At 54.9% G+C, this 215,947-nt stretch overlaps 74 protein-coding genes and 2 non-coding genes across 76 annotated transcripts; 37 read left to right on the top strand and 39 right to left on the bottom strand.

Annotated features, from left to right (window-relative positions):
- Nucleotides 1–1,225: 1,225 nt before the first annotated feature.
- Nucleotides 1,226–1,837, bottom strand: GLRG_05179 (uncharacterized protein; the record flags this gene model as incomplete). The annotated part of the gene is made up of 3 exons (XM_008095864.1): nt 1,226–1,300; nt 1,395–1,572; nt 1,689–1,837. 3 exons carry the CDS (start codon nt 1,835–1,837, stop codon nt 1,226–1,228), a joined length of 402 nt encoding a protein of 133 aa, XP_008094055.1.
- Nucleotides 1,838–1,985: 148 nt separating this feature from the next.
- Nucleotides 1,986–2,734, bottom strand: GLRG_05178 (uncharacterized protein; the record flags this gene model as incomplete). Its single annotated transcript, XM_008095863.1, has 2 exons — nt 1,986–2,274; nt 2,565–2,734. 2 exons carry the CDS (start codon nt 2,732–2,734, stop codon nt 1,986–1,988), a joined length of 459 nt encoding a protein of 152 aa, XP_008094054.1.
- Nucleotides 2,735–3,655: 921 nt separating this feature from the next.
- On the bottom strand, nt 3,656–5,173 carry GLRG_05177 (uncharacterized protein; the record flags this gene model as incomplete). Its single annotated transcript, XM_008095862.1, has 2 exons — nt 3,656–4,433; nt 5,022–5,173. 2 exons carry the CDS (start codon nt 5,171–5,173, stop codon nt 3,656–3,658), a joined length of 930 nt encoding a protein of 309 aa, XP_008094053.1.
- A 3,249-nt stretch (nt 5,174–8,422) lies between these two features.
- GLRG_05176 (uncharacterized protein) lies at nt 8,423–9,301 on the top strand (the record flags this gene model as incomplete). The annotated part of the gene is made up of 2 exons (XM_008095861.1): nt 8,423–8,494; nt 8,555–9,301. 2 exons carry the CDS (start codon nt 8,423–8,425, stop codon nt 9,299–9,301), a joined length of 819 nt encoding a protein of 272 aa, XP_008094052.1.
- A 10,643-nt stretch (nt 9,302–19,944) lies between these two features.
- On the top strand, nt 19,945–25,056 carry GLRG_05175 (uncharacterized protein; the record flags this gene model as incomplete). The annotated part of the gene is made up of 5 exons (XM_008095860.1): nt 19,945–20,359; nt 20,412–20,538; nt 20,591–20,902; nt 20,971–22,239; nt 22,290–25,056. The coding sequence occupies 5 exons, from the start codon at nt 19,945–19,947 to the stop codon at nt 25,054–25,056; spliced, it is 4,890 nt and encodes a 1,629-aa protein (XP_008094051.1).
- A 1,611-nt stretch (nt 25,057–26,667) lies between these two features.
- GLRG_05174 (GPI-GlcNAc transferase complex) lies at nt 26,668–27,405 on the top strand (the record flags this gene model as incomplete). The annotated part of the gene is made up of 1 exon (XM_008095859.1): nt 26,668–27,405. The coding sequence occupies one exon, from the start codon at nt 26,668–26,670 to the stop codon at nt 27,403–27,405; it is 738 nt and encodes a 245-aa protein (XP_008094050.1).
- Nucleotides 27,406–27,519: 114 nt separating this feature from the next.
- GLRG_05173 (tRNA pseudouridine synthase A) lies at nt 27,520–29,800 on the bottom strand (the record flags this gene model as incomplete). The annotated part of the gene is made up of 2 exons (XM_008095858.1): nt 27,520–29,088; nt 29,657–29,800. The coding sequence occupies 2 exons, from the start codon at nt 29,798–29,800 to the stop codon at nt 27,520–27,522; spliced, it is 1,713 nt and encodes a 570-aa protein (XP_008094049.1).
- A 561-nt stretch (nt 29,801–30,361) lies between these two features.
- On the top strand, nt 30,362–31,049 carry GLRG_05172 (uncharacterized protein; the record flags this gene model as incomplete). The annotated part of the gene is made up of 3 exons (XM_008095857.1): nt 30,362–30,429; nt 30,500–30,713; nt 30,768–31,049. The coding sequence occupies 3 exons, from the start codon at nt 30,362–30,364 to the stop codon at nt 31,047–31,049; spliced, it is 564 nt and encodes a 187-aa protein (XP_008094048.1).
- Nucleotides 31,050–31,167: 118 nt separating this feature from the next.
- GLRG_05171 (RNA polymerase III subunit C17) lies at nt 31,168–31,724 on the bottom strand (the record flags this gene model as incomplete). Its single annotated transcript, XM_008095856.1, has 2 exons — nt 31,168–31,470; nt 31,590–31,724. The coding sequence occupies 2 exons, from the start codon at nt 31,722–31,724 to the stop codon at nt 31,168–31,170; spliced, it is 438 nt and encodes a 145-aa protein (XP_008094047.1).
- Nucleotides 31,725–34,136: 2,412 nt separating this feature from the next.
- GLRG_05170 (ribose-phosphate diphosphokinase) lies at nt 34,137–35,797 on the top strand (the record flags this gene model as incomplete). Its single annotated transcript, XM_008095855.1, has 4 exons — nt 34,137–34,866; nt 35,091–35,314; nt 35,364–35,667; nt 35,721–35,797. 4 exons carry the CDS (start codon nt 34,137–34,139, stop codon nt 35,795–35,797), a joined length of 1,335 nt encoding a protein of 444 aa, XP_008094046.1.
- Nucleotides 35,798–37,273: 1,476 nt separating this feature from the next.
- Nucleotides 37,274–38,249, top strand: GLRG_05169 (uncharacterized protein; the record flags this gene model as incomplete). Its single annotated transcript, XM_008095854.1, has 3 exons — nt 37,274–37,378; nt 37,484–38,005; nt 38,076–38,249. The coding sequence occupies 3 exons, from the start codon at nt 37,274–37,276 to the stop codon at nt 38,247–38,249; spliced, it is 801 nt and encodes a 266-aa protein (XP_008094045.1).
- Nucleotides 38,250–39,031: 782 nt separating this feature from the next.
- GLRG_05168 (uncharacterized protein) lies at nt 39,032–41,628 on the bottom strand (the record flags this gene model as incomplete). Its single annotated transcript, XM_008095853.1, has 4 exons — nt 39,032–39,565; nt 39,618–40,244; nt 40,308–41,402; nt 41,521–41,628. The coding sequence occupies 4 exons, from the start codon at nt 41,626–41,628 to the stop codon at nt 39,032–39,034; spliced, it is 2,364 nt and encodes a 787-aa protein (XP_008094044.1).
- Nucleotides 41,629–42,875: 1,247 nt separating this feature from the next.
- On the bottom strand, nt 42,876–43,364 carry GLRG_05167 (uncharacterized protein; the record flags this gene model as incomplete). The annotated part of the gene is made up of 4 exons (XM_008095852.1): nt 42,876–42,895; nt 42,962–43,008; nt 43,063–43,268; nt 43,326–43,364. The coding sequence occupies 4 exons, from the start codon at nt 43,362–43,364 to the stop codon at nt 42,876–42,878; spliced, it is 312 nt and encodes a 103-aa protein (XP_008094043.1).
- A 681-nt stretch (nt 43,365–44,045) lies between these two features.
- Nucleotides 44,046–45,050, top strand: GLRG_05166 (RNase3 domain-containing protein; the record flags this gene model as incomplete). Its single annotated transcript, XM_008095851.1, has 1 exon — nt 44,046–45,050. One exon carries the CDS (start codon nt 44,046–44,048, stop codon nt 45,048–45,050), a length of 1,005 nt encoding a protein of 334 aa, XP_008094042.1.
- Nucleotides 45,051–46,319: 1,269 nt separating this feature from the next.
- On the top strand, nt 46,320–47,248 carry GLRG_05165 (acyl CoA binding protein; the record flags this gene model as incomplete). The annotated part of the gene is made up of 3 exons (XM_008095850.1): nt 46,320–46,507; nt 46,575–47,096; nt 47,206–47,248. 3 exons carry the CDS (start codon nt 46,320–46,322, stop codon nt 47,246–47,248), a joined length of 753 nt encoding a protein of 250 aa, XP_008094041.1.
- An 820-nt stretch (nt 47,249–48,068) lies between these two features.
- On the top strand, nt 48,069–48,722 carry GLRG_05164 (uncharacterized protein; the record flags this gene model as incomplete). The annotated part of the gene is made up of 1 exon (XM_008095849.1): nt 48,069–48,722. The coding sequence occupies one exon, from the start codon at nt 48,069–48,071 to the stop codon at nt 48,720–48,722; it is 654 nt and encodes a 217-aa protein (XP_008094040.1).
- Nucleotides 48,723–49,387: 665 nt separating this feature from the next.
- On the top strand, nt 49,388–51,910 carry GLRG_05163 (NADH dehydrogenase; the record flags this gene model as incomplete). Its single annotated transcript, XM_008095848.1, has 6 exons — nt 49,388–49,502; nt 49,567–49,596; nt 49,647–49,698; nt 49,753–49,767; nt 49,834–51,738; nt 51,793–51,910. 6 exons carry the CDS (start codon nt 49,388–49,390, stop codon nt 51,908–51,910), a joined length of 2,235 nt encoding a protein of 744 aa, XP_008094039.1.
- An 843-nt stretch (nt 51,911–52,753) lies between these two features.
- GLRG_05162 (uncharacterized protein) lies at nt 52,754–54,655 on the bottom strand (the record flags this gene model as incomplete). The annotated part of the gene is made up of 1 exon (XM_008095847.1): nt 52,754–54,655. The coding sequence occupies one exon, from the start codon at nt 54,653–54,655 to the stop codon at nt 52,754–52,756; it is 1,902 nt and encodes a 633-aa protein (XP_008094038.1).
- Nucleotides 54,656–55,692: 1,037 nt separating this feature from the next.
- GLRG_05161 (aldo/keto reductase) lies at nt 55,693–56,830 on the top strand (the record flags this gene model as incomplete). The annotated part of the gene is made up of 3 exons (XM_008095846.1): nt 55,693–55,800; nt 55,950–56,070; nt 56,121–56,830. The coding sequence occupies 3 exons, from the start codon at nt 55,693–55,695 to the stop codon at nt 56,828–56,830; spliced, it is 939 nt and encodes a 312-aa protein (XP_008094037.1).
- Nucleotides 56,831–57,033: 203 nt separating this feature from the next.
- GLRG_05160 (uncharacterized protein) lies at nt 57,034–58,294 on the bottom strand (the record flags this gene model as incomplete). Its single annotated transcript, XM_008095845.1, has 3 exons — nt 57,034–57,750; nt 57,826–58,007; nt 58,153–58,294. 3 exons carry the CDS (start codon nt 58,292–58,294, stop codon nt 57,034–57,036), a joined length of 1,041 nt encoding a protein of 346 aa, XP_008094036.1.
- Nucleotides 58,295–60,451: 2,157 nt separating this feature from the next.
- On the top strand, nt 60,452–63,469 carry GLRG_05159 (cytokinesis regulator; the record flags this gene model as incomplete). Its single annotated transcript, XM_008095844.1, has 2 exons — nt 60,452–62,846; nt 62,898–63,469. The coding sequence occupies 2 exons, from the start codon at nt 60,452–60,454 to the stop codon at nt 63,467–63,469; spliced, it is 2,967 nt and encodes a 988-aa protein (XP_008094035.1).
- Nucleotides 63,470–64,466: 997 nt separating this feature from the next.
- Nucleotides 64,467–66,750, bottom strand: GLRG_05158 (NOL1/NOP2/sun family protein; the record flags this gene model as incomplete). Its single annotated transcript, XM_008095843.1, has 2 exons — nt 64,467–65,142; nt 65,201–66,750. The coding sequence occupies 2 exons, from the start codon at nt 66,748–66,750 to the stop codon at nt 64,467–64,469; spliced, it is 2,226 nt and encodes a 741-aa protein (XP_008094034.1).
- A 534-nt stretch (nt 66,751–67,284) lies between these two features.
- On the top strand, nt 67,285–67,950 carry GLRG_05157 (uncharacterized protein; the record flags this gene model as incomplete). The annotated part of the gene is made up of 2 exons (XM_008095842.1): nt 67,285–67,395; nt 67,447–67,950. The coding sequence occupies 2 exons, from the start codon at nt 67,285–67,287 to the stop codon at nt 67,948–67,950; spliced, it is 615 nt and encodes a 204-aa protein (XP_008094033.1).
- A 373-nt stretch (nt 67,951–68,323) lies between these two features.
- Nucleotides 68,324–69,181, bottom strand: GLRG_05156 (cofilin/tropomyosin-type actin-binding protein; the record flags this gene model as incomplete). Its single annotated transcript, XM_008095841.1, has 6 exons — nt 68,324–68,464; nt 68,520–68,568; nt 68,623–68,696; nt 68,760–68,943; nt 69,103–69,113; nt 69,179–69,181. 6 exons carry the CDS (start codon nt 69,179–69,181, stop codon nt 68,324–68,326), a joined length of 462 nt encoding a protein of 153 aa, XP_008094032.1.
- Nucleotides 69,182–70,151: 970 nt separating this feature from the next.
- GLRG_05155 (chaperonin GroL) lies at nt 70,152–72,031 on the bottom strand (the record flags this gene model as incomplete). The annotated part of the gene is made up of 3 exons (XM_008095840.1): nt 70,152–71,659; nt 71,717–71,858; nt 71,924–72,031. The coding sequence occupies 3 exons, from the start codon at nt 72,029–72,031 to the stop codon at nt 70,152–70,154; spliced, it is 1,758 nt and encodes a 585-aa protein (XP_008094031.1).
- Nucleotides 72,032–73,003: 972 nt separating this feature from the next.
- GLRG_05154 (ricin B lectin) lies at nt 73,004–73,537 on the top strand (the record flags this gene model as incomplete). The annotated part of the gene is made up of 1 exon (XM_008095839.1): nt 73,004–73,537. The coding sequence occupies one exon, from the start codon at nt 73,004–73,006 to the stop codon at nt 73,535–73,537; it is 534 nt and encodes a 177-aa protein (XP_008094030.1).
- Nucleotides 73,538–74,050: 513 nt separating this feature from the next.
- On the bottom strand, nt 74,051–75,645 carry GLRG_05153 (uncharacterized protein; the record flags this gene model as incomplete). The annotated part of the gene is made up of 4 exons (XM_008095838.1): nt 74,051–74,725; nt 74,779–74,903; nt 75,033–75,305; nt 75,360–75,645. 4 exons carry the CDS (start codon nt 75,643–75,645, stop codon nt 74,051–74,053), a joined length of 1,359 nt encoding a protein of 452 aa, XP_008094029.1.
- Nucleotides 75,646–77,374: 1,729 nt separating this feature from the next.
- Nucleotides 77,375–78,688, bottom strand: GLRG_05152 (uncharacterized protein; the record flags this gene model as incomplete). Its single annotated transcript, XM_008095837.1, has 1 exon — nt 77,375–78,688. One exon carries the CDS (start codon nt 78,686–78,688, stop codon nt 77,375–77,377), a length of 1,314 nt encoding a protein of 437 aa, XP_008094028.1.
- A 1,716-nt stretch (nt 78,689–80,404) lies between these two features.
- GLRG_05151 (uncharacterized protein) lies at nt 80,405–81,152 on the bottom strand (the record flags this gene model as incomplete). Its single annotated transcript, XM_008095836.1, has 4 exons — nt 80,405–80,408; nt 80,449–80,898; nt 80,970–81,022; nt 81,108–81,152. 4 exons carry the CDS (start codon nt 81,150–81,152, stop codon nt 80,405–80,407), a joined length of 552 nt encoding a protein of 183 aa, XP_008094027.1.
- A 1,390-nt stretch (nt 81,153–82,542) lies between these two features.
- Nucleotides 82,543–83,067, bottom strand: GLRG_05150 (uncharacterized protein; the record flags this gene model as incomplete). Its single annotated transcript, XM_008095835.1, has 2 exons — nt 82,543–82,668; nt 82,735–83,067. The coding sequence occupies 2 exons, from the start codon at nt 83,065–83,067 to the stop codon at nt 82,543–82,545; spliced, it is 459 nt and encodes a 152-aa protein (XP_008094026.1).
- Nucleotides 83,068–84,039: 972 nt separating this feature from the next.
- Nucleotides 84,040–84,544, bottom strand: GLRG_05149 (uncharacterized protein; the record flags this gene model as incomplete). The annotated part of the gene is made up of 2 exons (XM_008095834.1): nt 84,040–84,321; nt 84,401–84,544. 2 exons carry the CDS (start codon nt 84,542–84,544, stop codon nt 84,040–84,042), a joined length of 426 nt encoding a protein of 141 aa, XP_008094025.1.
- A 2,410-nt stretch (nt 84,545–86,954) lies between these two features.
- On the bottom strand, nt 86,955–87,416 carry GLRG_05148 (uncharacterized protein; the record flags this gene model as incomplete). The annotated part of the gene is made up of 1 exon (XM_008095833.1): nt 86,955–87,416. The coding sequence occupies one exon, from the start codon at nt 87,414–87,416 to the stop codon at nt 86,955–86,957; it is 462 nt and encodes a 153-aa protein (XP_008094024.1).
- Nucleotides 87,417–94,484: 7,068 nt separating this feature from the next.
- Nucleotides 94,485–94,643, top strand: GLRG_05147 (uncharacterized protein; the record flags this gene model as incomplete). Its single annotated transcript, XM_008095832.1, has 1 exon — nt 94,485–94,643. The coding sequence occupies one exon, from the start codon at nt 94,485–94,487 to the stop codon at nt 94,641–94,643; it is 159 nt and encodes a 52-aa protein (XP_008094023.1).
- A 3,066-nt stretch (nt 94,644–97,709) lies between these two features.
- GLRG_05146 (uncharacterized protein) lies at nt 97,710–98,171 on the top strand (the record flags this gene model as incomplete). Its single annotated transcript, XM_008095831.1, has 1 exon — nt 97,710–98,171. One exon carries the CDS (start codon nt 97,710–97,712, stop codon nt 98,169–98,171), a length of 462 nt encoding a protein of 153 aa, XP_008094022.1.
- A 10,729-nt stretch (nt 98,172–108,900) lies between these two features.
- On the top strand, nt 108,901–109,380 carry GLRG_05145 (uncharacterized protein; the record flags this gene model as incomplete). Its single annotated transcript, XM_008095830.1, has 1 exon — nt 108,901–109,380. One exon carries the CDS (start codon nt 108,901–108,903, stop codon nt 109,378–109,380), a length of 480 nt encoding a protein of 159 aa, XP_008094021.1.
- Nucleotides 109,381–109,946: 566 nt separating this feature from the next.
- Nucleotides 109,947–110,797, bottom strand: GLRG_05144 (isochorismatase; the record flags this gene model as incomplete). Its single annotated transcript, XM_008095829.1, has 3 exons — nt 109,947–110,425; nt 110,493–110,675; nt 110,740–110,797. The coding sequence occupies 3 exons, from the start codon at nt 110,795–110,797 to the stop codon at nt 109,947–109,949; spliced, it is 720 nt and encodes a 239-aa protein (XP_008094020.1).
- A 2,554-nt stretch (nt 110,798–113,351) lies between these two features.
- GLRG_05143 (Snf7 family protein) lies at nt 113,352–114,098 on the bottom strand (the record flags this gene model as incomplete). The annotated part of the gene is made up of 2 exons (XM_008095828.1): nt 113,352–113,990; nt 114,051–114,098. 2 exons carry the CDS (start codon nt 114,096–114,098, stop codon nt 113,352–113,354), a joined length of 687 nt encoding a protein of 228 aa, XP_008094019.1.
- Nucleotides 114,099–115,784: 1,686 nt separating this feature from the next.
- Nucleotides 115,785–116,652, top strand: GLRG_05142 (CS domain-containing protein; the record flags this gene model as incomplete). Its single annotated transcript, XM_008095827.1, has 3 exons — nt 115,785–115,812; nt 115,939–116,331; nt 116,438–116,652. The coding sequence occupies 3 exons, from the start codon at nt 115,785–115,787 to the stop codon at nt 116,650–116,652; spliced, it is 636 nt and encodes a 211-aa protein (XP_008094018.1).
- A 1,056-nt stretch (nt 116,653–117,708) lies between these two features.
- On the bottom strand, nt 117,709–119,456 carry GLRG_05141 (RNA recognition domain-containing protein; the record flags this gene model as incomplete). Its single annotated transcript, XM_008095826.1, has 5 exons — nt 117,709–117,985; nt 118,035–118,108; nt 118,157–118,321; nt 119,147–119,176; nt 119,229–119,456. 5 exons carry the CDS (start codon nt 119,454–119,456, stop codon nt 117,709–117,711), a joined length of 774 nt encoding a protein of 257 aa, XP_008094017.1.
- Nucleotides 119,457–120,927: 1,471 nt separating this feature from the next.
- Nucleotides 120,928–121,408, bottom strand: GLRG_05140 (oligosaccaryltransferase; the record flags this gene model as incomplete). The annotated part of the gene is made up of 2 exons (XM_008095825.1): nt 120,928–121,156; nt 121,227–121,408. The coding sequence occupies 2 exons, from the start codon at nt 121,406–121,408 to the stop codon at nt 120,928–120,930; spliced, it is 411 nt and encodes a 136-aa protein (XP_008094016.1).
- Nucleotides 121,409–121,721: 313 nt separating this feature from the next.
- Nucleotides 121,722–122,839, top strand: GLRG_05139 (uncharacterized protein; the record flags this gene model as incomplete). The annotated part of the gene is made up of 2 exons (XM_008095824.1): nt 121,722–122,350; nt 122,401–122,839. The coding sequence occupies 2 exons, from the start codon at nt 121,722–121,724 to the stop codon at nt 122,837–122,839; spliced, it is 1,068 nt and encodes a 355-aa protein (XP_008094015.1).
- A 351-nt stretch (nt 122,840–123,190) lies between these two features.
- On the bottom strand, nt 123,191–124,108 carry GLRG_05138 (short chain dehydrogenase; the record flags this gene model as incomplete). The annotated part of the gene is made up of 4 exons (XM_008095823.1): nt 123,191–123,280; nt 123,334–123,640; nt 123,697–123,991; nt 124,057–124,108. 4 exons carry the CDS (start codon nt 124,106–124,108, stop codon nt 123,191–123,193), a joined length of 744 nt encoding a protein of 247 aa, XP_008094014.1.
- A 1,208-nt stretch (nt 124,109–125,316) lies between these two features.
- On the top strand, nt 125,317–126,315 carry GLRG_05137 (uncharacterized protein; the record flags this gene model as incomplete). The annotated part of the gene is made up of 1 exon (XM_008095822.1): nt 125,317–126,315. One exon carries the CDS (start codon nt 125,317–125,319, stop codon nt 126,313–126,315), a length of 999 nt encoding a protein of 332 aa, XP_008094013.1.
- A 137-nt stretch (nt 126,316–126,452) lies between these two features.
- Nucleotides 126,453–126,869, top strand: GLRG_05136 (uncharacterized protein; the record flags this gene model as incomplete). Its single annotated transcript, XM_008095821.1, has 1 exon — nt 126,453–126,869. One exon carries the CDS (start codon nt 126,453–126,455, stop codon nt 126,867–126,869), a length of 417 nt encoding a protein of 138 aa, XP_008094012.1.
- A 2,380-nt stretch (nt 126,870–129,249) lies between these two features.
- GLRG_05135 (uncharacterized protein) lies at nt 129,250–131,329 on the top strand (the record flags this gene model as incomplete). The annotated part of the gene is made up of 4 exons (XM_008095820.1): nt 129,250–130,078; nt 130,145–130,444; nt 130,508–130,886; nt 130,936–131,329. 4 exons carry the CDS (start codon nt 129,250–129,252, stop codon nt 131,327–131,329), a joined length of 1,902 nt encoding a protein of 633 aa, XP_008094011.1.
- A 442-nt stretch (nt 131,330–131,771) lies between these two features.
- On the bottom strand, nt 131,772–132,095 carry GLRG_05134 (uncharacterized protein; the record flags this gene model as incomplete). The annotated part of the gene is made up of 1 exon (XM_008095819.1): nt 131,772–132,095. A coding segment is annotated over one exon (324 nt), but the record flags the coding sequence as incomplete, so codon positions are not given.
- A 516-nt stretch (nt 132,096–132,611) lies between these two features.
- Nucleotides 132,612–134,538, bottom strand: GLRG_05133 (protein phosphatase 2C; the record flags this gene model as incomplete). Its single annotated transcript, XM_008095818.1, has 3 exons — nt 132,612–132,729; nt 132,793–133,794; nt 133,850–134,538. The coding sequence occupies 3 exons, from the start codon at nt 134,536–134,538 to the stop codon at nt 132,612–132,614; spliced, it is 1,809 nt and encodes a 602-aa protein (XP_008094009.1).
- A 1,106-nt stretch (nt 134,539–135,644) lies between these two features.
- Nucleotides 135,645–139,253, bottom strand: GLRG_05132 (polymerase; the record flags this gene model as incomplete). Its single annotated transcript, XM_008095817.1, has 1 exon — nt 135,645–139,253. The coding sequence occupies one exon, from the start codon at nt 139,251–139,253 to the stop codon at nt 135,645–135,647; it is 3,609 nt and encodes a 1,202-aa protein (XP_008094008.1).
- Nucleotides 139,254–140,373: 1,120 nt separating this feature from the next.
- Nucleotides 140,374–142,178, bottom strand: GLRG_05131 (cysteine protease domain-containing protein; the record flags this gene model as incomplete). The annotated part of the gene is made up of 2 exons (XM_008095816.1): nt 140,374–141,557; nt 141,614–142,178. The coding sequence occupies 2 exons, from the start codon at nt 142,176–142,178 to the stop codon at nt 140,374–140,376; spliced, it is 1,749 nt and encodes a 582-aa protein (XP_008094007.1).
- A 1,081-nt stretch (nt 142,179–143,259) lies between these two features.
- On the top strand, nt 143,260–143,681 carry GLRG_05130 (DASH complex subunit Dad3; the record flags this gene model as incomplete). The annotated part of the gene is made up of 2 exons (XM_008095815.1): nt 143,260–143,367; nt 143,493–143,681. The coding sequence occupies 2 exons, from the start codon at nt 143,260–143,262 to the stop codon at nt 143,679–143,681; spliced, it is 297 nt and encodes a 98-aa protein (XP_008094006.1).
- A 291-nt stretch (nt 143,682–143,972) lies between these two features.
- Nucleotides 143,973–145,541, bottom strand: GLRG_05129 (uncharacterized protein; the record flags this gene model as incomplete). The annotated part of the gene is made up of 2 exons (XM_008095814.1): nt 143,973–144,193; nt 144,293–145,541. The coding sequence occupies 2 exons, from the start codon at nt 145,539–145,541 to the stop codon at nt 143,973–143,975; spliced, it is 1,470 nt and encodes a 489-aa protein (XP_008094005.1).
- Nucleotides 145,542–146,832: 1,291 nt separating this feature from the next.
- GLRG_05128 (uncharacterized protein) lies at nt 146,833–147,048 on the top strand (the record flags this gene model as incomplete). The annotated part of the gene is made up of 1 exon (XM_008095813.1): nt 146,833–147,048. The coding sequence occupies one exon, from the start codon at nt 146,833–146,835 to the stop codon at nt 147,046–147,048; it is 216 nt and encodes a 71-aa protein (XP_008094004.1).
- Nucleotides 147,049–151,136: 4,088 nt separating this feature from the next.
- GLRG_05127 (C4-dicarboxylate transporter/malic acid transporter) lies at nt 151,137–152,881 on the top strand (the record flags this gene model as incomplete). Its single annotated transcript, XM_008095812.1, has 8 exons — nt 151,137–151,406; nt 151,507–151,512; nt 151,562–151,595; nt 151,646–151,823; nt 151,872–152,021; nt 152,078–152,339; nt 152,395–152,437; nt 152,487–152,881. The coding sequence occupies 8 exons, from the start codon at nt 151,137–151,139 to the stop codon at nt 152,879–152,881; spliced, it is 1,338 nt and encodes a 445-aa protein (XP_008094003.1).
- Nucleotides 152,882–153,226: 345 nt separating this feature from the next.
- GLRG_05126 (uncharacterized protein) lies at nt 153,227–154,366 on the top strand (the record flags this gene model as incomplete). Its single annotated transcript, XM_008095811.1, has 1 exon — nt 153,227–154,366. One exon carries the CDS (start codon nt 153,227–153,229, stop codon nt 154,364–154,366), a length of 1,140 nt encoding a protein of 379 aa, XP_008094002.1.
- Nucleotides 154,367–155,473: 1,107 nt separating this feature from the next.
- GLRG_05125 (uncharacterized protein) lies at nt 155,474–157,146 on the top strand (the record flags this gene model as incomplete). The annotated part of the gene is made up of 2 exons (XM_008095810.1): nt 155,474–155,887; nt 155,953–157,146. The coding sequence occupies 2 exons, from the start codon at nt 155,474–155,476 to the stop codon at nt 157,144–157,146; spliced, it is 1,608 nt and encodes a 535-aa protein (XP_008094001.1).
- Nucleotides 157,147–157,537: 391 nt separating this feature from the next.
- GLRG_05124 (methyltransferase) lies at nt 157,538–158,380 on the bottom strand (the record flags this gene model as incomplete). Its single annotated transcript, XM_008095809.1, has 1 exon — nt 157,538–158,380. The coding sequence occupies one exon, from the start codon at nt 158,378–158,380 to the stop codon at nt 157,538–157,540; it is 843 nt and encodes a 280-aa protein (XP_008094000.1).
- Nucleotides 158,381–159,675: 1,295 nt separating this feature from the next.
- Nucleotides 159,676–161,828, top strand: GLRG_05123 (ARS binding protein 2; the record flags this gene model as incomplete). Its single annotated transcript, XM_008095808.1, has 2 exons — nt 159,676–160,137; nt 160,188–161,828. The coding sequence occupies 2 exons, from the start codon at nt 159,676–159,678 to the stop codon at nt 161,826–161,828; spliced, it is 2,103 nt and encodes a 700-aa protein (XP_008093999.1).
- Nucleotides 161,829–162,422: 594 nt separating this feature from the next.
- GLRG_05122 (dienelactone hydrolase) lies at nt 162,423–163,872 on the top strand (the record flags this gene model as incomplete). The annotated part of the gene is made up of 6 exons (XM_008095807.1): nt 162,423–162,486; nt 162,546–162,588; nt 162,655–162,695; nt 162,983–163,134; nt 163,218–163,343; nt 163,447–163,872. The coding sequence occupies 6 exons, from the start codon at nt 162,423–162,425 to the stop codon at nt 163,870–163,872; spliced, it is 852 nt and encodes a 283-aa protein (XP_008093998.1).
- Nucleotides 163,873–164,228: 356 nt separating this feature from the next.
- GLRG_05121 (mechanosensitive ion channel) lies at nt 164,229–166,959 on the bottom strand (the record flags this gene model as incomplete). The annotated part of the gene is made up of 2 exons (XM_008095806.1): nt 164,229–165,455; nt 165,502–166,959. The coding sequence occupies 2 exons, from the start codon at nt 166,957–166,959 to the stop codon at nt 164,229–164,231; spliced, it is 2,685 nt and encodes an 894-aa protein (XP_008093997.1).
- A 4,459-nt stretch (nt 166,960–171,418) lies between these two features.
- GLRG_05120 (uncharacterized protein) lies at nt 171,419–171,745 on the top strand (the record flags this gene model as incomplete). Its single annotated transcript, XM_008095805.1, has 1 exon — nt 171,419–171,745. One exon carries the CDS (start codon nt 171,419–171,421, stop codon nt 171,743–171,745), a length of 327 nt encoding a protein of 108 aa, XP_008093996.1.
- Nucleotides 171,746–172,001: 256 nt separating this feature from the next.
- GLRG_05119 (uncharacterized protein) lies at nt 172,002–174,378 on the bottom strand (the record flags this gene model as incomplete). Its single annotated transcript, XM_008095804.1, has 8 exons — nt 172,002–172,501; nt 172,559–172,837; nt 172,890–172,936; nt 172,995–173,337; nt 173,441–173,723; nt 173,787–174,150; nt 174,217–174,297; nt 174,347–174,378. The coding sequence occupies 8 exons, from the start codon at nt 174,376–174,378 to the stop codon at nt 172,002–172,004; spliced, it is 1,929 nt and encodes a 642-aa protein (XP_008093995.1).
- A 3,094-nt stretch (nt 174,379–177,472) lies between these two features.
- Nucleotides 177,473–180,444, bottom strand: GLRG_05118 (uncharacterized protein; the record flags this gene model as incomplete). The annotated part of the gene is made up of 3 exons (XM_008095803.1): nt 177,473–179,583; nt 179,742–179,990; nt 180,234–180,444. The coding sequence occupies 3 exons, from the start codon at nt 180,442–180,444 to the stop codon at nt 177,473–177,475; spliced, it is 2,571 nt and encodes an 856-aa protein (XP_008093994.1).
- Nucleotides 180,445–180,940: 496 nt separating this feature from the next.
- Nucleotides 180,941–181,672, top strand: GLRG_05117 (uncharacterized protein; the record flags this gene model as incomplete). The annotated part of the gene is made up of 1 exon (XM_008095802.1): nt 180,941–181,672. One exon carries the CDS (start codon nt 180,941–180,943, stop codon nt 181,670–181,672), a length of 732 nt encoding a protein of 243 aa, XP_008093993.1.
- A 316-nt stretch (nt 181,673–181,988) lies between these two features.
- Nucleotides 181,989–184,093, bottom strand: GLRG_05116 (hsp70-like protein; the record flags this gene model as incomplete). The annotated part of the gene is made up of 3 exons (XM_008095801.1): nt 181,989–183,814; nt 183,883–183,946; nt 184,028–184,093. The coding sequence occupies 3 exons, from the start codon at nt 184,091–184,093 to the stop codon at nt 181,989–181,991; spliced, it is 1,956 nt and encodes a 651-aa protein (XP_008093992.1).
- Nucleotides 184,094–187,366: 3,273 nt separating this feature from the next.
- On the top strand, nt 187,367–187,792 carry GLRG_05115 (uncharacterized protein; the record flags this gene model as incomplete). Its single annotated transcript, XM_008095800.1, has 2 exons — nt 187,367–187,484; nt 187,584–187,792. The coding sequence occupies 2 exons, from the start codon at nt 187,367–187,369 to the stop codon at nt 187,790–187,792; spliced, it is 327 nt and encodes a 108-aa protein (XP_008093991.1).
- Nucleotides 187,793–188,201: 409 nt separating this feature from the next.
- On the bottom strand, nt 188,202–189,236 carry GLRG_05114 (ribonuclease HII; the record flags this gene model as incomplete). Its single annotated transcript, XM_008095799.1, has 1 exon — nt 188,202–189,236. The coding sequence occupies one exon, from the start codon at nt 189,234–189,236 to the stop codon at nt 188,202–188,204; it is 1,035 nt and encodes a 344-aa protein (XP_008093990.1).
- Nucleotides 189,237–189,805: 569 nt separating this feature from the next.
- Nucleotides 189,806–191,943, top strand: GLRG_05113 (cupin domain-containing protein; the record flags this gene model as incomplete). The annotated part of the gene is made up of 4 exons (XM_008095798.1): nt 189,806–189,885; nt 189,961–190,109; nt 190,168–191,757; nt 191,816–191,943. 4 exons carry the CDS (start codon nt 189,806–189,808, stop codon nt 191,941–191,943), a joined length of 1,947 nt encoding a protein of 648 aa, XP_008093989.1.
- Nucleotides 191,944–192,868: 925 nt separating this feature from the next.
- GLRG_05112 (root hair defective 3 GTP-binding protein) lies at nt 192,869–195,590 on the bottom strand (the record flags this gene model as incomplete). The annotated part of the gene is made up of 4 exons (XM_008095797.1): nt 192,869–193,152; nt 193,205–194,940; nt 195,014–195,445; nt 195,499–195,590. The coding sequence occupies 4 exons, from the start codon at nt 195,588–195,590 to the stop codon at nt 192,869–192,871; spliced, it is 2,544 nt and encodes an 847-aa protein (XP_008093988.1).
- A 674-nt stretch (nt 195,591–196,264) lies between these two features.
- Nucleotides 196,265–197,366, bottom strand: GLRG_05111 (fructosamine kinase; the record flags this gene model as incomplete). Its single annotated transcript, XM_008095796.1, has 3 exons — nt 196,265–196,358; nt 196,429–197,116; nt 197,180–197,366. 3 exons carry the CDS (start codon nt 197,364–197,366, stop codon nt 196,265–196,267), a joined length of 969 nt encoding a protein of 322 aa, XP_008093987.1.
- A 302-nt stretch (nt 197,367–197,668) lies between these two features.
- On the top strand, nt 197,669–197,756 carry GLRG_13126. The gene has a single exon. It is a non-coding gene; the product is annotated as a tRNA-Cys (tRNA).
- A 1,033-nt stretch (nt 197,757–198,789) lies between these two features.
- Nucleotides 198,790–199,149, bottom strand: GLRG_05110 (uncharacterized protein; the record flags this gene model as incomplete). The annotated part of the gene is made up of 1 exon (XM_008095795.1): nt 198,790–199,149. One exon carries the CDS (start codon nt 199,147–199,149, stop codon nt 198,790–198,792), a length of 360 nt encoding a protein of 119 aa, XP_008093986.1.
- Nucleotides 199,150–203,005: 3,856 nt separating this feature from the next.
- GLRG_05109 (succinate-CoA ligase) lies at nt 203,006–204,568 on the top strand (the record flags this gene model as incomplete). The annotated part of the gene is made up of 3 exons (XM_008095794.1): nt 203,006–203,155; nt 203,300–204,449; nt 204,525–204,568. The coding sequence occupies 3 exons, from the start codon at nt 203,006–203,008 to the stop codon at nt 204,566–204,568; spliced, it is 1,344 nt and encodes a 447-aa protein (XP_008093985.1).
- Nucleotides 204,569–204,959: 391 nt separating this feature from the next.
- GLRG_13125 lies at nt 204,960–205,047 on the top strand. The gene has a single exon. It is a non-coding gene; the product is annotated as a tRNA-Cys (tRNA).
- Nucleotides 205,048–206,475: 1,428 nt separating this feature from the next.
- On the bottom strand, nt 206,476–207,222 carry GLRG_05108 (mitochondrion organization and biogenesis protein; the record flags this gene model as incomplete). Its single annotated transcript, XM_008095793.1, has 1 exon — nt 206,476–207,222. The coding sequence occupies one exon, from the start codon at nt 207,220–207,222 to the stop codon at nt 206,476–206,478; it is 747 nt and encodes a 248-aa protein (XP_008093984.1).
- A 1,077-nt stretch (nt 207,223–208,299) lies between these two features.
- Nucleotides 208,300–209,912, top strand: GLRG_05107 (tat pathway signal sequence; the record flags this gene model as incomplete). Its single annotated transcript, XM_008095792.1, has 3 exons — nt 208,300–208,683; nt 208,744–209,499; nt 209,595–209,912. 3 exons carry the CDS (start codon nt 208,300–208,302, stop codon nt 209,910–209,912), a joined length of 1,458 nt encoding a protein of 485 aa, XP_008093983.1.
- Nucleotides 209,913–210,622: 710 nt separating this feature from the next.
- GLRG_05106 (calcipressin) lies at nt 210,623–211,381 on the bottom strand (the record flags this gene model as incomplete). Its single annotated transcript, XM_008095791.1, has 1 exon — nt 210,623–211,381. One exon carries the CDS (start codon nt 211,379–211,381, stop codon nt 210,623–210,625), a length of 759 nt encoding a protein of 252 aa, XP_008093982.1.
- Nucleotides 211,382–215,947: the final 4,566 nt, after the last annotated feature.

Below are 215,947 nucleotides of genomic sequence, written 5' to 3'. Positions count from 1 at the left end.
AACTGCTGAGAGACTCGATTGCAGACTGAGTGATTGAAGAGAAAGAATGCGGGTTATAGAAGAAGAAATTGTGGAGGGGGAGTGGCAGAGGAAGATGGTTTATATAGCTTAGCCTTGGGTGAAAGGTCTTTGAAGCTGGTGAGGGTTAGGAGGAAAGAGGGTGGTAGGCTTGAACAAGGCGGGCACTCGCCTCAAGGGATTTCTGGCCAAACTGTCGAGAGGTATTGTGAGGCTGGCGAAGGGACTTGGGGTGGACACAGTATTCACCCGGTCATGTACCTCATCGAGCCAGTTGCAACCCAACTGGCAAGAGGGATTCAGGGGATGTTGTTATGTTAATACATATTAGAGAACATACCCCTATATCCTACACACCTATCAGAATGAAGATGAGATAACGAAGAGTAAACCCTCCACTAAAGGGTACATGGTTAACGCAACTAGTGGTCTTCAGTGAGATGAAGGACTAAGTATGCTGAGCTTAGACAGGATGTGCACATACTTTAATAGTTTCTAATAGAACTAGAGAGAATGATGAAGCTATTTACTCACTTTGAGAGGCTAACATTTCTAGTAGGTGTGCTAGCCCCAAGGAGTGCCTAGTAGCAGTTGGGAGAGCAAGCATGTTTGTATCTAGGTTCACTAGGAACCACAAAGCTCAGTATCTATACCGAGAGACTCTTCACAGTACCATCTTCTGGCATATTGAACTAGTATTCTAGCCACTGTCATGATAGAAGCCATCTTTTATCCCCAAGAGCCAGTGAGGCAAAATTTGAAAAGCTTTGTGGACTTGCAACAGCTGGGCATCAATTGCGTCAAACCTCTGTAGGAATTGATGGAAGGTTTGGCATCGGCCATAATAGAAAGATGTTGAATCATAAGACAAAAGGGTCCATTTTGGTCAACGTCAGTCGCTACATAGTACAGACCCACAAGAGAGAAGACCACGAGTTGGAGAAAGCAAGCCAAGCTTCTTGATTTCAGTAGAACTTTTCCGTAACCTTAGGCAACCAATGGCCTATCATGACTGACGAAGCATGAGAAAGAGGCAAGATTTGTACCGATGCCAAAGATGTGCACAATTCAAGTCTGTCGTCCCGACCATCATCAATCCAAGCCTCCAAGCCTCCAAGTCATCAGCCAGAAAATCAAGCGTCCTCCAAGATGTGCAGCGGTTATATGGTCGGATTGATGCATTTAGCCAGAGACGCGCAAGTCGAGCTTAGACCTCGGCATCATTGTGATCGAAGCGGTCGCCAGCCATGTCTTCAACGTTGAGGAAGTCGTCGGCCTGCTCCTTCATGCTGTGTGGGCCTTGTCAGCATAACTCACGAACTCAATCAAGGTGTTGCTTGCCTAGGCTTCTTGGGAGTGCGAGGCTTCTTGGGGACAGGAGTCTCCTGCTCCTCCTCATCTTCGGCCTCACTCTCGTTCTTGGTCTTCTTGACAGGAGTCTTCCGCTTGCGCGGAGTGGCGGCCTTTTTGGCGACCTTCTTGGTGGGAGTGGCGCTGGCCTCACCGCTGTCTCCAGGGGTCTGCTCCTTGCGCTGCAACTTCTGAATGTGCTGTCTGTCGTAAAGATTAGCATTTAGATGCAAAAATGTAAACATGTTCAAACTGGCAACGGTGACGATGAAATGTATGAGAAAGGTGTGAAGACAATATGTTTGGGAGGAAGAAAGTACATGGCGGCGCTTGCGGTGTAGGTGTAGCCCTTTTCATGGACTGCAGCCAAAGCACGATCCCAATCCTCCTTAGAAGGCTTGGTGACGGTCAGAAAGGCAACCAGCAGATCGGATCGGGCCTTGTCATCCCAAACAGTAGCTGGGGCCATCGCGAATAATGTTTGTATGAATGCTGGCGATGTAGGGGAATATGCGAAGAAGTTATAGCAGAATGCGTGGTAACCTGCTGTGAGAAGTGTTGCGTAGTGAAAGTTGGAAGAGGGAAAAGAAAGAGCGAGACGGGAGCGACAGTCAGTTTTATTGGAAAGAGGAAGGCGGGCGTTGCTGGAGGAAGTAGGTGCCTTGTAGGTGAAACCGCAAGGAAGGGAAATGAAGAAAAAGGAAGGCACACTTGAGAGCAGAAACTGTGTAGTTGTAGCCGTAAGTGTGGAGCTCCTGGATGATGGCAGAGTACTGTTCGGCGCTCGGGGTCAGGGTCTTGACCATGGCGACCAGAATCTGCTGGTCGTCCTCAGGAGTCCACTTCATAGTTACGCGAGACATCGTTTTCGTGGTGAAAATGAAGAGTGCTTGTGATATGATGTTGCTGTGGTTTACAATCATGTGGAGTGGTTGGAGGTGAGGTGAGAGCAGAGGTGAAAACAGATGAGAGATGGAAAGTTGGAGGCGAGGAGAAGAATATAAACGCCAAAGGAATGTGCGAAGCAAGCAAGAAATTTGCAAATGAGGACAGGAAATGTTATGGAAACTGAAGAAAACAGCAGGCAGCCTCGCAGAAGGAGCGATGCGCTAGAAAATAGTCTCAGACTCGCATGTGGCGAGAGTGCGCCGCAGGAAGAACCAGAAGGGAAACTCAAGGAAATGTTGTAGACTTACCGAATGGCATCCCAGGTGACATCCTCGAAGCCGTCGCTATGCATCTTCTGCTCGATCGCGTCCTTGACCTCTTTGCTGAGGTTGCCCTTGAGCTGGCCGTACAAGGCGAGCATTAAACTGTGGAGGAACGTCGGGTTGTTCCACTTGCTGACGGCCTGCTTCTCAGACATCTTGCCGGTATTGTTGCGATGAATTTCTCGAAGGTGATGTTATTGTGAAAGGAGTCTCTGATGGTGACGGGTGGCAACGGGTATTTTGCGAGTGTTGACTAATGGCAAGGAAGGAAGTTGGTGATGAGGAAACTCTTCATGGGGTAGATATATCGTTTGGCCCGAGGAAAAGAAGAAGCCGTTGGTAAGGGGGGGCATAAGGAGCCGGGACGGAGGGTCACGGAGGGTCACAGAAGCCTAGTGGCTGTGGCTGTCTCGGAGTTGCCAGGCTGATACCTGACGGGAGTTGCCCAGCCTACCTAGTCTATGTGAATGGTAGCAGAGTCTGGACGGCAGCAGAAGACAGGATAGTACGTTGGATGGAAATACAGATTGGCAGATGCAGAACGTTGAAGACCTATCTTAGGTTTCATGGAACCTTCTGAGAACCTGCTGGCTGGCTCAAGGACGATGGTAGAATATTGGCACGAGGATTCGCAAAAGCGGTTTGTTTAGGTTCCGGGCTCAGGTAGAAAGAAATCACGGATGCCTTCAAAGAAATAAACATCATGTGGTGGCTAGCAAACTCTGATGTGTTTCTTCTCCTGTGGAAGACTTCCAACCTCGACGGAGGCATTCGGTCAATGCCAGCCCGAGACAGGTTCTTTCTACGCTATACGCTGGATGATGACTGATGAATGAAAGGAAACAATGAAATACCCAATCGACCCAAACTCCAGGCACCTAGTCGTGTTCATTACCCTCGCTCCTGATGCCGCTTTCGCTTTGATGCACAACGCCTTGACCGGATAAAACTGGTTCTAGGTAGCAATACTAATCTGCCTGACCCCGTTGATCTGAAGGCAAGTCTTGAGCCATACAACTGCCACTGCCTGAGCTCTGGACCATGCTATCAGCCATCTCAAGGGCCAGGTTTCTATCCTATGTCTCGCCATTATAGGTGAAGCTGTGCGGGTCCGTCCCCGTTAGACCAGCTGTTGGATATTCAGAAGCATAGCCATCGACAGAAGGAGCCTCACTGTGGGCGGCCAAAGCTAATACGGCTTCATCATCAACAAGGGAAGGATCGTGAGGGGGGTTGTCGAGCTTGATTCTCTTAGCATCGTGGCCGTCCTGCTCGTCATCGTTGTCTTCCTTAAGGGATATGTCGAGAGGGTCCTCCTTGAGAGGGAGATCCAAAGATTCCGGCAAAGCACCGAGGTCATCGGATATTACAGATGGTTGTTGATGTGATTGATCGTTTTGAATGGACTGACCATGGTCGGGCTGGTGGTCTAACTGATGGGGATCGGGCTGATGGAGGTCGGGCTGATGATCATGCTGGTGGTCGGGTTGATGTTCAGGTTGGGTAGATTGGTCGGCTTGAAGTCCTTGGTCAGGTCCAAGCTGACCGGGGTGGCCTGGCTGAATGACTTGGCCGGGTTGAATGACTTGGCCGGGTTGAACGACTTCGCCGGGCTGGACGACTTCGCCGGGCTGGACGACTTGACCGGGCTGAGCGACTTGGCTGGGCTGGTTAGAAAGAGCAGGAAGCTGCATTGGGGCAGGCTGTTGAGGCTGTTTCTTGGGCCTTCCGCGACCTGGTCCAGGACGACGGGTAATCGGATTTGTGGTGGGATCAAGCTTCCGAGGGTTGTCCGGGCTGCCTCCGTTGGTCTCAGCTTTGTGTTGGGCACGGCGAAGACCTTGGAAGTGTTGCCTGTGAAGTGTCAGTCGCCATCGAGATGGTGCAGTAGAGCCTCAACTCCATGATGAGTTGACAGAAGATATGAGACGAAACCAAATGATTGCGCAACACGCTGATGATGGAGACAGACAGAAAGGTGTCAAAAATTGGTTGACTAATACATAGCGTGAAACACAAGTTGACATAAAAGATACTCGAAGACAGCGCGCAGGCAAAGGGCCCAAAGTTTTTCACCGTCGACGTCTTTCGGCTTTCACGAAAGATGCTTCATGGGGGCGTCCCCGGAACATGATGAGCGGAAGGAACAAGAGGCATACGAGAGAGATGGGGAGAAATGGCATCGATGGCGGGAGAAAGCCGATAAAGATAGCCAGTGAGGGCAATTACATCCATTTGGCACCTCCGTTTGTAATTCTTGCAACATGACCGGCGGTTTAGACAGCCGATAAGAGGGCCAGAGAAGGCTGAAAATGAAAAGGACAGTACGGAAGAACGCAAAGGGGGGCAAGAAATGCCTCGGCTGCCCATAACTCGGTTTTGGTGCAGTTCATTGTGGGCGGGCGGAAAAGTGAGAGACAGTGATATCAATTGCAGACTTACCGACAGCCCTCGTTTGTAAAGCCATAGCCCAGGGTGCGCATGTGGTTGCCGATGGTGGTCCATTCTGAGCCGCTGATGACGCCAATGTTCTTGACGGAGAGGATGGTGAAGAAAAGGTCCTTGTCGGCCCTGTCGTTCCAATTTTTGTTCATGGCGACAGCGACGGAGGGGGTGGATGGTTCGCGACGATGATAATCGCGACTTATACGATTGAAAGTGGATGAGCTGGTAGTTGTCTATCGCGGTGGAAGACGAGAGAAATTGGTAGTGTGCTGACGACTGCGCCGAAGGTGTTCGTCCCTCGAGTCTCCATTCGAGGGGAAACACCGTAGAAAATGTGGTTCCGGATCGGTTCAACATTTCACCGAGAAAGAGCTTGCCTTACATGCACGCGCTCGCCTAGTTTCTTGGACCTCCCGACGGAGTAAATATGAGAAATACGCTTGAAAGCAATGTGTTGAAGTACTCCTCGGACTCTTTGGAGTATAAACATGGTTATCAACCTGTTATTTGCCTCTACGTTTCGAGGTTCAGAGACGCTGGTGGGACCGTGACGGGCCCATTCACTCCATCGTCCACCGGTCCGCCCGACGTTTAACCGTGTAGCAGCACTGAGGACAATTCCCGCTAAGCTACCTCTAGGTACGTACATCGTACAGAGTAGACGTTCGCTGGCCCAGCGCCAATGCAGTCGCATCATTGACAGGGGAAACACTCAGTTCGCTCCAATCCGGTTTCAACCTGTTATTCTCAACACTGCACAGTTGCATTCTGTGCGAAAGTAACCATTAAAGCTATCGAAGATATCATCTTGCAACCTTTTTACTCATTTTGTATGCTCAGCTAGTAAAGGGAGGGTCTGTGTCGTATGGATCCTTGAGACATGAAAGACTTTAGCCTGCGAGACAACGTTGCGTTCAAGAGCCTAGGCGATTGTAAGACATTGGGCGGGCGGCCATCTCTCGGGCGCTCGTGCTGGTCCAAGGGAGATCAACTTTAGGACATACTCGATGGTGCAATCCGCTCGTATGCGCCTCAAGCCGTGTTGCAGATGTTGACTAGAGCTAGCGACATACTTGAGTTTGACGGGATTAACACAGACTCGAATGACCAGGCCGAAAGCATGATCTCGTTTATCCCCTTTTCCTCGACCTCTTATGCCACGAGATGTGACCTGCTTAAAGAGGTTGCCAATTAGGAAGCTCATCCCAAATCCGTCGGAGGCCCCTTCACCCCTTCACCCAGGTCCTCTCAACGCTGCTTTTTTCAGCGTCCGGCGCAACTCTCAACCGGCTATGGTCGGTGTGGAGATCGGATGCGACTAGGCCTCAGGCAGCCATCGCGTAGGGAGTCGCCGGCGGGTCATGTGCACGGTGCATCCAGTGACCGAGACGGTTGGACCCATCACGTGGTTTCGTGGCAACCTGGCGAAAACTTGGTCGCACAGTGCCCCGCTCAGAGTTCGCGAGAACGCGTCTCCCAACCACCTCACGGCATCCCACCAACTTCATCGCGTGTTGCCCAGGACACCAACGCAACCGATTCGCAATACAATTACCCGTCTCACGGCTTCAATGTACATCATCTGATTTCTATGCAATTTGGTCCCATATTCATACGGCTTTTGCTCGTCAAACGGCTATCTCGACCATCGACTACCAGGCTGTTCCATTATCTCGATTGACCCGACAAATGTCCCGGCCTAGACACGAGATTGAAATTACGACACAATGATTGACTGAAGCACGAATCCAGGGGGTATCATATCGGGCCAAAAGGCCCAAACTCTGTTTGTCATTTATCGCCGTACCTTGTATCTCAGCAGTCCGGCGTCGCAAGCCTCAACAATCCTTCCCTAGCATGACACCCTTCAGGCACAAGGCCAGCTCATACATGTCGCAATACATGTCTACCTACGCGTCTGCAGGCGCTTTTTTCGTCGTCATAATGGTATTCGTCAACCAGAGACAGTCCAAGTTTGTTTGACGACTCGTTGCGGGAGGGCCGCCAATGAATAGTGCGAACCGGATGCCGCAACACGCCCCAACCACCTCCATTTCCGACGCTACACTACTCGAGAGGTGAGTCACACACCCCATACCACGCTTCTGTCTCATGCCATCCATTAAGATCCTTGCTCCGCTTCCAAGTGGTGCGCTGGTCGTTCCTGGATCTTGCATTTGGGGCGGTCTGTTTGACCGACAAGGGGGTAAAAATCTTACCCCAGTATCACGAAAGCTGTGCGCGTCAATTGACGAGTCAATTCTGCCTACGTGCGAGTGCAAATCACAGTTATCATTGCATGCCAGTGGACACGCTAGCCTGCCCGAACCTTCATTCGTCGGGTAGAGTCAAGTCGACTCCATCTCGTCGGCTGAGTGCAGGGGAGGGATCTGCAAAAGACGAAGAAAAAAGTCGAGAAGAAAAAAAAGCTAGCGGAATCGGAAACCACTTTACGCGAATAAGAGAGATGACACGGCCCCGCGCCGCGACACACCCACGCTGCCTCGACTCTACCCCTCCAACATTGCATCAGTGCTCGGCTAAGCTGCTATCAAAACCTCAAACTGTCCATCCCGTTCATGGATGATGCCATGCACATGCAGCTCTAGCTACTTACTCCCACACCACCACCTTACGACCGCTCCACTCCCTCCACAAACGTCACGCCCCCCTCCTCAAGGCCTTGCGTCCCCGTCAAAGCCTGGTCGTAACTCCAGGCAACAAGGGACTATTTTGATTCCTTGTGTCTCAACCAAGGGGGCTTGCCACTTTCACACCTCGATAAAATATCGGCCCAAGCGCTGCGGTGTCTTCCCTGAAAGCATCTTCGTTCGCCTTTCTTTTTCTTCATACTGTACTGATTAAGCTCCGCTGCGCTCCTCCCACCCACAAGCGCTGCCACGGCTTGCCCCATCAAGTTCGCTCCCGGGGGGGACAGCATCAAGCCGACTTGCATATCCCATTCCCTTTAGCTCCGGAGTCCAAGGTCCTCCAAAGTACCTATAACTACCGTTGATGTCCCGGGGTGGTGTGCTGACTTCTGGCGAATCCCTCCTTGTCTGCCTCTTTTGTCCGCCTCGCCTTCATTGACCTCCCACACCGAAGGGTGACTGACATCGCACCCAGTGGTTGTACCATTTCCACATCGCAGCCTGCTGACTTGGATGCCATATATCTGGCTCTCGCCTTGCCTCACCGATCTTCACAGTGACTCATTTCCTTCACTTCACCTCCACACCTGCCTGTCGTGTGCTGGTTGACCGGGTCGAGCAAAAGCTTCTGCAGCCATCACTGTGCACTTCAAATTGCTCCCCTCCCTCGAGCTCACTGGCCTCATTATCGACTTTCATCTCATAGCGTGGGCAGCTCGAGGTGGCAGACCTATCGACACCTCCAACATGTCTTCCAACACAGATAACCAGATGACGAGGTTTCTCTTCGCCATCCTGAAACAGAAAAACTTGAAAGACGTGAGTAATGCAGATGACAACCCATCCCCCTCGACCCTTGGCTCACCTTGTGTTGTCCAGATTGACTGGAACGCCGTTGCCCATGATCCGATACTGGCACAGCCCATCACCAACGGGCATGCTGCTCGCATGAGATACTCCCGTTTCCGCTCTGCGATGCTGGGCCTTGAGCCCCAGAAGCGCAACAGAGCCACCGTAGCAAATAAGAATCGGGTCACGAAAAACAAAAAGGAGCAGAAGCCGCCCAAAAAGGAGGAGGATTCCCATGACGAACGGGTCAAGCCCGAACCAGGGACGCTCGAGTCGATACGCCACCACGCCGAAGCCCGTCCTAGGTCTCCTGTCAGAGTCAAACAGGAACACCACAAAACTTCCTACCGGCAACAGTTTACACCAACGTCCATGGCGTCTCCCACCGCCACGGAATGCCAGCCCACCTTCCAGCCGAGAATGCTCACTCCCTGCAGCGACGACATGTTCTCGGCACCGCAAAACTTACAGTTCAGCCCGTCCACTACCCTCATGGGCGCACACCCGACCTTCGATCTCCCCCAAGCCATGTCCTGTGCCCACGATCAAGACCACCACCAGCACAACCACGACCACAACGCCTGGGCCCCTAGTCCAATCTACTCAGCCTTTGACGCCGCCTACGACATTGAGGGGTTTGGAGTCGGTGTCTTGTGCGATCACCAACATGTTCAAGGGCATAATGACGATATGCACGGGTCGCCTGCCCTTGGCTCCCTGATGCCGGAACACATGCATATCAAGAACGAGCACTGGGACGCTCAGTTCCACTCTTAATACGCGGACAGTATCTAGTGACTAAGTCCGTGCTAGCAAATTGAGAGGGTCATCTTATACGAAGTCGGGTTCAGGTTGAGGGTGGGCATGGTTGTCTCACATCACAGTCGCTGGCTTTCTTTCTCTCTCGCACACTCACTTTTCTTGCCTCGTGCTGGCCACTCCACTCCCGCCTCCCCTAGCCAAAGTTTTGGTTCGCCAGATGTATTAATGATGTTACGCACACTTAACTGGCGTTTGGTTCTTTCTTTCTTTCTTCTTTTTTGACTACGGTTTAAAATGTGATGCTTTCCCCTGTAATAATTTGGGGCAGCGATTCTTTAGAAAAGAAATTCGAAGAGATGAAACCATACAATTGATGGTTCTTATGATAAACCCCTGATTCCTGCTTCGTTACTACTTGTGCGCCCTGTAGATATATAGAGGAGCATCCAGTGCCATAGCGATGACTGGTCCGCACATTTGAAGGTTCCTCCCCAAGTTGTGTGACATCTTGCGCGCTTCTTGGAGGTCGAGTAGAAGGCGGGGGTGGAGGTATTGTACTGTCCTCTCATACCAACTCACATACTAACTATGCCTCTCTAGCATCTCAACCTGCCAGCCCATATGCCAGCGAAGGCATCTGCCGTGGTGCAGGTGGTTTTTATAAAGCCCAGGGATAGCCGCAGCGGCCATCTGGGCCTCGCCGTCTTCTCGGCCTCTTGGTCTTCCTGTTCCCGACGGAGTCTTCCGGAGCGGCGTGGAGGGTATATGTACATCTGGCAGCCCTGTGACCAGATTCAGATATCATAAGCCCGAACATTTGGTTCCCGTGTGTTAATAGGTATGAAAGATGGCTCTTTGGCTTTCCTGCCGTCCGGGTTTAAAATTTTTGTGATTTTGTGTTCCCTGATTTTTTGAAGTCGTTGGTCTCTGTACGTTTTGTGGCCTTAACTAATGGCTATGACGAACTAATCGAGCCAGTATTGAATGAGTTACGAGACAGTTCTCAATGGCAAAAGCTCATATTAGTTTAGATGCTTGGTCTATTGCAAGGCCCTTTGTAAGTTTTTACAGGGCAGGTGTCGATTGCTACTTGTTCAGGGTGATTGGCAAATGGACTGGAGCGGAAAGTTCATTGCATATATTGGAAACGTTTCAAACGATCTGAACATGATATGGGGCTATTTAAGACTTCAATAGCGTTGGACATGTTCATGGCTGTCCTCAGTCTGGTTCGAGGTCTTGAGGGTTTCCAGAAAGCCCCACCAAGACCATAAGATGAGGACATACTACTCAAACAGTTGAAGTCGGACTGCCTCGTGACGAGGAACTTGTGGCTAGGTAGCATCTTCATAGCTATGGGATCTTCATGTTGAAAGGAGCTAAGCATGGCGCAGCTCCCCGTACTGACCGAATAGGTTCGATACTGCTTGGGGTTATTCCTTCTCATATCTTCACTTTTTGTGTTCCTATAGCCTCTCAATGCCGAATTCATCGTGTTGTTCATATATGGGGACCTGAGTATTGATATATGTTGGATTAGGAGGTTGACTTGGAGCACAACAGAGAAGACCATCCTGGCTGACTTCGCCACTGAGCCTAACAATACACACGTAACAACATGAAAAAACCCCAGGCAAAGGGATTTCTCGCACCATGGCAATCCAAAACAGCAGCCGCGACCGATCAAGAAGTGATGTTAGTTGATGCTTGTATGGTTATAAGGCTCCTAGCCATCCGAGTTTAACTTTTGAAACGGAGAGAATAAGCATTACGGTCAGAACAGAACCAGACCAATCCATTCTGTCATATAATGCTAAATTAACACCTCTTTGTTTGAATTTTCCTTCCAAATAAGAATACACAATACCACTCAAGCTTGTTGATGCTGTCTCGGTTAGAGTTCCCGGTTCTGAAACAGCTTTTTATGCACATGGAAACAGCCCGGGGCCTTATTATTCCTGGAGAGACCACGTCTCAAGTGTTGTCCGGGTTCTGACTATTCAGTACAGTCCCTGGATCGAGGGCTCATTCTAATGAAATCGTTGATATTGCACTTAGAAGTTACAAGACATTCGATCGAACATTGACTGAGGAGTCAGCCATTTATCGTTTCCGGCATCGTATGATATCCCGTTGATGTACTGTCACCACGGAATTCTACAAGCCTATGCAAAGAAGGTTCAACTCGTCCCGTAGCTCTCATTTGGTCCACATATCCCGGGTCATTGAGGCTAGGAGATATGTGTCCCCAGACCAAGCTTTGCACCTCAGTAGGCGTGTTGTCAAAATAAGCCCGGGCTGCTGGAACCGGGCAGGCGGGTCTCCCCCGGGGCCCCGCGCAGCCGGAACGGGGCCAGTGGAGCACCGGCGGCCCGGGCAGCGTGTCTGGGGCACGGACGCTCCCACGTTGGCGCCGGCATTTCGATGGGAACAGGTGTGCCATGCTGCACCTTGTGCATACAGCTATGTATGGGCTCACACCGATGCGCGGGCTCAACATTGAACCAAGATCTGGAAAGATGTTGGTCAAGGCATCGCTCGCCCTTGGGAGACCAGGGATGATTGCGGAACGGTGCGTGATGGTTAGCCTCAGACACTGCGAAAGACGGCAAACCTGGCAGACCGGGTTTGAATACGAGCTCGCATGTCCATACATACCGACTCGTGCTTCGTTGGCGCTGCATAGGCGTCCTGCATCTTAAACCACACCGACTGTGACATTGCAAACCCCTCCACCAAACCCCGCCACAACCTTCGCGGGAAAGCCCTTCTCCTCCCCACAATGCTTCCAGAAAGCCTAGGTGAGACATCAAATACCACCCGACTTACATCACGTCGCCGTTCTCGGGCATGAACGCTACCTAACTAGCCAGCAGACTACTTGCCGCGTGTCTTTCAGGGACGAAGGCATGACGGAACAAACGTCCGTCCATCCCAGCCCCCTTCCCTGTTCCGACATTTGCAGACTTGCATCTCCCGAAGTGCAAGGCGCACGCACAGGATCACGTGCCCGTCAACGGCTGGCGGCGGGAAGGGCAGGTGGTTAACGGTCTCACCAACGGAAAGGCAGGAAAGCAAAGAGTCATTTAACGATCCCCTCTCCATCGTGGCACGAGTTGTTGCAGGCGAAATTCACCTTGTTTTTTTCACCTCGCTTTCGCCACAAGGGACGGCTCCAACCGCCGGCCCCCAGCCAAACGAACCCGCTCACACAGGTTGTGCGAGGGCACATGACCATGGGATATGCATCATGTCGCTCGTTGCGCTCACCGCCGCGCTCCCAGGCGCTTCCGACCGGCTCCTCCTCCTCCTATGATCTATAATTTTTATTTTTCAACCTTACGTCTTCTGCTTGCTGCCAAAGATCCCGGAAAACACGATTTCGTTCGCACCGAGTCGTGCATGTTTATGCCCCCCCTAGCCATAACGCCCAATGCCCTTCCCGACTTGACAATCGATAGTTCTCCATGGAGATCCCATACCATGGAGTCTGCCGAGACAGGCATCGTAATACGGAAGCTATGGTGATATGAAGGTCGAACTCCGAATCCCCCCGCCAGTTATGTAAGTCAGTCAAGCCTCAGACGCCACCAATGGCACCTGAACCCCCCCTTCTCTCACATCAAACCAACGCCCGCTCACCCCGATCCGTCTCCCCTCCCGTCGCGCAGCTATGACATTTTCATTGTCCGTCCGCCTCTGCAGTCCAACAGGCCGCCCTCCCCCGCCCCCCTTCCGCATGGCCCCGCGCGCATGAGGAGCTGGCCCTAGCGTGCCCGTTACCTGTGGTTGATTGCCTCTGCGGTCATGGCTCGTGCCGGCCGTAAACGGGGGTGGAGGGACCGGGGTGGCCAACAAGTCACAAATAGCGCCGTCCGAATCACACGCACCTAGACCTCCTTGGGTGGCACGGCGGCTGCCGATTCCCTCTATCCTAGGGGTCGTGTAGTGCCCCACGGCCAAGGAGGTCGGCGCAACACGGACATTGTGATTGTTCATCTACTCACGTCACCGACAGCAACCGTAAATGAATGCCTGGTTGTGCAATGGAGAGGCAGAAAGCGCTGGGGGGGGGGGGGGTTATCAGATCTTGGCCCATTTTCCGGAAAGCCAGGTGCAAAAGTCGAGGCCAAGATATGGGTGCAACTACGGAGTACGTTGTAGACGGGAAGAGTCGAGCAAGGATCCCATTAGTGATGATCTCTGCAGATTAGAGGCTGTAGTCAGAATTAATCGGACGGATTGATTAGGAAAGCAAAATGAAGCCAAGCCGGGGTCTTATTCAACATCCTGCCCCTGCGACCCTTCGGATAGGTGCCTAGATCGGACTCTACGTGCGCGATGTCACGGTCTTGCAGTTTCTGAATCTTTTTACCATCCGTTTGGGGCGGTTGAGAATGAAAGAGAGTTAGAGAGAGAAAGCCAGTTCAAGCTGCCACCCCACCACCGCTGACCAAGAAGGACGACAGGACAGGGGTAAGCGAGAGCTAGACAGGTCCCTTGACGGCGCAAGTTCCGTGATGCTGCAGGATGGTGTGCAACTTACCTTACTACAACGCCTCGAGTCTTCCAATCGAAGCCCAAAGATGGACTTTTCCTCACAACCATCTGGTGATGGTCGAGCAGGCAACCTTCACTCCGTTCGTAAACAGAGAGGCACAGGCACAGGCCAGGGCCGCATCGACTCACTGTCACGGGACGCGGGCTTCCCGATAGGTAAAGAGAATCTAGCGACTTGCTTCTGTCACAAACGCGGAAAATGTGTTACCCTTCCGAGGTTCCGGGGGAACGATTTCACGTGGCCCTCCCTCTCCCAGCAACTATTCGATTAGAAGGGTCTCCAATCAGGAAATGGAGGCGCTCGTGAGGGCCAGTTATCGACGGTTCTGCAGCCATTCTATATGCGAGGGACGGCTGACGGCCAATGAAGACGGCAAAGCGGCACAGCAGCCTCCCATTCGTTGCACAGCAATCTCTGTAACCCCAGTACGGCACAAGGCATTCTCGACTGACGCGGGCACACTGCGGATTACGCGGTACACACGAAACTGTTGTCGTAATCGATACACTGCTGTGTTGCCCAAAGGCATGATGCTCACTTGTTAGAGACGCCCGGCGGTTCCAGGAAAGCGTTTCGCTATGATGACACAGCTTTTAGCGTGCCGCTGCCTCTTCCAAATGGGCTCACCGCGCATAATGATGGCCGTCAACCTTGAGCAGCGCAGGCCGGCGTTGCAGCGGCATCTTGCGCGTTGGGCCGCACAGAACATGCGAAGACCGCGGTGCCCCACCGAAGACATCAACGTCGTCGATCGCAATGACACGAGCTACACGCGCAGTATAGGCGGTTTGGTGTTGGCCCTGGGCGCCTCTCAATCACATCCCAGGCGTGCGAGATCCCAAGGTTTGATCCGAGCGATCGAATGTAAGATGGAGCAGCAGTATGTATGTGTGTGGGGCGACAACTGCCAAGAATCCAGGGAGCCCTAGCGATGGCCCTCCAAAAGAGCATATCCAGGCGAGCTGTGACTGTGACGAGCCCTGGAAATGAAATGTGACGAAAGACTCGAGTCAGTCCATTCCGTACGGCTTGGTCGGTCGGGTTCTCAATTTGATATTCTCGCCGTCATTGATTGAGGCGTATTTCGCTCATTATCGTAACGCATAGTGCCACTTTGCTAATTCGGGATGGCCATGCCTTTTGTGGCGCTCCGGGCATGGATATCACTGTGATATCACGACGCGTGAAGTAAGCCTGCCGCAGCATGCTAGCTCGTTGAAGCTCCGTGACACGATCCTATTGAGAGAGCCAGGAATCAGACTGTGCTGAGGCTCGGATTGTGTGATGGGCGCCGATCATCGGGTTTTCGCTTGATTGACATTATCAGACCTGATGAACGAGCCAAACAGAGTGGACGAATACGTGTGCGTATCTAAGCTGACGAGCCTGTGTCTGTTTGGGACCCCATGCCAGGGGTATCCATCCCACCTTCAGTTGCTTCATGAAGGGCCACGCCGGGGGTCAAGGCGGAAAGTCGACCAGAGACGATGCAAAAATCGGATGGCTAGAAAGGCTAGCCCAACGGCAAAGCAACCACCCCTGCTACCGGTCCAAGGTGATGTACGACATGACAGGGGTCAAGCAGAGATGTGCCCGTCAACTTACAGACGCACATCTTCGGAAGCGAACGAAACTCATCAAATCCATTGCGGTCTTTGCCATTCTTTGGTACACGTCCGGGATGCGAGCAATGATCTCCATTGAGTTGCATTTGTGCAGGAAAGTCCGGCTCGTCTGCTGTTCGACGAGGCTGCTATAGGATACCTGCAAACACTGTGGCGTTTGACATCGAGGTCTCCAGACATTCCGGCGAAAGACGTTACTAGCTGATGGTGCAGATATCTTTTATTTCCTCACAGGAGAATATTTGTTAAAGCGGACGTTTCGCCGGCTGCACAATTTTGAACTGTTGAGAAGAAACAAGAGTGATAATTGCGCCACTCGTAGAGCTCTGAATATATGGTAGCCATTACCAGACGTATCAGGCGTAGGACAGCATCATACGAGGTGTCAGGAGCTGCATTCATGCCAAAACCATCAAAATCCGACATACTAGGTGCCTGACGACCCAGAGAACGAGCTTACTCAACGAGTAGCTATCCGGCACAAAATATGAGGAGCGGGGAACATGATGGTTGCGGCGGAGACAACTGACCGCCCGTTCCGGGGTAGCATCGCGGGGGTGTCAGAGAGGGAGGGAGGGATGGCACTTTACCTACTACGTACCTGGCGTTTGTGGCACCAGCCTAGCAATTGCTCCAATCGATTACTCCAGAACGAGGCTGCCGTAGATTGAACCCTGCTTTCAACATGCAGCCATACCTTAATGTGTGCTTCATTCATGCACGGGGAAGAGGCCGGTGAGATTCCGCGCTGAACAAGTGTGAACGGTACGGGCTTTCCTAGCGGCCGAAGGAGGGGCACAGTTTATGAGGCTGTTCCTTCTGCCTGTACCATTGGGCTATCGCCGAATAGCTTCCCAGGGGCATCGGCGTGGAAGTGATACCCGAGGCACAGAATGTAGGCCAGGCCGGAACCATTGACACGAATGGGTGTGTACGAGAAGGTAATTGGGGTGGGAAGACGACGAAAAGGTTGACAGGTGCAGCAAAGTATGTTACTTTGGCTCTGCGTGAGGCAAGATGCGGATGTCTTGCAGCTTGTCGAACCAAGGTGATGTGATGCAATGCGTATCATGGTATCGGTGGGATATTGCGATGGTCCTTGGTGTTGGCCAGGTCTCCACAACCGTAGTTACGTTGTACAGAGAGCAGCCCTGACTAGCCAGGCAACGATGGTCGAGGCGAGCTAGATCGGAACTTTGAGGACCAAAGCTCTATATGATACGGGCCAGGCTGGCGGGGGTGTTTGCGTTGTGCATACTCCGTAGTGTATCCGTACCTAGTGTTGAACGTAGCATTGATCGGCCCGCGAGCACAAAGACTTAAACGGCAGGCAAATGCAGTGCTGCTGCAGCCTCAATCCTTGGAAGCCTTCTGTTTGGCCGGTCCTGAAGTCCTGGGGCTGCAAATGCGGATGCGGACCGTTTGAGGGAGGAGCCATTGCACGTTGCCAGGTTTTTGAGCTGCTACATCGATGTGCACACAGAGCAAAGGGAACACAGAGTTCCGAGCTTCAAGCAGAAGTGGGGATCGGTGATGGATGGTGGCCGCTTGTGTGCCGGCCAGCGAGATGTGACTCCAGACCCACGCCGGCAAAGACGATAGCGAAGGATGAAGACGAGTGGCGTCCAGGTCGAGATCCAGGCCATACCGTCCACGGAGTTGAAAGGGTCCAAGTCTGCCAATAAGAAGTGACCTTGTTCCTAAGATTGATAGACAAGGTCTGGTGGTGTGTATGTGTAGGTATGTGTATCAAAGAGTAGAAACAATGGCATTGATAATCGACGAGGGATGAAGCAGGGTATGTGACAGGCATGGGAGGTGGCTGAAGGATTATGTGATTCAGCGACCAACAAACATAATCAGCATAGAAGCGCCATGGCTACAGAAAGGGGATAAGCAATTAAGCAGAGAAGCGAAGCACAACCGGTCCGTTGTTCGTTGTCGCTCTTGCCATGAGGTGAGGTTGGAGAGGTGGTAGAGACCGGGGGGGGGGGGGGCCAAGAGACAGAAAGTAGCGGCTACCTCAAGCTTTGCCGCCTTTGCGAATAGGAAAAGCGGGTGCCGGTTCGTACCGACTACCATAGAGTGGGTCTATGTGGAGCTTCTCAACGGGAGGTTAAAAGCGACGAACCAGTCAGATCAGGCAACATGGAGATCCCTGCAATGCACCTGCTGAACACAAGGCACATGCGGCTCCGGATTGGCCCCATGCAAGTTCTGTAAGCGCCGTCACCCTTTCCTCGGCGCGTAGATTGTTCAACCCCAGCTCCCTGTCGTCAGTGCACCGGTCCGGACTCCCTCCTCTCGCCTCCTCCCTCTTTCCGTCTCTCCCCTCACCCACCGTGCTTCGCCAGCAACCAAGTGCAGGTGCAAGGCAGGTGCAGTCAGGTGCAGGCAGGAAGGTCCTGCGCGCTCTTCTCTTCCCCCAACCACGCGCTTTTCCTCACTTCCCGCCGCTCTACCCACAACGACCTCGCCTCTGCCAGACTACTAACCACGCCTTCGATAGGCTCTCGAGCCCGTCGACGAACCTATCCGAGACTCCTAGCAGCTAGTCACCCATGGCCCAGGAGGCGAATCAAGCTGGTTTGTGCCAGGATTCACCACCGCCGGGAAAGAGGGGAGTCATGCCACTCGTCCCCTCTGTGCACATTCTACGCATTTAACATTCCACAGCAGTCCTGTAAGGTACCTTGGCGCTCATTCAATGCCCCAGTCTGCCACTCACTGCATCGATACCGCGAAGCAACAGTCAAATCATCAGGGGAAGGTGGCGCCGAGATATTACAGGCGAGACACGCTTGCTGGTGAACAGCCGCCCAAATCAGACTTCGCTACGCGTCGCTACGCGACTCAAGGACCAAACGATTTGATTTTCCATCTGTTGGTTCATCATGCTTCTCTGTCTGATAGACCGTTGAACAGGACGACAGCGTGACCGTTGTTGCAATAGCCGGGTGGAGTCGAACTGGGCTGAGCAAGCGATTCAAGCTGATAGGCCGATAATCTTGTCCCCCGCGCACGCACATACGCACGCAGGACGAGCAGGCATTGCAAATAGCAGCAGCAGCAACAGCCAGCCAGCCAGCCAGCCAGCTACTGCAAGCACTACTTTGGCGAGGGAAGATATGGGCTAGCACTGCGTAACGAGAGGCCCAACGGCCTAATTATGGCAAAATATTGATGTACTGCCCTGCTCGGACACACTCTGCTTGCCTCGTTGCTCGACAGCTCGCCCAACCAGGCTGCTTCTCCCATTCGACCATCTCCACCAAGCCATGATTCCCAGTCTGCCTTTGCATATCCCCCAATTCTGACCTCTCGGTAAGCGGAGGCTTGCACCTTGCACACCCTGCGCCGTCCCCTTCCACTGGCTTACCGGGGTCCCTCGAAGACAAGCACCCCGGTCTGGTCTCCAGAGCCGTGCAGCGTCTTGGCTCGTTCAGATGAGTTGGACCGTATCCGCTCCCAGATTCCTCGACCGTTCAGCGAGAAGCTCTAATTTTATGGTCAAGACTGATCGTCCAGTGACGGGCCAGCTCCTCGACTTAGGCGCCATGCTCCATGTTGCTCGACTCTCTTCCTATTTGGCTCCATCACACCCCGTCCACACCCTCTTCGAGTAGTAACCTTTTTTGCCTTCCATCGTCTTTTGATTCTCTCCTTTTTCTTTTCCCCTTCGTCGTCTGCAAGAAATCTCTCTCTAGCGTACAACCTGTGTTACACGCTGACAGAACTTTCCTGCGAGACAAGCGCCCGCACACCCCCTCGAATAGTGCCCATCCAGTGAGATCTCTCGACCAGTCCAACAAGCACCGCCTTGAGCAGACATAACCATATCGCTTCACACCCTCCGTCTGCGTCTAAAGCGTGTTCCTCTCCACAGCACGTCCCGGCAGAGTGTAACCGTCTTTAACCCGCCGTCTCCCAGACTTTTTCTCGTCCTCCTTTTCCTGTCCTGCCTATATTGGCAACTCGCTGGAAAATACCCTCTCACCCCCCAAAAAAGGAACCTACAAAGAAATCCCGCGCTGCAGAAGAGAGACACCAAAGTATAACGGCGCAACCAGCAACAGTAGCACGACATCACGCAGCCGATACCGCTACTCCCAAGAGAACCTACGAAGAGCATCCCGCGAGTCTGGAACCCTGAAACGTGGAAGGACAGCCGGTCCGGGAACGGACATTGGGAAGTGCTTCATGTGATAGCTGAAGTGGAAGAGGTGTAGCTTCCCGACTGCCTTTGGTTTGTCGCCACGAAGCAACCGGACGGTGCTGTAATAGCCACGGATTGGTGAGTAGACATGTCTCACAAAAGCCGCCCACTTAATTCTTGGGTTGAGAGGGCTTCAGAGGTTGCCGGCGTACAGGAAACTGTAGCCGTCTCCCTGCCTAGAAGCTGTACTCCCCAAATGCGGCCTGCCGACTAACATTGCACCAGATCGAAATCCGAAAAAAGATATAGTGCCATTATGGCCACATCCACAAGAAACCGAACCGCTACCGTCAGCTCCGGAAAGTCGTCGCAAAGGGGCCGGAGCAATGAGATGCAAGACTTCACCATGTCGCAGCCCAACATTATGCGCTACTTCGAGCCTTGCGCCGCCACGGCGTCCATGTTCCTCTACGCGCAGGGATCATCCATCGTCTGCTGCCACCACGACACTCTCACAATCGAGAGGAGGTTTTCGAGGCACTCGGATGAAGTTCAGTTGCTCGCAGTCGATACCCAGAGCGAGATTGGAGCGGGAAGATTGGTAGTCAGTTACGATGCCGGGCAGACAGCAATTGTCTGGGATATCATGACGGGCGACGAAGTGGCTCGCTTTGCTTCATACGAGCATCTGACGACTGCCTCTTGGATGCGCAACGGCAACGTCGCGTTCGGTAAGTTTGCATCGTGAGGTGCTTATGCTGAGGCTGCTAACACAGTCCTCAGGCAACACTCAGGGCAACATTATTCTGTTCGAGCCCACCACATCAGAACATATCTCCTCAAGAACGATTGACCAGATCGCAGTGACAGCACTTGCACCGGCCGCAGACTGTCGGACGTTTGCAATAGGGTAGGCTTGGCACTTACAACAAACCTGATAAGAAGATGCTAACCACATATAGTTACCAAAACGGCTCTCTGCTGGTCGCAACTTTGCAACCGCGATTTACTATTCTACACAACCTAGGTACCTCTAGAGCGCCTTCGCCAATAGTCACGCTGAACTGGCATGCCTCTTCGTCTCGGCAGAAGTCGGACATGTTGGCGTCCCAGACGCACGATGGTGACCTGCGAGTCTGGAGCGTCTCCAAGTCGTACAGCAGTGACGACCCCGCCAAGGTCGTGAGAATCCTCAAGCGCACCGACAACTACCAAAGCGGACCCAACTGGATGGGCTGGTCGAAGAACGGCCGAATCATCCAGTATTCCGACTCGTACGTCATTCCTTGCCACTTGGACATACGCGCGCGCTTAGAACTTACGCTGACATTGATCACACTAGGGAAACACTGTCGTGGGATGTCCGTACTAAGCATGTTACTTGGGACAGTATCCCAACGCTCGAGCATGTCAGAGGCCTGGCCGTGTACGGGCCCGGAGCCAGCCTCTTCACACTCGGAGCCAACAACACGGTTCAGCAGTTTGACCTCAACACGCCGTCGATCATTGTGGCCAACGTCCAGCATCCTGCTAACCTATTGCCGCCGTCACCGCCGGTCTCCATCGAGGAACAGCAAGGCCAGAAGACCTCGACAACAATCGCCACCGATTCTGATGCTACCTCTGGCACGATTGAATTGGGAATCTCCGAGAGCGACGAAGATCATCTGTCTCCGTTCGATCGCATTGTCGGTCGGAGTGACACGGGCACCCCCAAGGCGCCCGACCCCTATGATGTTGACACTGCAAGCGCGGCCTCTAGCCGCAGCGGGCTCTCTGCCATCTCGAAGTCATCCGGAGGGTCTCGGACACCCGGTCGCTACCCTTCGTCGGCTGTATCACGAGGCATGACCGAAAATACATACATCTCGGCCGGTTCGTCCTTGAGGTCATCTGCTGCACCGTACCAGGAAAGAGACATGTACTCCATGAGCGGAACGTCGATGTTGACCGGCACATCAATGTCTTCGTACCGTTCTCGTCGCTCCAAGCCCTCACGCCTGCGAAATGAGGTTATACCAAGCCCGGTTGACAGCAAGGTCCATGACCTCTTCAAGTATACAAGAAGCCGACTTAGTGATATTCCTTACAAGCACCCTGTCGCTCCTGACAATAGCCGTCTGACGAACGATGATCTTCGCAAGCAAATGCTGAACACCATCTTCGGATGGAACAAGGGGATTGAGGATTTGGTCCGGGAGGAATTGAGCAGACACAACGCCGGCTCACCGGGTCGCATCCTGCTGATGAGGTGGCTTGGAGATATTGATGCTGATGTTATGGCAGCGAGCTCAGCCTCCATGACTTCTTCCGACTGGATGTTGCTAGCCCTCAGCGGTATTGGAGGTCAAGCCTCGCAACACAAGCTGGGACGCGCTTATGTCCAGAGACTGCTGGAGCATGGCGATCTTCACGCTGCGGTCACTATTCTGATTGGAATGGGCGACTACAATGACGCCATCGAGATTTACATCTCCCACAAGAAGTACATGGAAGCTCTCATTCTGACTTGCCTTTTCTACCCTGCTGTTTGGGAGCGGCAGTCAGCCATAATCAAGAAATGGGGAGAGTGGGCTGTCATGCACGGGCAACAGCAGCTTGCAGTCCGATGGTAAGTTGCCCATCTAAGCAGGGTGGTGTGCACAGCTAACCACCAAACAGCTTCGCTTGTACTGGGGCCGAGTCCGATGAGCCCTGGACGTCTCCTTCCGCCGCCCAAATCACCTTTCAAAGCATCAACCAGAACCTCACTGAGAGCATCCCCGAAGTGCTATCGCCGCCGTTATCGCCCCCCGGTATCAACCGCGGGCCTCAGAGGAGCATCGCCAAGACGTCCGCCCTGAAGCTCATCACGTCTTTCGGCGAGCAAACCGGAAAGTCGAAATTCTTTTCTCAAGGAGATGGTGGGCAGACACCCATTGCCGCCGGTCCGACCCCTATTGCGGACTCTGCTGTTTCTCCCGGCGGCTTCGACGTGACCACCGCTTTCATTCGTCCATCGAACCGCAGTCAGTTCAACACGCCGAACTCAGCGAGATCTGGAGCATCTGGTTTCGGTCGCAAGCGTCTCCCTTCCATCGGCGAGATCCCTGGAGACTTGTCCCGCGACCAGCTCCAGGCCGAAGGCGAAGAGTCCAGGCGTATCATGCAAATGCGCATGTCTTCTGCTGAACAGGATAACCTTGCGGCCGGCCTGAACCTGCAGAGGGCCGCCACCGCGAGCCCCATGATGATGCGTGACCAATACAAGAAGATCACGGTGCGGACAAGGGAGGCTCCTCCGCCGTCTCCTGACGCCAGGATGCTTGTGAAAATGGAGGGCAACATGGCTCAACGCAACGGTTCTCGGGATCGCAAGCCAAAGGGCCTCCATCTCGAACTCGCGGGTCTTAATAGCATGGCAAACGAGGTCACCTCACCTGAACAGTCTGTTTCATCCTCGACTCGCTTCCATTGGCCCTCTCGACGTCGCGGTCCGGGATCCGTCGCAAGCTCTGCCACATCTCAGTCCACCACAAGCAAAAGTCTTCGCAACAACACCAATGGCGGGCGACAGGACTACATCCACAGCCTCGACACTGCCCAGCGGCTTCAGCAACGAAAACAGAGAAGCCGACACTCAAGCCGCGAGGGTAAACGGGACGGCTCTCGTGGCCGTGATCGCGATCACAGCCGCACTCGTAAGACGACTTCCCGTGAGGCTTCATCGGAACGTGGTCGCGCCTCAAGCCGCAACTGGCCCAAGCCCAAGCGCTCGCCGACCTCTCCTATCCCCATGTCACCCGAGGACCTTATCAACTTGAGCACTCCCAGGATGCCGGAGGTTGTAGATCCTGCCACAGTGAGAAAGTCGAGCAAGAGCAGAAAGGGCACCAGTCGTACGTCCAGCCGAGGCAGTCAGGGTCGCGCCAGAAGCCCTGAGACTAGAAACCGCCCTCCTGCACTCGAGCTCCGCGGGCGAAGCGCGGACCGTGGCGGCGGCTCCCATGCCCGGTCACCCTCGTCGCCGCTTCCACTCTCAGCCAACCTGGTTCATTACCAAGGATCCGAAGATGAGGAAGACTACGTCAAGGCCGTCATCGCACAAGAGAACTTTAGGAACAGGCACAACAGGAGCACTAGTCAGCACGGATCCCGCAAGGCCCTCTCTCCTGAGCTCACTAGAGAATTTCCCCGACGAGACCGATCCGAGAGTCGCCGCCGTCAAATTGGTGAGGTCCCAGACCAGCCCCGCGATGTCGCGCCTACCCAATCAAAGTCGCGTGCCGCCTCCACCGAGCACGCCGGAGACCTCAAAGCCATGAAGGATGATAGACAACGCAAGAAGGAAGAAGCCGCGCGCGAGCTCGAGGAGCGCCGAAAGTCGCTTGCCCAGCGTCCTTCTGCGCCCCCGATCCCCCATCCCAGTCAGATCCGCATCGGCATCGAGCCGTCGTCCAGCGCCGTCGAGCTTCCCCCTCGCAGTCACACCGCAGACTCGGCATCGAGGAGCATGTACGCTCGCAGCAATTCCAACGTCCACATCGGGCTTCCTGCGACCCCAAAGGCCATGCGCCTCATCATTGAGTCCGGAAAGGACAGAAACAACGTCCCGGTGCCCCCGATCCCAGCGACCTTTGCGCAGCGTCACTCTCCAGCAACCTCTCCTCAGCAGCAGTCTCCCAATAACAGTGATAAGGAGGTCGAGTCTTTCACTCTGCTCCCGCAGACGACTTACCAGCTGCCATCTTCGGTCTACCAGCCTCCGCCTCGTGGCATGATCCCCCGCAGCATGTCCGCCCCACCGATTCCCCCTGACGCCCCATCCCCGAGAGGATCAAGCTCTCACAGCAAGGGGTTGTCCCGTGGTCCTTCAATGAGAAGGGGCAACATACAGGAGATTCGTACCGTCGACGACATGATCCGCGCCAGACGCGAGTCTCGGGAGAGCAACAATCACGGGCCTCTCCCGCCGCCGCCGCCTCCCCCGCCAATGTTGAAGGAGCTGCAGCACCTCGCCATGCCCCCTCCCCCACCACCGGCACCTCTTCCGTACGCCGCTCACAATCACGCCGGCGGCCTTGGATCTGGCATGATCGAGATTATCATGGACGACGACGAGCCAGCTCCGGCGACTATGGCCGCACCCATGGACACCACTGTTCCGGTCCTCCCGCCGCCGGCCCCTCCGGCGTCAAAGGGCCACAGCCGCGGCCGCAGCTTCACTGAGCGTGACAACAGTATTGCCGGCCGTATCTCCAAGGCTACCGACCGCTTCCGGTCCGGCAGCCGTTCCCGTAAGGAACCCTCCAGCCGCCCTCGCGGACAAGATGACTACGAATACGCGCCTTACGAAAGCGTGCCGAACTACGGTCGCGAAGGTGTGCGGTCTCCCGTCATGGCACAGAAGGGCCTGTCTACCGGCCTGCACCAGAGCGAGATGATCTGAACCCCCCCCCCCCCCCCCCCCCAAACATCCCTAATTATCATTACACACAACACGTTCCGATTCGTTGCATGGCGATAGGCGTTTTTCGATGAATCTTGATACCATTACTTTTTCAACCCACAGGCGGAACACGAACAAACCACACTCTGCGGTGCGGTGCGACCGTTGCCTGCAAGAACAACAGCAGATTTAGGAGTAGCCTGTTCTGTATACTTCGAGTCCATCCTTCAACAATTTGCTAAGCGCGTAGGAGCGAACATTTTTTACTCTTCTTTTTTTCTTTTTTTTCTACCGCCTTTCTTCCGTGTTTATTGATTTTCTTGCGTTCTTCCTTTCTCAAATGACGACTGATGATAGGCTGGATCTCGGAATGGAGGGGCGGGCGACCATAGCCGCGAGGCAAAATACATGAGTACACGACACCTGTGCCAGGTGGTGGTGTCGGTGACGGACGGGCCGGTCCTGGGAGGGAAGAGAAAAACAGAAAAGCCAGAGGATCTCAGAATGACGGCATCTTGTGGTGAGGCTGAGCGAGAGGAGAGTGTGTGGTGAGAGTGAAAAGAGACCGAAAAGTGCTGGAAACGCGTGCCTTACAATGTTGCCCCACGGCATCTTTGTTCATCTAGTTGAAGGGATGGGGTTTTCCCATCTGTTTTTATTATTTTCTTCTTCTTGTCGCTTGCTCCTAATGTCGTCTGACTCGGGAGCGATTGACGTTATTTCTTTTTAAGTAGATGTGGTACATAGCTGTTCGTCAAGATAAGCGAGGTACAGGATAAATACTAAGAATACAACCTATCTTTTAGTGCGTGCGCCTTTGTAATTATGACTTAAAAGACATGAATCTAACTAGCCAAGTCTTTGATTAATCCTAGCCGACTGGATTAGAGGTAAAAATAGAAAAGGGAAATGTCAGCAGCCAGTTTTGAACCCTGTGTGTGTAGCACTGTGCATGCATTATCATCATGGATAATGCCAAAAATATTGGAGTCGGCATCTCCATCTTCAACCAGTACCCCAAGCCCCTAGCGATCGTAATCCAGCACGCCATGCGACGGTGAAGATACCTCTGCAGAGTGAAACCTCCCTCAAGTGTTATCTTCATTGCTTAGGGCCACTGCAGCGATCGCAGGTTACCCATGCGAGTGAGTGGCCACCGCAGCATTCGCACTGGGCGCCGCTAGAGGGTTCCAATGTGTATGGGGTAGCGGAAGAAGAATAATGAAAGCCTTCAACCATTTGACCATTACAGCCGGTAGTTTTTGACAAACTTTGTCTACAAGTAGTATTGGAAGGGCGGTAAGGAACGTGCACCCACTTGATGAGGTAAGCGAGCTGGCGACAGCTGGGAGGGACACCACCACGCTGCGTGCATGTGCCTGCCATACTCGCGGCGGGGGAGGTTTCCACCGAACACCGACCTGAGAGCTATGAGCTTTTGTCTCGGCTTGTCTTCATCGAAGGTGAAGCCACGATTTTATACTGCGACCCCAGAGCCCTTTTTCGCCCAGGCCCCAATTGGATTCCTCGAGCTGGCGCGACTTTGTACACTCTCAATGGCACCCTAGCGACGGCCTCTCCATACCACTCCGAACCCAGGACCTCCTCACGATGCTCACAACCGCCCCCCGCCTCCACGTCCGGCGCCCCTCGCCAACAACTGCAGAGTTCACAGTCACGACTAGACCGCCCCAGACTTTAACCATCCGTCTCCTCTCGAGCCTTCTGCTCGTCCTCCGCATCGTCGTCTTCCTCTCAACGATCCTCCTCCTCCACGCCGCCTGGTCGCAGTCCCCCTACGCCGCTCCCTACTTCTCCCAGTCGCCGGCGAGGACCCCTGACGAGGCGTTCTTCTCACCCAGCGCCTTCCGGCGGGCCCTACACTTCATCCACGCCTCCGCGCCGGGCCACCTCGCCCACCGTGTCGCCGCGTCCCCCGCGGTGCCCCTCCCCGCCCTCGTGCCAGGCTGCCTCCTTGCGGCCTATGCGACGCTGCGGCGCGAGCACACCACCGAGAGCCTGCTGGTCCTGCGCGGCCTGGGCATCCAGACGAGCTCGACGAGCGGGAGCTACCTCTCCGCCGCGGCGACGCGCTTCATACCCACGGAGAAGATCCAGGACGTGCTCGTCAACGAGGCCTTCCGCGGCTTCGAGGTGCGGTACTACCTGATCGTCGTCGTCGAGGGCGAGGAGGACCTCGTCGTTGTGTTTCCGAGGCTGTTACCGCGCAAAAAGATTGTCGAGACGGTGTGGAGGGGGGTCAGGGGGTGCCTGTGGGAGGCGGATGGGACCGTCAGCGGGAGCAGCAACACTAGAAAGATGGACGAGAGGTGGCAGGGCGGGGTGTAGCCCGGACCGGCAACATAGCCCCCTTTTTAACGAATTCATGATGTTCAATCCCCCCCTTTTTTTTTTCTTTTTTACTGGTTATTTTTGTTTCGTCGCCATGTCTGTGGCCTATTACTACTCATCACCGTCTCCGACCGTCGTAGCGGCGGCGGCGGCGGCGGCGCCCGCCTGCTTGGCGTCCTTGATGACCTTCCTCCAGTTCTTGGACTCCCTCATCGCGTCCGAGTCTTTGAACCCTTTGCGCTGCGCAAACCGGTTGTTGATCTCCTCAGGCGTCGGCGTCAGCTGCTTGTTGGCGATCGGCACGTACCCGCCCGCCAGTTTCCCTTCGTGGCCCCCCTGGAACACCCGCTTCCCCTTGGCCTTGGCCTCGGTGCCCTGCACCTGACCCGAGACGAGGTCCAGCAGCCGGTTGGCCAGCAGCTCGTCCATCTTCTTTTCGCGGTAGTGCGCCCACAGGCTCTCGACGACATCGGCCTCGCCGTGCACCCAGCGCAGGGCGCCCTCGGCACCGGCGGTCGTCCGGCTCTCGGGGTCGCCGGGGAACACGCAGTTCCAGAGCACCAGGGGCGTCTCGTGGGCGAGGTCGTAGTTGGGCTTCCGGGGCGACTTTTCCACGTCGAGGAGCTCCGTAACGAGCTCCGGCCGCTCGAGGCGCTGGCCGACGAGGAAGAGGATGGTCACCATGTGCCGGATCTGGTGCCACAGGAACGCCGTGCCGCGGATGTTGAACGAGTACACCTTGGGCAGCTGGCCGCCGTCGGCAGCACTGCACCCGAGGTACGGCAGCGCCGAGCCGACGTCCCGCACCTCCCCGACGCTGGCCTCGAACATGCGGCGCTCAAAGTTGGTGATCTGCTTGCTGCCGTCGACCTTGCAGAAGTTGCGGAAGTCGTGGTCGCCGACGAAGCGCTGTGCCGCCTCGTTCATGGCCTCGATGTCGAGGTAGCCCTCCCGCAGGCCGCTCGGGGTGCCGTCCGAGGTCGCGGCCGTCGGCGTGAAGGCCGGCTGCGTGAAGAAGTAGCGGTACTGCCGCTCCTCGCAGGAGAAGCGCGCCGAGAAGTCCGGCGGCGGGGACGGGCACCAAGCGGTGATTCGGATGTCGTCCGGGAGGAGGCGGTTGAGCACCTTGACGTACTGGATCTCGTCGTTGATGTCGTCCCACTCCTTTTCGGGCTTCTTCTTCTGCTTCTGCGTCTGCTCCTGCCTCTTCTTCTTCTCTTCCTCTTCGGCGGTCCCTGCCATCGCCGTGTCCCCCTCTTCCGCCTCGGCAGCGGCGGCTTCCTCCTCCGGCTTCTTGGGCAGCGGCTTGTTGCTCCGCACCCGCAGGCCGATGACCTGGCCGAAGGCGCTGACGCCGCGGTCCGTCCTGCCGCACTTGGAGTACTCGCAGCAGTCGAAGTTGACGACGTCCGGGTCCTCGGGGAAGATGAGGCACGCCTTGGTCAGCGCGTTCCACAGCTCGCCCTCGATGGTCGGCAGGCTCGCCGAGGCGGCGTACTCGAAGCCGCCGTAGCGCTTGCCCAGGTACGCGAGCTTGAGGGCGATGAAGCGCGTCGAGTAGCGGGAGGCGTCTATCTTTTTGGCATCCTTCTTCCGCTTCTTTGCCGGGGGCGGGGCGCCGGCGCCGGCGGCATCTGGCATCGCCGTGCCGGAGCCGACGCCGGCCCCCTGTGGTACTACCTATGTCTACGAAGGTATCAGTTACTCGGCATAAGGTTCTATTACGTGCCGTACTGAAAGGAGGAACTAGTAGGCTAACCCTAGCAACAAAGCGCCGGCGAATGGAGTATAGTCAACACCACACTCTGTAATATGGTACATGGGTGGAGACGCCACGTTCTTCTTTCGTTGGCACAGTAATCTCTTGCGCTCAAATTCGGAAACCCCTCCAATTCGGTTAAGCCGCACGGTTTAAACGTGTTTGGAAAAAAAGCCCGGGCAGATGATTGTGGGCACCCCCCGGTTTAGCTTGCTCTTCGGAAAGCATTCCAGTGGGGGATCTCGGTCGAAAAAAGGAGCGTCAGAGAGCCCGATCTGGCGGCGTCACCGGTCTATTGACTCTGCGTAACCGAGATTAACTGAACAACTAGGCCAGTTTTCACCTCAGGATCGACTACATCTGGAGCAGATTACATGAGAACCGCTCGAGCGCTACGCCACCTGGTCATTCTCGCGCGAGAGACCATTGATTCGCTCTAAGCTTTAGCTGTTATCGTACCACCGTGCCCCCAGCTGCCTAAGAACCGACAGCCTTACCCTGTTCAGTCAGGAAGACTTTGGGCTTGCGCGCCGAGGCGTCGTTTTGCTTTTCGAGCGCGTGCTCAAGCTGTCTGATGCGCGCGATGAGGCGGTCCTTCTCCCACGAGTGGTACCTCCCGCTGGCGTCGACCATCTTCGCGATGGGAGCGGTGCTCAGGCGCCGGGTTGTTGCTGGCGTGGCGTGGTAGGGGTAAGTAAGAGGCCGGCGAGTGAGACGGCTGTGGTGATAATTCCGTTGACTAGGTGGGCAAGGGGGTGGATTCCCTCGACGTTCGTGTAAGAGGCCGACTGAGCGTCTGGACAGGATCAGACGTGGGCTTCGCGGGCTTTGAATATAGAGACCCCTCAGTATTTCATGCAAGGGCTTCATGAAGCCCTCTGTTTCCCATATGAGGCCGAATTTTGGAGGGGTCGGCTTTTAGAGCACCGCCATGCGGGTACCTTTCTTACTTCGTTAGCTGCCGCTTTGGAGGGGCAATGCCGCGGAGTCACAGTCGCTGGCAACTTTTGGCGCATGGCTTCTTTCCAAACTTTTTTTTTCTCGCCCCCTGTTGGAAAAAGAAGTGTGGCTTGTGCTGTGTGGCTGAGAGTCTCCACTCTCTAGGCCATTGCTCCCCCAGTCGCTGCGCCATTTGTCACCAGACATCCGTTATCAGAGTGTCACCCGACGGACAATAAGCGTGGCTCATCCAACATGGACGGAGACTCAATCAAAATCTTACTAGTTGGTGATGAAAAATGTGGAAAGACATCGTTCATCTCGTCCGTATGCCCCTCGTGAGAATCCTACGTGAGGAGCCACAGCTAATGTCGCGTTGAACACCCCGAGTAGACGGCTCAGTGCACGCGAAGGAAGCGGCCCCATTACGCTGCTCAGAGACATTGATCAACCGTTTGTCTTCGAGATCAAGCTCGGCCAAAACCCGTACCGTTTGGAGTTCTATGATACAAATAGCCCCGAAAACTGGAAGCTCCTTGACCCCGACATCGTCATCTTGTGCTACGACATCAGCCAGCGGCTCAGTCTCATCAACGTGAGGAGACACGTGAGTTCCTCGTCCCTCCAGCCCTTCACGGTCCATATCTAACATCTGAGAAAGTGGCTCAAGGAAGTTAAGTTGTCCTTCCGCAGACCTGACCGTTTGCCCATCCTCATGCTGGGTCTCAAACGAGATCTGAGATCTGAGGATGACCCCAACGGCATCATTTACCCCCAAGAAGCCTACCAGCAGGCGCAGGAGATGCGCATAGACAGATACATGGAGTGCTCTGCTGTGACGGGGGAGCTCATCAAGCTGGCGTTTGAGGATATCTGTAAAACGGCAGTGCTGACGCGGAAGGAGGCGGGCGGGCAGACGGAGGGCGGATGTGTCGTCATGTAGAGGTTGTTGTCGTCTGCCAGTTGATCATTCGCAAGCTTCACCACCGAGAAGGGGAGGAGACGTCTAAGGGCAAGGCGTGATCTGGAGTGGAATGCGGAGTGCGGTTGGAGATGCCCTCCTAAGCGGCACCTTCGTCGCCGGCCTCCTCCTGTCCCTCATCTTGAGGGAACGTGCCGAGGACTTCGGCAATGATGTTGACCATCTCCTCCTGCTGATTCTCGTCGAAGCGCTCCGACATCTCTTCGATGACGGTGTTCAACGCGGCTACGGACGCGGGCCGGAGGTTGATGATCATGATGACTTCGCCCTTGGCCAGGTCATAGGGACGGAGCCTCTCCAGGAGCTGGGAGATGCAGCCCGGGTGGTAGGTGATGGGGTCCTGGCTCAACGGGTTGGGTGGTGTGCGCAGGTACTGAAGGAGCTAGACCGGATAAGTCAGTACCGAGTCTTTTACACAGGAGCAATACCCAAGACTCATTGGACTGTTTTGGTTTTCTCGGTTGCATGAACATAGCAAGAGAAGAAATCCCAGAAACTTACATCTCTTGCCAGTGCCTCCAGATTGCCAGGGCCGCGACGCTCTCCACGCTTCTTCTGGCCAAGCTTGCGTTCGTCCAAGTGCTGATAGACCTCATAGTTGGTCAGAAGGGCTGACTGAGCCTCGAGGATCTTCATCCTGAAGGTGAGCTTGGCGAGCACTCAAGAAACCAGGTTAGAATCTCAGAGACAAAAGTAGGCGAGGCAGTTGGTGTGCTCAGCGTGGGAATACCCGGCGACGGGGTATCGGCAAACGGAGCTGTAAGCTTGCAAAAGGGCAGAAATGCAGGTTGCGCTTGATGTTTGGCGAAATTTGTCGTGTCGGTGTGCAAGGTGAGGCTAAGCCGACAGCGTCCCCTTGTCCCTGATAGAACAGAACCAAACGGGAGTTAACAGGTCGGGTCACACAACATTGGGCGACGTCTAAGGCGGTTCCTTTTTTTATTTGACCAGGGCTGAACTAACTCTGCAGGGGGAGGGGGAGGGGGGAGAACACAAACACAGGGCACTGTGGACTCCTGCTATGCAAAGTCAGGGTCGGCGTGTGTAGGCGACCAGAGAGTCCGACGCCAGACAAGGTGAGAAGGGTAAGACAGCGATGTAACGTATCGCGGCAATCGGGTTTTATTTCAAAAAAGAGTTTTATAGCAAAAAAAGACGTGACGATACCGAAGTTAGCTAGGAAGGGTTGCTGTTCTGCCGCAAACTCGTTGGATGCCCCGCGTTTGGCAATCACCTGCAAGAGTATCCGTAGAAGGTGGTAAACGGAAAAAGAAAAGAAAAATGTGGCTGCAGCGAGGCGGCCCAAGGTTTCCAATCGCAAAGCCCATTCCCCCACCTGCCATGTGCTAAATTGTCGCAAGGTACGTACCGGATCTGGGATTGCGCAATACTACCTAATGAGAGGGTGGGTGGGAGACGAACGCTGGCGGCTCTCGATTCAGAAGACGGCCGGCGTTGTCTCCTGCACCTCGCTTGCACTAGCTGACTCTCCTTGCATTGAGCAATGGTCTCTAGGTATATGAGCGGTATTTATTTTTCTCCGAGATACGCGTTGCATTGGAATGCGCAATCAGGAAGTACAGATAGTAACTTGGGCTTTTGGGGCATGGGACTGCAGAATGTCTACGGTATATCACATCTCGGATATCAGGAAGAGTCACAGGCGCATCATCATACGTACCAAGGTACGCGTACAAGGCTCATATGCTTGTACAGGTACACAATAAGGCCGTATACACAGTCATTCGTACACAGTCGAAGTAACATGCTCAGTACTCAACACAATATAAGGTTTCTAGATAGAAACACCATACCATGGAACCTCGTACCTAAACCTCCCTATCCGAGGCAGAGCTTTCGAAGATGACTCCCCTATTTGCTATACCATCATTGTACCTACCAAGGCAAGAGTACAAGGCGGTCCTTCCCAAGATCGCACAGGCTTCCGTACGTTCCACAACTCTCATGAACTACAGGCCTCCCTGTATGAAGAATTGTCTCAGCACTGTATGGTGATAAAGGTTTACGCCGCTGAGCCGTCATGACGGCTCTCGAGTCTCGCCCCAGGCCAGGTACACTGACTACCTACTGCGACACAGGTACTTTAGGCATTTCCCGACACCCTCCATGAGGCTCGGCGCGTCTGGCAGACTCGGCAACAGCCCGAAAAAAAACATATTGCATGGCTAAGAGGCATTTTAGCGCAACATCTCTGGCAGAGGCCGGAGTCATGAGAAACACACCAACGATGCGCGCGCTCTAACCTAAAAAGGTCGGCTCTACTAGTAGGCCTAGCCACCCTGTGTAGATACCCTGTGTATCCTCACTTTGTACCCCACCAAGAAACATTCCTACCTACCATCCCCCAAACCCACATGGCACGGCGACTGCACCCGACCCCCAAATTCTGCCAATCCCAAACATACTTACCCACTCAGAGATTTTCCTTTACAACTTCTTGACGACCCCAGCTTCAGAGAAACCCCCCCGCTGATTGACCAGCTATTTTTTTTTTTCTCTCTTTCCTCCTCTCTCTTCTTGAGCTTGCTCATCATGCTCCCGTTGTGATCGCAACTCTCTCTAGAGGCCTTCCCCCTCTTACCTCGCCGTTTGCCCTCGATCCCCCTTCGGCATCGCTATCTTCTCCCAAACCCAACCCTGCGCATACTCTCGGCCTCGGTACATTCCAATCCCCTGTGACGTCGCCCTGCACCCCACTAGCAGATTTTTGACGCTGGGAGCAAACCCGACACCGGCTCTTTCGCTTGCGGTTCTCCAACTGGCACACGACATCCCACCCTCGTACCCTTACTCGCGCCTACATACCTATCTCCTCAAGCCCTCGATTTCCCAACCTACGTATTTCAGAATCACAGATCAGACTCAAACGTCTTTTCTTCCCTCTCCAACCTCAGGCCCAGCCTAGACGAGGTGCCGAACTTGAACTTCGAACATCGCCGGTTTCGCCCGATCGAAGAAAAAAAAAACATCTATCCTTCCCTTCGATATCACACATATCCCACCTAGGAGACCTTGTCAATACCCATCATGGTTCGCAATATTATTGTGCTCGGTGGTAACACCCATCCTGAGCTAGTCAACAGTGTTTGCAACAACCTGGGCCTGAACCCTTGTGAGCGCGTTCTGTCCAAGTTCTCAGTTGGCGAGAGTCGCTGTGAGATCAAAGACTCTGTGCGCGGCAAGGATGTCTTTATCATACAGACTGCGTCTGGCTCTGTCAACGATGGCTTCATGGACCTTTGCATCATGATATCTGCCTGCAAGACCGGCTCCGCCAAAAGAGTCACTGCCGTCATGCCTCTGTTCCCGTACTCGAGACAACCCGACGTCCCCTACAGGAAGTCTGGCGCGCCCCTCTCCAAGTCATCGACAGAAGCCTCCAAGAACTACACCTTCGAGAGTGTGCCTTCCACCCCCGGTCCGGGCATTGCGCGCAGCGCTGGCCTCCCCAACGGCATTGATGGCATTGCCTCTAAGCTAGCCAAGAGCAAGCTCAACGAGGAGCGAACCAACGGCATGAACGGATCATCTGAATACTTCAAGAACGGCGAACATAAGACCAATGGCAACAGCAATGGCAACGGCCGTCCCCACCAGGATTCTGTCTCTTCGCAATTCAGCTACACCACCCACGACTACGAGAACCAGAATCATATCAACGGCTTCCAGTCCAAGCCTGGCTACAAGCAGTGGGTTGCCCAAGCTGGCACACTGGTTGCAGACCTATTGACTTGCGCTGGAGCGGACCATGTGGTATGTAATTTTCTTAAGAACAAAGCCGGCCAATGCATGAAAGCATGCGCCTGGGGCATATAAGATGTTGAAAGCAAAGCTAACAAATGAACAGATCACGTAGGTTTACTCCTTCACCCTCCCCGGGTGTAAAATGCTTTCTTGCGCCTGAGCCTCTATTGTTGCCGACTCCACCAGAGCTTTCTCATACTCTGCCCTACTGCATCCCTACATTGCTTGTGGGAGGAGCAATCGCTAATGATTGCAGGATGGATCTTCATGATCCTCAATACCAGGGCTTCTTCGATGTCCCCGTCGACAACTTGTACGGCAAGCCTCTCATCAAGAGGTACATTCAGCAGAATATCCCCCACTACAAGGATGCTGTTGTTATTAGCCCCGACGCTGGCGGTGCCAAGCGCGCTACTGCCATCGCCGATGAGCTGGACATGGCTTTCGCCCTGATTCACAAGGTAGGTTGTTAAGTTTCCGCAAGAGGGCGCAGAATTCATATGTTTTCAGGAGCGACGCCCGACCAAGTACACCGAGCAGCGCAACGCCAGCATGATGCTGGTGGGCGATGTCAAGGACAAGGTCTGCATCCTCGTCGACGATCTCATCGACACCGGCAACACCATTACCAGAGCTGCCAAGTTGCTCAAGAAGGAGGGCGCTACTCACATCTACGCCCTTTTGACCCACGGTATTCTCAGCGGTGACGCCATCCCGCGTATTAACGCTTCGGCCATCGACAAGATGGTCGTCACCAACACGGTCCCTCAGCGGGATCACATGCGACTCTGCCCCAAGCTTGAGTACCTGGACGGTGAGTTCTCAGCTGGACCCGCGGGTGTCTGAACTTGTGCTAAATTGCGGCAGTCTCCCCCGTCTTTGCGGAGGCCATTCGCCGTGTCCACCACGGCGAGTCCATCAGCGTCCTTTTCCAGCATAATTAAAAGCATACCACATGGCGTTTGAAAAGAAAAAGAACATCAACTTTTGCATCGGAGGGTTTATTGGATTCCAACAACTGCTTTTAGGGAACTTAAGCAATCGTGATTGCTGCTTTTACTGGCGTTCAGTACGGGGAGGGGTGGGTCGAGTCTAGCATATTTTCCTGCCATGGACATTCTAGACGTTTCCTCCCCTTTTTTTTTCTACCGGATTATCCACGACATATCAGCTCGTTTTCCACGGGAAACAGAGCGATTTGAAGGCAGCCCCATTCGGCTCGCCATATTGCTACACACATGACACAAGGAGGTACATGGGACCTCATCGGTAACGATGAGGGGCTCTATGTGGAGCGGACCCTAAGAGCGATGCTGGCTCGATACGGCGGCTTTGCTATACACAAACTTTCAAGTCTAGATGGATCTCGCACACACATACGCACACACACTTGTCTCTTTTCAGTCTCTGCGAACTTGGACTCTTTCCTTGATATTATGGGGACTTGCTTGTAGGGGAGGCAGTGGAGAAGTGGGTGCGCAGTAGTCTTGTCGCTTCTCGTCCACACAGAACAAGAAAATCACCGTAGAAAAATGGCCCGCCGCTCGTGAACCGTGAGCGTGCTCGTAGACCCTCCGTGACATAGAAGATAGACTATAAATCTAGCAATTAAGATGTACCAAACCTCTGTCAGTTTGTGTTGAGGGTTCAAGTGTTTTCGGTAATGCTCGAGTACCGCGATGCCAGTATCTATCTTCACGGGTGAAAATAAACCTTCGATGTCTGTGGGCCGATGTTCAAATCATGATCCAATATTCCACATCATGTAAGTTAGGGTAATAGGCATCTTGCCGGCTGCTGCCGTAACAAGTCCGTCCCCTTTCAAACAATAACCTTAAGTTGCCGGCCGCCTTATTGGCCGCACCTGGCGCTCTGCGGCTTTACGTGGGTAACGTTCCGAAAGAAATGGTCAGCCACCGGGGAAACAGACAACATGGCTCCAGGGGCCCATTCAATGTTCGAGCGAGAGGAAACGAACGAACACGAGATAGTGTTCCAGAGTGCAGCATCGGTATCCCCCAACAGTGACACCATTGGAAATAAGAGTAATACCAAGTTTTCGAGAGATGCCACGCTGAACCAAGACACGGACAAGGATGTTGTGGCGAGATTCTTAAAGCGCCTAGGTTCTCCAAAGCCAAGAAATGCCCTCTCAAGTCCCGCTCAGCCCCCACCAAAGGCCCCCGTTTCGCGGGGTACATACCGGTCGCTTATCTTATCGGAAGCCAAGCTCATCCTCCCTCCCTCCCCCGCCAACCCCCGAGCTGTCTCTGGCCGGGTCTAGATGCTCACCACCAAACCTCGGCACCGACGTCAGTCGACGAAAGAAACCGGAGCTCTCCCCACCACCACGAAACCCGTAGACCCGGCCGATCTCCCAGTTTCCTGAGAGAAGGATTGCAGCTGGAGACATCTTCGCAATGGCGACGCTCTCCGGCGCAGAGCGCATCCGCGCCATCACCGACGAGGACGGCATGTTCAAGGCCTTCGACACCTACCCCTGGAAGAAGGACAAGGCGTTTATGGTATGAGTGTTGCTCCGTCCCGGGGAGACACGTCCTCCGCCTCCGTTTTCTAAAGGGAGGGAGAGAGAAAGAGGAAAAGAGAGACTAATTGCCCCCGCCCCAAAGTCCGGCCTGAACGCGATCCTCGGCGACCCAAATACCGAGAACCCCCGGGGGTCCCCCTCCGACCTCGCCATCCACGCCCGCATCTTTTACTACGCCCAGCGCATCGGCGTCGCCATCGACTTCGCTAGGTACCAAGACTGGATCGCGAGGCACCCGGCCCACACGCCCCCCGACATCCTGCCCGAGGAATACAAGGCCCGGGACACGCGAGACGCTGCCTCGGCAGACGACATCCCGGGCCTGACCTCGAAGCTGGGAGACCTGAGCACCGGCAAAGGAAAAGAAAAAGCCGCCGACGCCGACGTCGTCGCCGCCTCGGAATCAACGCCATCCTGGCAAGCAGCAGCCCCGAAGGCAGACCTATACGTCGAGCGCAAACCGCCCTCACAAGCAGACGCCCCGTCCCCGGGGGGCGACGAGCCCGCGTACCCCATTGGATTCGCGCAGATGCTGGAGATGATTCAAAAGGGGATTCCTATCCCTGGCATCAGACAGATCCCAGACACGGTCGTCAGAGACGCGGTAGGTTCCCTTCATTGCTTCCCCCTTAACTCTTCCCCCCTTCTTGTCCCATTACCAGCTGACTCTTTAGTCTGTCAAACCATTTGGAAAACGTGCGGTACCAAAGAAACCTTGGGAGAAGGATACATCGGCTGCAGAAGTCACCGCGGGCGAGGCCGAGAGGCATCCTATGGTTGATGCTGAATTCCCGCAATTGGACGATGTGGCAGCGCCCGTGGCTGAGATTTCAACTAAAGAGACGTGAACCCTTGGCAAAGTGTCTGGGTTATCTTCAAATTTATTCGTGCGGCGTTTGGTAGAAAGGAATGATATTCGAGTGAAAGGCGGCGTTAGACACTGGTTCGAAGAGACAACGAGGCTTCTGGGGGGAAGCTGTGTCTAGTCAATGACCTAGTCAAGGAAACAGAAACTTTTTAAAGGTGCACATTCTAGGAGAACTATCTAATGGCTGGTTGAGGACTGCCACAGACACTGTCCAATTCGGACCAATGCCACACTCCAAAGTCTCTGGAATGTGATACTTACTACATACAATCATTGCCGTTGTCTTTCTGATATTCCATGCTTGCCCACTCGTCCACCCTGGCGCTCCTCCAATTTTTCCTTTCCGTGAGCTGATTAAACTAAGGACGTATCAATTGAATACTTGGATGTGTCAGTGAGCCGTCATGTATAAATGAGAGCATTCTGGGTAGGGCCTCGTCGTGCAGGTCCAACACCCAGGCAGGGTTTGTTCGAGGACCACACCGGCGCACCTCCTCCATATTGCAAAATCCATAACCATGATGTGTCCAATGCACTCTGGCAGGTGATAACCTACCGAGCGTAGGATGACAGCTGATCTGTAAATTAATGGCCGAGGAAGATGTTTCGTGAGTGCGGACAAATGAGGTGTTGCCGTGACTTCGTCAGAGTGGAAGGAAATCGATGAAGTGTGAAAGAATCAAAGGGAAAGAGGAACCACAGAGACATCGTAATAGCAGCTGACGGGTGTTCGTAACAGTTTCGAGACCTTCGTGACATGATTTAACGGTAGCCGCCACCAGGACCACCATAGCGAGGACCAGCGCCCATCCGGTTCATGCTAGGACCAACTCCAGGACCAGGACGAGTCGCGACGGCTGGGTTAGTGCAAAGCATACCAACACGGGAGCCGAACTTGGATCCCCGAAGGGACACCATGTGCTTGCGTATGTGGGCAGCAACCACCTCGCGATGCTGCATGCCGGAATGGGTGAGGATGTACTGAATAAGGTAATTACCGTACTGATCACTGGCAATGTCGACAAGAGGGATACGAGGGCGGTCAAGTCGTCCCTCGCAGACTCGGTCGAGGTAACGGCTGAGAAATTCTCCTCCACCAATCTTGAGGCACTTCTCGACAACCTTTGAGGCATACTGGTCGGTGCTGTACTCGGCAGCGTAGCGAATGACATGGTCAATGGCACGGCTGCGGTCAGCCGGCGCGCCATGTTCGCAAATGTGCTGAATACACCAGTTTCCGAATTGACCATGGGCCACAATGTCGATGTTGGCAAGGACCTCCTCGATGCAAGGACGCTGGACTTTTGGTAAGCACTGTATTTTCTGGAGCAAACATATGGCAACATACCTTGTCTTCCTCAAGGCAATTCTCAAAGATGTTCTGGACAACCAAGCTGCCAGTCTCACCCAAGGCGACTTCGTGCCACATGCCTCGCAGGGCATCGTTGACAAACTTCATGATCTGAGGAGGGGACTCGGACCAGCGAAGCTCGAAAAGCTTTTGCCAGACGTGGCAAGCATAGCGGTGAATGACGGTCTCGGGAATTCGGCGAAGGAGTTCTTGAACCATGATACTCTTGTAGTCCTCGGGGACAGAGTCAAATGCCTTTTGCACAACATGACATCCGAAAGGGTCCATGGAAAGGTTGAGAGTATTGCCGCGAATGGCCTCAGCGATCTTGACCACCTGCTCCGGGGTCCCATGCTCGAAGCAACGTTGAACGAGGAAGTTGCCGAAGCGGTTGACCATGAGAGGGTATGCTTGAGCGACAATGGCCTCGACGATCTCGTACTTCTGGTCTGGGGTGCCGACCTTAAGCTTTTGCTGTAGAAAGATAGACGCCTGCTGGTCGTTGTTGCAGACAATTTTGTCCACAATGTACTTCCAGTTACAGTTGACATTGCGGTCCAACAGCCGACGGTAGTTGAGAGGTTCAGTAGTTGGGAGGTATGTCTGGCCCTCGGTGGCGATAGACTATTTGCAATCACAAGTTAGCTCGCTGGGTCTTGTTTTTTCACTCTGGCTCCCCCGACGTACCTCCGTCTTCCATCCATCAGTAGTGGTGAATTCGGTTGCGTGAGGCGAGAGTTGACTGCCAATGGGCTGCTGATTATAGCTTTGGTACATGCCAGAACCAATATTGCCGGTGGTGCTGCCCGGGCCTCCGCTCATGGCCTCGAACGGAGCAGGGGAAGGTGTGAAGCCGGCATAGTTCTGACCACTAATGTTGGATCCGCCGTACGGTTGAGGGGAGGGCCATCGACTGTTATCGAACCGGTTGTTCCGGCGACTGCTAGGGGGCCGTGAGAAAACCTCAGTGTCATAGCTTGTGCGATCACCTCGGTGACCGTCCGCCATGGAGTAGGGGCCAACAGGATCCATGTAGCCCTGGTTGAAACCACCACGGCCACCTCCGTACCAATCACCTCCAACTGACTGTGAATCGGATGAGGGTGTGGGCATGACATGATTGGAAAAGGGAGGGGGGCCTCTGTGGCTAGCCCAGGCAGGGCGAGAACGGCCGTACCCGCCGACAGAAGGGGCGCCAACATCTGAGGAGCTGTCATCGTTCGGGCTCCAAGGGTTCTCGGCCCCGAACATGCCGGAGCGGGCTGACGTCTGAGGGATTGGAATGTCTTCTTGCTTGATGGAGCGTGACTGCGCAAGTTCGTGGTCGAGACGAGAAATTTTGGTCTGAGCTCGAGCAAGCTCCAGCTTGAGTCGGAGAACCTCTTCCATGTTACCGTGATTCTCCTTAAGGGTGGCACTGGCTGGGCGGGTTGCAGGGGCAGTCGTGGGGAACGTGTCCGTCGCGGGAGTGATGGGAACGGAATTGGTCGTTGCGGTAGACTGGTCGAAACCGCGCGTGTACAAGCTCTTGTCATCCGAGCTCTTCAAGGCCTCATTCTGCTGGTCGAGGGCGGCTTGCTGCTCCGACAACTTGGCGAGCAGCATGTCCATAGGGTTCGTGCCAGCAACAGTAGCCGACTCCTGATTGGTCTTCTTCTGTCGTCGCTGTGAGCGAGAGGGCAGATTGCGAGTGGAAGAACCAACCTTAAGAGCATTCTGATTGACAAGCTTGGAGGTACCAAGAGTTACAATGGTCGGCTTCTGCTTGAAGGCTGGGACATCCTTGGATTATTGTCAGCTCGGTTACCCATCACGCGTGTTCCTTGATTCGTAGTAGGGACCTGGGTCGCTAAGGCAGTCGACGACCAGGCATGACGGTTGTCAAAGGGATGGCACGTACCTTGGCAGCTACCTCGGGAGACTGCTTGCTGTTCTCCTGGAGGCGAGTCTCCTGAAATCCCGGAGAGCTTCGCTGGGGGATGACACCCGTAGAGGGAGGTGTGGACATCGCGGCGCTGGGTACAATGTCTTGTCGGAGGGTCGATACTTTACAGTAAATAGGCAGGGGTATTGTCCTAAGGTGGCAGACAAGATGGGAAAGATTCCTTTGTAAGGGATCGCAGATGAAGAACTGCGGATGGAGTTTTCTTACTGCAGTGGAGTGAGAGGTTTTGTAGTGGTTAGAGGTGGAGAGAACTGAGGATTTTGTTGTCGAAATTTCGGGAGGAGATGAAGTAGAAGGAGGAAGGAGCGGAAGGCAACGCAGGGAAGGAGTAAGCTTGGATATGCCAGGTATCTTTGCTCGAAGCTAGTTGCCCTATTTCCGATTCCAACTCGGTAATCGCGAGGTAGCGAAGGGATGCTTTGCCGCCAGGCTGAGTCCAAGGTGAAGTAGGTGTGATGTACCGTTGAGTTGATCGGAGGAAAGACTCGCTATTGCCTTTGTGGAAGATTGGAAGGAGATCGCCAATCAGCAGCGACAGCCCTAGCTCCTCTCTTCAGGGGATAACTGGACAAGACAGGTACGTTGGCGCCTGTCTGAACTTTCTGTGATTTGAAATGCCTGGTGATCGACCCCGTTGTCCCAGTGAGCGAGAATCATACGCTGCCCGACAGGTAGCATTACATACAGCACTGTGTGGTTATTGCCATCAGACAGAGCCTGGCTCTGTTTGCCTTAGATACGCTGCCTCCAGACCAACAGGCAGGTGCCTCTTTTGCAGCATTACCAACTCGAGGCATCGCGAATCATGGCCTGAGAAATATTTGAGGTTAATATCGGAAAGATAGGGCTTGCCTTCTTCTCAATTAATCAGCTAGCTGAATGCAACCGAGAAGAATCGACCACATTACGCCACGAACATCAGCCAGTCGCAAATTTTGAAATAGGTACCCAAACATATACTTCAGAACAAGCCTGCGTAATCCATAGCATGCTTGTGACTTTTAGCATCGACATACTCCATGTTATGTTTTTTTTTTTTTTACATCGCATGCCCTTTCTACAAACATCCTTCTATAACGCGCCCCCTGACCGTGAGCCGCAGCACCGTCTCTCCGGGTGTGGTGTTTCGTGGTTCCTAACCTGTCCATATACCGCACGATAGTCGTCGAGTCGGGAAATCGCTTTGGTTTTGGGGGATAGACGGAAGCTATCCAAGCATCTCAGTTTACAGGGTAATTCGGCGAATATGGGTCCGGCAATTCATTCAGTAGTTGCACATCGTATCGTACAGACGGTCTCGCATAAGGGTCTCATTTCCTCTTCGGCTCAGCTGCTAGATGGTTAGTACTTTCCTTCGAGAATCAAGGTGCACATTAGGGGAGGAAGAGGGCCTTACGCTTCGATTTCAGCTTCTTGGGCGCACTCTTGCCTCTTGCCTTCAGACTACGTTGTGCGTTAGCAGCAGCTCATTGTCACGTCCCTTCTTCTCAAGCATACCCAGCAATATGCTCCAACCGGTCTAACTCTTCCACGTCGGGAGTCGTGAGTTCAGGGCCAAATTCCCTCTGGACGTCTTTGATGGTGAGCACCTTGCGCGGGTAGTAGGATGCGAGAGTTGGTCCCTTCAGGCGTTGGCGCAGGATCTTGTTTCCCGTTCGTAATCCCTCCGGGTTGAATGTTGTTGCAAAGACTTCGCATTGGACCTATTACATTCAATTAATAAGTAGGTTCTGACATTTTAATATAGCGTCGGGAATTACCCTCATGAGGTCCAACAACCTCGCGCGTGGGACACTCATCTTTGCCTGTATTCTAAGAACGCTGTCAGGCGATCATCGGAAAATTGTCGCGAAGTCGAGCAAGCTTAGCTAGGCAAACCGCGAAGTCCAACGTTGGCCCCACACGGACCAAGCCGCGACGCCCAATTGGTCCCGGATATCGGGTCATTGAATGGCCGACATAGATATCTCTCTCCCCTGTCGCACTGGGGTGCTGGGTGTCCACTCATTGAAGTGTAGCACTAGGCTCCACCGTCCAAAGTGCCCAGATCTTTTTTGTCAATGGGTGAAATAAGCATGTAAAAGTTGCAAACAACGTCACTCAATATTTTCAGCATTCAACTTCTTCTACTGAACATTCTTCGAGTATTATATGGTGTCTCGAGCTCCAAGAGGGGAAATTCGGGAATCATCTGGTGGTCTGAAAACAGCAGAATGAGCAAGCGCTCAAGCTCAGGAGCGCTGCCTCCAAGCAAGCGAAGACACAGAGAACATGAGGCGCTAGGATTACTTCTCGACCACAGCGATGAACTCATTAATTGCCTTCAGACATTGTCCAAATTGAAGTCCGAATCATCTTTTGAGAGTGGGGATTTGCAAAACCTACGACGCCTGAGTAGGAGACTACTACCTTCATTCAAGCAACTGGCTCGCGAAGGATCCGCCCAGGATGAGAAAGAGGGAGAAACCGGTGTAAGCACGATGAAGCTCCCAACACCATCATACCAGAACCCGATCAGTCGATTAACCACTTTAAAAAAGGCCTTGTCAACCAAGAAGGACGAAACTTCGCCGACGCCCTCCGCACCTCCAATTCCTTCTTTCACCCTAGTCACACCATGGACACCCGCAGACATCCCAAGCTCGATGCCACCTCTCCCCAAGATCTCGAACCCAGTCCTAGAGATGGCAGCTTTCACTCATGTTGGTATGGCCAAGACTAAGACCGACCTTAGTTACGACCGTCTTGAGTGGCTCGGAGATGCCTACCTTGAGTTGATCTCATCATCTCTGATCTTTCAGACCTTCGGGGGATTGCCTACTGGAAAATGTTCCCAATTGAGAGAGCTGCTCATCCGCAACTCCAATCTCGGAGAGTACTCTGCACATTACAAGCTCTTCGAAAGGGCCAAGCTGCCCTCCGAGTATAGGCCTAACGGGACCCTGCCCGCCATGGCCAAGCCACACGAGATCCAGAAGGTTCACGGAGATTTGTTCGAGGCATATGTCGCCGCGATTGCCCTCTCGGATCCGGTCTCTGGACTTTCCCGGGCCGCAGAATGGTTGAAAACGCTGTGGGCGAGGACGATCAGAGATCAAATCAGAACCAACGCCCGGGATCCTGGGATGGGGATGGTGAAGGAGCTGGGCGGGACTACGACGGTAGAGACTCAAGTTCCGCCCAAGGTCCGGCTGAGCCAAATAATCAGTGCCAAAGGCATCAATATCCGATACGAAGACATGCCTAGCGCCAACAAGAAGGATAAGTACAACAAGAAATTGGCTCTCTTTACCGTCGGTGTCTATCTGGACGGGTGGGGAGAGAAGAATAAACTCCTAGGGACGGGGAGCGACCTGAACAAGAAGGAGGCAGGACAGAAAGCAGCTCAAATGGCGCTGAACAACAAGAAGTTGATGAAGGTTTACGAGGAGAAGAAAAGGGCGTTCGTGGCAGCCCTTGGGGAGACGGAGGTTGAATCAGCCTGATACGGCTACATTATACCCAAGATACCAATGCCAAATGAGAAGCGATGAAGGTGACAAGCTTGCTGACAGGGACATACGGACGAGACCGTTAAGAAAGGACACGCAACTACAGAACGAAGAAGGCCGACGGCCCATGCGGGAGCAAACTAGGGTCAATGCGTGATCACGAAGGATGTCAACTCGGATGATTTGAATCTCTGCAAAGTCCCGTGCGTACTCTAGCCGAGTCAAGTCGAGTCATCGGATGCCAAACAATGAGGCACCTCCGCAGAAGCGGTGCTGGCCCCAGAAGCCTCGGCTCAGTGCCAGCATGGCAGTCAATATCAATTGACGCAAGTCCAAAACAAACCGATACTCGATGGTAAATCATTGCATTGCACGTGCCTCTTTATCGTGGCCGACACGACAGCCGCAAGACGGCTAGTCACACTTGCTGAAGACGCGGGGTGATGGCGGGTTGCTAGCCAGGATCTCGGGGAACCACAACCCCCTGACAGGCCCCCCCGTCGGGCCCCGCGCACCCACGTCCACTCTAACCCCAGCTATGTACACCTTCCACGAGTCACTACTATGTAGGTAGTTGCGTGGGTGGCCGAGGCAATGACAATTACCTACAGCGCGCAACCCGACACAGGCATTCGACAGCTGATTGCCGGATACCAACTACTCTGCCTCGCCCATTACCGACCGTGGTTCTCCTGCCAGCATCCTCGCTACCCACCCAACAGACCCCTTCTTTTCGTTGGACGACGAGAAAGAGAACTTTCCATGGAGGAGCTTTCGCATAAACCATGTCAGCGTGTAGTCTTTAACTGCTCTTTTCGCCAGCGCATGTTGCCCCCATCACCCGTTTCAGCTCCCGCGGCCAAGGTACCTCGCTCTATCTTGGATTCTAGGTGAAGGGGGAACCCACCTGCATTATCTTTAGCTGGTGTTGTTAAGCCGAACCACACCGAATCCCCCGATCCAACCAACCCGAATCACCTCGGATACACGCCATAAACGCGTCTTTCCCTCCCTCACCCAAGTTTTCTGGTTCAAGGATAGCCTTCTAGATGGCTGACTCCGTGGGTGAGTTACGAAAGAAAACTTTACCACCGCCCTTTTGTTGTGGAGAGTAATTCCCCGGCTAATTAATGCGATTATGCTTCCTCTCCAGATCGCGTGTTCGTCCATGCCTTAAATACCGTGAAGAAAATCCCCAAAACAGGGGCCTCGCGCCCCCCGCCTTCCGACAGGTTGCGACTCTATGGCCTCTATAAGCAAGCGATGGAGGGGGACGTTGATGGCGTCATGGAACGACCGACCTTGGCTTCCGGCCTGCCTGCCGACGAGCTTCAGCGCGAGAAGGACAAGTGGGATGCGTGGAATATCCAGAAGGGCCTGAGCCGCACGGAAGCAAAGAAAAGGTATATCGAGGCGTTGATCGAGACGATGCACAAATATGCAACGACACCGTAAGCCCATATCTCTCCTCTGCCTTGGTCATTGGCGCATCGCGGCCCTACTGACACATCGATGCAGAAACGCCAAGGAACTCGTCGCGGAACTCGAATTCGTGTGGAACCAGATCAAGAACAACAGTCCCAGCTCGACCGACTCGTCGCCGAAAGACATGAGGTACATCGGCGGGTTACGACAATACCAGCACCCCTTGCTCGAAACCGAAGGTCCGCTGAAAGTTCTGAGCCCCATGAGCGAAGACGACGCTGCCGAACAGGACCCGGTGGGGAGGATAGGTTTCAACCAAGACGAGGAAGCAGACGCGCTTGTGAGAAGCAGTAGCTGGTCCCGGAGCGTGGAACGAGCCTTGGAGAAACTCTCGGCCGAAGTCGCGGCATTACGAGAGCAAATCACAACAGGAAGGGAGTGGAAGTCGAAAAGGTCACGAAGCTTTCCTGCCTGGATACGATGGCTGACTTGGTTGATAATGAAACACCTCGCCGTCGATGTGGTCCTTTTGGGTTTCATTCTCCTGTGGATGCGCAAGCGCAAGGACCGGAGGTTGGAAGACTTGGTCCGGGCGGGGATGAAGTTGATGAGGGAGTACGTAAGGAACTTCTTGCCATCTAGATGACAACTTTCCGATGGTTGGTGAGAGGCGCAGCCTACGACCGGAACGCCACCGATGTGGCTCTTTGCATCCTGACCACAGCATCGACCTGAGCAGGGCCACATCTGCCACCCGTCCCCAGTAGAGCTGAAAGGCTTGCGCGACTTGGACGCCAGTCCAAGCTCGGCTTACTCCAGAGAGCATGCGAATGCCGTCCTGCGGCTGCATGCTCTAAGTCTCATTATAAAACGTGGAGATCACATATGCGTCTCCCATATTGATGGCAGACGAATAGCTCCTGGGAGACGATTTCATGACCACGCCTCCAACCGGTTCGGCACCAACGGGATCGAGTTAGAGAGGACGCCACTGTATCATGGATGGCGCTCAAATGCCGAGCCGAGCGTATTAGCTGAGTCTCGGGGCGAACTACGCAAACGATTAAAGCTCTCCATAGATCTACATTTTTAATGTGTCAGGAGAACCCTGCATACCTTGTGTGTTATTCTCGTGCTTGATAACTGCGAACGCGATTTGAGTATTGCGTTATTATTCAACGTGCCTTCTCTTTTGATGATGCCCTCTTACGTGTTTACACTAACATGACGCCTACAAAGCGACATCGGCCGGAATCAAGGAGATCCTAAATAGGTACGCATGTGCATCACTAAGCAGGCATTTCGATAAATGTTTTTGCAGGCTTTTTTCTTTGCGAGGAATTGAAGAGGCCGCGAGGTTAGAACAATGTGAAGTACCCGACCAGAGGCGTGGAACCCTAGCCTAGCTATTTGCTTTCGTATCCTGGTCTATTCGCTCAGATCTCAACTTCATATTTTCACACCTCACTCGACCACGTCTAATACACTACAACGAGCAAGCTGAAAATTGCGTCGTCGTTCCTTCCCATAGCCACAATCTGGCGCGGTATCCATTCTCACTGAAACATACGATCATTGATGGACAAGATGCAAGAGAGTTCAGGCAATACGGCAGAAGCACCAGAGAAGATGCACCACGGCAGTGACTCCCCGGAAGAGGAAGACATACCGATACTTGTACCAGGCGCCCCGGCGATGGCGATGTTTGTCCCCTTGGAAGAGAATCTTTTCGAGCCCTTCGATGTTCCCCAAAAGAAGAGCGACCGTCTGAGGCTCTCTCAGCAAAATATCGAGAAGCACACAGCTGCCGTAGAGCAGAACATTAGGTACATATACGAACGGGAACATCGGCGTATCCTACAGCACGCAAACAAGTTGGAGGCGACCAATGGCGTCTTCGAGATCACCACAGGCCTTATGCCGGGTGAAGAGGAACTCATCATGGAATACGTGAACGCACCGATTCCTCGCGATGCCGACTACAGCAATCGTCACTTGTCAACGTACGCATACCCCGAAATCCCGGGCGATTTGCCGCCGAGGCAGGCGGCACTTCATTGGTCGCTTTACAACGCCGGCCAGGCCCTGGTGCAACTAGGAGGTTATGCCACTCATGCGCAAGAGATCAAGAACCACTACAAGGCAGCCTTGGAGAAGGAGCTCGCGCAGGAGGAAGCATCTGCCAACCACAGACAGGACGGTGGGCCTGCTCGGAGCGAGAAACGACAACGCATAGCGTGAGCAGCGACGGCTTCTTTAGCCAAGGCGGCGTGATATCAGGCGAGAGGCCAAAGCCAAAACCAGACTCTTGTCACGTCTGAGACCAGCTCATCCATGGTCCATGACAGCGACTCGACAGAACGGGTCGTGGGTACAACTGCTTTGTACATACGAATCACAAGATACCAACAAATACATATGTACAGTCTACACATAGTCTCATCGTCACCATGATATGTAACGACCGGCGGTAAGAGGCAACGGTCATTGAAGAGTTCTCCCATGCTTCCATAAACGGCGTCAAAATGATTCATCTAGGTACACTAGATAGAGGAAGGCTCGATTGGAGCATCTTGCGATGCTCAAGCTCACCTACGATAAGTGTCCATATACAATTTAAAGTGAAGAGGAAAAAGAGAAAGAGCGCTCTGCGACGAAATTTTCGGAGAACTAAATGGTCCACGGAGGAGTTTCTAGGTGCCTCAGGCGGCAAGGAGCTCCCGGGCTGGAGGGCCAATCACCATCGATGTAAATTAATCGCGAGTTCCGCACTAGCGCCACCAAATCCCCATGGCCCGGGACAGAAGAGCAGTTCCTCCCGACGTCAACGATTGAATATCAATCCGCCCTCCCACCACAACGCCCTCCCCCGTCCCGTCTGAGTCTCAATCCGTCAAGGCGACACGATGCTGCGGCATTCTCTAGCACGTTCGGCTTGGCGGACTGGCAAGCAGGCCGCCAATGCCTCGCGAACTTTTGCTACCACGGCTCGCAGGAACGCCGAAGTCGAGCTCACAGTTGGTATGGACGAGCTCGCCCTTGAGAAGGGGCACCAATTGGTTTCTGGGACAATTGCTGACGAGAGATGCAGACGGAAAGAAGGTGTCAGTCGAAGGTGAGATGCGATGTGGCCCTGTCCGGGTATTCCTGCTCACGACCTCCTAGCCGGCTCTGCCCTGATCCAAGCTTGCGAAAAGGCAGGCGTTACAATCCCTAGGTTCGTTCAGTCATTAGAAATACAAAATGAAGACTGTGACTGACTTAAAAATAGATATTGTTACCATGAGTACGACTCCGTCGACCGAAGCTATGGCCGTTGCGAGGGATGATCCCCGACTGACAAATCCAACAGAAAGCTCGCGATCGCCGGTAACTGCCGTATGTGCTTGGTCGAAGTCGAGCGCGCCCCGAAGCCCGTAGCCTCCTGCGCGTGGCCCGTCCAGCCCGGCATGGTCGTCAAGACCAACTCCCCCATTACACACAAGGCCCGCGAGGGTGTCATGGAATTCCTCCTCGCCAACCACCCCCTCGACTGCCCTATCTGCGACCAGGGTGGTGAGTGTGATCTCCAAGACCAGTCGATGCGATACGGTGGCGACCGTGGTCGTTTCCACGAGATTGGCGGCAAGCGTGCCGTCGAGGACAAGAATATCGGCCCCCTCATCAAGACCTCTATGAACAGATGCATTCACTGCACACGATGCGTTCGTTTCTCCAACGACGTTGCTGGCGCCCCAGAGATGGGTTCTTTCGGCCGTGGCAACGACATCCAGATCGGTACCTACCTCGAGCAGAACCTCGACTCCGAACTCTCCGGCAATGTTATCGACCTTTGCCCCGTTGGTGCTCTCACCTCCAAGCCTTACGCTTTCCGCGCGAGACCCTGGGAGCTGAAGCACTCCGAGTCCATCGATGTTCTTGACGGTTTGGGATCTAACATTCGTGTCGACTCCCGCGGCCTCGAGGTCATGCGTATCCTTCCCAGACTCAACGACGATGTTAACGAGGAGTGGATCAACGACAAGACTCGTTTCGCCTGTGACGGCCTGAAGACCCAGAGACTGACCATGCCCTTGATCCGCCGTGAGGGTAAGTTCGAGCCCGCCGACTGGGAACAGGCCCTTACCGAGGTTGCCAACGCCTACCACCACCTCCAGCCTAAGCCCAACGAATTCAAGGTCATCGCCGGTGAGCTGACTGAGGTCGAGTCTCTGGTTGCTATGAAGGACCTGGCCAACAAGCTGGGCTCTGAGAACCTGGCCCTTGACATGCCTTCTGGAAGCAAACCCATTGCCCACGGTGTCGACGTCCGCTCCAACTACCTGTTCAACTCCAAGATCTACGGTATCGAGGAGGCTGACGCCATCCTCATTGTCGGCAGCAACCCCCGTCACGAGGCCGCTGTTCTCAACGCCCGCATCCGCAAGCAATGGCTGCGCTCCGACCTTGAGATCGGCGTTGTTGGCGAGACATGGGACTCCACTTTCGAGTTCGAGCACCTTGGCCTCGATCACGCTGCCCTCAAGCAGGCCCTTGCCGGTCCATTTGGCAAGAAGCTGCAGTCTGCCAAGCGCCCCATGATTATCGTGGGCTCTGGTGTCACCGACCACGTTGACGCCAAGGCTTTCTACGAGACCATTGGTGCCTTCGTTGACAAGAACGCTGCCAACTTCATCACCCCTGAGTGGAACGGATACAACGTTCTCCAGAGAGCCGCTTCCCGCGCTGGTGCCTTTGAGGTCGGTTTCGTCACTCCCTCGACTGAGGTTGCGGAGACCGCCCCCAAGTTCGTCTGGCTTCTCGGTGCCGACGAGATCTCCGAGAAGGACATCCCCAAGAACGCCTTTGTCGTTTACCAGGGCCACCACGGTGACCGCGGTGCCCAGCTTGCCGATGTTGTTCTCCCTGGTGCTGCTTACACCGAGAAGGCCGGCACCTACATCAACACCGAGGGCCGTGTCCAGATGACCCGTGCCGCCACCTCCCTCCCCGGTGCTGCCCGTACCGACTGGAAGATCATCCGTGCCGTCAGCGAGTTCCTCGGCGCTCCTCTGCCGTACGACGACGTTGCTCAGCTCCGTGACAGAATGGCTGAGATCAGCCCGGCCCTGGCGGCTTACGATGTGGTTGAGCCTGTTGCCCTGCAGCAATTGAGCAAGGTCCAGCTCGTTGACCAGAACAAGGGCTCCAAGGCCAGCGGTACGCCCTTGAAGAAGGTCATTGAGAACTTCTACTTCACAGACGTCATCTCAAGAAGGTTAGTCGACACACCTTCCCACTTTATTCAGTATCGTGCTAATATAGTCTCAAGCTCACCGACAATGGCCCGCTGCTCCGCGGCCAAGGCCACCGGCAACCCCAAGACCAACTTTATGGCGCCAGGCATGGAGGAGGACAGGCCAATGGGTCAGATCGAGTACGGGGCATGAGGGACAGGCTGTACGAGTACGACTGCTGTGGAGAAGAGTAGAAAAGAAGGCTCCTTTGTTTGGGATGAATGCATTGCTTGTACATAATAGCACGCGTGGGTTGAAGGAGGCGAGTAGTTGAAGAAAGTAAATAACTTCACCTGAGTGCCATGTGACGATGCGGCGTATCCCAGGCTGTTCTATTATAGTGTTCAGGCGTAACGTTATCATGATGCACAACTAGTGGGACTTACTGCTCATGCCCTAACACCTCGTACCAAGGCGAACGTATGGTGCCATGAGACTAGCGGCGAGTGAAGGGACGTATTTTTGTACACTACCTGCCAAACGTTGGCATAGTGTTGACATCTGATGTCGACGGCAAGACGTAAATCGGCCATGCTTCTCAGCGGCGGCACTGGTTTACCCAGTTGGGATGAAAGTTGGTCTACTCCACTGCTGTGGAGCCACATACTGACGAGCGATTGGATGTATGACCGCAACGATTGTTCATATGTCTATAGCAACTGGACACTGTGATTAAGACATGAGTCTCTGAGGGGGGGGGGGCGAGATATGTTGCTACCTCTTGACCATGTGAAGAATACTGAACGTGGGCAGGGTGAATGTTCAGAGGCTGTTGCCTGTTAACAAACCAATCCGATCCCTGAGTCCTTGACATGCTCTGTGCGGCCAGAACGTGGGGATTTTGATACTAGATGGTATAAAGTCTATATGGTGCAACGAAATACACACAAGAGGATGATGATTATTCAGTGAAGCTCGAGGAACTTTGATGATATGCTCATGAAGTATCATAAAATGGCTCGTTACAACGATTGAGGCAACTCTAGATCTTCTCATCTATGAGCTGCAGCTGCACTGGATAGCTCTCTTCATCTTGGGCACATCCCCAACCCACCTCTCCTCCTCCGCCTTGTCACCCTTGTACTGCCGCCCCTCGATTTCCTTGCCGTCCCAGCTGTCCTCAAAGGGGTGCAGCGCCATATGCATGACCCGCCGCAACACGTCCCTCTCGCCGTCCTTCTCCACCCGCTTGATGATCTCGTCGAGCACCCACCCGCGCGGCACGAAGTTGGGGTTGACGGCCTTCATCGCCTTCTCCCTCTCAGCGTCGCCCCGTGAGGCGTCGTCCTCGCCCCAGTCCTCGACGACGCGTGCGCGCCACTTGCCCAGCCACGCGCCAACGTCCGCACGGCCTTTGGCTTCGCCGCCCGCGACGCCATCCTCGGCGTGGAAGAAGCGCGCAGCCGTCTTGCGGCAGGCGTCCTCGTCCGCGATGTCAGAGAGCTTGACTGAGCTGAGGCGCCGGAAGAAGTGGTTGAAGTCGAGCTCGTGCGACTCCATCGTGTCCAGCAGATTGCTGAACAGCTCGTCAAAGTCGCTCTCCTTGAAGGTCTTGAGCCCCAGGCGCTGCGCCATGAGGCGCTTGTACTCGGCCATGAAGAGCGCCTTGTATTCCTCACCGACCTGCATGATGAGCTTCTCCGCCCGGGCCACGAGAGCCTCGGCCTGGCTTTCCTCGACGCCGTTGTTGACGAAGGCGTCCTCATCCACGCCGGCACCGGCGCCGATCAGCTCGCCCAGCGCCTCACCGAAGCGTACTAGGTTCCACCAGATGATGGTCGGCTGGTTGCGGTAGCTGTACCGCAGGAGGTGGTCGTCGTGGTTCGGGGTGTAGGCCGGGTCGAAGTTGTCCATGAAGGCGAAGGGGCCGAAGTCGATGCTCAGGCCCGCGACGGAGGTGTTGTCCGTGTTGAGCACGCCGTTCATGAAGCCGTAGGCCTGCCACTTGGCGACCGTCAGGGCGTTGCGGCGGGCAACCTCGCGGAAGAGCCGAGTGAAGCGGTTCTCGCTCGAGTCCTCGGGGCCCTGGACTTCCGTCGCAGGCACGCCGCGGGCGGGCTCGAGGCACTCGGCCGGCTTGTCTGGGCTCGCAAGGCGGGCGGGGAGGGTCTCCCAACCGCCAAAGACGTCTTCGGCCACGTACGTCGCTAGGGTACGGATCATGGCGCGGTCGCCCCTCGCGCGGGGGAGGTCGAAGTTTCCGAGGCGGATCCACGACTGGGCAAAGCGCAACACAATGGCACCGGGCTCGACAGTCTCGCGCCTGACCTTGGACTTTGGGAGAAGTGTCAGGGCTAAAGCGCGCGTGCTGGGGATGCCAAGGGCATGAAGCGCCTCGGATACCACGAACTCGCGGATGCTCGACCGCAGCACCGCCTTGCCGTCCGCGAACCGCGAGTACGGCGTGATGCCGGCGCCCTTCAGCTGCAGCTCGTACCGCACTTTGGACTCGGGGTTCGTCGTCTCGAACAGGGAGATGGCGCGGCCATCGCCGAGCTGGCCGGCCCACTGGCCGAACTGGAACCCGCCGTAGCACTGCGCCCACGGGTACCCGCCCTCAAGCTTCTCCTCGTCCCATCCGTGTAGCCTGTTCCCCGCGACGGTCTGGCGGAACTCCTCCGTCTCTTCGTCGCCTTCCTTGATACCGATGTCGCGCATTGCGGCTGGGCTGACGGCGAGGAGTTCGGGGTCCTCAGCGGTTTCGGGCCGAACCCATGTGAAGGCGGCGTTGCGGACGCCGCGCGGGGCGATCTGGTCGCGCGGGGTCTTGTGGGAGTCGGCCGGGGTCGGGAAGAGGGAGTCGGGCGGGAGGGAGGAAGTGTAAGTCCACGTCTTGGGGAGCTCTGCTATCGGGAGACCACGCCAGGCGGGCGCCCCGTTGGAGAGTTGGGCGGCCATGATGGGTAGTCTGGAGGCTCTGGGGACGGCTCGGCGGGAGAGCAGTCGCGAGAGCATATACGCAGTTTGTGAACGACAATGAAGCGTGTGATACAACTGGTAAGAAACAGCTCTCTTGTGGTACAAGAAGAAAAACGAAACGGGGGTATCGCAGATTCCAGATGTACACTGTAAAAAAATTAAATAAAAAAGGCCCGGAGAAAATTCCGTATGGGAGGGGGGGTATTTGCTAATGATGATGGCGCCAGCCGAATAGGTCGCCCTTTCGGCGGCGCGAGACTCCGAACTTCAGTGGCAACGGACTTTGAGCAATTCGCCGCCATGCTGACCTAAGCCGCCGGAGATGCGCACCTGGATAGAACCTCAGCGTCCACGTCGACGGGTTGCTGGTAGCAACGGGCCTCCCGGTTCCGGAACCATTTGGGATCCCAGATATTCCGACTCAGACCGTACGGATACCTTCAACCCCTTTTCATCTGTCAATGCCTTTTCAGGGGTCGTAAGGTTTGTCCCCTAAAAGTTTGCTGAGAGCCCAGGGCCGGTGTGTCCAAGCAAAAAGAAAGTTTCATCCCGCTCTCACGCAATAGCTCCCAACGCTGTCGTCACTATTGGCGTCATTGCAAAGATCCAATTGGGGCAAGTGGGGCTCCGGCGTCACCCAGTGCGCCTTCGTATGAACAGACCTTACGAAGCTCTCCTCAGGTCAGGTACGGCTTTTGGTGATGTCAATTGGTCGTTTCGGCTCTTACTGGCCGGCGCGGCGGGGGTTGGTCTCGTTTTCCTGTATTACCGGTATTGGTCTTGTACGGGTACCGTATGTCATCGAAACGTGGAGAAGGCATGGTGCATTCTTGTCGTCCCATCGTTCTGATAACCCCATCTCCAGCTCCAAAGCATAGATCCCATCAGATTGAAAATCCAAACCCCTGGCCCTGGCCCATTTTCTAATTGCTCATATAAACTGTTGCATATTTTGAGGTTGACCTCAAGGCTCGGCGCAACAACCACCCCTCTTGTAGCAACCCCCAAATCGCAATATGAACTCGATTCTGTCCACGTTCACGCCCGATGCTTCGGGAACCCCGCCAAAGCAGGTCGACTACATCCCATGGCTCACGCTCAACGATGGCAACAAGATCCCAATGGTGAGTTGCCGCTCCCAGTAATGAATCCGCCTCTACAGGGAGGACCCGCCCCGTGGTAACGGTGTCAGCACTTGATTGCTCCCAGAGCCTAGCCTGGGCAGACCAGGACCAGCTCGCTCAAGCGAATTGTAGTGCTCACATCTCAGTAGCTCGGGTATGGCCTAGGGACAGCCAACTACAAAAGGGGTGGCCCGGATTTTGATGAGAAGATTGTCGACAACACGGTCCGGGCTATCAAACTTGGATACCGTCATCTCGATGGCGCCGAAGGTATGCGCAGACAGTGACACCCAACGAGAAGGCACTCTAACGGAAGCCAGTCTACGGAAATGAGGAGGAGCTCGGCGCAGCTATCAAGAAGGCCGGTGTGCCGCGAGAGAAGCTCTTCGTTACTGCCAAGTGCAGCGGAACCAAGAGGCAGAATACCGAAGAGGCCTTTACGACGTCTCTGAAAAAACTTGGTCTTGACTATGTGGATCTCTATCTCATCCATGGTCCCTTCTTCGCCGAGTCGGGCGAGGAGCTCCAGCAAAAGTGGACAGAACTGGAGGCAATCAAGGAATCCGGCCGGGCCAAGTCCATCGGAGTCAGCAACTACCTTCAGTCCCACCTTGAGACCATCCTGAAGACGGCCAAGATCCCCCCGGCCATCAACCAGATTGAGTTCCATCCTCACCTGCAGCACGGCGACCTGCTAGAGTTCCACCGCCAGAACAAGATTGCAGTGGCAGCGTATGCTCCCTTGACCCCCATTACTTCAGACGTCGATTCTCCCGTCAGGGCCATCTTCGCCAACCTGTCCAAGAAGTACGGGGTAAGCGATTCCGTCATTGGACTCCGGTGGTGCATCGACCAGGGTCTGGTCACCATTACAACCTCCTCCAATGAAGACAGGCTGCAGAGTTACCTGAACCATCTCCCTGCCATCAAGCTCACGCCTCGGGAGGTGAGTGAGATCGCCAAAGCCGGTGAAACCAAACATGTTCGCGGGTTTTGGAAGAACAGATTCGACGCTGATGACAAGAGCTAAGTGGGTCTATCATTGGCAGCCGTCTGAGTATCTCGGACCATAGCGTCAAGTAATTGTCTATGTAGCAATTAATTGGGAGGATTAACGAGAAACTGCCAAGTGTGTCATAGTCCCTAGCGACGCCAGATATGACGGTATGAAGAAACAAACATGACAATACGAGCACTCATGTCGACTCTGTTGGCTTTCGTCCCCAACCCATATCAAAGCTCGTCATCAGATTCCGTCTCGCTTTCAGCGGGCGGAGGTGGTGCTTTTGGGGCGGCCCTCTTTTTGGCAAAGGGAAGTTCCCTCTTCATTGGAGGTGCTTCCTTTTGAGCGGCTGTGGCCTGCCCCTTGGCATGTGAAGTTTCCACAGACTCATGTTGCTTCTTGGACGCTGGCGCTGCTGGCTCGTCACCATCATCTTCACTAGCCGTCTCATCCTCGTCTTCGGTCGTGTCGCGCTGCTGCTCGGAATCTTCAGGAGCTTGCTCCATGTCCATCTTCTCGAAACCTTCATCGGAGGAGCTATCGTCATTGGCGGGGGCGGGGGCGGTCTTCCTTTTGGCCGGCCTAGACTCAGCTGCGGCATGGCCTTTTCCTGCGGCCTGAGAACTCTGTACCTGCGCTAGTTTGTCGGGCTCGACAGACGCAGACGCCAAAAGTTTCTGCTGCTGTCTGATCTTGACCTTCTTCTCGTTTAATAGGTCGCGGAACTTCTCTAGCAGTTCCGACTCGTCGGCCTCCTTGGCCGCGATTAGGCCGTCGAGCTGTGCTTTGAGCTCACGGACAGATTCTTCAAGCCGGTTCGCTTTTGCGGTTGCAGAAGCTAGGGCTTCCTTGGCCTCATTGGCCACCTGCGCCGACAGAGCACACCAGTCGAATAGCTCAATCAGCTCATGCGGGCTGTGGCTCAATTCGATGGCGCCGAGACGTTGCTATAGACCAGCCATCAGCCCACCGGCCACCGGGAAAGTTGGGCTGGGAAGAGGTTCAAGCAAATCATCACTTACAGTAAACTCCCTCCCCTTTCTCCGGACAGTCAAAGTAAGGACGGTTTCATTTTCGACATCGGCGAGCACCTCGATGTCGCTGACTGGTTCTTGTTGTAGCACGGCAGTCAGAATGGAGATCCATTCGTCCTCTGTGCAGGGGCTGTTCTTAACTCGAAGTGCAGCGGCATTATCTTGACGCACTGCAAGGGGAACCTTCTGTTAGTCTCGCCAGGTTCCGTTTCGACGGTGCATGAGTTCGGCGCATGAAACAACATCGGACAAGACCCACTCGCCCGGGCCGCAATGATCTTCGGCCAGGAACAGGATGACGAGCATTCTACTCACAGGAAACGGCATAGGGCTCGACGCCATCAGTTCCAACCAACTTGACATCCAATGCTTTGGACCGTATAGGCGTAGCTTGGATGATGACGAAGCCACCTTGGCTCTCTGACCGGGGAAACCGGAGGATGTGTGCCGAAGTCATGAAGAGCTAGAGGTGCGATAATTTGCCCCCGTGCGTGCCCCAAGATGAGTTGCCGTTCCAGTGTCAATGTCAATAGTGGCTGTATCTCGGGGGGTCGAGTCCGAGAGCGTCGGAGGCCAAGTTGTTGTGGGTTTCAGGGACCAGCAAATTGGTTTGGAAGGGCTGGAATCCAGAAAAAAAAAATTAACGCCTTGGTCTGAGGGTGTTTTGGTTGGGTAGTATTCTCGTGAGACAACAAGAAAAAGGTGAGACTTGGTCGGAGCCTCCACTCCGTAGTTGGCAGTTTATTGACATTAAGTACAGGGTAACGAGAAGAAGCTATCTATCTGAGCCATGAGGGTCATCGAGGGGTCCCGGGGTTGGGAACTAGGCAGCTACGCAGGGCAGTAGGTAGGCAGGCGCAGGCACAGGTAGGTAGGTGCCATGTGCCTCCCTAGGCAAGCAGGCAGGCAGGGCCTGAGCAACAGCCTCAGGCATACCCTTGGATGTTTAGACACTCGTGACGGCAAGGTCACAGTCGGAGGGCACGGAGAACGGGAACGTAGTCTGCGATTAATGTTGTTTTATTGTCAAGGCTGTCAATAAATAAACACGAAGCTATGGAGACGGTTTCGAGGCTATCGGTTTGAAGGGGTCGCTGGGAAGGGCTAGCTAGATATTACTAGTTTTCAGGACCGTTCGGTTCGCCCTGCAGAATCAAAGTTTCGATAACCTCGTTTCACGGGTGGTGCTCTTGCTGAATGAAGCCAAAGAGCCGGCTGTTGCCAAAGTGAAGCAGAAGGCTGGCAGGCTGGCAACCTCGTTTAGGTTCTCCCTAAGATGCGTACCTGCGGCTGTCGTCTGACCTTTGGCCGAAGCACCGGAAGACGAGGAGAGTGGATGCAGGCAATGGTCGCGGCTCGAACGCGGCAGAATCGTGCAGGTGCAACTATCCCCGCATGCAATCCCTTATTGATCCAATCAACCCACCATACGAAGATAGTCCCCGCTGAATCACGTGGCTCACCCTGGGAAAAATTCGTGATTCACTACGGATACTCAGTACGGTACATAGGCGCTAGGGGCCCTGGAGCCCTGGAGCCACCCCCCCTCCCCCACCAGTCTCCCTCCCCCCCAGCAAGGCCCATTCCACACCTGTTCTTTTCCGCTCAGCTGTTCGCCCTCAGTGCCGGGGCCCAGTCGACCCAGAAAAAGAAGCCGTAGTGGAACTTCGGCTGCTCCAGTCTCCCCCTCTTCTTATCCCCAGAACAATTAGCTGGGCATCATTTCAACAAGTAGACACAAGGAGGAAGAAAAACAAGTTCACTAAAGCCGATGATCGTATCCGTATAACGCACCAGGAAGATCCAAAGTAGCAAGAACTTAAATTGTGCTCGAAATAGCTGCACGAATACGGGGAACAAATACGTAGCCCGGTGGGCTGCCCACACATGCGCGCAATACCTACCAGCCACGCTCTGCTCCTCCTGCGGCACCACGCACCGCTGTTGCTGGACCCAGCCCACCATCCCGCCAGCCTACCACCTCGCTTTGTTTGCCAGACCCGATCCATCGACCCCGGCTTCCCAGCCATTTTTGCTTCACCACTCATCCAACAAGACCGCCAATCCTCGCAAATCCAATCCCAATTCTTCCACCCCCCGACCTCACACGACTGCCCTGTTCTCATCCTATTCTGGTTTGGCAAACGTCACGCTCGACATATCGGTCCCTGTTGCGCATCACCCCTTACGACGAACCTCTTGGACAACCTCCACTTGCCCTGCACCCGTTTGCATCACTCGCTCGCAGTTCTTTCCTACCAGTAGCCGACAGACAGACACTACACTACGCACATTCCCGAAAACGACGATACCAAACCCGGCTCAAAACAAACCAGACGCCGCCATTTCTACGCCTTACCACGCAACGCCAAACCTTTTTGCCTCCTCTGCAACCAAGTTACTCCCCAATCATCACCAAGAACACTTGCCTTACGAGGACTGTCACCGTCTGAAAGGATATGCTGGGCCGAAGCTGCTGTTATTGTTGACGATATGATCTTGCAACATTGACAAGTAGAACAGCGCTGCCGGGAAGTCTTTTGGTATACGACCACGACCTCCTTGGACCCAATTCAATTCTGCGCGCCCCCAAACAAAGAAACCCGCCGAAAACATGGAACCTTTACGCCTCAAGCCACGCCAGCCCGTGGCCGAACCAGACATCGAGGACTGGGACGATGACGACTTCCAGATCGACACCGATGACCTGACATTTCGCACCGCCTCCACCACAGCAAACCTTGCTTCCTCACGACGCGACTCTGCGTCTTCACATGTTTCCCTCCGCTCCGATCTTGAATCCAACTTGGATGAAGAGACGCATGTGCACGTTCCGGGCGACGACGAGAAGTCAACACTGGACGCTATCGCCGCTGCCACCCAAGCCGGCATTCCGATACCCAAGAATGTACCCTCTTCCGCTCTCATGGGTGGCACTATTAAACGACTAGGTGGAAGGAAGATCAAGAAGATCATGCAGGACGACTGGGAGGACGATCTGGTACTGCCAGATTCAACCCAGCCCCTTCGCATCAAGCCCCAAGACGGCTCCAAGTTCCCTGATATGCTTAGGCAGGTCAGTGGTGGTTCTACCCAGACGAGCCCTACCAAATCTATGAAGACCCCTCCGGCCGTGTCGCTGCTGGATCGGAGAGAGTCGACTGAATCAACCACAAGCACATTGTCGGGAGCCATCAACTTGGAGAGGTTCCGCGATAACGACGATGATGACGACTTCTTCGGCGACGGTTCCGAAACCATCAAAGTGTCCAAGACTCGCCCACCAAAGCCCATTTCACTCATTACCCCCCCGACACCTCAAAAGAATGACAATGCGTTGGATGATGACTTTGAGACTGATTTTGAACTCCCGTCGGACGGGAAACTGAGGCTCTCAACCCGGAAAGACATTCCAAAGACGCCTTTGGTACATGCAGAGGACTTGGACTGGGGCGAGGGCAGCCTCGGAACTCGATTCGGTGGCACTCGCAGAGACGCCCATTCCACTAGAAGCTCTTCTGTCTCTGCCATGAGCCCCAGTGTGTCGAGCTCGTTTACCGCCGAAAGCGAGGATGAGACGTTCGATGGCCTCGTGCTCCCAAGCGGCCCGGTCAACTTCGAGGAGAGGCTGAGTCGGAGGAAGCTCAGTCGCTCTCCTGTACGTTCTGTGGAGGAAGAGCCACCAAACCTGAAGACTCCTCAGCCACGGAAGGAACCTGAGCCTGAGGATATGTTCGACGGCCTTGATGTCGGCGACGGTGATGTCTTCAATTCCGGCAAGCTCACCCTTCACCGCAACATCCGTGTCAATTCAAACCGGCCGTTGAGCCCGCAGCGGCCCAAGACGGCCATTTCCTTGACCTTCTCCACCAAAACCACAACGTCACGACTGCCGCGGCCTAGTCATGAGCGTCACGAGCGAGCCCTCTCTGCGTTGGAGCCTGTGTCTGAGAGTGGTGGCCCCATTTTCGCTCGCTCGCGAAGGTCTCAGTCTCGCATGGGCCACGCATCGCAGTCCTCGGTTACGAGCATTCACAGCATGCCTACGCCCACGACACCGTCTCCTGGGTCTTTGCTTCCCTCAACGCCACGAAGAAGGGAGCTTGGCCCCAGAACTTCTACCACCTCGCTGCGGAATGAGCCCACAACTACGAGCTCGCAGTTGCTGAGGTTTAAGCGATCTCTGCCTGCTATGAAGGCATCTCATTCCCCTGCCAAACCCATCTCCTCCCGCTTCGACCGGCCGCCGTCCAGAACAGATCCGAATCGTCCGGCGTCGGCGATGCGACCGAAAACACCAACCGAGAGGTCTCGACCCGCTGTGGAAAGCCATGCTGCCCAGCAACGACGGCCCTTCCTCCCTGCTGGGGCCTCACAATCCCAGTCGCAGCACGTGACCGCAAAAACTTCTCGCACCTTCCGACACCATGATTCAGAAAACTCACTCGACATGCGGCCGACGTCCAGGGCTTTTTCGAGGTCGACTATGCGTTCGCCAAGCCCGAAAAGACTCAATCGCCATTCGGATCACATTACTCACGATGGCTTATCTTTCCGCACGCTCACCAAACCACACCGAACCCGAAATTTCGGTGATGGGCACGAGCTGGATGGATTCGACGATTTGCCCACGTCGGCGCAATCAGAGGCAAAATTCGTCCGGCAACCCTTGAAGGCACCGTTGCGCAATAAGCTGTACCAAAATGTGCTTCCCGATCGGACCACCACACCCTCCCCGGCACCTCACTCCCCTGCGAAGACTGATTACACGCCCCATTTTGCTCGTGATACCCAGGCTAGCCGAATTGCCCGGGAGACCTCGCTTGCTCAACGGACTCCATCAGGCCCACTGCCGCCTTTCACCTCGTCGCGTGTCTCCCAGCTGTCGTCTAGGAACAATTTCAACCCCGGACTGCCACAGGCTTCCGTAAGGTCGAAAAAGAAGAGGAACCCTCCCCAATTGAAGCCTCATCTTATATCGAACATGAACAAGGACAAGACTCCGCAACGTAAGTGCAACCACTTTTCACCTGCACGTCACAATACTAACAGCGATGCAGATCTTCAGGGCATGTTTTACAACCCCGACACGTACCGTTGGGAGGGCAATGAAAACGTCCTGAACGCGTTCGACATACCCGCATCGTCCCCATCGACAGCCTCTATACCGCCTCACATTGTGCGCGACAAAGAAGTTTCCACACCTCGGCCGGCTCTGATTACCAACATAAGCCACACAAAAGGTGTTCAGGTCGTTGGAGGCATGGTCTTTGACCCACAGAATATGTGCTGGCTCAAGCTGGGCCCGCAAACGAATCCCAAGTCCGAGATCTCCGATCCGATGGACGGCTTCAACGCCTTGGACGACGACGAGGATGTCTTTAAAGACATTCCGGATCTCGACGACAACTCAGGCGACTCCAAGGAACCGGGTCGCGTCAGCGAAGTCAAAGACGAATGGCTCGTCGGCGAAGAATTCGACGTCGGCCCGGAATTCGTACGACGGCAGCGCGAAGAAGAAGATAGGTGGAGAAAGAAGTGCGAAAAATGGCTCGGCGTCGGCGATCAAGACCGCGATGCCTCGCGCTGGGCCATTCGCGACATTCTGCTCCACCAAAGGGCTGCCCAGTAGACCTCTTCTCATGAACACTACTTCACTTCGGGCGGCATTTTATGATTTCTTTCCTCTTTACATTATTATTTAATACCCCTGGCGTCCATGGACGAACCACAGGGCGACTTATGACGGAGGCGTTTTGGAAGAAGAATTACGACAAACAACCAAATACATTTACGACGGGTCTAGTGACGACTTTCTGGATACCTCTCTGTGTACAACATACTCCGACACACAAAAGTTGTGAATAGGGTTCATGACATACGGCTTTATGACGAAAAGAGGTCCGGCCGAGGATACAGGAAGGCCGGCCTTTATGACGAACAAGGAGATGAAATGGGAAGAGAGACCCGATTCGATACCATCCAGAACCAAGCTGGATTGGAGGGTCATGATGATCTTGGAGGAAACGCATGCTTTTACGTCTTGTTTTCTGTACACCGCTTTTATTTTTTATGCTTGAGGTTGGCTTTTTGAGTAGGAGGATAACGAGGTTGGGTGTATGAATCGTTTCCCTTGGCCATTGAGATGGTCAAGGGTCGCGTCTTTATCTAATGAAGAGTGACGCCTTCATTACAAACTCTACTTCTAGACACAAGTTTCAATTTTTTTTTTTCAGTTCTCCCTTAAGGACCAGCAGGCTGGGCCACTTTGACATTTACGGACGTGAAAGGGCATTCATTAAATTAAGCATTCGGTCGAACATCAAGATGGCCTTTTCTTTTCGTAAGACGACGGGCAATGAACGGCGCGACTTGTTCAAAGATCCGATGCAATTTCTTTCTCTCAAATTCCGAATCCCTTTTTTGAGCTCCGACTCCCTAGTACTAGGTAATTATAATGCAAACAATGACAAAACAGGATGCTTCGTTTCGATCTCGATCGATCCCGGACACAATGATGCTTCTTTTTCGTCTACTGCACGTAAGATAACACCGAGAAACCCCCCTTTATCTTATGACTTTTTAGTTTCCATCCCACATTCGTCGTCCTCTATCCCTGCGAGAGCGACTTATTTCGCCGCCTTCTTGTCCTTCTTCTGCTTGGGAGCCTTGCTCTTGGGGCTCTTCTCCGGCGTCGCGGTCGTGGACGTCACCTTCTTCTGTGCCGTATTCCTCTCGGCCTTGCGCTCCTTGTCGGCGGCGGCGGCCTTCTCCTTGCTCTTGTCCTTCTTCTCGGGCGTCTTCTCGGCGGGCTTCTCGGTCTCAACCTCGGACTCGGACTTGTCGGACTTGCCGCCGTCCTTCTTGGCGGCTGCCTCCTTCTTAGCCTTGGCCTTGAGGGCATTGGGGTCCAGGCCGCGCCTGCGCATGGCGTTGCGCTTGGCCTTGTCAATGTACTCCTCGTCCTCGTCCTCGTCGAAGCCGCCAAAGTTGTCGTCCCGGCCGGCCGCCGAGTTGTCCTCATCGTCGGTGATGGGGGTCTTGTCGACGACCTCCCCGGCGGAGCCGGGCGCGGAGCGGTCTGCTTTCTCGGCCTTTGCGGGAGTAGGGCCGAACTTTTGGAACTTGGCGACGAAGAAGCCGTCGACGTTGTAGGTGTGCGGGTAGTAGCGGCGGGTGAGCTTCAGGGAGGGGTCGAACTTCTTGCCCATGTAGGAAGTGAAGCCCTCACGACCGAAGGGAAGGTTGGTGTCGACGAGCCTGACGTTGGGACGGCGGGAGAGTGCGTACTGAACGACGGCCTCGCTGAGAGATTGTTAGCAACTTGTTCACACATGCTCTGTTCGGAAGGGGCCAGGCTTACTTCTCCTCGACGGTGACGGAACATGTAGAGTAGACAATGTAACCGCCCGTCTTGCTGTGGTGGTTGACCGAGTCGATGGCGGCCAGGATCAGCTGCTTCTGCATGTGCGGCAGCAGCATGAAATCCCTCTCCGTCTTGTTGGTCTTGACGCTGGCGTCCTTGGCGATGACACCGGTACCCGAGCAGGGCGCGTCGAGAAGCACGCGGTCAAAACCACCCATGGGCTTGGGGAACTCGCGAGCGTCGTAGTTGGAGACGACGACGTTGCGGGCGCCGAGGCGGTGAATGTTACCGATGAGACCCTTGGCACGCTGCTTGCTGGGATCGTTGGCGACGATGACACCCGTGTTCTTCATCATGGCGGCCATGTGCGTGGTCTTTCCACCGGGGGCGGCGGCCATATCCAGCACGCGCTCGTTCTCTTGAGGCTCGAGGGCCATGACGGGCAGGAACGAGGACGCGGCCTGGAGGATGTAGTAGCCGGCAAGGTACTCGGGCGTCGCACCGAGGGGCACGTTACTCTCGAAGATCTGCAGGCCGACCTTGGACCACTTGCCGACGGGTTCGAGGGTGACACCGCGCGAGATGAGGGCCTGGGCGAGGTCGCGGCGATGGGTGCGGAGGGTGTTTGTCCTGATGACGACGGGACGGGCCGACTCGTTGGCCTCGAAGAAGGCGAACGCCTCGCGGGGGGAGAACAGGTTGAAGAGCTTCTCGGCGAGGTACTCGGAGTAACCGTAGTAGGCGCAGATATCCTTGATGAGCTGGGAGACGTACTCGACACGGGAGCGGCCCTCCTCGTGGAGGTTGGCGAAATCGTCGAGCACTCTAATGTTTTCCGTGATTCTCGTTCTCAGGAGTTGCAGGTCGGGCGCAAGCAGCGTCTTTGTCTTGGCGGCAAGCTCGTCGTCCTCGTCGTCAAAAACGTGCGGCTTGTCGCCGTCGATGTTGGTCTGAATGCCCATCTCCTCGAGCTCGGCCTGTGCCTCGGCGTCCTCTGCTGCGATCTTCATGTCGAGCCTCCGTGCGACACCCTCGATGTTGGCCTTTGTGAGCTTCTCCTCGCCGTCCGACTCGTCTTCGTCCTCCGAGAACATGTGCTTGCCGCCGCCTTGCTCCTGGTCCGAGTCGAAGACTGAGTCGTTGTCCGAGTCCAGGAAGTCGTCGCCCAGACCTGCCGGTGCGTTCTTCAGGTTAGAGAACTCGTCGACACCCTCGTCGTCGCTCATGTCAGAGGGCGCGTCATGGAAATCGCCAAGGTCGTCATCGTCTGACATGTCTTCGTCCTCGTCGTCGACGGGCTGAGCCTTCTTTCCTCTGCCGTTCGCCTTGGGCGCGGGCGCGGGCGCCTTGCTCTTCTTCGCATCATTCTTCTTTGCGGCGGCACCGTTGGTCTTTGGGGCGTTCTTCTTGTTTGTTCTCCTCCTCTTGGTCTCGACAGGCTCGACAGGGTCGACTGGCAGACCGGCCTTGCGCTTCAACTTTGCGAAATGGGCCTCTGACAGGGGTTCAGGAGGACCCTGCTTCTTCATACGGTTTCCGACACCCATTTTGACCGATCAATTGCGTGTCGAGACTTCGGGTATATGTAATTTAGGGAGCGAAAGGGGGGTATTGTAAAAGAATACAAAAAAGTGATGCACGGTACCGGCTGGTAAGGTCGGTCGCCGCTGCACTGCCAAAGAAAAAAAAAGTTCACTTGGATTATTAGAGCGGCCCCCCACCGAAACTTTTTCCTATCGCGCACTGACCAGTCCGATTAGATTGGAATAGCAGCCGATAAAGCCACGCCGTCCAGGCTGACCGACCTGCTCCAGCCCCACACCCCAGCTCGCCCTCCACCCCGCCATCCCTCCTCACAGCAGTGCGTAACATCATTGAGCAAGCAGCAGACCAGACACCGGACGAAGCCATCTCCAACGTCGCATCTCGAGTCGTTTATCTTGTATTGAACCCTTGCCGTCACTTCTCTACACCTTAGCATCACACAGACAACCTATACCAGCCACCGAACTCAGTCCATCGACTCGAACGAACCGACCTTGCAAACTTCACCAACAGCTAGCCACCTGCAAACCGCAATCATGGCGGAAGTCGTCTTCGCAAGACAGTTCCTGGCGACTTTGGAGTCGCGCCCAGCCAAGCTGTCGGCCGACCATGTGGAAGACCCCAAGAACTTCCCTGCTCGCCCTCCCGTAGGTGTCATCCAGCCCCGCGCACTTCGCATCACAGCTAACGTCATGAAGTACATTCTGCCCAAGATGCCCAAGCCCATGAGTAAGCCCACGAACCTCGCGCCGGGCCAGGAACGCAGCATCAACGTCGTCATCAAGTCCCTGCGCAACCCACCCCTGGACATCAAGCTGTCCTCCCAGAGCCTGAACACCTCGATCCTCGATATCAAGACGGCGGTCGAGGCGCAGTCGCGGATACCTGTGGACAAGGTGAAACTTTTGTACAACAAGAAGCCTGTGTCTGACAGCAAGGTGTTGAAGGATTTGCTCACGGATGATCAGTCGTCGCTGGAGTTCTCTGTTATGGTCATTGGCGGAGCTGCGGCAGTCAAGCCCGAGCCTGCTCCCGTTGGGGTCGGCTCTGGTCAGCAGGAATACATTGGCGAGGCCGCGCTGGATACGCCGGAATTCTGGAATGATCTGAAGGGCTTCTTGATGCAGAGGCTCAAGCACGAACAGAAGGCGGAGGAGCTGTCGGCGCAGTGGCGCTCGGCCTGGCAGGCGCAGAAGTCATGACGTAGCAATCATCACTGAAGACGGGACTCAAACATAAATAATGGTCTAATAAAGAAGTTGGTTTTTCCCGTCAAGCAACAACAACAACAAGAATGCTCAACATTCCGGCATAAGATGTTTTCCTATGGCACTGGGTTGGTATAACCAGGCGGGCAGTTGAATCTGGAAATTTACTGGTCGCGCCCCAAAAGAAGCTCGGAATGGGGAAAAGGTCTCGGTCCCGGTAATCGCCAAAGGGGGGAAGAAGTGGTCCTCCATATTCTTCGTAAACTCTCCATGATCGTCGTCAATCGTCCCGGAAGACTGCAGCCGCCAAAGTACATGCTCCGTCTCGCCGCTTAAGGAATGGTATTGTGCGCGAGGAACGAGACATCTAACCAGCCAAACCCTTGCTGACAGTCTTGAGGATGGAGTCGTACTCGATGTCATCGGCGTCGTTGGCCTGGAGCTCGGTCGCAATGCCGGTGAGCGAGCGCTTGAGAGCCTCCTTGGAGGAAGCGTAAACCATCTTGGCCTGGACAACTGTTAGCGACGAATGCAATGTATTTTTTATGGCGGCAAGTACTGACCATGACACCAGCATCATCGGGGGACCAAGCGAGGAAGGTGATCTTGTTGCTGTTCGGGGGTTAGTTGCAGGTTTTAAGTTGGGCGAATGCGGGGGCAGCGTACCGCTCACCCTCGCCAGAGGCAAGGCTGTACTCGAAGTCGTAGACGGCGTAACGGGGACCCTTGCCGACAGCGCCCTGATACGATATTAGCAGAGTACTTGTAGGTTCTACATTGCCATGGAAAACAGAGTCACGTACGCTCTTGGACTTGGTGGTGGCGTTGATCAGCTTCTCGCGGAAGTTGTCATAGTCCTTATCGGCCGAGGCCTCCTCGACGACGATCTCCTTGTTGTCATCCGAGAGCTTGTAAATGATGTACTTGTACTTCTTGGACAGCTTAAGCTCATTGTAGGCCGTTATGCACTCCTGAGACACGGTCGCTCTGGTGGGGAAGATCGGGTTAGCACGCGCTGCGTTGCTGAGGCATATGGAGCCAGCTTGTCCTGCTCCGCCAGGATCGTCATCGGACAAGCGGTAGAGCTTTGCTCATCAAATGCGGCGTGGAAAGTTGAGTCTTGGAAGAAGACGGGGGAGAACGAACCCGGATTGAGACTGCGATTGAGATTAGCATGGTGTTTTGGTAGGCAGCTGATCCTTGGAAGCTTTTAGTTACTCACCATGATGCTGGTTTATGGCGGGGGTGTGGCTTGAATAGAATAGGCGGGAAAGTGGGCTGAGTGACAGAGAGCAGATTAGCAGAGAGCCTAGGGGAGGGGAATTGCAAAGCTAATAATAATAATGTCTGGCGATGCAAGGGAAAGGGGGAGAAAAACGGGTGCCTACTTCGAAGATGGAGTGGTTCAGCCGGAAGTCTGCTACACTGGGTAGGGTGGTGGCAGAAGAGGTAACAGCTTGCGTCGGTTGGAGAGGTATCTTGGACAGGAACGGAAGAGTTGGGTCACCTTGGAGGGGAAAGCGGGCGAGAAAAACACCCCCATGGTGGGGTTGTTGTCCAGGTGAGATTGCGCGCACGTGACTCAGCAGCAAGTGCGTCAGCAGCATGTTGACGAATCCCACCCCAGGCAGTCAACACAGCACAACAAGGCCTAAGCTCCTACGGGATCTGTACTTTCTGGGCAGCCCAATGTGCTGACGAGTGCAGTTATCAGGCAGGAATAATGAAACATCATGACATCTCTCACAATGGATGCCTATTGTGTGTTACGCAAGGTGGTTTTAACGGCTGCCTTTTCCGTCCTTGTCTGCATGAAGCCAGGGACTCTTTAGCAGTAGGAGGAGACCAGGCAAGCTAGCCATTTAAGCTGTTAATTAGGCTTGTCAAATGTCTCCACCATTGTCAACTACCAGTGTCACTGTTAATGGCGTCACTCCGTACCCAGGTCTTGGTCTCTGTCTTGCTCTTTTACTTTTTTGGCTTTCTTTCATCTTACATAACTTGCTAGTGCTATTGTACAATACAGAGCTCTCAAATCCCTCCGGGGAAAGTGCTGCTTTTTAAGGGGGGGAAGAGGGGAGATTAGTACAAGTGGCAGCAGTTATACATCCTCCTTTTAAATAGTAACACCGACGCCCAATGCCCCTCGCCCATTGACTTTTGATTTAATACAAGATGACACGTTGATCATGTTTTTACATCATACCGCCCATGCCTCCCATACCGCCCATGCCGCCCATGCCACCCATGGGAGGGGCCTTGTCTTCGGGAGCCTCGACAATGGCGACCTCGGTGGTACCGAGCAGGGAAGCGACACCGCTGGCGTCAACGAGACCAGTGCGGACGACCTTGAAGGGGTCAAGGATACCGGCGGCGATCATGTCGACGTACTCGCCCTTGGAGGAGTCGAAGCCCTTGTTGAACTCGCCGGCGTACTCGTCGGTGAGCTTGCCAACAATGACAGAGCCCTCAAGACCGGCGTTCTCGACAATAGTGCGAGCGGGGCGGGTGATGGCGTTCTTGACGATGGTAACACCGAGCTGCTGGTCGAAGTTGGCGGTCTTGACGTCCTTCAGGGCCAGGGCGGAGGCCTTGATCAGGGCGGTACCACCACCGGGCAGGATACCCTCCTCAACGGCGGCGCGGGTAGCGTTCAGGGCATCGACGAAGCGGTCCTTCTTCTCGCCGACCTCAACCTCGGAGGAGCCACCGACCTTGATGACGGCGACACCGCCCGAGAGCTTGGCAAGACGCTCCTGGAGCTTCTCCTTCTCGTAGTCGGAAGTGGTGGGGTCGCTCATAACACCACGGATCTGCTCGCAGCGCTGGGCGATGGCGTCCTTGGAACCCTCGCCGTTCAGGAAGATGGTGTCCTCCTTGGTGATGGTGATGGAGCCGGTGGAGCCGAGCATGTCGGGGGTGGCCTTCTCGAGCTTGATGTCAAGCTCGTCGGTGAAGACGGTAGCGTTGGTGAGGACAGCCAAGTCGCCGAGGATGGACTTGCGGTTGTCACCGAAGCCGGGGGCCTTGACGGCGGCAACCTGGAGCTGGCCACGGAGCTTGTTGAGAATGCAGACGGCGAGAGCCTCACCCTCAATGTCCTCGGCGATGATGACCAGAGGGCGTCTCATCTGGGTGGAGGCCTCAAGGGCGGGGATGATGTCCTGGACGGCCGAGATCTTCTTCTCCGAGAGGAGGATCAGGGGCTTCTCGAACTCAACCTTCTGGGACTTGGCGTCGGTGATGAAGTAGGGGGAGACGAAGCCGCGGTCGAAGCGCATACCCTCGGTAACCTCGAGCTCGTCAACCAGAGTCTTGCCCTCCTTGACGGTGATGACACCCTCCTTGCCGACCTTCTCCATGGCGTTGGCGATCAGACGACCGACCTCCTGGTCACCGTTGGCAGAGATGGTGGCAACCTGGGCAACCTCCTCGCTGGTGGTGATATCTCTCTTGTTCTTCTGGAGGAACTCGACGACGGCATCGACGGCAGCCTGGATACCGCGACGCAGGTCCATGGGGTTGCAGCCAGCGGCAACGTTCTTGACGGTCTCGGAGAAGATGGCACGGGCCAGAACGGTAGCGCTCGTAGTTCCGTCACCGGCGGTCTCGTTCGTCTTGGAGGCGACGTCCTGGAGCAGCTTGGCTCCGAGGTTCTCGAACTTGTCCTTCAGGGTGATTGCCTTCGCGACAGTGACACCGTCTGCATCCAATTAGCTTTATTACCCGATTTGATGGTTCAATTGAGCTTCTACCGTACCCTTTGTGATCTTGGGAGAGCCATAGCTGGACTCGATGAGGACGTTGCGGCCCTTGGGACCAAGTGTTGTCGCAACAGCCTTGGCCAGAGTCTCAGCACCAGTCAACAGCGAGGCGCGGGCCTCGACACCGAACTTCAGTTCCTGCAGAGATTGTCAGTACGCCCGAGCTAATGATCTTGCCATTGCGATGCATCGTCGCGACTAACCTTGTGGGCAAAACGAAGCTGCTGTCCCAGGCCGGCACCGGCGCGGAACTTGCTAGGAGCAGCAGAGAGGACGGACGCTCTCGCGCGAGAAGTGAGTGCGCGCTGCATATTGGATCTTATTACGAGGGTATCTAGATAAGAAATAGAAATACACAAGCAAGGATTGAGAGTGTCGCAGGAGTTGAATCACGCGTGTCGCTCCAAGGATTTCGGGGAGATGAAGTAAAGAGATGTGGCAGTGAGTGATGGAAGCTTCCCGTCTCTGGCTCCAAAAATTTATTTCGGAGCTTCGGCTAAACGAGGTCCCTTTCGAGAGCACCATGACAAAACGGGACTAGCGCCCAGTAGCTGCATTTCTACCGTCTTCCAGTGGCATCTGTCTCCATTCTCAGCATCCGCACATGGTATCCCAGGAGACACCAACAAACAGACAGGGGTTTGCGCATCGCATCGGCCATCCCGTTATTCTTCCCGAACGGAGATCGCGTTCAACATCACGAATAGGTGACAGTCGACGCCAAGACCACGAGATTGCTACAATGCATATTACCAACACGTGCATCGCATACCTTAAACCAGACGCAAATTCCACCTTATAAGGCTATCGCTACTTACGATTCATGTGTCGTGCGTTTTTTGGTGATTGTTCTTTACGGTACTCCACATTAATTGTGGCTGTTTACTCTTGGTAACTGGATTTAGGGGATCGCCGCCTTGGCACAGCAATGCAAGCCCTCCATCCTTTACTTCTACATGCTATCGCACCAATAAAGACAACACATTGTATGGGGACTTGGTGAACTGCTAATCAGTCGCCAACATATACGTGAAACTTCAAATGCTACCTGGCGGGTTTTCGACCATGAGCTCGACGAGCAGGCTAGGAAGTCGAGTCAGAGGTCTAAGTTAAGGGGGACTTAAAAACTCGTAGACGATGATGCTCTGGCAGTATAAGAAAGGATGTTGTCCCTAGGAAAGACTCGAATTCCATCTCAATAATCAGAAAGCATCGTCTTCACTGTCTTTACCGTCATCAGCATCTCTTGATAACTTTCTCGTCCTTGCCCATCAACCGAAAACATGAAGCTCTCAATCATCACCACTGTCGTCGCCGCCGCCTCCGTCGCCCAGGCCGCTATCAACTGGACGCTCGAGAAGGCCGCGAACCCTACAGACGACCAGTTAGATGCATACGCCAAAATCGAAGAGGCCATGACGCTCGCGGCGGCAAGACACGCCAGGCTGGGAACCGCCGAAAAGACGATCAGCGTCACCTACACGCCCGGCGTGCCCACGGCCGAGGCCAACACCGGCGGCACCCTCCGCTTCGGGACCAGCCGCGACTTCATGACCGAGCGGACGGCGCTGCACGAAATCTCGCACACGCTCGGCGTCGGCCTGACGGACGGCTTCAAATCCAAATGCGCCTCTGGCGACTGGCCAACGGCCGTGCCCCTCCTTCGCTCATGGGACGGCGAGGATGCGGTCATCAATTGCGGTGGACAACACTTTTGGCCATATGGACTCAACTACGACAACGAATGGAGCGAAGAGGCCGCAGATCGCCACGTCCTGTTAATCAATGCCATGCTCGCCGACGGCATGGCAGCGTAAAATGTTTCCGGGTTCGGCTCTTTACAAACCCACTTCACGGATCGGTCTTTTTTTCTGTACATATCTAGTCATGAAACGCAGCATTTAGGTTCTTTGAATACAGATGATTTACGAGGAAACACGTCAATTTTTTGTCACCTCCATTATTATTGGATTCTACCCCTGTGATGCGTCTGAATCAGAAACCCCAATTCATTATTTGCGGATAGCCTGGTCCATGTGCCTCGTTGGATGATACCAATAACCATCCTGACACAGCCTGAAGACTACAGAAAGAAAGAAAACATACAAGCAGGTAGAGGCGAAGGCCTTCAAGTGTAAGCAGGAAAATCAGCAGATGGTGAAGCTGACCCGCTCGTTTCCTCCGGATCATCTTCTCATACCCTCAACTTGGAGAACGATTGAGCCCATACCCAGGTTACAGCCGAGCGCAGCTCATCGAGCCTCAGCTTTACCACCATTCCATGCATTCGCCGTGTGACGAAGCCCCACATGTAACCACGCCACAAAACATCAAAGACCAAAGCACGTTCCCGACTCGTAATGCATATCCTGCTCCTGAACCCACTGCCCGAAGTCGGCGTCATTCATTGTTCCTCCTCCGTTCTCCTGCTCGCCAAAAGGCGAAGTGCTCGAGAACATACCCTGAGTAGGTAAGGTGTCCTGGAACAAGCTGGTTGAAGGGTTGTTGATGGCCCAAGGCTCAGTGTCGGAAATTGAATCACCTGGGTAGCGGCCGAAGATGCGATAGTACTCATCGGGCCAATGTTCGTAAACTCTGGATGGAGGCTCAAGTTTCTGAGGACCCAAGCCATGAACACTGGTGGCCATGTTGTCATAATCGGGACTGGATCCAGGCTCCTGAGCATTGGTTCCGATGTCATTTGGCATCGAAGGCATCGGCAGGTTGAAGTTGTCGCCAAAGCCGTTCCGATGGAGATGTTGTCCAAACACCTGAGGCGTGTCCAAGGCCTGGGTGTCAAAAGGCTGGGTCTTGTCGAAGGGGTTTGCCGTACCCAAGGGCGCCGACAGAGACGACTGAGACTGCATCCACGGCATCTGGTTGTTCTGAGGAGCAGAGAACAATAGCCGAGGGTGCTGCTCCTGGAAGTCGGTCTCCGGAGAAGCCATCGTGTAGGCGTGAAAGTAAGATCTCTCGATCTGCTTCCCCTTCGCCTCCTGGCTCATCTGCGGCTTCCCATCATTAGCGACAATCAAGTGAAGAGATGGCTATAACTTACCTCATCTTCGAGCTCAGGCTCATCGAACTCAGGTTCTTCGAACTCAGCCTCTTCAAATGCTGGATCTTCGAACTCAGGTTCTTCAAGCTCAGGTTCGTCGAAATCGGTTTCGTTGTCGACATCACCTATTTGAGAGGAGGTTTCGTCTCCATAGTCTTCACTCTCTTCGCTCCATTCACCTTTTTCCTCTTCGTCTTCGTCAGGCCCCTAGCCTGAGACGGGAACCGGGAAGTCTTGGTGGTAGTATGGCTCACGGAAAGAGATTTTTCTCTCGGCGTTAGGGTTGTCAGATGTTGGCTCGAGAACGACGCCTCGAACGGTCGGGTCGTAGCGAGTTCCAGTGACAGGGGGGGCCATGCGGCCTCTCTTGAGGATCTTCCTACGCTCGCGAGCAAGATGTTGAATGAGTGACTGACCTGACGCTCCGCAATGAGTGCGGTGAGCGATAGCGTCCATAGACAGTTTGTGACCTTGAATGGAGGCCTGATACAAGGTGTTAAGCAGGAGCGTAATTGCCGTGTCCGGTCCTGTGACCACAGTCAGTTGCTTTGACTGCGAACAATGAGTGAAGAACTCCTTACGGTTCCATTGGACCAGGCTGCGGCCTTTTTGTCGGCCATTTGCAGCAGTCTGCTCCTTAGTTGGTGGATGCTCCGTCCATATCCATTTGCCTCCGCTGCTGGCATTGCTTGAGGGAGAAGCTGAAACAGAGGGTTGTCTAGTCGTCTTCTTGGTAGGACGAGGTACAGTCTTGGCAGCACGAGATACAGATTTCTTGTTCTGCACACGCCCCTTGGATTTCTGGATGCCACCTTTGGGTGACTTGAGCTTGGATGCCTTTGAGGCGTTCTTCTGCTGAGGCGCCATGATCTGAACAAAGTTGTTAATTAGTTTAAAGTTCACCAATTGACTCAAAGGTAAGTGACAAGTTACACAAGCTGCAGAGCAGAACAATGGTGTAAAGAAAGCAATGCCTGGATGTGAGAGCGCTTCACATAAGGTGGATAGGGAAGATGAGACGTCAAGCAACAACGCAAGTGAAGCGCCCACACAAGACGCAAATCTCAGAGGGAAAGGCTAAAGAACTCTATGCTTGGCAGCAACATGAGATCAAAGGACAGCCGTGCAGATGTAACAACGAGGGGATATTGGATCAAAAAAAGGATGAAAATAACTTACTTGCGGTTGTTGAGATGAGACTTGAGAAGACAGTGTAGGTTTGCAGTAACAAAGCTAACAGTTGGCAATCGCTCTTGAGAGGAAAGCAAAGATCTGCTGTGGTAAAGCTAATGCTGATGAGAATTGACGAAGGTGTTGTCAGACTTCTTCAGATGGATTGATTGAGAGGAAGTGTGAAGGTGTGAATGAAGACAGGAGCGGATGAGGTTCTTGTAGAAGAGATCGAACGCTGCTGAAGGTTGCGGCGCGAATCGTGGGTCAGTTGTGGAAGAGGAAGGAGGTGGCAAGGAGAGTGATCTGGGGCCGGTCCTGGGCGGCTCAAGGGCTAGGAAGCCTGAGAGGGCAACTAGGAATGCGAATATTTGCAGTGGTAAAGCTGATGGTCGTCTGATAAGATTGACGGTTTCGTCAGACTTGTTCAGATGAGTTGATCGAGAGGAACGAAGGATGAATAAAGTGAAGGATGAATGAAGACAGGTGAGGATGAGGTATTTGTAGAAGACACTGAACGCTGGGTTGCGGCGCAATTGTTGGGTTGGTTGTGGAAGAGAAAAGGAGGGCTAAGTGAGAAGGACGTTTAACTCAAATACTGGCAGAGGTGAATTGGGGCCAGGTTAGTTTGACAACTCAAGGGCTGGAAAGCTACCTGTTGATCGAGGTGAATGTAGGTGGGCAGCTTGATGAGATAGGAAGGCAGGACAGGTAGGTAGGTAGCTAGGCAGGCGAGAAGCGCTAAGGTGACTACACCGCGTTGACAGCCGGTGGGGTCGCTCAAGGTGAGGGCATACGGACGCGAGAATGGGCGACGTGTTGAGTGCGTCTCAGACAGGCTGGGTTTAGGCAGGTACTAAATCGCTGGCAGCCCGGCCTGGCGTTGCTAGGTAACGACGTTTGTTGCTAGAGACTATTCACACAACCAGGTAGACTCCCGTATAAACTCTCTAGGCTTCCACGATTGCTCACCTCATACCCGAGCTCATTTTGGCGTCGATAGAAGTAGTGTGTGAATGTAAATCCTGGTTGGGTTCCTTAGGGGCCGGGATTGAGGCAAATGATGCAAAACCTGGACCGAGAGGAGCAGAGGCTTGTGACACGGCAGTCAGATCGACTGCCCTGCAGGGTTTGAGAACAGAGACGGGAGTTCCACATATTGCGACGTTCAAGCTAGTGCCCTTGAACGGGTTTTACGAGATTAGTTGCTTGACGACTTTGAGATCTCACGATGACACATGTATTTGAGGGTTATGATGGATGAATTATTAATCTCGTGATACGAGTCGAGGACCTCCAATGATCTACAATACCAATTTCCTCCCATTATGCCTGCGACCTTTCCAAAGCTTGGTGATCAGATGTATTGATTACGCCCCAGATCGCGCAGAGCTGTCCACACAGTCGCACAGCAGATGTTGGAAGTTCATGCTGAGTTTGCTCTCTCGTGATCCTCCTTTCTCGCCGACCTCCCCTTTCCCATGATGCACCGCAATAACTTATTGAGTTTCGACTCTTTCGGTGGTTTGCTCAGGTGAGAAGTCTGTTCATAGTGTTGCTGTTCCGATACTTGAGTCTTCGAGGCCACCGGGTATGTGAATGCGGTGAAAGTCTCTCTACCAGCCTGCTGGTTTTGTTGCGACCGCTTCACTGTGGTATAACCAGGTGGCTGTTCAAAGTTCACTCGATGCTGCGAGTTGACATCGTGTTGATTGGAGAAAGAAGAAAGCTGTTCTCGGACTGCGGCCTGAACTGCCGTGGCAATCAAGGCCGGAAGGTTGGATGTGAGTTGGTGCAAGTCCGCTGAGACGGTGTTCAGTGCTGTGTTGAGCATGTTGGCTGATCCATTGAAGGTGTTGCTCTGCGAACTCAGCATAGTGCTCAGGGTGTTGACCTGTGAGGTCATGACTGAATTGAGAGTGTTGATCTGCGCCGTCATTGCTTCATCAAGGGATGACAAGCCATTGATCCGAGACGTCATGCCACTCAGCTGGCTGTCGAAGCGACTGATGTTGCCCTCCATTCGCGAGGCGTTCATTCGCAGGGGGTTGGCGACGTCGAGAAGTGTGCGCTCCGCAATCTGCATGAACTCTTCGGCGATGGCGTCCAAGTCGTCTTGCGTGGGGTTGTTGATGCCCTTGCGCTGAAGTGCCGCCTGCGTAATCTCCAACATGCGGGCTTCCTTGTTGATTGAGTTCATCCAGCCTTGTACCCGATGGTCAATCTCTTCAAGGTTGGATTCACCTTGTTGGGCTTCATCGCGGGCCTTGATGCGACGAGCAATGTCAACCTTGAGGATGTTGTATGCTTGTGGCGGTGGCTGCATGGGATCGCCTCGTACATCGCGAAGACGTTTGAGAAGCCGGTAGTCCTCCACAATGGTTTGGGCATCTTCTGATGAAGATGTTGTCTTGGGGAACTCTCCCGTGTGTCGTGCTTGAAGAAGAGTATCGCGCATCGCCCGGATTTGACCTGGGGTGTATGCTTGCTGCCCGCCAATGATGTGATTTGCAAAACTGGGCATGACAACAAATTGAGGCTGTCCATTGATGGGAGACTTCTGAGAGTCTTGAGGTCCAAGGCTAGGTAGAGACATCTCCGTCTCAGCAGGAGAGTCAGGCGAAGAGAACAAGCTGTGGTTCGGGTTGGTAGAAGAGTCTGATCGTGGCGACGAAGTGCTTGAAGAGAGCTCCCATCGACTGGCCTTGTCGACACAAGATGAAGGCGAGGAGTCACACATTTTGTTCGTGATGAATTGATGTCAAAAGTGTAAAACCGCGAGAAAAGTGGAAGATTGAGGTAACTCCGTCTGCCGGGGGGAGTCAGTTGAACGTTCAACCCTCGCGGTCTGAAGTATGGGGAAAGGGGAAAACGCGGCCGAGGGGGGTCCTCACCAATTGGTCCTGAATTCGGAGTTGTCGAGGTGAAGATTGATGTTCGCGATCAATTGGCCAACTGAAAGAAGATAGAACTGGCTTGTTGCTGTTGTTGAATTGCGAAGAAGTGTGGTTTGAGTCAATCCGCGGTGTGAGAGAGAAGAAGACGAAGAGGCTGTGTGAGAAGAAGTGAAGAAGTTTTTTCTCTGGGCCGGATGGGAGGGAGAAATTCAAATGTGCGTGGAGTGTGCTGAGCAGACCAGCTGAATTTCGCAATTGTGTGTCGGCTCGGGTAAGGTGGCTGGGAGACGAAGGTCGGTTGCTGAGGCGAGGGAAGGAAGTCAGGTGTGGGAAGGTGCGGATGGGAGTAGGTGAAGCGTGGATAGGGCACTCTGGTTGGTCACGTTCTCTGGGCCTGAAAACGGAGGCGTGTGACCTGGACAGGTGCCTTTTTTCTGGAATAATGACAAGGCTGTTTGTCTTGTAGTCGGGAATTGGAGGGAGGAGGAAAGTGCAACTGCCTTGTGTCTGCCTTCTTACCTGCGTTGTTCCGGAGAGGGTGGCGGGTCGTCCGAAGGGCATGCCATATGTTTTGCTCGGTTGGATGAGCTTCAGTCATGTCACCGACGGTCTCTCTTGTCCAAGTTGACTCGATGCCTTGAAATGCTCCTGGTGTCTACAGTATTTTGTGTCAAAGTGCATCATATGTGGGCATGTTCTGCACATTCCGTAGTAGAGAATTCTGTTCAACTGACTGCGCCACGGCCGAGGTGCATCCTGAAGCTCCAGAAACAATAGTCATTCAGCAAGTGATAATCTTGTTCTGAAGAAGAATATTACCCATCGTATCACAAATAGTTACACAGCCCACTGCAGCTGCACAACGAGGTCAGCAGGAGCTGAGGACATCTTCAACGGCCGTGGGGTAAATTAGTAGTGAGACTACTTTGTTGTCTCTGCATGTTCCAGCCTAGTATTTCCCGGATGGCGTCCCAGACAAAAGTCTACTGTGTAGGACATGGAAGGCAGGGGGTTGAAAGAAGCAAGTCCATGCACGGCATCTGAAGATGTCGTCGAATTTAAGTCACCAGTGCTTCGGCGGGATTGGGATGACCCCTGCTCACCGCTGCCGAGACAGGTCCACCTGCCCGATCAGGCAGCGCCACAACGGACCCTTCAACAGCTCACGACGCTCACGTCGCACAAGCAGCTTTCATCGCCACGAGGCAGAAGCTTTTGTAGAAATCAAGTCTTTCTATTCCCAGTATCTCTCGTCCAACGCACTCTGGCTTAAGCATTATGTGTCCCTGCAAATCCGCAGCAACTCGTGAAAGGCAAATCGTCAAGGCAAAGGCGAGCCATCTGTGGTCCTATCCAAAGTTTCGTTAGCAGAATCCCGGTAGGGTCGTCGCGGAGGAATAGCTTACATATCCCGACCAATTGAGCCGCTTCTCGCTCCCCGTGTAACGCGCACGTCTCCGGCCATGCATAGAAAGGCGTCTCTGGCATGAAACTCCAGCCATGTTGGCAAGCCGGTACCTGGGTGCTGTTAAATCTGGAAAGACTCATTGCCCTGGGCGTCATCTGCATCGAATATTCGGTGTTAGTATCGCTCGACACGGACTCGGACGGGGGGGCTCGGAATTCGCCGGAATCGTGGACGGGGCAGCCGGTCGGCTTCTCCACGATGTAGAGAAGTTGCAACTCGTCGTCATCGTCGTCGCGGCCTCGGGAATAATCGCAGTACGAACCGTGGTTGGTGGAAGCCTCGCCAGTAGCCTGGGTCTCCTCCTTGACCTTGAACTGAGCCTCATCCTCCTCCTCGTCCTCATCGTTATAGGAGGTCACGGCGGGGTGGTTGGCCATCTTGGCGCGCTTGGTGTCCTTGGTGGGGGAGGCCTGAGCAGCGCGCTTTCCCTTGGACTTGGGAGTGGCCTTGCCGGTGCCCTTGGCCGGGGTCTTGGGACTGGCGGTGCTCTGGGCCGGGGAGGAGGCGCCGCTCATAGGACCACCCTTCGAGAGCTCACTGGCCTTCAAGCCGTGTGCCTTGAGAAGGCGCTCGAATCGCTTGGCACTGGAGAAACGAGCGAAGTTAGCATGGACGTAGTCGTAAGAAGGAAGATGGAAAAATGAGTCATGACTTACGCAGCAGCTTTGGAGACAATGCTGCAGTCATCGGCAACAGCCTGGAAATCGACCTGCTCAAGTCAGCTACTTTTCCTAAGCCTTGGATACTCAACCTGCACTTGCCTTTCCGCCCTGGGAGTGCTTGATGCAGTTGACCAAGAACTTGACCGAGCCCTCAGCATCAGTACCAACGGAAGCCATGATGAGTATTGTAGTACGAGTTGAGACTTGATAAGGTGTATGAAGGTTCAAAGGTAGGAGTAGTGCTCAGCAAATGAGTCTGTTGGTGTGTGAGCTCGAGGTTGAGTTGTTGTTGTTGAGAAGAGTTGGCTGAAAGTTCTGGTGACAAGTTGCAATAAATGAGAGGGAAATCTCTGTGAAGTAGGATTGGCGAGAGCCACCAGGACAAGAAGCAGGATCATGCGGGTCTGTGACGAGAACTGACCAGGCAAGTGGTCAAAGGATTATACACAACTGGCGAGAGCAGCTGGACAAGAAGCGGGAGGCTTGACAACAAGGCGAGAGCAGGGGGGTTGAAGGCAAGAACCACATGGAACAGAGACGAGCTCGGTCAGGAATCTCAATAGAAGGTAGTAGGCTTCGCAACAACTGACTCGTATGATATAGATTCTGCTGATCGTTGCTTGGGACGACTTTGAGTGCTGAGATCCAAATCAGGGACAACGTGAAGTAGACATCAGATCGAGATGAATATTATGACGCAATGAAGGTGAAAGTTTTCAGTAGACCATTCGAAGTGAAAAGATGACTCACTGTTCTCCTGATGTTGCGGGTAAGGTGGCACTCTCTCCAGCCGTCAGTAATTTGAAGGGTATCTGACGATGTTGAGGCACGCTTAGTCCCACGGTCCAACCAGTCTGGAGGATGATATCCTGTAAGGTGAAGCGAGCTATTGAAACTCCATCAAGCTATGATGTTCCAGACGCAATGGATGGGTGGTCGATCTGAAGCTTCAATCCTAGCATGCTCACGTGAACTCCAGGTTACGGTGGAGATATAGAAACATGGGTCTAAGGACTTCAAGAGCATGTGTATAGCGCTATTAGAGACAAATGCCTGATAATGGGTTTTGTAAACATCAAAGATGTCTAAGAAACTGACAATGCAGGTCATACTAAAGGCGCTCTGTCTCTTTCCAACCATAGTAGGATTCGGTCACACTAGACAAATGAACTGCACCAAAGGATACAAGTAGAAAGGAGAGATGATCGCTTTGGTAAATGCTTCACATCGCTCCAATACAAGATCAATATCAGAAAGCAGAGACTCGAGACCCTGGTTTTTCTTGAAGCTTTCATCGCTCTGAGAATCAGAGCCAGCTCAGGACTTTACAAAAGGGAGACGGGAGGAGCAGCTTTGGGCATTCGAGAAAGCAGTGTAAACCAAACTCAGTGAAAGCAAAGAATCAATTGGAGATTGTCTATCCTGGTCTGCCACTTCCCCGGTGGAACCAATACCACTCCAACCTTGCTCTCTATCCAGATCTCGGTATCGCTTGCACACAATCTCCGGGCCCCATGTAGTCTCGATGCCACCTCTGATATGGACCAAGTCTTGAAAAGAAAAGGATCTAGTCGCTATCACTGGAGCCGTTCATAAGCTCGTCCTTTGCGGCCTTCTGGCCATCAGAGTCGGACTCGAGCTTGGCCGAGATATCCTCGTCGGCATCGCTGTCCTCAGGCTCCGCGGCCTTGACCTTCATGAAAGTCAGCACCCGTTCCATAGATACTCAAAACGGACAAGATTGGAAGCGAAAACGTACCTTTTTCTTGCGCTGTGCAGTGCCCTTCTTCTTGACTGGAGTCTTCTTGACTTTGGCCGTGGTATTGGCACTGAGGGGGCCCTTGGACGGGCTGGAGGCCCCGCCGCCAGAGCCATCAGTGGAAGACCAGCCGTGCTTCTTCGAGATGACGCGGAACTTGTCCTTGGCCGACTTGGCGTTGGCAAGGCCCGTGATTCCGGCGACTTTGTCGAAGTCGACATCAGGACGCGAATTCATACTGTCGAATATGGCTTTGACGAAAACAGTCTCGTTCTCATTGAGGCACAGGACAGGAGCCTCGTCGGCGGAAGCGGCGTTCTTCTTGGGAGGCATCTTGTTGAGACAAGTCAGAGAAATTCAGAAGAGCCACCACCAATTGATCATCGAGAGGAAATGAACAAGCAGAAAATACTTACTGTAGCTTGTCTGCTTGGTGTTCGGTGTTGTTGACGAATAGGTTCGATGAAGGCCAGTGGAGATAATAGATCGGCAAGCAAGGAAACTTGAGGCTGATGGAGGTGGAAAGAAGAGAAGAATTCTCAGCTTCAGTCTGAGCTAGAGAAGTTTAAATGATTTGGGAAGTCAAAAGAATCACAGGTTCAAGAAGGAGCTCACCTCAAGCACCCGGCTCGTGAGAGCGGGTGCTGTATCATCAGGGTAGGCAGCTCTCTCTGGCCAGGGAGCGGTCGACTAGACGATGCCCAGGTAACGCAAATATGACGATGTTTCCAACAGAATAACGACAGTCAGCACAAGGAATGCTTGCACAATGTCAGGAAGCCCGGGCTAAGAAAAGTAGGATGGCGGACAATAGCCAGGCTTCGAACATTGGTCCAGAACCCAGGAGAAGAGGCTAGATCTCAGGATGGTATGTTCTATTGTCAGAGAAACTCGGGGCTCTTGTGGTGTGATACACTTTCCACCAATTTCTCCAGAACAAACACAGAAATCCGTGTTACGCCCCTTCGAACGATATTGCCCTCATCATGGCCATAACAGATGATGCTGTATCTTACCTATAATGTTGGAATACACAACATACAGCAGACTATCAAGCAACGCTTGTGAGAGTAAATATAGCAGTAATTCTTCACATCAATATTTGTCACCAATGGTATTTGAAGGTGCCACAGCTTCGCTGTTGGCAGTCGAATATTGACGCACATGCTTTACGCATGCGGGAATCTCCCTAGCGGCATACAAGCTTGAATCCGAGAACCATCCTACCACTTTCCCCAATCCTGGGACCTCAAGTCCATAGCAAGGATCGTTTCCATGGCTCTTAAATCCTCCTACAAAAGTGGCTTAGACGTACGCGTCCTCGAACTTGATGCCAGCCGTCTTGGTGGGGGTGTCATCCTCTCCCTCATCACGGGCATCCTCCTCCGCCTTTACCTCATCATCGGCATCTTCCTCCGCCTTAACCGCGCTCTTACCCTTGTTGGCCTTTGCGCCAACGCGACCTGCAGCTTTCTTGACCTTGGATGCGGAGCCAGGGGTGCCGGCGGAGGCCTTGGAGGCAGCCTTCTTCGGAGTGGTCTGGATGGTGCAGTTGTTGAACTTGCGCTTGATCTGGCCCCATCGAGTCTGTTTTTGTTTCTTCGTTAGCATACTTTGAAGTGAAACGCTGAGACTTGTGTCTCTTGGTAGAAGGTAAGGAACAAACATGGGCGACGGTTGTGTTCTTGAAGCCTGCAGCGTCAGCGAAGCTCTGCCAGTCGATGGCAGGCTTCTCCGTCATGTGCTGAAATATCTGGATCATGAAGTTTATGTCGCTTTGCGACGGAGTGGGGGCGGTATTCTCAGACATTTTGATTGTCTATACTACTCTGGTCAGCGTGGGGAACTCCATAGTTGAAGGCGCAAATGACAGAATGTGACTGACCGTGGTAGAAAATGCTGGGTAATGGAGGTTGTGCTATGTGCCTAAGCTTCTCAGTCTGTTCCGGCTTGTGAATATGTTAGTCTGAACAAGAATACTTAGTATAGAAGAACATAACTTACTTTTTGGTAGCCGAATATGGCGTGTTGTGTTGCCTAGGTAATTGCGACGGTTGAAGATGTGATGATGGCGAAGGAGGAAGACTCGAAAATCCGGAGTGGGTGGGCGTTTTTATGGGAAGTACGGCTAAAGAAAACAGGAAGGAACTCTAGTATCGGTCTAATTAATTCTCAACGAGAAAGAGTTGGAGGGAAGGAGACGGCAAAAGGAAATCGAGGTTCAGCTGAAATGCTGCGGCTTCAGGGCGGGAGTCCACGATCCTACACGCCTGGCACTACTTACGCACGTGAGTGACAGATGAACCGAGTCTGAGATCACATACCGGTTGGTAGATACAGCACCAGATAGCTAGCTGCTTAGCTGCGTGGAGTCGATATAGATCTGACAAAGAATGTTCCCTTACAAGTCCTTACAGATACTGCAAGTGAAGAACTTGGACATATGCTTTGGTAAGCGTATGTTGATAGAACGATTTTCTCCCATATGACTACAGTATAGTTTCTAATTGTTCCAGTGCTAGGGCTCCTCAGGATGACCAAATTCAAGCTTGACAGTCGTCCAGTTATCGTCTTCGACCAGGTTTCAGCACGATAACAAAACTTGCCACAGGTATGTTTATTATTGAAGTTAGCCGGCATGTTTCGAGTCGGCCAAGTGATCTTAGAGCGGTATACCGAGCCCCGCACCACTTTCGACTGGCCTGTGTATCTAGAACCTCAGTTGATGCAGCTTTCAAAGAGACTCTGGAGCACCATTGATCATGTTATGGTTTCTGCGTATATCTATCTGCACGCCTTCTAACTGGCGTTGAGGACAAATAGTCTCATTCCAGTGCCGCACAAGGTATGCCGTTGTAAACTCTGCTGAATTGGGGGTTTAATCAGTTCATCGTTTTGTTGTTGATTCACGAGTCATTTTTCATCATAGTATTGCATATGGCTACACCTACTAAGGTTGGAATCAATACCGGCCACCGCCTCGATTAAACTATACTAACTACGGCTCCGTTTCATTTATGGGGGCCTCGCAAGCCTCGGTACATCGTGGTTCTCGAAGTAAGTAGAGAGGAGTTTCATCAGAATCCACGTGTCTTCCGAGGCGGACAAAGTGTTAGATTGGGACATGGCATGACCTTCCAATCCGTCGATGCAAGTAATTCGCCACCAGTACGGTTTATGCCAAGGGAAACTCACTTAGTTTTAGTCACGACCATTCTCTCTGGGGCGCAAAGTGGTATTTTAAATTCATCCCGTCAAGTATTTGGCATTCCGTCAAGCATACAACATCCCAGATACTCATATGTGTTTAAAAGAAAACCTCACGCCCTCAAACTTAGGTCGGCACAAAACCACAAACCCATCTGGTCAGAACTGTGAGATAGACATTGACCTAGTAGACCCCTCTTGATCTATCTTCATGGATTTCCTTAGCTACTCCAACTGAGAGTGAGCATGTACTAAGTCTGTTCTATTGGCCGACCCATGAGTTGCCTCGATCCAACGAAGATCAGGTTGCAGATACCCTCGCATTCGGTTGGTATTCTTGAGGTGGAACGCTGCCAGCTCTTGGACGCATCGAGAAAGACCCCTGGGGTGGCTGCTCCTTCATCAAGAGGAAAAGAAGACACTGTGCGCTTCTTCTTCCGGTGGCTCGAGGATGCGGGAAAATATCCCTCCTTCGACGACTTCGAGAAGGCTCATCACACGGCCCTTTTGCTCTGCGACCCGGTCTCTGGGCTGTCGAGCCCATGACTGTTGGCTATAAGATCGAGGCCGACCTATAGCAAAGTACCGTCACCTCGGCCTTCAAGGCGAACTTTGTCCGCGGCGGTCTCGTCTTGAACACCCACAGCTATCACGCCGCTGTCGATGTCATGGACTGGGCCGGCTTTGTTCGCCAGCTTCTACGCTGCTCCAAGGTATTCCAAAACAGACATAGGCCACAGTGCAAAGGAACAAGGATATCGATCGATACGTTGGGAAGGACGGCTAGTCTCTGCCCGTAAACTCTGGATAGTGTGGAGGCATGCGCCGCAATCGAGCAGTTGTCTCACGCGATCCGGCTGCGATCCCGAGGGCGTGTTTCCCAACTCACATTCCATCTTACAGTCAACCAACCCCTCAACGCTCGAATTGCAATACACGCAAACATCCAAGACAGAACCATTCGGATCCTCCTCCCAAACACCCAGTCGTACAACCTCACCCCCTCATACGCATCAAACCCCCTGGATCTTGTAAAACAGCCTCTTCATCGAGGAGCTCGCCATGAACCAGTCCCCGTCGACCTTCTTCCATGTCTCGTAGTAATGGCCCGCGCCCGTCACGTGCAGGCCGTCGGTGCCCCGCGTGCCGGCGTGGTAGACGAGCCCGAAGATGGCGCGGACCTCGTCCTCGGCGACCTGCTCGAGGTCCCCCATGTCGACGAGGTGCATCGACTGCATGGCGCTGAGCGAGGCGCTGAAGTGGGCGACCCATTCGGCGCGCGACTCCCAGCGGTACCGCAGGCCGTTCTCGACGAGGACGTTGCCGTCGAGGTCGACGCCCTCGAAGGTGAACTCGGGCAGCATGATGGTGTCGAAGCGGTCGAACTCGAGGCTGTCGGCGAAGCGGCAGTACTGCGCCTTCTTGCGGCGGATGGTCTCGGCCGTCTCGGCGGAGATGACGAACTTCTCGGGCATACTTGGCGGTGATGGGTTTCAAGATGGGGTTTGTAGTGACTTCAAGCGGATGAGTGATTTAATGAACGAATGCGTATTTCGCGAAACCCCCGCTGCTCTTAAGGAAAACCACAATGGCGATTTCCTCGTCACACCTCATCTTTCTGTCAGCCTTGGCCGGCAGGCAGAAGAGGGGTACCGGGGATGCGGTTGGCCCTATCGATATTCGACATCGTCTTCCTGCAGCGGAGGAGTAGCCGCTTGAAGAAACTCGGAGTCGCCCAGCCACCTGAATGACGTCCTGGTTCCTGCAGGATCGGAAGAAAGTCACGTAACCCCACTTCATCGTGGCATCTCACAACGTTGTTGCAGATGCGCATCATCAAGTTCGCTCAGCAGCATTCGGAGATTTTCACGTCGCGTGCTTTGAACTGGATCCAAAGCCAATGCAGTTGGCAATTGTCATCGTCCTCGCCTTGGAAAATGTTACATATCGAGGTTCATGTGCCTGGCGTCAAGCCTGCGCGTCTCTGGTCAGCTCACTCGAAGTCCCGCGATATGGAACCACACGCAGCAACAGTCCTTAGGGCATTGATGGTGAGGACGGCGAGGCCCGGTGCGGCAATCCATGACGGCACGACGAAGTCCCCCGGTGCTCCGGTACAAGAGTCTCGACATGTCCGTTCGATACAGACGCATTGCAGCACGAACATGCAAAACCCCACCTCTAGTCGACGGAGCAGGGTATGCCCAAGACTTCGTTTTCGGTTGTACGCCATAAGTGAAGCGGCAACTCCTTCGAACCCGAAAAAAAGCTGTGTAGTTAGTGTCTTGATAGTTCGGGGCATCTGTGACAAGCGAGACAATGTTTCCGACCTCCCTTTTCTGCGTGTAAGTGGCATGACCGGAGACAATACTGCGACAAGCGGCCTCGATATCCGCAACCGGGCCAAGACCAGCAGCAACCAGCACGATTATCCCCAACCTCAACCATCGAGTTTGAATCTCACGATGTCTTGGCTCGCCAGACGCATATGATACTGTTGAAACCTCGTCTACAACCCATGCCTGCTGGCACTACGTGAAACCCCATGGATATACACCCACGCCCGGCCAAAGGCGCCGACGAGATCAACAGAACCCAAGACGGCCACTTCTTCATCTCGATATGCATCGCCCTTGGCGCTGAGGCACTCCCACCATGTTAGCCGTAATCGAAACGCTTGCTGCTATACACACTCCCGGGGAAACCACAAAAGCGCCCTCCGTAAGTCGGTTTCGATCTGCGGGATAACCAATCATCCCAAAACACAAGAGTCCCTCTACGTGAAGCCAGACGCAACGCAACGCCACAACCAAAGCGGCTGCAACCATTCCGGTGAGAGAGGGCGAAAAAGTCGTACGTAATAAACGACTTGATATCCGCACGTGAACCCCTATTGGGGGGGGGGGGGAACCGTTGCGAAAAAGACTGGGCCTGCAAATGAAGACACGCAATCCAGACCGCGTCCAGAGACGGCGATCACCCCCCCTCGTCCACGCGTGGCCACGAGCAGCACTGACGATCAGCCAGATCGGGGCCGATGGGGACAATGCGGCCAAACCTCGCTGAAGAACCGGGGGCCATCACCGCCCCCGGCCGTCTGCCTCACGTGTGGCGGAGCAAGGCGTGGAGCTGGTCGTATGAAGAAATTACTGTCTCTCTCTCTCTCTCTCTCTCCCACCGTCCGATCGTCGGACGGGATCGACCGCAGCCTTGGACGATCCAGAGACGGTCACACACTCGGCCGAGACGTCTCCATTCCAATCGACAAGGCTCTTCCCGTCTGCTGTCCGCATCCGCATTGCAAGCCAAACCATCATCTATCCCGGCCCTCGTGAGATACAGAATGCCCCCCTTCCCCTTAGTTGACGGGACCGGCGAGATCGTGATGCTGATGTACGGGTACACCAAGAGCCCCGAACCCCGCTCGCCCTCACAAGGTTTCCCACAAACGGCATGTTCCGCGGCGTGTTTTGCTTGCACGCGCACGCAATTATCAAACGCGTCCGCAACAGAAGACGGAAATGCGCGGGCGCCGACAACAAAAGGTTCAACGGCCTCGCCGCATACCTCACTCATGCTGTTTCGTGACGTTCCCCAATCCGGCCCCCCCCCCCCCCCCCCCCCAAAAAAAAAAGGTTAAAAAAAAAAAACCGTTTCCGGGGGGGGGGGGGGGAAAACCCCTCCCATTCAGCAAGGTACGCCAAGAGAAGGCTCACCTATTTATTGCGGGAATAAGCTGCCCGCGGGACGTACTAACCGTAGTTTACATACACACTGTTAGGATCAAGGGGGCCCACTAATCCACGTAGTAACATTCTCTGTCTCGTGCTTAAAAGGAGATGAAGATTTCGCATACGTATGTATTACCATGTCGATGTTGACTCCAGTTGGGCGCATGGTCAACGGCCTCGCCGCATACCTCACTCATGCTGTTTCGTGACGTTCCCCAATCCGGCCCCCCCCCCCCCCCCCCCCATACAACAGACCGTTACGAACGAACACTACCGTTTCCAGGAGGATGGGATGGGGACAACCACTCCGTCGCGCATTCCTAGCCCGTCCGTCTACCGCTTAGCACGTTTTCCGTTGTTCCGGATCGCCTACCTCCTGAGTAATCCGGCAGCAACCGAGCAAGAGCCGAAGCCCCTGGCCCCCACCGGAAGACGTAGTTCCACGGTAAAGGGTTAGCAGGGTGTGAAAGAGAGAGAGAGAGAGGATATCATGAGCGTGAACGTCAACCCACAGCTGCCGCGTGTGAGCGGCCCCGCCGCTAGTCCGGATAAGGACCCCCTGCCGCGCCGGTTCAGCGTTCCCTGGCTTCCGGGACCCATAACCCGTAGGCCGGCGCAATCTCGGGGAACCAGGGTTCGACAGAACTCAACCATCCACCACGCTGGCCGGGTGAGAAGCAAAGCAAAGCGAAGCAAGCAGGTAAGGCAAGCAGGCAAGGGAAGCAAAGCAAACACACAGACACTTTACGGCATACATACACTTCCCCCTTGCAGAAAGCAAGTAAGCAAGCAGGCAAAGCAAACCAAGGAGAAGGGAATGATAACCATCTAGCGACGTTCTAGAAGGACACAGGCCTCCCCCCTTCATGGTCCGCCCATCTCGCCTCGCCATCCAGTATCCCCCTTGGGCATCAATTCCAGTCGCCCGGTCGCTCGGTGCACCAGGGAGGAGGCAGGGAACTGAATCGCGGCAGACGAGAGGGAAAACGAGTATTGACAGATGTCTTGCCGGGGCTGGTGTGTGTGTGTGTGTGTGTGTGCGTGTGTGCGTCGTTGTCGTTTGCCGTGCGCTTGCTTCTCCGGGAGCTTGGGGCCGGTCAGGGCGCGCGCCTCGATTTGCAAATACCTAGATGCGACGCCCGGACGCGGGACGCGCACGACATTTTCCGTGATGGCTTCACTTCCCTTGTTAGGCACCTGCACTATTCTACCCTATACCCTAGGGAGATGACGCCAGCACCAACACCATCGCCGCCGCCGCCGCCGCCGCCGCCGCCGCCGCCGCCTCCGCCACAGGGTTCAAAAAAAGAAAATGTGGCGAACGGGAAAGACAATCGGTACTATGCTGATGCTCGGTGTGGCTCCGGTGTGTCGCGTCAGACCCCTTCTCTTTGGCACGTTTCAGTCTGATCTTAATCCTCCCAGTCTGTGCTGCGCCGGCTGCTGTTGCCGCTGCTGTTGCTGCTGTAGGAATAGTGTGCGAGTAGGTATCCGTGTATCCGTACTCCGTACTGCGTGGTATAAGGATCGTCGAGTAATGGCCTCCACAAGCACGGGCCGGATACGACTCCGCTGCAGCCGGCCGTCCCCATTCGACCGGGGCATGTGCTTGTCGTGGCATTATTCGTTGGAGGAGAGAGCTTTGTTTCAGTCGCAGCGCGAAACACTGGACGACGGTGAGGGAAGCCAAAAAGACAAGAATGATGCCTGTCGTGATCGGTCCCGATAACCACCAGTCAGTCAGAAGCCGTAAGCAGCCTGTCTCCCACGGGCCAGCAGCCGATCGTCGTCCCCCCACCCCTTTCTGTTGCTTTTCGCAACTAGGGGGGAGCTACTCACTCTAGAGTCTACTGTGAGTACGTCCCTGCATGCGTCCTAAGCTCCCCGGGATGCTTCTTGCCAGCGCTTTTCTCGAATCAAGAGAAGCATGCCTCCCCCCCCAGCCTGAACTGGATTGAGCTGGGTTGACTGGTTTGAACTGGGATCACTGGTTTGACGAGGCAAAGGGTCTAGAACGAGAAGCTTCTTGCTTTCTATAGGACCCTTGAGCTTGAGGGGGGGGGGGGGGGGGGTTTGGTCGACCTCGGAACAAGACCGTGCCGTTGACTTTGCGGGGACCAGTCACGTCTCAAGGAACCGTCTTTGGGATCCGATTCGCAAGGGGGGCAAAGCAAAGGCACAATCCATCACACAATCACCATTCTCAGCTTTGCTTTTCCAATCCTCCCATCGGCTGTGGCTTACGACGCAAACGGTGACTCTCGTTTTCTTTCTTTCTGGGTTTCTTTTTCGCGAGGGCAGAGGGAAGGGGGTAGGGTTGCTCCCCGTCGCGGCGCAAAACTCCATTCGCGACCCAATCCAAAGCCGCCGTTTGGTGGTGGTTTGTGTGCGACCAGGAGGAGGAGGAGGAGGATGTGAGGAGAGGGACAGACCGCCTGCTGCTGTGTCGGTATGCGCGCAACGTAACGGCGTTCTGTCCTCCGCCCCCCCCCCCCCGAGGCAAGTTTGTAAGCTTTCGCTTTGGGGGGGGGTGGGTTTCGACAGTCAGACAAAAGGATTGATTATTGATTTGACTGACCCGTTCCCGACTTTCCCGGGGCTGACGGGCTGGCGTATTAGCCAAGTCGGCCTGCGACGCATGGCTTGTGGTGATCCGGGGAAGATACAAAGACGGCTGCGAATTTAGTGGTGGCCGTAGCGTACCGTACCGCGCGCTGTCGTCAATGTTAATACCTAGCTGATGACTGTGCCTAAATGGGATCCGGGCGCGCCACCTCCAGTCTGAGTCAGAAGCCGGGGAAGTCAAGGCCGCGGGGTCGGGCGCACTGGCGATGGCGGGTTGGGGCCAGTCCAGTCCGGTCCAGCTCAGTCAGTCGGCGTAACACTTGCGATACGGCAATGCTACGTATGGCTAGGCAGGGCAGTAAAGGCACGAATAGAAAGTGGCCGTTGGGTGCTGACTCTGGGCAAGGAAGCAGGCGGTAAGTCATGTAAGCCGGCCTGTACGGAGTACTCTGTACATAGAAGAAGGGCGGCCTGATCTGGTCTGGTCTACGGAGTAGTACTACTATGTGCCCGTCACCGCCTTCCAGACAGTATTACTCGGTAATGTAATTCTAGTGGTGGTGTGCGTGAGTGCATGTGTAGGATTCCGTGTCTGGGTCGTATTGCGCCCCCAAATAGGCATTGGCATTGACATTGACATTGGACGTCTCAGATGTCGAATCGACGATTCAGACACATTGAATATTGGAGGGGAGAAGCAAGCGTGCGGCTAGTCAGCAGCAGTCAATCAGTCAATCAGTCAGTCAGTCAGTCAGTCAGTCAGTCAGTCAGAAGCAAATCCGGGCATGCATCGCAAGGCAACCCCCGTCCAACCATATCGTCGCGCCAGCGGGTGTATTCGTAGGTTCGTCGCAATCCTATCTGGATGCGGAACCGGAACCGGAGCCGCCCCGGAGGAGGAGGAGAGGGTTTTCTGCCGTTTGCTGGCCAGAGTCCCGTTGGTGTTCCGTGTCGGTGTTTTTCTCGTCAGTGATGGTGGTGGTGATGATGTCGGTGGTTGCTCCGTCAGGAATGGAATAATTGCGGACATGCAACGGAATGTTCCTACGGGGGGGCCACGCAAACATGTCGCATCGTTGCATCCGGGGGCCGACCAACCATCCATGCATCCAAGCCAGTTGCATTCCCACGAGGCATTGCCCTGAATCATCCAATTCGCAAACGTAGACGGGGCATGGGGTGTTGTTGGGATTCAGGCACAGTTCGTGTTGGTCTTGCCTGCCGGGACGGGAAAACCACAACCAAGGGGGGCGTGAAGCTCCTTTCCGGACCTGTCACCTTGCGTGTTACCAAACACGACGATGATACGCCCTCCGACTCTGTATGATGTGCGGAGGGTGTTACTGCTCTGAGATGGATTGACAATCCCGACTCCCCGGTGGAAGAAAGTACAAGCGCCGGTAATGATCAGGACCCCATGTTCCCTCCCGCCTCACCCTGCCCAAGGCGACTCCGGCGGCCTGGTACTGCTTGGGCTTCAGGATTAAGATGAGCATGCGCCGGGGGGAGGGAGAGAAGCCTCACGACGGGGAAGGCTGGATGAGGAGCCGGGACCGACAAGCCACGGGTTACCTTCGCTTCGTGACAAAGGACGCCGAGGGGGACTGGCACTGACACTGACGGAGTGCAGGGACGGAAATGAAGACCCCCCAGGGTTGGAAAAACTTTTAAATGACGAAAAAACAAGGAGTTTCCCCCTTTGCTTTTTTGGCCATGGTCGCGAGACCGGGGGCATCTGAACCGGCCCAGTGGGATTGGATGGGGCAAAGTACTACCTGTGTAATACCCAGGGTGCCAGGAAAAGGAAGTCGAGACTACATAGTAGACAGACTATACCCAGACTCGAGAGACAACGGGGGGGGGGGGGTGCGGTAATGCCGTTGCTGCGTTGGGCGCCCTTGTTTGCCTTTGCATCCCCTTTGGTAAATTGCAAACTGGGGGAAAAAAAAAACCCCAAAAAAAAGGACAGAGAGAGAGAGAGAGAGTGTGTGTGTCCTGGTCGAGCATCGCGTCTTGGCGGTAAGTACCTGCCTAGGGTGAGGCGGAATGGCCTCCCGGCGCTGATGCAAATGCGCGATGGGCGATGGGTGGGATTCGATTCGATGCGATGCGATGGGCCGGATGAGGACGGTGTACAAAAAGGTTTTGACGATGCTGGATGCAGCAACACATGGCAGATTGGCCTGCACACCTACTTTTCTTCTCGACTCCCTCGGCATGCTGCTGATAACCAGCCAACTAAACTCTATGCTCAACAATCGGTACGGAGTGGCTTGCTTCTTGTTGGTGGTACAGGGCCTTTCGGACCAGGAACGAGACGGGAAGACGCCATCGCCTCAGCAAATGGCCAGCCGGCATGCGGGACGGACGAAGGCTGGCGGTGAGGCGCTGTACTGCGTAAGATGAGTTGGTGTGCGGTGTGCTTGCTGCCGGTTCGACTGGGCCTGTGGTTCCCCGGACGCGGCGCTTTCGTTTGTCCTCGTCGCTCGTTCGTCCGTTGCGTGCTTCACTTGGGGGGTGTGTGTGTGAGTGAGAGTGTGAGTGCGAGAGGAGAGTGTGTGCGACGGTTGATCGATGCTGTCGTCAAAGTTCAATATCCAGATCAAATGAATGCGATAGGCCTCACCCCCGCCTTTCCTCGCGAGGCTCGCACATCTGTCGCAGAGATGCAGCGAGAGATTGGCGATGGGCAGAGAGAGGGTTTGTCCACAGGCCAAGACGGCAGCGCGTGCCAAAAAGGCCGGACGAGGACCATCTGATGCCTCTGGCGCGAGGAAGGCACCGAGCGCGTGCCTTCTTCTTGATCCTCTGCTCTCTTGCCCTGTTCTGTTCTGTCCTGGACGTGCCAGTTCTTTGGGCGCCCCGGGGCAGCCCAGACTTTCCATCCGCGGGTAGGGGCCGCGGAAATGGCCAGGGCCAGGCGATACCTAGTCGAGGACGATCCCCCAATACGGTATCTTATCTACCTATCCGTAGCCACTACGTACTACCTACCTACTCAGTATCTCTATAGAATCCGTACCAACCAAGGGAACTTATACCCGCCGTCAGGCCTTAGAGAGGAGACGGCAGGGGAAGGGGGTACAGGGGACAGGGCCTTTCCTAGCGTACCCGTACAGCATGGCCTTGAGGGCCTGAGAGCCAGCGTTCATGTCCTTTCGGGTGAGCTCAGTCGGCCAGCCACGTTACATGGTATGTTGTCAAGTACCCACCGCGCGTAAAGTATATACAGAGGTACCTACCTTGCGGCCATGACTCTCTCGCATCTTTCCCCCCCCTCCCTGTGCCTGCCGCTCTCCAGACGTGCAGGCAGGAGAGAGAGGCGGTCAAACACCGCTCATTCTTTTTCCGTTTTCCGCTTTCTTTTTTCCCCAGGGTGCCTGCCGCCGCGCTGCGCTGTAGGTAGGTAGGTAGGTAGGCCCTGTCGCCAACGCTTCTCCCGTTGCTTCCCCGTCTGCGGGCTGTGTGTGTGTGTGTGTGTGTGTGTGCAATACGGTAAGTCGCCCAACGGTTGCCCTCTCCCATATAGATCCGTACTTTCACGATAGTCACGATAGCAATACGGGCGCCCTTCCCACACTGCCGGCTGTGGCTCTCCCCTCTCCGTTCCAGCCGGGCCTCTCGCCCCCTTTGGGCTGCGACAATCTCTCAGGTCCGGTCCAGCTGTGCTGCGGAGGGGGACAGAGTGCTGCTGTGTGTGTGTCTCCTACATAGTACGCGCGTGGGGGTGGACAAGCGACACAGGCACACCGACCGGGGTTGCCACTGATTGAATCGGCCATTGACCGGCGAGTCGGCCAGACACGCACGATAGAGACAGACAAGAAGACAAAAGAGTCAAGAGAGTCAAGCCGTCGGCATCGGAAACTGGAGTTGAGACTCGGAATGGAGGGCCTGGAATGCAGATTGACTCCCTTGCATACCTTGCGTGGTTGGTGTTGGGGGAGTGGTTGCACCGCTATACTCCGTACACAGTAAGGGTTACAAGGCCGTCCGTTCGTTTTCCATCCTTCCCCACGGGCGCATTCCCCCCCCGCGGCCTTGCGACTCGTCAAACCCGGGGGGCTTTTTTTGTGTGTGTGTGTGTGTGCGTGATTGTTTGCTTGCTTGCGCCATGATGTTGTCTTTTAGTGTTTTCTGAACAGACGGGTTGATCCGCTCGTGGGTTGGTCTTCGTTTGTGTGTAAAGTTGGTGTATCATGACTCTTCGGGTCTGCCGTCCGAGTCATCTGGGTGTTTCGACAGGAAACCATCACGAGAAACCAACCGTCCAGCGTCATCACGATATAACGACGGCGTCATCGTCGTTAGCACGCCAAAGAAAAAAAAGGAAAAAGACAAATAAACAAACTCCCGGTGGAGGGACACCACCACCACTACCCTCAGCTAACCAGCCAACTTAGACTCAGTCAGGCGCAGACACGAGAACACACACATACACATCATCATAATCGTCACCGCGGAAAGCAGGATTTCTATTTTGCTAAATGCGGCCATACCCTCCCTTCTCAGTACCGTGATACGACAAACGGAGACGCGGCGGCTGCTGCACCGTACCAACAATAGCCGACGGACGGACTCTCCCAGCAACGCCACGGCCAACAGGAGGGAGCAGCCAAAAAAGGCCCAGGCCCAGGCCCAGGCCCAGGCCCCCCGCGGTCCCCAGTAATCGCAGTAATCGACGGAGAGAGAGAAGGTCAGTCCAAGGATCAGGAATTCAGAAATACCGTGTTCTCTCCCCCGAGACCGCTACCTGCACGAGTGTTCGTACCTACTAATAGGCACTCCGTATAATAGGTACCTACCCACCGACACGCCTCGACCGTCTGGTCCCGTCTAGTTTCCGTCTCGCACGCCCCCCTTTCCATCCTTCCTTCTTCAAACCGACAACTGCAACCGCCTTTCCTTCCGTCTTGAGCCCTCAGCTCTCGGGTCTTGACCGCGTACCCCCTTCACCCCCCCCCCCCCCCAATTTTCCACCCCCAACTGACTCTTTCCTTCTGCTATCTTTCTCATTCACCCCCCAACTTCCTTCTCCGTCACCGCCTCCCTTGCCTTGTTTTCCCATCCCTTCGGGATCCCGGGAACGCTGTTGCCCCCAATTTTTAGGCTAGCAAAGTACCAACCTGGCCCACCCTACGAAATTCCTCGGAACGTTGCTCTGCCCAACCTTGCACCCCCTCCCCTCTCCCCTTCACCCCCCCGGGTCGTACCCCCTTTTCTTCCACACCCCCCCCAGCACGCCCCTCTGGTTCCCAAGAAGACCAGAGCAAAGGGAGACGCGCCCTCTTCGACTTATAAGTCTCCCGTGTCCACCTTCCTTCCACACTCACAGTTCAACGCAAGATCAACAATATCCACAACCAGAGTCGTATACGAACAAGACTTCACAACACTCAAGCAACTCTCACCAACCCTCACCTTCACATACATACATCTACACTCAAACACACGCACACACACATCGCAGCCATGTACGGCTCATACGGTTCATACAGCTCCATGGGCGCCGTCTCCATGACCGCCCCCATCGACATCACCCCCAGCAACATGCTCGCCCACGACCGGTCGTGCGCCTTCCCTTCATGGCCGCGCCGCGACACCCTCGCCGACTTTGACGGCGAGTCCAGGGCCACCTCGTACCTCTCGGACGAGGACCTCTTCCCCCAGGACTTTGAGGACGACTCCCACAGCGTCGCCAGCTCCGGCAGCTTCTCCTCCCCCAACTCCCGCTCGCCCCAGATCAACGAGGCCGAGCTTCTCAACATGGAGCGCGAGCGCATGGCCATGCAACGCGAGGCCCTCCGCTGCGTCATGCTCGAGAAGGAGCGCCGCCGCCAGGCCGCTCTCCAGCAGAAGAAGTCGCAGCGCCGCGGCAGCTCCAAGAAGAGCCCCAAGAACAAGCTCGCTTCCATGACCCCAATCGCCGAGTGAGAGCTTCAACGGCAAGCAGCTGCTTCTTCTCCTCGTGCCTTGGCACCTCGCAACCGCCTACACCTTGTTCGGACGACACGTCTCGCCCAACAAAACTTTAATCAACAATACCACGGCACATGCACAGCTTGTTGCCGGCGAAGACCACCCGATGTGCCTTGGCGACCTGGTCCCAGGCCTACCCTGGTCTTCTAAACATACACACAACAACACACCCGGCCACTAATCACCGTGACCGAGGCATCGAAACTCGGATGCTACCGCCACCGCCTCTACTGCTCAGCCAGATGATTCCAAACCGGCCTCTTTGCAATAGCATGGAGCCACTTGGGACGGCGTGTGGGCCAAAGCCGACTGTGGGTGAGTGTGTCTCAGCCACACTTGCACAAGCCCCGGTGGTGTCGGCCAAATACCAAGGGAAGAGTCAGCCGGGTACTGGAAAGCCGGTGTGGCAGGTGAGAGGGACAGGTGCAACCAAACACCTGTATCCGTGGACTCGTGGGGTGCATCATGGGCCACAAGCATTTCACATGCTGTGAAGGCTGGTTTTTATTTTTCTTTGCTCTTTTTTTTTTTTTTTTGTGCATTTCATGTTGATACCCCCCCTGTACGATGACCCTCCGGGGCCACGCTATTATTTGTTTGCAGCATGGAGTTTTTTCTTGTTTGGTTGGAAATGGATCGGTCAACGGATCGACTTTGGGGGAGGAATCGGGTAGCACCATGGGCTACAGCACATTTGCATCTGCATTTTACCGGGGTTCCATCATGGACCATTATCATCATCATCATTAGTCCTCCCACGGCATCGTGGGGGACTGCTTCACAACTTAGCTTAGTATTAGTACGAGATACCCTTCGCCTCGCGCGACAACAAGATTTGATTCTATTCTTTACACAAACATAATGGTTACAATACTCGCGTGCCGTGATTGCAGGAAGAGGAAAGGAAAAGCAACAATCAGACAGGCCAAGATTAGCAACCCGATGACTTCATTATTGCATTCCCGGCCATGATTAGACACCTTTGCCTAGCTAGACATGTGTCTCGGAGGCGTCACACACAGACACGGACACAGTAGTAGCACATGGGGAGAGAGCAAGGTGTCGGGATGGATGGGTTGCGAGCGGAGAGTCATAGTTTGTGCGCGTCAGCATGCGTGGCCGACTCGATTTACCCCAAGGGGAAATCATGGGACGGGGGATGCACCGGCCGGCGACCGTGGAGGAGGGAGGAGGAGAAAGAGAGAGTGTTGCTGAGGTGAGTTTCGCGCCGACTGGCTGATCAGCTTACGCCGCGGCCGTCGTCGGTGCCGGCGTACAGGAAAGACGAGGGGAGGAAAATAAGCGAGGCGCCGACCAAAGGAAAACAAACCTGTTGGGGGGGGGGGAGAGAGAGAGAGAGACAGAAGGTTTGCGCTGTTGTTAGGCAGAACAGAGACAGGCAGACAGCTATTGGTGTTGGTGTTGGTGTTGGTTCGGCGGGCGGTGTCGTCATCGTCGACGCTGGCGCTCTCTCGCCCGTCTGGTCTTTGGGGGGGGGGGGGACGGGACAAGCCTTGACGCAACACACGCACGCAAACACATGGATCCAACACGCACACCACGCACACACGTTGGACGCTGAGAGTTTGGGGGGAAGGGGAGGAGGGGCCAGGGCCAGAAGAGGGACATTCTGGATCTCTCACTGTCTTTCTGTTTCTCTTTCTCTCTCTCTCTCTCTCTGCGACTCTCTCGTGCGCTCGCTTGCTCACTTCTCAAACGGTCGGAAACGGCCGGGAACCCCATTCAGATGCAATCGCCGGCACTTTTTCACCGGGCCCCAAAAAACCGGCAAACTGGGCGCGCTGGTTGGCGGCGGGGCTGGCTGGCCTGGCTGGCCTGGCTGCCCTATCCCCCTCCCCACACCTCCTCTTCAGCCCCGTAACGGACCCCGTATCAGCGCCCTCTCGCTGTGTTGTTCTGTGCTGTGTTGTTGTTGCTATTGTTGTTGTATGGGTGTGTGTGTGTGTGTGTATGGGTGTGTGTGTGTGTGTGCGCTGCGCTCTGCTGCCACCCGGCGTCGTTTAGCCCAGCTCGTGTCCAGTGGCCCTCTCTCTCTCTCTCTCTCCCCCCACACCCGTCCGAAGGACACAGCCTCACTCTCGGCTCCCAGACTTTGAACCGCATTACGAACGCCTATTTTCCTCTCGTATGCCTTCCTGTTTTGCGCCACGGCAGATACCTCGGGCGAACCCTAGACGAGGAGGCCCAAAAGTCATCTATTCTTGGGCCAAAATGACCAATATGCAGCCCCCAGATCCCCCGGTTTTTTTCACTTTACGGATACTGTCCCGGCATTTCATCCGGATCGGGTTCCTCGGTTCGTTTGCTCGTTCGCCTTCGCCTTCGCCTTCGCACCTACGATGTACTACACACAAGGCCGCCCCTCGGCCACGCCCCCCCTTTCCTACGAACCTGCGCCACGGGACAAATGTTGGTTCGGGCCTTTTTGACTGTTCCCTTGCTCCGAAACTCGATGCGTTTGCACTTTTCGGAGGGTGCGCGCGCCAACTCGACCGATGCTAGCGTATATTCTTTTGTCTTGTTCTTGTTGCGAAAAAGGCTTACCAGCGGATCGTGGACGGCGGTGGATCGTGGACCCGGGGAGCTGGGCCAGCCACACTTCTTCGTTCGGCAGATGGCGTACAGGCCATAGCGCCCCCGCCTCGTCCTTTCATGTGAACCGCGGAGCCTTTCCGGTTCTTGACCTTGATTCCTCCCCCCCCCCATTTTAGACTCTATCTATGGGGGGGGGGAGAAGTCTTGGACAGCGGCAGATTACCGAGGTGCCGCGGAAGCGTCCAGGGATATCTCGATTTTGGCCTTTACTTTCATTCTCATCCCGCCGACGGACGATAATAGCAATGCGGGAGACTTACTGTTGCCAAGGCCGTGGGGGAATACGGGATCTTTCGGACTCGGCATCCGGACGAGGATGGAGGGGATGAGGAACGAACGTCTCAGCCCGAAGTCTGGGCAGCGGGTCGTAATCGCGACACGCCGGCGGGGCGCGGGACAGCGCTTAAAGTTGATCAGCCGCCGAGTGCGATGCTCTCGAGACTTTGTTCGTTGTCGGGTCATTCGTACCTCGGAAGCGTCACGAGACGTCATCTCGAGTGTTCAGGTTCGGCCTCGAGGCGCAATCGAGATTGTGGATCGTGTGGCGCCGGGGTGGGGAGAGAGGGAGGCCTCAGCCACACCTGGGGAATCAACAAACCTTGGCCTGCCGTCCATCATCCATGTTTACGATGTCGAGGGTTCACGCAGCAGAGGTCCCGAGACATCCCGACGGGTCGTGGGAAGGGCCGATGATGATGATGATGATGTATGGCGTTTCCATTCCATCATGCACTACCACCACCACCACCCCCCGGCGAGCGAGATCGGACATTGCAGAACGCTGCGTGTTACCTCGTCCTCAACCTCGGAATCTCGCCGGGTGGGGCAGCAGGCAGACGTGTGTGCAGGAAATACGATGGACCCTCCGATGCAGCATAAGATGCTATGTGATAGGGCTGGCTGGAACCTGCTTTTTAGCTTACGAACAACAACAACAACAACAACAGCAACAGCAACAACAACAACAAGCTGCGTGCCGGCACGGCGGCGGGTGAGAACGGGATGTCGAACGGCGAAGAATGACGGAAAAGACTTGGCGATAAGCCAGTCCGCGGCGGCGCCCCGCAATGCACACAATGCTGCTTATCGCGGGGTAGGTAGGCTTGAAGTTCTGTGTGGGGGGGGGGGGGGGGGGGGGGGGCCTGAGCAGAGATGGACGATTAGCAGCAGCAGCGATAAAATAAAAAACAAAGATATATGGAGAGCTTGCGACTGAGATCCGTCAAAAACCACGGGGGGGAGTTGCGGCGATACCGTTTAGCCATTAAGGCCAACGGTTTGGTCCGCAATTACGGAGTACAACTACTATCTAAGTTCACCCAGCGCTGGGCCCGCGGTTCCGTAAAGCGGCTATGGCAGCGCGGTACCGCTGAAAGGTGTGTGTGTGTGCGCAGGGCAGGGGTTTAAACTGCTTTAACCGTCGGCTCGGTCCAGCGCTGGAAGGTGAGGAGGATTCAAGGCGGTCAGAGATTGCATAGGTAGGAGCGGATTGCGCCTTTGCTCTTCCCCCGCCTCTTGGGTTATGGAAGAGAGCATGGAGTCTACGTAGTAGGGACCCCCCCATGCACAGGAGACCCATTCCGGCGCCTGGGCCCTCGTTGACGGGTTCATGCCCCCTCTCTTTAGGTATCTCGCTCGCAGACGCACCCCCCCCCTGTACTGTCTGTCCCAGGTTCTGGGTGAAATGGATACTGGGAAATTTGGTTGGGCTGGAGGATATGAAACGGGGATGCACCCAGCGGATCCCAGCTTGTCAAAGCCGGTCGCCCTCGATCCACCGCCCGCTGAGTGACAGGACGATCGCCCCCGGGGGGGGCAGGACGCTCTAGGCCCTTTCCAGGCTTCGCTCTCTTTCCTCTTTGGGCATCGCCGGCGGCCCTTTCGTGGAGCTTCCGGTAACCCCCTCCCCCGTCACCCGTGGGAGAGGTCTCCCCTCTTGGGGCATGGCAGAAAATCTCTGCTCGTGGCCCACACGAACGGGGAAGGATATTGCACGTTACGTGTATACAATACGGAGTACGGATACACGCCCGAGGTATGGGATGCCCGAGGTATGGGATTCGCATTCACGGCGTGTCGGCCGGCGAGATTCCGGGGACGTTGGACACGTTGCATAGGAAAGCGTGTGTAGTATTTACCACGTAGGTGCTTGTGGTGTGTTGGAGACGTTTGGACGAGAGGGTTTATGGACAAGGGCAGTCCCGTCAGCCCCCGTTGGGGAATCCGTACGGCCGGAAGCGGAAGGAGAAAAGGGCCCAAGGGCCTTTTGCTGGAATCTCTCGGTGCTTCAGGGCTCATGAATCTTGTTTGGTCGGTACGGTACCGGAAATGATTCAAGACCCACAGCAAGCTCACTCACTCGGTGTCAAGCTCACTCAGTGAAGCGTGAAGCCTTCCTTGCCCTGACAAAATCCTTGCACACCCCCGTTCCGTCTGATGAGGGGAAATTTCCTTGAAAATTCTTTCCTTCTAGCGCCCTTTGGAGATACCCACCCCAGCCTTCTTTTGCTCGGAGAGAGAAAAAGGCGTGTGTATGAGAGTGAGAGTGAGAGTGAGAGTGAGAGTGAGAGAGAGAGAGAGTGAGAGAGAGAGAGTGTGTGTGTATGGATATAAGGTTGTTCGACCGCGTTACCGCGTAAACCCTCGTCTCGGGGTCGTTTCGGTAAATGGGCCAGACCGAGTCGTGTGTGTGTTGGCTCGTGAGAGAAGGCGAGCTCGGGGCGCATGAGTCAAGCCGGTGTGGTTCAGCACGACAACTGAGTCCAAGCCGTTATCGGTTATCGTCCGAAGCGGGCAACCTCAAGCGCACCGGAGCTTGTCTTCCATGGAGGAGGCAAAAAAAAAAAGGTTGCTTGTTGAAAGCCATACCATACCATACCATACTACTTCGTATACTGCCTCCAGTGCACGAATGCTACATCGCATGCCTGTTTTCGGGGTCCTGTTTGACTTGATCTTTTCCCTGTCAGAAACGTGGTCCCGCACGACTCAAGTCTCCCCTCCCCACGAGTCGTTTGCAGGTTTTCAACGTCAGCGATGACTTCAGTCGGTATACGGAGTATCTCCAGCGCATGGCCAAGACTGGGGACTCCAAACCCCCATTTCTTTCTCCAGTCTGCCGTCATTCTGGGGCAGGGCACTGACCCCCAACGAGCGGCTCCCGCATGACGTTTTCTTTTCCTGCGTATGTCGTCGTGCTGACCGAGGTCAAACCTGCCGACACTTGTTTTTTCTTCCTTTATTTATTTATTTATAACTGTTTGCCGGATTAGGCTTGGAAAGAAGGAAAGAAAACCCGGGGTAGAACGACACGCCTGGGCCGTTGCCGGGTTGAAACCGGAGGCTGTTCAAGCCACGTTCAGCACCTAGCGCTGTGCACCATCCGTACGTACGTACGGATACCCGCGCTGATCTATTCCTGCGCGCCAGGAACCGTGAAACCATGCGCGACGAACTACCTACTACTACATAGTATGTACGGATGTTTGTGCCGTGCAATCTCCTACCTACGCACCTACGCTATCTATCCTCTGCGACCCTGCCGTGCAACCAACGCCCCGCGCCAGCCAAACAGATCTGTTTCACCTCTTTGCTTTCTCAACCACAGATCTCTCGGCATGCCCAGACCAAGCAAAGTGGGAACAGAAGGGGGGGGAAAAGACACAATGGTCGCGTCGCATTCGTCGTATCGGGGGGGGGGGGGCCCACGACCCGGAGTCCCATCCGGCCGTCCCTCGAGTTTCGGGAGGAGGGGGTTTGCTGGAAACGGGTTGCGCGCAGTTACATGGTACTGTAGAATCAGGAAATAAATCCCGGACACTGGGGACCGGTCTGTCCCAAGAGAGGGGGATACGACTGTCAGACTTGCCAGGAGTCGCGGATGGACCATCAGACGGCACCGTTCATCCGTCGTGTGCGTAGGTAGTACATATACGGAGTACGGAGTACGGAGTAGTAGATGCGAGATTGACCCCCACACCCAGGCCGTATTGGTATTAGATCCTGCCGAGGTAAAAACGTGGCAAGCCGGTTGGCTCTCCCACTTACGGCCGTTACCGCCAGAGATAAGGTCGCCACCACCACAGTCCCTCTACAGACGGGGCGAGATGCGAATAGAGTGCGAGGCGTGGGCTTCACCGGCCACCCGGACCGGGCTTATCTCACCACCCCTTCGTGTCCTTCGTATCTGTATACGATGCACTACATACCCACGTACGCCTGACTGACTCACTTTAATCACGACGGAGCTTTCGCCCATGTCGCCATCTCCTGCTGTCCTTGCCTATTATTATTATTATTATCATCATCATTCCTTCGGCGCCCGACGGCCGACAACCACGCCGCCCTGCTCCTCAAACGTCGGGACGCCCGCCCCCTCTTCCCGCTCGATATCGCCTGGCCTGGGAGAGAGGGCGCGGGCGGGCTGCTGCTGCTGCCGCTGCTGCGCTCGGATCGCGCTCCTTCGTAGTTAGGGGGTAAGATCCGTGCGACACCCGTCCGCGCTCGCGAGGCGCGCCGTCACGTTTTATTTTTGATATCCTGGCGAGCGTCTGTTCCCCGGAGAGCCCCGGAGGCCAAAGCAGAAGCCACCCGTCGAGAGCGCGAGCGCTAGTTTCGCTCCAAGCCCGCGCCACTCGTGCCGGGAACCATTTTGGGACGCCGTTTTCCCGGGACCTCTCTCTCTCTCTCTCTCTCTCTCTCTCTCTCTGCGTGGAAAGACCTCGAATGACGAACGTGGGGGTTGCCGGTCGTTGAGTGATGTGTGTACGGAGTACTGGTTGTCAACTCTTCCACCACACCTGGCCCCTGCCGGAGTCGGCCCCGTCGGCGCCCACGGATAAGGCGGTCTGCAAACTGCTTTATGCCCCGCAGCGTTGCTATGCTGGCGCTGCTTGCTGGCTTGCTTGCTTGCTGTATACTGCGTGCTCTGTCCTGTTTGCGAGGCGCTGTCAAATTGCTTTTGGATTTGTTTTTCTTTTTCTTTTCGACCATTTCTTCTTTTTCCTCACACCCCGCCGCCCCCTCCGTCACCGCCTTATGCCCAAACGCACACCCGCATACGATGGACGCACATGGCACCCGTCGGGGTCGAACACTGCAGGTCTAGACCGGCCGGGGCCTTGCAGCGCAGGGGAGGGGGTGTTGCGCACGAATTGGTCGGGCATGAAGGAAAAGAAACATGCAGACACACACACACACACTAGCAGATAAGTAACAAGTGACAAATGACCGAGGGGACACCGGACGGTTCTGGGCCCCGTCCGAGCGGGCTCGGGGAACTCGCGGCGGCATGTAATACCTACTACCGTATGTGTCTGGCGGTCGATCCCCTACCCTCCCCCACGGCCTGGGTCTGCCGCGACCGCATCTCGCATCTCCAGTGCCATCGCCAGCGGCGCCACGCGGCAGGCTGGCTACAGAGGCGGTGTCGAGACTCTGTCGGGAGATGCGCGCGCGACCCCACGATGCTATCGTGCATTCCAGCCCTGAGTGCGAAGAAATGAGGGAGAGACACTTACCCCCCCCCCCCCCCTTTTCGCTGCCGCCGTCTCGTCTTACACGGCATCGTATCTTGTCAGCAGCCTCGACACCGGCCATGCCAATCACCCCGAGGCCCAACGTACGCCGTCAAGATAGGCCGTTGTAAAGACCCCACGCACACACACACACACACCATCGGCGTTCCGTTGAGACGCCGTATCCCCAACAGCCAGAACGGCCGACCCTCGTAACCACGGCCGTATTCTGTCTTTCGTAATCAACAAGTAGGGTGCTGTAGTGAGCAGTCCGTCAGACGGGCCTCGCCCGCGATTTGCAACCCTCTTCCTATCCCACCCATGCCGTTTACTAATCCCCCACCACGTCCGAAGCGCGGATGACTTATACACCCCGCGCCAGTCGCGACCCCCATGAAGTCACCCAATGGCGCGGCGGCTCCCCGTCACACGCTCGTCACAGTCGCTGATTGCCAATAGCACGATTCTCGTCTTTCCTTTGGATGGGAGGAAACAGCGGTGTTTGGGGGGCCCCCTATGACCGGAGGGTGATCGGGGAGGCCTGACTGGGCGGTCGTCGGAGGGCGGGCGCGTGCGAAACAAGGAGAGACGTGGCTGCGCTCCAATCGCCGCCCGGCGCATCACGAATTGGCCTCGCTCTTCTGCCCCCCCATCTGCTTGCTTGAGTTTGCGCCGATTCTCGTCACTCCCGTCGGGGGGCCGTCGTGTTTTGCGGTGGTCATGACCCCCGCCACTTTGTGACTCACCCGCCGCTGATGGAACAGAGGCAGGCAAGGCAAGGCAGGCGGCCTGGCACACCGCCGACGTTCCTGTTCTCACTCGTCCCTATTCTTGTACGCTATGCGCCATGTCATCCACCCATATCATCCCGTTGCTGCAGTGCTGCAGTACTGCATACGAAAATCCGATAGCGGGCCGCCTCCAGCGCGCCATCCCCCCCCCCCCCCCCCCCATGGTCCGATTGGATGGGGCAAGTCTGTCCACAGTTTAGATCGGCCATTGATGTGTGAGTGGAGATGAAAATCGCGTGCGAGCTCAGTACGGTGCACTACTACAGGGCATTCCAAGAGCCTTTTCATTTTAGTCGCAAGAACCCCCAGACTTCGGGTCCGAGCTTTATAGAATCCCTCTTTGGAACGTGAGTGTGCGTCGCCGCGAGCCCAATTATATTGTCCCAAGGTTCAATCTTTACACCTAGTACGGATACTATCTTGTTGCGCATGCAAAAGTATCGTAGATGTCCGTCGCGATGTCTTCATTTTGCGCCACCTCGATCCCTTGGGCTCCCCAACATGGATGGACTGGGATATTGCCTAGACACGCCCTTCGCTTTGCCCCACATTCAGGTTTTACACGTAACCTAAGGCTTGAACTCGCTCATAAAACTTCTATGCTATCTGTTGAGAGATTAGTCTTGGGACTTTAGATTTCGTATCACCTCGGATCACTGCACATCTTAGTGCGGATGCCCGTTTGATTTCCTTCTAAGCTCTATCATTCAAATATCAGAATCTGTGTTCAGGTGGAGCCCCCCCCCCCCCCCCCCCCCCCCCCTCCATGGTGTCCGAGCATGCACACTCCCCCTCCTCTTCCTCCGCCTCCACTCCGCCCTTTCGCGCAGGGTGCAGGAGGCAGCTACTGCGTATGATTACTCTTACGTGCGGTACGTAAGGAAAAAAAGGGCGCGCTCCGGAACAAGGCGGTGGGTGCGCGCCTGCGAGAGTGCCAGCCCGGGCTGAATGAAGCCAGGGGCGGCGGCGGGGAGGGGCTGTCTCGTCCCGATTCGCCCGGCCATCGCACAGCTTGCATCCCGTCCAGTGCCGAGAGGGACGAGAAACGCAGATGCCGGTAGGCGGGAGCTGAAACCGTCGCCTTTTTTTGAGTTGAAGCCGCCATGCCTATCGACACTTCGCGCGGACTGCATCCGCATCCGCGGCCCCCCCTCCTCCTCTTGGCCGCTCATGGACGTCACATAGCGGCGCGGAGAGGAATGAGAGGAATGCCAGACCCTTTCCCCGAGATTGGGTTGTCTCGTCTTATAATCTTCTCATCCTTGGCGATCAGCAGGGTGAGAATGAACTGTCTCTCATCGTGTCTCAATGCCTACATCTATCAGGGGGGGTGAAATTGCGTGAGAGGAAGAGAAAAAGCAAGACATATAAGCGCGGTTTGAAAAGGCAAAGACACAAAGGGCCTAGACAGCTCCATTCCAACAACCTTTCCCCCATAATCTCTGGCTGTTCTGCGACATCGCCCCCGGTCGCGGACGGGCAACTGGTTGACGCATCACCGCAATGTCTCTGATCGCGTCCCCCAGGTTCGCCAGGGGGGGGGGGAAAGGGGGGGAACGACCTGTTCCGCGATCTCTGTTTTTGTACAACCAAGTGACGTCCTGCGCCGTTGGTGGGGAGAGAAGAGAGGAGCGCCCTGACCACACCCAAAGTCGTCGACCTCGCGCTTGGGGGTCTCACGAGAGGAATGCCGGCTGCGAGTGAGACGCATGGTTTCTCCTTCTTTTTTGCCCCCTTTTCCCCCGAAGGCGGCATCCAGAAATGACCGGCTTGATGGCGATCGACCTCCCGACGCCCCTCAGTCTCCCTCGCAGTCGTCGACGGCGACGATGGGTGGGCGTGAGCGTGCGGTGGGTTTCAACACGGATGGCGCCCTCGGGCATGTGTGGTGGTGGGTTGCATGCAAAACGCCCTGGTACCATCGGAATCTGGAACTCGCATGCCCCCATCCGCGTAGTTAGGCAGTTCGAGGGAGGCTGGTGCGTATGCAGGGCCATCTGGATCGAGCACATTAAACCCCCCGCTCTTTTCGTCTCATCCATTGCGGCACCACGATACGGAACCTGGCGGTGCATCAGCCTGCATGCGGACAACGACCCCCTGGCCGTTCCGGCACCATCTACGGCAGGCACGGCCGCTGTCAACCCTACAGTTGATGTGCCCGCCTTTAATCCACGTGCCAGAGACGGCGAGGTCATCGGGACAGACATCGGTCGCTGCGCGTTCGGACCCCCGACGTAGAATCCGCAACGGATCCGGATATGTGGGTCCAAATAGCCGGCGCCGCGTTGGTCCGTGTGGCCGGCGTCAGGAACCGCGACTTGCCTATTCGGGATATAAGTCCTAGGGGAGACTGGCTGACGGCAATGATGCGCAAACGGCCGAGAGATACCATACTCGGAACACCCCAAGCTGGCCGGAAGCGCCTCGGCAATCTCGGGTGCTCGCAGTAACGTGCTTGCCCCATCCAGAGGCTTCACCTTTTACCCGCACCTGTGGATTGAGGTGTGCAACTTCATTGGCACTACTGGTTCGCGGCATCGGCAAGCAAAGTGTGGGTGCTGGACTGGTCTATTATGTTTGCTCTAGAGTCTTGCGAAACAAAACAAAGTCACCCGGAGAATGCCGAAATTCTAACAATAACCGCAGAGGCTCATGAAGGAGAGACTAGAAGATGAAGAAGCACACAAAGTCATGTTGAGCGGTTTCCGATAAAGGGGAAACCCGCTCTCCACCGTCCCCTTTTCATTACTTTCCCGAGAGGAACCGTGTCATCCTCCCATCGTTTTTTTCCATGGGCTTTTCCCTTACAAGGGCAGCGTCGCCTCGGCGTCGCTGATGCTGCCGTTGGCGACGGCGGCGCGGTGGCCGCGGGCGAGGTAGCCGTAGACGGGGTAGTACTGGTCGAGCCAGGAGTAGAGCTCGAGGGCGCCGGGGGTGTTGCGCCAGTCGCGCATGAGGTCCATGGCGATGGAGAAGAGGGAGACGATCTGGACGCCGGCGGCGGCCATGCGGTCGTTGGAGACGTCGCGGATGAGCTCGGTGGTGGTGCCGGAGGCCTCGACGTTGGCCCAGACGGAGTAGCCCTCGGCGCGGAGGGAGAGGGCGAGGAAGGTGGTGCAGACATCGGTGGTGATGCCGGCGAGGATGATCTGCGACTTGTTGGCGGCGCGGACGGCGTCGCGGAAGTCCGAGTTGTCCCAGGCATCGACCTCGCCGTTGCGCTTGATCAGGGGCGCGGTCGGGTGCATGTCCAGGATCTCCTGGGGGAGGGGGCCGTTGGGGCCTTGGAGCTCGTGTCAGCCTTCTGTGTGTCTCGCATATGTGGACAATTGGAAAGGGGTAAGACATACCGGTCTCGGCAGAGGTGGTCATGACGACGGGGAGGTTAAAGACCTTGGCCATGGAAGAGTGGGCGAGCATGGAGTTGCGGTAGAGCGTGGCATCGAAGTCGCGGGCGAGGGTGTAGAGGCCCTCCTGCATGTCGACGACGAGGAGCATCGAGTCGTTCTTGTTGAGCCTCTCCCAGGGGACGGCTGCGTGCTCTCCTGTTAGCGAGGCTGCTCCTTTAGGCAGGGTGAGGGGTATGAGGATGCTCACCATCAGCGTTGACAGCGGCGAAGAGCGCCGAGACGGCGAGAGACAGAGAGAACTTCATCTTGGCGAGAGTTGTTGGAAGCTGGTTCTTCGGGGAGCTGGTTAAGTCTTTGGGGATTGAAAGAAGACTGTGATTGACTTGTCTGCTGGATGAGGATGGGAAAGAAAGACGTTGACTGAAGGCGAGACCTGATGCTCTTTATACATGAGGTTCTGACGATACATCACGGCAGCTAGAGATACCATCACCACCAGGCTAGAGGTTTTCGCCCCTGGGGATGCCCGCCCCACAATGCCAACGACGTCGGCATCGGCCCTTGGCACTTGAATGACCAAGCCGACCCCTTTCCCACGATGCGGGATTTCCAATGGCCCATGTCTTTCGAGATGCACAGCGGTTCTACGTTGGGACTAGAATTACCAAGCGGTTCGCCAAGGCGAAGTATTGATTCCTCTTGCCCCCTGGAAGAAATTTCCCGGTTCCGAGAAAGGACGTATTCGACCATCGCGAATGTCAGGTTGACGAAGCATGAAGTGTATAGATGCTGTCCGTTAGTAAGCTCCCCCTGTTGGCGCGACATAGACCGGGAACCCGGGCTGGTCTCTCGCTAGCTCCGGCCTTTTTCATTGGTGGCCTGGGCCTACCGAAGCGTCTGGGGCCGTGGACGGCGGCGGAACTCCGCCTGGTGCACCCGCACCCTTGGATGAAGTGCGGAGAGCCTCAATCTCGCATTTCTCTTAGGGACTCCAGATTCCATGGTATCGATCGTCCCCAGATCCCGGTCCTGGGATTTAGAAGCTGATGCGTGGGCTTGACTAAGCTCGACGGCACCGTCGTCGCTGTGGACGGAAGAGGCTTGGCAGACCGGCGGGTCGGCGAGCCTAGAAGGAGTGCGCATGCCATGCCCGCATGACTTCATTTCCCTTTGGTTCCGCTGACATGGGCATGCCAGAAGTCCAGGCTCTGCCAACCCGCCTAGTTGGCCATGGGAAGATGGAGCTCGTTGCTGCTGGCTTAGCTAAGGACCCTGTCGGTATTGGATAAGGCTTTGGTTATGCTTTGTGAGGATTGCGTCCCGCTCCGCTGTGGAGACGGGTGGCGTCGATACACCGGTGCATGTGTCAGCACCCAGTTGGAGCGGCTTGTCCTCTCCAACATGACTAAGGAGATTTCAGGCCGAAGAGCATGGCTTGGCGAAATTTACACCCGTCCACAGCCAAGTTGATTCGACATTTAATACCACATTCTCCATACCGGCAAGATCGGAGCCATTGGCCAAGAGGAAGCGCTGCTTGAGATGTGCACCGTTGGGTTCCTCACCCCGTCCGACGGACCAGTGATTGTGACAGTTGGATGCAGACAGCTTACCCAGTCATCAGAAAGATCAGTCCGGTCTCTGAAGAGGAGAATGACCACAGCAGGTCAATATGAGGGCGCTTGAGAGCTTGTACAGAGACTGGATGTTCCCTGGGGCTCAATGTTGACGCCTGAGAGGAAGCGAGTCGAGACAAAATTGAATCTCAGAGAGTTGGAAGCACGCATGGTCCTCGAACAAACATGTTGGAGGGGCGTGTCGAAGAGTGTTGCCCTCGTCATCCATCTTGCTTGCTATTGTATATTGATTCCAACAGCCAAAGTGTCTGTGCGTTTTGATCACGACAAACAACGTATAAGTCGAGCTCGTTCCCAGTCACTTTTCTTTTCTGTTTTTTCTCCCTTCTTGCTGTTCTTGTTTCCATCCTTGTTTCAATCCCAAGCTTCACCCCCATTCTCATCCTTCGTTCCATTCTTATTTAGACGTGTAGGCTGCAGAGGCGCCAGCGGCGGTGGCAGCCCTGGGGGTGGCGCTGAGCGAAGGAGCGCGGGCGGGCATGGCCCAAGGGGCCATTGGCGGATATTGATGCTCTGTCAAGAGATTCGTGGTGATGCTCGTGATCGTATTGGTCGTGGTCGTATTGGGGTCGGCGCTGGGGGTGCAAGTTATATGAGCAATAGTGCCTTGAATACAATATACCTACTGACGGGATAGGCCGGTCAGGAGGGTCATCCTAATCACCCTCAACGAAGCTCCAGATTGGAAATGTGTCATTCCAGTGCAACAACCGACAAAGATGTGGCAAGCATGTTCCCGAAAGTAAGACCGCGCTCATTCGTGGGTTGAAATACACAATGAGACCAGAACGGCACGGCACCATCAAGTCCAGGAAGCTGATTCATAGTCGTGACATGTCATCATTCAAAATGTATCTCTCTAGGTCTCCAATTCCATGCAAATAGCCAAATGAAGAACCCTTGCCGCACCTTACGGCCATGGACAATGCTTTCGTCCTCTCGAGGTGTCAAGAGACTGTATACTGCTGAAACGCGGCTACTCCCAACGCCGGACGAAACAATAAACATGGCCTGCGAGAAGAGGAGAAACCTCGCGAGGAACAGAAGGGCATCGACAAACCACTGTTGGCGGATGCCGAGTTCGGTGTCAAGCGTCTGTGAGACGCTGAATCCGATCCCACGGGGATGCTCCTTCTCTGCAAACTCGAACTGATCAACCGACCGACACCCCGTAAACATGAACAAAAACGCCATACGCCGTCTTTATCGAATATGCAAGTCCTTAACTTCGCAGGGCCTCGAGCCTGTTGCGCATTTGGTCCATCATAGCCTCGGCGTCCTCCTCTTCTTCCTCGGCTTCGACCGGTTTCGGCTCCTGGTGGACCGGCGCCGCGGGCATCTGCTCCTTGGGCATGCGGTCTTTGAGAATCTCGCCGAGCACCTTGTCGACCTCACCCTCTGCCTCCTCTTCCTCAAATTCGTCCATGTCCTCGGGCAGACTTTCGCCAACCATTTCCTCGATGATGCCAGCCTTCATCAACTCGACACTCAGCTCCTGCATCGTGCCTGCCAGCTCGGGCAGACGGATCAGGCGGTTGACGTCCTTCATCACGCCGACACTCGCGCGGATACTGCCTTCGATCTTGCGCACGGCAAAGGCTTCATTGACCTGCATCTGCACGCTGTTGAGCTGCGCCTTGGAGGTGACGAGCCGGTTGCTGGTCTTTCGTGCACGGATGAGCTCCCGGGCGAAATCGCGAGCCTCCTTTTGTGCTTGTTTCTGTCTCGTGGGGTCTCGTTGCGCTCGCCTGTCGGCCTGAAGGATGAGGTTCTTCGTCTTGGCTTCTACCTGCCTAACCTGGTTGATGTCGCGGTCTAGCTTACGGACGTTGGCACGGAGGAGGGCGTTGCATTTGCGCAGCTAGTAAGAAAAGCCAGGTTAGCAACTTGTATTTGGATTGCCATGACGGACTCGGTTTACCTGCTGCTGCGGATCAGGCTTGACGAACAACGCTTTGAGCGTCTCCATGGTGGGTTGATCGGCAGGCGAACGACCGCAGGCCGTCAATCCGTCAAGACAGGGTGAAATTCGGGGTTTGGTCGCAGAAGCGTGTGGAAAACTGGTGGATGCGTGCCGGGCTGTCACCAACCTTGTCTGTTTGACAGGATCAATGAGCGCTGCCTTGGGTTGAGAAGCGATGTGTCGTCATTCCCTACTTGCTGTGTTAACTGATACCACCTGTTAGTGGGGGATTGTCGTCACGTGGAGAAAGTGCCACTCGAAGGCATGTAAGTAATTAGCCGACTGGAGACATGTATGCATCTACTGGATAGCTGACTAATTCAATCCAGTCCACGATTGACCCAACGAAGCAAAACGTCGGTTAGGTTGATACTGACGCCGCTGAACTGACTTCAAGACGAACCCATAAGCCTAACCTCGTGCTAAAAGTAATGTCGCCGTGTTGCCAAGCAGTTCAATTTCTACCTTCATGGCGGCATGACGACTACATGAGATCCATGCAGTCCGGACAGGCTTACCCGGCGTCAACAGGAATTGATGACATCTAGGTGCATTGGTATAGTTACTACGCACACTACGGTAGACAAATCGCGTATTCCGGGCGAGCCCTCACAGCAAATAAGACCCAAGGTGGAGAAGGGGCTTGGGGGAGGGGGAGCATGAAGATCTCATTGCTCCGTTCGTCGGAATCGCGAAAGACGAGATGAAGTTGGCTAGACACGTACGTGTATCATGATAAGCACAAGCACATTGATCTTCAAGTCTGGTTTGATGACGACGTTAGCGCTGAGGGACTGGGAAACGCTGCGGAGAACAGACAGTCGTTTCGAACGCGATGCAAAATTTCAGATTGCCTCGCAGCAGCTGATACAACTTAAAGAAACACAAGACAGTACAAAAGCGACCCGAGTGCGGTTCACAGTTTCTGCCATGATGCGCCTAACTTCAGAGCTGAGGGGAAAAGCCAGCATCCACTCAGATCACTGTTCGTACCTACCTATTTCGTGGGGTTGCAAGGGGGGGGGGGGGGGGGGGGCTGGAAAGAACTCTGGCCCTTTTGGCGAACGTCAGCAAAGAGGGGAAGGCAGGGGACGGTACTTGGAACTGGAGCCAAGGTCCCACGCAAATGGAAGTACCTGGTGGTCGCTAGAATGGCAGGAAGAAGCTCAGCCAGGTGCCTGGCCCAGAACAGAGAGGGGCCGTTCAGCCCTGCCAGGGTCAGGTCGGCGGCGGACCACGAGCATTGTGTAGGTCTGTCTGCCTGCTTAGTGCCTAGGTACCTATGTAGGTACACTAGCAGACTAGGTAGTGTGGGTTGCCGCCAAATCTTTTGGATTCGAGCGCCTTCTATCCGTACAATTGCCCGTGATCTCTGCAGGCGGCCACTAGAACCCACCCAACCTCACGACCGTCCCCAACCAATGACCCTGCCTTTTCAATCTCGTAGCCTCACAACCTCCTTCCAGCTTCTCCTCCCTCCCACACTTCAACCGCCGACTCCCACTTCTTGCAACTCGAAACAAGTTGTCAATTTTCTTTCCGCACGAGAGACCTCCTGATACTCTCTTTGCTTGGTCATCTTGCTACTTGCCATTTGCCTGACAGCAACCCATTTGCGCTCCGCGTAAAAAGAAAACTACCCCTCATCCCACATCATAGCTCCTTTTACACGACACATTGAGAACCAGCAAAATGTCTGCCACCACGTCAGTCCCCGAAGGTATGTGCAGGCTCTTCCTTATCCCCAATCAGGCATTTGATAATATCAATCGTCGCTTCATAATCTCCAACAAATTTAATTTCCGTCGCATTCTCGACCAAACCGGAAACTAACCAACCGCAACAGTTCTCTGGGCCCAGCGCTCCAGCTCGTCTGAACCCTCCAAGAACTTCGTCTACCTGACCATCTCCGTCCCCGATGTTCCCGCCTCAAACCTCAAGCTTGACCTTAAGCCTACCGGCTTGTCGTTTAGCGGCCACTCCGACACCCTGAAGCGCTCATACGCAGTAGACCTCGAGTTCTACGCCGAGATCGACCCCGCCGAGAGCAAAATCAACCACACTGCTAAGAACGTCGAGCTCAAGCTCCAGAAGAAGGAGCTCAAGGAGGAGTACTGGCCCCGCCTGCTCAAGGAGGCCAAGAAGGTTCACTTCCTCAAGACCGACTTCGACAAGTGGGTCGACGAGGACGAGCAGGACGAGGCTGCTGAGGAAGACTTCTCTCAGTTCGGCGGCATGGGTATGTAGCTCAATCCATCCCTGTTGCGATATCCCGTCATTGGCGGATTGTGGCACAGACGACTCTTCCATCCACAACATCGGAGGCTAACGTAACAACTTTATAGGCGGCATGCCCGGCATGGGAGGTGCTGGCGGCGACTTCGGCGGCATCGACTTCTCCAAGCTTGGCGGCGGCGGCGGCATGCCCGATATGGGAGACATGGAAGACGACGAGGAGGGCGAGGACGACGATGACATGCCGCCTCTGGAGGGCGAGGACGACGGCAAGGCCCCCGCCGCCGCCGCCGGTGATGCCGACGCCAAGGCTGCGGAGAAATAAATCATCTTATCCTCTGAACCACTACCCATAACCGAGACGGCTTCCTGTCTGTGCTGAGCCAGCGACCATGGCTACGCGAAGACCGCGGGTTACGCTCTAGACTAACGACCTGAATGTATTCCCTTTTGAAACCAAAAGACCGAAAGACAGACGATTCGTGAAATTTGGGACTGGTTTTCATGTCTATTGGCGAGAGAGAGAAAGAGCAAGAGAGCGGGGGCCAAGAGAGGCGACGACGGCGGAGACATTTGACGAATGGATACCAAGGTCCTCATGTTTCTCCCATCTCGTGGCGATAGCCTCTTTCCGTAGGCACCCGATCCTCGAGGAAGCGCGCCTGATTACGACGAAGATGAATCAATCCAGCAAACCATACATACCCAGCTCTATTCCCCTTGTGATGTTGTACAATCTTGATTCCTGCTATACCATACGTCCAGCGCGTCCAAATGATAACTGCCCAAGTGCTTTGTTAAGTGAGCGACGAGAGACGCCGCCCAAGATGGAATGAGGGCTTCTGTACATCGTCATCAAGACTCGACCCAGCATATATACAGCGGTGGGTTGATCGCAAACGTTCAAGACAAGGGAGTTTGCGAACCATACTTCACACAGGAGAGAATCCAAGTCCTATTCACCAGTAATTTCATGGAATGATCAGTAGTTGGGGGCCCAGCGCTTTGTGCATTAAAGTCTGTCCTACGATGGGTTCGCTATGATACAAGCCCTGTTGTAACCTGGGCGAAACAGATGAATGGTTTATGGGTGTTCCGGCTCATCGAAGCCGAAGCGCCGTTTTGTTGTGTTTTGGGGTCGCGCCGAAACGCTGGGAGAGGGGCAATTTGCAAGCTCGAAAAAAGCAAGCCGTGTCGAAACCAAGCCGGGAATCCTTGAACCTGCGCGTGTGTTCACTCTCTTTCCGGCAATCTGAACGAGTGCTCCATGAAACGTGAAAAGGGAAAGATGACGGGCGCCCCTGCGCGATGTACCTCTTCGACCTCCTTCAATCATGCCCTTCCATTGGTGAATCCAAGATCAAGCCAAACCGCCTTGTCTTTACATGATTTCGTCTTCCATAGGGGCATCGCCGTTGGCCGCAGCCGGAGCCGCAGCAGCGGGAGCAGCGTTCTCCCCGGCGGCGTTGGTGCCGGACTCGAAGTAGTCAGCCATCTCCGAGTCCAACTCCTCCGCTGTCTTCTTCGCAGGGCGGCCGGTGCGTGCACGGCGTTCCGGCTTCTTGCCACGAGCGCCAGGGGCAGCAGCACCCTTGTTGGCAGCGTTGGTGGTGTTGCGCTTGTTGTTGGCAGCGGACTTGGGTTGAGCCTTGGGCTGACTGCTGACTAGTTAGATTGCGCCTGATCGTCCGCTAGGGTGTCACTTACGTGGTGCGCTCAGCAAGCGACTTCGTGGGCGGGATGACGTTGGCTGCTTGAGAAGCACCGACGACAATCTCAATCTGCATCGAGTTAGATTTAATTCGGAAACAACAGTGATGCTGTCGTACCTTGATAGGGCGGTTGTCGACGAGAAGACCGTTCAGCTTCTGGAAGGCCTTGCTAGCGCCGTCCGGCTCGCGGAAAGTAATGTTGGCGATTCCGCGACTGACAGAGTTGGGTCCGTAGGAGATTTCCACTCTCTTGATAGGTCCAACTGACGTGACGAAGTACTCCTGAGGGGAACCGATGTTAGTTATCCGCAAGCGCTGATGTTTATTCACAATCGTCGTCCGAAACCGCGCCGCACTAGGGCAAGAAATCGAGGAATCCAAGTATGGTCGAGAGCACGATGAACGAAGCAGCGAGCAGAGCAGTGAGCGTTAGTACGCGTGTCAGCGTATATCCCCCGGGAAACAGCGTATTGGATTGTCTCATGCTCAGTCGCTATCACTTCGGAGGGTATCACCCCAAGTCGTAACAGCTGCTGAAGGCAAATCTCGAACCAGATAGCCGTAGAACCGCGGCAAAGACCGTTTTCAGGCATCAAGACCGTCTGTGTGGGAGCCTCAGATCCCAGCGATGCGCAATCCAACTGTTCGTAGGTTGGCATATCGAAAGCAATCAAGCCGAATATCGAAGCCGTCCTAGCCTGTACTGCGCCGATGCTCACTGCTGTGCTCGCTGGAAAGGGCTTCATATCGCATTGCCATGTTTAACGGGCAGCATCAGACCAAGCTGATGTGAATGTGCGTCATAGACAGCCAACGCCCCGTTTCTCAGTCGGCGGTACCACTCTGCTCGTGTGCTGACCAGGCTACTCGAGAGGATAATGTGGTTGCGCGACAGGGGCGTGCTCAACTTCCAGTGGTTTCTGCACCGTATTTCAGGACCGCAGGTTTCAGGAAGGAGTCTTGCGGCGTCTTGGCAAATTCCAGTTGGCAGGTGGCAATGGCCACGCAGGGTTTCCTCTCGCTACGACGCCGGTTGGGAAGGAGGACGGGCGAGAAATAACATGTCGAACAAAGTCCGAGGGCTGAAGAGCCTTATCGGCAACATACCTTGATCTGTTGCTCGTTGACATCCTTGGGCTTTGAACGCGTTAGTCTTGTCTGAATTCCAGACGCAAGAAGAGGATCTTACCAGGTTGCTCACGATGACCTTGCTGTCACCGGTGCCTTGCGCGGGCTTGGCGGCATTAGGCTTGTTTGCGGAGGCACGCGCAGGCTTTGATGTCTTCTGAACACCGCCGACTGGAGCTGCGGCAGCTGGGCGACCGCCAGTGGATCGTCGCTGAGAACGGCGACCGCCGGCAGAGCGGCGCTGGGTGGAGAGAATCTCGTCAAGAGACTGGTTGAGCTTGGCAGACATGATGAATGTGGATTTCGGGGTGGCCGGCTGGGTTGTTTTGGTGATATTTATGGTAAACAAAAAAAGATGCTGCGATGGAGTAACAGCTAGGTCGATGGCTCCTTCCTACTATGGTTCGGGCCAAGAGCGCGATCCGAGATGAAGATGTGATAAGGCGAAGAATCAGAGGTCGACGCGTTGATGATTTGCGCGACGACGGAGGTCGTGTGCGAAGTGGTCGGTTGAAGAAGAAAGTAAGAGAGAATACAGAGGCTGCACAGATAATGCAGCAAGAGAAAGAGAGCGCGGTCTTGAGGTCGAGGGGTCTTGTAAAGCTAGGGTTTTGAGGTTTGCCTGGGGGTGGGAGGAGAAAGGTTACGAAAGGAAGGGGAAAGGCGAAAAGGGAAAGGAGAAGGTCAGTTTTGCCAGCGGAAGCGTCTGACCCTGGGGGAAGCGGCAGGCTGCGGGCGCGCCTGACCAAAACAAGAGGGGCCTAAAAGGTGAGGACTCCGGTCCTTGGGCGGCGAGCAAGGTAAGCTAGTCCGTTTCGGGAAGTGCGACAGGGGTCTACTTGAGCTGCTGCTGCCTCCTCAGCCACACATCATCCCCTGGCTGCCATCCTGTTGTTCGGTTCCCGATTCAGGGACGTTCGCTTCACTTTTGACTTCTGCATCCGTCAGCTTCCTTCTCGAAGATATCTGGCTATCTGGTAGCAAGTGCAAAACAAACGGGCAGGACGGTAGCAGCACTAGAGGCGAAGATGCATCGCATACAGGACGGCGAATCTAAGCGATACGACTATCAATGAGCCGGAAAGACGCAGGTGCTACAGGGCGTCTTATGCTTTGGCAAAGCCGCGGACCCTTGACCAACATGTCAGCAAGGGAAGATCATGAGGACAAGGAAAGCCACAGCAATCATGAAGTACTATGTGAGAACAAACATGAAGCTGCCTGCAACTTAGCAAAGCCAGTGGCTCAAGAGGTGCTAGCATTACCGTAGGACTTCCTTCTGTTCCAGAGCTAGCAATCCGACCTAGTTAGCCTGACCCTGCGGAGAGAGGTTATCTTCGCATGCCTTTGCAGCACTTGGTATCTGAACCCCATATCTAGTGCAAACCTGGGTGTTGCCTGGCGCACGACTTCTCAAGAAGAATCACGTTCATTATGCAGTGCTTGCGTGTTTCAATTGTGTATCTTGAAGGGGAGCCTGGCGGCCCCTTCCAAGTATCTGCTGCTTTCGTCGCAAGTCAAAACAGCGTTACATTGTTGTCCTTGTTCTTATTTACGCGCGGTGCTGAGCTGCGGCAAGTGCCTATCGTTGTGTCCCTCGCCTCCTGTCTCTTCCGCTGTCGATCGGAGTCTTGTGTCGCCCACGCCGAGGCATCGCCGTCATAGTTATCGCAAACGCTCACTTTTGCCTTCCTCGCCAGTTATAGTACAAATGGTCCATCTTGACCATGTTAGACTTAATCCCACGCAGGCGCGGGCCTCTAAGACACAGCCTTTGCGGACTTGGCAGGCTGGACAGGCTTCGCGGGCTGCTCCTCTTCTCTGTTGACTTCGACGTAGTGGTAAAGAATGATCAGAACCATAGCGGCGGAGCCAAGGAAAATCGCAAGGCGGTAGAGATCGTTGTCGGATATCATGATGGGCTTAGGACTATCTGTGCAATAGTAATCGGAGTAGGCGTCGTGGTAGGTAGAAAGTTTACGGGATTGTCTGCGGTAGTGTAAGCTTTCTTTACTTTGCAAAGTAGACCTTAGAACAATCCGTAAGAATAACGACTTACGTTCTCCCAATGCTGAGTCCACAAGTCAGGAACAAGAAGTGGAACGATAGGTTAGTGCACTTGAATTTGTCTGGGCGGCGCACATGGAGCTTGAGATGAGGACGGTGGTGTTGAGCCAAACGGACAACTAGACCACACTGGAGCTTTCGGCCGGCCGCTGGAGTGACTTGCTGGTCCTCCATTTCAGTTGCCGTGACCCTGGTCAACTCTGCCTGCGCTGACGCTCCGCCCCCACCAATGCCAGCCCTTCACGTGACCCGCCCACCGTGCCTTGAACTTCTGACTTCATCCACGCCTCCCACTCTTCTTGCACCCAGTGCCGACTTTTTATATTGCGTCGACCTCCGTGGAACCCCGTTACCCCCGACCGCTGTCAACCCCCAGAACAACACAGCCTAGACAGAACCCAGTCGAAGCGGCCATCATCTCGTTTCGGAAGTTAATAGCTTCAACACATCGTCTTTTCCTTCGTCGTACACCGATTACCCCGCCAAGATGCCTCCCAAGAAGAATGACAAGGGCGCCAAGAAGCCGGCCGCCGGCAAGGCTCTCGAGGACAAGACCTTTGGTATGAAGAACAAGAAGGGCGGTGCAGCTCAGAAGCAGATTGCTCAGTTGCACTCATCGATGAAGAACGGCGGTAGCGCCGAGCAGAAGCGCAAAGAGGCAGAGAAGGCACAAAGGGAGAGAGAGAAGAAGGCGGCAGAAGATGCCAAGAGGGAAACTGAGATGCTCTTGAACAAGCCCGCTCAGATCCAAAAGGTACCTTTCGGCGTTGATCCCAAGACTGTTGTCTGCATTTTCTTCAAGAAGGGCAACTGTGAGAAAGGCAAGAAGTGCAAGTTCTCCCACAACCTCGAGGACGAACGAAAGACGGTAAAAAAGAACTTGTACACGGACACCCGCAAGGAAGAGGAGGAGAAGAAGAAGGCCGAGACATCTGCAGACTGGGACGAGGAGAAGCTCCGTTCCGTCGTCCTTTCCAAGAAGGGCAACCAACAGACTACTACAGACAAAGTTTGCAAGTTCTTTGTCGAAGCCATCGAGGATGGCAAATACGGATGGTTCTGGATCTGTCCAAACGGAGGTGACAAGTGCAAATACAAGCACGCCCTGCCCCCTGGGTAAGTCGATTCCGGCCCGGTGATAAACTCGAAGACTAACACGGTTGTAGATTCATCCTGAAGACCAAGGAGCAGCGGGCTGCCGAGAAGGCCTTGATGGACAAGTCTCCCCTCAAGACTCTCACCCTCGAAGACTTCCTCGAGTCTGAACGACACAAACTCACTGGAACCCTCACACCAGTCACGCCAGAGACATTCGCCAAGTGGAAGAAGGATCGTTTGGACAAAAAGGCCGCCGAGGAACAGGCCAAGAAAGCCAAGGAAGCAACTGGTCGTGCCCTGTTCGAAAGTGGCAACTGGCGGACAGCAGAGGACGAAGACGAAGAAGACGAAGACGACGACGACGGAGTTTGGAACTTGGAGAAGCTGCGGGCCGAGACTCAGGCTCTCCGCGACAAGAGGGAAGAGGAGCGTTTACTGGCTCTCAACGGTGGCACGCTTCCGCCGGTGGTACCGGACACGGCAGCTGCCGGGGCGTCAGGATCTTGAATTTGCTAACGGTCAAGCAACCTTCCTGTACACGCCCGAGGCCGCGAGCGCCGCCACGAAATAGGCCGATTCCGAGCACCTGCATGACCAGGTTCATCCGGCGGCCGTGTGGATGCCACGCCAAGCCACGATGGCGGATTCGTCTACTCTCACCCTAAGATCAATGAAGTATGACTACGTTCGCGACGTGCACACTACGATCCGAGGATGGATATATGTGAGGCTACCACTAGGATATCATTGAGGGTCTCTGACTATCTAGACATGCCATACCTTAAGTTGGCGACTGTTCCATATCCATGACGTGGACCCCCGGACTCGACTCTTTGAGCCATGAACAGACCTTCTCGCTCAGTATTTCTCTACATAGGGCCTGATGTCAATTTCCTGAGTGAAAGCGGATCGGTGTTGCGTATGCAGGTGCCAGTAGGTCTCCGCAATCTCGATGAACCAGTCAGCACGGGTCTTCTGTATAGGGAATGCCATGAACTTACGGCGTCTGGGGAGATTTTGCCGTCTTCGGCACCATCGTTAACGGTAAATCCCTTGGTCCTAGGCATCTCAATCACTCCGTCAATGATTGCGTGCGATACATGAACACCCTTGGGGCCGAACTCGCGGGCTAGACTCTGGCCCAGAGCACGGAGAGCAAATTTGCCCGCAGCGAATGAACCGAACAAGGCAGAACCCTTGACGGACGCCGTGGCTCCTGTGATGATCAGAGACGGCGGGTGAGGCGACTCCGACACCGACTCGAGTAGAAGGGGTAGTGTCTTTTGCGCAAATGTGAAGAATCCCTTTCTGCGGCTGCGTGTCAGTAGTTGTCGCCAGTTCGGTACGCAGTCTACTCTACGTACGGTGCTGCATCGAGACTAGCATCTAGTTCTTCCCTCTTGAGCTCAAGGAATGGCTTCCTAGCGAAGCCGCCGGCGACGTTGTATACTGCAGCGGCGAGCTTGCTTCCGGGAAGGACCTTCTTGATGGATTCGAAGGCGGCATTGACGGCAGCCTCATCCGTAGCGTCAGCGGTGAGGCCGAAAGCTTGCCCCCCAGCTTCCTTGATCTCGGCGACGATGGAGCTGTAGCTCTCTGGCTTGCGAGCAAGCAAGACAACGGGGTATGCTTGAGCAAAGCGGAGGGCTGTCGCGCGGCCTGTTATTTAATTAGCTCCGGTTGCACACCGATACACAGTTACTGTGGTGAGGCGCTGCTCTGACCTGTTCCGGGGCCGACTCCGGATATGATAGCGTAGAAGGACTTGGAAGCCATGATTGGTAGTTGCAATTGAAAAGAAGGCACGTCGCAATGTAAGAGAGGGTGATCAAGAATCGTAGAAGCGGTAGATAAGTATCTCTGTGTGAGATAGGGAACAGGAAGCTTTGTATTTATGAGATGCTTGCATGTAGTCGGCACGGTCCGTGATATTAGATCATCGGTCGGACCAATGACGGCATTTGCAGAGGGCCGAACGGGATGCTCGATTACAGTCCGTTGCGTTGACAGCGTCTGTTGTATTGGCAGCGTCCAGTTCTAGCCAATCAGAGGCTAGGAGTGGGGAGTTTTATAGGCCTCTGATTGGCTAGGTCACTGTCAGTGCAACAGTTTCGTTGACAGTGTCTGGACACTACCAACGCAACGTAAAGGTATTAAAGCATATATCTCTATCAACAAAGATACAAGGAAGTAAAGACTAAGTATATATATACTTTAATATATAAAGGTCTTTATAATATTTATTTTAGAATTAATAAGCTAGAGCTGGTCTTAATATTTCAAAGGGAACATAGGTGCACAGACGTTTTTAGGTTTTGGACGCTGCTAACGCAACAGACTGTAATAATGTCTCCCCGGCTGCTCGATTAATAATCTTTCCCTAGCTGCTCTATTGAAGGCCTCCGACGTGATCCGACAGAAGGGATGAGGTGCGTCCATAGGTGACATGGCGCTGTATTAAAATCACGGTTGCGTCTCGAAAGTGGTTACCACAGTATGACACTGAGATGCGGAATATGGCTGTGCAGTGTGCTAAAGTCATGCTGAAGATGCACAGACGGTTGGGCGCAACACCTTGAGGCCCATTAAATTGCACATCACTTAGAGGTCCCTGGTGCAACGGTTGACCACCTCACCTAGATTGTGTGTTGATGGACATGTCTCTGCAGGAGGTTTGATGAACAGAGAGCAAGAGCTGGAAACCGCCCCAGCCAGGGTGGCCTGCCCCGCTTATTGCCGATTCAATCGATCGCGTCTCTGGCGTATCGACGCGTCCTTAGCTACCTAGGTACTAAGGTAGGTTCGTTAACCTCAACTTAAACCAACCCGGGACAACACCTCAGTGAACGAATCTTGCATTTACCTCTACGGTACTTCTCACGAGAGCTTCTACTATGCCCCCGCCAATACCAACAGAACCGCAGGCGGGCTCGGCTCCAACGGGCCTGGGAAACCCGCCCCTGCCACGTCAACGTACCCTCGATATGTTCCTCAGCCAGTCTGGCGGCAGGAGCCTGCCATCAGCTTTGCCGCCGTTGGTTCCACCGAGGAGGACATCGACTGCCCAGCCGGCCCCGCGTCCTTCGTTTGAGGTCGTTCTCAATTTAAGCCCGAGCAAGCAATCAGAAGCAGCTCTTGGGAGGACGGTAGAGGACGATGCGGATGACTTGATGACCTCGGGCGTCTCCCCCCAGTTCAGAAAATTGGCAGCGCAAGCCGCATCGGATGTGAGCCTTGCCAAGCCGGCTTTACCAATCTTCACTCCGGACGAGCTAGATGTAGCCTCGCCTGGGACAGGTCCTCTTCCGCCGCAGCCTCGGAAACGTGGCCGGCCAAAAGGCTTCCGACCAAACCGGCCGGGCACAAAGACTTTGCAGGATGAGCCTCCGGCAACGGGGCCGAGAAATTTGCGGCCGGACAGGCCCAAGACCGGTGCTCTGTACGCAGGCAGAAGACGAGGGCGTCCCCCAAAGGCACCATCGCCGCAGCCAAGAACCATCTACGAGGGACTGAACCCACACTTCAACGTCTTCATCTGCGAGTGGAAGGGGTGCAGAGCCGAGCTGCACAACTTTGCAACACTGCGGAAGCATGTCCTCGTGGTCCATGCGAGAGCCGAACCGTTTGCGTGTCAATGGGCCCGATGTGCCGAGCAGCAGCCGGCTCGCATATTCTCCACATCTGCGCACCTCAAGACTCACTTGGAGGATCTACATATGGCTCCAATCGCCTGGCAGGTAGGGGACGGGCCACAGGTGTCATTCAAGCGATACGTGCCCGATAACGGGACCGAGCTCCCAGGCTATCTTTTCGACAAGGCGGGCCATCAGGTCACACCGTCTATACGAGATCAGAAGGAGGAAGACTTTTACACGTGGCGCAACAACAGACGGAGGCTCAAGAACCTTTTGCTCCTACGAGATCAGAATATGACAAGTGAGGGAGAAGACAACGGGACGGAGGAGACGACGGAAGAGAGATGACGCAACTGGACTGCGCCTCCCTAGGGATAACAGAGGGTGAAGGGTCCCGCTGTGAATAGCCCCTGGGGCTATTGCTCACTGGCTCGGCCGCAGGGAGATGCCGTTGAGCGGCTTCCCACTTCCCCAGACAACCACAGATGGGCTGTCGGGATATCAGTATGAAGGGTAGCGGAAAAGCCGGAGGGTCTCTGGCTGTGTTGGAGCACAGTCGTTACAAAGGGGACGGGCTTGGCGTTGCGACTCTCGCTTCACTGGATTGGCTGTTCTGGCTGTTATGGGGGAAGGGAGTTTTGGCTGCATTCCCGTCTTACATCATAGGCGGGGATGTGGTTGTTTTGTGGGGGAGTTGCATGAGAATGGCGAGTGGAGTTGACACCTCAGTATCCAGGGAGGGGCCGGTGCTCAGGAAGAAACATGTCCCAGCAGCCCTCTCTCTCTCTCTCGCGTCCGCAGAGCTGTGGGAACAGGCTGCTCCAACGGCTGCCACGGAGTTTCATAACATGGGAGGTGTTGTCAGGCAATCGGGCCAACCAAAACAGACAGTTGGAAAGTAAAGGAGCAAGGCAAAAGGGCGCGAAGACCGAGTTCTAGAATGCTTCCAATGCGGCGTACATAGGTAAACTACTGTCCATCACTGGCGGCCGACGGGACCTACATAGTAGATGTGGGCGATGGAGGCGAATCATTCGTGGGAAAGCGGACAACAGCTAAACTGCCTGGGCAATGGAGGGGCCGCGTGCACGCGGGTTTTGTCCCCCCCCTTCCCCCCTCCCTTCTGACCTTTTCGATCCGTGTCTTTGTTGGCCAGGACGCGGACGGGCTTGTCTTGTCTAGGAATTACAGCGTACTGGCACTGGCACTGGCACTGGCACGTTCTCAATGGTGTGGATGGCTGAAATGGACCGATTAAAGGGGAGGGAATCGCCCGCCGCCAGCATCGCAGTACCTAGTTTGGTGGTGCTAGTGCGGGGATTACACGGCGTACGTACGGATACACGGGTAGGTAGCCATGTAGGTATTGGGTACGAGAGTACGGATACCCGTACACCATTTGTAATGGCGTCGCGCACCGAGTGTGCATGTTTGAGAGAGGAGAGTCAAGCCCAAAGCTTCCTAATCGATCGGCGTGGAATGACCTACCAACTAGCAAAGGATTTATGTGCTTCGGGATCTGTGCTTTATTTTGCATACCCATCTGATGATTTCCTGCTTTTCGTTGGGGTGTTTTGCGCGAGCAAGCCTCTCCTCTCTCTATCTCTCTCTTCAAGGGCAGGGGGCGAAAACACACACACACACCCCCGGTATATGATGACCAGCCAGCAGCAAGGGTTGTTAACCTCAATGTTTTTTTTTTCTTGTGATGCTAGGTAGGCCGCAGGCGCCGTGCTTTGGCACGCAGCTGGCCAGGTGAGGCTCGTATTACCAGCCCGGGCAGCCGTCTTTTGTATATTTGGCGGCGGTGCAGGGGGGCCTGTGCTCAGCACCAACCAAGGCTCTGGGTTGGGGGTCGTGTTGTAACTAACTTGTTGCAGTATTCCCGTCGCCCCTCTCTCTTGTGCTATGGACGTCGAGGGAAGATGTGGTTGCACGAGCGAGCACGTACCGGAACACGAACATTTCCAGGAACAAGATTGCGAGTGAGGCAATAGGTAGACATTAATGATTTCAGCTTGCGCTAGAGATAGAGTTGGGGAATTGAGGGGGTTAGATGAGACCAGTGAAATGCATTGCAGATAGATGCGAGGGAGGGATACCACAAAGCTACCAGCCGGGTAGTAGGTAGCTATGCTGGTACCTGTCTAGGTACTCCGTACATTACGCAAAGAACCCTTCAGAGCAAAATACGCAATTGGGGATCGTAATCGAGCATCCATCCATCCGTCTTTCAAGGGACTTTCCGATGGGAGGGAGGAGTGGGAAAAGTCCGGCAAAAATAGCACCAATGGCAAGAACCGGTCAGTCAGCCAGCCAGCCAGCCAAGCCAGCCAGCCAAGCCCACGCCGCCAGACCTTACTGTAGTGTAGGTAGGTACCAGCCTACCTGCCTAGGTACTGGAACCTACTATAGGCCGCCTGAACCTGAACCGGACAATCCCTGTCCAAAGAAACCGACGCGTCCCATTCTGGGTGTGTCTGCCCGCCGCCGCCCCCTTCCCCTTCCTTTCCCAGTGGCACGTCGCACACACAGTGGTCGTCCCATTCCCCGGGAGGATGCGCGTGTTTCCTGCCGGCTACGGTCCTACACTACCGTCCTAGACTGGGATCCTCCTCTCTTGCACTGCCCGAGAGCCACTGACCACTTACTGGATGGGCGGATGATGGAAGGGAAAGGTGGGCCGGAGGCGAGAGAAAGAGCGAAACCCAGCGACCCCCAATGGGGCCTAGGTAGACGAGACCACCACGGGTGGCAACCACCACCACCGGTGCAGTGAGCGAACCCACGCCCATGCCCACACCCATGCCCGCCGCCATCGAACCAACGAGCGGGGAGTATGGGAAGGTGTCGAGGCCATCCGAGAAGCCGCCTATGCCCGCCCGTCCGCCCACATTACTAACTCGGCTTCGACACTCGCCTCACCTCACCTACCTACCTTACCGTCCCGTTCCATGCCTCTGTCACCTACCTACCTACCTACCTACCTACCTACCTGCCTATCTGCCTATTTGCCTACTTGCCTCTCTCCTGACCTACCTCTTGGTTTTTTTTTTTTGTCCATTTTCTGTCACGCTACTTACATTACACTACGCATCCAGGCCCACGTTCCTCTCGTCTCAACCTACACTTTCACCTTGCGTCTAGCCTGCTGCCACTCACTCTCAAATTGCTCTCCGCCCTTCCGATCCCGTCGGCCGGCCCCCTCCCCTTCGCTTCTCCCGCAATTGCCCAGTCAGCCATGGCATCGGTCGCTTGATCGCGCACCCCCGAGATTCCGATATGCCTGCCAGCCGAACCCACCAGAATGGCGCCGCCCAGTTTAATCAGAAGCTGAAGAACCTCTTCCGCATCAACCTTAACAGCGGCGCTGACCGAGACCGGGAGAAGTCCTCCACCGCCCACATTCAAACCTCCGCAGATGCATCTCCCGCCCGCCCAGAGATCCGGAGCAAGTTCGGTAGCAGCTTCTTCAAAGGCACCGTCGGCCGATTGAGGACGAATACCACCGCTAGCGAAGGCAACCCTCTCGACGAGGCTCTGAGTCCGACCGCACACGCGAACCCCTACTTTATTCACCAGGGCCAGCCAGGTCTCCGCCACCACAACAACGAGTCGGTCCCCCCAAGTCCTCCAGATACCCCCAACTTCAAGATCCAGGGCCCCGACGGTGGCCCCGAGCAGCAGACAACGAGTGCCGGCAGGGAGGAACTGGCGCGGAAACTTAGGAGAGTCGCCAGCGCACCCAATGCCCAGGGCTTGTTCTCCAAGGGAAAGGGCAGCGCCGAGCGCCCCGCCACCGCAGAGTTGAGCAAGGATCCTTTGGTCCTCGACAACAACTCGGGCACCCTCGAAATGGTCGACGCTTCCAAGGTCAACGGTTCTTCCACCTCTAGCCTAGGCGTCCCCGACCAGGACGTCCTCGGTAACCTGCCGCCCCCGAATCGCAACCCTGCCTTCCGGAGGACGTACAGTTCCAATTCGATCAAGGTTCGCGACGTCGAGGTTGGCCCCCAAAGCTTCGACAAGATCAAGTTGATCGGCAAGGGAGATGTTGGCAAGGTCTATCTGGTCCGCGAGAAGAAGAGCAGCCGGCTCTACGCCATGAAAGGTACGACCGATTCCCGCCTTTTCACCTGCTGACGTCTCCGACCTGGCACTCATTGACTTGATATAGTGCTGAGCAAAAAGGAGATGATCAAGCGGAATAAAATCAAGCGTGCCCTCGCCGAGCAGGAAATCCTGGCTACGAGTAATCATCCCTTCATCGTTACGCTATACCATTCATTCCAGTCCGAGGACTATCTGTACTTGTGCATGGAATACTGCATTGGTGGAGAGTTTTTCCGAGCGCTGCAGACTCGCCCCGGCAAGTGCATCCCCGAGGATGATGCGCGGTTCTACGCCGCCGAGGTCACTGCGGCCTTGGAATATCTGCATTTGATGGGCTTCATCTACCGCGACTTGAAGCCGGAGAGTGAGTTTGCCAGGCCATTATTTACCTGCCTACAAATTAATTGCATGCTGACGTATTGTGCAGACATCCTGCTCCACCAATCGGGCCACATCATGCTTTCCGACTTTGACTTGTCTAAGCAGTCCGATCTCGGTGGAAAGCCCACCATGGTCGTCGGCAAGACGGGCACCAGCACCACGTCGTTGCACATCGACACCCGATCATGTATCGCAAATTTCCGCACCAATTCGTTCGTCGGAACAGAAGAGTACATCGCACCAGAGGTCATTAAGGGTAGCGGCCACACTAGTGCGGTGGACTGGTGGACCCTGGGTATCTTGATCTACGAGATGCTCTACGGCACTACTCCTTTCAAGGGCAAGAACCGGAACGCGACCTTTGCGAATATCCTGAGAGAAGACATTCCTTTCCCCGACCATGCCGGGGCGCCGCAATTATCCAAGTAAGGTCTGCATTCCAACCAGTCGAGCAATTAAACTAAATAATTCCAGTCTCTGCAAATCCTTGATTCGCAAGCTTCTCATCAAGGACGAGAACCGGAGGTTAGGCGCCAAGGCTGGCGCTTCGGATATCAAAGCGCATCCCTTCTTCAAGACAACCCAGTGGGCCTTGATCCGCCACATGAAGCCGCCGATTGTTCCTGTCACGGGACGCGGCATCGATACCGTCAACTTCCGCAACGTTAAAGAAAGCGAGAGTATAGATCTCAGTGGCTCTCACCCGATGCAGGGCAACCTGAAGGGGGTTCCCCTGGATAGCGGGCTGGCGACTCCTGGCGGCGAGGCTGCGGTGGATCCTTTTGAGGAATTCAACAGCGTCACCCTGCACCATGACGGGGACGACGATGACCAGCACAATTCACATCAGAATGGCCAACATTCGTGACCCTTGGCGGCGGGTGATTGGTGATCCGAAGTCCGTGGCCAGTGGTCAATTCGGTTTGCCATAAGGGTTGTTCGCAAAGAGATGACGGTTATCGTCAGAGTGTAAGAACTAGGCATGTGGACCGACGTCGCCTACAGTCATGGACTATCATTTACAAGCGACGAAATTGGAAGGAATACGAGACTACGAGAGGCAGGCAAAGAAGATGGAGAAGAAGAAGGAGGAGAGGATGAAGAAAGCGAACGATCGAAATCCACGAGCGCCTTTGTTACCCAACCCGTAACTAACGGTTCCCTACTGAGTTGGGATTCTCACGAAAAAAAAAAGATCAGCCAGCAGCATATGGTACCTGTGCCTTCATCATTGGGAGTTTCTTGTTGTTTACTGTCGTCTTATCTCGGATTTGTTGCCCTTGTTTTCTTTTGCCTTTTTTTATATTTTTTTAGGGGAACCTCAGGCGTTTTTGAGTTTGGGGAACTGGTTTATGTTCGTTCTTCTCGATTCTATTATTACAAAGAGACGAACAGAAAGGAGGGGTGGACGAGACAAGCGCAGAGGTAGTGAGGGCCGGGCGGGCAGAGGGGATTTCATTAGGATTGGACCCTGTATGCGAGCGCTTTTTGGTGGACCGTTGGGTGACTGAGAAAACAACGGAAAACCTCTTTGCGTGGGGTGGAGGTTTACGGTGTCGAAACATTTTGGTTTCTGTCAAAAACACACTGCCGTCCTTAGCAATCAAAGAAATATAAAAAGCTTGAGAAGAGAAGACAAGAGAGGAAATGCGCGTTGTACGCGCGCTAGTCGCTACAGAACCCTGTGAGGCCTTTTTTTTCCACTTTTCTCTTTCTTTTCTTTTCTCTGGTCATGCTGTACGGTCAGGGTTGGTTGGGATGCATGCCTCTCCCTGTTGCCTCACCCACATCCTTCTCTCAAGACGTAGTCATGCCAACGGGAGGGGGTTGGGGGGTCTCATCAAAGCAAGGGTGTTCGGGGTTCGTTCGTTTCTTGATCGCTAAGCAGCTTGCTTGTACAATAAAATAAACATGAGTTTATCTGAGCATTTGCCCCAGTCCGAGGCATATTTTCTGTTATTCGCTTTCCAGATCCAGCCAGCACCTTCATCTCAGGAGGATATGCGGGGTTCCTTCACCCCCCTTCCAGACCACCTTGACGCGGCCAACCGTTTGATATACACCAATAAACACACGAGGGCTAACGCTGTCGCTGCAGAGAGCCATTGGCCAGTGATAGTCCCGACAATACGAAAAGCGGCAATGATACCCTAAAGCTTCGCTTTCGCGGGCTGCTGCTTAGACGGTGCCGTGGCCTCCTCGTTCAGATTGACCTGGCCAGTCTTCTCGCCGTTGCCGAAGAAGATTACCTGCACCGTCAAGTCGTCCCTGTTTCGTTTCGTTTCAGCTTCGTGATTCATGTCAGTGGTTTCCATCTGTGGCCTGACTCACCTGTATCGTCTCGAGAACGGAGACGGCAGAGTCAGCAGAGCCGAGACCTGCTCTTCGTTCTTGCCACCGAGGGCGTTACGGACCAGGTGCGTGGCCACGTTCTTGTCCTTGACAACGAACCGCTCGGGGGCGTCGGGGGATATGCCCCACTGCTGCAGACGGATAGGCGTCTTTTGGCCGTCAGCGCTCTTGTCACTCGCCTGCTCGACGGGCAGGGTGGATTGCTTGGATCCAAAGAGCTTGGACCAGGTCGAGTCGAACTGCGAAGAGCTGCTGGCCTGGCTCTCAATCCATTTCCCGACGAGACCAACGACCTCTTCGTTGGTCAGCATCTCCCACAGGCCGTCGGTGGCCATGACCACAAAATCTCCATTCTCAGGCTCAATCTTGGTTGTCGTGACGACCGGCTCGGCCGTGACGTAGGGGGGAGTCTTGAGCAGAGGGGATGCGGAGCGGGCGAAGAAAGATTCCCGGAGTCTGTTAGTGATCTCACGGCTCCACTTGTAGCTCGCGTCGCCGAAGGCACGGGTCGGTTCCAACCCGCCAAGCACTCGGCCGTTGTGCACGACTCTGTCCTCGCCAGGGTGGAGCTTGCGCAGGCGGGCGGCCTCGTCGGGGTTGCCACCCGTCTGATCCACCGATAGAGCGGTAGCAGTCCACTTGCCCGACGCCGATCGGCGGCCGAGGACAGCGCGCGAGTCGCCGGTGCAGGCAACGCGCAGAAGCTTGGATCTGCTGTCGTAGAAAGACAGTAGGGCACAGGAGCCAGACAGGGCGGGGGCAAGAAGCTCCGCGGCCATAGTCTTAGAGCCGGCCTTAAGGACCCTCTCGACGCTCTGGTTAACAATCTCATCGTCCAGGCGAGTGAAACCGGACTTGATGGCAGTATCGATGGCCTCAGCCGGCGGTGACAGATCAGCAGAGGACTGGTACGTGTTGTTGAGCTCCTTGGCAACGGAGGTGATCAGAGCCTGGCGCAGCTTCGCCGAGGTCGTCCAGCCGCTGTTACGTGTTAGTTCGGGGTTTCAAGCGGGCTGACATCCCAACAACAACTCACGCATGACCATCAAAGACGCCCCAGAACATCCAGTCGCTGCTGTTGCCCGTGACGCCGGCGGCCTTGTTGGGGACCTCGACAATCTTCTCGGCGTGGTCGTCCTCGATGGGGTCGTTACTGGGGAGCTGGACCAGGTCGTAACGCAGGACTCCCTGGCCCCTGTTGACGAGGAAGGACTGCTCCGTCTTGCGGAGCTTCTGGGTGACCTGCTCGGGGGTCAACATCTCGATGACCTTGCGGCCGTCGTCACTGGTGGTCTTGGAGATGGGACCCTCTCCGACGAAGGTTCCGGTGTGTAGCTGGTCGGCGCCGACGACGAGGACAGCACGGGTCGGGGCAGCATCACCGCCGGCGGCGGCGCCAGTGGTGAAGCTTCTTGACAAGCTTTGGGACTTGTCGAGACCGGTACCGTTGTACGAGTACCAGGCGCCGTAGCCGACGAGGGTGGACACGAGAGCGACGGAGAAGCGGCGGATGTACATGGAGGACTTTAGCGGCTGGACAGCATGCTCGGGGTTGTTGCGAGGCTGGTTCGGGGAGGAGGACGAGTATCGCAGGCCGTGGCGGGTCGCGAAGGAAGAGGTGGTGGAGAGGCTATGTTCGAAGAGGCCCCGTTGGGTGTTGCGTGCGAAGCTACGAGCCGTACATCGGTAGGTTGTCCGCAAGGCCCTCACTGCTGCGCGATGCATTTGGGGCAGGGAGATGAGGGAAAGAGAATGCCGTTTGGACTGGAAGGCGGCCCGAGTCCAATGGGGAGTGCAGAGAGCGTCGTCGTGAGAGAGAGGAAGAGGGAGAGAGGGTTTATGAGTGGAAAGCTGCAGCGTTGGTCCAGGGTCGGTGGAGTGGAAGGTAGGTAGGGTGGATTGCGCCGAGACCAATGGCCGTGCCTCAGGCCTTGGATGGGGCGTGGGGCCTAGGTAGTCTTGGTCGCGTATCAGTCGGAATGGATACCGCTTGCCCACCGTCGCGTCCCTAACTCGTGGTAACGGTCACTGTGTTTCGGGATCAAAGACATGATGTTAATGTAGCTGTGACAAAAAGGGAGGCCGAGAGGGTTTGAAAGCCCACCCACCTTCTCGCCGGGCAGCTCATGGTATCAGCTCTGAGCCCCAGCATTGGAGCTGGAGGTGGTTTACTATCGTTAGGTATTACCTAGGCACCTAGGTAAGTATGTATGTATGTACCCGCAGGTTGCGAAGGCAAAGTTTATCATGCCTTGCTGATTGGTCCCCCGCTAATTATTCCCTCCGTCCCTCCGTCCCACCCTCCGACGACCCCGCCGAACCCCGGATCCTGCCAACTGAAAGTTGTTGGTTTGACTTGACTCGCAGATCTTAAGGTTCATGGCCTCCTACTTAGTAAAGAGGCAGACACTACTTAATGACAAATAAAACTCGCTGTGGCACATTGGCATCTACAATATGTATAGTTCGGGGCTCCTGGACAATCGTCTATCCCGGAAGCAATCCCAACAGTTTTAAAAGGAGTCTTGTTGCCAACATCATCGCGTAGCATTAGGGAATATAGCATCAAGCAAACTAAGACCATGAGGTGTGTTGGATGAACTTGAACATCTGCTAACTCTGCCATCAGGGCATCCGGAGCTACCTCGTTTTTTTTTCTCCTTCTATCTCTGTCTCCTTCAAGCTTCTCTCCTGGAGGATTCACGCGGCTTCCGACGCCGGCGACAACGGTACCAATTGTGACGCTTCCCTCGTCAACGGACGGCCTCGTAAGTTGTTGAGTACTGAACCGGGAAAACATCTTGACCCGCACCCATGAACCCCTCCCCTACTCACTGCGCATTCGCCGTCATGTCAAGATCAGGAGGAATCTGCCAGCCGTGGGAGGCAGCCGCGCGCTTGTACGCGTCGATGGCCTCATTAACGCCGTAGTCGTATGATCTCCCAGTGGTTTTAACCATCAATCGTGCCGGAAAAGGCTCGAGGTTGCACATCGCCATGCGCACCTGTAGGAGAACGCTTTCCATGCTGCTGGCGGGGCTCCAGCCGCTGTTTGTCAAGAGCTCCATGCACATGGCACCGCCAGCCGTGACATGTCCGCCGCCTCTCTGTGAGAAGGGGAGAAAGCGGGGGCGAACGACACGGACAAACGGGGGCGATAGTGGGAATTGGCGGCCAAAGCGGATCTCGAGAACAACGCTGGACACACCGTGGCGTTTCATGTCCTGTGCAAGAGGGAGAGACTTCTCAAAGCTGTGCAGCTCGACGATCCACTGAAACATGTTCGTGATGTTGTCGAAATCGATGTACCAGCCGAGCTGGTGCAAAGGCGTACTGGCCTGCAACCTCTGCAACTTGCTAAGCTCCTTTCCAAGGAATTTCCTTCCTTGGTCCGAGGCCCAGCCAGGAAGAGGGAGTTGAGGTAGTGAATCATACTCAACACTACCCGGAACGAAGTCCATCTTGTCAGGGTCGGAACCTTTGACAAACATGATACGATCTGCTTCGTCTTGGCTCTCTCGGAGTCCCATCAGATCAAGATCATCCGGCTCGTCATCAAGGTTTCTATCTGAATTATCGGCCACAACAATCGCATGAGACGAAGACCCATCATAAGGCGCCGGTTTTTGACGCCATGTAGGAAGTGCAGCTACTGGGATTTTCACGGAACCGTTATTCAACCCTTTGATTTGACCAGAAGGGTCCTGAGAGATGTATTCGGGCTCCAGACCAGAAGTAGCCTTCGGAGCAGAAGCGGCCTTCTGATTTTGTGGAGGTTCTGGCTGTATCCGTTGGGCCAAGAGGTAGCGGCACTGGATCCAATCGACTTGGCTAACCACATAGAATGGATCAGTGGACGTGAATTGAGCCGGACGGTTGATAATCTCACAAAGGCTGACAGCGGCGTGCAGCTTCAGCTCAGATCCAATCCAAGATGATGTGCCAACCCTGCTGTATCCTTGGCTTGTCGAGAAGTCGCGGGCGAAGTACACTCCGTGGCCGTAAGCACGACCGTGGAGGGTGTCCTTGAAGTCCAGGCCGCTCCTGATGATACTGTGCCAGTTTCCAAGCTGGCTGCCGTGCCAGCCGAAAAGCGTAGGGTAAGGATGTTTCCCCTGCTTTTCCAACTCCACCTTGAAACGATGCTCCTTTTCGGGAGATCCTTGTGCAAAGCGGAACTGCATCCAGTCGTCGGTCATGCCAACCAAGCGCTCGTGTTGTCGATTTTCGGTCTCTGAGATGCCGCCGATGTCGAGGTCCGCTGGCTGGTCAATCTGTACGATGAACGACCTATTTGAGGCAACGATCCATCGGAGTAACGCAAGAGCGGATCTGGAGATCTTGTTGCATTCGCTCAACAACGACCCCTGGTGGCTCCTGAGATAATCTCGCAAAGTTCTAATGGGGGGAATTGTCTGCACGAGAAGCATCAGAGCCTCACGTTGATAGGCTGGTTCGAGATCGTCGATGTCATGTTCGTAAAGAAACAATTCAGCGTCACCAACTTCGTCATCGATCTTTCCCTCAGGCCTGCAGTCAGCCTCTCCAGCTGACGACGAGGAAGCTTTTGATCCGCTCCTGAACGGTTCTGCCGTCGTGGTGTTCGGCTGTCTGTCAGTCGACACAATGCAATCGAATTCAACCACCCTGCCACCGCTATTGCCATCGCCGTTAAGGTTGGTGTCAACATTCTTGATGCGGCAATGATGGACATTGGCCTTGCTACCCTGGACGCCCTCCATTGCATATTTGACCAGAATAATCATATCCCCAGGCTTCAGCACTATGGTTTGTGTGTTGTCGAGGTTGAGTTTGCCGGCCGAAATCTGAGCTGTCACAGGAATAGCAGGGTTGATTTGCCGACGCACTGAAGGCTCTCCGAGCTGGTATGCACCGGTAGCAGCCCACGACCCGGCTGGTCTGGATTGAGTCGAGGGGTAGCTCATCAAAGGTACTTTGATAGCCAGGCCTTCCGGCCACTCACGAATCCGAGATGCCTGCAAAGCGGCAGCGCAGAAGCTGACCAGAAGGTCAACCACATAAGGTCGAGCAATGATATCATGCTCAATGCTGGGACCCAATCCTAGAGCCATGAACTGAAAGAGGCAAAGGGGCTCGCTGCACACGTATGGCTTCAGGGCAGCAAGGCCCGAGTCAGTCTTCTGATGACAGACAAGGCAGTATTGGGTGCTTTTGACGAAGTAACGCAAGGCGAACTGCATAGCAATCAGAGGCGCGCTGAGTTCCTTTCGTGGGAGGGGGCCTGTGGTCTTGGGATTGTGCATCACGTAGTCCTTGTTGAGAAGACCACGAGCTGTCGTCGACACTTGCGCTTCAGCATTGTCAACACCAGGGGGCGTGTTGTACAGTTCTGATCTTGAATCGCGTAGGTGTGCGTCTCTGGTCAGCTTCCGTAGCAGGTCTGTAGCGCCGTCCCAAGACACGGTGCGGGCCAAGCGAATCTTGAGCAGCGTTGCGAGCTGCTGGTTCATGAAAGTGTCGATCGAGTTTGAAATAGGCATGGAGCAGAAGGCTGCTTCCTGGACCTTTTCGGTCGTCAGGACATTTTCCGCTGAGCTTCCTTGTGCATTGTTGAATCTTGGGTTAAGCGCAGTAAGAGCTGAGCTGAGAGTGGGCTTGAAGCGGGCGCACTTTCCGAATCGGAATTGCATAGTAGCCGGATGACCAGGCGCAAGATCTATAAACGTCTCCACGCAAGGATATCTATAATCGTACTTGCATAGAAGCACAATATAGTCTGAGGAGTTCACCTCCCAAGCCTCGAGAGCATCCTCGTTGAGACCAAGATGAGCAACGGGAAGGGAAAGGGCAAATATGCAGCTCTCGTCCTGTTCCGTAACATTTGACAGCAAAGAAATCTTGAAGCCGGCCTCCTTGGCTTTGCGAAGGTCTTCAATCAGACGGCCAGTGACTTTGGGCCGCTCTTGCTGGGCATTGGTCGATGTCGGGAGCGAGGGGGAGGCGGAGCCAAGTCCGAAGATCAAGTCGTCTTCGTAGTCGTACTCATCGTCTTCATCGGCTACCTCGGTTTCTAGGTCTTCGTCCAGGTCGACGTCGGTCATCTCGACGTCGGAGCTGTCGCTGTTCTCTGACGCGAGTTCTTTGACCAATCTTCTTGAGATGAGATGCAGTGTGTCAAGAATGGATTTGTTTTGACTTAAGCTGGGAAGATCATCAAGGAGCTTAGAGACAGCTCTGGGAAGTAACTCGGCATCGGTATAAGCCAAGAAACCGGAACCTTGCGGGTATTCATCCACGTTCAAAGCGATCAGACGAATAACAAGAGGCGAAGCCAGAGAATCGTCTGAGAAGACGAACTGGACCTGGCCATCATCTTCTCCCTTGCTGAGGCCGGAGATATGCTCAACGGCTTGCTGGGAGGCTGCATCCAAGTCTCTGTTGAACTTGCCCCGGGTCATGGTGAACTGTTGACGATGCCGAATGGTTCTGAAAGCCAACTCAGCTTGCGGCGCTTGCCCGGCCTATAAGGAATGTTTAGCAGAGGTGTTCATGACAACCGTTGATTCCGGAAGTAGCACAATGCTTTCAGAACGAACCAGATATGGAGGCAGTGAGCGAGACTCAATTGATGACTTGATAGGACAAAAGCCTGAGTGCGTTTCTTAAAACGAGTTGCCCGACCCTTCTTGTCATCTGAAAGGCGAGATGTGCTTGAGACGAGAGGGAAAAAACGGAGCTGGTTGTCGAGCTTTGTATAATGTGAAAGACAAGGTGTATTCGAGAAAGAAATATGGGACTGGTTGGTCACCAAAGTAAGTGAAGTGGAAGGAGGCAACAAGGGGGGCAAGTGGCAGGTGCTTCCTTCCCGTCTAGTTTACTGAGAAAGCTTGGCCCAACAACCTTTTGGTATTTTCTGGTAGGCCTGTATGGGTAAAAGTCCGGCCCATGAGTTCTACAAACTCAAGGTGAAATGGAGCTTTGCTTCCGCGGACTCACTCACCTCAACACTCGAAAGCAGGCGACCGACGACGCTGTAAAGAGGCGCTTTTGAGAGGCTAAGCTGCAAACCGGCTAATTTTTTCTCTCCGCATGGCTGTAGACGAGTGGTACCTACTTTCTACCCTCATGATTCGCTTCCCACCTGTTGGTTAGGCCAGCCTGCAGTCGACTACTGCCTGCTCCCCTGGACCACACTGTTACCGACCCATCTATCTCCAACGAACAACAGCCGTACCCAGTCGCCAAGGTGCTAGCTATTAGCGGAGCTGATTGGTCATGTGTAGCAAACACAGTCTCTTTGTTTGTTAGCATTGTTCATGGATGAGGAACGATGACTGGCTGCTCTCTCAGAGACCTGAGCAATGATCGGGCTGATCAGTTGCGACGTTTTCTACGACTGTATACGCTTTGTCCCGGATGCCGTCGCACCTGGGCCCGACCTTACGCCGGTCTGCATGGCCAGGGTATTCAGACCTCCAGACGTCAGCCTCCCTTCCCTTCTTCACCATAACACCTTCCACTGCACTCACCATCGTTTGGTCCTTACTACCTCGTATTGGAACCTCCCCCAGACACTACCTAAACCGCCTTCATCCGGAAACCTTCACCGTACGGACTCAGCTGCACTGGCTTGCTGCCCATCCACCGATAATACCCGACGACCTTCTTCACCGCGCCGCCCCAGCCAAGCTGCCTCCTCTGCCATGCCTTCGGCTGTGACCCGTCCGTGCACTGTTGAACAAGCATTGTAGGGTTCACGGCCGAATCGGCCATGACCTCCATATCGTTCATTCCAGGCTCGGGTCCGTCGACTAACATCTGGGCGGTCAACCGCGACGGCCAGCGAGTCCCGGATGTCGCTATGGGCATAGGCGCGACACCAGCGCCATCATGTGTCCTACCGGACGTGATGATTGATTCGACTTTCTTGGCGGCTGCCACTTCGAAGTAGACCTGGAGACACCGCAGTTGGTCCAAGTAGATGATTGACAGGCAAAGCATGGCAGCGCCAACGGAGGCCACCCAAAACACCCAGAAATGCGGCGAATTAGGCGAATACTCATCGTTCATGGAAAGAATGGCCGATACTACGGTGAACGGGAGTATGATGCCCCCTAAGTAGGTGACACGATCAAGCGCCCGTTGATTAGCTTCCTTCTCATCTAACCAATGGCTGCTGTCGTCGAGATTCGGCTGACTGTTCTGCTCGGGAAGATTCATGTCTCGCGTCTGCAATGCCGCTGTCGTCGGTTGTGTGCGCAGCCATCCAGGCGTTTGCGGAACCGTCGAAGTCCCGAGCCCCGAGATAGCCACGCGGCGCTGCAATCGCTCGAGGAGGATGCGCCAATCCGTTTGCCGTACGCCACCGGTCGTTAGCTGCGACTCCTGGGCGTAGGCTGAGTCCAGATTTTGCTCCAGAGACCCTGTTGCTTGCCAGTACAGAGATGAGTCCTGACAAGAACCTGGCTGGGAGTACGGCGGCAGAGTCTCGAAGAAGTCCTGCCATTTGTCATAGACTGCTTCATGGAGGATATCGGGTAGGCTTTGCCTAGCAACATTCGATTGCCGGAACGTTCGCAAGAGGCTGTCCTCAAGTCCCGGGAGCTCGTCCCCTTCTGCAATAAGGACATTCCACACGGAAGTGCCGTCCATTTGCGACTCGTCGATCTTTGTCTGCCACGAGCGGGTGACTGACAGCGGCCGCCGGGCCATTCTGACTTGTGAAGAAGGATCATTCCATATGGGTCGATCGAGAAACAGTACTACAAGGGGCATATCAGCAGAATTAACATATGAAGGGGCCTTGGGGTGATCTTACCATCGGCCTTGCTACTCATCCACAACGACACACGGCAAAACATAACCGCTTGTCCATCCTTGGTCATCATATGGAAGGGGGCTTCATCCATGACATCTACTAGATCCGATGGCCTTGCAGACGGCTTATATCCAGGATCCAGCCCGAAACTTCCTCGGGCTGTCTTGATAAGTTCCGGGTATTCGAAGGATATGAAGCTCGAGCCGCCATCCTGCCTCGAAGATCGATGCGACCGCCGCCCCGCATGTGCTTCGAGAAAACTAGGACTGACGCCTAATGAGTCCCTCAGAACCTGGACTAGGTCCAACGGAAGCCCTTGAACGATCGTGAGCCGCCTCCGACCCACCGCTTCTCTCAAAAGGTCGTCGGCATGATTAAGGAGCCGCTGCTTGCAGCTGTTGCTTTCCCAGTCAAGAACATACGCAGAGGAGCCAGATTCGGAAAACTTGCTCATCAACGAGGACCTGCGTACAAGCAGCGCCGGTGTGTTGGACCGCTTCGCATGGTCGGGTGAGTCGCTAGCCGTCAGGGGTGGTGACTGCTCAAAGTTTTTTGATTCAACCATTTTGCTCTTGAATAGGAACGAGTCTCTGATCGTTTGAAAAGTCGCCTGGTGTCGTTGTTCATCGGCTCCAACACCTCAATCAGCCCAGAACGCAGACAAACGAGATCGACCCGTTATGAATGAAATTGGCTTGCCCGACACTTGCCAGAGTAGTTGTCAAGTGACCTGAGCTAACATCAGGGATTGAGCTTATACCAAAGCTCTTAGCCCCGTCTAGTCCGACTCGGGTCTAAGGAGGAAGTGGCCCGCCGTAGCAGCAACATGGCCGGACTGTCGCGAAATGGTAGGTTGGTTTTCTTATGCTCTAGTTTAGTTCTGGAGCTGTTCGGGAATAACAAGCTTGCCACGTCAACCCATCCCACGACTTTCAGGATATGAATGTGAGAGCCCTTGGGTGACCTTGTGACCTATACGGCACCATTGAACCCCGACAGTAGCCTACAGAAATTTTCGGAGGTTGATGCTGTTTCTTCCATCAGAAACGATCAGCAACGTACGTTAGTGTGTGCAGCCTGGATGGTTAGAGTACCATGCGAATGCCCCGTTTGGCACTCGCTAGAGTCCGTGAGTAAGCACCGCGGCGTAAAAGACTAGCGATATAGGTACTTTCCGCGGACCCTTCCTAGGTGCCAAGTCTTGTCTCCTGACTCAGACTGGTCGATGGTAGAATGAGACTGTATCCGTACAAGCATGCACAGACGTTGCTGGCGTCGCTCCCCTTTACTGCTTCAGGATGTCTGGAAGGAACGAGGTCTAGACTGACGTTGGGGTAAATTGATATGGAGTCTAGGTGGCATCGGTGATGTCCTGGCGGCGCACGAGCCGCTTCGATTCCCAGGACCATTGGGACCTCACCGAAGAGCTTACCGAGGAGAGCATGACTGGCCCTTTTTTTTTTTTTGTCTTCTTCACTCTGGCGGGGTTCATGCAACAACGCGTCCCACTGCGCCTCACCGAAAGGGACCTCCGCCCGCGCGACTCTGCATGTAAACACCACACTAAATACCGGTACCTTGCTCGCTGAACTAGCGTCGCGGAACAAAGCCCGACACACGATTGCACACGCGCACATACACACACAATGGAACAAGGACGAGAATCAGCATTGCTGCATTCGCAGCCGGAGCTGACGCCATTGGAGGCAGAAGTCCTGGAGGAGTACGAGAAGCTTGCGGACAACATGAAGAAGGTTCGTTGCGTGGCCCACCTTGCCGACCTTGCCCACCCCGAATCCCTTTCCCTGACCCCTCCCTCCATTTCGCCGAACCATCGCCTTGGCAGACACTTGCTGACGCCGCCGAAAAACCTCCGCAGCTCGCTTCCACACTGGAAGATCTGAGCGGCTCCCCGAGCACCGAAATCCTCGACGGCCTGCGTGAGCTGGAGCGCAAAACAAGCCTGGTCTTCACGCTCCTTAAGGCGAGCGTGTACAGCATAGTGCTGCAGCAGGAGATTGACTGGGGCGACCGGGCGGAAAGCCAGGGCGACGAGCAGGACGAGTAAGGAGGCGTGCTGGGTCGTGAAGGTTACCAAGCCGAGGTCAGGCCTGGAAAATCTACCACTGCCGCAAGCTGGGGCGAGATGAGAAAACCGAGGATTGCACAGGCAGATGACGAGATCACGATTAGAGGAGATACCCCCCCCTTATGAACTGCAAACATCGGCACAAACCACAAAGATGCTGGTCTCTAAGCGCGCTTGCGCACGGGTTACGACCGGCAAGCTCGCATAGGAAGATGACTAGTGATTTGCGCTTTTTTTGAATAATTACAGTAGTATACAGAGGTATACAGGTTAATATACAGAGCCGCCGTAGTACACCTTCCTCACGTCGACCAGCTTCTTCCCGCGCCCGATGGCAATATCCTCTGGGTTGGGTTGGTTCAGAAGGGCCTTGTAGGCGGCGTAGACGGTGTTATAGGGGTTGTTGGAACGGGGGATACTGGCGGCCAGGTCGTGGATTCCGGCGAGGCGAGCCATCTCAAATATCCTGTGGGAGACGCGGAGTCCGAAACCTGAGAAGATTCGCGTTAGTCTCATCCTCTGCGTAGTCGGGAAAAAGAGGATGAAAAGGAATGCGAAAAACAGAGAAAAAAAAAGAAGGGGCAATATACCTGGAGGACGGGCGGCAAGCTTCACAACGGTTCCCGAGATCTTGGCCTCGACGTTGCCGTAGATGGTGCGATTCTCGTACCGGCGAATAGGCTTCATGTTGCGAATCGCAAGAAGGGTGGCCGTCGCCGTGGCAATGCTGGAATCCGTTGACTTGGCCTCTCCCAGGCCCAGTCTGCCGTCGCCGTTGCCGGCCACGACGATGACGGAGGCACTGCGGATCTTGCCCAGACGGGTCTGGTTGGAGACTGAGCGGAAGACGACTCTCTTGGTCAGGATAGAGAGGATGTCAGTCATCTTCATGCCGGTGATCTGTTTGAGATTCATGTAGCTGCCTGTGGGGTCGAGGCCATCGTCCTCAGGGTCCTCGGGGGGCTTGTAGAGGCCCTTGACACCTTCGATCTTGCCAAGTTCGGGAGACAGCGCCGAATTGCCGTCCTCACCTTCAATGGCCTTCCACGAGTCCAGGCGGGAGGGGCGAAGGGGGTTCTGGTCGGTGGAGAGGGACTGTTGGAGCTCTTCGAAGAAATGCTTGTCGATCAACTCCATCCAGTTGTCGCCTGCAATCTCCGACTGGACGGGCGCCCTCGGCTCGTTGCCTCCTAAGACATCGGCGTCTTGGTCAACCAGGAACTTCCTGCGCAACTCGGGGTTCGTCTCCAGCTCCTTCAGCTCCTCCTCCGTGAAGTCAAGCTTGTCCGGGTTCATCTTCTTGACCTTGCGCAGCGCCCTAGCAAAGGCCTGGCCCATGGTGTCCTTCAACTGGGTATCGACCCGGTCTGCCATCTTCTCAATGTAGTCGTCAACCCACTCTCTCCTTGGGAGCCACTTCACTTCTTTAGGTTGCATGGTCTTCTGAGGTTTTGCGTCGATAATCGGCTGGATCGTCGCAAAATCTTCGATATAGGGCTGCTTGTAGGGGTCCGTCCGTAACCGACCCTGGATCACCAGGTCTTTCGGGTCAATGGCCGCCTCGGCCGCCTCGAGAGCCTCCCACTGCTCAGGAGTGTACTTCTGCTTGAGAGCCGCCTTCTCCTCCTCTGTGTAATCGGGGAACTGGCGCTTCGCATACGACTCGATTTTATCGGGGGTCGTCAGTCCCATCTGTTCGGCGGTGACATTGTTAAATCGTGACCGCCTCCGCCCCGACCGGCTAACGGAGCTGTGGAATAGACGGCAGGGGAGGGCCGGTGTGCTCGAGACGGAGACACATCTCGACAAGACGCTCCGGGCCGGGCGTACCGAATTCATCGCTGCAGAAGAGAAGGGCGACGTCTCTGCGCCAGTTCGTTACCGGCAGCAAAGGGTGTGATGGTCGCCTTGGGGTGGTTGTAGTCGCGTGATGGGCTCTTGGGTTGAGCTCAGGATCGCGCCAGCTGGTCGACAATTTTTTTTTGGAAAGCTCAATTCGATCAGCGTACTCCGTACATCGTCCAGATTGCCTTAGGCCGATTCACGCCACATCATTGGTCGACAGCATCCGGCTTTCTGCCGCTCGTGGCCCGTGCGGATCTGGACGGATGGCACTGAGATGCTCCTATGGTCACATGACCTCCTCGGAGGGCGAGACCACCACCTTCTCTCGGCCCTCTGAGACGATAAGGCACCATTCTGGACAGTGGCTCAGGGGCTGGCTTACTTAATCTTGGCGACAAGTACTCCGTACCATGCTCGCGCTATCCTCCAGTTCGAGGCGTATCAATCCAAAGCCGCGGGTGCTGGACCCGGCGATGATCATGTTTTCCTAGCCAGCATCACCACGCATATGCGCAGCCACATTGGCTCAAAGCTCCTTCAGATCGCAGCACTCAATCCAAGGCCTGCAAGCAGACGCCGACGAGGCCTTTTCCCTGAGATGGACGGGACCCCTTGCATATGCCGAAGTAACCGCTGCAGCTTGTCCCTGGGTAGCCAATCACTAACCGCAGACATCAGTCGACTTTCTGCCGCAGGCCTGAAACGCATCGAAGGTCCCTTTCCCCCTCCCCTGGCCGCCTCCCACGCATTCTGACCACCACGATGCGTACCGCATGTCGCGTCCTGGTCTCATCCACCAACCACAAGGGCGGCCTGGCCTGTGTGAACCACTGACCACTGTAAGGCCATTTTCCTTCGTACCTTGACCACACCCCAAATTGTGACGTCCCCCGTTTCGAGAAGCCGGGCGGATCTTTTGCGTACATTTTAGCCCCAACGAACCCTCCTATTCCCTTTCTCTCCTCCTTTGGGCCTTTTCGCATCTCGTGTATCCAACAAAAACATCTAATCCGGCTTCCGACAATCCGTACATTTCTTTCCCTTGTGACTGGCGCACTTGAGATTCAGACCTTCATTCTGACTTTCTTCTACCTGTACTCATTTAATCCGAAGCCTTGCAGTCCATACCGTCGCAACCGTCTGAGAACAACCTACTCGCCTCCTGTCCCCTTCGCCGATAAACAACAGAGCATTCGTTCTCAGATAGTACTATCGCGAAAAGAACCCGCGCCTCCTTCGTTCTGCAAAGTCAGCTACCGACACCACAACCCCTGAAGTCGCAAAGATGGGTCAATTCGACTGGTTCCGATCCATTGGCGCCACGCCCGAGGCCGTCGCCGTACTGAACGATCAGCCCATTCTCTTCACCATCCTCCTGGTTGCCCTTCTCGCCATCATCCTTGAGTGCGTCCTGCTCTGGTACATTCACTTTGCGACCTTGAAACCCGAACAGCAGAAGAAGAAGGAGCCTAGGAAGGGGGCCAAGGGCGGGAAGAAATAGAGGACGCGCAGGTTGGAGAGAACAAGGATCGTGCTTGTTGGAGAGGTTAGGCATAGGAGCTGGGTCATGTGGGGTGATGCGATTACATTGATGATTTGATCACCATCGAATCGCCGTACGATGAACCGAAATTGTCGCTGGGAGAGGCATCGCCATGCTAGATCCGACAGCAACCCCTCGGTGGATCGAAAGGTTGGATAATGGGCCGAGCCGGGACTTGAGAGCTGGATCGGTCTTGCATGACCGTTCTAGAGTATCGAACCACACTTATTTAGGATGCTCGGATGTCACAGGTTGCATTCGACGTTCATTTTTCTTGCACAATACCATTCCATATTAAATTGTCAGGCGTCGATCAAAATACTGGCAGAATGTTTATGTCGAACAACTTCCGACTCCCTGGCATGACGTTATAGTGCCCATTCGTCCTCGGAATGGCCCTCCATCTCGATTTCTTCCAAGAGGATAGCCGAGTACCGGCGAGTTTGCGACGGCCCCCAAGAAGTATCGCCATAACCTTCAAAGCTTCTGTCATCGTTTCGTGAGTCACTCTCAGCATCACCTTCCCTTTCAATTTGTGACTGTGGAATTGCATCGTCTCCCCCAACCATGATAACATCACAATCGCTGCGAGGAAGTGTTGATATCCGCTCTCGGAGTCCGCTTGTGTTGTCAGATGTCGCGGATTGCTCTTCCCCAGAGTCAACGTCAGAACTCCACCAGTTGTTAAAGGGTTCTTGAGCATAAGCAGCAATGGCTTGCGAATCCGTCGAACATGTTATTGAAATCGGCTTTCGACCCAGCTTTCGGTTGTCCTCGAGGTCTGTCTGGTCTAGGTCCTTCGCTTCAAAGTCCTCTGGGCTGGCTTCTCTTGAGAATGGTACGAATGGCGAGCTTACAACCCCCGAGCTGAAAGACACAAATTTGTCATCGTAGTCGACAGCATGTTCAACGTGACAAGCGTCATCGTCGCCCACCTCGCCCTCGTATTGAATGGAAATGTCATCCATGCTTAGGAATGGGGAGGAATAGCGATAAGTGTCATTCGCCTCAGGTGCCGACTCATCAACGTCATCTTCGTGCTGCCCCATACCAGAGTCTGAAAAGTGGTCTTGTATGTCATAGCTCTCGCAGGTACCAATCTCTGCACCAACTTCGTGGTTTGATGCCTCGTCGGCATAAGTTCGATCCCTTGACAGGGGTTGGTAGCCAGATGACCTCTCGACTTCCTTTGTCGAAAGGGCATCGTCGTCCGATGCCGCTGCTTCGCGAACCCCTCGCTGTTGCAAGTCGCCCCTCTGAAAGGGCGGAAGTTTTGTCCGTGTCAGCCGCCATAGTTGTCGCCAGAAGTTTTCGCTCGAATGGCTATTAGCTTCACTAGGTTGGCTATCAACTCTGTCCTCGATCAAATCCTGTATTCGCCTGGACTCGATTTCGTCCAAGACTGCAAACACAGATGACAAGCCTGGAAGGAGGTGGGATCGGGAGGCAAGCGACTGTATCGTGTTAACTTGTCTGTGGCTATCCTGCATCTTCTCCATACAAGAAAGAACTGTCATACCGAAAGATACTTGATGTTGAAAATTTCAGGTATAAGGTGAGCTAATGGGGGTGATCCCATGGCCTGAATAGTTTGAATGTCGGCAGAACGCCTTCGATCCACCATTAGAGTATCAAGGCCAGCTTCCAGTAGCCACATTACGGCGGAAGAGGAGATTGCCTTGTATTCTAGACACTCTTGCTTCCATGGATGTTGTCCAGCAATGGCCTCATCATCTGGGAGGCACACGCCCGAGTCCTGTGTAGATGGAGATTCGTCAACGTCGTCGTTCGGGTCCTATCCCGGAGGCCAGTCATTAGGATCCACATCGCTGATTGACCCGAAGACGGGATCCAGAATCATCATCTCAGGTTCCCTTAGCATGCACAAATCCCGATGGAAGTGAAAAGAGCACGTGACGTGTTTCAATATCCCAACAATAGTGCTGGGGGGCATGTCTGGGTACAGAGCTTTGTCAAGATGTGTGACTGTGAATGATAGGTGCCGCAAGCTGCAGGCATCGTCTCTATCGCGAGTCGCGAGAAGTCCTAGCTGAGACCAAATCTTTGCATGCGTTAGCTTTCATGCTCCGTAGGCTCCGGGTGTCGCATACTGGGCAGTCTGCCAGGTGGCTAGCGACCTGGTCAGTGAAATCGTGGCGCGTCGTCAAGTCTTTTCCCTCGAGTACTATGGAGACCACAAGGCGGAACGAGCGGGCTTTGTCAACCAATATATCGCCCTCTCGAACACTAACGAGTAGTTCGTCCGCGGATGAGAAGGATGTCTGAGACGACAGTGTTCGAAGAGAAAGATTACTCGCAACAGTAACAAAAGAGGCGGTCTTTGGATTGCATAGGACAAATGTGTCGAGAGAGATTGTAGAAGTCGTCATTGTAAGATGAGACGTCAAGTCCTGCCTCGTAAATCAAGTGGTCGAGAAGACGCAGCGCACTTGTCATTGTCACTGGCTGAGGGGGTCCGAATGATGAGTGTTGTCGAGGAGCAGGAACGTCAGTCGTTGATAGACATTACCTAGGTACCTTGGAAGATGCGCGAGGAGGAACAAGATGTGCTGCTCAGTACCTAGGTAGCTACGATGCACTTTGCCAGGGCAGCCACCTTCCATAATATCCATCTCGGGGCCCATTTCTTTCTGAGACCTGATAGCAGCAGGGGCAGTCGCGCCGAGCTATCCGTAGGTTGTCAGGTGTGATCTCCACCCCGCCAAGGTAAGTACTAACGCTCAGCGAGGGGTGTTGCAACCGCTGGCCGCGGTGAAGTCGAAGTAGACAACAACCGGCCCAAGCGCCAATGCGAGGGTGAGGTCAAAAGTCGTGGGTCACGGTTCCGATATCTCAGTAGTGTATCCGTAAGCAAGCCGTGGGCTTCCCACCGCACTAAGGAAGGAGTCCTCCACATGCCTGGCGTCATTGGCGAGCGAGGGATATCCTTTCAGCAGCTGTATGTCTTGGGTAGGTAAGCACGATAAGATAAAGAAGAAAATGACGATGATCAGAGAACTAGCGCGGACAAACTAGCCTCCGTACCAGCGCTACAGATACGATAGCCATCCATTGTTTTCCCGCCATTTGACCATGTTGCCCGCTCGCTCTTCACATTCTACACCGTACCGACAACAACATCGCCCTTCTAGCCCTTGTTGATTAGAGATGCTGGATATGAGTCAACTGAGCTGAGCGGCTGAGCCTGGCATCACGGGAATAACTCGGGTAGCCGCTGTGTGTTGGTTGAACTTCAAATTTTGATGCCGCGTTCATAGAGGTTCCCCACATGGGACCCCGGTCATGCTGCGTCATCCACGGCAGGGTGACCCGGGTCTCTGGGCATCTCCAGTACGCCAGGCTGAATGTTGCACCTGCTACACCCTTCTGCCAGCTTCTGGATGACACCGGCACCACTCTCTACACTACACTTCAACTTCTCGCTGGGATCTGCCTCACACGTCAAACTGAACCATTTTCCTGTAACTTGATACCAATCAAGCTTCTGACAAAACTCTATCGTGGTGGGTGTTGTTGCCAACCATTGTCGCCTTCGCCGTTGGCCACGAACCACCGAAATATCCATAGTAGTCGGCGGACAAGGCCGAGTGGAACCCGACACACGACGCAACCTTGGCCGCAGCCACAGGACGATTCGTAGCTCGTTTTTGCCCAAGGAAAGAGCCGGGATCTGCATTGGTGGTCTTGCACGATACGCCCAGGGCAGGCATCTGACTCTATCCACCCACACACAACCTCTCGGGGGCGTCGACGCTATCCCCTCACGCCTGTGACCGCACTTTTTTTTTTTTTTTTGACTTAACCGGCATTGCGCGGAAACCTGCGTCGCCGAACGCCCGACCTTTTCTAAGCATGCCTCTGTTCGATCTTGGGTCCTTGTTCCTCGACCACGTTGTGTTCATCACCAATCTTGTCTATATGAACATTGCCCTCTCCAATGCTGAGCCCAGCCTGCTATTCCCGCTCTATGTCGTCTCAAAGTTACTGGCAAGGGGACCCGAAGACTGGGACTCACCTACAGCAAAATGGCCCCCGCCCATGAAGTGGTAGATGGCTACCTTACTCCTAACGGCCCCTCGTGGCTCGCTCATGCCAATATGGCTCCCTCAACTTCCTTCCAGACGCCGAATTCCCCCCTCAGACGCCCTCCATTCATACCCTACTCTTCTTTCGGGCCCGAGCCGGCACCGGAGGATGGGGCGGCTCATCCACCTGCCGAGGCGCGGGCAGAGTCGAACGAGTCCAGTCCCAGTAACGAGAAGGACGGCGATGCTAACCACTCCAGCCTCGATAAGGTGGGAATCCGAGATCGGATCGTGTGCCATACATGGACTTGGTTCACAATGGAAAGTAAACCGTATTCCGTCTATCGAACCATTCGCTAACAAATAGCAGACAATGGTAAATAACGAACGACAGACCGCTTCACTATGATGCTGACATGACATAGGCCACCGGGGGAATGGCAAATGTGATACATTCTCGTGGGTATTCCTCGTTTCACTGAATTGAGTATCCACTAAACTTTGAACAGTTCCATACGACGCCGCTTGGCTCAACGGCGTGGCCACCGCCTTTTTTCTCTTCAATATCATCCTGTTCATCATGAATTGTGTGCTTGCCGGTTTACGCTTCAAGCTTCGACCAGGCTCGCTCAAACATTCCTTCACCGACCAGACTGAGTCCCTCTTTATTCCTTCATCTGTTGTGTCGTGAGTTCATTAGTCCAACGGTGTAGAAAGTCAACTAAACATGCCAAGGGTTGCCATTGTATCGATCAATATATGCCAATTCGGCGTTCCACGTGTTGGCCCTTGGCTTCTCAGAGTCATGCAGATTATGTTCTGGTCCTATACAGCCTTGAGCGTGCTAGCTAGCTCGACTATCTACCTGGTTCTGTGGTCGACAACGTGAGCATCAGTCTTTCCCTCTGGCTGCAAATATGGCCTTACTGACTGTGCTGTAGAGCCTTCCCTATTCATACCATGACACCGACATGGGTATTTCCAGCCTATCCACTTCTTCTCACGGCACCTTTCGCGAGCAACCTCATTCAAGCCGCAGCCCAAGCCAATCAACACACCGTCACTCTCAACACTCCTGCAATTGCTCTCTCTGCCGTGGCTACTCAAGGTGCGGGTTGTATGATTGCCTTCATGATCTCGGCTGCCTTCATCTACCGGTTAATGACACAAAAGCTTCCCCGAGACTTCCAGCGTCCTGGTGTGGTATGTGTCTCTTTGTGCCGTGCCACGAAGTAGCGCCAAGTTAACCAACATACAGTTCATTTCTGTCGGGCCGTTTGCATTCACGGTGGGAGGACTAGGTACTGTCACCGCCTTGCGAGTAAAATAAACCCGGCTAACCATCAAAAGTGCAACTCGGCAACGAGGCAGCGACCATCCTGCCTAGCGATTTCCTCGACACTGACATGGCCGTGCCTATCGTTAGAGTCATGTCTGCCTTTATCGGTCTGTGGCTATGGGGCCTGTCCCTGTGGTTCTTCATCGTCTCTGTTGGGTCGCTCTGGAAAGTTATATGGCCAAAAAAGAAGATGTCTTTCCAGATGAACTGGTGGTCGTTCGTGTTCCCGAACACGGCGCTGATTACTGCCACCACAAGCCTTGGAAAAGTTTTCGAGAACAGGGGGCTGCAGATCTCCGGATGTGTTATGGCCGCGTGTTTAATAGTTGTATGGTTTATTGTGTTTGGGTCGATGATTCGATCCTTATACCAAAGGGAACTCTTGTGGCCAAAAGATACCCAGTAATAGTAGCAAGGGATTTCCTCTTGTAAAGTATCCTATGAAAACTCTCGAAAGGCATTTAAAGAATGCAATAGCATTCGTTGTTCAAACACGCGGTAAATATTTACTTTGGACGTAAAAGTATGATTCAGGAGTGGTCAGCGCCGAACCAAACACCGCGAAGCAAGCGCCACCGTTGTGTTCGCTTAAGGGAGACCGCGAAAGTGGGGCACACTACCCAACCAACCTCTCACTCACCCCATGGGTTCATTCAACTAGTCCAGATGAGACCTGTCATCTGTGAGGCGCTGTTTCGTATGAACTCAGCAAACACCGAAACTCTCTGACCGTCACATCCTCTTCTGAATAATGTCGTGGGACTCCAAGACGGCATTGCGCCGGCGCCAAAGCAGCAACGCCGCTGCATCCAAAAACCTCCCCATCCACACCCGCCAACAGCCCAAGTCGACCATCCAGCCCAAGTCGAGCCACGTAGCGGACGAGTTCCTGAATGACTTCTTGGATCCTTCGTTTGACCCTGCCGCGTACCTTAACGCCAATCTGGCGCCTCTTCAGCACGGGGGCAACCATGCATCCCGAAGCGGGGGCCAGGCCGTTCCGCTGGCCGAACTGTCCAACGAGGCGCAGGCGCTGTTATCTCAACTCAACATTCACACAACGAGGCTCTCGGGCACGCTCACCCAGCTGACAGACGAAATCTTACGGAGCGGCAGCCGACTCGCCTACGAGGTAGAACTTCTGCGAGGCGAGACATTGAGTCTGGCCGAGACGATGAATGAGACGCTGCAGGAGGACATTAAGAAATTTGCGCCTGGCGGTCTAGAAGAGGGCGCTACAGACAATACGGCACCCAAAGTCTTTAATGGTGAAGAAAGGAGGGAGTCTGTCGGAATCGCCAAGGCAGACGAGGGCGGCACGGCTGTGGAGGGAGAGACGCTCACAGAACCGCCGTACGTCCAACAGCTGCGGACATTGACGGTGGTCCGCTCCCGCCTCGACACCGTCATCAAGACCTTTGGCGACGCCATGGAGTTTGTCTTCCCGCCGTCGGAGCTCTCGGTCAGCTCGTCCTTCCTATCCGTCTCGGCGCCAGACCCCGGGTCCGATCAGCACAGCACGGAGGAGAAGGGGCAGCAGGTCCTCCAGAAGCTGCGGGACGAGATCTCGCAGTTGCTGACAAAGTCGGAAGACCCGGTCAAGGGGATCGAGAAGGCGGCGCAGCGCATCGAGGAGCTCAAGGAGCTGAACCAAGTATGGAAGGGGACGGCAGAGGAGAAGGGCAGGACAAGGTTCATCGAGAGCCTGGCCAAGATGGTTGAGGACCGGCACAGGGACCTCATGAGGGAAGTAGACCAAGCGAGCAGGAGGGATGGGGGCGATGGACGGGCGAGGAAAGGGAGTGTTCATGCCGACGCAGCGGAGAACAAGACTTATCTCGGGGGTTATGGCTTGATGGGCCAACTGCAGAAGCTTAGAAACGGATTATAGGACTAGTAGGCCTGTCATTTGCAAGAAAATGCAAAGGCAATGAAACTCTGATATAAGCCTGTTGTCGAAACAGCCTTTGTGTCTCTAGACTTTACCCGGCCAGTGATGCTCTAATACGAACCGTTCTACACGTAGCCTCCGACATGGTGTGCCGAAACAACGTGTTCAATGGGAACCTTCACATTTGGGTTGTTCATCGGGCTGTGACTGCAATGCTCTTCTCGGTAGGTATATAGTTGAAGGTCACACCATTCCATTGGAAATTGTACCCTGCTAGATTCAGTGAGCGGTGGCGTGTAAATTCAGCCCCGTCACTCTACTTTCAATTTTCTGAGGCTTGTCTCGTCACTGGCACCCTTATTCACCCCCGTCCCTCTCTTGGTGTTCACTGTGAATTTATGGGGAGGGCTCAAGTGGAGGGCAAGAAGAGCAAACTCATAACTAGTAGGCGGACAACTCGCCCTCGTAATTGAAATTTGTGAAACAGCGCAAACGAAGCAGCAAAACAAGAACGGGACAGCCGGCAGCACCGCAAGACGGACGACGATGAAGCTGTAGTCCCCGGGTGAAATTCGGCGTGCTGCACAGTGCGCTGGAAGCTGCTATTCTTCCATCCCTTCCGCCCGCTAAACCAACCTGGCCCCTACGGAAGTCATCGGGTAACCCCCATCCAATAAGAAAACCCAGCCCCTCCAGCAGTCAGGTACAGAAATACATGCACTCACTTAGCGCGAAGAAGGCTGACAAGGCAAGCCACAGTACGACCGGTCCATTTTGTAGTACCTTCACTTTCTCCGATTCTCGTTCTCCCACACAAACATCTCTACGAGATCTGGCGCTGCGAATGGGCGGAATTACCCTTGCTCAAGAGCAGCGATTGATGGTTCATTATTCCCTCTTCCGAAACCATTGTTAAACATATTCGTCACCTTCTCCCCTTCCTTAGAGCTCATCTCGCTCGAACTCCGGTTTGCGACGGTTGACGGCTGCTATTCACATCACCAAACCAGCGTTCCGTTCTCAAACCAGAACAACCACCCTCCACAACCAAACCCGAGAAGTGCGCAGTTCGAAGAACGATACACGAGCTTGGCCGTCACTGCCTCGATGGCAGCCAACGAAGCCTCCACCCCCAATTTGGGTGGTACCTCTGCCCAACATAAGGCCGGGCGAGCCTCTCCGGCGCCCCAGTCGAAGCGCGACCGCAAGCGCCAGGCCCTTGCCGACAAGATTGCCAACCTGCAGGAAAAGTTCAGCAAGGACCGCGATCTCGGGTACCGTGATCAGCTTCAGAAGGTCCAGATCGACACCAATCTCGTACAGCGCATCGACCCGTACGCCGACGATGTTTTGAATGTCATCGCCAGCCTGCGTCAAGAACATGAAGAGACCCAGGGACAAGATGCGCTGTCTGACAGCAACCGCACTCTGCTGCAGATGGCCGGTCCCAAATTCGAAGACTTCGTTCAAGGCATCGAGGATCTCATTGAGTATAGGGATTTCCACTTGCTCCAACACATGGTGAGTGCAACCAATTTTTATCTCCCTTTGCCCCTGCTCGGCTCAGCTAATCGTTGCACCAACAGCACGAGCACGAGCGCCGCCTCCAGCAATATAAGAACGAATACGTCTACAAGGTGGAGACCGCGAAGCGCGAGCACCAAGCTCTCTCTGCTACCCTTCGTGACCGTCTCGTTAATACCCTGCTCTCGAGAAAATACCGTCTGAACAAGGAGAAGGAGGCGCTGGAGATATCCGATTCTTCGGCATTGCTCCTCCACCCCAACCAGTTCAGCATAACCAACCCAGCCAGCCCTGGAGGCACTCACGGGAAGCGTGCAACAAGGCTGCGCAAAGATGCCGAGGAGCTCGCCGGCTACGCGGATGGCAAGAAACGCAAGAGAAACCCGGGCGAAGACGATGGCTCCCCCGTCCCCTCTAGACGAGTGCTCGACCTTAACAGCACGACGCCTCTCTGGCAGAACGAGAAGCTCCGTGTTGCTGCAAAGCAGAATGGACCCGCCTACAGTATTGATAAGCTCTTCACTGATAAGGAGCTCTCTCTGGCGTACAACCAAGCTGCTGTTGCTTCCCACAAATATGTCCTTAGACACAAGCCCTATGCGAACGGAGGTTCTTCCCCCGGAAGCGATTCCGGTCAAGGCGACGAGAACGGTGACCAGGATAGCGAGCCTACTCTGTCGGCCCCGACCATGGAACGCACAAGCTCTCACGCTACTAGGAGCACAAGGGCTGGTATCAACCAGAGTCTGATCGACGCTGTCGAGGGCGCCAACGGCCTCGAATTACCCAAGTACCTTGAGATCATGCAGCCACATGAGCCTGCCAAACTACCGGCGGTCAATGTGACTAACTACTTCAAGCCAGTCAGAGGGAACACCGACGGCAACCTGCCTCAACCGCTGTCGCACGAAGAGATCAACTCTGACATCATGGTTATGGACCTGTTCAAGAAGTATGACGCGAACCACAAGCCCGGCGATTCAATCGATCACCCCAACGGTAGCAGAAAGCTCTTGGAGGCTGCTATCACCCCGTACACCAACACTCCCTACACAGGATTCAAGCCAGGCCCCCGGCCGGATCCGACGAAACTTAGAGAGGATCTGATGCCGATCGAGAGCAGCATCAGAGACGAGGCTCCACCTTCGTCTCTCGCGGCTGTTGCTGCGGTTCCCATGAGTCGCAACAGCAGCGCAGCAGGAGGTGCAGCCATGAGTCGGCAGGGCAGCTCTCGTGGCAAGGGCCGCAAGAACTAGGGATGACATGCGAGAAGTTGGAAGGTGTTTCGGCGTTTGGGAAAATTGGGTGGCACTGGCCATGTGCGCCTTTCCATGTGTATGCGGACAACATTCGGGGATAGCAGCCTCTTTCATCGCGGCGGGTCGAGTTCCCGTGTCGAGCAAGCTTGCGTTTCTTATTTTCTTTAGTACCTTTCACGATGGAGGATTGCATTATGTGGACAATTTACTGATCTCATGACACACGCATGCACACAGGGTGGCATATGGCGAAGGGGCTTGCTGTTACGGAGAGACAAGTTCTTGTCCGGAGGTAGAACATGCCGCCCGCATTGATACCCTGATGTTCATAATCAAACATTCATGTTCTCATTGACTCGTGTACAGACTTGTATGCCAAAGTGACCTCTCATGGGCCAAAGACAAGGGCGCGAACCTCGATGCTTTCACGACCTTCGGCATCGGCCCTGCTTCTCGGGTCTTCAAAAGCGGTATGAGCCACCCGCCCGCCCGCCACGCCCGTGCCATCACGTAGGCCCTCGCTGTCAAAACACTCAAGTAGCAGCCGCTCATCGCCCGTCATGCCGCTCAAGTAGTGCCACTTTTGTCCCGGGTTGAATTTGATGGCCGCCGTCTGGCCGGTGTAGCCGGTAGTGTAGCGGTGCTCTACGGGGACGATGTCCTCGTCGGCCAGCGTCGAGGACGACGCGAACGCCAGCGGGAAAGACTCGACGGGGTTTTTGTTGAGCGGCTGCCAGACGTTGATAATGCGATAGCGGCCGGCGAGCAGCTTGTCCGCCTCATCAGGCAGGTGTTTCCTGATGCGCTGGATGACGGAGACGGGGGTCTGGTCAATGTGCACGCGGGTGACGGGGCTCCGGAGGGCCTTGGGGCCGGTGCGGCGGATGGTGTGGTCGAAGAACAGGACGCGGTTGCTGCCGGGGACGTGCTCCAGGATGAGCTTCTCGACCTCGGGGTAGTAGTTCCTCTCGACGGACGCGTCGTCGACGAAGTCCTTCTCGGAAGAGGGCGGGAGGTTGCGGATCACGGCGAAGGCGTCGCGGTCGAGGTTGAAGTCGGACTCGCGGCCGCGGATGTCGTGCACGACGGTCTCAGTGGGGCTGTCGCCGTAGTTCCTTTCGGGGGTTCCTTCGGGGTGGATGATGTTGTAGGGAACGGAGTTGTCTGCCGGCGCGGCGAAGAAGTTAAGGGTCGCACGGACGTCGCCGCGGGGGACTCTGTCGATGGCCATGTTGGGGTTTGGTAGGGCTGTGGTGTTACTTCTAATATACGGCGGGATGATGAGGGTAGTCCACGATGAGATGGACGGTGTGGAGAGTTCCTTGTGATGCGATATCAATGTGATGGATTTGGATTTCTCTTTTCGGGGCGGGATTCTGTCTTATTGTACATCCATCGACGTCCAAGTGGCTGTATTTCAAAGCAAAGCTGATAAATGCAGCCATTCGAACCACAAAATGCCACGAGCTTGTGAGAGGGCTATCACGTCATTCGGAGAAATGGGCTAGGAGGTGCCGTCTGAAGAGGATTAGTCAAGTTCAGAGCGATTGGAGATCTGTGCAATGTGGTGGGCCATGGAACACCAAGCAATATGGATTAGTCAAGAGCACACGGCTACGGCTACAGCCACAGCGCCGGCTTTGGCTTGCCGTTGTGCTTGCTCAGGTAGCCTCTGCCGAATAAAGACAACTACGGATACTTGCAAAGCAATTTTCCCGTTGTTCCTGATCTTTGTATCGAGCGAGCCGTTTTGCTGCACGTCCCCACGCCTGTTGGCTTGTATACTGCAGTTCGCATTGACGCCCTTCTTCATCAACGCTAGTGATTGAGCTCTCCACAAGCTTAAGTTGTATCTATTAACTGGGTAAAAAGCATCCTCAGTATAGTGTAGAAGAAAGCGAAGGCCAAGTGGTTACGTAATTACCAGAAGACAATCTGGGGAAGCTGGACAATGATGACATTGTACAGTACTATCAAGTTAGCACTGTGCTCGAGATGCCTCAGGGAACTTCATTCAACATCCAAACGGTCCTGGCGCGGTTGCTTTGCCCCTGGAAAGTGCTGTCGGACAAAGGCACGTACCTTACTTACCGTGGGCGCCTAGGCTCCAAGCCCCCCCAACTTGACCCCGAACCTTTTTCAGTTGCAATTGATTGAGGTTTGGCTATGTTACTGGAGCCCCTCCCATCTCCAAAAAAGCCCTTGAATTCCCTTCCTTTGAGCCCTTGAAGCGCGGCTAGGGTTATACTGCCAAGCACTCAGTGACGCCAAGCCTGCCATCATCTCAGAGACCCTCTCTTCTGCGACGATGCATCCTTGACCTTCATCCACGTCGCGTCTTTAAGCTGCTGATCTACCACCTTCCTCTATGCGCAATTCAGCAGACGCTCGACCGATGATGATGTCCGACGTATTGGGCCATTCAACATCGACTCATGCGCAATAATGTCCCCGCAGTCGACGATGCAGCGGCAACCTCAACCGCCGCCGCAATCCAGCGACCCACATGGGCCATCCCCGCTGTCCATGGAACCGCATCATCATCATCATCATCATCAGCAGCAGCAGCAGCGGCAGCAGCAGCAGCAGCAGCAGCACAAGACGGCGGCGGCGGCGGCTGCTGCTGTTACCACTTCAGTGCCATCGACAACGTCAACTCCCGCGAATTCCATCGGGAGGCCCGCCCTTCCGGACAGGGACGTGACGGCAGAGACTATCGAAGACGCCTACGTCAACTTCATCCTGCACTGCAATCCCGCCGTGCCTCCTGAGACAGACGCGGCCGCGCTGCGGGAGGCGTTTCGGGTCCCGCCCAGGAGCGGCGGCAAGAGCTTTAGTACCTTTACTCTATTCCAACTCATCAGGCAACTTGAGACTAAAGAGATCAAGACGTGGGCCGAGTTGGCGCTCAAGCTGGGCGTCGAGCCGCCGGACCAGGATAAGGGACAGAGCTCACAGAAGATTCAGCAGTACGCTGTCCGGCTCAAGGTGATTGGATTTCGGTAGCTGGCTGGAGAGGATAGGCTGACCTTTTGTAGCGCTGGATGCACTCCATGCACGTGGATGCTTTTTTTGAGTATTTGATGGACCACCCTCATCAGTACTGGATTGGGATCCCAAACGACCCGAACCCTGTGTGCGAAGCGGGACGGGATGGCGTTCTGGCAGAGGACGACATGGCTCTCCGAGCTCTGCTGCCACAGATCCGTCCCAGGCGCGGGAGGAAACGTCCAGACGAGGACGAGTCCTCCAGGTCCCCTTCGCAACGACCGAGGTTGGACTCGCCACTGGTCGAGAACGAGTATGCCCCGAACCTAGCAGAAACTTCGGGGCCATGGTCTGCCCACCCCGATGGGCGGGCCTCGTTCGGCAAGCCCGATTCTTCCAGGTTGAGCGCCAACTCAGCCCTGGCATCGGCATGGCCGCCGGTCCATGATTCGCCGCTGACGGCCTTCACCCAAGGACCAATGTCCGCGCTGACACCGTCAACACGCAGTGGGGGCTTCTGGGGCGACGCCGAACCCGGGTCGGCAATCACGCCGTCGCGACCCAAAGCCTCTACTCGGCGACACGGTGCCAAGGTTGTGTCATCTGCGTGGAGGAGCAGTGGTCCGGGAGGCACTGGCAAGACTCGTGGCAGGCCACCGACGAACAAGACAAATGTTGATGGGTTGTTTGTGGCATTTTCGGCCGAAAAGTCACCCCTCAAGGGGCCAAGTCCTGAGACCAAGAGCGATCCGGGGCCGATCAAATTCCCTGGATCGATACCCAACAACGTGTCGCCAACCATACCTCCCGACATCGTGCATGCTCCTCCGATGACACGCCCGGGTAAGCCTAGTATTTCACTTCAAGTTCCGCAGCGGGCAGGAGGGGCTGTCCGCCTCGCGACACCGCCCCCGCCCGTCGTCGTGATCAATGCAGACCCCGCTCAACATATACCCAACCCAACGGTTCCGATCACACGGGCACCGTCAGCGACATTGAAAACCGACAGCGGCAACGCGCCACCTGGCACAACGCCGTGCATGAACCTACACGAGCAGTCTGTCCCACGCATGCAACTCATCGCGCAAGACAGCGACGGCCCCAACTCGACCAACGACCTCTCTGCAGGCATGTTCGAAAATATGGAAGACCGCACCAACATTGACGAGGTGGTGGGATATCTCGCTAACGAGACGCTCAACGGCGACTGGTTCGACGCGCAGGACAACCCAATCGACAAGTGCAGCATCGCCGAGGCGTACGCGATCGTGCACACGATGTTGGAGCGCATGTGGCAGACGGCACCTAACCAGGATGTCTTCCTCCTCAATCTCTCCGCGTTGGTGGGTGGGAGGACGCTGCTGCCAGGGAGTAGACTGCAGTGCAAGCGGGAGGAGGAGCTCGAAGATCGTACAACGTACAGTTGCAACTGGCAATTCCGGCTGGGCTCGATTCGGGGGAACTACACTATGTGTCACACGACCACGTACGACCGGTGGCGGCGGCCCGAGGAGATGGTAGAGAAGCCAAGTGTGAAGCGGACGGCGGAGGCCGAATCGGAGTGGGAGAAGAAGTACAGGGATTTGCTGGTGTTATCGGAGAAGAGAGGCAAGGAGATACAGTCGCTCCGCGCTGGAATCACGATGCAGCTTAACAAAACCTTTGACGCCTCCAAAGACCTCGGAATTTAGGAAGAACGGCAGTCGTCTACCTGGGCACGGTGCGTCTGAAGATTTAGCAGAGAGCGGGATGATATCGATCAAACATGGTACGAAGAAGCACATGGGTATACAAATGATGAGTATGTTTCCTCCGGGCTTAGAGGAGCACTGGATTATGGAGACCAAGCAAGCATTAGACATGTGATCCGGCGAATCGATGGCTTCAAGCCAGCATGGGAAGAATCATGGAGGAGCACCTATCAGGATAATAGGAGTCTAGGATAAAATGAGATGTCAGGATATATTTGAAAGTAGCCGGCCCCTGGTCTTTTAGCCACTTGTAGCCGAATACTGTCTCCTTCCCGAGCCTTCACTGATCAGTCGGAAATGGATTCTCACATATTCTGATAAGTTTGTGCAGAGTCTGGGGGTTTGTTTGTGTTATTGACGGAGGACGAGTGAGAGGGGCTTACTAAGTCCTCCGCCAGAAACGGACCTTCGACCCTGCCCAGCCAATGGGACGCAAACCGCTCAACTTCAACACACTTCTCACGACGAACTTTGACCGTGAGAACCTCTGCAATAAGACTTACCCATCCGGATTGTCCACATACAGCCGCCAGGATGCTCATCAAGGAGTCCCACGTTGACGTGCCGACAAAGGCCGACGGGAAAGAGGGTTCCATGAGTGAGCCAACCCAACTCCGAGTGTCGAGCCACCACGGACGGCTAACACCGCAACACCAGGAATCTTTCTCTTTCACCCCTCTATCCCCGGCTACCCCAACGCGTAAGGGTTCCCGCGCGCGCACAGCATCCATGCTTCAAAGGGAATTCAATTGACATGTTTACGTAGGAAATTCCCGGGCGTCTGCGTCTTCTCTGAGATATACCAAGGTCAGTCAGTCAGATCATTTCTATCCCCATGGTGGAGGGGGGGGGCTCTAACAAGCTCCCCCCGCACTGGGCCCCGTCGACCCCTCCAACTTCCACACCCCGCCGCCGGGCTTCGCCAACCTCACCGAGATTTCGACTCTCATGTCCCCCAGTCCTGAATCTGCCCTTATTTCCATTCACGATTCCTCATGAGTTTCCAAGGACGGTGAAGCCGTTTGACTCAAGTCCCTGGTTTGGATGAGCGCTAGTCGCCATGCAGAATCTGTGCTGAGAGAGTCCTTGAACAGTCACCGGCCCCGTCGCCCGCTTCGCCCGCCAGATCGCCGGCCAGGGCTACATTGTCGCCGCCCCCTCATCCTACCACGACTTCACCGGCCCGGAGGCCCTAGCCTACGACGTGCCCGGAACCGACAAGGGCAACGCCTGGAAGGTCGAGAAGGTAGTCGTCATCTTGCCCCCCCCCCCCCAAAAATCATGGAGAAGCAGAGAAAGCTGACCGGAAGGCATTGAATGTGCGCGTAGACGCTCGAGTCCTACGATGAAGACTCCCGCCGCACCGTGGACTACCTCCTCAGCCTCCCGACCTGCACCAGCAGGATCGGCAGCACGGGCATGTGTCTGGGCGGCCACCTCGCCGTCCGCGCCTCCGTACGTCTTCCCCCCTCTCTCTCTCTGGTGCCTTCCCGCTTCCCACTTACACGACATTCCTCCCCGTCTTATTCCTCCCCCGCACATCCCTAACAACTCCCAGCTCGATAAGAGAATCACCGCCTGCGTGGCTTACTTCGCCACGGACATCCACAGCCGCACCCTCGGCCCCCACGACGCCAAGAACACCTCCGCCACGCCGCCCCCGGGCAGCGCGCACACCCTCGACCAGTTCCCGACCCTCGCCCACGCCGAGGTCGCCATGATCTTCGGCTGCAAGGACACCCACGTCCCGCCCGAGGGCCGCGACCTCATCCGCGCCAAGCTGCGCGAGGCCGGCGTCGTCGCGGGCTTCTACGAGTTCCCCTGGGCCCAGCACGCCTTCATCCGCGACGAGCTCAGCAAGGGCCGCTACGACCCGGCCATCACAAAGGTCTGCTTCGAGATCCTGCTGGAGCTCTTCGGCCGCACGCTCAAGCTGGACCTGGGGCCCCAGGAGGGCGTTGGCGAAGTCGAGCACGTGTGCTGAGCACGATGACTGCACTCCGCTCCGAGGGGCTTTTGCGACGTAAACAGGCCAGGACAGATCAGGTTATGGGAGGCACAGTATTGATTCAGCTGCGGGCAACATGTCATCATACTCTATTCGTAATCTATATGTTCCACCCCCTTCACCCACGATGTGAGCTTTGCGGGGAAATTCATCAGACACGGGGGAGGAGCCAGTCTCAATGCCCGCGTATGATAAGATGAGAAAAATGAGAATGAAAAAAAAAAAAAAAAATGAAAACGCTTTGTGTCAATATCAATTGACCGGCTGGTATTATAATCTTTGCTCCGATTTTTTTCTACATGTCAAGTTTCATGTGCCCCCCCCCCCATTCCTCACTGTTTCTTCTGGCTACTCTGAGCAGCTTCGTTCTGTTGTTGGGTGTTGGAGACGCTGCGCCCGCGTGGACGCTGGCCTGCCGCAGGCGCGCTCTGAAGGGGGTGGGGCGGAGAGACGGTGGGGGATAGTGATTGTCCGTAGGTAGCATAGGTGCTGGACTGGCCGCCGTAGTAGGTAGAGCTATACGATTCTGACACGCCTGTCTCGGCCTCTTCATCGTAAGCGCGACTTCGTGATGTGGTTTGCGTCAGACCCAAGCCGGGCCCGTCGCCCACGGGGGACAACGGGATAGTTTCACCTGGCTTGCGACGACCGCCGCCACCCTTGGTGCTGGCTCGCTTCAGTAACTCGTTGCGGACACGTTCAATTTCGGTCGAGCGACGGTCCCTGGATCCAGACAGAGTGTCATCGTCGCCCACCCGGTAGCCCCAATCCTCCTCGACCAATGGGTCGCGGAGGTTCAATTCCTGAACGGCCTGCTTCTCGGTTTTGGAATCCGGTTTTGTGCTGGTACCTTCGGCGGCGGGAGAGGGCACCAGGCGCTTCGCCTCCTTGGCCTTTGCGGCGTTCTTACGGGCAGCCGCGGCAACCTCATCGGAGACGGCCACGGAGTAAGACGGGTTGCCCGGAGCGCCGAGAGCTTCAGAACCACCTCCGGGGGCGTAGATGGGGATCTTCTTGATGGCCATGGCCAGGGCGCACATGAACTTGGAGCGGCGAGTAGCGCGGACGGCATCGTTGTGCCAGTTAGACTTGTGCTTGATAGCGATCTTGAGCTGCAGCTTGTCCAAGTCGCCAACACCACCGACGCCAATGGCGATGTCGGGCATGAAGTCGCGTGAGTTGTCGGGGCTGCGGACAAAGCTCTCCATTTCGAGGCGCAACAGCTCGATGTCCTCAAAGCTCGTGTCGAAAGAGACGTTCAGGTCAATGACCTCCTTCATGGCCTTGCTGCGGGTAACGTTCTCGATCCAAAGATTGTTGAGGGTGATGTTGGGGACTTGCACCACCTGCATCTTGTCGATGCGGGTGAAGACGGTGTACAGGAGAGAGATCTTGTCCACGATGAGTTGCTGCTTCTCGGAGCCAACAATATCAACTCTGTCACCGACGTCATAGGGATGTTTGACGAAGAGGAAGATGCATGAACCGAGGAATTCCTGGGTAGTAACGGCGAAGACGAAGGAGAGAGACAGGAGAGCGGTTCCGGCGGTGGCAACAGTCTGATCGGGTTAGCGATATTGGTGGCAACAGCAAGGGGAAACTTACGGTCAGGAAGCTGGACTGGAACCAGGCCAAGAAGATGAAGACGACAATCAGGACAACAACAAACATCAGGACCTTATCAAACACGCGGAGTGCTTGGCCAATGTCCTTCATGCCTTCGGTGATGGCCTTGCGTTCCTTGCCAATCTCCACAACCTTGCGCGTCATCTCATCCAAGCTGATGTCTCCGTTCATGTCGTTGTCAATCATGCCAAAAGCCTCTTCGGCCTCTTCCGAGTAAGCGGGTCCCAGCACCTCATGGAAGTCATCGGGGTACAGTGAGTCCTTTCCTTCGACGACGAAAGACATCCAGATGCGGCGGGCGAGAGCCTCAGAGGGCTTGGTCTTCTCAAGGGCCTCGACGACGATGGAGTGGGCCGAGTTGGGGTTGAAGACCTGCTTTCCGGTAATTTCGGAGGCGATGTTGCCAAAGACACCCGTGATCTTGTCTCCCATACGGCCGATATCGCCAACGAGTCGGAGGGGAGTGGCTGAGCCCTGGCCGCCCTTCGCGGCCTTTGCCAAAATCAAATCGAGACTATCGTTGATGACGTAGTCCTCATCCTCAAACTCAGGACAGTACATGGGGAACAGGGTGCGCGAAGCGTCGTAGAGCAAGCCGAGAAGGCGGATCTCATGCTTGGACTCCTTGATGCGGAGGGCGAAAGAACGTTGATGGTAGGATATACCAATGAGCTGGACAATGGCTTTCTCGCCGAGGTAGACGGCGGATGAGACGAAGGTAGCTCCCAGGAGGCGGATCATTGTGATAATCCATGGGGCGGGGTCGGGATTGTTACGACTAAACAAGGCCTGGAAAGACTGCCAAGATGCAAGGGCCCAGAAGAACAGCGAGAAGGCGATTTGCAAGTTTTGAAGGACGGTAGCGTACTTGCGCGTGCCAGAGCTGACGACTCCGCAGAAGAACATGAAGGCATGCGGGAGGACCCAGGCAACACATTTGCCGGCCCAGAGTGTAAGCCAGGCGATTTCGATCCACAGGAACAAATCAAACAGCGGCTTGCCCTTGGTTCCTCCCACCAAGACATCCTTCCGGTGACCGGTGAGGGGAAGGACGACCAGTGGCACACCCAGAAGGAGGCCGATGGGGATGATGTAGACCAAATAGCGGGTGACAACAGAGGCGCCAGTGATTTTGTTGTAGAACCTGCCCATTGCGTTGACCTTGAAATCATCGGAGCCACCGGTTCCTTTGCGACCCAGCTCGCCGTGTTTCTTACGGCGACCGCCCTTGTTGTGACGTTGAAAAAGGCCATGCTTTTCGTTGGTGCCGGAGCCGGAATCCTCGGTGTTGGAGACGTTCATGGCGGGCTTTCGTGCACCAGTCGAGGCGGCACTCCGGACCTGGGTCAGAGGGATATCGCTTTCGGCCATGTCGATGGAGTGGCCGTTGTTGATAGGCAAGAATCCCGAATGCCGCGGCGAGAGAGGTCCCGGCATGCCGAAGGTACTATATATATGTTGGGGACGCGTGTGCGTCTAATCGAGGGAGCAGGTTGGAATGCTGGCGTACAACGAGAAGTGGTCAGGGCCAGAGAGGCCACTCGCTGTGGGATTGCAGTCTAGCAAGCGTACAGGTGGACGGATATCAAACCCGGCTCTTGCTGTCGGTGGGCGAAACCCCAATCCCACGTAGTGTGGGAGTCGAGCGAGGGGGTGATAAGGTCGGAGAGAACCGGAAAACGACTGAGTGTGTGGTTCTAGTATAGTGATGTGTGTTCTTCTTTGTTTGCGTCAGTCTCGATGTAAGGACAAGCCAATGCCCAAGACGAGGGTAATTACAAGGAAACAGGTATAATATGGGTGACGAGAGTAAACGATAGGAAGAAGAGGAAAGGAGGGCGGGGATAAGGAGGAGGAGGATGATAAGAGGAGAGAGTAAACAGGTCGAAACGAGCTGAAGGTCAAGGTGAAAATAGGGTGAAGAGGGGAAGCATTTCAGGGTTTAGGCGAAGGCGGCAGAGAATGACGGACGGCAGGGTACGCGGTATCGGCACAGACTTTACATAGTAGGAAGGCAAGGTACCTACCTACCTGCCTACCTTGCAGCTAGCTACATAGTAGGTCGACGATCATCGAGACAGGACGAAAGGGGGCCGGCGCTAGAGCGCGTTAATTTGTGGGAGGCTTGAAACTTGTGCAGTTCTTGGGCGGGACCCCTGAACGGTTTTTTTCTTTTTTTTTTTTCTTGTGTTAGGTACTGTTCCTCGATTTCTGCGTTGAGCCTGGACCACTCTCCCCCCTTTCGGCGCATCTTATTTTGGGGGTTCTTGGTTCTCAATGGCAGGGCAGTATGTTCCCAAGTTCTTTTAGGGTACGTACCTATCTACGGATACTCTGGATACGTATGCTACACTAGGTACTCTGTATCCTGAGTGCCGTCCCGTCGACGACAAGCAGAAAACGAGGAACATGAGCCAACGGTTGGCAGGCGTTCGCTGCGGGTACTGGCTGGAGGGTTTGATGCAGGGGACAAGCCGCTGAACAGGCGAGTTTCAGACTTCTCGGGTCGACTGCTGGGATTGGCCGGTACCGAACTGGCGTCCCCGGTTTTTCGGGTGGTGATGAAGGTGTGGTGTGGAAAGGTCTGTGGACCCACCGGATCAGGTACGTATCGCAGCTGAGTGGGCGAATCTTTTCCCAGGGGGGCGCTCTGGAGATGCCGTGCTCGCCGATTTGGACATTCTTGGTCCTTGGCTTCCTCTCTGTCTCACACTCTCTTTGGCCCCGTTTCGCCAGTCTGGAATGTCTGTCTGTACGGATACTGTATCCGTACCTACCGGTAGGTATCTCAGTTCATATGGGGGCAACAACCGTGCTGTGCGTGCAGGAGAAGGCTGCCCGACTAGGTTAAAGAGACGCGTCGGTCTTTCTCCATTCCGATCGCGGTGCATCGCAAACATTTGACTGCTCTGCTGACGGTGATATCATATCAGTCTCTCCAGTTTGGCAATTACTCGTCCGAGTCCCGTACATCAGACGCCGCAGACATCATATTCACCGTGCCTTGGTCCGAATAGGGCACGTTCGTAACAGAGCACGTACTTATCCGTACTATACTACGGATACATAGTACATACGGAGTAGTATCCGTGTATTACCACCTAACGCACGCTGCACGGCACACATTGTACCAGAGTATCTGTACCCCCCCGTACACACTACAATTTGCGGCATCTCTCAATGTGTAACTCCACGATACCATGCTTGCACCCTTCATCCGGGTTTCTGCTACCTTAATACCACCGCGTATGCCCAAGGCCGGCATGGTTGCCCGTAGTCTTCAGACCCCGGCCTGCTGTTTTGGAGTCTCGGAGCGTGAGTCTCTCCGGGCCTTCCACCTTGGCTTAGCCCCCTGCTCGGGACAGCCGCTGCATGCCTGGCGACCATGGTCGGAGTGGGAGTAGCATTCCCTACGGGGAAGCCAATCCACAGCCCACCAGCGACCGCAGGGAATCTGACTGGTTCCCTACATCCGTACATACCTGTAGTACGTAGTAGGTAATCCAATAGGTAGCAAGATCGGTCTGGTCGCGGCCCACCTCGATGACGAATTGCCTTGTCAAGAGTAGGTAGAGAGTTGCTTGTCGACTGCGCACGATAGCTGACCATCTCTCCATCACGTCGCCATCAAGGTGGAGTGTTAGAAGCTTAACCTCGCCCACCTCCATGCGATGCGTGGATCTTGGACAGCCCTTGGTGATATTAGCGTCTTCCTGCCCAGATCTCGCCAAACTCAGCCGCCAGCACGCGCGCCAAAGCGATCCAGGAATAACTTCTAGACCCAGCATGACAGGTCACCACGATTTTCTCTGCTCCACTTTCACGGTGGAATACGAGCGTGGAGAATCTAGCACTGGGTTTACGCAGTCACGCAGTAACCCTCCCTCCCCCCTTCCAAGCCAATAACTCGTCCACAAACACACACACATACGTACATCTCCCCACTGTCCATTCGGCACATGTTTGCCTCTGATGAGTGGGTTCTCGCCTGTCATGGGGGCCGGGCACTGCCAGGTCCAGTCGATCCATCGATGCCATTCCACCCCTTCGCCCATCATCCAACCCAGCCTTTTTGGAGCCAACGACTTCGCTGTTCTCCCGCCTGTGAATGAGCCCTCGTCTCTTCTTGGAACGGGTGCCCTAAACATCCCCAACCCCTCTTCATTTCTCCCCTCTGCCGGCCTGGCCCCTCACACCACGTAATCAATCAACCTGGTATGGACCATGGCCACTCCATCCCCCCCTCCCCTTCAGCTTGCCTAGTGTAGAGTTGTCTAGTCTACCCAGTCGACATCGTCGTTTCTATTTCGTTTCTGCTGCTTCGCCTCGTCGTTGGCACCACCCTGCAGTCTGAAGGGGCCTTCCCAAGACATGAGAGACGGAGACAAATTGCCAGGACTAAGAGTTCACAGTCGAGCTTGCTTCCGGGCCTGCCCATGGTCCCTGCTTTGACAGCCAACCCACTCGGTCCTGCATCCGAGAAATCAACTAGTGACTCCATTTCCCTTTTCGTTTCTACACTAACACTTCGCCCTCCAGCTTTTTCTCGCCGTAACGACAACAGACCATCCCGTTCACCAACCAGCCCAGTCCGCGGCTCACGGCAGCCAAAAAAAGGCCCGGCGTTTCAATGATGCCGGCCTAGTCCGACGTTGGCGTCCTTCCGGTCCGCGCCAGTGGCGATCAATGACACAAATTGTCTCCCTCATGTTGCATCAACTCTATCCCAAGAACGGTTTTCAGCCACAAGGGGGTTGATTTGGGCTTGCCGCCAAAGACACACCTCGGACCCTCGAGAACGCGGGTACCTGGAAAAAGAAAGTGCTAAGAGTTTGCTCGTGTAACATGGTCGTCCCTACGAGTGTCGTTATTGATACCTACTGTCATCCCCCTCCCCTCCCTCCTTCAGGGCACGAGCCCACGGGATGAGAACTCTATTCCACACGAGACGAATAGACTTGTGCACTCTTTCTTCTGGGCTCTTTGCCAATCACTCCGCACAGACTGGGAGGGGGTTCCGCCCTTCCTGGAATTCCTGCAGCGCCGGCGTGCCGCGTCTCACATGCTTGACGACGCTCCGTCGGAGATTCTCAGCGGATCGGCATCTGCCGTGGACGGAAAATTCCTTGGGAATCGATCGCCTCCGCCTGCATTGTTTAGTTTGGCGCTAGACTCAACATGAGGCGAGTACGGATATTCCGATGCTCATTCTACCTCATTCACAGGAGAAGCCTCTTCCTCAACCCCCCTCCCCCCTCTTAGCTGCCGTTGCCCTCGTGCCAAGGCTGACCGGTGTCCTCTCCCACGCGCTCTTCCGCGCTCGGTGTTGGCTGAGGGGGGCGCAAGTTTCCTACGTCAATTGACGCCGCCCCCCGGCACAAAGGGCTTCGGTGTATCGCTTTCTCAAGTGAAGAATTTTGTGATTAAGCCAGTGTAGAGACTGAACCGGTACACACTAATACAAATTACAATAGAATACAGTACAAATATCCTACCTGATGCTGAACACGATAGAAAATATCACCCATGGAGCGGCGCCGCCGCCGGTCGACTGGCCGGATTTGCCGTTTTCTTTGCGGCAGGAAGTTTTCCAAAGCCTCCGGGCTTCGGCCATTGGAAAGAAGAGCGCCGCCGCAAGGAAGGCTGCCGCCAGGCAGTCAGAGAAGTGCTTCTCCAATGAAAGTGCTGACGAAATGGGCACTTGGGTTTTCTGGTAGACGCTGCAGGTCGATCGACGGACCCTAGCTTGGCATCCACACAGAGGGTGTGAGAGGAGGAGCGCGAGGCAGACAAGGAGGGATTGGGGCTGGAGAAGTCTATCCGCTGATTGGCAGAGGATACAAACCCAGGTCTCAGAGGCGCCCTGGATAAGCGGCCCGATCTCAAACGCCTCGGCATGCCTGGCGACTCTGTTGAGGGGAGCGGCGGAGGGGCCTTTCCTTGGGCGGTGGGCGTCCGTGGGGTCTGGGGCGCTGGAGTCGTGCGCGTTATCGAGGAGGCTGCTGCTGCCACCGCCTTCGCCGCCGCCGCCGCCGCCGCCAAGGAGGAGGGAAAGAAGAACGACGACGAGGACGAGAAGCTCGTCTCTCCCAAGAAGGAAAGGTCCTTTACTAGGAAGGCCGCTACTGTTGCCGCCGCCGCCGTCCCTGCCAAGGAAGAGGAGGAGGAGGAGGGGGACGACGACGACGACGATGATGACAACGGCAAGGACGGACTACTATGACTTCCTCCTTCAGGAGCTGCCTTTGTCCTCGTTGTTCTTCTCATTCTTCACGAGGGAGACAAGGAGGTATCATCGGGACGTGCGATGCTTCCTGATGCGGTCAATTAGAATGGATTGTGGGCTGAATGAAGCCAACTCTTCTGCAAGTACATATTCTTGTCTATAATTACGTAGTCGCGCGCTGCCCGCACGTCCTGCAGCGCAGCCTTGTCGGCATCAAAGCCACGTCTCGACCTCTCGGGCCTCTCCCAGCCCTTTACGAGGAGGTGACGTCGACACCGCTTGCGGAGCCGCTCTTGTTGTCCCGCTGCTCGATCTTCGTCTTCTCGTACGTCTCGCTACCGTGGTGGTCCTCCTGCGTGAGGTCGAACTTGTACAACGGCTCAAGGGTGGCGTCCCGCTGGAAGAGCACCCAGCGCTTGAACCAGTACGGCAGCGCCTTGGTGAGCTGGTACTTCATGAAGATCCTCGTCGGGACCGCAAAGACGTAGTCGAGCTCCTCCAACGTGCGCTGCTTGGTCTCCGGCATCCAGAAGAAGATCATGACGAGGGCCACGACGTTGAGGCCCGCGTAGAAGCAGAAGGAGCCGATAACACCCAGGTCGGCCAGCATGATGGGGAACGTGATGGACAACACGGCCGCCCAGAACAGGCACGTCGCCACCGCCCACGACATGCCAACTTCGCGGTGGGACAGCGGGAAGACCTCCGCTGAGTAGGTGAAGGGGACAGGTCCCTCGCCGGGTGAGTAGAAGGCTGAGAGAGACGTTAGACTTTGGCTCGGAACACCCTAAAGCAAACCAGGGAGCTTACCGGCAAACAGATAGACAAACAGCGCCACCAGTCCCAAATGGGCACCTCCGGCACCCGGGATGAGCGTGCAGAGACCGGCGGCCAGCAACGTCCACGCCATCTGGGGGAAAGTGAAGAGCAGCAGGGACCGGCGCCCGAAGGTGTCAATGGTCCAGATGGCGGGCCACGCAAAGAGGAAATTGACCATGCCGAAGCCGAAGGACGCCAAGAGGGCGTTGAAATCGGAAGTCCCGGCCTCCTTGAAGATGGTGCTCGAGTAGAAAGCGATGATGTTGATGCCTGCGGGTCGTCAGTAATGGACAAGGTGTTGGGATCAAAAGCTCCAACTTACCGCACATCTGCTGGGCGATCATGACCGTAAACGAAGCCAGGGTTGCGCTGTCATAAGGTCAGGCTCATCCTCTCTTCACACGACTTCTATCCCCGGGACACCTACCGTCTGACACGAGGGATGGTGAAGAGCTCAACGAAGCGCTTAGCATAGTTGGACCTTCCGATGATCTCGGCTTCGACTTGCAGCTGGGTATGGATATAGTAGATATCACGGGCCGCCTGGACAGGGTGGTTGCGCAGCCGTAACAGCGACTTCATGGCCTCCGGGTATCGGTTCTTCTTGATATACCAACGAGGGGATTCCGGGCAGACATAAATCAACAGGACCAGGGGCACGGCCGGAATGAAGGCCGATCCAAGCTGGAGACGCCATGCTATATCGCCAGTCCTGGCGACGGCTAGGTTAGCTGCCGTTCCGGCCATGATTCCGAACGCTGTCCACATCTCTGCACAAGTCATTAGTGAACGGAACCCGAAGGCGGCGGTGTGGGACAGGGGAGATCGCAGCATGGACTACGATGAAAGGGAGTGACAGCAGGGCGAACTCACGCCATGACATGACAAGGGCACCGCGGATCGGCGCGGGCGAGTTCTCGGCGGCGAAGATGGGCACCGTGCTGGCCTTCGCGCCCATGCCGATGCCGAGTAGCAGACGGCAGGCGAGCAGCTGCGGCCAGGACTGGGCAAAGGCACTGCCGAGGACGGGCCAGAGGCAGAAATTCGCCGCGAAGAAGATGGCACCGCGGCGACCGAGGAGGTTGTTCAGGGGATCCGAGAGCCAACACCCGATGAAGGCGCTGCCAATGTACGGTGCCGAGTTGACGAGGCCGACCTTTCAAGCCACATTGTCAGCATGATCGCAAGCGCAACATGACGGGCTATGAGCGGCACTCACAAGGAGGGTGTCACGATGCGATGTACCCCCGATGCCAAACACCGTGGGGAACGACAGGTTGGCGCCGTTACTGCCGGTCTGGTCCCAGCCCTGGACGGCGGCGCCGATGGAGCAGGTGATGATGGTTAGGTACAGGATTTTAGGGATGCGCCACTTGTGCAGGACCTCGTCACGGAGGACCTGGATCTCGGTCTGGTCGAGGGCCTCGGCGCCGTCAATCTCTTCGTAGCCCGTCGGGTCCTGGGCAACTAGCGCGCCTTTGCGCAACACGGGGATGTACTCCTGCAGGCCCTTTTCCTGGGCAAAGGCGTCAACGTCACGGAGAAGGTCGGCGCGGGAGATGCCGAGGAGGGGGTTTTTGATTCTGAGAGTGGATGTCAGCTTGTTGGGTCCCACGTCTGAAGGGGGGATGGAAGAGGAGAAGACAGACTTTGCGTCAACATTGGCGTTTAGATCGATTGCGGCACCGTGATGGGCCTTTTCTATATTTGATGCTGTGTAGTCACCCGAGCTGGGGCTGTCAGTTTACGCGTGAGCAGTGGTATGGGGGTGTTACGCACGGCACAGCTGCGATATGCTTGTCGTCCGCCATGATCGCGACGATTGGAAGACGCTCGGGCAATACAGTGCTTCAATATACGTAAGTGAACTTGTTTGGCGTGACGAGTGCTTCACTGGTGACCTCTTCCAAGGCTCGAGGAACTATAGAAGGGCCGTCTATCGACGTCGCACTTCAGAACTCGCAGATGGGGATGCAGCACAGAGATCGGAGCTCGGACGAGAGGGGCAAGGTAACCATCAGACGGGGGGAGGCCAGCTTTATTTGTAGATTTCTGCGCACAAAGTCCTCCATCCCGCGTCCACACGGCTCAGTGTGGGAGAGCTGGCGCAACCACCTTCCCCCTAGAAGTCAGGATCAGTAGCTTCGAGCCGGCAGACTCTCCTTCCCCATCCCTACTGGCTGGCTGGCTCGCTGATGCCGGTTGTTTCGTGATCCACAATGGGGCGGCCCATGGGGAAATGCCCAATGCTTCGTGGGTGGATTCACTGGAGTAGGCATGGCAGGGGTGGCGGCCAGGAATCAGATCGGATGGAGGTGGTCATGCGAGCGTGAGCCAGACAGAAAGAACATGGTTCATAAGAACGAGGACATGGCCCATCTCCCAGATACTCGAACTCGGTTGGACTCGAGGTAGGAAGGATGCAGCGAGTCCCCGCCGGGACACACATGTTGCATTAGTAGTCTAACAAACGCCAAGTATCTTACACGCTTGCCACTCGAGAGTTGGCCTTCCGTCGACGCGAAAACCCTCTTGACTTGGTGATACCGGCTATTGGGCGCATACGTAGGAAACGCAAAAAGGAACGCGAAACCGTAATTAACCGTTCTCCCGGCGGAGTCAACACCGTCCCGTAATCAGTCGGGTTGAAGCTTGGATGGACTCGTTGTCGGGACGGTTTCCCTGTGGCCCATCCTGCTTTGGTCTTGGGCTTAAACGTCCCTCCTCTCCCCGCCGTCTTGTGTCAAGTACCTTGGTTCCTATTTTCCCCCATACCTCCCTTCTCCTTGTTACCCCTCCGTAAACAACCGCCCGTTCCAGCATCATTGCCGACACACGGAACGAAAGACGTCATGTAATGAATGTCCGCGTCGCAGGGGATAAGGACGGGGATCCCTGCTCGTGGAGGCTGGGGCCGTAATCACAACGGGCGGAACCCAAAGTCTGACAGATACCGTCGGAAGTATACGGATACTTCTCACAGCAAGGCGCTGCGAGTTGCCCTGGCACTCAGCTGGCGGGAATTTTCAAATCCAAGAGCGGGTAATGGCACGGCGATAGCATTGTCACATGAGGAGATACCAAAGACTGTCGATCCTTGCATCTCTACGGTGTAGCGTCGTTTCCTTGGAAGCGACGTACAGACCGGGGTGGTATTGGCTGTGCGCAGCATCATTTGTAGTCCTACGGGGGCCGCCATCACATGTAGGTAGGACTGACAGGGCGTCATGTCCTTCGAGGTTTATGTGAAAAGCGAGACTGCATCATGGATCTCCAAAAAAAGAACCAAAGGGTGATGATCATTGGAACCGGTATCGATGCCGAACCGTCTTGATTGAGTGGAAGCCCGGGCTTTTAGCTATCACGACGCTTGTGGTAGCAGTTGGTGACCCCCCAAGTATGCGGGGTTTCTGGCAAGTGAAGGAGGCCTGGAGATGGAGAGGGCCCAGCACGCTGGGCCAAGATTGACCGTATCAAACGACTTCAGTATTCAACGTAGGACGCCTTCCATTGGTCGTGTCTGCATCCCTCCGCCTGTTGGATATCCACCTGGAATGCAGACTTGTCTTGGATGACGGCGCAATAGAAAATGCTCAAGCCCAGTCGGCCAGGGCGATAGAGCTGGGATGCATGGATAGCACGGCCATTTGGGACTGTATACTTTCGTTGCGACTGGCGTTCAAAGCTTGATACCCATCACACGTAGAGAGCTGGACAGCTTGGACAAAAGTTCGGGCTCAAGGGGTAGAATCATCGTCCAACCGACAGCGATGAAGTGTCGTCCCACTAGTCGCAAAGACAAGATGCATCCTTCAAATAGCCGCTCGCAATGCCCAGGAATGCCGAGAAAACGCCCAGCCCTCCGCAATGCTTATGTCGTCGCCGCAAAGCTTGGTGTTCAAGGAGGTAGCACATGGGATCGGGCCCTCCTCCGCACTACTCCGCACTACTCCGCATTACAGCCGCTGACGGCACTGCTAGTCTGCCAACCTTTCGCCACTGTTGGTTGATAACAAGCGTAGCGTGATCAGTGCCGTATGCAAGGCTGCTCAACTGTACTCTGTATGTACTATGGTATCGGGCCAAAGTTTAACCCCCTCGTCAGGTAAATGTGGCCGTGCTTTTTTTGTATTTCAGCGATGGTACTTTGAGGTTCTTGTGCACATCTATCATAATTCTGGCCAGTGAGAGTCTCTCATACGTGGGTCACAACTCCACACTACCTGTTATGGAGTTTAAACTTACCCATCATACCATAGTAGTAATTCGGTCAACTTCCGTTGGGTAATAGATGAGTCATGTACCTGGACGGAACAGTAGCTTTGGTTCCTTATGGTGGCTCCGCTTGCCGGTGGAGATGAGGTGGGGTCACTGGCAAGCTGTTGGACTTGAGGTATTTGGGTATTGCAAGTCCTCAAGGACATAGATTTGCCAGTAGCTCATGGCTACGCAGATGGCGAGATGAAGCCAAAGCGCATAGCAAATGCAGTTTCTTTTGCAGATAGCTTTCTGAAAATCCGTGAGCTCATAGAGTGCTGTCATATATCTTCCTACCACTCATGGTTTCTCTCGTTTAATATCAGTTACTTGGCGTGGTTGGGCTTGTGTTTCCCGACCATGGTCTATGCCACTACACCACTTTCGTTCCCTTTATTTCGATAGATGACCTAGAGGTCACAAAGAAAATAATTGTGCCATAAGACAATACGCAGGCAACGAGAAAACTGGACAGAGGGATGCGGCCAAGGCGACGCTTGAACGCATGATGCCAGACAGGACTTGGTTTTTATTCAGTTAATGACATTGACAATTCGTGTTGAGATGGGTATTGGCCGCTGTGTTCTGCTTCAGCCTACAGATCTCCGCCATTGGCAACTTTGGCCGAAGACCCCAAGTCGGTCCTCTCTAACAGTTGTGCTTGAGGACCTTCTTCAAAGCCGCTATCTCCTGTTCGTATTTCGTAATCTTCACCTGGCTTCCTTCAAGTTTGTAGAGCAAGTATGATACACGAGCTCCAGTTTGGGAAGGCTGCTTCGGTAAGCTGCCCAGAAGTGCTAATTCGTTCTCGACCTTCTCAATGGTCTTGGTTTCGACCTTGGTCAACTCCTTGAGCATGGCGAGGTCTAACTTGGCTCCGAGAACATGGTCGTTAAGAAGCAAATTGAAAGCTGCTTTATACATTGGCTTGCCGGGACGTATGGACTGCGGCCGACCGTTGTGTGTATCGACAGTAATGAGCTCAGCATTCGCCAGACCTTCCAGTGCCGACTCGCCGTTTGAGGCTCCTGCCGTGGTAGACGAAGCAAATGTATCGGAAATGAGGACCTCGTGGTACCGGAGAGCATCGTGTGAGGCAAGTGCCTTAATCAAGTACCACGCCTGCTCCATGGACCACTTCTTGCCCTCGAATGTGTCTTTGCCGTCCAAAAGATACATCTTGACGATTTCCGTCGCACTCTGGTTGATGATATCCTCGATAGCCCGCTGGGGGCTCTGGCCTCCCTTCAGACGACGCGCCAAGTATTCGAGATCAGTAAGGCGGCCGCCCAGGATACCAATGGCCGAATCGAGCTCTGACAGATCGGGCTTCTCGTCTCGTTCGACGTCTTCGGTCTTCTCGTTTGCTTCCTTTGAGTGCTGTCGCACCTTTTCGAGTTCATCTTCTTCCAACCGGCTGATAATGAACTTTTTAGCAACGTCAGGGGAGAGGTCGCCAAGAGCAGCTTGTCGGAAAACGCGGTCCGGCATAGCCTTCGAAAGAGACTTCGAGTATGCCGTATCATCCGTCAGGAAAATGACGTGGGCAACATTGTTCTGGACCATGGCCGCGGCCCACTCGGCCACCTTGTCGTAGACAATGCTTGAGCCCTCATTCTTGTGCAGGAAGTTGTCAATCACCACAACAGCCCGCTTGTCAGGTCGAGCCTCCAAGTAAGCATCGTCTGATAGATCGGCATCTTTCCCATCCCTATCACGTTCCGCGAGGGAAACATTTTTGAGCGCTTCCGCAGTCGTGTGAAGGATCTTGACCACCTGCGACTCGAGCGTTTCAGAGAATCCAGCCTTGACTCCTGTTGTGCTTTGAACCGCCAGATCGATCATGCTGCTTATATTGTTGAGGAACGCGAAAATTGGCTTATATCCCACTGCGTTGGCCAGGTGCTTAATCGTCCCGCTCTCACCTCTCGCTTCGATGATCGGTTTGCAGTCAATTACCAGGACGTTCTTCCGTCCCTTCAGCGACTGGTCCAAAACAAGCTCCTTCTTTCCGGATCCTCGGGGGCCTTGGACAACGATGAACGTGTCCGAACTTTCGAGAAGCCAGGTCTGAATCTGTTCGATTAGGTCCTTCCGGTGCTGCCATACGGCGTTGAACCCGGCCTTGTCCGCCTTCTTGCCTCCGAAAGACGAAATGATATCGGAGGTCTGGCTCTTGATCCATCTGTAGAACTTGTTATTCGTCAGACGGAAGGAATGTTGAATGTGCGCTTTGACGAAGAATTCGCGAATAGGATCGAATATAGCGACGGTGATCGCAGCGAGGAGGGCTGCAACGACAGGAATGACTATTCTGGGGTGGCTGGTAAGCCAGTTCCATATGTTGTGCGGCTTGACCCGCTGCTCGTACGAGAGACTAAGCCTCGTGCCCGGCTTCCCGCCGCCCAGCACCTCGTCAACGACGAATCCATGCAGGCAGTTCCTTGCCATGATGGCATCGCGTACGAGGGCAAAGTCAACGTATGCATATTTGGGTAAGATTTTCGAGTCGGGCGGTTGGGAGATGATGTCGGCGATTTTGCCGTAACGGCGGAACACACTGTAAAGGGTTTCCTGCGACAACTCAACGGCTTTGCCATCCGCATCCTTCCCCGTGAATTCGACCTTAACGCGGCTTTTCGGGAACCTATAAAGGTCCTCTAGCCACGGAACGCCCCTGACGAGGCCGGCCTTGACCCTACGGAAAGGGTTAAACCACGGTCGTAGTGGGTGCTTCTCCAAAGATCGTGCGAGCGAGCCTAGGAACGAGTCAGTCGCGTTCTATGTGGTTGGAAGAAACCTGGGTCATATTCATGTTGGATATGCTAGGAAGCTGCCAGAGAGTGCAACTTCCAGCAGTCGGGAATTTGATGGACCATCCAAGTCCGGCACAAGCACGAGATCAGGACGCGCTTACTTTCAATATCTCTGGGCGAGACGTCGGATCCATGACTGAACTTAACGAAGGCCCCTCCATCCTTTAGTTGTGGTAGAATCTCTGTAATCTTGATCGGGAGGTCGTTCGGAATGGCTCGTTTGACCAGGTTGATCGGATCCGTACCCAAGCCCCCGCTGGAGCTGTCGAAACGCTTGAGTAGATCAGTCAGGTTGCGCTCGGACGACCATGATCGCCTTAGGAGGTGGGTGAGCTTCAGTGGGAAGAGGTCTACCAGATAGTATTAGTTTCCTCCTGGCACTGAGAATCTGATGAGATATGCCGAAGAGAGCTTAATGACATTAACGAGGACTGGATAATGATTGTAGGAACAACGAGTGGAATAAAAGAAACAGGGGCATCGAAAATGATAGAAAACAGGGGAATCCATGTGAGCTGCCAGAGCAGAGGTTCCGGAGAGAGACAATGAACAGGGTGCAGATCGACCTCAGGATTCGATATCAGGAAACTTACTGTCGAAGAAAATAATTGCCTCGCTCTCCGACTTGGCAATGTGGCCCGACTGCTCGTCTCCGGTCAGCGTGCTCTCCCAAGCCTTCGTCACGGCGCTCAGGACGGCACCCGAACGTTGAGATCGCGTGAATGGCCAAACCGGTGCCCACGGCGCCTGCAGCCTAGCGGCAGGCCTCATGCCGGAGCGAAACATCGCTCTGCTGGATGACATTGGATATTTTGCGGTCCGACAATCACATATTGCTCTGAAAAGCGACCTTGGAATTGAGTTGTTCGGGAGAGAGCAGGCGGCGACTGGAAGGGTGAAGGAAGGAAGAACCACAATGAGGCGAGCTGATCGACCTCCTTCAATGTCTCAACTGCTTATTTCCTTCTGCACGAAGCTGTGTCCGCGATGAATGATGTCACGCCTTGCGGCCCCACTGCCCAGCGGCTCATAACCTTATGTCGGTCCGGACGAGGGGTTTGAGTGGACCGGACTAAACCTTGTCCGAGCCGAGACGGCCCCACTGTGGACGGGCCGCTACGGCAAAAATGATGCAACCACTCATTGGCTGGACGCGGCGTCTTGGGAGGTCATTGATGGTGGTGATTGTCGGCTTCCCCTCATTCTCGAGCGCTTCTAGTCTTATCCAAGACGAAGAAACGTCAGAATCGTGTTTTCTGTATTCTCATCAATCCCTTTTATTGCCGCATTATTCATCATCATGGGTTGGCTCTGGGCTTCGCCGTCTCCTCCCAAGTCTCCGGCTCCGGGACAAGCTTCACAAGCTCCGGCATCGACCCCGCCACCATCGACCAAGTCGACAGAACCCGAGATCGATCCCGAGATTACAAAGTTCCTTGCCCTGTTCCAAACCGACACAGACAACAAGCCAGAGGAACCAGCTCCGGCACCGGCGCAAGCACCCGCAGCGCCCTCCAAGTCATCATCACCATCCTCCTCATCATGGTTCTCCCTCAAATCCTCCCCGAACATGCCGTCCCAAACCAACAACCGCACGACCGCACCGCCCTCTGACAACCCAGTTGCCGAAGCCACCCTGCCGACCGAGATGTCTTGCCGTCAAGCCTTTGACATGGCCTTCCACTGCCAGTCCGTCGGCGGCCAGTGGAACCACATCTATCGATACGGCACGATGCGTTCGTGCAGCGAACACTGGGAGGACTTTTGGTTCTGCATGAGGATCAAGGGATACTCAGGCAAGATGAAGGAAGATGTAATCAGAGACCACTACCGCCAGAAGGAATATGAGAAGTACGGGAACGGGAAGCCGAGCAGCGAGGACGTCTGGCAGGCGAGGACCACCAAGGTATCGCCTGGCACCGCCTTTACTGAGAAGTTTGACGAGCCCACATTGGACGATGAGGAATGGCAGAGGATGGAAATCGAGAGGCGGCGGCAGATCAGGGAAGGTTTGGGAATCAAATCAGCGTGATGTGTATAGCACAAGGACTTATTCTTTTAATGTTTATCATGTATTATTGTTTAGTATCATTGGCATGAATTTTTTGCAAAATAACAGCAACATGTCACAATGTCAAGAAGACAGATAATTTTACTCTTTGTATTGGGGCTTCCTAAACCTAGGAGGCCAAACTAGAATACATCTCTGACCCATAACCGTGCTTTTCCCATCGTGATTTCATAAATGCAAAGAAAGCAGAAGTCTAGTCGTGAAACCCTGTAACAACCTCCGCGTTGCCACGCCGATGACTGTGACTCTAAGGAAAGAATTCATCAAGGGTATCAATTTAGTCGACCTCCTCGACGGTAGGACCGTCGTCAGAGGCGCCCGGGGGGCCACCAGCACCAGCACCGGGGAAGCCACCAGGGGCGCCGCCGGCACCAGGGGGACCGCCAGCGCTGCCGTAGAACTTCATCATGATGGGGTTGGCAACGCCCTCGAGCTCCTTCTGGCGCTCCTCGTACTCCTCGCGAGTAGCCTGCTGGTTCTCGTCGAGCCAGGTGACGATCTGGTCGATCTCAGCCTTGAGCTTCTCCTTGTCGTCAGCGTCAAGCTTCTCGTCGACCTTGGAGTCGCTGAGGGTGTTGCGCAGGGAGTAAGCGTAAGACTCAAGGCCGTTCTTGGCAGAGACACGGCGAGCCTCAGCCTCGTCCTCATCCTTGAACTTCTCGGCCTCAGCAAGCATGCGCTCGATGTCCTCCTTGGAGAGACGGCCCTTGTCGTTGGTGATGACAATCTTGTTGGACTTGCCGGTGCCCTTCTCAACGGCAGAGACGTTCATGATACCGTTGGCATCAAGATCGAAGGTGACCTCAATCTGGGGAACACCGCGGGGAGCGGGGGGAATGCCGGTAAGCTCGAACTTGCCGAGAAGGTTGTTGTCCTTGGTGCGCTGGCGCTCACCCTCGTAGACCTGGATGAGGACACCAGGCTGGTTGTCGGAGAAGGTGGAGAAGACCTCAGACTTCTTGGTGGGGATGGTGGTGTTGCGGGGAATGAGCTTGGTCATCATGCCACCAGCGGTCTCGATACCGAGAGAGAGGGGAGCGACATCGAGAAGCAAGATCTCGTTGGTGCTCTTGGAAGAGGTGTCACCAGACAGAATGGCGGCCTGGACAGCGGCACCGTAGGCAACAGCCTCATCGGGGTTGATGGACTTGTTGGGCTCCTTGCCGTTGAAGTAGTCGGAGATAAGCTTCTGGATGCGGGGGATACGGGTGGAACCTCCGACCAGTACGATCTCGTGGACCTGGGACTTGTCGATCTTGGCGTCGGTGAGGACACGGTCGACGGGCTGGATGGTGGAGCGGAACAGATCCTGGCAAAGCTCCTCGAAGCGGGCACGGGTGATGGAGGTGTAGAAGTCAATACCCTCGTAGAGCGAGTCGATCTCGATAGAGGTCTGGGCAGACGAGGACAGGGTGCGCTTGGCACGCTCGCAAGCGGTGCGGAGACGGCGCAGAGCGCGGGCGTTGGTGGACAGGTCCTTCTTGTGCTTGCGCTTGAACTCGTTGACGAAGTGGTTGACGAGACGGTTATCGAAGTCCTCACCACCCAAGTGAGTGTCACCAGCGGTGGACTTGACCTCGAAGATGCCCTCCTCAATGGTCAGAAGGGACACATCGAAGGTACCACCACCAAGATCGAAGATGAGAACGTTGCGTTCACCTTCGGCCTTCTTGTCAAGACCGTAGGCGATGGCAGCCGCAGTGGGCTCGTTGATGATGCGAAGGACGTTGAGGCCGGCAATAAGACCGGCGTCCTTGGTCGCCTGACGCTGGGAGTCGTTGAAGTAGGCGGGGACGGTGACAACAGCGTTGTTGACCTGGCCACCCAAGAAAGACTCAGCGGTCTCACGCATCTTGGTGAGAACCATGGCAGAGATCTCCTCGGGAGTGAAGGTCTTGGTCTCACCCTTGAACTCGACCTGAATGGCAGGCTTGCCGTTCTTGTCGACAACCTTGAACGGGAAGTGCTTCATATCAGCCTGCACCTCGGAGTCGTTGAACTTGCGTCCAATGAGACGCTTGGCGTCGAAGACGGTGTTGTGGGGGTTCATTGCGACCTGGTTCTTGGCCGCATCTCCGATCAGACGCTCCGTGTCGGTGAAACCTGTGGAAAACGGTCAGCAAAAAGTCCAATTCGAAAGATTTGAAAATATCGAAAACAGTGAAACTTACCGACAAAAGATGGGGTTGTTCTGTTACCCTGGTCGTTTGCGATGATCTCGATCTTGTCATTAGACTATGTGGTGTGTTAGTGGTCATGGTCAAGTGTGGAAATGGTTAAGGTCCACCGCAGCGAAGCAAGCGTGGGGAGACTTACGTAGTAAGCGACACACGAGTACGTGGTACCCAAGTCGATACCAACGGCCTTGCCTCCGGAAGCCATGGTGCCGGATGTGATGTGCGGGAAGTTGGTGATATGTGTGGTGTTGTGAAGGTTTGGGGTATCTTCAGAGTGCGCGTAACCGGTAGAAGAGTTTCCCGGCAAAGATATCGGCGATCAAGAATTCGTCGAAAAAAAGAAATGCGCTGACACTTCTGGCGATTGGGGGTATTATGAAGAGTGAAAGTTGATTGCGTGAAGAGTGAAGAACTGGAGGATGAGATGGTTGGTGTTTGACGACTTAAAAGGTTGAAGGCAGGAGCGACTCGAAGCCCCGCAAAAATTCGAAATGGTTCTTTCCCCTTCCACCCGCCCTCCATTGGTGGGGTACAATAGGACGCTGCGGCCCAGCTAGGATGCTTCCACAAGGCACCAGAAGCCGCCTGAAAATTGCCTGGGTTGTAATGCAAGGATCAAATGAAGACTAGAATAATCCCAGCCTCTTCAGGTGGCAAGGTTCCGGTTTTCTCAGCATTCGAGCAAGTCCAGGCCACCTCCAGCGGTGCACATGGCGACATCGAAGATTCTGCTGAAGGCAATGTGCTGACATCATAAGATTCTACGAAATCTATGGAGGGGCAATCCCGTTTGCGCCCCTTGTCATAGTACCCTGGCAGCCTTCTCAAGCACGCCTTAAAATTGGCCTCTTCGAGGTATCCTCTACTTGTCCCCTCTTCTGATCGAAACCCCACACCGCTCCAGAAAAGAGAATTTCTAGTGATATCATTTTAGGCTAGGCCACGAGTGTACGAGGCCCAACGCAACCCAGCTTTGGTTCACGAAGCATCTAAATGTAAATATCTACAACTATTTAATTGGCCCTATTTTCCTTCTTCGCTGATACGATATCCATTGGTGAAGATGGGAGGGTGACCAGAGCAACAGAGACAACAGGAGGAACAGACGGTGCACAATCAAGCCTAGAGCTCAAATTCATCATCTAGATAAACAAACTGGAACAGGAGTTCTGCTGTAGCCATTTTAAGATTACTATAGCCTTGATGCATATTTAAAATTGTAATTTTGGTTTCCACGTTGCCCTGTCAGCCCAACTAAATGCGACAAATGAGTTTTTTTCACATACTATCTGCATCTGCATGTGTTCGCCCAACAACAGCTAGACAACAACCCCGCCAATGTCCGCGGGGCATTGGAAGGGAGGGGAAGCTCATCGACCAACAAAACTGGCAAGCAACCCTTGCGCCGCCTTGACCAATAATGAGTGGGCCCATATCTCCGGATCCGGCCCGGTGCAATTGGCTTCCCGTGTTATGCTGTGTTGTCGGCTTCCGCGGTTGTGGGTCCATCCACGGATCCGAAGTCAGCACGTGGTTAGTAATGCATGACAGCCAGGCAGAACAGACGGGACAGAAAACCCAGTGGCAAAGTATTTAGTGCAATTATGCATTTGATGCTTCTCGTTCTCACTGAGTTCAGGCCCCATTTTATGCAGTTAGCCCGTCATAGTGTTTAGGCTATTATGGCGCATTAGGATGACTGATGTCTGACCTCTATTCGAACCAGTGACTACCTACGTTGACAAAGCTTGCCTTGTGACTTTTTGAAGCCTATAAAATCAGGAGCGTATACCTGGGCAGATGTTCCAGAATGTGCTCATTCATCATCAGGTTCATTTGCGTATAAAAAAACAGGGGGTGGACCTCATTTCCCACGCCTTTGATTTGTTCTCTAAACGGATTTTTGTCTTGTAGTATACCAAGCTGGAAACAGAAATTAGAAAACTAGTTTCCTAGCAGCACAATTGTTTACAAGTCAATCACGCTGCTTCTACGTATGACCCAGCCTGTTGGCACCTATTGTTGTCCTACTCCCCTCTGATGAATACATGTGGACTGCAAGAAGGGATACTAGGAACGCCGAATGGAAATTGATATCAGTTAAATTTTTGACGAGGTCCTCTGAGTGCTTTTCTTTCTCTACTTTAACCAAAGCCGTCCAGCTTGCTCTCATCTCCTTGTCTCCCTCTCACTTCAATATTCCTCTTACCCAATACCCACAATTTGTGTTTGGTTTTTTTTCTCCTTCCTCGTTCGGAAACACATCACTCTTGCCTTTTTGCTTTGGTTTTGCCTTGCTGGAACTTTTTTGTTCTCTTCCTCCTTCTCCCAATCTTCTTTATCCTCACCAAACCAAACATCCTCTCTTCTTTTCCCCTCATCCTTCACCCTTTGCTGCATCAGCACTTCACTTTTCTCTTGATACTTTATCCCTTATATTTCGCCACATCAGCACCTTGCTTTTCCCTTTTTACTTCGCTATACAAACCCCTCATCAGCCATCAGAAGCCATGTCTGTTGCTATCAAAGTCAAGGTTATTCAAAACTGGATTGAAAAAGATGGTACGCAGTTGCGAAGAGAGGGACTTGTCAGCCATTCCATGCCAGCTGCAACAGGTCATTATCTGGGCAGACGTGACAGAAAATATAAAAGTGTACATGATTTTTGATCCCACGATCCATGGTACCAACGGTCGGCATTCCATCTTCTCCTCCAAAGGGCTGAAAGGTACCATCTTTGTGCCAGAGCAGTATCTCGAGCTGGGACATCCGGTTCAGCAATACCCTGCCATTTACGGTCTTCACGACCCTCTCAATATTACCAAGGCTGACCAGAAGTCCCAAATTTCATTCTCATCCCTTCTCACTACATTATTTGAACCCTGCATCCTTAACAATGAGCCATTAGAGCTTTCTGGGGTTAGTAGTGAACAACTTGCGCTGCTGGAACCACAGGATGCCATCTCGCGTATGGTGAATGATCTTGGTACACATGGTTGCACCAAGCCGACATTGCCCTTGGCCATTCATATCACCTAGCCACCAACGTCAAGCCCGAGAAAGGCATTAAAACTGGCCCGTTCTGGTCTGGAAACATCTTTAGGCTGCTTTCAGACATCTCCATGAAGTTGACAAAAACAGAGAATTCGCAAAACCCGGCTCTTTTCCCAAACTTTGGACCCAATGTCATCTTTGATATGATACATGGTCTCAATATCAACAGTTCAGTCATGGAGGCGTTCCACACCGAAGCCATTATTTGGACTTGAACTCTCGTTAACGACAAGGATGAGAACCTCACTACTGGATCTTCAGGGGCCCGCCACGGAATGCAAGGCAATGCTGACCCTACTGACCCCAACCGCACACAGCAACATCCCTCTTCTAGAAAATGCGGGAGCTCCTTGGGAAGTCAAGCACGGTGACTACGTCATTCCGCTGGTGGAGATCATGTACGATGCAAACGCTGTTCACCACCATGTCTACACTGCCCTACCAGACATGGGACCTTTCGACGGCTGGCACCAAGCGCTCAGAATCGTACATCGAACTGAATACGTGGAAACAGAGGGCAACATCCAGACACGTCACCTCAAGTAAGATGTCGATCCGACATACTACAAGTCGCTGGTGCCCATCCACCGCAACAAGGAGAAAAAGTGATTTGGAAAAGGGATGGGCTTAGGCGATGTCAGTCCTGGTAACCTTCATCTATCAGCGGAAGGAGAATTCCGGCGGCGTGTCGAAAAGTCTCATCGATGCTCGGCCGATCATGCTTCGCACCCTTGAATACGACTTCTTCGAGCAGAAGATCCGCGCATTTATTCCCGAGGAGGGTATCCCTTGCCCTAAGCTTCTCTCGCCCACCGGGAAGGCTGCTCTGACTCAGGAGGCCTTCGGTTAAGATATGCTTACTGGCCGCCGTGGTCAGTATTGGAAGACACCGATTATGATTAGCAAGGTCACGGAGATGCAGGGCGGTGTGTTCAGTGAGACGGCGTTTTTTCGGTGCTGAAACAATGGTGGATGATCATGAGTAAAGAAGTCGGGGAGTTGATATAGGAAAGGCATCCAGTATACTAATAAAGCTATGGAAACAGTCTCAACTCAGAAATGATCTCCACAACAGTAGTTTCAGGCCCGCGTCATGAACTCTGCTTTCGAGGGGGTGGAGGGGATCAATAGTATAAAGTCATTCTCATCCACTCATACACACTCTATATCGTCGTACACAAGCCGCAGAAGCCGTCGGAGAGAATGTAAAGCAGGACAGGTGAAGATGGTTCTTATACTCTATTCATTATGTGTCACCTCTAGAACGCCTCCAGGCCAGCCGGCCTTCCGAACCATGTTCCCAGCTCATCGCCATCCTGCTCCCTATCGCCCGAAATGAAGAAGTCTGTCATCCGTGCCGTATCGTCGTCGTCCTCGACCGGCCAGTCTACCTTGAGACCCCCTTTGCCCTCAAGCATGTCCTTGGCCGTGCCCCAACTGAATCGGCACTCGGGGCCCCATCCAAAGACGGGATGCATATTAGACTTCATCCACGACACGCACCTACCATCTGACGGATACCCCGAACCCCAAGCCATGCCCTCCTCCACCACCGACTCAGGGGCTCGTGCCTTGTAGAGGACCTCTAGCGCGGCATCGCGAGTGACCTTGGCACAAACAGAGGCAGCCGACACACAAGGGTACAGGCTATCTGCCTTTTTCGCAACGGTGATCTTGGTGGCGGGGAAGAAGCGCTGGAGCTTAGCCTGGTAGGCGGCCGGCTGGCCAACAGTATCGACGTAGATCTCCTGGATGTTGACGCCCTGGGCGAAGACGCCCTTGATCAGCTCGACGGTGGCGTCCATTGCCTGGGCGTTGAGGTTGTAGTTGGCGCCGGGGCGCATCATGCCCGATGAGATGTCGCGGGCGCTAAGGGCCGAAATGGCAAAACCGCAGGACTCGGCCAAATCTGAGCCGGCGGTGCAGAGGGCCGCCATCAGTTGAGACCGAACGGCTGGTGTAAGCACCTTTGAGTCATCAAAGTGGTGGGTCTCGCGGAGCAATGGGTCAGAGAGGGGAATAGGGAGGTAGAAGACGCCATAAACCATGGGTCCAAGGACGGGACCGCGACCGGCTTCATCGACGCCGAGGCAGACCGGTGTCCCGGATGCTGGTGATTCCGAGGCAGTCTTAGTTGGTGATGAAGAAGGCGGGAGAAGTGTTGAAGGAACCAGAGAGAAGTATGTGTACGAGTCACCCGACAGAATCGCCTTATCGTTGATGGACGGGGGAATAAAGACATCCGCGACCGGGGTCTCGAGGGCGATGTCCTCGGCCATTTGAGAGTCTTCCATTGTGAACCGAAGTCGCCCTGAAGGACCGCGATGCGTCTGGAGCTGTAGGTCTCAGGTCGTCGAGGGGCAAGTAATTGCACTGCGGGTATCCCAGTATTTAACAGTCCAGCACACCAGAAATCTAGAAAGTAAATGAATACGAGCGAGAAACGAAGTCGTGGAATGAATTGTTCAAAGAGTATCCGTAACCTTGGATTAGACGGGTGAGAACTATTAGTGGCGGATGCTCTGGGCGCGTCTAGATTGATGGAGACGCGTCGAGCCGTTAATGCGCCGCCCGGTCCACTCTCCACCCCTGTCAGCCCAAATCCGCCAGGCGCCCACTGTAGTCCCTCGAAGCAGGAGCACCTCGGTGCGGTGCGCGTTCCACCGTCTAAAAGTTGCGCGCCTCAACATTACCGCAACCCAACCATCTTGTCGGGGTAAACACGGCGACCATTGGGTTCACAACGTCGCTCTTTTTTTTTTTTTTTTTTGGAACAATACCCACCGGCTGTCAGGACCAGGCCGCATATCTCGTTTCTACCTAGTGGAAAATCGAGTAATTGCTGAAAAGCTCCATAGTCGTGATGGCACCACCGCGTCAGAGCAACGTCCGGCGTCGCGAAACGTCAACAGGCGACTTCCACGAGCTTGGAGTGAAGGGACGGTACGTCGCCACGCGCCCGCTCGAGAGCTGTGATAAACGCAGGTCGCGCCCGAGATTGAACTAACATCCCTTTAGAAAGACTGGAATTGAACTGCCCGACACCGGCGTACGTGACGAACATGGCATGCAACCCATCGACGGATTATTCTCCTCGCCGGAGAAGGACAATAGATCGCCCGGCGACGACATGACGCGCGGCGAGCAGGACATGGAGCTGGAATCGGGTGAGTTTGTCTACGAGACTACAGTGTTGCGCGTTTTCTAACGATGCCTGCGTGCCAGAATCCGGCCCTGGACCTGCCTCCATCATGAAGAACCACCCTCGCCTTGTACCCCGGGGAACTTCCCCACGCAAGACCAACCTCGGATCGCCCGCGATGCGGCACCCCAGCTTCGGGCCTTCGTCATCGCCGACCCGGCTGTCGCCCAACCGAGGATCGCCTCCTCGGTTGCCGCCCAACCGTGGTAGTTCGGTATCTCGTCGTCTCGATTACGGTGGTCCTGACAAGGGCGCCAGAGGCCCTAACGGAGTGAATGGTCGCGCTCTCTCGACGGAGGACGAGGAAGACGAGGATGCTGTGTCGCAAGCTCAGAACGGATCGCCTGTGGAGAATGGCGATGAAGAGTCGATGCAGATGGTCGGCATGGACGGGGATGATGAGCCAGAACCTGAGTCGGTGACAGGAGCGCCGGATGCTGAAGAAGTTGACGTCGAGGAGTCGGTAGCAGAGGCACCGCAGCCTATCAAACGCAGGGGTCGTCCGCGCAAGGCCCAGTCACCCGTGGAGGAAGAGGCTGAGGAGGCGCCTGCAGACTCCGGCCATGAATCGGAAGAGCAAGCACCCGTCAAAAGAAGAGGTCGCCCGGCCAAGGGCAAAGGCAAGGCCAAAGCAGACGAACCGGAAGAGGAGCCCGAGGCAGAGGCCAGCGCCTCTAGGCGCAGACGCTCACGGAATTCTAACGCAGATGAGGTCGAGCAGGAAGAAGCGGAGGGCCGCTCATCGAAAAGACAACGCACAGAGCCCAAGAAGCCAACGACGGGAAAGCGCGGACGCCCCAAGGCCGATCCCAGGAAGGAAGAGGGAGGCGAGTCCAAGGGCGCCGAAGCCGACCCGAAACCCAAGGGCAAGCCCGGTCGCAAACCGAAAGCCGCTCTTGGCGACGACTCGATTCTCGGCGTCGTGCAAAAGGGGCCGCCCATGCCCAAGGCACGCGGCCTGGTCTCGCAAAAACGACAGCAGGACCCTCACGCAGTCACTCAAACTAGATCCGGCCGCCAGTCATACCGTCCACTCGCCTTCTGGAAGAATGAACACGTTACCTACGACGAGGACGAGGCATTTGAGGACGGCAAGAAGGGTGGCAGGTTTCTGCTGCCGAGCGTCAAGGAAATCATCCGCGTTGAGGAGGAAGAGCGCGAGGCGCGGAAGAGCAAGAAATCAAAGGGCCGCAAGGCCGCCGTCAAGGGCAGACGGCGCCACGCTGACTCCGACAACGAGGAGGAACCGCCCGAGCCGTGGGAGCAGGATCCCGGCAGCATCGAAGGTGAGATCGTCGTCTGGCAGCCCGAGCACGAATTCAACCCGCCCGCCATCAACGATCAGGTCGAGGTCGATGAGGACCGGATCGCTGTGGCGGCGGGGGCTATCCAGACGCGCGACATTAGAGATGCGACGTTCCGTTTTGCCAAGACGCTCAGCTTGCCCTTCTTCGGCTCTGGCGTCGTCGACCTCCCGCCGGGGGCGGAGAAGCGGCCCAAAAACTCGCGCAAGATGCAGATGGTGTTTTTTGTATTCCAAGGCAAAGTCCTGGTCACGGTTCATGAGACCCAGTTCAGGATCGGCGCCGGCGGAATGTGGTTCGTGCCGAGGGGTATGTCCTTCTCACATCTGCGCACATGAAGTAGAGCACCTCGCTAACAATCGTACAGGCAACTACTACAGCATCGAGAACGACTATGAGACGCCCGCGCGCATCTTCTTTGCCCAGGGTTGTGAGATTAGCAACGGCCTGTCGCAGGGAGCGGGCGGCTCCCAGGACACAACCATCATGGGTTGAGCGCTGATACCCTGATGGAGGTATCGGGCAGCTAATATGGTGGCGGCTCTCTCTTTCACCGGTCTCAGTTACTGGCGGCGTGTGTTTTGCAAGATATCCATGTCCTCCTTCGTAGCAAGCTCCCTCGTTCTTATACATGTCTTTTTTTTTTCAGTAAATTCTTTCTTGGATTGGGTTAGCAGCGGCGGCAATGGTCGTCCTCCAACGTACGAACGACCTGCAAGGAGGGTGGGCTTGGCAAGCCAGTGGGAGACGGGCGGAGAGTCGTGCAGACGCGGCATGTTGTGATATGAGCTAGTTAGGACAGTTACGAGGCGTAAGCGGCATTTTGCATCGAGCGGCATAATCATACCAAGATGAACCATAATATGCGCTTGCATGGGAGCCAAAGACGAGAACAACCGACGACTCGACGAGCTCCAGAACTTCGATGGGTGGGCTCGCGACCCGGGCCGGGTTGTGCCAGGTCTCATGCCCAGGTCAGACAGAGACGGCTGCGCCCAGCGAAGTCTGAAAGCCAAACCGCGTCTCTGGCCAGAAAGGTTGGAGCTTATGGACTCCCTAGTGATGCTGCTTCCGAGCAGATTCGACGGCCACACAGTTCTACATAATGAGGGCTCGGGGTCAGCCTTCCGGCAACCAGTCATTTGCACATTGAACTTCAAGCTGTCTTCCCGCACCAGGTATAGACGAGCTTGTGTGCCAAAGGGTTCGCAGTTCGGGGGTCAGCGTCCCACCTTTAGACGTATATCGCTGTGCACCAACATGCAGTACATCACATTCACTTGGCCGCGGGCGTAAGTGCAACGTATAGACATTATATCCTTTCTGTTCCCTACTCATGCCCTCAGTGAGCTCGCTCGTCTAGCGTCCGGACCGCAACGCGTGTTTCAGCTGTCATGAACAAGACAACACCAACAGTAATCTAGATGTCATCAATATCATCCTCGGCTCTCTTCTTCTTGCCCCGACTGTCGAGCGCATCCAAGCTGATGGAGTCGCTGTCGCGACCGGGCATCGCCAGCGCCTGCCGCGCAGTGTCCGAGTTCTCAATGAACTCGCGCAGCTTCTGCTTGCCGATCTCGACGCCCTGGTTAGCGGCCGCGTTGGCCATCTGGTACATGGGGCCGAGCATGTTGAGCGTATAGGCGACGTAGGTTCCTCCGGCAAGCAGGATGAGGAAAATAAAGAGGAACGGATTGCGTAGCACTGTCTCATGTCAGCATGATCCATGGGCGCGTGTCATGGAGGGGGTACTCACCAGCGACAATCTCGTTCCATCCCAGCGCCACTAGCAGGGCGTAAAAATACAGAGGTACCTGGGCGACACCGCCGATGGCGCTGCGCTTGGCCTCAACATAGACGCCGTCGGCCGTCTTCTTAAACCTGATGACAAGATCCTGACGCTTACTTTCACTGAGGACAGTCATCTCCTCCTCGAGACTTTTGCCGTCTTCTTCATCGACACCGCCAATCGGCGTCAGGTCCTCCTCGTCGCTCGGCTCAACGCCACGCGGTTGGTTGCCGATCCACGCAGGCAGATCGGGGGGGCTGTAGCTCTCGGCAAGCTTAAATTTTGACAACAGGGGAATGAGGGTCAGCGTAGACTCCCGCGCCTTGGTGTAGATGCCCTCAATATCATCAGTGGGTCTCCATATCCTGGGCACGCCGGCGTCGTCATATCTGAACTTGTCCTCAAAGTTTTCTCTCAGCTTCAACAGGATGTTGCCCTCCATGACCTCTTCCTCAATCCTCTCACGCAAAGCCACCCAGCTCTTGCGTCTGAGTCGCCAGAGACCGATCTCAACCTCATCCTCGGTGGCCTCGAAGCTCTTAGCTCGTTCGGTGAACCTGCTTTGCGCGTCCTTGACGATGTCGACGAAAACGGTCCAGATGCGGTCCCAAAGATCCTTCTCCGTGGGCTTTTCGCCCGTTTCGGGGGCGCCGGAGCCAGCCCTACCAGAGCCGAGCTTGTTGAACTCGAGACCAATCGCATCGCCCAAACGGGACTTGACCCATCGCTCCACCCTCGTGGCCAACCGGCGCATCTCTTCCTTGCGCAGCTTACCGCTCACATCGTCCAACTCCTTCTCAAACAGCCCAGACTGCGACTTGAAGTTGGACCAGGCCACGCCAGGAATGACAAGGCTCTCGGCCTCGCTCTGGAATGACCCAAGCGCCTTCTTCTTTTGCTCGGTCACAATCTCGGCAAATTCGTAAGCGGCACCGGACTTTTGACCAGCCTTGACGGCGCCAGACACGGCTTCGCTGAACGAGGCGATTCCAGACTTGTGCGCTGCGGACAGCTGTGCGTTATAAAGCGTCTTGAGCCGACCGTCAATCTTGGCTTCTAGGTCTTGACGCTTGCGGGCGTAGACGCCCTTGTGGTATCTGCTGGCCTGCACTTCAAATGCCTTCAGGCACTTCTGGCGAGAGTCACGTCCTGTGTTGCCGAGATCGGCCAGGACGGTGGGCTTGCCGGACCGAGCAGCCTCAGACTGATTCTCCTCGAGGGGCACGATAGCATTGTCGAAGCCGATCAGGACCTCGCGCGAGATCTCGTCGCAACGGAATTGGGCGAGTAACTCCTGTTGCGTCGGCAGATCGAGATCCTTGTTGTTGACGATCTGGTCCCAGATACCCTCTGCGTAAATTGAGAAACCGTCGGCGGGAATGCGTCGGTGGTACTCGGGCAGGAACACCCCCCCTTCGAACTCCTGGGTGCTAGCTCCAGGCGTGCGATGCCCCGCAGTGAACCTCCTCCCCAGGTTCTGGATCTCGGCGGTGAATTTATCGGCCTGCAGGATCTTGTGAGGGAGCGCGGCGAACGCAAAGTCGAAGTAGTCTTCGATGCGCGAGTTTTCGAGGCCCTGGGGCTTGGAGATGGAAGACCAGATCTTACTCAGGTCCTGCACCAGCGTGTTGCGCAGGTTCGCAAGGGGCGTCGTGCCGAGGTGATCTCGGATGACGAAGAACAGCAGAGATCTCAGGCTCGACCTAGGCGGCGTGTCAGAAAGCTACCAGTCTACGTTTTTATTTTTCTCTGTTCTTTTTTGCCCAGATGACTTACTGTTTGTCCTTGAGGAAAAGCTGCAGGTTGACCTCGAAGACGGTCTTGAGAAGACCCATGTTGGCGCCGTTGTACAGGCCGACCTGCGTCTCCCAGAGGTTGACAATGAGTACCTCGCTGGTTGCCAGGGCGAAAAGGGCGCTCTTTCTCTCAAAGTCCTGGTCCTCGCCACGCTCACGACCATCGGTACCCTCGACGTCCATGACGAGGATGTTCTCGGCCATGCCGGCCTCCTTCTTGTTCTTGGACATCCAAATTCCCTTGGTGGTCTGCTGGCGCATCGTCTCGGACATGACGGAGAACTCGGTTCCAAAGAGGTTGTTCAGCAGTGTCGATTTGCCGGTAGACTGGGAGCCGAAGACGGAGATGAGGTGGTAGTTGAACCCCGCCTCGGCGACGCGCACTTTTTGTAAATATGTTGCGACATTATCACTGGGAAGTAAGGGGTTAGCATTCAATCACGGTCGGCAGAGCTCGAGTCGTACTTGAATTCTTTCTGATCGTCAATAACCTGGATGCCATGCTCGTAGTTCTTGGCATCCAGCTCTTCGCCGACACCAGCAAAGTGGCCGTTCATGGTTGCAGCAACGGATGACGCAAATGATTGTGGAGAGCGAGAGTCGGTTGGGCTATCTTCTCATTGTCGTTCTTAAGAAAGAATGAGAGAAAAGGGAGAGGGCCAGCGTTTTTCGTCTTCGCCGTCGGGGTGTCGGGTGCAATGTAGCAAGCAACAGGGGCGAAAGTACGCTCAGAGGTGGTGGCAGCTGCGAGGGAAGTGACCAGATCACAACCCTTGATCAACTGGCCTGCCATGGGCCGTTAATCTTGCTTTCCCACCAGGCCGGGCTGGCTTTAGAGCGCAAATGCGCCGGACAAATGGTTGGTCCGTGCAGTCCCCCCCAACGAGTGGCCAGAAATAGGCTCCGTCTCAGGGCAACCCCCCCTGGCATGTGAATCCTCTCCACACCCCCCTACAAATCCCATGAAAATCATCGGACGGCATGATGGCAACGTGGGGAGGGCGTGACGAGCAGTGACTGTTTGCGACCCCTATCATGGGGCACGCCATCACCTCCACTCCATAATGATGATCAAGAACATCACCCGAGATCACTCGGCCCTGCAACCAAGAGCTGTCATTCTGGTGGTTGCTAGGTACTTAGTCAAAATGCTAACTACTAAAGTTATGGTTTCCGGCGGCGCGGGCCGACTTTGGCGTGCAAGCCATCCAACACTTTTCGCATGATGGCCTCAACTGTACTTGGAAATCAGCTTCTTCATAATCGCCATCGCGCCGCTACGGTAACCCCCGCCGAACATGGCGTAATGGTTGAGGTGGTGATACCTGCGACATGTCAGAGAGGGGCATTCATTCACAGTCACCATGGCAACGCAAGGTGGGCGAGTGGACTTACAGCTCGTAGAGCGCAACCCGGTCGTCCCATTCCACTTTCGGCTCGGCCTTGGGGACCAGCTTGTTGTACTCGTTCCAAAACGTGCTCCCGAATCCGCCAAACATTTTCATGATGCCCAGCTCGTACTCGGAATGCCCGTACACGGCCGAAGAGTCGTACACCACCTCCTCGGCGCCACCCTTGCCGCCGATGCGACCCCGGCCATGGTTCCCGCTCCAGAGATCCCCGTGCACAACCACCGGCTTCATACCCTTGACGTGGCCGTCGCCGATCAGCCGCGGGACGACTCTGCTGGCGACCGTTTCCACGGCCTTGGACAGCTCCCCGTCGGAGCCGTTGTGCTCGGTTCCGGCGCGGAGGATGCTACGCAGCCTGTTATCGGCGTAAAACTCGGCCCAGGACTCCTTCCACGAGTTGTCTTGCGGCGTCGAGCCGCAGCACGTCGTCACCGGGAAGCCGTACATGGGCTTGTCAAGGCCTTCCGGGACGGGCGCCGTGGTCGTGTGCATCTTGGCGAGCTTCGCTGCCAGGGAGAGGCCGGAGCCGCCGGCTGCGGATGACCCCAGGTCCAGGAAGTCCGTCACCAGGAAATGCTTGCCCGGCGATGCCTGGCATTCTCCGTGGGCGTACGATTTTGGGCAAAAGTTCGGGACGGCATTGTGGACTGCGTTTAGCGATTCATGCTCACCTGCGGCCTGTCAACGCTCGTCCATCCCACACTGGGTAGCATCATCTTCCGAGTCAAACTGACCTCTGAACATGACTTCTGCATCTTTCCCCATCCCCGTCTTGACGAAGAAGTTTACGGGCTGGCCATCGACGACGGATGTGAGTTTGAACGACGACGCAAAGCCAGAAGCGCCATGCGACGCAATCTTGGTCTGCTCTGGATCCAGATGGAGAGCTTCAATGAGTGCCGGATCTACGTTGGGTGCCATTGCTTATAAGACAAAATGTTTCTCAATCTGATGCGGAAGGTTGGAGCATTGACACCGCTGATAGAGAGCTCTTAAGCTCAGTTACACACCAGCAGCTCAACTCAACCCTTGATGAGCTTCGGGTGACGTAGAATCAGAAGGGGCCTCCACAACAAGCTGCAGCACACACACCACCACCCACCAGTGACACACCACCAGCCCCACCACAGATCCACTTTCTGACCATCTTTACCACCATTTCTCCAACTCAGGCCGTCTTGAGAGCTTTTTCGAGTTGCCCTGTCAACTTTTCATAACCATCGGGATCGATAGCTCAGTGGTAGAGCGAGAGATTGCAGTTCCTAAACAGCAACCATCTCTAGGCCCCGCGTTCGAACCGCGGTCGGTCCTTGGCTTTTACTTTTTCGTGACTTGTTCCTCTTCTTCATGTAGTCGTCATTCACGTATCATGCATCTATCTGACCTCGTGCTTTTTTTATTGTGGGTAAACCTGCCTCAACGTGTTACCTACTACATGCTTTTGACCTTGATATTCCCGGCCTTCGAATCCGGCCCCAGTGTGTGCGGGACTGTGAAGAACGGCGCCGGGATGGGGCCGAGAACACGTTCCGTCCATGCCTCAAGACAGATTGGACAAACCACGTCGTGTATCGTGTGAAATGCGTAAATAGTATCTTTCGTATGATATTTCCTTTCTAGCGCCTCTGCACAGCCATAATCTATCGTCAAATCGACCAGGAATCCAACTCCATACCATTACTTCGTATGGGACACCAAGTGGCGTCCGCAGTACACCAACATCAAAAGACCCGCTCTCATCCTCATCTCGAAGCACCGTCTCGAGGCATAGTTCCCTCAGCAGCCACCAGAACAGAACCTAAGAAGACGCTGTTTGGCTGCTTCCCCATCCCGCCTGACCGGCTGACAAGCGGGAGCCAAATTCCAGCCTTCGGCCCCTATCAGTACCCCAACTTTCCCCCAACTTTCCAAGCCCAGGCCAAGAGCGAGCACGCCAACCACATGGTTCCAAGAGTTGTCCCCTTCCTATCAGTTCCCCAGACTTAGGACTGCACCAGCCCAACGGAACAGTCTCCCCCGGCAGGGCGCCCGCCGGTGCGTCCTAAACCGTCCAGCGACTGCGACCCAAGGACCCTTTATCTACATCCCAAACCCTAAATCTAGACTGTCAACCGCACTTGCGCTACTGCGGCAGCAGACTCTCAACGAGAGTCAGCTTCTTGGCGTCCGGGGCAGGATTGAGGGGGTTTTTCCAACCTTCCCGAAATGAAGGGCCGCCGGCCTGTCGGACAGAGAGAGAGGCAAAGAAAGGAACAGTCCAGACCCCCATGCGCCAAGAGGCTGCCGTGGTAACGTGGCCCAGATCTGGTCAGCCCGCCGCGTTGTGTCGACGCACCCGCTTCCTCTAGACGGTTTCCGTCTCTCGAACCAGGCGGTGAATGTTGGTGACAGAAACTCCGTCCGAGCTAGCTCTGCTTTCTCGAGAATAGACGCTGAGGTTCGCGGTCGAGGACGTCGCTTGACGGCGGAGGGGTTCGAGGTCTGATTCGGCCCCTCGTCGTAGGGTCGACGTTTGGCTCCCCTTTCTCAAAACGTTATGAGTGGGCGCAGAGGTCGGAGCTGTTGCCTCTGGCGCGGTCGTCTTCCAATGCTCGCCGTTGCCGTTCCAGCAGGCGGAGCATGGGCATTGGGGGCTGCGGTTGATGGCCGGCGGCGGGGTGCAGTGGCGCTTCCACCAACTAAGGGGCTTCTGCTCGGAAGACATTGTAAGGGCGAATGGGTGAAGTGGCAGTGTCGACGAGATTATTCAAGTGAAGGTGAGAGATCAAGAAACCGCAGAACCAAGTCTAGACTCAGGGTACAAGTAGGGATCGACTGGAAGGACAAAAGTCGAACGGTGTCCCCTCAGGTTGCAAAAGATAAAGTGCCCTTGACACGAAGGCAAGATACGAAGGCAAGAAACGGAATGGGCATGGAAACTACCCGGGGAGAGGGGGATGCTCTTGGGGAGGGGGACAGGTAAACTTATATACACACGATAACGAGATCTCCGAGACAGTGGCGCCGAGCCGGGTCAAAGAGAACGGCTTGTGGGACCCTTTACTTATGGCCTGCATGTGCAGCTGGGTGTACGACGGCCTTGTACTTGCAAGGCTTGACGCCGAGATCTGGACGAGAACCTCACTGGCTTGCCTAGCACAGCTGGCTACCGCCGCCGGCGCACATGCGAATGCGCCACCACACACGGGTTGTCTCTTGCTGGTAAGGCGAGGACTCTGTTGCTGCTCTGCATACCACAAGAGTCAGTCGAACCCCCTATAAAGTAGATGATTTGAAAATATGACATGGTAAGAAACAAAAAGTAGCAAAGAATATGGCTGTGACCCGGTTTCGGGGCCTACAAATAGAGTAAGTATTGGTACGTACTGGTTTTGTTGGCTCGGAACTGATTCGGAGAACTTCGCAATGTTTGTACCCGCTTTTCTTCATTTTCCTATCTTCAACATACGACGTGGATCCTCTGCTATCATGAAATCGGATTTTCCGTCGAGGAATTCGAGAGCTTCCGATGTTGTGCTGGCCGGTGCCTCATGTTTCGTGGCCATCTTGCTGCAATGTTGTGGGCGCAGGGGGTGCAGTACACGCGCTCTGTTGCCATGCAAGGTGAGGATCATCCTGTCGATCGAATGTTGGCTGTAGAAACTATGCAAACTCTTCCGAGATCACCATTGTTTTGTCGAAGGAGACGCTGAAAAGGCACGTTGTATCGGTTCGGTTGAGAGTGGAGGCCAGGAATGAATAGCAAGGAGAAATGGCGGCTCCTCCCGACGACGGTGCTGAAGTCCAGACCGACCCCGTCGTCGAGGCCCAAGCATGGAGCAAACCACAGGTAGCGTCATGGACCCTTGCACATGCGGGAGACTGTCGGCATGTATCCGTCGGAAGGGCTCCAGCTAGCATCAAGCTAGAAAATTTCCATGAAGGGGAGAAAACAGAATCGGAGTACATGGGGACGCTATTTCCGGTGCCGGGGTGTAGGACGGGGGGCCTAGGTTCCCTTTTTACGCGGACGGCAACATGCTATCGAACCTCACGGTGGAGAACCTCCGTTGTGGATGCCCTTCATCCGAGAACCGCAATAGCCGAATGGGTCTCCATTCTGGGCCGACGGATGCTGTATGTGGAGGCACCTCGGGGTTGGGTCTGGGTTGCGGAGTGGAATGGCCTGATCAGCAAATATGAGATATACGCGTTGACACAAATATGTCTTTCGCGGGGTTTGCTTTTCTCTTCTTCCGTCCTCTTCTCTCCTCCTCCTCCCCCTCCCCCTCTTCTCTTTCTTGACAGAGTGCACCACACCTCAGAGCAATAAGTGCTGTTGAGTCAATATGAGAGCAGCACGAAAGACCAAGACAGGGGTCATCCCAAAGTCGCAACAAAGAACGGCCATGCAGTGCACCTTGCATCTCTACGATCAGCCACAGCAGCACCGTTGAATCCAATCATTGTTTGTTGGTAATACATCGTACATCCTTTAGGAATCCGATTCCGAGACGACCGCCACAACTGGCGAGTGGCCCTTGATCTTGAAGGGGATCGCTCTCCATGGAACAGGCCTGACCTTTCGATCCTTCTCATGGATTCAATTGTCGATCTAGCCTAGCGGTCCGCATGATGATCGCCTTTGCCGACGACTCGTCTGAAGTGTTGCTTCATGCTTGGACAACCTCAGCCATCCCAGCTTTATTACGGACCAGCACCCACATATATGCTGGGCAGGTATGACTTCGGATCGAGCCAAAGTTTTCCGCTCGCATGCCTCGTTCTTTGGAAATGCAATGAATGCTTCCCAGCGTTCTACATACTGGCCCCATGTGTCCGCCTGGCACAATCACGGTTCGCAGAGCGCATGCAACGCCCAGCTTGCGTTACCTAAGAATCCCTTCAGTCGACCACCCAGCGTCCCGGGAGTCATAACCGAAACGCATAATACCGAGGAATACCGTTCGTTCCAGGTATCCTGCTACACCTTGTCGCCCACGGTGAAAGCTGTCAGCGGGAGCGCCGCGCCCAATATCACCTCCCAATGCGAAGCGATGCCGAGCCTACCAAGCCGATTACTGTCAGTCCTTCCAATCGTACTTGCCATGGTAGACAACGCCAAAAGAGAGCTTGGTACGACATCGATGAATGCAATGAGTGTCAAGCACCGAACATGCGGCAAGATCGGCATATGGTGGCATTCAAGTAGAGGGCTTCGGCTGCATATTCTACGACTGGTCATGAGCTTCTTCGCGATACTTATCAGCCTGACAGTGATTCGGAATTTGAGGACGAAAAGTCCGCATACGTATACACTGGTGCACATATGCCGATCCTGGTCGGTGTATCAGGATGGCTCTGATACGGCAGGATTTGGCTACGAGCCTGCCTCACAGCCCCATCATGAAGGGCGAATTAACTAACATGACCATCGGCTTTTTGAGCAACTATTAAGTTCTCAGAGAACAAGGTAAAGTCAGCAGTCATTGTAGGTTGTTATGCCAGCAGAAGTGGGCGATTCGACTGGTGAGTCCCTAGCCTGAGTTGGAAACATCTGAAACCCATGACATCTCGCTGACTGCACTAGTTGAGAGTCTTTAGACTATATTTCAGCGAGAGTTGGAATCCATCTGTCAGCCAGAGTATATCGTGTACTCTTGTGAGGGCGTGGCGAAGTCACCCTGAATGTACCAATATTTGTCTCAGTTGGCACATGGATTGGCAGGGCTGAAATCTTGGGAAGTCGGATGAGGACAAGGTCTGGCCAGAGATGAGTTTGCCAGAGAATGTCTGTGAGTCGGCTTTTCATCGACCAAACCAATGCCTGTACCTCTAGATCAGAACACGGCGTTTCTCGAGGAGAACGTGACAGTGTCTGAAAAAAAGCGAGGTGAAGAATTGACGCCACATGATCAGCTTGCAGATGCGCCTCCTACAGACACGTGGCTCACGGTTGGTGCGAATGTCTTGACAGATGCACGGGTCCAGAGCTCGAGCCACGTAGAGCCGCTTTTACCGGATGGCCTCCGGAAAGTCACGGAGCCAACCCGTTCTTCGGCTCTTGGGCAAAGTGACGCGCCTCCTGCAAGAAAAAGTGCAAAAAAAAGAAAAAGAAAAAATTACGGCTGATGAGTTTGTTCTAGATCTTTCTAAGCCCATAAGATATCAGCCTTGTAATTTCTGTGGTTTTATTGTGAGCAAGGCGGTTTTCGCCAGAGTAGTCAGAGCCTAAAAGCGGCGGCTAACTGGTGTACTAGCTCGGCTGAAGGAATAACCACAGCACCGGGAATTTCCGCGGACCCTTCCTGCGGACCCGAAACTCGGTTTTCCAGTTTGAGATTGCTTGGAGATAGCGCTTTCCTGCAAATCCAATTGCATCACAGCACAAACCTACAGGACTTTTTTTGTCGGTCCTTGTTCCTTTCCCCTCCTACGAAGCGCCGCATCATCCCACACCCGTAGGGATCTCCGATTCAATCACTCCATTGACGGCGCACCTCTATTCCTCTTACTCGAGTCCTCGGTCTCGAAGAACCTTACCCCTTGCTCGCGACACGAATACATAAACCTCTTCAGTCATGTTCAAGCTCGGACGCAGCCGTTTGGCTTCTGCCATCCAAACTTCCTCGAGGGTCGCCGCCTCGCCTGCCAGATTCCCAGGTCTCGCGCAGCAACAAAGAAGAAACCTCAGCATCCACGAGTACCTTTCTGCCGACCTCCTGCGCCAGGTAAACACCCATACCCGCACCCGCGATTGAAAACGCCCCACTCCCCTTTTCGTTGGGAGAGGCCAGGTTTTCAATAGAGCTTCCCACGAACTCGTAGATGGACGATCGCGATGGCTAACGTATGGACCTGGTCCGTCAATCTAGTATGGAGTCGGTGTCCCCAAGGGTTCCGTCGCAAAGTCTGCCGCCGAGGCCAAGGCCATCGCAAAGGAGATTGGTGGTGAGGACATGGTCATCAAGGCCCAGGTCCTCGCTGGTGGACGTGGAAAGGGCACTTTCGACAACGGCCTCAAGGGCGGTGTTCGCGTCATCTACTCCCCTACCGAGGCCGAGATGTTCGCCGAGCAGATGATTGGCCACAAGCTCATCACCAAGCAGACCGGCGCTGGCGGCAAGCTCTGCAACTCGGTCTACATCTGCGAGCGCAAGTTCGCCCGCCGCGAGTTCTACCTCGCCATTCTTATGGACCGCGCCTCCCAGGCCCCCGTCATCGTCTCCTCGTCCCAGGGCGGCATGGACATCGAGACGGTCGCCAAGGAGAACCCCGATGCTATCATCACCACCAACATCGACATCAACAAGGGCGTCACCGACGAGATCGCCCGCGATATCGCCGTCAAGCTCGGCTTCAGCGAGCAGTGCATCGAGGACGCCAAGGACACCATCCAGAAGCTCTACAAGATCTTCCTCGAGAAGGACGCCACCCAGATCGAGATCAACCCCCTCTCCGAGACCTCTGACCACAAGGTCCTCTGCATGGATGCCAAGTTCGGCTTCGACGACAACGCCGACTACCGCCAGAAGGACATCTTCGCCCTGCGCGACACCACTCAGGAGGACGCCGACGAGGTCCGCGCTGCCGAGTCCGGCCTCAACTTCATCAAGCTCGACGGTGACATTGGCTGCCTCGTCAACGGTGCCGGTCTGGCCATGGCCACCATGGACATTATCAAGCTGAACAAGGGCACGCCCGCCAACTTCCTCGACGTCGGTGGTGGTGCCACTCCCGCCGCTATCAAGGAGGCCTTCGAGCTCATCACGAGCGACCCCAAGGTCTCCGCCATCTTTGTCAACATCTTTGGTGGTATCGTCCGTTGCGACCTCATCGCCCAGGGTCTCATCAACACCTCCAAGGAGCTCAACCTCAAGATCCCCATCATCGCCCGTCTGCAGGGTACCAACGTTGAGGCCGCCCACGAGATCATCAACAACTCGAGCATGAAGATCTTCTCCATCGACGATCTCCAGACCGCTGCCGAGAAGGCCGTCCAGCTGTCCAAGGTTGTGAAGATGGGTAAGTCTTGGCCCCCTCTCCCTCCCGACGAACCCTCGAATCCACTGAAGCATTGCTAACGGAGATGATTTGCAGCACGCGATATTGACGTCGGCGTCGAGTTCACCCTGGGTATCTAAAACTCCTGCGTCGTGTTTTGGACTGGCCTCGCCCTGTACATTAATTAACATAGCCCTAGGTTGAAGGACCTAGCACTGGGTGCCCAAATATCACTTTTGTGTTCAAATGCCATTCTCGCGTTATCCAAACCACTCTCCCTCTGTCTCGCTGTGATGCTCCGACGTTTAGCTCGGTTCTGCCCCGACCCCTTGTCAGTACAATGCCACATGCACAATTTGCTAATCAAGCCTCCGGCCCCACGTCACCGAGCATGCCCTGCATGCGTGGGTATCCAACCACATGATGCACATTCGCACCTCTGCTTTCCGCATGCGCGAGAGCCTCCATGAGACCACATTGTGACCGGACGGTCAAGCGATTCAGCTGACTAAGCACTCGTCCCGCTCGCAAGGATCGATAGCTCAGTGGTAGAGCGAGAGATTGCAGTTCCTAGACAGCAACCATCTCTAGGCCCCGCGTTCGAACCGCGGTCGGTCCTTGAAGTTCCTCTTGAGAATCCTTTTTTGACCGTCCCTTCTCGGGACAGCTCACTCAGCAGCCCTAAGGGCGTGTTATCGTCGTCGTTCCGATCCAACTTACTGAGCTGCCTTGTTGAAAGAGTCGAGTCATTTACGCGCTCACAGAGTACATGAGTAGCAGCCACGGCGGTCATCGTGTCAATATGTTTATGTTACGACAACCTGCAAAGAGTTCTTACTCTTAATGGTATACATGAACAAGCCCTGTGTTCCGATTTGTATATTTGTGACGATCTCCTTGCCTGCTCGCCAGCTGCCTTCGTGCGTAGCCTGGAGTCCATCTTCCGACTTCCTTGGGACACATGGACGGGACATATGGTCCTTTGGAAATGCTGTGCGTGTCTTCACATACGGCTCGCCGTCACTTCTCTCAGCTCAACTGTCATAGGTTCCCAGTTTGGTGCACCGAAGCGGTTGCCGCCACTCCGACCCTGGCTGGGAAAAAGCCAAATCAGAAGCCCAAAGCTATGAGATCACAATTCTGAAGCGAACATATCAATATCTCGGCCCGTTTCCGCTGTCGATTGCCGGCTTCATTGACCCGGAAACCCTTGAGGTCATCCTCTTCCTTCACGAGCAAGGGCCTCCGCAGAGGCTACTCCAAGGGTGGACGAGACAGGAAATTTCTCCTGCCGATAACGAGTAGGCAGGTCCCAAGACCAAACTCCCGAGACAGACCGACAATGAAGGAGCTTGTCGAGTATGAGTGGTTCACCGAGCAATCGGAAGATACTCCGGTGTCTGTACCCGCCGAGGGTTGCCTTGCCTTTCAACCAACCGCCTGGTGAAAACTCGAGGACCAACACGGGAGAATAAGCGCCGTGATCGGGCGTACAGTGGCGCTAGGTACCAAGCACTGATCGAGTGCCAGTATTCACTTGCCATATCGTCCAAGACTCCACAACCAAGCCACTTAAGGAGCAGCGCAACGGCCAATGCAGGAATAGCCTCCAAGGGCCCTAGTTCTCTGCAGTACGACCAGGCGTCACGGTGCAGGGGGGGGCGAAGAAACCTTGGGATGGCTTCAGGAAATGTGCCAGTCAGAAAGAACATGAAGCTTCGGACCCCGGAAACAACAAACCAGGCTGACGAGATTCCAAATGGTGCTCGACATTAGGTTCGGGTCCTTAGCGGACCATACAATAGGAGACGGGTGGGTGGAAGAAAATAAAACAGCTGGACTGAAGGAACCGTTGACAGTCAAATGAGTATGAAAACCAGAATCAAACCAGAATACAACTTGATGATTTCTGTTTATTATTTGTGGCATAGTTTCGATCAATATTGGATTTCGAGGCTCCATTTCCGCCCGGTATTTAAGAGCTGGGATGGTCATCGGGGTATTCGAGCCGTGCGAACGCGAGAAAGAGATTCGGCGCCCCTGGCGACTACAGAATCGTGTCAGACAGCTTCCGCTGTAACCTCTCCCCGGCGTCTTCCTCCGCCTCCTCTTCCTTCCTCCGCTGGATCGCCGCCTTGCGGTTCTCGTGGTACGACGGGTCGCGCGTGACGCCCTCGCGGCGCCACTTGCTGGGCGGCTTCATGCCCAGCTCGGCGTACCGCGACCACACGCTGACGCCGCGCCGGAACCAGCGCTCCTGCCGATCCTCCTCCTCCTCGGGCGACGCCTGCCACTTGCTCTTGAGGATCCTCCGGATCGCCTCGGGCGACACCTGGAACTTGTCGGCCAGCGTCCGGAGCGTGTACTCCTCGGGGAACTGCGCGTGCAGCGCCTTGATGCCCGCGATGGCGTCCGGCGAGAGCCGCTTGCGCGGGTTCCAGCCCTCGGGGAACTTCTTCTTCAATGCCTCCTTCTGGATCTGCCAGGGTTCTCTTTTGGGCTTCGCGCCGTCCTCGGGGTCGTCCTCGCCGGCCAGGCCGTCCCTTCCCCTCCTGTCCTTTGTTGCGTGGTTTCTCTCCGGGAGCACCGTGACGGGTTTTCTGGGCCCTTTCCAGTCGCCATGTCTACTATAGGCCGTCGAGGTCGCGAATGTTGATTTCTGGCCGAGCTGCAGAGCGTGGGGGTTCTTAAGGTGCTGGGAAAATCTCGTTGCGACGGCGGGTTCGGAGGCGACCGTTTGCGAAACGCCCTGTAAGAAAAGCCTTAAAGGGCTCAATCTACATGAGCAGAACATGGTTGGCTTGCGGGATCTCGTAGACTCGGATCGGAATGGGAGATGTCGAGAGTCGGGGTGTGGGATGTGAAGTTGTCAAAGGGGGCGTTTGCGAAAAAGTCAAGCTCGAGACTAATTAGTTCAGTCGCGCCTCTGAACGACGGGACGGGGCTCGAGGAAATATGGGGCCATCGCAGGGGCGGCCCGGGGGAATGGTGCCGCTGCGCCGGGCGCCACCGGTACTTACTGCAGGGAGGAGGGGCTGTCAAGCAACTGGTGTTAGCTCTGGACGGAAAGCTGCCAAAGCCAATTAGATCGCCCTCCCGTTTTTAACTTCACTTTGCGCGATAGCTGACCCGGACTCGAACTCGGACTCTGTCGGCTCGTCATGGGCCCACCGCAACTAGTTGCTAGCTAGTTCACCTTCTCTTACTCTGTCTCTTGGGTTTTCCTCAATCAGCCCGGCACATCTGCCTTTCATAGACGCCACTTCCGCTCTCCATGTCGGATTGGGGAAGGGGGTGGTGGCGAGATCATGCACGTACAAACATCACGGCATCATCCATGTTCTCGGCAGCCTCTCGCTGTGCGGGGATTCACAACCCGTATACCGCCGACCTTCTCTTCCCAACCTTATGACTACTGCCATTCCCTAGCAATGTCAGTTAGGCGTCAGTGTCAATCCCTTATTCGCTAGCAAGCCGTGTTTCATTCCCTTACCCGAAAAGGTAACTATCTCGCTCTGCTCGTAGTAGAAGTGCGGGGTGCCTCGGTGCTGTTCACCTAGACATAGGGAAACCTATATCTGGGCTTGGTGACCTTGAAGTTGGAAGGGAACCTAGTTGGTTCTATATCAGCAGTTTTGAGACTGTTGTTTAAGTATCCGCTCTTTGAACTCGATAAAATCATTCCGCTCTTATCTTCGTTTTGTCCCTGTTCACTGTGTCGTCCACCTACACTGCCGTGTCTCATCAACCTTCTTTTCCTCAAATCTAGTCTCAGTCAAAGCCTTGTAGTTAGTCCTCCTGCTCTTCGGTCTCTGGTTGACAACCCTGGCCATACTATTGAGTACCGTTACTCGGACAGTCCAGGGCAACAATGGCTGGTATCCTGTGGTATAGAGGCGAGAAGTGGCGATCCGTCTGGGACTACTGGTTCAAGTGGACCGACCAACATCTCACGGGCGACGACCTCCGTCCCATGATCTACACCTACGATGAGCTGGGGGCAAAAGCACTTGACCGACTGGATGAGATATCGCCGCCGGAAAAGCCCTCGCCACCTAGCGAGAAGGTCGACATTGCTCCGGGCCCGAAGCCCAACCGAGACCTCTACGCTCTCTTGAGAGACAATGCGGGCTCTGATGAGACCCTCGGAAAGCTATGGAGCGAAGTCAACACCATACCCGACTGGGTCGACTGGGCTCAGATCGAGCGAGGTCAGGAGGTATTCCTCCGCTATGCCGGACCTGCCATCTTCGCTGTAAGCGCCCCCCTCCCCCCCAAAGTCCGTCTCACACAGAATCTCATCAACACCGCACAGCTCACGTTCCAGTCCCTGGTCGGCGGCATGGGCAGCCGCCGGGTGGTCGAGACGCTCTCCCGCACCGGCGGCTTCGGCGTCAAAGTCACCCGCCGCCGCCTCCTCGAGACCTTCCAGCACATCCTCCAGGTGACGCGCGACCTCGCCTCTATCCAGCCCGGTGGCGACGGCTTCGCTTCGTCTCTGCGGGTCCGCCTTCTCCACGCCGCTGTGCGCCGCCGCATCCTCGCCCTCGTCGCCGAGCGGCCCTCGTACTACGACGTCCGGGCCTGGGGCGTGCCCGTCAACGACCTCGACTGCATCGGCACCATCTCCACCTTCTCCGCCACGCTCCTCTGGATAGGCCTCCCCCGGCAGGGCATCTACCCCACCCGCGCCGAGGAGGCCGACTACCTCGCGCTCTGGCGGTGGGTCGCCCATATCATGGGCACGCCGACTGACGCCTTCGCGTCGCCGTCGGCGGCGCGGGCCATGATGGAGTCCCTCTTGGCGTCCGAGATCGAGCCGTCCGATACTTCCCGTGTGCTCGCCAACAACGTCCTCTCCGGTCTGTGCGACCAGCCGCCCTCGTACGTGTCGCGCGAGTTCCTCGCCGCCGAGACATACTGGCTCAACGGCCCGAAGCTCGCCCGCGCGCTGGCCGTCGCCCGGCCGCCCTTCTACTACTCCTTGCTCATCGTCGGGCATTGCATCTTCTTCATGGCCATGTGCTACTCCCGCCGTCTGTTCCCGCACTGGGACACGTCTCGGAACGAGGTGAATGAATGCCCCCTCCCCAGTCCCCCGCCCTTTTCGGGGTTTTCCCGGGCCAAACCTCGACTAACACCGTTCGTGAAACAACTAAAAAACAGAGACTCAAGAAAGCCCTGTTCAACCTGACGGTCTACAAACCTGAGCTCGGCGCTCTTGGCAGAGAGACGAACTTTGACTTCAAGTACATCCCGACCCTCGACGTCATGTCCACCGAGGCAGCCGCCCGGTCCCACAACGTCACCCCGTCCGTACAGGGTCCCGCCCTCGCCAGCCGCCGTGTGCGCAACACCGAGCGCCGGAGCCTCGTCGTGTTCCTGGTCGCCGTCACCGTGGCGGGGCTGCTCGCCTGGCTGGGCGTACGGAGCGCCTCGGCGCTGCTTAGGAGGGCCGCTGGAATGGTTTCACTTGACCTCTAAGACAATACACACATGTGATTATATGCGTAGAGACACGTCATGCCAAGTCGAAACCAGGAACTCCATACCAAGTCGGAGCAGCGTGGGCCACGGGCTGATCCCGATCGGACTTGATCCGGCACCCGACTCCCCTCCCCTCTCGACTCGGCCTCGCGGCGCAGATCAATTATGTGCGAAGATCAAACACAGTCTGGGGCTGGGCGTCTTTTATGGAGAACGCTGTAACGATGACGGCCCCGATGGCATAAACGTCTTTGCCGCAGATTCTTGGGGGTACCAGGCATAACACGCAAGAACCGCACACTGAGACATGAGGGCCCACATAAGACTTTCTTCTTTTTGCTTGTGTGATAACAGTCAGCTTTCTTGATTTCGCAGCCTTTGGGCCGCTCGCGGAAGGCAGCTCTAGTGTACATGTAAGGTGTGCTTGTGGGCAACACCGCAAGATAAGAAACTTTTTTGGACCTGGCTTCACGGCCATCAGAAGCGACAGTGTGTAGTGTCGAACCCATCCAATGTAATAATAATAATAACGGCCCTCCCTATACCCTGTCCAGTATACGTGCCGTAGTCTTTCCCAAAACGCCGTCGCAAAACCCATGTCAAGATGCTAGATGCGTGCCATAAGCCCGTGTCACCGTACTCCATATAGTACCTCAACGCCCGAGCGAGATAACTCTTGTAAAATAAGATGAAAAGCTAGGAATGCCTTATGCGTCGTGCATCAGCTCAACCGGCGGGCGAGAGGTGTGCGCCATGATGGTCTTTTGGTTGTCGATGGGGCTGAACTCCATGGGCTCGTCGGTCATGTCCTCGAGGCAGATGGCCGGGAGGTCGGGGCTGGTACCGTTGGCGTCGGGCTGGTAGAGCAGGGTGGAGCTCCTGCTACGGGTTTGCCGGGAGCCATCGACGGGGCTGACGGGGGTCTGCATGCCCGTCGGGCGGTGGTGGAGCTTGGCAAGGGCCTCGGCGAGGTCATCGGCGTGAACCATCTTGTTGGGAGCGTCCTCCAGCTTCATCTCCCAGCCGTGGGGGGGCGAGGGAGGGGGCGAGATGAAGAAGAGCTTGCCGGCGTCGGGGAGGGCAAGGTGGCGGTCGGTGACCTCGACGGGCGTAGGCTGGCCAAAGTAGACGCGGACGCGCTCGCCCATGACGGCTTCACCGTCCCAAACGCGGCGCACAGCGATGGCATCGTCCTCGGAGAAGAAGGAGACGAGGATGCGGCGGAAAGACTTGAGGGGTGCCCACGAGTGGATGGGTGCCGTCTTGAGGACGAGGTCGCGGATGGTCTGGAGGTTGTCGGGGCGGAAGATGGAAGTGTCGTTGAGGTTTGTGAAGAGCAGAGTGTTGGTGGGCGGCGTCGGCTGGACCAGAGGCGGCAGGGAGGAGAGGTCGAGAGACAGCGACTTGTTGGAGCCAGTTGACCGCCTTGAGAAGATGGGGCGGGTGTCAGACTTGGGCGACTCCATTTTGAGCGGTTGTATGTGTGTGTGTGTGTGTGATGTGGTTGGAGTGTGACGGTGTGATGGCGGATGCGACAGAAAGCGAGAACCACGAAGGCTTGTTACTGCGTTAATGATGCGGTGTGCTTCTTGGTTGGCATTCAACAATGTGCAGAGTAGATGTATATGCGTCCTGTTTGTTTGGTGCTGGAGTTGGAATGCAAGATGATGGAGGTTGGCGGGCGGTGGTCTTGGTTATATGTTTGGGCGTACCTATGAGGGTGGCTTGGCTGTCGCCATTGGCGACTACTGGGCCGGGTGGAGCATGAGATAGCATCCATACACTACTTACACTGCCCAGCGGCTAGCGTACAGAGTATCCGGTGTTTGTGTGTGTGTGGATGGCTGAGTAGAGTGGTGGGAGGGGAGGGGTGCGCGGGCAGGGTACAAGGTGGACTCGGAGAGCAGGTAAGTTTAGGTACGGTGGGTGAAGGGTGTGTGCAAGTCCCGCCCGCCCGTGGCGTTGCGTACGGTAGTACCTAAACTACGGATACATACTCCGTACAGTCAGTACCTTAGTTGTCTGGTCTGTGTGATGAAACGGCAAGGCCACACGGACTCGTGGGGGGTCCGTTTGGAGTTTCGCCGCCTTGTAGCCGCCGCAGCAATACCTACCTATGAAGCGTATTCGAGCAATACGTGTACATGCAGGCTTAGAGAGGCTGGAAACTCGTGCGATACGCCTTCCGTTATTTATCTGTTCCTTTTGCGGTCACGCAGTGAGAGTGCACCGGGGCAGCGTCTAAGTGGAGAGGGATGGTGCAGTAAGGCAAGGCGCTTGATGGTTTGCCAAGGTTGATTGATTGGCGCAGACGAGGAACTGTCGGGATCATATGAGAAGCGACACCTTCCATCGCGATGTAGAGATTGGCTTTCTCTATTGAATGCTTGTGTTACCTCGTCTAGTAACTCTTCGCGGAATGCGAGGTATTGCCAGGCACCCAGGAATGCATGGCAATCAATGCATGCTACTAGCTACTAGGTAGGTATGCCTACCATGCAACTGCGAGGACGAGCGGGAAGCGAGCACAGAGCGCAGAAGGTACATGGCGTCGGGCCATTTTACTGAGTAGCCAGCAGCCAAGCAGGGACTAGTAGCACTTGCTGACCTGAGGCTGTGCAAAAGTAAAGAGAAAAAAATTCAGAGGAAACCAAGGGTTTTCTTCTTCTTCTTCTTCTATTTTCTGCCCGCTCCAGTCGGCTTGGCGTCTGGTGGCCAGACGCATTCCAAGGAGTGCCTGCCGGAGTTCAATATGTGTGCACTACCGATCCAGCATACCTTAAGGTAGTCTAATATACCGCCCTCCCTTTCCATGCCGTGGACGAATCGACGGGCCGGTGGTTCGGTCGCCCCGCTTGGAGTCGAATTGTCCAGAATTCCATTCGCCACCTTGGTCGTTTTGCCTGCCTACGATACAACGCCGTCACGCGCCCTGATCCCGCATCTTAACGGATGAGCTAAGCAAACGCCGGACCGGGGTACGTACTGTTACGGTAGCGTTGCCATTTCTCAGTCGCTAATTTCCACTGTGATGACTTTGCCGTGCGCCGCCAGGGCAGTGCTGTCTGAGAGTCTTTTGAGCTTTCAGTCAAGCGTGGACCTTGCGTCGTTGCTGCCAGCTCAAACCTCGCACGCCTCCTCATGTATTCGTCCACGACACGACCATTGTCGGCCTGTCATTACGGTGGCTACCTCCCCCCCCCCCCCCCCCACATCATACGCTTAGCGGGCTCAGTTCTCTCTCTTCAACAACAGCAGGGCGCCCGGGGCACGAACAACTTCTCTCAACTGCTGGGGAAACAACGCCCCGACCCGCTAATTCGCCGCAGCGACAACACTCCGCGCGCATCGCCCGTCCCTCACCCCTGTCAACCGTATCCTTCCACGTCCACATTCACCTCGTCGTTTGGTCTCGCCCTTGGATCCCTCTTTGCTTCCCTTCTCGTACGTCTCCCGGGTACGCGAGACACGGCGCAAACAAAACATGACAAAACTGAGGCACACGGCCTGCTACGGCAAATACGCCGTCGGCCACCGGCACCGCCCTCATTCTCGCCTTCTTCCGAGGTCTGGAGTCTTGCCATGCATGCTTCCCGTGCATCCGTCGACACCTGCAGCTCTACTCCGTAATCAACCAACAAACCCACCCAGTCTGGACTCGGGCATGCTCCGAACATCAACGTTACCTACAGTCTACAGATGCATGGTGCAGGCGCACACTTGTTCGTTGTTGCTTTGCCATTCGAGATCTACTACTAGGTATCAACTCGACAACTGAACCCCCCGCTTTTGCTCCAACCAAGGGTCTTTCTTCCAGGGGTCCCGAGTCGACTTCCCAGCACGGCAAGTTCCTGACAAGTTTGATAGAGGGACTGGGGCTGTGCAATAGTTGTTGTCTTCACACGATTGATTACTTAGCCATTGCTTGGCTGCTTGATTACTGTATCTACGACACTTGGGGTTTGTGCTTTGCTGTCAGGCTTGGTTGGTAACGTAACAATGTCTCCTCAAGTCTCCTGAGAAGCCACCCTTGCTCGGTCTTGCTCTCCTCTCCGAAACGTTTTCGGATATCTTTAGCCCACCTTCGATCGTTTGTGATGGATTGTTGTCTCGTTGGTCTTGGCTCACGAACTCTTCCAGCCCCCAGCATCAATCATACGGGGCTGCGGCTTGGCAACAGAGGTGGTGCTCACGATGCAAAGCCCCTCTCAACAACCACAGTGTCAGGTGCGCTGGGGTGACAACCGCGACGGAGCCTGCCTCGCCGCTTCATGCCATGAACCGACGCCCTCTGGAAACAGGGGCAAGGCATTTCGCCGCCTCGCGTGAGGAGCATCGTGGGAATGGGACCGCGGAAAGCCTCGCATGTGGTTGAAGTTGCGACGCAAACTCCGCCCGTCTGCTACGAGTCAACCTACCAGTTTTGTCTTTGCTCAGCCAGCTTGGGGCAAATTACACCAAGCCTCAGCCCCTTCCATTGCCTGCCGAACCGAAGACAAGTGCGCTCATCTGACCCCAAACTCCCTGCCCCCCAAATGTGTATCTCCAAGCACAGCAGAGAAGAAATGGAGGTCGGGGGGGGAAAAAACGAAATTGAAAGCCAATATTCCTATCAATGCGGGAAAATTCGTTTCCCGCATTGTGTTTGCCGCCACTCATCATATGTTTCGACCCAATTTCCGGCTCGACGCAAAAACCCCTTCCCGAATGCTACGCGGCGGGGGTCGCTGGTATCTGGAGACCTGGAAACGAGGCTGTGCTGGATACCAAGACCTCCGACCTGCCAGATTGATGTTTCGCGCGATGCAATCGGCTTCCCCAGACGCCGTTCTGGGCCAAGACCTGCATTCCTGCGCTCCGCTTGCTGGTGCTGCCACCCCCCCCCCTCCCCCCGCTTCCTTCCAATCCTCGTTGCCCTTTTGATTATCCGTACTCCATACGCACTCACATAGTACATACGCAGTAACCGATGTAGGCGCGAATTCGCGCCGGGAAACGATTGCCCTGTTGGGCTAAGTTGCGCCTCCGACGTAGAAGTCTCGTCCTTCAACCCACTCGAGATTCTGTCTGGGTACGGCTACGCCTTGAACCGTATCCTGCTGTTTTCAACGACTGGGACACCACCGCTTGTTACCCTCGTGGCACTTGACCTTATCTCGGCCTCCTCCGGGGACTTCCTGCAACAAAGACAATGCTTGCCCAGAAAGAATGCCACCCGATAAACTTGATATTGCTTAGTCTAACCTGAAGCATCACAGACCCATCTCATCCGTTTGGACACATTGCAAGCGACCGCTTGAAGAAGAGGGGGGGGAGGAGGGTGTCAGCATAAACTTGCGACAGTCACAGCTTACACTAACTACCGGTAGAATGATGCACTGCGACCGAGAGAGCTTAATATCGCGAGCGTGGCTGTGCCCAACTCTGTTCTCCAACTTCGACTCTCAAACTCCTCCAAGGCCTCTGGGCGGCGGCGGGCTGATGTTGGCCCCATCTTTAAAGAAAAGAAGGACATGAAACCGATATGCACAGCCGTCCCAAGTGGTTGGGACGACGGGTCAAGACTCTCTCTTGCCCGTCCTTCCCTGCCACCACCCCAAGGCTTAACTTAATGCACTTGTCTCGGACGGCGGGCGCATTGTGCCTGTAGGTTTTGCGCCTGACACAACGATCTGCAACCGCAGCGTCACTGCTTCAGAACCTTCCGACGATTCTTTTCGCGCCCAAGTGGGAGGCAAGGGTTCGTTCGAGAACCCTTGGCAAGGCGGGCCTGGTATGCTCGTTGCTCGGGCATGGGCCATGGTGGCGGTCGGGCGCTCTTTCGGCGTTGAGCTGTTTCCAACCGTCATAAGTAATGCTCTTTTTTCACCCGATGCCGGCGCACATCACGGTTGTGCCTCTTGAAGCAATTCCGAGAACGAAACACAGCCATCAAAACAAAGCCGCTGCAAGGCGGGATCCAAGAAAATCCCGAGTCCCCGTAATTACCCTGAACTTCTGGTCCAAGGCTCAGCCCGCAAAAGGTACCCGAG

The sequence above is a fragment of the Colletotrichum graminicola genome, assembly GCF_000149035.1.
Source record: "Colletotrichum graminicola M1.001 genomic scaffold supercont1.17, whole genome shotgun sequence".
In the NCBI taxonomy this organism is placed as follows: domain Eukaryota; kingdom Fungi; phylum Ascomycota; class Sordariomycetes; order Glomerellales; family Glomerellaceae; genus Colletotrichum; species Colletotrichum graminicola.
The sequence above is the reverse complement of the archived record's forward strand: the minus strand, read 5'-3'. Positions and strand labels throughout refer to the sequence as shown.